This window comes from Xenopus tropicalis, chromosome 7 (genome assembly GCF_000004195.4).
Source record: "Xenopus tropicalis strain Nigerian chromosome 7, UCB_Xtro_10.0, whole genome shotgun sequence".
Classification (NCBI taxonomy): Eukaryota; Metazoa; Chordata; class Amphibia; order Anura; family Pipidae; genus Xenopus; species Xenopus tropicalis.
The window spans coordinates 97,457,722-97,746,079 of NC_030683.2; the positions used below are offsets into that span (position 1 = coordinate 97,457,722).

At 35.6% G+C, this 288,358-nt stretch overlaps 1 protein-coding gene and 1 long non-coding RNA gene across 5 annotated transcripts; one reads left to right on the forward strand and one right to left on the reverse strand.

Moving 5' to 3' along the window:
* Positions 1–7,055: 7,055 nt before the first annotated feature.
* Positions 7,056–29,784, reverse strand: LOC116412117. Its single transcript, XR_004223563.1, has 3 exons — positions 29,708–29,784; positions 7,545–7,721; positions 7,056–7,156 (listed from the first exon to the last, which is right to left on the reverse strand). It is a non-coding gene; the product is annotated as an uncharacterized LOC116412117 (long non-coding RNA).
* Positions 29,785–74,552: 44,768 nt separating this feature from the next.
* On the forward strand, positions 74,553–203,995 carry ajap1 (adherens junctions associated protein 1). 4 transcript variants are annotated; one of them, XM_031905176.1, is made up of 8 exons: positions 74,553–74,660; positions 75,223–75,760; positions 126,847–126,924; positions 136,033–136,772; positions 172,787–172,874; positions 180,825–181,067; positions 192,054–192,185; positions 202,540–203,995. In XM_031905176.1, exons 2-7 carry the CDS (start codon positions 75,732–75,734, stop codon positions 192,124–192,126), a joined length of 1,251 nt encoding a protein of 416 aa, XP_031761036.1. In that variant the 5' UTR covers positions 74,553–74,660; positions 75,223–75,731; the 3' UTR covers positions 192,127–192,185; positions 202,540–203,995.
* The last annotated feature ends 84,363 nt before the right edge of the window (positions 203,996–288,358 follow it).

A 288,358-nucleotide genomic window follows, 5' to 3' on the forward strand; every position in this document is an offset into this window, starting at 1 on the left:
ATAGTAAATAACACTAAAATAAAGTATTCTGCACAGGAAAACCTTAACTGGCCAAATTTTTATGAAAAATAGTTTAATGATTATGGCAGAACAATTATTACTCATCTTGAAAAGATTTGCAGAACAAAAATGGTTTTATAATTTGATAATGATCAGTTGAATTTACCTGAGACATGCCAATAATAACCATGAATGCATTCAGCATAAAAATAACTTGCCATATTAAAATAGGTGTCTATGCTTGCAAAGACCCATAATATTCAAACCACATATAAACGATGAACAGCCACATAAAATGGAAAATGTACATTTTGTAAGTCAAAACAAACAAATCAGGTAGCTTTTACTGGCAACTAGTCATGAGTGAATCTGTCCCATTTCGCTTTGGCGAAAAAATCTTTCAAAAGATTTGCAAAATGGTGAAAAATTAGCAAAACTTCGAAAATGTCTCGCATCAAAAAAAAATTTGCCACCCATGACCATTCTTTTGATGCATGTGACAATTTCTGGATGTGCAGCAAATTTTCCTGCGGAAAATTTTTCATCTGTTTCACAAAACAATCCGCCAATGGCAAAACACAGTAATTCGCCAATAATCCATGCCTGGTGAAACATTTCGCCCATCACTACTGGCAACTTGTTTGAAAGCCAAACCCTATACCTGAACCTAATTTACTCACATTTGAGAGGAGGAATATTTAGTCTTTAGGCCTCTTGAGTAGTGATGGGCAAAATGTTTTGCCAGGCATGGATTCGCGGCGAATTTCTGCGTTTCACTATTGGCGGATTGTTTCGCAAAATGGATGAAAAAAATTGCAGTGGAAAAATTTGCAGCACATCCAAAAATTGTCGCCGACGTAAAAAAAGAATAGTTGCGGGCGTCAAAAGAATATCCGCGCGACGAAATAATAGCCGCGGGCGACAAAATAATAACCGTGGGCGACAATTTTTTTTGCCGCACGACATTTTCGCCGTTTCGCGGATCTTTTAAAAGATTCGCAAATTTTTCAGCGAAGCGAAACGGAACAGATTTACTCATCACTACTGTTGAGTTTAATTTTTTTTTTTTGACTTCCCTCTTTTTTCATTTTAAATTTAACAATAAAAGCTATGTTTTAATTTGATTTATGTATGTATGTATATCTTTATTTATAAAGCGCTACTTATGTACGCAGCGCTGATTTATACTAATTATTTTGTCCTTAGCTTTATTGATATATAAATGTAGTTTATTTTTTGCTTGATTCCTGTGAATCTCTAGACTCTCTAGGTGCCAGACGTCCCTGATGAAGTATATGAATACGAAATACACTGGGCTATTTTATGATAATAACATTTAGTTACTATTATCCATTTTGAATTAGTCCTATCTTTGCATGCTGAAATCTTGATCCAGCTCCCCCTCCCAGCTTTGTTACGAGTCTTTTTGGCAGAGCAAGAAGATGACCACATGAGCACCACATGGCACCATGTGGTCATCGTGAGCTGGCTTATACTGTTATACGCATATGCAGGATACATTTTGTAAGTAGGAATTAATTGATTGTGATCCTTGGATAAAAGTGCTATACTATTGTGGGTTCTGAATTGATCAACAATGTCATGGGACGAGGAGGGATCCCTTATATAGAGGGCACCTTTGGAGATCTTTATTGGGTACAATGTTTGCAATACATTTAGACATCTGAATCAATATGATGTTCTCATATTGAACGCACCTCTTTGTTTTAATAATAGGATTATAAACAATAGGATCTTTTTTATTCTATGTTGTCAATTTGTTGTCTGTTCTTTTTGGTGCCTGTTCTTTGTTTGTCTTAAAGTCAAAGAAAAATATTGTTTTAATTCGATATATAATACAAAGATATAACCATATAAATTCCAAAGACACAGATTAAAAAAAGGTTTACAATAGTCATATATGTACAAATCACCTTGGAAACATTTTTTTGCAGTGAAAAAAATCTTATACCCACAATTTCTGAATTTGCACCGAATAAGTGATTTGGATATGCACTTCATGTATCTTATATTAATGAACTGTCTCTACTTTTACTCAGAAACTAAGAAAGTAGCTCAAATTTTTAGGATCATGTTTCAAATGTTATACCTAGTCATTTTTGTTGCAGTCAAGTTCAACCCTGCAGTCATTTATAAGTTGCCTTGTTAATGCTCAATTATTCTACACTGGGTGACCTTGTTCCAAAACCTTTCCTTTGTGCTGCATCCTATTAAATCACTATAGTGTAAAACAGCTACAGTAGAAACAATTTACTGCTTAAATAATTTATCTAGATTCTGTACAGAAAGTCTTTGAACAGATTCATCAGCTAATAAAGGAAATTGATTTCAGAAGACAAAGTCAATAAGAGGTTAGCGAGACATTGCACTCCACCTTGGAAAGCACTACTTAAATGTTTTGTCTAAAAACTGAAACAACAAAAGACAAAGATAAATAAAACTGTCAAAATGAAATCCTGTTATAACTGAATATGCTTATTTTGCCTTCTGATTATGTTTATTGGCTCTTATTTAAGGAAAGGTATTTTCATTAGTGCTATGCAAGGTGGACAGACATCTTGGTTGGGGGCACAGACTTTTCTAGACACTAATAATACATTAACTAATAATACAAAATAATTAATATATTGGAACAATAGACCAAGGCATACATTTTAAAGAACCATAAACACTGCCTTTTACATTTTTATGATTTTCAATCTAATTCTTTTTTTGATGAGAGAGCTAGATTTGCTCATACCCAATATTAGAAGCCTTAGTGCAAATGTTAAAAATTGACATGTTTTAGTTTGGCACCCTTTCTTTACCTGGCCTTCAGCCCCAGGGTATTGGGTACTTGATGCACTTGCAAACTAAATTTGCAAATCTAAACTTCCAAAAATAAAATATATGTATTTTATTAAATTCATTTTGCATAAACATATTAAAAGGAGATAGAAAGGTAAACACTAAGTAAGCTTTATTAGAAAGAAAATATAAATACAGCCATAAGCACTCATAGAAAAGTTGCACCTCTATCAAAAGAAACAGGATTTCTTCTCTGCTTTTTTGGAGACTTCCTCTCTCAGAAAAATCCTTTATTCCCGGGGCCAGAGTCTGTGCAGCTCTCTCCTCTCTCCCTTCTCCTGCTCCCCCCCCATAAGAATTCAAAATAATTCACTCCCCCCTCCCTTAGGAATGTGTGATCTGAGCTACCAATGGCTAGCTGCAGCAGGAAGCTATGAAGACCAAGCTAAAATGGCAGCTGCAATCTTATGCAAACAGAGAAAGCTTCTAGGGCTCTTTACTCAGGTATGGTAATGCGTTCTGCAGAATAAATTATTTATTTTTGGAAGTTCAGATATTATTTAATTGAATTGATTCATGCTGAAAAGGGGTATTTTATACTTTAATTGTAAAGAGAAACTTAATTTAAGTTTGAGCAGCAATTTAAAAATTCTAGGACCATGGAAGCAGCAGATCTATACTGTACTATAATAAGAATAAAAAGAGACATTTTGTGCTTAGGGTCGCATGCCCATATAAACAACTGTGTAAAAGGCATGTCCTACTGGTAAACTGGTAAACTAGGCTTTATTTCCCTAAAGAGTCTATCAACTGTAGTCCAAAGTTGACATATAAATATATATATATTTTATTATTATTATTATTATTATTATTATTTAGTACATCTTTTATTGTAAAGAAAAAAAATTACACAACTTGGCAGTAATACATTAGTCATATAGAATCTTACCAGTGGTACACTTTATTTCAACTGCTCCTGAGGAAGCGTGCAGTATAGCACGCGAAACGCGTCGAGCTTTTGAGGACACTTCGTTTGTTTTTGCTTTTATACTACTACTGTACTGTAAGTAGCCTGCAGAGCCTTTTATACCTATTAAATAGTTTTACACTATATTTGCCTCATCTTCTATCCTATATATACTGCTGAACTGGATCCCACTTCAATCAAATGCCCAGTTGGGTGTGGTCTATATGCTCCTTGATACGTTGTTCTGGTGAGCAGTTTGAATATATATAGAGTCGGGGTCACATGTATTAGTGGTGTTCAACTAAAGCACTCACCCTATTTATTGTCTTGTTCATTATTTTACTTTTTTGCACTATATATATCTTATTTTTTATTTTCATGCGCTTCCATCGACATTCTGCACATACATTCTGAGGCTCATCTGAAGGGGAGCTTTTATCAAGAGGAAGCAGCACAAGTTCACTTTTCACTACATTGGAGACTTGATATATAGTTGACTATCACCAAGATGCGCTGAGTTTATGAGTGTATTTTCACTCTTTAAAGACTTACCAGTTTAATATCCATTAAAGAAAGCAGTGTCTTTTTATATGTAATTAGTTTGCCTTCCATCTCCCACTAGCGATGAGCAAAATTTTTCGCCAGACATGGATTCACGCGCGCCCCAAAAAAATTGTCGCACACGTCATTTTCCGCATTTTCCCCACATCTTTAAAGTCCATTACCTCACAGCAACCTGACAGTCACAATTGACAACATACTTGCTGTCCTCCCCCACATTTTGGGTAACCAATTTAATGCAATGCTATTCAAAAGGAGTTCATAATTGAGGAAATGCTCGCAACTTGGGATCTGAAATTATCTGGTTTTTATACAGAAAATTAACCTTAGTTAACTCTTTGTTTACAAATCAATCCCTTTCTTAGTGTTTTCTTTCAATCTTCTGTATGATCACCTTTATCTTTAATATGAGTTAAACATGACTGCAATGTACTATGTAAATATATTCAAGTTGCAAAGTTTAAATTCCCACTGAATAAATCTGTGTTTGTGTTGTGTCATTTACTTTTGAATATTGCCATAGAAACAGAAAGTAGATTCAATTTGCCAGTTCTACCTGTCTCTAAGTCATCGTAACATTATAAAAGTAATTCCACAAACATATAAAAATTACATTTTCCTTCTTTTTACATTTGACTATGCAGTTTCTGGGAAAAATAAATACAAGCCTGGGGATTTTAGGATTGTACTGAGAGGAAGGAACAAAGCAGCTTAAAAAAATACACAAATAAAGTTGTGACGATGACAAGAATAATTTGGGATTAATAAATAGAATATGTTTTTATCACAGCTCACCTAGTAAGAAGCTTAATACATGCTGTGTAGACTGATAAGCTGGTACCAAACATTCCATTTCCTTACATAACAATAGTGCTACTTTTATTAAGTAATTTGTTGCACATGGAAAACAATTTAATTGGGAATATAGTGTAGCTGTAACTAAATTACACTAAATAGTGTCACTAAAGCAATAAAATAAAATGTCTGCTTCATGTGTATATAGACTGTGATGCTGAGTAAGTAATAGGATACTAGTGAGGTATAATGAACATCTAGGAGTAAAAAAATTGCTTAAGCAGACTTTGGATTCCATTTTCTAATTTGTTTTCCTTGGTATGTATACACATGCCAGTTTGTGCTTCCTCTAAACAAAAAAATCTTGCCAGAGTATTAAAAAAACAGAAATTACAGCTCTATAATTGCAGTCATTCTTATGTTTTTAAAATGACTTGCTAAGCAGTGTTCTATGAGATTCCACAAGTAGTGGTGAGCAAAATGTTTCAACAGGTTTCACCACGGAAAAAAAGCCAATAGATTCCAATGTATAAAAAAATGGCCAATGACTTCAATCCATTTTTTGCAAAGTTTGCAAGTTTACAAATTAACCCTTTTCTATCAGTAAGTAGGAGAATTGTCTTTAAATCCATAATACAAAAGTGACCAAATAGTCTTTGGGCCTAGAATTCTATTCTTAGAACTGCAAAAACATCCACTGTACAAAATTGTGTGTGAATTGAACTGGAAGAATGATCTACACTTCACTGTTATTTCCAAGAAAAAAGTCATCTGACGTATGTTTCCTTGATTTGGGGGGCTTATGCTACTTTCTGTAGAAGTGTTCTCAGAAATACTTTGTATCTGCCATAGAGAGCTTTATATGACATTCTATGGGGCTGATTTACTAATCCACGAATCCGAATCCCGAATGGGAAAAAATCGGATTGGAAACGAACATTTTGCAACTTTTTGCGTGTTTTTTACGATTTTTCGTCACCGTCGCGACTTTTTCGTAGCCGTTACAAATTCCGTGAATTGACGCGACTTTTTCATAGCCATTATGACTTTCGTGAATTGTCGCGACTTTTTCATAGCCATTATGACTTCTGTGAATTGTCGCAACTTTTTAATAGCCATTACGACTTTCACGAATTGTCGCGACTTTTTCGTATTGAGCTCGAAAAATTTGCGGCAATTTGCGAAAAAGTCGCAAAATACCGATCATTACGAAAAAAACGCATTTGGACGCTTTTCGGATGTTCGTGGATTAGTAAATGTGCCCCTATGTGTTTTTATGATCAAAGTATTTTGAAAATCAATCATTGTGGATCTAAAAATAGAGTCAGGAAAAAAAGACCTGTCTAATCTTGTATTTCAGCTGTGACCAAGATAGCAGGCATTACCTCACTGCTTCATAAGAGGCGACCATTGCCCACACCCTCTACACAATAGACTGGATTCAAAACTTGTTTTTAGAAAGCATTGTTATTGATGAAATTTATTAATTTATTGCACTTAAGTCATACATTGGTTCAAGCAAAATATCAAACCTGTACAGTGTCCTCTTGTCAAGCTTGGCAAGCCTTAAACCTATTAGAACACAGGGAGCTATTGATATCCTTAGGGCTGCACATATTGAATCTGAGTATTTACTGGTGATTACAAATTGGGGGGGGGGGGGGATTTATTAAGATTCAGATTTCTGTGTATTTTTTGAAACCATACTAAACTTATTTCCAAGAATATCAGTCATTTATAAAAAAAATCCAAACTGAAAAAAGTACAAAAGAAAAACGTTCCAGAAAAAATGCAAACACAATGACTTTTACATTTTGTTGCATGAAATTCAAAACCCCCCCAGAAAACCTCTAAAACCATGAAGCAAAGAAAGATCTTCCAATTCCTCCTTCCTCTACATGATCTGGACAGGTTTTAGCTGGCATATTTTTGCGTTAGGAATAGTTATGGTTTGTCGTATAATAAATTGCAAAAAAAAATGTTTTTTTTCTGCCAAAAAAATCGGTGGTTTCGCAGTCAAATAACCTGAAATGAAAAAATCAAGCAATCGTAAATGCCCTTTAGATGTAGTGAACTACACCACAGACAAGTTATTTCTTTTTGTCATTGTACAGTATTTTAATAAGTAACCCTGGTAGAATGTTTTTTTTTTATATATGACAGAAAAAAAACGTACTGCATTCAAATAAATGACAAATGATTTAATTGACTTTTAGGGTGAATTGAACACAATCATATTCCCTATAGAGAAAAGTGCAAAGAAATACTTTATTTCACTTGTGTATACTGTAGCTGATCATTTATTTTCCCAGTTGCAAACAACGACTCAATAACTTTCTACATTTCATCCGGGGTCACCTGCGGAGTAGCTGAAGCGATTGAAGAAGTCAATTGAGCTACCAGCTGCTCTTACCTTTCTTTGTTGAATTTATGTGCTGTCAAGAGGCACTACATAAGATTAAATTGTTTCTCCTAAGACTTTACATTCTTAATTGCGCAGGAAATCAGTCATCCAGTAGTATTCAGTGTATCATTGACCCTTGTGATATCAAAGGACCTCAAGAAATTGATGAAAATGGAACAAAACCACCTTGAAATTAAGATAACAGAAAGAATTCCAATTAAATAATTTTGCATGGTTATGAACAGATAATGCACAAGTATTCCATAGATTTTTTTTAACACAAAACGTTAACATTAAAATAAAAATGTTTTATATGGAATAAAATAAAATCGATACCTAAAAACCCAAACTTATTTTTACAGCTGACAACCTTTTTGTATTCTACTTATCACACCAGTGTTCCTTTTTACTGCCATCTGCTTCACCCTTGGAGTGTTTCTTGTCCATTGCCCACACCCAAAATTGGCATACAGCATACTGTCTTTACTCTTAAACTAGTTAATAGGAGTGCAAAAACTGCCACAAACCACCATGTCTTTTTGTACTTTTCCACTCTGTCCCGTCATACAACTGTTCCTAACAGACCTTCACCTGCACTGATGGAACTCAGGGTTCCCATTGAAAAATAGTATCTTAGGCATTGTCCATAAACCTCTAATGGAACATAAATTTTTTTTTACTCATGTCCTGGGGCAAATAAATATATCATTTAGATACAAATTGGTGTTATTGTTAATTATGTAGTTAATTACAATAGACATTTATACTTTTACTAGGAGCTAAGAGACCACTAAACAAGACTAACATTGTTCCATCTTGTTTTCACATTATTATTTTGTTAAGCAAATATGTTTCTTCTTCTTACAAAGTTTCTTTAAAAGGTAACTTAATTACTATCTACACAGAATGCCAAATGCTATCTTTGTATTTAATAAGCACTTTGTAATGTCTTTTTTTTCTCTAAAGAAGATTATTTAGCACAAATCTTTCTACCTTATCCTCCAAGAAAAATAACAAAATTAAGTTGTTGAAGGGAAAAGTGAGCAGAGCCTCATAAAAGATATTGCAACATACATCATTCTGAAAAGGAATACCATAAGGATGTAGTCTATGCGATTGAGCAAATAAACGTTATATTGGTATTATCCTGACAAAAAAATAAGGTTCCTTCTTTGTTTCAGGCACAAAGTCAATGCTCCGTGTGCTTGCAACTGCAACTACATTGTGTTCAAATATAAATGTTTTTTGGTTATATTTGTTTGAAATATATAAATAGAATAGCTTAGTTAAAATCTGTGCTCAGAAAACTGCCATATGATTAGTTTCTATAATTATGACAATCTGCTGTAAATACTTTTTCACAGATCTAAATGCCAAACATAATGCAACCCAAATGATGTAAATGAAACCATAACAAAGCTGACTAATGAAGTGGACTCAGTATATGTAACAGAGCAATCAATTTGTTAATCAAAGCAGAAGTCAGTGTAATGATCCCTATTGCTAATTATTCTTAAATATTGTATATGGTTAGATATTTACAATGTAAGAGGAGGTTCATTCATCGGAATAAAAATCACACTAAATAATACACATTGGTATGAGTAGGGCAATGGTGGATGTTTTGCAGCTACTTTCCACACTTCTGGTGCCCTGATCTAAACCTGTGCTGATTTTACAGTGGTTGGTTTAAGACAGTATACCAACTTTAAACCTTTTCTCATGAGAATCACTATTGTCCATCTTTTCCTTGACAATAATCTGTTACTATGACCTCACCATACAGTCTAAGGGTTCTACATGGCTTAAGACAAGCACTACACTGGCCTTAAATCTTGGTTGAACTAAATCATTTTACTAGGTTTACTTCCAATCCTCAGAGTAGATTCAGGTGATTTTATTACATACCTATGCTTATCTTATCCTCTAAGAACAATGTACGCATAGCCATAGTCCTCATAGCAGTCTGGCCTCGCCTACTGGGAAACTCTCTACATTCATATCATCCTGTCTCCACCACACATAAGGGCACATTTACTAATCCACGAATCCGAATCCGAATGGGAAAAATTCGGATTGGAAACGAACATTTTGCGACTTTTTCGTATTTTTTTCATTTTTTCGTCGCCGTTACGACTTTTTCGTAAATTGTCGCAACTTTTTCGTAGCCGTTACGATTTGCTCGTATATTTCGCGACTTTTTCGTATTGAGCGCTCCAAAACGGCGGGCAAACCTTTCAGACTTTGCATGATTTTGGAAGCCTCCCATAGGACTCAATGGCACTCTGCAGCTCCAACTTGGCCCAAGGAAAGTCACGATACTGAAGCTTGAATGAATCTGAAACTTTCGTACTCAGCGCCACGGCTATGAAAAAGTCGTGCCAATTCGCGCAAGTCGTAACACTACAAAAAAGTCGTAACGGCTACGAAAAAGTCGCTGCAATTTACGAAAAAATCGCAAAATACTGATCATTACGAAAAAAACGCATTCAGATGCTTTTCGGACGTTCGTGGATTAGTAAATGTGCCCCTTAGTGGAAATTCAAGACAAAACACCACATTTGCCTATACAGGTATCGGACCCCTTATCCGGAAACCCGTTATCCAGAAAGCTCCGAATTACGGAATGCCCGTCTCCCATAGACTCCATTTTAATCAAATAATTCAGAATTTTAAAACTGATTTCCTTTTTCTATGTAGAAATAAAACAGAACCTTGTATTTGATCCCAACTAAGATATAATTAATCCTTATTGGATGCAAAACAATCCTATTGGGTTTAATTAATGTTTTATTGATTTTTTAGTAGACTTAAGTTATTGAGATCCAAATTACGGAAAGACCCCTTATCCGGAATACCCTTGGTCCCGAGCATTCTGCATAATGAGTCCTATACCTGTATTATTATAAAGTATTGTTACGTTTTACCAAAGCATTTATTTTTTGCTCTGTTGTCAATAGGTAACCATCCTTTTTCTCATCCCTAATCCTTTGCCAACTCTTGTTTCCTATTTTAGGCAGTCCATCAAAATGTGATGCCCCCTATAATAAAAAACCCTTTACTAACAAAAAAGTAAAATAATACTTGTTTTTCTTGTATTTAATATAGCTCCTAGTATTTGCTACATAAACAAACATTTTTCATATTCACTTTGAAAACAATAATAAATACATTATATAAGAACAGTCAGATCCAGAAATGTACATTTTTTTATGGCAGCTTATTTAAATGTTGAATCTGAAAACAAATGATTTACAGTGTTTTATTTTGGTTTTCCATCTGATGCTTAAAGCTTCATCTTATTTATTATGTATTTAGAATTTCTTTGTTTGCAGAAAGTGAGGCTGCCAATAAAGAAGGCAGAATTCCCTCTCATATTGGAAGCCTAACCTCCACACCATGTACACATACAGTCGTAGAATTATCAAAGGCTAAGGGGGACATTTACTAAAGGTTTTTTTTTTTTTTTGATGATTCATTTTTTGCACAAAAATCAGATTTTTTTTCTGCCATTTATCATGCAATAAAACTGTGACAAATCCAAAAGAAAAAATGCAGCATCAAAAAGTTTCTGAGGTCATGTAGAAGTCAATGGCAGCTTTCCTTTATCAGTTGTCTAATCTTTCTTTAATTTGTGTGACAATACAAAAAATTGCCCTTTTTGCATTTTTTAAAAGGCTTTTTTAATATATAACTTGCTGTTTGTAGTTTTAGAGAAAATAAGTTTAGTCATGGTTTCAAAAACCTCTATGATCATAAATGATCCTATATGATAATTGCATTGCGATATTTATTAAAAGGAAAGGAGAAATAGAAGGAGCTCCTAATTTACAAACATTTTTAATGTCCTCACGATGTGTTACCTAGGGTCGCCACCCGGCTGGTATTTGACCAACTCAGCCGGTAATTCTTCGGCATTAGAAATTCACCAGCATTGTAATTGCCAGTAAATTTGTAGTACCCCATAAATTCCTACCTACCCTGACCCTCTTCACTGTTGGATTCCCCATTATAAGGACAGCCCCCCCATGCCCTGTCCGTTTCCCTGCCTAACCCACCCATTTCCCAGCCCCCATGTGACATCACAACCTACTCCATCACCCAGAGGTTGGTATTACATCACAAAAAAGGTGGTAACCTTAGTGTTACCCTGAGGCAGTGTATACTTTTACATGCAGATAATCTCCCCTCACTCCAATAAAAGTGACAGAGAGTAGAAGTCTGTAGAATTTACTGGAATATTACAAAGAGACTAAACTGTGAAAATGAAATAAAATGCAATATAGAAATGAATGGTTTGCAATAAACATAGCAAACAATAACTGGAACATGTACAGGCTAAACAGTTGCTACATAAAACACAGCTGGCACAAATGTGTTTGCAATAATGTCTCTGAGCTGCTGACAGTTGTATTAATGGTTTAATACAGATTCAAGTTTATTAGCTTACCATCTCTGCTACTATAGGGGGAGAGTGGAAAACTGTGTGCTTCTTACTCAGCATGGGCTACAAAATTGAGTCTTAACTCCCACAAGGCACTGTCCTGCGTCACATGCTAGAGGTATAGTTGGCTTTGAACATGGTTTCCTTCAAATACAAGAAACGGCCAGCAGAGGGAGTTTACCGCAAACAAACAATGGAAATGACAAATTTCCATTGTTTGTCTACCGTTTCTGAACCACAGCTTTCATCTCTTATTTTAAAACTGATAATATTTAAATTCCCATTTTTAAATGCCTGTTTATCAGTTGGTGTCAGCCATAGCTAATTTTAGTGTCTTTAAAATTCTGTGGTGCTGTCAGTTGAGTCAGTCCTCGACTATTGCATCCAGTGTGTGATACACAAATCTCTCTTATGTCAAAATGAATATTTGTTTGGAATAAATGTTGTGCAGTTTATTTATCAGTGACAACTTTAATTAAAGTGAAAATAAAATCTATTAGATGGTATGTGTTCATACTCACTTTACAATTTACAATTAATGGGAACAAATCCTCAGTCATTATTAATGTAATTAGCTCTTAGAGATCTTCAGAACATTGGGATAAGATTTACTATGCAACAAAATGGCTAAAAATCCGAATCTGACAATTCACCAGCTTAAACTTGTCAATGGCAGATGTCTCTTCCCTTCCCTAGAAGGATCCTTCTTTTCTTTGAAACTTTAGAGGTTTTTGGATTTTTGAATGCTTACATTTATTTTGATTCTGGATGCTCAGCTTATGTTATTTTGTAATTGCTAAAGAAGGTATCCACTAGTGCACTGAGAAATATCTTTTCTGTGAATTTTTTAAATACCATATAGACTCCTGAGAACTGCATCCTAAAGCTACTGCCCTAGCCATGGGCTTTAAATTCTTATATATGGTAGATATGGCCCTGACTACCCTTAAATGGGACATAAATAGTGATGAGCGAATCTGTCCCGTTTCGATTCTCTGGAAAATCCGTGAAACGACAGGAAAATTCACAAAACAACAAAAAAAATTAGGAAAACGTGTTTGTCAGGACCACGCCTCTTTTTTGACACAAATTTTGACGCTGAAGTTTTGTGAAACAATGCACCAATGGCAAAAAATTTGCTGCAAATCCAAGCCTGACAAAAAAATTTGCTCATCACTAGACATAAAACCCTTTTTTTATATTTCAGTAATTGGAATGTCAATAAAATGGAAGCAGGTATGCTCAGAAGGTCATAGGTAAGAAAACCAATAACCCACTGGGCAGGAAATGAAGTGTACTGTTAAACTCTATTGTCCCATTCAGGTACCTCCCTCTGCCATTCCTCATTTCCAATTAAGTGACTGATAAGCAAATTTAATTAACACTGCTGTACAAATTTTATACAACATTCCACTCTTTAAATTTCTGGGACATATTTTAAAAGGTTACTTTAAAATTGTGTGTTTTAGTGTCATGCCACTCACAGAAAAGCACAGATAAGGAATATGTAGAACAGAACCTAAGGACAATTTAATAAATTGTATTTCATTGAAAAATGAAATGGATTAAATCCAGACTTTTAGAAATTTTAGAAATTTCTAATAATGTTTAAGTAAACAATGTTCATTTTCAGGTTTCTTTTTAATTTCAAAATGCTTATTTCACATATTTATTAGGTATAATATTCCATTGCTCATGTTTCATTTCAGAAACAATATTTGTCACATTGCCAGGAATCCCATCTACTGTATGAAAACTGTCAGTAGTAATATATTGCCAAATTCAAAGAGATTCTAATGATTTCCTATCAGCTACAGTAAGTAACATTCACTTTGCTTTATATATAATGCTTTGTATATTGAATCTATTACATTTGTCATGGTTATGAATAATTATAATGCAAACTGAAAAGCAAGTAAAAGATGACAGAGACATAATTTTTAATGCTTCTCAGGAACAGTATAATATCTTATAATGCAATGGCTTCCTGAACAAGAACAGAACATTCAGAAAGTACAGTAAGTGCTGATGTTTTGAAGTTAAGAGTCATCACTAGACTAAAAACATCCCGCCATGAGCTGATTTTTAATGTGAAACTCATATTTCTATAATATATGTTTACTTTTATGTTTTAGATTTTTAACCTTGTATAAGATAGCACATCCAGTTTCGCTTCACCCAAAAATTTGTGAATGTTTTAAAAGCTTCAAGAAATGGAGGAAAATGTTGCGCGTCAATAAAAATTGTTGCGCACGGCATGCACATGATGCATGTCATTTTTTTAACACGCCCAACAAAGTCTTTTGCTGCGGGCGACAATTTTTTTACGTGATTTTTCGTATTTGTCGCGACTTTTTCATCACCGTTGCGGCTTTATCGTATGTTGCGTGACTTTTTCGTCGCTGGCGCAATTTTTTCATATTGAGCGATAGTAAACAGCGGAAAAACCAATCCAATTTTTTCGCGACGGCGACGAAAACGTAGCGGAAAATATACAAAAAAAGTCACAACGGCGACGAAAAAAATGTGGGACATATGAAAAAGTAGTGACGGCGACAAAAAAGTCGCAAAAATACCGATCATTATGAAAAACGCCTTCGGACCGTTCGTGGATTAGTAAATCTCCCCCTATATACAGTATACAGTATATTGTGAGTCGGTCCCTAAGCTCAGTAAGTGACAGCAGCACAGAGCATGTGCAGTAAATCAACAGAAAATAATAATAACAGAAAAGAAGATGGGGAGCTACTGAGGCATTTTAGGGGAGGTCACAAGACGCATTTTTAAAAAAACGATGTTGAGCGTAAATACACCAAATAAAACACACAAGTATGATAATGTGCATTTTTCAGCTTGCAGTGTTGTTTTCCCAACATGTATTTCTGTTTTTTTCTCTTACCCCACATTTCTGCTGTTACGTGTGTTCATAATGGCGTCTGTAAGGATGTTATGACGTTCTGTATAAAAACAAAAAGCCTTGGAGGAAGACATCTCTGAAGAACGCAACGTAAAAATGCACCATGTGACCTTGCCCTTATAGGCACAGATCTTTGCTGTTAAAGGGTTGTGGTTGCCTTCAGCTGGTACTGAAGCCCAAAACATAGTGTACATCATTTTTAGCCTACTTCTTTGTTAAGTTATAGCATATAGTTTAACAAAGCAAGGAAAAGCTATAACTAAAGGACACAATCATTACAAAAGAAATTCATATTTCTCTTAAAAAAAACTTTGTGCAATGTTAAGTAAAGTAGAAAATACTGGCAATAATATTTTTTAAAAGTTTTAGTAAGTGCTTTCCTATCGATGAGTAATTACTTTCCAAAAAGAATGCTCTCTAGGGAAAGGTAGCAAATTAACTATGGCTTTTTCATAAAATAAATCATTTTATAAAGATGTTATAACACAAAACAAATGTTTTTTAAAAACAAAATGTTGAAGTAATAGTAATCCTTTAGGTTTTTAAAATAAACATATGGGGCCAGATTCAATTCAGGGAGAAACAGGTTTTTCATGTGAAAACTTATGGATGAGATTCAATTTGAGATGAAATTCAGTTCAGAAAAACATATCTTTATTAGATGAAAACTCTATTGAAGTCTATGGGAAAAAAAACTGGAACTGAAATAGGAGAAAAGTTTTTCCTTCTCAAATTAAATTTTGTCTATAAGTATTTTTTTCATAGAGTTGAATCTGAACAATTGTTTCTACCTTGCTTTTTATCTTCTTCAACCATACAGCAATCAGCAATCTAACTCAAACCAACTTTTAAGCAACCTCTCCTTATCTAGTGTCATATATCCTTGCATATACAAAGTGCCAGACTGAGATGGCAGGGGCCTACCAGAAAACCCTAAACTATGGGCTCACTCTCAGAACTTTTATTCCTACTCCTAAGACTAGTGAAGTCTGTCCCATGCAATTATCACAGGACCAACCCCCAAACAGCAGACACTTGGATACTTTGGGCCTCTACTGCATTACCCCCCCCCCCACCCCAGCATAACCCATGCACCTCCACAAACCCATCCTGAGATGACAGTGGATTCCCTGCCCCTACCTTTATTTACACAATTACACACAACACACATTTTGGAAAAGTTTGCTTTTTTGGCTTTTTTTCTTTTTCATGCTTTTGCACACTTACTTACTCTAATACATGTATACATACTGCCAAACAACTTTTAGGAGTGTACACACATGCACTCACAAAAAAAGTCTCCTTTTTTATTTATTATTTTTACAATTATGTATTTTGTTTTTAGCCTAAAAGCAGTATATTTGTCAATTTGACTATTGGATCAGTTATTTTGGACACGTATCATGCTATTAAATCAGTTATTATGTTATTTTATTGATTTGAATTATTTGATTTTTGTGACTTTACTGCATTTTTAGCCCTACATTATTGTTCATTATGTATTATTTAGCATAGTTTTGCAGTTTCTGTGGTCTTTGTACTGTTAGGGGACAGGGGGCTTTGTTTACAGCAGCTGAATTGGCAGTTGAGAAAAGTCACATGCACTATTTCAATTTTAGGCCCTACAGGCTAAATAATTTGGTAAATCTGTAAATAAAACTGTTTAGTAGACATCTGGTGTTCAGAATTAGAATTAGGGTGATTGTGTAAGTTATTGTGAATATAAATTCAGCAAATTGCAAATTATTATTTTTTTTTTCCAGAAATGGTTTGGAGTTGAAATAAATGTTTAACCTATTTTGGATTTGTTGGAATGTGTACTTTAAAAAAAAATGTATAACTCTCTGGGTTCTTTGTGCTTTTAGAGGGTCTTATGACACATAATATGCAGGCAGTGTGCTTGGTTTGAAGAAACTGAATGACCAGCTTAGAAAATTCATATGCATTATTTTCATTTTTGGATGCCTACAGGCTACATACTTTATCTTTGTATGTAAGAAATCATGTGAGATAAATGCAGCAAATTACAATATTTTTAGATGATTTTCAAAAATGCAGTTTCATAGTTTAAAGTAGAAAGAAGTATTTACTCATTTTGTATTTGTCAGAATGTGTACTTTCTAAAAATATATGTCCACATACCCCTGGGGGCTTGTATGATGCATGACATGTATTTAGGTTGCTTATTTTGCAGTAGACAAAGGGGCCCATTTACTTACTCACGAACCGGCCGAATGCGTCCGATTGCGTTTTTTTCGTAATGATCGGTATTTGGCGATTTTTTCGGAAAATTATCACAACTTTTTCGTTGCCATCCGAATGTTGCACAAAATCTGCCGTTAAAACTTACGCGAAAAGTCGCGCCTTTTTCGTAGCCATTTCGAAAGTTGCGCAAAATGTTGTGATTTTTTCGTAGCGTTCGGATTCATTCAAGCTTCAGTATGGTGACTTTTCTTGGGCCAGGTTGGAGCTGCAGGGTGTCATTGAGTCCTATGGGAGGCTTCCAAAATCATGCTAAGTCTGAAAGTTTCGGCCGCCGCTTACGAGCGCTCAATACGAAAAAGTCGCGACAAGATACGAGCGAATCGTAATGGCTACGAAAAACTCACGTTTTTTCACGAAAATCTAATTGGTAACGAAAGAGTCGCGACAATTTCCGAAAAGTCGTAAAGGCGCCGAAAAAAATCGCAAAAAATACGAAAAAGTCGCAAAATATTCGTTTTCCAATCGGAATTTTTCCAATTCGGATTCGAATTCGTGTCTTAGTAAATCAGCCCCAAAGTGTTAACCATGAACATTGGTATGCATTATTTTCATTTCTGGGTCTCTGCATGCCATATAAACCTATTTACATTGGGCATCAAACTATCTAGTAAACCCCTGGTTTTCATTTTTATGTTGTTTGATCTTGGTATATAAGGATTTATTGCAGATAAGATGCTGTAAAATGGAAAATTTCAGGTGATTTTTAGAAATTTCATCAAAACTGCCAACTTTAGAAAAGCTTTATGGTTTGGTACTTTGGAGTAGAAAGACATATTTGACCATTTTTTATTTGGGAGAATAGTTTTTGCAGTTTTTTTTAAAACAGGTGGTGTGTTTTTGAATTAGTTGGAATGTGAGCTTTTAAATTAGTACGCAGAAGATATATTTTGGGGTTGCTACATGCAGCACATACATTTAAACTAATATAAAGTAATACAGCAGATTCTACATTTCTTTGAAAACAGGGAACTGGTCCCAAAATATAATTAAAAGACAAGGAAAGCCAAATTAAGTTGTGGGTACCAATTTGTTATGTATCACTCTAGTGCAAAGACAAACGTGCTGCTCGGGTGAAAACAGTATCAAAGCTCTGCTCTGTTCTTTGCCTTTCGTAGTTGTACCTAAGCAGAGTTAGACTTGTGCAGCTGAGCATCATTTTCATGTTTTACTCTACTGGCGCATGTGAGAGCCAAATTCTGGGCTAGAGACACCTGAGAAATGTTAGAAACATAATGTCTGCTCTACATTTTGCCCCCCAGTTATTTTTCCTAAAAGGAACACTGTCCCAAGGAAAAAAACTTTATAATCAAATTTACTGGGGCCATCCTCAAGCGAATTTGCATTTTCTTGCCCTTTAAAGTTTTGCCTCACAGACATCAAAATGTTATAACAGAAGGACAGAATGAAAATGAGTCATTTAAACACTGCTTCTAACTGACATATGGTACAAAGATTTTTTGCTACTGGCATTAAAATTTGTTAGAATTGTGATTAGCACATTTAAAAGATGTGCTAGTCACATTTCTTAGTGTTGAAACTTTCTTTGCCCATGTGTCAGAAGGTTTAATGTGAACAAACATCACCTGAATTAGCTGTAAATTAGTGACGTGGATTAAAATTGTCAGAGTGATTGTTTTATTTAATGGTTTAATTTAATAGTTGTATATATATATACACTATTAGACCTTAGTCAGTTTTACAAGGAGCATGTTTGCTTCATATAAAATATTTCCAAGTAGCAAGTAATAGAAAAAAAAATCTTTTGCTAGAAGAATATTTCTGGATGCCCATAAATTGGGTTAAAATGAATATGCACCTTTTACTTTTAACTTAATAGTCATATTCCAAATATACACCCTATAGAATAATAATAAGATTGCAGTTATAAATTTCAAAACAAGGCTAATATGGTGTGTGACTAGGTTGCCTGTTTTGTTGTCCTTTCTCTACATGAGTTTACAGAAACAAGGTTAATAACATTATAGGAAAGAAAAACAATCAGTATGCCCACTATGCCCAATTGAGACCAGTAGGCCGGATGGACCAAGCAGCACTGAGTGCAACTGTATGGAAGCACAAGGAGCACTTTTTGAGCCAAATACTGTTAATGAATTTTGCTAAATGATTGCAGACATTTTGGCATAACCTCAACTGCCATTGCGGTTGTAACTGACCGTAATATTGTTCTAGAACATGTTCTAGTGATATGTGTTAATTGGTTCACTTTTATATGTTATATGTAGTGTTATTTTGGGTTCATGCTTATTCTCTAAGACTTTTGAATTAATGAGTTGTATGTTAAACCTTACCCCAGGAAAGGTATGGAAGATACCTCTAATACTGACAACTTTCAAATGCCTATTTGCATTATCCAGTGTAATTCTTTTTACCCTGAGCCTATTAACTTGACATTTCCTACATTTCCTATCTAATCTGATTTATTTTTGTCATGTGTAATCATGTGTACGAATAAAGGATCTGTTATCGGGAAACCCGTTATCGATAAAGATATATAAAAAAAAAACCTTATCCATAAATATATAAAATATCTAAAGGTCATCTTCTATAGACTCCATTTTAATCAAGTAATTAAAATGTTAAAAATTAGTTCTTTTTTCTCTATAATAACAAAACAATACCTTGTACCTAATCCTAACGAAGATATAATCAATTCTTATTAGAGGAAAACCAATCATATTGCGATTATTTAAGGTTTAAATAATTTTAAAGTAGACTTAGGTATGGTGATCTAAAACCTTTATCTGAAAACCCCCAGGTCCAAGTGTTCTGGATAACAGGTCCAGGTTAAGCAGGTTCATGCTTCTTGGTCCAACAGAACCCTGATTTTAAGAACAAGTTCCTGACATTAAAGAATTATTTTCATATTGGTATGAAACTCATTTGAAAGTACATTTGATTTCATAGTTTTCTAAGTAAAAAATGTCATTACCAAAATGGGATTGACTTCTGACCCTGTATGCGGATAATTATTTTGAGATAACAAAGACAGGGGTGTAATCGGCAGTGCTTATTAAAATCTGAAAATGAAAAATATTACATTGAGAGAGACACAAATAATTTTACAGGATGCTATCGAGAAAAGGCAAGCAGATTAGTAATTGTTGCAACATGCTCCAAGGTTGGACAAACTGTAACAAAGCCAAGCTAAGAATTGAATAATGTTTAGTGATTAATAAAGCTGGAAAATGAAGAAAAAGACAAAAGATAATATTAATATTATCATGTCTTACTGCTTCCTCACTCAAAAAATCAGCGGTTCTGTAATGCCTCATACGTATTCGTATTGTGAACTGGTAATGGGAAAAGAGTTTGAAGGAAGATATATTTCCCCTAGGTTCATCTCCTACTCCCTTATGTATAGCAGTCCTGAGTGGGTTAATTCCCCAAGGTAGTCTCACCTGGGGAATAATTAGCAGGCTAGGGGGCACATTTACTAAGCAATTATGAGTTAAAGTCAGATTTTATCTTACTTCTAGATAATTTCAAGAAGTGGTAAGAAGTTCACCAGAACTCAATGTTTTCCTTATTATTCCCAGAAAAAAATGTTTTTTGAAAATAACTCCCATAATTCGTGATTTATTAATGTTTAGTTAACTTTTTTTGTAAAATGAAAATTTGACAGCTTTGATTTGTCGAGTACCATTGAGTCCTATGGAAGCTTAGAATAGTAGAGGAATAGAATAGTCAGTGACAGCTTGTCCTTGATACATTTTTAAGGACAAGTAAATCCCTCATTGACTATGAAGATTTTCATTCATCCAGGTCATGGTATATATAGTACAGGTATGGGACCTGTTGTCCAGAATCTTTAGGACCTGGGGTTTTCCGGATATGGGATCTTTCCGTAATTTGAATCCCTATTCCTTTAGTCTGCTAAAAATCATTTAAATATTGAATAAACCAATAGGTTTGTTTTGCCTCCAATAAGGATTTATTATATCTTAGTTGGGATCAAGTACAAGGTACTATTTTATTATTACAGAGAAAAAGAAAATAATTTTCAAAAATTAGAATTATTTGCTTATAATGGAGTCTATGGCAGATGGCCTTTTCGTAATTCGGAACTTTCTGGATAACGGGTTTCTGGATAACGGATTCCATACCTGTATAAATAAATCTAAAGCAACTGGACTTGTTAAATAATCATTGAAGACGTTTCATTACTCATCCAAGCAGCTTCTTCAGTTCACCTGACTGGTATGGGAAGTCATCAGCATACAGTATATACTCTTCCACTAATCCAATAACAATGGCACTTTGTAACTCTTCAGAGAGGTGACGCCTGAAACTCACAGAGGTGTGAATGCTGTGGAGTTACTTTGAAAGGATTACCAAAGTATCGTGCAACTCATCGAAACAGGTGTTACTTGTTAGCGTTGCATGAATGGATGTGTAAAGAGTTCTGAAACTGCCTGGGTACAGATGTTAGAACAGCATTGTATGTAGCAGACAGATGGTGTCGAAGGCCCCCACCTCTGTTTAGGGATGGTTTATCCACTTTAACACGAATGGCCTCTTTTACACCTCTTTCAAACCAGCAGTCTTCTTTGTCCAAAATTTGGACGTTGCTATTTTCAACCTGTTCAAGGGGAACTTGATCCCCTCATTGTTTTCAGTTTCACCCAGTTCAAGGGGAACTTAATCCCCACATTGTTTTCAGTTTCACCCAGTTTATGGGGAAATTAATCCCCTCATTGTTTTCTATTTCACAGTTTTTAAAGGGAGTTAATCCTATCATTGTTTTCAGTTTCACCCACTTTAAAGAGAAACTTAAACACATTATTGTTTTCCAAGAGTGCCAATGCTTCTAAAATGGCTGCTAGAGCTATTCCTGTTTGGGAGAAATAAAGAGGATTCCCGGAAACAAATGTCTGTTTAAACTCAATTTTTTCGAGTTTTAACAATGCTTTCAACTCAAAAAATTTGGGATTTTTTATGTAAACTCGAAATGTTTGTTCGAACGATTCGAGCATTTATCGTGACGTTTTATAAATACATCAATGGTCGAGTTTAATTTAAATTTATACCATGTTGAGTTTATATGGCTTTCAAGGCTAGTGATGAGCGAATTTTTTCGACAAGCATGGATTCACAGGGAATTTCCACAGTTCGCCATTGGAAAATTTAGTCACACATCAAAAAAATTTGCACGTCAAATCAGGCACGGTGGCATAAAAAAAGGCGCGGTCACGTCAAATTGGGCACGGGCGACAAAAGAAAGACGCGGGCACGGGTGACAAAAAAGACGCGGGTGACAAAAAAAATGTGTTTCGCAAATTTTTCACCGTTTCGCAAATTTTCTTGCCGTTTCGTGAATTTTATGGCAAAGCGAAAAGGGACAGATTTGCTCATCACTATTCAAGGTCAGAAAAAAAACAAATTTTAGTAAATGTGCCCCACAGAAACATAGACACACGTGCAAATTCTACCACTTTGAACGTGTTGTGCTATTCTAGACACATTCTCTCTATTTAAAAAGTGAAAGGAAGTAATCCTGTGTTATAATATGCCTAGTGATATTTCCTTGATACGCTAATGAGAATGGTTGCGTTATTACACCTGGATAAATTGTGTGATTACTATATTTTGCATTAAACTTACACTTCAAACTTAGCAAATATGTCACTATAAGATGCAAGTTGGCAAAAACACACATGCTGCAAGTTGTATTCAACATTGAGGCTGTAATGTTGATAAAGCACAGATTAGAAATAATATCATGAAAAATATTTTGAGGTTATATGCTACTGTCCCTGAATAGCTTGACGTGAGAGAATTTGTTTCACTAAAATATTTTAGCAATGTTAAAATCTGTGCTTCTCATTGTATTTGTGCTGAAAGGGGCTTAATTCAAAGCATTTATAAATGTTAAAACAATGAAAACATGATACACAGCGAGGGGCACATTTAAAACCTCAACAATTAGTGAGTCACCAAATACACAGTTCCTGTTTGAAAACAGAATTTGATAATTCAATTAAGAAAATGTTTAATGCCACATAAATTATTTTATGAAACGGCAGAAGAAAATACACTTCATGGAAAGCAATGAAGTCAGTGAGTCAGTGAGTCAAGAGCAGTGATCCCCAACCAGTGGCTTGTGAGTAACATGTTGCTCCCCAACCCTTTGGATGTCACTTCCAGTGGCCTCAAAACAGGTGCTTATTTTTGAATTTTGGTTTAGAAGGCAAGTTTTGGTTGCATAAAAACCCAGTGTAATTTCCAAACAGAGCATTCTGTAGGCTTCCAGTCAACATAGAGGCTATCAAATAGTCAATTTAAACTCTCATTGGTACCTTCAGGAAGTTGTTTCATACTCGTGTTGCTCTCCAAACCTTTTTCCAATGGAATGTGACTCACAGGTATAAAAGGTTGGGGATCCCTAGTGTAGAACCACCAGTGGGACCACCCAGGTATTGTTGTCCTAGAAAAAGGTCACTATTGGTGACCTAAACATTGGACCACAGTTTTTTTGCATAATAAAGCTTTTTAAGCTTCATCTGGTGAGCTTAGTGCTGGTTATCTGTTTCTGCAGACTGATCTCCAAGACTTTTCTTTTGTCTCTATCCCTTGCTCTCACAATGACATTATGCCTCTTTAATATCTTGTTTTCACGCTGTCCTTGTAATATAATATATATAACTAACTCAAGAAGGCAGTTGGGGACACAGGACCCTGCTAGAAGCCTTCAGCTAATCACAAAATGCACTATGTCATGTTGTTTTTAGCCAACAATAAATGTATTTTATTGATTTAAAAATTGCCTCATATAGTATTTCTCTAAGCACAAAAGCAATAAGGGGTGCAAAACTGAATGACAAGCAAGCTAGGGGTCAAGCAAGGTAATAATCACAATAAATACATCATTGCAAAATGCAGGCAGTGCTGCACTCACAGGAAGGTGCAAAGTACAAAAAGCACTTTGGGAGTGCTTTAGGGCAGGGTGCAAAATATAAGAAGCATTTTGTCCATGCACCATGCTTTGTACATGACTTTTCAGTCTCTGTCAAGTGCAAAAATGACATATGTTTGCAACTTTTTGCTGTTGCTCATTAGTGTTTAATGATAAATGCAATAGATGGAAGTAGGGAAGCATCAAATCCTGGATTTGGTTTAGGGTCAGATAAATTCCAGCTACTTTCAGCAGGATTTAGCTGGCTGAACTGTATATGAACCCATACAATTATGTGACTTTTGGTCACCCAAACACGGAAATCTATACATTTTTTATTCTTTTTAATCCTTCTGTGCCCTAATTTTCATATTCAAATTGGGTTCTGATTCAGTTGGCAATTTGCCTGAATACTTCAGGAAAGATTTGGGATTTGGCGGAATCTTGAAATAGTGGATTCAGGGCATCCCTTGTAGGATGTAAGACCATGTAATGAATCCTTACATTCCTAAGGGTTTCTGACAAACTTCATTAAAAAAAATCAAAACGGTTCTTGGCAGCATAACTCAAGATAAACTCCCAATATTCATTATTTTTCATTCATCTTTAATTGGCAATAAATCTCAAATCACACAGAAAGAAATCAATGGAGGCAAAATTAAATATATCTATTGGTTAATTTTAGTCATTTTATCTCTAGAAATAAAATGAGGTTCTTTAAAGGGAAGTTTGTATAAATTAAGAGTACATTTATGAAAACAGCGGTTTCGTACAAGAAGTAAAAGTTAAAGGAAATGTAAGGAAATTGAGTATCTTTCTTATATTTCTTTACTTTGGTTTTCATTTTTGTAGGGATGGGGCCCAATTTCAACTCTAACAAGACATTTGTCTTAATTAATTGCATTGTGTTGCAAATCGTCTCATTCGTTCACTTGTCTTTTCTTTTCTTTCCTACTTTAAAGCCTCCTTTTTTCCTTTATCATTTTGTTTTATTTCACTTTTTCTCTGTTTCTAGTCTTTCCAGATGTTGTTTCCTGCTTTTTATTCTCCGTTTATCTATTCATATTCATATTCTTGTTTCACAGCTTTCTCTTGTATATTTCATGGCCTAAGCATAAATCTCCATTTTTCTAGGGATTTTCCCTTGTTAAATGTTATGCCCACAATGAATGTTATACCTGCTTGTCAAAACACATTGTAATTGTGACCCAAATATGAATAAAACCAAAAATACATCCCACATTAAAAAAAAAAAGTGGAAAACGCTAAGAGAAAAAAACAAGAGTGAAAAAGGTCTGGCTCTGTAGCTCTGCATTTTAAACCTTAGACGTTAAATGTACTTGTTTATCACATGGGATGATCCCTCTCTACCCTTTCTCTAGCTGCTAAGGTCTGTACTAGTGATGACTGAAAGCTTTTGGTAAACATGAATTTGCTGCAAAATTTTGGTAAACCACAGCAAAATTTTCCCATGAAATTTTTCGCTGCCAAAAAACACATCAGAAAAAATGCCCAATGACTCCAAAGCAGATGAGATGCAGTTAATAATTGTAAAAACAATTATGTATAGCCACAGTTAATGTTTAATACTTCTGATTAATTGTATATAATATTGCACAGTGCTATCAACATCATAAACATTATCAATGTACCAATGGAGCTTACAGTCAAAGGTTCCTATCACACTTCACAAATACACCAGGGTTACTTTCATTAGAAGCCAATTCACCTGGGGGGGAGGGGGGTTTGGATTGTGGAAGAAAACCCACAAATGTACAAAATTTGTACAAAAATAAATAGATTACTTTTTTGAAAATATGTGTGAAAAGGCACTTGCACTTTTTACCTCATTTTAATTGCTTTGATTCCCTTCTACGTTGAACTTAATCAAATTAGTAATTTCTCTGAAGATGAAATAATATTTGGTACAAGATTGTAGGCATTAATCAATGAAATAAAATACACAAAAAATGTCATCTGTATGACTCTCACTGATCACACTGGATTTACACTGCTTGTCTGTTAAAGCTAATATGTTTAATAATTCTTAGTGAATTTAATTAAAATGTAAAGCATTTGTTGCACTGTTTAAAATAACCTGATTTATTATTTACAATGACATAGCAGATAGTATTGCAAGCTATTCTAATTTACCTTAGCATTTGATATAGATTAACTGTGTTCAGAAAATTACATTAGCTTCCAACCTTCATTACTCTGGTCATTACTCGGATCACTATAGACACTCAATAGAAGATGTGTGAAATATATGTGGCACTTGTTACAAACACTTAATAAACAGTATGAGAGTATTAGATTGCAAGCAATGCTGCAAATTTTCACCCTCACTAGGAGATTGCTAAAATGTTGTCAACAAAGTCAAAACTGAACCGTTCTTTATTTAACATTATTAAAAGTGAACAGATTTAGAATTTTTATATCAATCAGCAAATACAATTCTGTTGCTGCTTTTGTAAAAACAATAAAATAGACATTTGAGGCCTATGTGTTGTAAATTTTATATAGTTTACCCTAGCTCTTAGTCTGACTCATTGTACATATGGACGTCCCTTCAGCAATCCATAACAAGAATAAGTTTTACCCAATCAATTTTCCATCAGTCTAAATACTAAACAGATAACATCTATGGTTCATGATATAATACTGTGTTGAAACCAACTAACAAATGCAATCATTAGGTGTTTTGTTGCTCCATGGCACAGTACGAATAATAATAATAATCAGCACTGTACAATAAATGGGTGTATACATTAAACATACAAGAAAACCTAGAAAACATCCAATAACCAATACAAGAGGTAAAAAGGGGCATACCTAAAAGAGATTACAAGGGGGGGTTAAGGCACAAGGTATAGGGATGGGCAATATTAGGTGCTACTACATTAACTTATACATAATAATAATTATGTGTGCAGAAACTATTCAGAATTATTGATTTAAATAATTTAAGAAACAGCTGCAAGTGCAACAAATTTATTTCAGGACAGAAATTTAATAATCATCAAATGTTAAAAATATTTAGTATTTCAGAACAGCCACTTAGATATATCTTAATAATTTTTTTATGTAATTAGGAATAGTGGTGATCTGTGGAACATACATTGGCCAACAATATATTTTTTCTAATTTGCAGGTTATTCGCATCAATTTGCACCTTATATTGCACATTGAATCTCTGTTGATACATTCATGTCTACTTAGTACAGTTCTAAATGTAACAAATAGGTCATAGGTTATATTCATTTTCTGCTTAATGAAAACCCAGCAATGTATGGAAATGCACATAACCTATGCTATATGAGCGAAAAATTTGCGAAAAAGCAGAAAATCCACAAAAATGCATTTGCCGCCCGCGTCTTTTTTTGTTGCCCCTGTATTTTTTTTGACACACAACGAATTTTACCGCTGCAAATTTTCACGGAAGTTTTGCGCAAATGGTTCGCCAATTGCGAAATGCAGAAATTCGCTGCAAAACCATGCCTGCCAAAAAAATTTGCTCATCACTAATCTTAAGGTCTAAAACGATAAATAGCCTTTGAGCTGCTGAATTATTTAAGGCAAGTACATATAGAACACATCATTTTGAAGTACTAAAATTGATAACAAAAAGCGTATTGAATGCCTATTTTAAAAACACCTGAAATATTCTTGCAATTATGTTTGAATGACTGATTCGCTTGTTTTAAGCCAGTGGGGCTCTAACCAAAAGTTGGACTTCCAATGGGAACTTAAAAAACACAAACAACCTCTGATTAAAAGACTTGCATACATTGAGCAACTAATAAAGTATGTTTTAAAGGTTTCTAAAATAAATAAGTGGAATAGTTTTTCAACCTGCATTGTAATTTACCTCCTAAGAATTTCACAAGTCCTTGGCTCTTTTATCACCATTATTATTTTTTTTTCAAATCCCTTGACAGATACGAACTTGGATTTTAATTATCTACTTTTTTTCTTGAGATTTGCTTAGAAAAAATGTTCTTTTTTGGTCTGAGTTGGACAGGTTTGTTTTTTCTTGATTTATACAATGGTCCTAATATATTTGAATACAGTACCTTCCCCGCACACCTGTAATTTAGACCACTTATTGCACTGGTGATGCAGTCCTTCCGTTTGACCAGCAGGGTCCTCATAGCAATGTAGACATTAAAATGGGGCCACACACATTGCAGTTGGGGAATTTATCCCATTTATTGTTACCACAATGTATCAACATTTTCTAAAAAAGGGAGGGTGTGCCCCCCCAAAATGCTGATACCAGTTGGTAACAATAAATGAGGTGAGTTCCTTAATATATTTACTATTTACTAAAAGTGCAAACTTAAGCAGATGATAAGCTTTCTTATGTCAAAGAAGTAATACATATTTGTATATATATATATACAATGACATATGAAATGATTAATAATTTTTTCACCAGGCATGGATTTTGCAGCGAATTCCCGCATTGCACCATTGGTGAATTGTTTTGCGAAACTGAAATTTATTTCATGAAGTTGTTTATTTAAACAGATTCAAGCCCATATTTACTTTCTGTGCATAAGTACCATCAACTCCATGACTGTACAGATATTAATCTCATTTACATTACAGTTTACAATTGAAACAATGAATTTATAATTAAAAATTAAAGTTCCCTATCTTTTTAACTAAGTAATTATCAAATACTAAACATGTCTCCTTATCTTAAATCTATAATTGTACTTTATTCATTGGTACTGAAGCATGTTCTTGCATTTTTTTTTCTTTTTTCTTTACGAAACAAGTTGAATTTTCTGTTTTTGCATCCATTCTAGAACTTTGCACTTGGCCTTGCATTCACAAATGAGACCTTATACATATTTTTTTACAATCTGTCTACTAGATAACATTTTGTTGCCTACTTTGCATTTAGACACACTCAGGCTCTTTTTCTAACAGGGGGCAAATTGAACCTGGGCAGTAATACATAGCAGCCCATAAGTAATTAGCTTTGTTCTGCAGCCAGAGGAAGGGAAAAATGTGATTGAGTGCCATGGGCTACTGCCCCGATGAGCCCAACCAAACCTTATCAACCATGTTTTTCTGCTACAGCTTACATATTTATGTAGTTAAAATATGTTGAGCTTTTATTCCACATTTTTGTGTCCTCTACAAATATGCAGACCTTACTTTGAAGAGCATTTACTGTACAATTGATTTTTGATATTTGAGGCATCTACTGATTCCTGTTTAATATTCCCATTTATACCAAATCTCAGCTTTCCATTGCAAATTTTCACCGAAGTCAAAGCCTTATTAAATCCTATGAACCAAATCTGTACTTTTGACCTGCATGACAATACTTAGAAAAATCGAAATATATCGTATCAATCTCTTTGATCCGGTCTGGCTACTACCCTCTTTCTTCACAAAGCAAACTTGGGGGTTGTGGATGGGGTGTCAGGTTTTATCTATTGTGCGCGACATCAGATGTACAGACAAATCTGTAGCATGGAAAAGTCCATGCAGGAGCATAAACAAAATAAAACGAAACAAAACTACTACACAGGGTACTTTTCATCTCTATTATCAGTCCCCTACTGGGATTCCTGGCCAAACACACAAAATACAACTCCACAGAGTCACTGTACCTTCAGAGATTGATTTTTGTTGGCTGTTCCACCCAGGCACAGACCCTTCCTCTCAGGTTTCAGTTCTCAATAAGTCTGGCAACTCTATCTCTCTGGGGCTGCTAGCAGATTTATCTAGCATGCTAATTATTTCACAGGTGAGACTTACTTTGGGAATTAACCCACTCAGGACCACTATACACAAGGGAGTAGGACATGAACCTAGGGGAAATATATCTCCCTTCAAACTTGTTTCCTGTTACCAGTTCACACTATGCATATAGTAAACATTTATAGGCTACTTCCCACTGATGTCAGCCCTAAGACCATGTTGTAGATTGATGTAAATCCTAGAATCTATACTCATTACTCACATGGATAAGAGTTCTCTTTATTTGGATTTATCAAATTATGGCAATTTATCTACCACAGGGAAGTATTTTCAGTTTAAACACAATTTTGTGTTTTCTAACTGTTGAAATCTAATTGTTGATTGGTTGTCCCGGGCAACATCATTGGTAATGCTTCACTTCACTTTTTTACACAGCATGATAAATATACCCCTTAGAGTAGAACCTAGAAGCTTTTAATCATTAAAGATGCATGAACATACTTAGCATCCCCTAGAGATCCACCCAGGGGTACCTGTACCTTTTAATTTCCAAAAAAAGCATGAGCTTACTTTGCATCCTCCCACTTCTCACCTGGACTGAAACCTTCAGTGCTATTTGATGGAAACTAGAGTCAGTCTCTGATTATACAAGTGACCAAAATATCCTGAACTTCAGATTTCTGATGGACTGCAAGTAAAGCTGGAAAATGTTGAGTGCAGCTAGAAGACAAAGAATGATTAGCATAACTCAAAAACAATGTAATAAAGAGAAAGCTGCAGTCACTGAATATATGAGAGCTAAAGAAAAGCCTCTCGGATTTGCAGCTGAGCCTAACAATTCTGTCCTGAATCACTTTTATATTGTGATTCTTTATTTATATTGTTTGCCTAGATGTGTATGGCAGGCCCCACTTGCCTGGCCAGCCTCTGAGACCACTTACTAATTTACTTATAATTATTTGCACCTTTATCCGACACACTTTTCTTGTGTATGTCTTTGTTCTCCAGAATCTGAAGTGCGTAACTTAACTCAAATTTTTTCCCATGTAATATTTTCAAAATAAAATTTTGTACAATGTATGGAAACAGCAACTACAATCAGAAATTATTGTTGTTATTGTTTATAATGTGACTTCCTTTCAAAATATTATCTTGCTTAAATTGTCTGCAAAAGTGACATCCCAAAACAAATGTCAACATCCTTTTTAATATTCAAGTCTCTTTTGGCATTCAATCAACCACTTATTCCAAGCAGACTTACTTGTGCATCAGCTGCTTATTGCTTTCCTAATTCTCTACAAGAAAAATGACGACGTATTATTCCCTGCTCATTAATCCTATTAAAATCACATTCTGGCTTTTTGTAATCAAAATGTGCAATATAACTTACATTAACATGGCATTAGTCAGAATGCTGAATTATTCTCAGCTGTTTTGACATTCTGGTGGTTTGATATAAACAACATTCAAAGAGAGATTAACAGCAAAAGGCTAATTTTCTGCCCCAGTTTGATATTTCTAAACTTTAAATCAATATGGTGAACTGTGTAAAGCCTCTAAACATGCAACATCATCCAGGAATTGCAGCCAAAATGTCATTTATAGCTAAACAGCCATCTTAATTATGCTATTTCACAGCAATTCAACATTGAAATTGCCTAAATGATTGATATTGATCAGTGCAAAGGTGCATGAAATACATCATAATACAAATGTTGTTTACATTTGTAAATGTAAATCCTATACACTGCTTTATTTTGTGCTCTGAATTTAGGCTGAGTATTTTTGTCAGATAAGTATAAATCTTGTCACTGGAAAAGCAAGAAAAAATGATTGTTGGCTTAATTAAAACTCTGCTACCTGTAATGCTGTTTAGTCCACAGTGAAATAAATATGCAATATGCAAAGATAGAAAATGTTGCCTAAATAAGTATTTTGCTTTTAGAATGTTTAATAGATGATGGACACCAACAAAATACTGTATACGTAGAAGGGGGCTCTGTACCTTTAAGGTAGCAGGAACCTTGATGGTGCTAGGAAAAACAGGGGGAGTTGAAGGGGTTAATTAATACAGGCTAGGACTGGGGAAGGAGGGTTTGTAACATAGGAGGAGGGATAGAGAGAGTAACAGCAGAGGAAGAGACAGTACCAATTACCTCATGGAAGTCAAGGAGCATTGTCCCGCCTGGTCGCCCTTGAGTACAAGCAGTGGTGGATCGGGTTGGGGAGGGGTTTGTTTATGCTGTCACAGCTTGTAGAAATGCTTGCTAGAAAGTGGGGGCTAAGCCCCAGTTTTGGCACAAAGGTGGATGGTAAACTCCTCGGACAAGGGTCCCAGGAGAGTAGTGGATTCTGGTTGCCTGCTCTCACTTGCCCACCTGAAGCTGGAAGGTGGCCGGCATGGCAGGCAGCCATGGTTGGTGGTTTGGAGTGGCAAGCATTCCAATGGGCATAACATGGATGATTATTGTTATTGGTAAAATGTTGATCATTATAAATTACTTTTGCATTTACATATTTTCTGTTTAATAAAGCTGTGGCCTGTTATATCCCATCCTGGACGTCATTATTGTCTCTGAGGTACTGGGGGTGGGGGAAGGAGCTGAGTAAGGAAGCCTTCAAAATTGATGATGCCCTGTCATGAAAAGTTTATTATGAAATATGCTGGAGGTCTTTAGAATGCATTTGTTTTTATGTGCCATTTTTTCATGTCTTAGATTTGATGTCTATGTTTTACTTAACCTTTACTAATGGATCTATATGTTTCCGTACCACCTAAGCAATGGAGCACTTAGGGGTACTGTCCAGTTTCACCTTTGCCATAAAATTTGCGAAACTGCAAAAAAATTTTCGAAACGGCAAAAAACGCATTTGTCGCCCACATCTTTTTTGGCCTCCCGTGTCTTTTTTTTGTCGCCCGCACTTTTTGGAAGCAACCACGCCATTTTTTGATTCACCCGCACCCTTTTTTACACAATCGCGCCCTTTTTTGACGTGATCGCACCCAATTAAAACATTTTACGAGCGGCAAATTTGCACTAAACAATTTGCCAATGGTGAAATGTGGAAACTCGCTGCCTGGTGAAAAAATTGCTCATCACTACTTAGGGGTCCATGTATAATAGCAATGCTGCTACAACAAGGAAGGTGCACTGATCTTCCTGCCCATGAATCTGCAGATCCAACTCCACCCTTCATTTTTTATATTTTCAGGAAATGACATATTTGCCTTGTCACTTGTTACTTCACTGTACCCATACTGGATCTGCACTAGCATAGGGACTGACCTAAGCTTTGCCATTATCTCTACCCAAGGAAAATGCCTATACTACAGGCAGACTTGATCACTTCCTTCCTCTTTAGGAAACACATTCTGCAGGGATGTAATTTTACCACGTCTCTTCAACTCCAGCTGGGTACATTTCTTCACAATTTGCTTGTGGCCTAATGGTGGCCACACACGTGGCGATTTTAGATCCGACACTAACTGTTCAGGGCTGAAACAGCAGATAGGGAGGTAGAAGACAGATTTTTCTATGGCACCCGATCAAAATCTTTAAACCGGTCCGATCGGCCAGTCGACCGATATCAGCAGCCTCCTGCGATATCGACTCACCGACTTGCCATACACGCACCGAATATCGTACAAAACCTCGTTTCGGTGCATGTATGGCCAGCTTAATAGGGGGTGTTTCAGAGTGCCAGCATATGTGTGCCTGTGTGCTCCTTGTGTGTGCTTTGTATGTGTCTCTGATGGGATATATTCAGTGTATGTATGTCTAGGGGTTTTGTTTATTGCTTTATGTGTTGATTGTTCATGTATTTAGCTGGCTATTTATATGGGTGGCATTATGTTGGATAAGTGTGCAAGACATGGGCTGTGTTTGTGGCTTGGCTGTAGTAATATACTTAGGTCATCATTTACAAAAATAAGGCAAGATGCAAACTCTAAAAAAAATGCCTCAAAACTCCTTACCCCAGCACATCTACATGCTGCTGGGTGAGATGTAACTATTCACAACCCTATAATGTATCTGCCAAATGCAGGCAAGGCTGCATAAAAGACTTGTTGGAGGAGCAATCTGGCAACTCTTTGAAAACCCCCAGCTTGTTTGGCATTCAGAAGCAAGCTGGAGGGCACTTGGGGATGCAAAGAGCTAGGAATCTCTGTACTTGCTGCCTTCTTATATAAGTACCTGACAGCCATACATTTATTCATGTGCCTGATTAAAAAGAGCACAGAGCTAGTAGCAGAATTGCCTTTAGTACATGGGAGTCTAATGTTTGCTTTAGCATTCTCTATCAGAAAGGGTAGCTTAAATAGTGGATTGGAACTGATGTTCTGAGTAACTAGTTGCAACCATTACAGCTAGCATAGGGCCAGGGTAAGCGGCAAACAATCAAGTCCGAGTATCAGGACAAGGGTCAAAACCAGGGAGTCCGAAAATGAGGTAACAAGGACAGAGCCGAAAGAGACGTATACTGTAGGATTCAAGAACATAGAAATTTATGACCTCAGGAACTATGAACACATGAACTCGAGGCTTGGTCCAGCCCATGTTATGGGAGGATTCAGGCTTATAGAACTTGTTAATTGAGTAGTTGTCTGCAGCCACTTTGCTTTAGACCAAGGAGTTCCTGACAATCCCAGTAAACTGGCCCTTAAATAGTCAAATATTATAGGGGTCATTTACAACCCTGGGGATGCAAGTGCTCTTGTACCCCTCTACTAGCTTTACTAGCACTTGCATCCTCCAGGAGTGTAGCAATCTGCATGGACCACCAGATCAAACATCATTGTACAGAGAGCAATGCCCTATCTGTACCACCTGCCTACAGATAAGGATGAGGCTGTGCCTCCTGCCATTTCTACCTTGCACCTCAGAATAACAAGTTATGGATGGGTAGGGGGGTCTACAACCACCTGCCCTTTTGAATCTGGCACAACCTAACACAGGCTGCACTAGATTTAAAGAGCAAACCGCAATCTTGCTGCTATTCACACAATGCCCCATGTAGCGGGCGATTTGCAAAAATAGTCCTATTTGTGACCTACTCTGGCACACACACTACATGGGGCATTGTAAAGACTCTTTATAGCTTTTTTAAAAAGACAATGGTAGGAGACTGAATAAGTTAGGGCCACACTGTGAGATATCTAGAAACCATGCTTAAGAAGGATGGGCCTTATTATCATCATTTGTGTAATATGGTGGCTATGATCACAGTGTGAGAGCAGCAGCTTTGTGTCAGGGATATTCTTTTCTCTGCTTTGATTCCCACCACGTTGGTAATGGTGCCCAGGCCCACTAATGCTGCCACACAGTGGCCCCACATCCCAGTCATGAACTTCTACAAATCATAGTTTGCCTCCTCTATCCTCCCCTCCCCTCCCTGCGCTGGTGCTTCTGCTGCGTCATGTTCTTTTTACTTACAGCCGCCCTCACAGTGCGCACACCATGCCGCATTATTTCACTTGTGGAAGCAGGGAGCTGGCCTAGGTTGGCAGGACCCATTGGGATTTTTCCCAGTGTCCCACCAGCCCAGTCCCAACCCTGATGGTAACAGTGCTAACACGGGTGCATTGTAAATTATATAGGATATTATTTACCATTTATAAGTTTAACTAGTTAAGTGGCATAGAGTGCAAGCGATAGATCTCCATATCTTTTCCTGTGGAAAAATGAGCTGGCAACAATGTGTGGCCCTGTTCACAACTGCAGCGGCCAATGGTGCAAGCACCTAAAAGGTTAAAAGAATATTCATTCAACATAAAGTACCATAACCTTTATAAAAGCACAAGGCCAGTCACGGATCTCCTTGGTGACTTCTAATAGTCTTACAAATTATGGTAGGGGGTACATTATCTTCTATACATATTATCCGAAAATGTGTAAGCCTATTAAAAAGAAAAAAAACAAACTCTGTGTTTGTGGATTAACTCAGCTTTTCAGGTTTAACCTACTTGTCTACAGAAAATAGGAGAGGCTTAAAAAAAAATTTGATTCATGAGATTTATTTCCAAAGCAACAAAACACATGAATAATATGACAACATCTTTTTAAGAAGTTTTGAATACTCCAGCAGAGTTGCTAGTCAGTCCCGTGCAAATAACCTATTTCTGCCTTCCTTTCTGTTTCCAAACGGCATGCATTTAACTGCTAAAAATTGAAGCTGATTGTTTTGTGTCTGGTAAAAACAACATTTCAAGGGATTTAGGATGCAAATATTATTGAAACAGAATATTCAATGTCTCTGGGCAGAGTAGCATAGATGTACAGTATATTTTCCAGTTTCTGTGCAATTCTGTGTGTATTGTACCTATCTGCCAGATGGATTACAGCTGCAATTGTTATTATCTTTCCACTTTCACAATTGCAACTGACTGAGTAAAATATACTTTATTAGACACCAATTTTATTCTGCATAACTTAATGTACAATCTACTATTTATATTGCATTCTAGCATGTTAATGGCAATTTGACTGATATACTGCCCAACTATAATTAGACCATATGTTTTATGTTATTTCAATAGATGTTTGGCAGTGGCCACTGAATCATTTTTATTTTTTGTATATATGTTATGTAATTTGTGGGCTAAGGGGTGGGCATTGTCTTTTCCTATGGGAAAGTATATTTGATATATGGGCTAGTGTTGGTCCATTCTAATTTATAAAAAGCAGTTAGAATGTTAAAATACTAAACAGTGGGTTTCTTGCCATAGTGGAACTTTGCTTGTGCTTCTTCAGGGTCAGACTGGGGTGTCCGGGGCCCACTGGGGCTGCTACCCTTAGCTACTAGATTTGCTCCTATACCCCTAGAGCTGTGGCTTTTACAAATTGACAATACACATTAGTATACATAGTCAGACATAAATACACACAATGCATAACTGGGAAACTGTACGCATACATATACACTTTATGACCTTTTTTTACTACATCAAAAGTATTTTATTGACCAGTATGGCAATACTGTGAGGAATAATTATATTGAGTAATATACATTTTAATTGCACATTGAGACTTGATTTTAATGACTGATACTACAGTGTAGTCATTTTCATTGCTTTATTAATGTGTGGTTTACAAAAATGTATGATGTTCTGGGGTCAGCTTACAATGTAAGTACACAAAATTGCCAAAATAAAAAAAAATTCCTCTAAAGCGAAATGGTAGAAATGATTGTTATTTAGCGCTAATCAAGTGAAAAACTCAACTGGCAGTGAAAGGGTTAAAAAGAATGATGAAAGGGTTTGTTCATCTTTTAGTATGATGTAGAGAGTGCTGTTCTGGGATAATTTGCAACTGGTCTTCATTTCTTATTTTTTTCAGTTCTTGGATTATTTAGCTTTGTTCATTAGCTATCCAGTTTTCAATAGTTATGTGGTTGCTAAGGTGCAATTTAACTTAGCAACCAGGCAGTGATTTGAAGGAGAGGCAGCGATATGAATAGGAGACCTAAATAGAAAGATATGCAATAAAAAGTAACAAAAGTAATAAAATTGCAGCTGAACAGAGCAATAGTTATTGCTTCTGGGGTTAGTGACCCCCCCATTTGAAAGATGGAAAGATTCAGAAAAGGAAGGCAAATAATAAAAAAAAAAAATAAAGACCAAATGATAAATTGCTAAGAATGCTATAAAATAATAAAAGTTAACCTGAAGGAAAACCACCCTTTAAAAATGGAATTTTTAAATACAGTTTTATCCAGTACAGGTATAGGACTCATTATCCAGAATGCTCGGGACTAAGAGTATTTTATTTCAGGATGAAACCTCTGGAAAACAGACTTTTTGTGTACTTACATAGTACTATTTTGTAAGAAGTGGCATGTATAGAACATATTTATTATACAGGTTCTCATCTAGGGCCCTTTAATTGTCTTTATTAGTTCAAATGCAGTAGATTATGTTGCTGATGCTGTTTTTTTTCTTGCTAATCCACTCACAATACTGTACATGGCATAACATCCTTTAAAACTGAACTGGGCCATGTATATGCTAGTACTGGCAGAAATGTTTTTATGAAACCTCTTCGGTAAGATTTTTATAATATCATTTAAATCCTTTTAAATCCCTCTGATCAATTTGTAAATTTTAAAGAATTGTGTTTTATAATAAGGGAAAGCCCTGGAGCTACATGCATAGGGGCTGTATGACAAGGCATCTGAATGACCAACAGCCAGATTACACTGGTTTATGTTTAAACATAAACCAGTGTAATCTGGTTTATGTAAACATAAAATAACATATCTTAATAACTATAAAAACATAAAATAACATATCTTAATGGATGTTTTCCTGTATGCATTGCTATAGTGTGGTTTCGGTAACATTATACAGTATAAATGTGAGAATCTGCATGGTATCATTCATGTTAAATGCTTTATCCAGGGAATATTTCCGATTGCCATTGGGGTCAGGAAAGACTTTTTCCCTCTTGGGGCATAATTGGCACAGGCTTCAGGCTGGCTTTTTGGTTTCCTCTGGATAAAAACAGTGGATATGATAATGTATTTTACTGTGTAACCCCTTTTTGGCTAAAATAGACAAATTCCAGCTATGGGCAGAGGATGGGCCTTCGCTAAGGGGAAGTTACTATTGTTTAACTACACCTCCCACTGCCAAGTGTAAGTGTAAAATGCAGTAAATAAGCAAACAGATGCCAGAAGCTCTTGATAAACTAATTAAACAACTGGTTTATTTATGCAGACACAGATGGTATAGCAGGGTTAAGCAAATATACTCACAGCACACAAGGTGTCAAAGCAAGGCCGAATCAATAGATGGTAAAGTAGATATAGAACAGTTCTGCCCCACTGTAGAGAGTATTGGAGAGTATCTTTTGTCCTTAGTATGTTCATCTTAGGGACTGGATCCCAAACAGCCAACGGTGGTTCAGGGATAACCACTAGCCTGATACCCGTGTCTTAACCATGGTCCCTACAATAACGCTGCAGAGCCTGTAATAGAGACTAATCCTCTAACTTCCTAGTTGGACCCAGAACTGCCCTTACTAAATAAGTCTGACTGTCTCACATTTCTAAATGTGCTATAACAGGAGATATTCTGCTCTCGCTATTCTCTTGTATTCTTCTCTAAGGGTATTTGTACCGTTAGGGCCTAACCTTCTGGGCTGGAGTGGATCCCAGCCTTCCTGGAGACACCCACTCTGGTCAGATTCTGCAGGCCAAAAAGGAAGAACCACCCCTTTCCTAACACTATATTAAGTGTGGTCTAGCCTTGGGCCAATAATACGGTATATGTTAATACCAAAAAGTTACATCAATCCTTGCCCAGTAACAAGGAGAAAAAGAAAGGTATGGTTTAAAGCCATAGGGGCACATTAACCCTATGGGTCCCTACAAATGCACATGTAATTTTAGAAGAGGGAGAAAGGAGGTTCTCTCCTGTGACTGCACGGTGGGTTGATAGATACAGATGCTACTTCTGATTGTGCTAGGTGACAGCCTTTTTGGATTTCCTATCATAGAGACAATGCAGATTCAGGAGCGTCAGCAGGGCTTCTGAACTTCTTTTATGGTGGGTGATGCAGCTCCTGCTGGTAGCAGAGTTTGGAGCCATCCTCTCTGTAGGTAGAGGCAGCCTAATACTCAGTGGTGGATAGAATGACAAAACTTCAGTGAGGAACAGCAGAGTATAGTAGCGATCTCTTATGGAATTCTGACTTTGAATATTGCCTTGGGGTGAGGCTGACAAGGTCCTATTGATTTGATAAAATGTGAATAAATGCTGTGGCCATTTTACCCAATTCTGTCTCCTGGTGTTTCATTAAGGTATGTAACAATGTGGTTCACAGGGATGGCTGAAAATGAAGGGTCAATTGAGCAGTCCCCTCATCAAGCCCATTAGCAACACAGAATTTAGACATGCCAACAGTAGCACTTTTTATATCATTATTTCATAGCTAAAAGAAATAAATCTAAATAGGACATGAAACTATAAATAGAAATTTCAATTTAAAGGTGACTCTACAGATGAGTGCCAGCACTGACTTGGGAAAGACACTATAGGGATTAAATACACTAGTTATAAGATGAATTGCAATACAATAAATCCATATAATGTGTTTCCAAAATCCAAGGTCTGAATTTTCCAGTGGCAAAAAAGCAAAACAATTTGGAATTAACCACAACAGTATGTAACATGAATTATATGCAGTCAATGTATACTGCTTTTGTTGATTTTTTATCAATATGTTTCTATTGATTTGATAGATTTTTATCTTTTTGTAAGTAAAAGTACAAATAGGACAGGCTACACTGGAATATCTGGAACACGGTCACACCTTTTGGCCATTAAAATAAATGTATGAGCATTATGTACACCCAATAAAGTCCATTGTATCTTTACTTCTAAAACTGCAATCAGAGCTTTAAAACATGCTTTGTGATTCCCTGGATTCCATTACTTCTTTAGCACTAGGTAGAGTGGATGCATTATCCGCAGTTTGCTTTTTTTTTTTAATAATGCTGTATCCCAAAAGGGAGTGGGAAAAAGAAGGTCTTTGCATGGAATATATATCATTGCACCATGTTTACTCATGAAACAAAAGATTTTTTAATTATATGTAATGTTAGCTACTTATCTTACTTAATTATTTCAACAGCAGATGAACAGCATAAAATCAACCATATAAGCATAGAAATTCTCTGCTTAAATCAATTTCCTCACAGCTGTAGATTAGATTGCACACTGTACATTCTTGATAAGTGAAGAAAATTTACCATTGAAATGCAACTAAGCTTTGTCCTATGCTTCTTTAAATGAAAATAATCATGTATTCAAAATAAAATCCAAAATTGTCACAGCCTTCAAATAAAGCAGAAAAAAATGTTGGGCAATGCCATCCCAGTAATCTCTAATATTTACTATGTTTAATGTGTATATATACAAACAAAGTATTGCTTAAAATGATTGTTGGCATTTGTGCCCATTCAGCAGGGGCGGGCCAAGCCGACCGGGCGCCCTAGGCAACCCGGTCAGCCACCTCGCCCCTGCACCTTCCTCATTCGCCCCCCCCCCCTTTGGCGCGCATGCGCAGTTGAACGCGGGGGGGGCAGGGTTCGAGTTGCGATTCAATGGATCATTGCCCCCACCGCGTAAGGACAAGCGGCGGGGGCAATGACTAAAGAGAGCGAGCTAGGGGTAGGCAGGAGAGGCTGCCTGGCGCCCCCCAATCGTTGCGCCCTAGGCAGCTGCCTCTTCTGCCTACCCCTAGTTCCAGCCCTGCCATTCAGCCCATGCGTACTTTTGAATATACCAATGTATAGATTTCCCTGCACCAGGGTACCTCACAGGAGGTGCCTACTGACTTCCACTCAATGAAGTTGAATGCTAATGACCCAAGGTACTTTCCCCATACAATTTAAAATAATTAATAATTCAGTGGGTAGCAACTAGTTACAGTATGAATACAATTTTAGCAATTTTAAAAAAGATTTGATAAATTACGTTTTTACTTTTTTTTGACTTATGAATGACTATCCCCAACTCTGTCCTCTCAGACTGTTTGTGCCAGGCTTAATTTTTCCTTTCTTCTTGCATATTATAATGCCCTAAATCTGTCACATTAATGAGCAATCGATTTTCTTTCCATACAATAATTGCAGAAATTCAGAGTCTGGTAATAGGGGCGTAGGGATCTGTTTTAACACATTCTTTATTCTCTAGAGTATATTCACATTAAAAAATTAAGTGACATGACATACACTCATTTCCATTTTAATACAGGGAACATTGCATTTGAATTCAATTTGCCTTTTTGTAAAAAGGCCTTGCATGGTAAGGTTTTTAATTGCTGGGTTGTCTATCAAAGGCTGCTAATTATGAAATTGTCATCATTAGCAAGGTTGTGGCCCTTACCAATGGTACACTGCAGGATAACTACAAATTCAGTTAAAGGAACAGTAACACCAAAAAATGAAAGTGTATAAAAGTAATAACAATATAATGTACTGTTCCCCTGCATTGCTACAACTGGTGTGTTTTCCTCAGAAAGACTACTATAGTTTATATAAGTAAGCTGCTGTGTAGCCATGGGGGCAGCCATTCCAAGGAGAAAAGGCACAGGCACATAGCAGATAACCGACAGACCCACATTATATGGGGCTTATCTGCTAGTTATCTGCTATGTAACCTGTGCCTTTTCTCCTTTTTTCCAGCTTGAATGGCTGCCCCCATGGCCAGGGCCGGAACTAGGGGTAGGCAGAAGAGGCAGCTGCCTAGGGCGCAAACACTGGGGGGCGCCAGGCAGGAACCTCTCCTGCCTACCCCTAGCTCCTTTTTCATTGCCCCAGCCGCTTGTCAATATGCGGTGGGGGCAATGAACTATCGTGTAGCCACTGCCCTCCCCTCCCCCGGAACTGCGCATGCACGCTGAAACGCGAGGGGGGGCGGAAGGTGCAGGGGCGAGGTGGCCTACCCTGTTGCCTAGGGCGCCCGGTCGGCTTGGCTTGCCCCTGCCCATGGCTACACAGCAGCTTATATATATAGTAGCTTTTCTGTAGCAAAAACACCAGTTTTTTGCAGAGCAACAGCACATTATATTTTAATTACTTTAAAACACTTTAATTTTTTGATGTTACTGTTCCTTTAAACTGAAATACTCATTTTACTTCTATTTTGTAAATGTTAAAGCAAACTTTGAAACCAGCTCTACTTTTGATAATACGTATCCATGCATTTGGATTAAAAAGCCCTGCAGAAGAGCTTAAAAGAGAATCAAAACCTAAAATAACACATCTAGAAATGTTCTTTTTTATACATTGAATTTATTGAACTGGTTTAGAAGTATAACAATGATGATCCATCCTTTAAAGTTGTCCACAAAATGTTAACTGTCCAATGTTTTATTGTAAGTAGCAATGTCTGTTGGTTCTGGATCTTTTTGACATTAGAATAAGTAACTTCACCTCCAATTGAATGTTGATCAGGGTCTGTATTATGAATAGATCAGGTGTATTTGCAATTGTTACTTTGTGGACTGCAACCTACAATATAAATAAAAGATTAGATTCAGAAATAGACAAAATGGCATAGAGGTATTAAGAAGTATTTCCCAAATGACTGTGTACAAATGGTTTATAGAACACTGCAGCACATATATTGCTTTTCCATAAAGCAGTAAAATCTAAATGCAGGCCAGGGTTTAAAAAAAAAAACTTGCTAAGGAGTCAGGTGTGACTGGTGATTACTGAAAAGCTAAGGACCAGGTGGCACATTTACATATTAGTTTTGGAAGAGTGAACATTTAAACAAAGAGACCAAGCGTAAAGTTAGAAATGAAGGGCACAAAGGCCCAGAGTTTATTCAAAAACTATATACAGTCAACAAAGGTTGGATTTTAAAACAACATTCGGATGAATACATTTGCTGTATTGCAGCAGCAAAAGAAAACAACAAACTTTATGAAACTTAATAAATAAATATTAAAGACTTTTTAAATGTACCTGAAATTCAGTATCTGTAGAGCTCTGTATATGGTACAGACTTGTTGTATATGGTATACAACAAGTTTCCATACCCCTATATTCATATATATATGCATATTGTCATGTGAACCTCTGTACATTTTCCATCTATTTTCTTGATAACTCTCCAACTGTGAAATCCACGTTATGCAAATCCTAATATATTTCGATTTTTTTTTTCACTTATGTTGCGTGTTATCATAAAAACAGAAAAAGCCTGGTATTAAAGCACAAAAACAGAACTGTGATCCAACTGTCGCTTCAGGCTTGCTACAGCTTGAAAAAATTGCGTAATTATGTCCTCTGAAAGTGACAATTGGCCATTAGAAGTTCAGAAATAGCAATCATTGAGAAAATGCTATCACTATTGAGTTCCTGATTTATTTCCTAGAACAGCTTTTATCCCCTAAAACAGCAACGGAAAGAAAGTAATGTCACAATGGCTACTGAATTATTTATAATCTACCAAATTGCAGCATAAATTTCTACTCAATGTGGCTATTTACAATAACTATTTTTCTAATGTAATGAGCATTTTCCATAAAAGGCCTATACCATTGATAAGTTATCAAAAAATACAGTTGAATACAGTTTGAAGTATTTTTTATTGAAACAACTAGAATGTTTGTGTTCTTACACATTTATAAAAATGTGCATGCCTTACTGCCCATGGAATACATAGCATACTGTATGTAAGAACAACCAGGTAACCCAGCACTATGCATATATATAAAAAAAATACAGAAACAACACTATTGGGCAGATTTGTGATGCTTCAAGCATTGGGTTCAAGGCAGGCCCGGATTTGCGGAGAGGCCGCAAAGGCCCGGGCGGCACAAATTTAGGGGCGGCATGCCGCCCCCGCCGCAACGAAATTTTGAAATTTCTCCCCACTGCTCTGTATGGGAGTTAAATGCCTGCGCATGCGTGCTTGCGTCGACGTGGCACGGCATGGGGGGAGGGGGGGCTTGTTCGCGCATGCGCAGGGGGCGCGAATGGGGGACGGCCTAGGGGCGGCTGCTTTTGAAATCCGGCGCTGGTTCAAGGGTAATAGCTGTAAGAAAATGTGAGTTCTTAAACTTGCTAATTTTTTTTTTCTTTTTCCAAAAATGTGTTTTATCAGTAAATAAAAAGCTTTCCACCTAATACTCAATGCAAGAACAACCTCACTTAATCCTGATGTTCGAAGCATCATAAATCTGCCCCTATATAATAGATTTGTAAACCATGATAGTAATACAATTTAAGTACAATAAAAGCCCCAAATCATATATAAAGTTCTGAGTCTACTGCACATATAACTGTAAATCCAAAACCATACAGTATAAGGGTGGAGCTGACCTTAATATTACAGGTATGGGACCTGTTATCCAAAATGCTTGGGGTTTTCCGGATAAGGGGTCTTTCAGTAATTTGGATCTCCATACCTTAAGGGCGAAGACACACGGCCGATTAAAAAGTTGCGGGCGACTAATTTACACTGCAAAAACTCGCGACTTCTATTTTACCATATGGCATAAAAGTTGCTGTGAATAGTCGCCGCAGCGGACTTACTTAAAAGTCGCGGCGACTAATCGCCCGTGTGTCTTCGCCCCAAGTCTTTTAAAAGATTATTTAAACATTAAATAAATCTAATAGGACGGTTTTTCTTCCAATAAGGATTAATTATATCTTAGTTGGGATCAAGTACAGGTACTGTTTTATTATTACAGAGAAAAAGGAAATCAGAGAAAAAGGAAATCAAATAAAAATTGTATTATTTGCTGGCCTTCCCATAATTCGGAACTTTCTGGATAATGGGTTTCTGGATAACAGGTCACATACCTGTACATTATGGCTCAGTATGCTTCAACATGTTTCAAAGGTCCACCATTTACTACAAAGAAAATATGGTGTTTTATGTTGAACTTTTATGAGCCAAAAAAGCCATTAATGGGCAACACAAAAAAGACATTTAGAACTAGTTGACAAGTACCTCCGATATTTGAAAAAATCAATCATTGTTCCACTTGCTAGAGAACAAAGTAGAAACAGAACTTTTAGTAGAACACTGATCAATCAGTCTCATTAAACTTCTTTGTGACTAAAGGGGAAGGAAAGGCAAAAAATAATACCTGGCTAAGAACAATATCTGACCAAAATAAATCATACTTTAACCCTGAATAAACAACATTTCATTTCTATATGAATGTAAGTTTGATCAAACAGGAGGGCTGCTGCTTAGATTTTTCAATTTATCTGTTTCGAAGCTAACCAGTTGTTAAATACCGCATTGGTTTCTAAGAACCCATGTCCTGCAAATTACTCATTGCTTTGCTAATCAGCTCTAAACACGTAGATTTTATTAATGTATGGTTTTAAGGGAAACCAATAAAAGTATATGCTGTCTGAACTAACAGCTGCATTTTACTTAAAAAAAAAACTAATGCAGCTTAGATGATACAGTGAATCTGATCCATCCATATAATTGAAGACACATAAATAAGATCTTGTAAGGCAGCAATTTCCTGAAACTATCCCTGCAGCATCTGTTTGGGAGAAAGCAGTCACCGGGTTCTGTATATGCACAGTTATAAAGCAATGATGTGACTCACAATATAAGTCAGATTTTTCAAAACTTATCCATTCGTTTCCAAGCTTGTCTTCATTTAACGAGTTAGGAGGCCGTTGACTAGGATAACCAACAGACTTGCTTTCACTAGAATCAAAAACGTTTTTATTGGGATGGAATAAGCAGTTTCCTTTTCATCCTATGGCTTCTTTTAAAATCTTTACTACAGGTATTGGATCCCTTATCTGGAAACCCATTATCCAGAAAGTTCTGAATTATGGAAAGGTCATCTCCCATAGACTCCATTTTAATTAAATCATTTACATTTTTAAAAATGATTTCCTTTTTCTCTGTAATAATAAAACAGTACCTTGTACTTGATCCCAGCTAAGAAATAATTAATGCTTATTGGGGGCAAAACAAGCCTATTGGGTTTAATTAATGTTTAAATAATTTTTTTTAGCAGACTTAAGGTAGGAGATCCGAATTACGGAAAGACCCCTTTTTCAGAAAACCCCAGGTCCCAAGCATTCTTGATAACGGGTTCCATACCTGTATTATTAGACATCATTGTCTCATAGAAAGATACATGTTTCCTAATGTTTGTGGTTCAACTAGTTCTGCAAGAGTGTTTTTTATTGTGAAATGTTAGATTTGCTCATATTCTTTACCTAGTTGACCTACCCTAGCTAACACCAGGGACGTTGGTGCACCCCTGGTTGAGCCACAGGAACGTCTGGTGGCTCAGCTTTTATGATAGGCTTTTCCTATACAATTTATGCCACAGAGAGTTCCCTTTTGTAAGGGGCTATATAAGCTTCATTCTCCCTGTTACCCTTGCTGAATTTGTACATCTGTAATCAAGACCTGGGTTTCAGACTGAGTGTTCTGTTTGCAGTTCTTTCTCTAGTTTTTGATTGGTTCTAAAATGCTGGCCTGTTTTTGGACTTTCTATCTGCCCTGCCTTTTGAACTAATATATGGACTTGCCTGGACTGATATATAAACTGCCTTTCTGCCTGTCTCCTTCTGTGTGCCTGTTGTTTAATCTTAATAAACATGTGAGTTGCTACTATCAGCATGGTATCACCTAACCTAATAGAATCCACTCACAGTGTTACCCTAAACATGGGCTCCATTCTGCTCTTTTTAAACCTGCTTATCCTGGCAGGAGCTTAGAACTATGTACACTCTAAGGTATTAGAAAATGTTTTTTGTATTACTTGTTTCTGCTTATTAAGGTTGGCGTTGCATGATGATTTATTTTGCATGGCAAAATTATGACTCTGAGGGCAGAAAATAGAGCAATTTACCAAACTATGTTTCATTAAAGGAAAATATATTCCTGTCTTAATCTAGACACAGCTATTTTGATTCTGCATAGGTCACCTTTTCCCTCTGTGTTCCTCTTTGGGAACCATTAGTAAAAGGGAATAATGTCCAACTTGCTGCAAAGTCATCTCTAAACTAGCAATTTGTTAGATAAATGCACACCTTTTGAAGAGGCCACATGATCCTCTGAGGATATTATCATTTAAAGTAAAGGCCTTTGCAAAAAAAGAACACAAAATGCTATACTCAAAATGTATATTCACCATTCTCAGTGAGCTCTAATATATAAAGGTAAGCAATTTTCCATACTTAAGATTGCATTTCTGAAATCTTGAGCAAGGTACAAAGTGCAAAGGAAGGACACAAAATGGACCAGTGCTGGTTGGTGGCAGGGGTGACAGGGGTGAACCCATCTAAATAAGATGCAAGACGGGGGGAGGCAGTAGCCAAAAGGCAATAGGGAGCCTTGAACTTACCACCTGCTTATGCCAATAAATACAGGGCACCCTTACACAGACAAACTCAAGCAGCTTGCTCCCAAGTTCCAACCACTTGCTACTGTGTCACCATTTATAGAAAGATGATTATGCACATATCCTTCAAAATCTGGGATAGGTTATTGGCACATATTGGTTGGTCTTTTGCCCAAAAAGCTCACAGTTGCTAGTATGTTTTTTTAAAAGGAGACATACGATAATAGCAACATTATAATTACATTCAGTAGATACAGATCTTCATTGAACAGGCTATAATATTAATGAATTGGATCATATTTGAAGCAATGCTAATGATATATATTATATCTAGATATAGAATACAAAGTGATGACCAACAAGTAGAAACATTAGAAAAACAAAATTAATTTGCTAATGAGGCTAACTGCAAAACTCAACAAAATAAAATGTTTCTTTTCCAAATCTGTTCTTTCAAATCTTTACAGCCACCCGCCTAGCTATAGCGGAAACTGGAAATCTATTCTTCCACCACCAATGAAAGAAAAAAAGAGACAAGTAAATCATAATAAAGCTTCTGAATTATGCATAGCCACTTTGCAGAATAAGACATCCCACTCTGCTTGGGAGCAGCAATCTCAAGAATGAGATCTTGGTTTGGCTAAGTATTGACTCTTAAACTTCTTGATATATACAACATATAGTTTTAGATTTTATTTCTCCCATATGTTACTACTATTTGCCCTTTTATCTTCTGTCACCTATCATGTATCATTTACCTATGGCTGTACTGTTACAACCAACTGTCATTTTATATGTTTTTCTTCAAATTTAATCTAATTAAACATTTAAATTACAAAAAAAGAAACAGCTGGCTTTGTCAGTAGGCGGAACTAACTAGTTTGGGAGTTCCTACATCTTAGCATACCTATCAATGGCTTAACATTGCCTACCCTGTGCTAACAAAATAAACTGCTTCCTTGAGTATAATGGAAGTCATTTCATACACTCTGCATGGCTGAATTAGGGCAGTGTTAATTTACAGTCAAAATTCTGACTCTAGAGGATCTACAAAATGCTTTGAAGTGTATAAAAGTAACTAAAATGTAATGTTCTGCTGCCCTGCACTGGTAAAAGTTGTGTGTTTACTTCAGAAAGTCTACTATAATTTATATAAATAAGCTGCTATGTAGCCATGGGGGCAGCCATTTAGGGCTCTGGTACACGGGGAGATTAGTCGCCCGCGGCAAAACTCCCTGCTCGCGGGCGACTAATCTCCCCGAGTTGCCTTCCCTCTGCCATCCCACCGGCGAACATGTAAGTCGCCGGCGGGATGGCAGACGCGGCGAGGCGATTTCGGGAAATCGCCGAAAAAGCCTTGCGAGTCTTTTTCGGCGATTTGCGCGAAATCGCGCCGCCGCGTCTGCCATCCCGCCGGCGACTTACATGTTCGCCGGTGGGATGGCAGAGGGAAGGCAACTCGGGGAGATTAGTCGCCCGCGAGCAGGGAGTTTTGCCGCGGGCGACTAATCTCCCCGTGTACCAGAGCCCTTAAAGGAGAAAAGGCACAGGCACATAGCAGATAACAGATAAAACACTATTGTACTCTACAGAACTTATCTGTTATCTGCTATGTAACCTGTGCCTTTTCTCCTTTTTTCCAGCTTGAATGGCTGCCCCCGTAGCTACACAGCAGCTTATTATATAAATTATAGTAGTGTTACTGTAGCAAACACCCGTTTTACCAGTGCAGGGCAACAGTGCATTATATTTTTATTACTTTAAAGCTCTTTCATTTTTTGGAGTTACTGTTCCTTTAAATTCACCTCTAGCATGGTATAGCTAAAGATACACTGAGACCAACTGTAATTAGCCTTCATTTTTATTTTGTTGTTGTTATTTTTTAGCAGCCATTTGATTGATAAGGTCCAATTTATCCATGCAGCCAGGCAGTGGGTCTGAATGAGAGACTGGAATATGAAAAGGAAATGTCCTGACTAGAAAGATGGTTAAGTTAGAGCAAGTTAAAGAACCCAGTGGGTGCAGGTATAAGTAGAGCTCTCTACTGCCACAGGGCATGCGTTACAGGCAGGGCTTTCTTGCCTTCTTCAACACAGCACTCTGCACCTTTTGGCGGCTTTCTATTCTAAAGCTTGGTGCAAACGCAAGTGTTTTTATAATGAGCACTAAAAAGCCTCCATCCAGGATCTCTGTAAATTACCCCTAATGTGTTGTAAGCACTTCTATCCTACTAAGCACAAAGTACTTTATATATGCTACAGATATTCACACAGAAGACAATGTGCATTGTTTCTTTTGATAACTTACTTTGCAACGTGAAATGTACAATGATACACTGCAGAAAGAAAATTATTTGTTTTGTCTGAACCCCTCGTGGCAGTGCTGCAAAAGATGCACTATGAATCTCTGTCTATATGGGAATCTAATTGCTTTCAGGGCCTTTTCAGCATTTATCTATAATCCACACCGAGTTAGTTTCTATACTATATATTTTTCCTCTTTCAGTAAGTTCTATCTAGGGCCCTGTGGTTAGAAAGCTGATTCTTGTACAAGAGGAAAAAAGAATGGATGCTGATAAAGAATATTTGAACAACAAGATAGACGCACATCCTCAAAGGTACATATTCCCAGCATGGAAAACCAGGCTGATTATTCGTCAGCATTGGAAAAAATGTTCTTTGAAAGCGAACCTATCAACATCATAAAAAGCAAACTAGAAAAAAATCTTTTAAAATGTGCAATATCACACTGTTTTAGTGAAAAGACATTTATGATTTTATGCAGTGAATCACTTGCTAAATAATAATATATTTGATATACGCCAATAACTGCCACTTATTTTAAAGCTGCTTTGTAGTTTAACATTGAAGCACCTATAAAAAGAAACATTATCATTCTAATCTACAGGTGTCTTTGTGTCTTTGACTGAAGAATTACTTTGTGTGGTGGTCATTAGTGATGAGCAAATCTGTCCCGTTTTGCTTCGCCGAAAAATTCGCAAATCTTTCAAAAGATTAGCGAAACGGTGAAAAATTTATCGCCCACGGCTATTCTTTCGTCGCCCGTGGCTATTCTTTTGTCGTCCACAGCTATTCTTTTTTTGCGCGGCTATTCTTTTGTCGCCCACGGCTATTCTTTGGTCGCCCGCGGCTATTCTTTTGTCGTCCACAGCTATTATTTTTTTGCGCGGCTATTCTTTTGTCGCCCGTGGCTATTCTTTTGTCGCCCGCGGCTATTCTTTTGTCGCGCAGCTATTCTTTTGGACAATTTTTGGATGCGCAGCAAATTTTTCCGCCAATCCGCCAAAGGCGAAACGCAGAAATTCGCTGCAAATCCACGCCTTTCGCCCATCACTAGTGGTCATTGCCTTAATGATATCTCTGGCATTACTACCTCCAGATAGTGGGTGCTATCCCTTCTTCAGACAGGAGGAAGACCATTTTTTTTAAAGATTAGTGTAAGAATACCCTGCAAATGTGAATATAAGGAATAAGAATTAACTACCGAATGTCAAAAAGATGTCTCTATTACTCCCTCAGTTCTTATTTAGTGAACGTAGAAGCTTATAAGCTTTCTCAGATAAAGGAAACAAAGCTATTGACATCCATTGATATGCAATTGATTGCCTCAGTGATTGGGAAAATAGTCTACATTAAATCAACGAGCCCTAGCAACTAGTTACTTTATTGTATGCCCCTTGGATACAGAATAGGAAAAAATGCCCAGGGTAACAATCCTTATAACACTTGAATTTCCAAAGCCACACTTTTCTTTCTCAATTTGGCACTATGACAAGCATTCTCACACAATTTAATGCCTCATATATTACATATACCCCTAATGCTCTAAATGGTAATCCCTTGCAAGCAAAGCACTCTGATCTTTTGTCTAGTTTGCTTCCATATGTTTCCAATTTTGTACAGGTATGGGACCTGTCATCCAGAATGCTCAGGACCCAGGGTTTGATGAATAAGGGGTCTTTCCGTAATTTGGATCTCCATCTCTTCTAAAAAAAAATAATTTAAACATTAACTAAACCCAATAAGATTGTTTTGTCTCCAGTAAGGAGACATCAAGTACAAGGAACTGTTTGGCATCAAGTACAAGGGATCACTTCATTATTACAGAGAAAAAATTATATTTTTCAAAATTGTTAATTAATATGATTAAAATAAAGTCTATAGGAAATGACTATCCCATAAGTCTGAGCTTTTTGGTCTAGGGAACACCATACCTGTATTATATATTACTGTAAAATGTTGCTTTATTATAGACAATTATGTGAAAAGCATCAATCTAAGCACATCCAGTTTTAAAAATCCTTTCTTAAGTCACATGCTAGTGGGGACAGAGGTCCCTTAAAACCTTTTTATTCAATGTGAACACTATAATAAAGACTTATCTTTAATTTCCAAGATTTCATAGACCAGCAGTGGTACATTGTACTTGTTTTTCACTGATTTGTCTGAAATTGAATAAAATGTAAATGTGTAAAAAAAGAAGAATAAATTAGCACTGAGGCTGAATCTTAGGTTTACTTGGTAAAAACACAAATACAGTGTATATAAATGATAAAACAAGATGGTTATTACTGCATGAGCTGTTGCCAAGGCTTATCCTTAAATGCCCCAGGGAAAGTTCTACAAGAACATGGTTTGTTCAAACAATGAAATATGAAAAAAGTGTTAAGACCCAACAGCTCTTACTGGGGCTGACAGTACCCCCTCCCCTGTATTATGCATGGAGCATGGACATCATAATGTTTTACCCAGGAACATTCCTCAAACCCAAACCCTTTCCACTGGATAAGATACTGTAAAAAACAGTAACTCTGTAACTCTGTTCAGAAGAGGACATTTTTAAAAAAAAATTAGGCACAGAAGTGTAACTTCCTGTCTGACACTTGTCCCTGAGATAAAATAGCTCTTGCTTCAATGTTTAATGTGTCAACTTTAATAAAGAAGGGTTGAAGAGAGTCAGGATGCTTGTGGACTGAAGCAAAAGCAAAAGACTCTTTTAGAGTTTTAAAAGGCTTGCAGGGACCAAGTGTTAGGTTTCCCATCCATGTCGATAAGAGCCAGGATGGGAGCAATGCCAAAGGAGAACCATTAATAAATTACCTAATAATTGGCAAAGCCAATAAATTTCTGTATGGTATTTCTGCTGGTAGGAAGAGGCCAATCCTGGATCACAGAGTCTTTCGCAGGATCCATTTCAATCCTTCCTGAGAGATAATATAGCCAAAGAAGGGGATCTGAGGAACTTTAAAAACACATTTCTCAAATCTGGCTTAAAGAGGATGTTTCCTCAGTTGAGAAAGCACTTCTCACACCTGAGCTCTGTGGTTGGTTAGGTTGAGAAAGCTAGAATATTATCTAAGTAGGTGACTACAGAAAGACCTAGAAGATCCCCTAAGATATCATTAACAAATTCTCGGAAGAAAGAAGGAGCATTACAGAGCCCAAAGGACATTACCACTCTGGTGTTAAAGGTCATCTTCCATTGACCCCCTTATGTATTCGGATCAGACTGTAGGCACCATGGAGGTCTAGTTTAGTGAAAACCCTATCTCCTCTTAGTTGGTCAAATAGTTACAACATGAGACCCCCTATAATCAATACAGAGGCGAAGACCACCATCTTTCTTTTCCACAAAGAAAAAATCCTGTCCCTGCAGTAGAAGTATATGGCCAGATGAACCCACATTGGAGATTATCTTGAATGTTCTCCTTCATTGCTTGGGTTTTAGCTGGAGACAGAGATAAGTACAGGCACATGGGGGCATGGTTCCAGGAAGAAGAGCAATGTAGTAATCATAAGGATGATGAGGAGAAAGAGTCTCAGAAAACCTTTGTATGCAGAGGGCAGAAGCAATAGGTATTCGGTGAATAAAGGTAGCAGGTAGACAGTAGGAACTCCAGTGAGAAATTTGATTAGTGGATCAGTCTCTGGTAGAGTTATGCAGGTGAAACCAAGGTTATCCCAAGACCACTGGAGCAGAAAGGCAATTGATAATGAGGGAGGACTACGTCATTTTGTACAGTGCTACCACAGTTAAAGGCAGACTCCAGAGGGCAAAGTTTTATCATCGATAACCAACACCCACAAGGGGGCAGACATAGGGAGAAGATGAACACCAAGGAACTAGGAAAAGGCAGAATCTATATAATTCCTGGCAGCTCCAGAATCAAGAAAGGCTTGGAAGTAAATAGTTAGCCAGATGAAACTGTACCAGAAGCAGGAATCTATACTCTAATTATTCTTTTGGTTCAATGCTGCCCAGATTAAACTCCCTTATCCGATCTAGGCATTGGCATTTCCCTGCTTCAGGGGACAGTTATTGGCAAAACAAGCCTTGTCACCACAGTACAAGCAGATGCCAGCTGAACACCTATTAAGTTTCTCCTGTTAAGAAAGATGTGTCCTACCAATCTGCATCGGTTCCTCGGAGGAAGTGAAAGAGGATTGAGGAGTGGAGCTCTGAAGTATAGGTGCCAGAACAGGCTGCAGTCTCTTGCTAACCTTGATACCTTGAGCAATCACATCCTCCAGCTGTTCAGACAACTTATCAGACAACCCCTGAGAATAGGCTGCCATGTATGTCTTATTGTTCCAAGCAGTTTCACAGTGTACACTATTCAAAGACATACTGACTAGCACTGTGATTTCCATGGTGGGTTTACATGAGATGTGAAGACGTTTTCTATTAGAAGTACTGTAGAGTAGCAGGATCAGAACACACCCAAGAACTAATAGAATAAGACCAATATTCGGTCTTTTGCGTCTATTTATTTAGAATTTTCAGAATGTGATATGTTGACGTGACATGCTTTATGGGCGCCATCATCTTGCCCACGAAGTGGAGCACTTCTGACAGTAATTTGGATCACCCAAGCTAAATACTGCTTTATCAGTATGTAAAGAGTAATCCAAGCTCTATAGATTTAAAGCATCTGTACAGTTAGAAATGCTTTTTCCCAAGTGCTCTTTAATGATGAGTTATTTTCCTTTTAAAAATGCACTCCCCCTATTGAAAATTACCTTCTCAAATACCAGCCAGCAAAATAGATGAAATGCTCATGTCCATTATCCAAAGATCAAAACATTATTATGAGAATTATATATTTTGTGTACATCGGGTTTGTGTAAATCAATGTATAGAATTATTAATAGCTAGTGAGAAGTTATGTTGTGCACTGTGCAATGCATTTTCTATAAATCCCATCTATAGCAGCATAATGCCATTAGAAGACAAATGGGTACATGCCATTATTTTATTTTTCACAATTGCATTTTGCCGCACACTTCACAGCAGTGGTGCAGGCATTTAACATCATTTTAGATGGGCTCAGTGAGGCACATAGGCATCCTTCATCTTCTTCCTTAACCCCTCTAACTTGCTAGTCATTCAGAGGGAGTTTTAATTCTGCATGAAGTGCTTAGTGATTCAGGACTAAGGAGCATGATATTCCATACCTTAGTGCTTATGCAGACAGTATAAAGCCCTGTAAATGATACTCACAGTTTCACAATGCTATTACTTTAAATGTATTTACCACTAATATAACTATTATTTTTGGGGCCCGTGTGCAGGACATGCTGCCGTTCAAATACAAATTTTTATGCCTGATCTCCATGCGTGCAAGGCTCCAGCAGACCCTAAGGGGGTGCGGGCCCATGTGTAGTTTTTAACTACTATTTCTTGGTAGTTCGGCCAGTGATTTCCATGATCTTATAAAAGCGCACAGTCAAGTTCTTATAAGGAAGTAAAAACCTTTCATGTAAATTCCTTTATCTTAATACCTTAATATTAAATAATAATACCTTGGTATATTCTAACAAAAGATACCAATGTACTTTCACAGTTCACGATTACAATTCACACATTTGAAAACAACATATTTATTGATGGTTGGGCAAGAAGAATTGGCCAACAAAGGCTAAAGAATTCAGTTGAAGAGGACAAAAAATCAAAAGCCTTTGAAACAGCGACAAATTCTCTCACTAATAAGCATGTTATTTTGTAATTCATGTGCAAGCTATGCCAATCACTTTCAGCGTTGGGATGGTATTACTTCCAGTGTGCCAATGTGCTTCCCATAAACAGAGCTGTCAACTTCTGATGCTCGTCTCATACTATGCAATTGGTGGCTTTAATGAGGCATTTTTATGCATTCTGGCCATTGGCCGGAAGTGACGTAACACACCACTTTTGTAGCAGCCACCAAATTATACCTACGTATGAACAACTACATAGTATGACATCTTCAAATGCTTATCAGAAATCAAGTGAAACTTCAAGAGAATTGGCAAAAACCAGTAGAATGCCATGGGGTGACAGGAGACCAGAGGAGAGAAGCCAAAATAGGGTAACTTCCGAAACAATAGGGTGGTTGACAGCTCTGCATAAATAACGGCATCAGCACACAGTTAGCTTGCCCGTAGTGCCTGTTGGCACAGACTGAAGAGTTTTAGCAGTTTTGTTAGTATTCTGACAAGGCATGAAACATAATTAAAATTACATTTTAAGCCACTCCCAAACTGTTGATAATTTATTCATTAAACATTTTAATATTGTTCAGTCTTAGGAACAAATATGAATACTCAGTGCGAGTCTGCCTGAAAAAGGTGTTGCTAGGTATTGAAACCAAAGACCTTGGCGTCTTAGCAAGTGTCCACAATCTGGTTAGAAGGACATGGGGTGCTTAGGCTGCTGAAAGCCATGTATGGATTGGATATGATGGCAAGAAGTTCAAATATGAATCTCAAGCTGTATGTTTGCCAAAGTCGCCAAGCAAGCGGATCTTATTCTTCTACAGGTGGTTGATATTGGGCCAAATGATCGAATTAAAATGGCGGGCATAGGTGCCACTGGTTCAGGGCCGCATAAACAAGCCAATGCAGTCCCTGATCCAACGGAAAAATCAAACCTGCCTGATTGAGATCTGGCCCATTTCAGGCCAGATCTTGGTCGGGAAGGCCCATCGATGGTGCCTATACATGAGCAGATAAGCTGCCGAATCGGTCTGAAATCGTCCCGTGTATGGGCACATTTCGTCTGGTCACTTGCTGGCCATATACTTTATATCAAAATTTGGCTATTTTAAATAATTATAATAGTGCTCAGCTACTATTTAAAACCATGAAAATATCCAGGGGAAAAAAATAACAGAATTTTGAAAATTTGCTAAGCAAACACTGCACAGCCAATTGCATTTAATATTGTGGCTGCCTAAATTTTTGTATGACATCCTGTGTTGAAAGAATTTCCCATTTCTTGGAAACTCCCTGAAAATTTATAGAAAAAAAGGTTAACATTGATTTTGCCTCCCTTGGGGTCTCCATGAATGCAAGCTATGAAAATATGTAATATTGCATAATGATAAACACATAAAGAACCACAGAATGCCAAAAAATACACATAATATTTGCAATAAAGAAAATATGCACAATACACTTACCAAATAACAGTAAATAGCCTGAACCATTTTTCTATAAAATAGTACTTCACAGCTTCAAATAATGAATAAAGCGAAAGTGTATACTTAACCTGCTCGCAGCTCAGCATTCACTTTCAATGTGTACAAAGATACAATAAATAAGTGAAACAATAAGCACATGTGTTGTCTTTAGCCTGCAAACACCTTTATTGTGAGGTAGCAGAGCAAACAGAAAAAAATTATTAGAAAAGATTGATTTTGGCTATGAGAAAAAAATATTTATTGACTCCAATTCATTTTGACAACATTTTGGTGACATTTTGCCGTTACGTACATTTTTTCCCAGTTTTGCATTTATTTTTGGTGAAAAAATTTCACCAATTTCCACTAAACAGCAGTTTTAATTTTGTGAGCTTACATTTTCAAATGATCATGGAGTCATTAATCAAATTCAAGCAGCACAGAATTATTTGCACAGTGAATATACAGTATTTGCCCTGCCCATGTTTATATTTATAAAGCTGGACAAGACTAGTGAATTTAATCTACAAACATAATCAAAAACATTTTTTTTCCAGTGCAAATGTCGGCAAAAGCTTTCTAAATATGACATATTTGCAAATTGTGAATATCTATGTGCACACTGCGACCGAGTTACACTACAATTTTGGTGGCAAAAAAAATATTTGCTAAATGAAAATCAGCATCAGATTTCACACACGCAGAGGGCGTGCTCATGCAAATCACAATCTTATTTGCAAATTTTTGTGCGAAAAACAGAAGGCACAAGTTTCGAGGAAAACATGTAAAACGACTATATGCGCTGCGCAAAATTTATAAAAGACCATCCTTGTGTCATAAACCTTCATAAACACTAAACATGGAAACGAAATGTGTACCTCAGACACAGATACAGTGGTAAAAAAACTTTTTTTAATTTTATACAATCACCATTGAATTGTACTACGTAAAACCATTGTTTATCCAATGTGATCAATTTATATTATATTGTATGGTTTCATTCTTGATCATGCCAAGTTTACTGCTTTGAGTTTATGTTTTGGATTGTACAAAATCCAAAGAAGGTGATTACTATTTTAACATAATTCCTTGAAAAAAACCCAGCTTTTTCTTTAAATAGAGATCTAACAGAGCTGCGTGGCTTTGCTTTAAAGGACATGTAAACCCCACACACAAAAATTTAATCAGTGAACAGCCTCTTTGAAACTTTTCAATACCTGCCACACTGGTTGTCCAGAGGTTAATAGTAAGGCTGCAACATCTCCATAATCACTTAGATTTCCTTCTCCTCCTGTAACCCACTTGCCCCCCCCCCCCATGGGAATTTGCTTTGATTTCTGGCTTGTCAGACATGCTTAGTTGTTCTAAGCTCAGATTACTAAACACGCCCCCTAGTCTAGCAGCCAGTGAAGAGATGGCATTGCTGGTTCCCATAGAAACTCAGCTCTAGCTGTCTGCTTTAATTTTTTTCTCTTAACCTTCCTTTCCTGAGCTCAGCTCAAACAAAACAGAACTTTTATCAGAGACAGTTGTGCCTGTGTGAGCCTGTATTCTTGATGAAATGTAAGCTGAATAAGGGTCTGTGTGTGTGTGTATGCTGTTTGCAGATTTAAATGTATCTGATTATGTATTAGAAGAAAATGGCCACCAGGTGAAAGCTGCTATTTGCTTTAGGAAAATGTGATGGTGATGGCAAGCGGAGGAGAATATATGCAGTACAAATAATGCCATTTGGGTGGGGGAGAGACTTGCCCAACTGATATACATTGTAGGCAAATTTAGGCTTTACATGTCCTTTTAAATTGAATAGGCTTTATATATTAAGGGCATACCATGAATACCAAATGATTAATAAACTGATTTCTATCTGCAATAAATTCCAGTGATTTATTACTTCAAATTAATTTCATAAAAGTGATTTTTGGAAAAAGTGTGGCAATGTGTGCCAGATGCTTGTCTATGCATAAGAAAAGTTTTGTTTTTACAAGATTTGGGATTTTAAAAAGCACCACATATTTATCTGCTGTTACTGCCCAGTTTTATTGTGTCTATATTTTAATTACTGTATATACTCGAGTATAAGCCTAGTTTTTCAGCACCCAAAATGTGCTGAAAAAGTCACCCTCGGCTTATACTCGAGTCAGGTGCCATGGGTCCCTCCAGACTAGCACCCTCTGTCTTTTGTGTGCAAATTAGGCCACCCGCAACCAGACCCTCCAGTGCCCTGGCTCACTCTCAAATTCATCTTCATCTACCGTTCTCACCTGTCCCATTCTGCACTAGACATTGCACTTTATATTCTATATAAGCTATATATAGTTTTGAATGATTTTAACTCTTTGTGTTTTATCTGGGTTGCTGTTTGAGCTAAGGGGGTAGTACTCTTAAGGTATCATTATTGATACCATATTGTTTTTGTTGACCCTCTTCTCCACTTACAGAACTAATTTACTGTTTTCCTTTGAAATAAATATTTAAAAACATATACCCCACTGATGCCTCATTTAATGTAATTGTAATGGTATTTATTTTGATTATTGAACTTAGCAATAGCCGCTGCATTTGACACCCTATAGGCTTATACTCGAGACAATAAGTAAAATTAGGTACCTCGGCTTATATTCGGATCGGCTTATACTCGAGTATATACGGTAAGTATTATAACATTTCCTTTTTACACAAGGTTTTTGAAATATATGTGTGTTAACACAGAGATTAAATTGGGTCTGTATTGGCAAACCATGCACTGTGGTAAAACATAGACCTGTGTTAGTGCACCTAGGGGCACATTTACTAATCCACGAACGTCCGAAAAGCGTCCGAATGCGTTTTATTCGTAATGATCGGTATTTTGCGATTTTTTTTCGTAAATTGTCGTGACTTTTTCGTAGCCGTTACGACTTTTTCGTAGCCGTTACGACTTTTTCGTAGCCGTTACGACTTTTTTGCAAATTGTCGCAACTTTTTCGTAGCGTTACGACTTGCGCGAATTGTCGCGACTTTTTTGTAGCCGTCGCGCCGAGTACGAAAGTATCGGATTCATTCAAGCTTCGTGACCTTCCTTGGGCCAGGTTGGAGCTGCAGAGTGCCATTGAGTCCTATGGGAGGCTTCCAAAATTATGCAAAGTCTGAAAGGTTTGCCCACCGTTTACGAGCGCTCAATACGAAAAAGTAGCGACAATATACGAGCAAATCGTAACGGCTACAAAAAAGTCACGACAATTTACGAAAAAGTCGTAACGGCAACGAAAAAATCACAAAAAATACGAAAAAGTCACAAAATGTTTGTTTCCAATCCGAATTTTACCCATTCAGATTCAGATTCGTGGATTAGTAAATGTGCCCCCTAGTGTTTTTGCACATTAGTTAATGAATGCTATAGTTTTGACTAGACTACTGGCCACAAAATGTATAATCACCACAAAGAGGCTTATTTATCAAAATGTATATTTGTAAATTTATGTTATTTTGTTTACGGTAATTAATTGCAAAATTTTACAAAAGTTGAAGGTTTGCTTATTTATTAAAAGATTAGAATCTAAAAGTAGTTTGAATAAAATGGTGAAAAAACTCAAAAGCATCAAATTCATATTTTAACCGTCATTTTCAGTTGGTTCTACCAACTCTCAAAGAAATTGAAAAACTTGAATTGAAAAAATAAAAAAACTACTGGGTTTGTTCTCTCTATAGATATGTACACGCCCTACAATTATTAAGGCCACTAAACTATAGTACAAAAGTTTTAAATACTGTGTAAATGTGAGATAACGCAAGCAAAGCAAAGTATTTGTAAACTTGCAGTGAGCGTTCTATAACGTGTGTGCACTTTTTTTACTTCAAGTTTCTTTTTTGCAAAAATGGGAAAACTGGGAAACATATAGAGGTAATTAACCTTTAATGGTCTCAATTGTTGTGAGTTTGATGCTTTTACTGCGTCTAAACAAGTTCAGTAATTTGAGATTTGGGAGCTTTTGTTACATTTGAAGATTAACAGAATTGGCAGGTGTATAGTTTATAGCAAAGAAAGCAGTTCACAGTAAGAAGGGAGAGAGAAAAGACAAAACATATTCTACTGTGTATGCATACTGAATTGTTTGTCAGCAGGGAGCGAATAGACTGGAAGGGTATTATATATTTATTTTTACCCTTCAACTTTATCACCTCATACAAGTAAACAGAACAGTAGTCTGGATTAGTGCCGAAATGTTACAAATTAATGAACTTTCTAGTTGTGTATAAAGTTGCATAAACACTTTTCTAGAGCAACCATTCCATTATACAGAGGTATAATTGGAAGTCCAGTTATTGGACCACAGAAGGATGCTTGCCATCTTAGCGGGCTGAAATACAAAATTGTATATTTCAAGTCAGGCAATGTAGAGCAGTGTTGCAGATGGAATAGAGAATACAACATCAAAGTCTGAGCTACAGATGGAGCAGACTTTTTTGACTTCACAAGGTGCACAATGGCAAAACATGTAAAAACATTATATCATTATAAAAGGTTTGTTGTATAATTATGATAAAGAATTAAATTTGGCAGCAATTCATTCATCTACTTGTAGATATTATTCAGAAAGAACAAGTAGGAGAATGGAAGGCTCTTCTAGAGGATGCTGCTGTCACGAGTAAATAGGGTAGGTTGTCAAAGACAATGGGGCTGAAAGGCAGAGTATTCTAGCATCTGAGTATCATTCAGTAATTTTTGATGAATACCATATTAGCAAAAACTATAAGGGGCTGATTTACTAACCCAGGAATCCGACCCGAATTGGAAAAGTTCCGACTTGAAAACGAACATTTTGCGACTTTTTCGTATGTTTTGCGTCTTTACGAATTTTTCGTTACCAATACGATTTTTGCGTAAAAACGCGAGTTTTTCGTAGCCTTTACGAAAGTTGCGTAAAATCTTGCGATTTTTCTGTAGCGTTAAAACTTACGGGAAAAGTTGCGCCTTTTTCGTAGCGTTAAAACTTAAAAGGTGCGAAGTTTCGCGTAAGTTTTAATGCTACGAAAAAAGCGCAACTTTTTGCGCAAGTTTTAACGCTACGAAAAATTGCAAGATTTTACGCAACTTTCGTAATGGCTACGGAAAACTCGCGTTTTTACGCAAAAATCGTATTGGTAACGAAAAATTCGTAAAGACGCCGAAAAAATCGCAAAAAATACGAAAAAATCGCAAAATACCGATCTTTACGAAAAAAACGCAATCGGACTCATTTCGACCCGTTCATGGGTTAGTAAATGTGCCCCTAAGTGTGCTAATATGTATCACAGATATGCTTTAGTCTGGGAAGACAGCAGGACGTCAAAGAGGATGAAACAGGACATTGAATCTATTGCAGGTGATAGACATTCTGGATTAGGGATATCTGCATATACTGAAGATTACAGGCTACCCAACTGAAGAATAGTTGAAGTGGACATGAGTGTGTAAAGTATATTCAGAGCACGTAGTGAATAAATAAAGTAGAAGCAGCATTTAGAAATGTAGTGGTATGAAATTTGAAGTATGTTTGAAAACAGTCAGTACAAGAGGAAAACATTCACAGAGCAAACAATGCTTTAGGGCCCTACTGAAAAAGCATCCGAATGTTTTCTATATTGATACACTTTGCAGGTTTTGGTCCATTTTGGAATAACCTATACACAGTTATAAAAAGTCAGATAGATGTCGAAGTTGCTATAAATGTAGAATTTAAAATATATTTGAAATATAACATACTTATAGAGAAATGTACTAAAGGTAATAAATGAAAACAAATATATACAAATGTGTGCCTGGCAATTTAATATTTTCCATTAGTATTATATTGTGAAATGTAATAAAACGTACAGTAATACAAAGTATTTGATGCACAATAGCTTTTTTCCACTGGCAGGTGGGTGACTAAATATTTTTTGCAAGTTCTAAAAAGCTGTATTGATTTTGTGCAAAGGAAAAATGAACTGCATTGTGCATGATTTTCTGAGAATGATTATTTATTACGTTGCCCTATTAGATAAAATTATAAACAGGTAGAAAGATGATTTCTTCTCTAATTTTGCTCAGAAGTTCTTCTACCATTAGGGTCTGAGCCTCCATAGTTGAGCTGGCAAACGCATTTCAGTGATATTCAAAAGTCTTAAATAAACAGAACTTCAAATGTTAATAGAGTATGAAAATATGAAATATAAGTATGAAATACTGTAGGTGAAGTTGTCAAACACTGCAAATATTGTCAAGCTTCAAAAAAAATTTCAAGTTGTATACTGTTTAAATAAATCCCTTAATCCTAATTGCTATTAACACTTAATCACATGACACATACCTTGGGACCTCTATTGTTTAAGGCTAGGTGGTCATCAAATCATGGTCTGTAGGCTGGAAACCATCTGAAGGAAACATGAGTTTGATCTACCTGTAGTTGTTTTTTTATTCCTTCACGTTATATCCTTTGCTTGCTTTCGGTTTATGGCGTGTAGCTGTAGATATGATTTCATCAAGCATCTGAACACGATTAGCTGAAACAGACTTCCAAAGTGATTAAAAAGTATTTTGTCTTTGGCCAGAAAATGAACATTGTCTGTCAAGTTAAAAAGTATTAACTTTACAGGCATAATGCTTTAGCAACAACTTTTGATGCATGTACCTTACCTGTAATGTGGCTGTTGTCCCCTTTACACTTGTACAATAATAATTTATCATATGCATGCTTCTCTGAATTGTTTCCATTTAAAATTCACATTGTAAGGGACATGGAGTATTTCCATACAGCTTTATATGGTTATATGGTTCTTTCAACAAAGGATCAATATGAAGATCACAGTTTTCTGTTTTTTATCAAATATTCTAACTGGTGTTTTTTTTTTTAATAAAGTTTGGTAGCTCATAGGTGTCAAGATGCATTCAAACCAATGCACACACTATAGTTTGGTTTAAGTCATTGGTTCAGATATGTGGATGACACCTGGGTCAAAATTGAAGAACGCAAGGTTCCAGCCTTCACCAAACACATAAACTCGGTGGACAAAAACATCACGTTCACAAGGGAAGATGTGAAAGACAGCAAACTGGCTTTTTTGGACTGTGCTATAGTTATCAAAGAGGGGAGGGACCTGGATATTGAAGTATACAGGAAACCCACCCACACAGACCAGTACTTGCTGTTTGATTCCCACCACCCTTTGGAACATAAACTGGGTGTAATTAGGACTCTACATCATCGGGCTGAAACTGTGGCATCCAATGCAGAGGCCAAGGAGAAAGAATATAAACATCTAAAAGGAGCTCTGAAAACTTGTGGGTACCCAGACTGGGCCTTCATCAAAACCAAATCAAAGACCAACAGAAAGACCAGACCTACAAACAGAAGGGAGGAACACAGCAGGCGAAACAACATAGTCATCCCATATGTTGCTGGAACATCAGAAAAACTTAGGAGAATTTTCAACAAACATCGGATTCCTGTGTTTTTCAAACCCAGCAACACCCTGAGACAGAAGCTGGTGCACCCGAAAGACCCAACACCCAAGCACATGAAAAGTAATGTGGTCTATGCTGTCCAGTGTAGTGAAGAGTGCTCAGACTTATACATTGGGGAGACAAAACAACCTCTCTGTAAGAGAATGGCCCAACATAGGCGGGCAAACTCCTCAGGACAAGACTCAGCAGTCTATCTACACCTCAAAGAAAAAGGTCACTCTTTTGAGGACAGTAACGTGCATATTTTGGACCGAGAGGACAGATGGTTTGAAAGAGGTGTGAAAGAGGTGTGAAAGAGGCCATTTATGCCAACCTGGAAAAACCATCCCTGAACAGAGGAGGGGGCCTGAGACACCGCTTGTCACCAACATACAATGGCGCGTTGACATCCTTACCCCGGCAGTTTCACAACAGTTCACACTTCCAGTCATGTACTTTGAAGGATTAACACCTTCATCAATGAGAATCTTGGTACCATTGTGATTGGATCATACCTTCTTACACCTGTCAGTTTCAGCTAACACCTAACTGAACAAGTTCAATGGAACCATTGTGATTGGATGTCTGTGACTCTACTACCATCAAGAGTTTAAATACCGGGGAATTCCCTACCAGTCATTTGAACTGAAGAAGCCACTCGGATGAGGGGTGAAACGTTTTCAAGAAAAACTCAGAAAAGTCCAGTTGTTTTAGACTTAATTCTACTAGATACTTTCTATTACCCCATTTACTTAGGAGTTGTTGAAAATTCATGAGTTGCATTACAATCAATGTCTATAAAAACCTTGCACAATGAGAGAAAAATGTTCTCAGGCATTTTGATAATATTTCACATGATATCTGAAAAGTGTAAAAGATGCAATTCTATGAGAAAGATCTACCTCCAGAGCTTTAAAAAGTCAGTATAGGAAAAATCCTAATTTTATATATCAACAAATTAACTGTAAAAATGCAGAAAGACAACCAATCCCATAAATTTAAGATTAAGGGGTAAATTTATCATGTTGTGTAAAAAGTGGAGTTAAAAATGGTGATGTTGCTCATAGCAGCCAATCAGATGCTTTGCTTTGGTTTTCTAAGTGTTAAAATCAAATTGCTGATTGGTTGCCCTGGGCAACATCACCAGTAATGCTTTACTCCACTTTTTACACAGCATAATAAATATACCTTCCAACTCCGTGTTTTAACTCACAGTATAAGAGCAATTGCATGGATTTATGTACTTTTTATCTATACTTTTATTTATAAAATTTTAGAAAAGGAGTTTGGAATAATAAATTGCATAAATGTTAAGGTGGAAAAATATGTTCTTTTTGACGTCACTTTTGCTCCCGGTACACCTGCATATCCGAGTAAAATCATTATCTGACGATTCTTTGCCTTGACATTGGATCCAAGCATAATTATTATAGCCCCAGGCAACTATCTCAACATGCCTATTTTCGAGGTCTTTCAACACAGCTTAAAAGTTCCTTTCCTTAATTATAAAGTGTAATGTATCCCCACATATAATAGACCTTTGGGTTTTTGTAAATAATATTGAAACCATAGGAGAAAATATGGGCTTAGAAGGAGTCCTCTTATTTCCATTACAGTGTGAGATATTGATACAGGCAACTGAAGGCATTGTATACAGTGAGAGACAGTGGACAAGTTCAATAATACACTCTATACAGTAATAGGCAGTGTATACTGCATCCCAAATAATTATATACGGTGGGAAGATGTGGGTTTTACCATCCCAAGGCATTACATAGAGTAAGATGCAGCGGGCACAGGCACTACAAGGCATTAAATAAAGTCAGAGGCAACCACTCAAAGTCATTACATACAATGAGAGACAGCACCCAAAGGCATTATATGCTGTGAAAGTCGATGGGTACAGACACTTCAAAGCAATAAATAGAATCAGAATCAGTGGGAACATGCACTCAGTTACATTATATACAGTGAGAAATAGTGTGCACTGGCATTCTAATGCATTTAATATATTGTGAGGCATTGGACAATAACACAAATGCATTCAAATAACAGATAGGTGCAATCTACAGAATTGTCTTATCTCAATGTTTTTGTAGATTGCACCAATCTCAATCTTAACTGAATGTATTTCCTCAATAGGGGACCTAATGACTTATTCCTTAAAGACTTACTCATAAATTATTTATCACAATATCAAGAATGCTCTTAGCTTTACATTTTTTTTACTCAATAGCTTTTAGCTTTACAGTGGCCAGCATTCATCAGCTTTAAATTTGTTCCCAAGAACCATTCACTTGAAAAGTACGTAGTGCAGAAAATATAAGCAGCCGGTTAACTAAAAGGCTGCTTGGCACCTAAAGTGGCTCACTAGTAAAAGGACCCAAGTTTGGACCAATAAGAGTGTTGTACTATAAGCTAGGGAGGGAAATAGTATCTATATTTAGGGGAACATTCATCAAATTACAAGTTTGAATCCCGAAATGGGTAAAATTGGGATTAGATACGATAATTTTTGATGATTACAAATATCACAAAAATGCTTAAGAAAAAATCAGAATAGTCACAATAATTTAATATTCCGAAAGTCACAACATTTTTGTATCGAACAATCGTAAACAGTGGGAAAACCTTTACGACTTTGATCCTTCTGTGCATGATTTTGGAAGCCTCCCAGTGGACTCAATGGCACTCTGCAGCTCCAACCTGGACCAAGGAATGTCACGATACCGATGCTTGAATAAATCCAACACTTTTGTACTTTTGTTGCACAAATTTTGTTGCAAAGTACGAAAAAGTCACGCAACGGTACAAAATTGTTGCAGAAAATACACTCACTACGAAAAGGTCGGATTTGGACCGATCGTACATTAATAAATCTGCCCCTTATTCTCTCCACCTCCAGTGGTAAAAAGTTGAAGGATTGCCAGCACATGACCTCTCCAGGCTATAACCTCCGCACCACAAGTGAAGGAATGTCATGGGTGATTCAATGGCCCTGGCTGCTTTAAGAGAGACTTCCCAAACCTGCCTACTGTAAAGTTACCAGGAACAGCTTTTTGCGGGGTGATATCATCTGAGGAGAGTTTCTCAAGTCATAGGAGCAGTGCCCCTGCTTTCAGCTGCAAATAGGGTAAACTAAAGGGCATAACCCCCTCCAGTGGATTTTGCTGAGGCAAGGACATGCAACAGTAATTTTTCAAAATGCAATTAAAAAGATTCAATTCAATTGTTTTTCTTGTATTATGGATACTTACAATTACCTTGACTGCATGGAATGTAATTGAATTAGGTCTATAATTCTATATTCCAGCCAACCACAAGCTTCCATTTCCCAGAAATGTATTGCATAAAGGGAAAAAAATGAATTGTCACCTGCAGAGTCTGTAAATCCTCCAATCATGAGCTCCGAGGCAGTTAGAACTTTTGAAGTGGAAATTCTAAAGTGGAAATGCGGCAGCTGAGATTTAAATTGCTATCAAAATAACAGCAGGCAATAAAAACAGAAGCAAATGTGGGTCTTTCTTTCCTTTCTTTCTTTCTTGGTATATTCAAAGTAACACCTAATTTACTCTCTGCTGCATCTTTTCATAAAACAATATTTAAAAAACAAAGAAACAAAAAAAACTATATATATACAGGTATGGGACCTGTAATCCAGAATGCTCAGGACCTGGGGTTTTCTGGATAATGGATCTTTCCGTAATTTGGATCTCCATAACCTAAATCCGGTAAAAATCATTTAACTACTGAATAAACCCAATAGACTTGTTTTGCCTCCAATAAGGATTCATTCTATCATAGTTGGGATCAAGTAGAAGGTACTGTTTTATTATTAGAGAAAAAAAGGAAATCATTTTTAAAAATTAGAATTATTTGCTTATAATGGAGTCTATGGGAGATGGCCTTTCCGTAATTTGGAACTTTATGGATAACCGGTTTCCGGGTAAGGGATCCCATACCTGTATGGATCCCTTATCCGGAAACTCATTATCCAGAAAGTTCCGAATTACGGAAAGGCCATCTCCCATAGACTCCATTATAAGAAAATAATTCTAATTTTTAGAAATTATTTCCTTTTTCTCTGTAATAATAAAACAGTACTTTGTATTTGATCCCAACTTATATATAATGAATCCGTATTGGAGGCAAAACAATCCTAGTGGGTTTAAATGATGTTTAAATGATTTTTTGGTAGACATAAGGCATGGAGATCCAATTTACAGAAAGATCCCTTATCCGGAAAGCCCCTGGTCCCGAGCATTCTGGATAACAGTTTTTTTTTTTTACATTATATAAAAATAAAACATTGTAATAGATACATTGAATTTTAACATGTTAGAGTGAAGATATTTGGTGTTTCAATTTTTTTTTTCCATATTTTAATCAAATATACAAATATATAACCCTTTGTCTATATTATACTTGGGGCACACATACTATTGTAACATGGTCCATACACTTAGCTTTGATTCACTTTTTATTTCAAAGCTTTATGCAAGTCAATGAAATGTTAAAGCTACAAAAATACAATTTCCAAGACAGCTTCAGACCCTTTCTATCTTCACCTGCTTTCCATTAATCTGATGATCATCAACAAACGCACATCTTATGCCCCATTAGACTGATGGCATATAACCATAGAGTTACTATGGAAGAAATACATTTTGATGCAGATGCACTACTTATTTGTAGAACAGCTGCAATAGAAGTGGAACTTCACTTCTTCATTAGAAGAAGACTGGGAAGTACAGCAATTCTTAACCAGCGCCCCTGCCTAAATGCTTCCATGAAAGTAATGATAAGAGATATAAGCAATCAGTGTTGGGAGAACTATGTATAATTATAAAAGCATTTAAAAATATCATAATCAAAGCCTAAAACTCACTTGCTGACATAATCTCAGACACCTGTTTGTAACAGGGCTACCCACACTGGGAAGATGATTGTGTAGGCCTTTGCTGTAAGAAGTAGACATCTCTCTGACAATATTGTGATGAACCAATGCTCAGACTTTATTGAGCAGCTTTTCATAGTGATGGCAATGTATAGACTTACACCAATCAGCACTTCTCCAGAGGAACCTCTTGCATCCTCAAACACAGCATTCCCTCTTCAGAGACCTCCAATGCCCCTGTCATGTGAAAAATGCACTAGCAGGGGGCCTTCCCTCCCAATAAAACTTCCCCCTACTTCTATGTCAGGTTCAGCATATAGTACCAGTAGTGATAAGCAATAGTGATGGGCGAAATCTTTCGCCAGGCATGGATTCGCGCCGAATTTCTGCGTTTCGCCATTGGCGGATTGTTTCGTGAAACGGATGAAAAAATTTGTCGCGCGACATTTTTTTGATGTGCGACATTTTCGCCGTTTCGCGAATTTTCCGGCGAAGCGAAACGGGACAGATTCGCTCATCACTAATGCACTAATGCAAAATGGTGAAAAATTTGCGAAATGCAACTTTTTTTTGAGCCGCGTGACTTTTCTCACTCCAAAAACATTCAAATCAATGGGAGTTTTTTCTCTGCAAATTTTTCGTTGAGGCAAATTTTTGCAACAGTTCTGCAAAAAAAAAAAAATCTGTCTCGCCTTTGATGTTATCAGGCCTAAGAGAAAGCTCCTGACTCCTGCACTCCCTAATATATGCTTCTGTCGGGCTTCTGAAAAATATTTTATCATCTGACCTTGGGTTTTTGTATACAGGGACATTAGGTAACTGAAATAATCATATTTTAAGACTACTATAACATACTTAATTGTGGAAAAAATTATAGGATTGTTTTGTCACCAGCATGGATTCATTCAGCTTAAGCCATACACTAAAGATCCGCTCGTTTGGCGTCAGACCCTGTCCTTCTGCAGCTTTTATTGGCCCATGCTCGGCTAAGCTAAGTGTAGAGCAAACGGTGCCCCTGTAACGGCAAGTCAGGACCAGCTTGGGTGCCTCACTAGACAGCAGAGATTTACACATGAAGTGTTGCGAAGGTCAGGGGGCCTACTGACGTGGATGACTGGAGTGCTGGATCCTCCATCTTTTCCTATGAGTGCCTCCTAGGGTTGCCATCTCTCCTGCACGGGAAAGGAAGTGGGAGTGTGATGTCACTGGGTGGGGCAGTGACATCATAGGTATGGGATGCTGATGTCACGGGGGTGGGGCTATGATGCAGCAGTCGGCGCTTGACCAATCACAGCGTCATATCTTAAAGAATCCTGTCTGGTTTTCCAAATTGGGAAAACCAGGCAGGCAGTTTTGATCCTGACAGCCCTACGAAAAACTGAGTTGTCTTGGTCAAAACAGGACAGGAGGCAACCCTAGTGCCCCCTGTGTTACTGACCCTAATATTCCTGGCACTGACTTTTGGTTTGTTCCTGACTCTGCCTTGCAGTTTGCGGCTGGCTGCTATGAACATATTCCTGCACTTGTAGCCTATTAACCCCTTCGGATTCTTACAGCAATTATCTCACTTTATGCTTTCTCCTTGGCCCGCACTCTAAACTTTGGGCCAGCAGCCCCTGAATACTTACTGTATATACTCGAGTATAAGCCTAGTTTTTCAGCACCCAAAATGTGCTCAAAAAAAAGTCACCCTCGGCTTATACTCGAGTCGGGTGCCATGGGTCCCTCTAGACCAACACCCTCTCTCCTTTGTGTGCAAATTAGGCCCCCGCAACCAGACCCTCCAGTGCCTGTTGTTTTTGTTGACCCTCTTCTCCACTTACACTTACTTTGAAATAAATATTTAAAAACATATACCCCCCCTCAATTAATGTTGAGGTATTGGTTGGTATTTATTTGATTACTGAAACTTAGCAGTAGCGGCTGCATTTCCCACCCTAGGCTTATACTCGAGTCAATACGTTTTTCCAGTTTTCTTAGGTAAAATTAGGTACCTCGGCTTAAATTCGGATCGGCTTATACTCGAGTATATACGGTAGTCATGTTGAAATTTTCTAGACTTATCTTTCAAACTAAAAAGAAAAAAACTTGCAGTCTGTGGCTTAGCAGACATTGAAAAAGGATTGTAAGAATCTCCCTGTCAGTCTTGGAGCAGGCCCAGACAGGCAAACTGTGGATTCTGGCAAATGCCAGAGCGGCTGTTTGAATTTTTTCACCAGGCATGGATTTGCAGCGAATTTCCACATTGGTGAATTGTTTCATGAAAATTTGGCGCAGAAAAATTTGGTGCGCTGAATTTTTTGTTGCGCATCAAATTGGGCGTGTTTGTGGCAAAAAAGGCGTGGTCGCTTCATATTGGGCACGGTCAAAAGAAAGGCGCGGGCGACAAAAAAATAGACGCGTTTTGCGAATTCGCTCATCACTAGCCATAACCAGTCACTATTTATTGGGCTGGTGGGGACCTTCTGTGTACTTGAAATACCAGGGCCTATTTTGAATCCCAGTCCAGACCGATACTTGGATTATTGATGAGGTGCTAGGAACTGTGCATTCACTGCAAGTAAGTGAATAACTACAGCTTAACCTCTCATGGTGGCTATGCGAGTAAAATCTACCTAGCTGTTAGCTTGTTAGCTTGCAATAGGGACTACCGGGCAGCAGAGAGAGGATGGTTTTATATTATTCTTGATAAACTTGCTACATACCCCATACTATATATTTTAACCCTGACTGTAAACTGTTAAATGATGAAAACAGGTGAGTTTAGCAGCTGGGTTCTGAGCGCAATCCTGCCAATATAGGGCTGCTGTACACCATCTAAATCAGCAGAGAAAAAAAATTGCTTTTCTTTATTTCCTTCCATTACAACTGCCTTACCATAACAGGAAGGCTTATCCCATGCTGTAAATTATTGTGATCCTGGATGTTCTATTGATTTACTGTCTTACAGTCACTCAGTCTTTTTCCCCTCATATTCTCCCCCTCCCAACCTTATACCATTTCCTATGTCTGTGCATCAAAATGCCTTGAGATACCAAAGGGTAAGAAGGCAGGTTGTTGTTAACAACTGAAAAACAAATCAGAATTCTGTGTCGGGATAACAAGAAAGACAAACTTTAGAGCCCCACCCCCAAGAATCAGTAATACAATATTTTACTGAATTTCAAATTGCCTGTTTACAGTGTTGGTTATTGTGCCTAATATATATAATGATGAGTGAATGTATCTGGATGTGTAATGTGACTTAGAAAGGAAAGGCATCTTTGTAACCGTATAGTAAAATTCTAAGACCTGGCTTCCTGTGATGAGAGATAGCAACACGTTTGTCATTTGCACAAAATGCTAAACTGCCAAAGAAACAATTTGCTTCTCAGGCTGTAAAGCTACTGTACCCGATAATTAGCAATACTTACACACACATCCTAGGTGCAAGGGCTTAGTTTAGTCACTTTGGATAAACTAGAACAGGCGCATTCACTTACCGAGACGCAGTATGCAAAGTGCAAATATCTGCCGCAATCACCAGTTTCTTTCACCCACAATGCGTCATTTTTACCCACAATTGAGCATGTTGTCAGGTGGTTATAGCAAATATATGATCCTCTGACAGCCCAGCCAGCCAGGGCACTTTAGCAGATAGCACCCATCATGCCAACTCCCTTGTATGTCTCCTATTTGCCTTCCTCCATCCCCATTCCCTTCTCCTTCCCCAGAAGTTTTAGAAATTCAGGCTCTATCTGGCAAGGCTGCATGATAAATATCCAAGAGGAAATCATGCAAGAGGGAATCAAGCAAATAAAAGGCCAGTAATTAAACAAAAACAAATGTTTTGCATATTTATTATTTTAAGCTAAATTTTAAGTTGTTAAGCAATGAACCAGATTTGGATATTACCTAAAAGTGCATGATGGGTAATGTGAAGTCATTTTTTAATAGGCCAGATTCATAGGTTAGCTAAAAAGACGATGATGGGAAATGAAGTCATTTTGTAGTTATTAGGCTTGAGGCTTAATTAAGATTAATAGGTGACATGAAGAATGATGGGAAATGTAGTCTTTTCATTAATAGGCCAGATTTGGAGGTTGGATAACAGAAGATGATGTAAAGAAGTCATGTTTTATTTGATAGGCTAGATTTGTAGGTTAGGTAAAAGAGGATGATGTAGCCATTTAGTAGTTATTATGCATGATTAAGAGGTGATATAACAAAGGATGATGGAAAATATAGTGTTTTTAATCAATAGGCCAGATTTGATGGTTAAAGGATGGTGGGAAATGTAGTCATTTTGTAGTTATTATGCATTATGATTAAGAAGTGATATAACAACAGGTGAAGGGAAATGTAGTCTTTTTGTAATCAATATGCAAGATTTGGAGGATATATAACAGAGGATGGTGAGAAATGTAGTCATTTTGTAGTTAATTCTCCAATTCTGGAGGTTAGATGGCAGAGGATAATGGGCAATGTGGTCTTTTTTAATTAATAGTACAGATTTGGACATTGGACATTTGGTTATTTTGTACTTATTAGGCTTGAGGCTTAATTGAGATTAATATGTGACATGACAGAGGATGATGGGAAATGTCTGTTTGTAGTCATGCATGATTAAGAGGTAATATAACAAAAGATGATGGGAAATGTAGTGAAAAAAAACAAAAACGAAACTGAAAAAAAGGCACATTGGAACACACAACTGAAGCGCAGTGCTCGATGGAAATGCACATATTGCATTAACAGGGACATTCGCAGGGCACAATAGCGGGCATCGGGGCAATCTACTGCGTAACGGTAAGCGCTAGGCGCAACATGCTCCTGCAATTAGTTACCATTTAACTTGTCAGTGTAGTCCCATCCGCAGGGCACTGTATGTACTGTTTGTGCGTGCAGCTGTTGCGCCAATCTGAGGGGCCCCCACAATTGCACTTGCGCTTATAACTCAGCCCTAGCGTCCCAGATGCACTAGGCAGCCGTGTTGGTAGGGAGGCAGCTGTGGGCTGATGTGAGCTCCATCAATACACTGTAAGTAACCCAATCCATAATTAACTAGTGGGTAGTGGTTATAGCGGGGTGAAAACATGTCAGGGAAAGGGACAGGGGGGGCAATGCGAGAGTAGATCCCACACTGATAGGGGATTGGCCAGATGAGAGGCTCGGAGACTGGAGAGGTCACAGGGAGAGAGTAGAAGGGAATATACACTGGGAGGATCAGGTGAGTAACTCGGGGGTCAGAGCAAGTGAGGGGTCAGGAGAGGAATAACAGGCTCACTAATAGGCAGGTAAGGGCTGGGACTTGTCTTTTACTAGAGAAAATACTTGTTTGATTCAATTCTCTGTATTAACTGCTACCCTTGTATAGAAAGCAGCTTGGGTTCAAAGTGGGAGTGTACAGAATGAAGCATTTACTCACATAAGTGTATTTATGTACAGTATGTCGCTTATTTAGCTGCCATTTGTTGGCTTAGCAATGCACAGAAGTTGTGTTCCCCCCTGATCACCGGGGAGGGACTGAGCGTCTGGCACCTGAGCTCCCTGCTACACAATCGCAGGCGCAGCACATCCTAACGGGCTTTGCTGGACACGGCCCCTGTCGCTGCCACACGCAGCAGTACAAGCCATAACGGGCAGCTGCCTGTGCGACCCCGGGGGGACTGCGAAACTTGGCGCCGCTCTTTGCGCTTACCTCGCATGTAACAGTCTGAGCGCCTCAGCTGGCAAAGCCTGCGTCCTGCTCCCCCTCACACATTCCACCCATTTCTCTCTTTCTTTTCCAGTCTGAAGGAGACTCCGGGCTGATGTGAGGGAAGCTGCCTCTGAGATCAGAGCCCTGGGGGCCGCCGACCCTCACAACTTCACTTCTTGGTGGCGGAACTCATTTCCCTCCGTCATTAAATGCTCTTCAAAGGGACATCGCCGGCTGCCGCTGCTCCTTCTCCTTCTGAGAGCAGATGCGCGCCGAAACGTGTGCAGAGCTCATGAGGTTCCCTGCTCCCAGCTTCTCCCTGTGCCCCCTCCTATGCCAGGATCGATGCTCTCCCCTTCCCTGCCCTAAAGCTCCGTGTCATTAGAGTAAATATCTATGCAGGAATGTCTTCTGTGTTTGGAGGCTGCCAGTCCCCTGTATCCAAAACAGCTAAGAATTGAATTTAAGATCATCCAAAGGAATTGCTTATAGATTTGCATCTCTTTTATCCTTTTTTGTTTTCGACAACCACTTTTTTGGGGAGCAGCACAAATGGAGAGGTGCTTTAAGATCTGATCTTTTGGGGGTGTAAACGTGACCATGTGGATAACACAGCTTTTAGGAATCAGGTAAGGCATTTTTGGGGGGGCATGTAAATGGGAGTTGGTGTTATGCAATGTCTGGGAAGCTTTTGTATCAAAGCATTGTATAGATGTTTATTATTACCTGATTACAAGTAATGAGAATAAAATATCAAGGTTTGGGGGGGGGGGCTGACGTCTGATCTGTTGGGGGGTGGTATTTGGTAAATGTAGGGAAGGAGAAGAATGTAGCAGACATTTGATAGAAAACATTTGAAGGAAAATGATGCTGATGAATAACCAATATCATATTGGACTTGGGCTTTTCTGTCATGTCGTATGTAGTTGCTGGTGGCATTATTAGATGAATTGGGGGCTTATGTTCTTTATATTTGGGGAGAGGAAAGGCAGATGCCTTGTGTTTATAGCTAAACATGCAACTCTTTCAAGGTCAGCTGGGCTTTAACTAAATAGCTGGGAAACCTGTGGCTCACAGACTTGGGGGGGGGGGGGGGGAGGTTGGGTGAAGGGGGGTTAACTCTGCACAAATGCACCCAGTGTGTCCTGATAACTAGTACTTTAGATGGCATCTTCACAGTGGGCTGTTGGAGACAAGAATTCCGTGTAGTTCACACATTGAGATGTATAATTAACACAGAAGATTTCCATCTTTTAATGATCTGATAGAGACTCGCACTTTTCAGCTGCTCTGTGGGCTCTCTGTTGCCATGCTGCTCCGCCAACGGCTTTTAGCTACTAAAAATGCAATAAGTTTATGCAGTCCTCAAGCTCTCTGTTTTAACATCAAAATCTTTCCAGTGCTAATTCATTGATCAGTTCCTCCTAACCGATATTCATTTCATTTGTGGAGGGCTTTGTTCCTAAGCCAGTCACATACAGTCATTGTAAGATGCTGTTATTAGTGGCACGGTGGATTATTGAGATGCCTTTTTATTTATTAGGAATTGATCATTTCTAGGTTTTAAGGAGTTATTGGGAAGTTATAATTAACAGGTTACACTTTGACTTGCCACTAGAGGGTGCTAGGCTCCAGCTTTAGAAACAGTCTATTCCCATGCCAGGGTCTCATTGCTTTCAGAGGCAAGTGTTCCACATTCTGTATAATTTTAACCAATTTCTCTTGTGTGTGTCATTGAATAGGAGAACATTAGAGCAGCATAACTGTCAGGGAACACTACACTCCTAATAGGCTCTAATACAATGGAAATAAGGACATACCTGTAACAAGGACAGGCGCAATTTAATAAAATCAGTTGGATGAATTAAAGAGCCTTCAGTTCAGTACAAAAGTACTTGAGATCTGCAGCTGCGAGGGTTTAGTTGATAAAAAGTGATGACAATGGGTACCCTTCAGATACAAAACTGCCCTTATCTGTATGGTGTTATTGCGGCTATCCTGACGGATGTCATCCTCCGACGTGACCTTATTGCCTGAATAATTCATTGCTCATTTTTATGCTCCAAGCTAACGCACCAAAGGCTTCTGTGTGAAACTTCTTCCCCACAAAATGAATGGTTTATTAGTATCTAACTTGTATTCCTTTTAATATACAGTTCCATTTTCAGTAAAAAAGCAATTAAAAACTAAATAAGTACATACTGTATTGTATATATAGGTTAATACTGTAAGTGGGGAGATCACAGATTTCAACTAATATGTATCTGAAATAGCTGTCAGATCATTGTGATGTATAGTTAATGACATAAAGCTGTTACATTCTTATATATGGTTTATTGTAAGCACTTTAGAATAACCTTATGTGCTAAGATAAGGATTCCAAAACCTCTGTTTTGTTACCCTGAGACCCATTAGCGATTTTCTTTATACTGTTGGTTTGTTGTAGTTTTAATATATCTGGTCACAAGCATGGGCTATAGTTTTGGTATTATTTATACAACACTGACCTGCAAGAATCAGACTTGATAGCCTTTCAGTCATATTCATGTTTCAGAAAGTTACATTTTTCAACCTGGGGATGTGAATCTGTTCATACAATGTGCCCAATCCTTTGGTTTCCTTTGTGGACACTTTATAAAAAAATCATTTACAGGTATGGGATCCCTTATCCGGAAACCCATTATCCAGAAAGCTCTGAATTACGGAAAGCTTGTCTCCCATAGACCCCATTTTAATCAAATAATACAGAATTTTAAAACTGATTTCCTCTTTTTCTGTAGTAATAAAACAGTACCTTGTAATTGATCCCAACTAAGATATAATTAATCCTTATTGGTTGCAAAACAATCCTATTGGGTTTGATTAATGTTTTATTGATTTTTAGTAGACTTAAGGTATAGAGATCCAAATTACGTAAAGACCTCTTATCCGGAATTCCCTTGGTCCTGAGCATTCTGGATAATGGGTACTATACCTATATAACATATTAAAACATAGAGGACTGAGCAAACTTCCTGAACATGTCACATATTTAAATGATTATTGTAAATACTAGAGCATTTCTTATTTTTGCATGGAAAGTTTCCCGTTCAAGTGGGACCTCAGCATTTCTACTTGCTTGTGTATTCGCAATGTTCAGTGGCTACATATCACATAAACTGTGCTGAATATATTGGTGGTGCAAACAGGTTATGGAGCCGAATTAGAACACAATGTTGATTTCAGGATTCTGCCATTCCTAAAGATGAAATGTATCATATTGGTTTATGAAGGTGGTCATTTTTGTGACAACTGTTTTCTGGAATATAGAAGACATGATGATAAGGCATTTGGACTGTTTAGGGTTCTCTTTATTCAAAGCTGAAAATGTTTATGCCACTGTTCTTTCTATGTACCTGAGAGCCTATTTTAACGTTGACTACAAGCACACCTTTGCACAAATGTGGGTGAAAAAGAGCTGCTTGAATAAAGTCATTTTTTAGAGATCAAGTAACACTATGAATATTCTTAGGCTAATAGGGCAACCTTTGCATTGTGTTTCTTTTTTGAGAGAAACAGGAGAAATAATGCTCTATGGCAGAAGCCACATAACAGTTATTTAAAGCAGTAGCACCCGAAAGCAGCTGAGAGCTTGAGATGCAGTCGGCTTCATGTAACGTTGGCTGCTCCCAATCTCCTATAACCAGCAACAAGAGGTCCTCTACACTCACCCATTATCAATATATATAGGACATCAGAGGTGGGCCAAGCGGGCCACCTCGCCCCCACCGCTGCTCCCCCCCCCCACGCGCATGCATGCACAGCATTGAGGGGGGAGCACAGCCCTAAAGCACACAGACGGTGTGCAGAAGGGGGAGCGACCAGGAAATCAGTGGTGGGAGTAAGAGATCCCAGACTAGAGGTTAGCAACAGAGGTACCTGCTTAGTGCCCCTTCAATGTTGCTCCCTAGGCAGGTGCCTCTTCTGCCTACCCCTAGTTCCGACCCTGTAGGACATTAATCTACCAAGAAATGCCTTCCTTTTAAAATAAAACAGGGATTGTTTGTCTATATATTGCAATATATACAAGCTGGCCAACTACGTCAAAGTCATCCTCGGTCTGGCCAGTCCTACTCTCACTTTCATCTAATTAATTAAGAATTCTACTTCTTCATTATACATTTAGCAAAGGTACTACGTTTTACCTGCAACTTGCTTGCTTTTGAGGTTAAAACCTCCAAATGAGTAACAGCCTAATTGCTTCCCACCTAATAATTTCAAAATTAGTGGTGAGTACAACTTTCCCTTTTTGCTCCTAATCACAGCCATTATAAGCTGCCTCAGATAAGGTCAGATGGGGCAAAGGAAATCCTTTTATCACTGTGGGGTTAAGTCAATGCAAGCAACATATTCTAAGCAGCCACACAGGAAGGCAGCTGGTAAGACATGATTAATGATTGTGTGTGTCTGCAAGACTCATGTGATCACATTATCCCTTTAGTCATACTGTAGGAAAAGGGACTTGCATATTTTCTCTGACTATACAGTTTGTTTTGTACATGGCTGCCATTGGCATTGCTCACACTGGCGAGGCACATAGAAACTGTGCTTTATTACTAAGAAACAACATGTTTTCTGTATTTACAGGATTGTATCATCTACTTGTGGCATACAATATTGTATATACTTTTGTTTAAACTTTTATATATATTTATGTTTTTTGGAAGTCCTGGAAATAAATATATAGACTATACATACAAACAGAAGCTAAATGGAACTTGCCAAATTGGTTTCAGTGTTTGGTAGATGTTATTTATGATGTATATATTATTTATCATATATATTAACAACTGAGAATTCCATTGAAATCTTGCCTGCCTAAAGTGTGATCTCTAACCTTGAGAAAAGTAAAGGGAGTAACAGTCCCATTTATGCTTCCTGTTATCATATTATTACTCTGTAAAAGAGGCATGCACCATAAAGTCATAATACAAGGTCAAAGCTGTCCCTTTTTTAAGGTTAGTACAGCATATTTACATCATGCCCAGCCCCAGTCTGAGTCTGCCAGCTTCATTCTTGCACACTTGGACCCCTCTCCTGGCAGGTTCAACTTTCCTGCATTAAGTTGAGAACTTACTTTAAAGGTATTGGGAAGTCCTCTGATGTGTGGCTACAACTCTAGCTTTAGCTTGTGAACTGTGAACGGCTATGCTGGTAGGTGTTGGCAAACAGTTTTTAGGATAGCAACCAAAATTGCCAAAGCTTTACATCCTCTTTAAAGGACCAGTAACACAATTTTTTGACATTTCAAATATACATTTTATACACTTTAGCTAATATATATAACAGACTGAAATTTAAATATGATAAGTGGTTATTGAATAAAAATCATTACCTTGGATGTATAGGGCACAGCTGAAAAAGGTGATGTGGCGACTTCCTGTTAAAACCGGAAGTTAGTTTCCTGCATTTTCCAGCGTGAGGAGACTGCTTTAAAAGTTATTTATAGATTTTTTTTTGTACTGGTTAGGGAGAGGGTTGGGAGACGGAGGCCCTCTTATCTCCTGCTCTGTTTGTTTTTCTGTGTAAGCGGAGCGCCCTGCTGACATTGTACAGGGAGAGGGAGGGGGTAGAGGGGGAAGCTGCCCGGAAGTGTGTAAAACGAAGTGCTGCAGCCTGAGCCCTGAGAATACCTGGTAATGGTCCTTATTTAAAATCTACTTATGCTATTAACATTTATGTATTTTAAATATGCTAATAAAAGTGTGTAGAAGGCATAGGTCTAATGTAAAAAAATTGTGTTATTAGTCCTTTAAATAAGGCTTCCAAGATGTGATTCCAATTGGTCAACATGCAGATAAAGTTGCAGTTACATGTAAACAGTAACAGGGAATTTCATTACTGTTCTTTTAAGGTTAAATTTGCTCAGTGGGAAGATGGAGGATGGCTGATTACATTTATGAATTATAACTTATGTTGTGAAAGTAAGTGAAGCAGAGTTCCCCAAGATTACAACTAATTAGACGCCCAAGATCTTCCCGGACAAAGTGGCAGCATAAACCCTTTGTTTGTACTGTTTATGACTTTCTGGTTAGGAATAACTAGAATAGTACAGGTATTTGTCACATATTTGGGAAGGATACTGCACAATTATCTTTATTATTGCTACATGAAAAAAGTCTCATCGGACTGCCAGTCCATGTAGTCAGTCAAATACCAAAATATTGGGTTTTTGAACCAAATATAGTCTGGTGTTCCTGAAAAGACCTGAAGTTTAAAATATGTATGTATTACTAGCACCCAGGCTTTTGATTTATTTTTGAGGGCGTGCTCCTGTTTTTGCATTATATATATTTTCATGTGGGAAAATATATGCCATAGTGCCCCACAAGCACTTTTTTTCCTTGACTAATTTTCAGGCCTTTTGGGGTAGCACCCCTATCTGAACTATTTGTTTAAAATTAAGTCTATGGGAGATGGCCTTCCTGTAATTTGGAGCTTTCTGTATAATGGGTTTCTGGTTTATGGATCCCATGCCAAGTATTACTGGCCCTTTAGTACTATATTCCAAAATGTTCAATCAATTCACATTATAGTGGTTAGAAAATATACACAGAGTGCTTTGTTGTCTATATATATATATATATATATATATATATATAGCTAGATATATATATACACACACACACAATGAAAGACACATTATTAACAAATCAGTTAGATTTGATGCTTAATTAATAGCAGAAAAAAGTGACATTTTTTTTTCAAAATCTATGACATTCATTTGTAAGAACAGGGGATAAAACTAATGTGTATCCAAACGATATCTATCAAGTGATCCAACAAAATGATAGATTATAACTGATGGAAGTCATAAAATTAAAATGCACCCCGGAGGGTCATTACCACAGCTCTTTAGGCATTTCAGATCTTCTCATTTGAAGATTGGCTCCATTTTGTCACGATTGTAAATTGTACCTGGTTCAGAAGCATATGGGGAGAGACAGACTAAGTGGTGATTAAACTCTCCAGTGAGTAAAACCTCACAAGCTATTGAACATCTTTATCAATGTGTCAGAAAAGTCACTTAAAAAATGAATTTGGTTAAATGGCAAGCAAGGTTTTGTGCACTCTGGAGAATTCTCATAGCTTAATACATCCTGCTGAAATTAAGAGGTTATGCTATAATGTGAATGGAAGGATTACTAATAGGTGACATTTTGAGAAGGGTCATGCAGGGGGAAACAAGTTCAGATAACCTTTTGATCCCTCAGAATTGGATGATAAATACTTTATGACATTATCTAACAAAACCCAGATCGCTGAAGGCAGAAATTAAACTATGAAATCAAGCCTTGTACAGACAGTAAAGTCATCCTAGCAGTTGATAACATTTTAAATGAAAATTGATAAGAGGGGTTCTTCTTAAATATATTTTTATTTATGTATCAACCTTATATTCATTTCTAGCATTTCTAACTTGCCACACTTTGCTTATTTCCTTTTATTGATATCTATTATAAGGGTCAAAAGATCTGGATTTAATGATATCATTATGACTCAGTCAGGGGTGCAACACAGCAGCAGGAGCCCAGCAATACAGAAAGGCCTACGCTGTATCTCTGCTAATGTAACTTCTCAATATATGCAGTTAAAACAGATCATCTTATCTAGAATTTTGGTGGTGTGGGCCATAAAATAAGCTGTAGCTATGTTACCATCTCCATTATTGGCCACAATTATAGGTAGTCCTTTTCTTTATTACAGTATCATTGACTTTGATTTTTAGATTAACGAAAAAGTCTTAAAAATATGTTGTTTCAAATAGCCTTAGAATTTGTAGAACCATTATTTTCAGAAGAGCTCTGCGAGATATTCTTCCCATAAAAAGGCTACATTACTCCTTTAAAGTTCCATTATATTATTATCTTTTATTTTCCCTTACCATTTGTCTACTATGCCTGCAATTTCAGCCTTCAATAAGACACCATCATTCTCTGACCACAGCCAATATTATCACCTCCAACAGCCTTTCTGTAATATCGCAGTTCCTCTAGAGGGATGCAAGTTGTGGTCAGATGGTATTATAGATCACCTACTGATAATGGATTTTTTCAGAGATAGCTGCAACAGAAAGAAATACCAAAACTTCTTCATAGCCCAGAACATTTTAGTGTATGGTGGCCCATTATGACCATTAAAAAAATCCAGAACCCAATATTTCTTCATAAGCAATAAGTTAACATAGGTTTCAAAACTCACATTAAAATGAATAGTTAGCTAACTATTATAATAAGATACAGTCTTGAATACACAAATACTGCAATATGTACAAACATATACATTTTGTGACTTGAGATTATGACTTGAATTAAGCTCTATGAAAAGTCATGAACTAAAAACATAATTGCTGCTAAACAAATAAACCACAGCCATAGCATTTTCTTGTTTGGTTTACTTTAAACATTTAAGCTTCATTATTTACAGGTCTCTCACCTCCATAAATATGCCTTCAGAGTTTTGCTTGGCTTATTACACATTTGCACACATGAATTGCTGCTTGCTCATAAAATGTGTTTATATGAGATTGGTTTAAAAGCTCACATTTTAGTACAAAGTATTGATTGCGTTAATGGCTCAAGAGAAAAGGAAGTGGATTGTACCTTTTGGTGCATTTGAATTAATTAACTTAGAGTTCACAACACTGGAATTCTAAACCCCAGAGACTGTGCCTTCAAATACTGCTCTTGTTTTCATTTAAATGAAAAAATTCCATAGTTTCGAAAGGTCTGTATTTATTGAAGAAAACAAGAACTGGTTTACTCATTTAATATATTGTGATTCATACATACATACAAACATACATACAAACACAGGATATAGAAACAAGAGTCCCAAAAAACAGTTAAATAATTGTTTGAGAGATTAGGGTATAATCTACCCTCAGTCTCTATAGAACTAAATGGAAAGACTACCTCTTGGAGCACTCACACAGCACCTGAACTGGGAACTGTCACTTATATTGTAATGTCACCCACTGTAACTTCCAACACTAATATCCTCTTATTTGTGTCTGTAAATGACTCTCCAATTTAGATTGTAATCTCTATGGGCAGGGATCTCCTTCCTTAAGTCTTTCTGAAGATTGGTAATTCTTCCCAGGACATAAGTTTGGGGCAACTTCTCAAAGGCTTTCTTACCTTCAAGTGCTTTGAGTCATTGAGGACTTCTATTTTCATCTGCAAGTGAGGGACTCAGGGCACAAGGACCCTGGTCACAGAATTTACAGTTGCTATTAGCCTTATTTTAAATGTTGGACTCGACAAATCCGGCGCTGAGTACCAGGCTTAGTGAAACAATAATAGGGTCTAGGCAGAATCTGAACAGGCAAGATAAACTAGTGCTGGAGACTTTGGAAGCCACAGTAAACTAGTCCTAATGAACCAGAAGTACTGGCCAATAAAGCCTGCCAATTAACTGAAATAGGCATCCTTTGATACCACCAACCTGTTAAAATGACAGAACACAGAGCAGAAGAGAAATAAAACCAGCAGTGACCAATACAAGAAAGGATAAGGCCAATTAAACATTGTATATCTACTATTTCTACTATAATTGACTTATAGAGATAATAATTATATTATTTAGGTTGGAACTATTCTCATTTCGCATTTCTCATTTTTGCTTAGACTTGTCTCAGGTTTTACTTTTGTTTAAAGCATCCTAAGTATAGAGATCATCTACATTTAAAAAGGATAAACCTTACCGTTTACGGTGCTCTTTATTTTGTTTTATATACGAAGATAGGATGAATTAAACCTTTATATTGAACAACATATTATTTCTCTGCATTTCGAACTGGCACACACAAGCTACTATTTTCTTGCCTTCACCGAGGAATTGTATATTGACATCGGCTGAGCTTTACAATCCGTTTTTGGCATGAAGTTGATAGTGTGTTACTTGCTACAATATCTCTGCCAAGGCAGGAAATACTGCTGTCCTCATTTATATATTATTATGCTGAGAATTTTCTGGAATCCTAATAAACTAAGCTCTGTGGCAAAGACTCAGCAGATTTCACAATGCTTTTTTATGCCTGTGACTTAGTTTTGCCTAGACTTGTCTTAGATTTTTTCCTGCTTCCCTATCATTTTCTCTGTGTTCTCGTAAAGCATTCGCGTCATTCTGATAACCTTCTCACAAGAAATAACAAGGGTCATGATCAATATGGTGAGGAGTTGTGACCTGAAATGTTTGTTATGTGTCCACACAAATGCCAGTTAAATCAACAAGGAGAACTTAAGTTTGGTCGAAGTGAGGTCATTGTGATACATGTATGGGATCCATTATCCAGAAACCCTTTATCCATAAAGCTCTGAATTATAGGATAGCCATCTCCCACAGACTGCATTTTAATTAAATAAAATTTTTTAAAAATTAATTTCCTTTTTCTCTGTAATAATAAAACAGTACCTTGTACTTGATCCCAACTAAGATATAATTAATCCTTATTGGAGGCAAAATAATTGTATTGGGTTTAATTAATGTTTAAATAGATATAAATTACAAAAAGACCCTTTATCACAATGCTTTGTCCCAAGCATTCTGGATAACAGATCCAATACTTATACTAAAGCCCAAGCCTCTTTAGTTAGGTCCTAATACAAAAACAATCAGCAATAAAATGTTAGACTTTAGTTTTCTTTAAAATATAAATATTGCTATATTCCTTCTGGGCCTTCATTTATGTGCAGCCAGTGATTAGAATATAGAAAAAAAGTGTGACTGGCTGTATATTGTTAGCTGTCTGACAACTTGACAAGTCTATTTTTGTGCTTCATTTTTATTCTGTTGTGTTGAAAAGAGAATTTCATTGCTGTCTCTTTACATCTGACATCTCTCATTTCCTCCTTACCCTAGCTGACTTTACTATCCTTCACCTGCTCCCTGTCCAATATTAAAGTTAATTCTCAGTATCACGTTGTCCACTACCTGTGTGGAATAATTCCAAGAATAACATTGTTGTTAGTCTACAAAATCTGCATGCTAACAAATCCAGAGTTAGAGAACCTTAATTCATCTCCAACATCTCTCATATTAGCTAGGTTACAAGAAAAAATATTTTAGATATTTATGTGTTTTTTCAATAGTACTTAACTCATTAAATGTCATTTTTTTTTAACATAAAAAAATAAATAAATCATCTTTTAATAATGTAAACTGATTAAAATCGAGTCTATGGAGATGGCTATTCTGTATTTCTCAAAGTAATATTTAAATAATTGAAGTAATTGTACAAGCACTTTTTCTATTTGGGCAGGAGTATCCCCAATATCTAAAAAAAAATATATAACTGTACTTGTTTTGTGCCTACATGGGGCATTTGATCACAGGCTACTTTATGTCCAACGTACACACATACCAAAAACCAAAAAGGATAGATAGATGCTAATTGCTTAACTAATGACTTGGGGAAAAAAATACGACACCATTATAGAAATAGTAGAGTTATACAAACAATTTGAAAATATTTTGTCTTTATTTACAAAACACTATAATTGTATATAATGTAGTACATAAAGTAAGTATAGGAAGTAATATATGTTATTATCCTATGTTCAGACAAGATTATATTGGTTATTTTAAAAAATGGGTTACACATAACATATTACATTATATTCAAAGTTCATACCCTTGGTTGTCCAGTGCCTGAAATGAAAATTCTGTGAATCCACACACTTCATGTTCTAATAAATCATGAATATATTTGATTGTTACTTGTTCAGAGAAAGTAACAATAATGCTTCTTCCTAAGGGCATTGTCCAAAAAACTTCCCTCCAAATCGTTTTTTTTCCCCAAACCCAACTCATCAATCCACCTTCCTAAATAATATTCATTTTACAAAACTTTCTCATTTCCAGAGAGTATCATAAACTCAAAGTTCTCTGGCTGCTTACTAACTCGATACACTTAACCTAACCGCGGGGTACCTAAATTCAGCACATTGCCAGCCAAAACTGCTGTCTTCGCATAAAACATAAAAACACATGCATCTGCACAGCAGTGCTCAGAAAGTAGAACTGAAACTAAAAACAAAGAACAGAAGGCAATGTAAAAATTAAAGAACTGTTTTAAGAATCCTTATTGTTCCATGCATATGTAGGAACCACGAGTTTCTGGGTGATGCTATCAGGAACAAAATGACAAACCTGTGCACACTGGAATAGGACCTTGTTGAAACCTGGAGTCTAGGATTTATTAATGCCTAACAATGTAGCTGAAATATTTAAACTTAGAAATATGGGAATAAAAATTCAGGTAGAGGTAGCAACAGAGGTTATAATGAATCCCTAAACAGACTATGCAATCTGTTAAGTCCTGATATTAGGAAGATAATTGAGCCATAGTTATTGACAGGGCTAAATACGGTGTAATACATTGGGGCCCATTCATGAAACCACAATTTTTTTTATCAGAAAAAAACGTATTTTTTCAAATTTTTAGAACTTTTCTTTATGACCATGATAATATTGTTAAAATAGTACAACTTTTTCATGGTTTTTGTTAAATTTTTCGCAAAGACTGCAACCATTTCGTATTTCATTCAAGCTTCGGTATCGTGACTTACTTTTGGCCAGGTTGGAGCTGTAGAGTGCAACTGAGTCCTATGGGAGGCTTCCAAAATCATGGATTGAAGTTTCAAAGCCAGAAAGGTTTACATGCCGTTTACGATCATTCAGATATGAAAATTTTGCAACTTTCGGATTGCAACCACGATCATAAATTATCGTGGTTACTCTGAATTCTTTCCAATCATGCTTTTAATTGGAGAAAATTTGTGGTTTAATGAATGGGCCCCATTTGATTTGCAAATAATATTAGACATTTGAAGCAAGAATGTATAGTTATTATAATAAGATACCGAATCAGTATTCAGTTGTCATTTAAAGTCAGTCCCTACTTACAAAGGATAATATATGTGCAGTTTTATCACTAGGGTTTAAGGATGAGCAGTATAAGGGCCATGGCCTATGGGGAGATTAGTCAGCCACAATTACATTACAAAGGCATTTTGGGGAGATTAGTCACCTGCAGTAGCTAAGAGCTTATCTCCCCTTGGGCCATGGCCCTAAGCCTTGTGCCCTGCAGTACCTATTTACCTCTGCTGTTAGCTCTCCTAACAAATCAGCAATACGTATGCTCTCCATAACACAAAACTGGTGTCAGTCAGCAATTTGAATACATTGTATTTTATTATTATTACAACTTAACTAAAAGGTCATATAAATGGCATGTTGTGCCTAAATTTATGACAGCAAGTGTGGTTGTGCTTAAAAAGATGCAAATGTTGTACAATACATATTGATACTGTAGGGGATCAGAGAACCCTGCCCCCTGTTTCTCAGTTTGTGATCTCATCCAGCCTAGCTACAGCCTGGGGAGGGATCCGGTTGGCTGGCTGCCCCAGTGCACGTCTGGGAGAGGTGTGCCTAAGTTTTGGAGACAAAAATCTAGGGGCGGGCCCAGCAGTTTATAAAGGGAGCCCCTGCTGTTGTTTGCCAGTACAGAGATAGAGACCCAGAGTGAGCAGTCAGCACAAACTGTGTGAGTTCAGACTAAAAAGTATAAAAGTCTGCAGGACTGCCAGGGAATATAAAGTCCTCTGTGGAACTCTGAGATTGTGTCCCCTGAGTGAACAGGTATTGCCCGGTTACCTGCTACGTGGGAGCAGCCACTCTTTTCAACGAGGAAGGTACTCTGGGGCAGGAAGCGCTACCTGGGGGGAATTAAGAGCTCTTTGGGAGGGACTGAACTGATTAAAGGGTAAGAAGTCTATCCGGATCAAAGTTGGGGCTAGGCAAAGTACAGAGACTGTGCCAGCCGTGGATAGCCCACACAAGTTCCTCAGGACAGGATTGTCAGTCCTCCCTAAGCTGTTCTATTTCCTATTTCAAAGTTATATAAAGTTTGATTTTGCTGCAACGCTGTGTTAGAAAATGACCAGTATAATTCTCCTCTGCATTTTGCATTAACACATACAAACACTGTTTATAAATAGACTGTACTTTTTCTATAAATGTGCTATGGGATTTTAGATTTTCTGTTTACTATAATGACTAAGCAGAATAGGTAAATGTTGTTTATCTCTAAAATAACCTGTCAGTGCTAAAATCTGCATAGTCATCAAGAGGACTGGCAGAAGGATAGCCTATTACAGCACCTCAAGTCTCATCATCTTTTATCAGAATTCGCAGTAACACTAATTGTCTTTGAGGGCAGTGCTGATTGGCAAAAGATAATAAAGTAGAATGTTGTTTAAAGGGTGAAAAAAGCATTGTTGTTGTGTTGCGCAGACTCAGCAGGTTTCAGCATGTTTTTTTTATGCCAATCACTAATAACATTCAAGGTCTGAGATTTACGAGGACAGGGAAAGCAGTAGGTTCTAAACGTTAAAAATGGAATTCAGAACAATATAAAATCCCTGTGAGTCCAGGCCCTTATGAAAGGTCACTAGACAATGTACTTTTGCTCCCTAATGTCACACTAATCAGCCCAGAACAACAAATACTCCTTGCGACTGGTCTATTGGGCACTAGTGAGCGAAACACAGTGAGGCATATTTATAAAAAAAATTGTTTTCTTTTTCTAATAACAAACAAAACAAACAACATAACACTTATTAGTTTACATTTTTCTAATGTAATACCTTTAATGTCTACATGACCTCACCTGATATTTGATGGCAAATTTTTATATTGAATTTTTTTTTTATTTTATTATATCTTGACTTGCAATTTATGCAAGAAAAAACATAAATTGTGATAAAAATGTATTTGAGTGTTAATAAATCTGCTTCTGCCAGGCTTTCTGCAGACAAGTGTTCTTCTACATCAGGATCTCTGGAAATAACTCTGGGAATAATATTCCCCTGGTTTATAACTGGAACCACACCTAAGGCAGAGTATGAAGTATTCTCCAACCATATCACTTTAAATACTGTAACTGGATAGTAGCAAAGAACAAGCTACAAATACAGATAGTAAATTAATTTTAATGGATACTTTACAAGGGTTACAAAAAAACATTAAAAAAAAGATTAAAAAACATGCAAAATATAAAAAGCATTTTTAAGTCATTTTCCTTTTAGATGTAGCCTCCATGGAGGTTGGCAATTGCTAACTCTCTAGTCAATTAGGGCATCCTTTAGTGACCATTAAAATTGATGTCTGTGTGACACAAACAGTCTGCTCCCTTTGCTTCCTCTGAGGGTTGTAAACTGGTGAAGTACATTTCACCACTGTGTAAGTGGAAACTGAGGATCAGGCAGAGCCACTTAGCAGGGCTGGCCACATTATATTTCCTAAGATCCAGACCAAAGCTACCTCAGCCAAGCCCACCACATCATTATTACAGCAAGATGTCAAAACTACAACAAGCTGGAGAATAAACTTTCCTGAATGATATGCAGACATCCGTCAGCAGATAGATACAGATAGGTCTCATAATAGGTTGAGATAGATTTAGATTCACTGAGTTTTACACAGGGGATGTGAAGACCAATAGTAAACAGTCATGAATATGGTACACAGTCTGTACTCAGAAACAGCTCCCCCCATACACATGCTAAAAATCTATGTGATCCAAAACTTAATTTACACGCAAATGAAATGCTTCACAGAAATAAGACAACCATATCACAGAAAGCTTTTACTGACTTCTAATCAAGTGTAAGATGGGCCACATTACTTTGTACTATTTCCCACACAATAAAACCTGCTTTTATAAGCAGACCTCATGGTATATGGTATGGTTTTATAATGCATGTTACACACTTTAAAACCTTACCTTATACTATGTAATCCTATACACACAGAAGCTTATTTATCAGAATCTGAATTTGTGAATTTTAGAGGTTTTTTTTTCCAATTTGAATAAACTAAAAAATTTTCCTAAATGTTTATTTATAAAAAACTCAAATCTAAAAAACTCAACTGTATAAAACCACGAGAAAAACTTGAATGCTTCAAATTTGTATTCTACTTACTGTTTTCAAATAGTCTACTGATTCTCAATTTAAAAAAAAACATTTTGCATTGGCATTGAATTTTGGCAAGGACTACTCCAATTGACTTCCACATAAACCCACAAGCTTTTAGATGCTAAATGTGTACATTTAAAAAAAAAATGTAAATTTATAATATCAAACATTCAAGTTTTAAAAGCCTAATTCGAATTTGGGAGTTTTAGTGCAAAAAACTTTGAATGGCAGCAAAAATTAACGCCGTATGTCAATCAAAACACCTTTTCAGTCATAGTCCTTTTACTTTGCCTTTACATGTCTCTCTTGGTTATACTTTGGTAAAATAACGCAGCAGGCCATTAAGACAAGGACCACTGAACTTTCCTCATTTATGTTCAGCTAGACAGCTAGAATCCTCTAGAAAAATGGGAGTAAATCAGTTGTGTGCCCTTGTGCTTAATAGCTTAAATAGATACAGTATAATGACATGAGCATATCTGATCATTCAGCTGAGTATTTTTAAGCATTCAGCTATAAAGAAATCACTAAATCAGGAACAAATAAGCATATCTCATATATGTCTACAAAACAATTACTCAAATGCTTGGCTAGTTCTTGCATAGTCACTGTGACCAAAGGCAGCCTTTTTGATTGATCTGTCAAAGGATACATTAATGCATTATTTAATAACTGTGACTTGCTTGCTATGTAGTCCTGTATCTCAGTGTGTTATACATATATGTGGCAAGGCATCTGTTTCTCAGAAAGCTACATGCCTACTCAACTAGCAATGCACAATCCCGAACACAAAGGTCCCCTGTACATTTTATTAGTGTAATAAATGATTTAATTTACATAAATAGACCCAGCCCAAAATAGCTTATATTACACAGGGCATTTTCATTTTTTTTCCACATCTTGCTGTACTAATCTTAATGCATGGCTTCTGCTGCAGCTTTCTATAGAGGTTACATAATTACTACTAGTGATGAGCGAATCTGTTCTGCTTCGCTGATCTTTCAAAAGATCCGCGAAACGGGGAAACATTCGCGAAACGGCGAAAATGTCGTACAAGAAAAAAAAAAAGTCACCCGCGGCTATTATTTTGTCACCCGCGACTATTCTTTTTTGACGCCTGCGACAATTTTTGGACGTGCGGCAAATTTTTCCGTGAAACAATCCACCAATGGCGAAACGCAGAAATTCGCCGCGAATCCATGCCTGGCGAAACTTTTCGCCCATCACTAATTACTACCACTGTGCACCAGTTTGTCAGTTGCACCTCCTTAAGTACATACAACCCTTATATCAAAAACCTGCTTTGACAAGGTAGTATGGAAAATGCTCCTGTTGTGTTTTTCCTGTAGGCACTTACTGTTCCACCACTTGAATAACATGCAGTTTGAAGGTTAGTCTAATTTCTCTTCCCTCACAGGTATAACATCCCCTTGTTTGCATGCAATTTACTAACCTTGCACCTGGGGCAATTAAGCTAGAGTTCTGAGTAAGAATATTGCATTGTGGGTAAAACTGATCATTTTGTAGAAAGGTATTATGTAATAGCAATATTTTATATGGCAATAGAGTTCTAATTTACATACATACACATATCACTTACGTAATTGGAATTATGTAATTTGCACTGTTTATCATCTGTCCACACTTTTATTAACAATAGGGTTACATGTGTCCAGTAAATATATATTTAACTAGTACTTTGATTTCTGCTCTAGAAGTTGGTGTGTATTCACATGGACATATGGTGGAAAATATTATGATGTGCACTGTAGGATATCAGCATATTAGTAGCTAGGCAGACCTGATAGAAAACTACTACTGCCAGACTGTTAGGAGATCTATAAGGAGATCCAATATAGGTGTTTGATATTTATTTTTTTATGTTTTTTTATTATATTACATTAGCATTACTGTGCTTCGCTTACTGTGACCTGGCCAGTAGAGCGAAGCTGATCTCTGAACTGTAACACATTATTAACCCTGTAGTGGCCCATAACCTGGGAGTGACCTTGGGGTAGTTAGGAAAACTACAATCTCATCTCTAAGAGACTATTCTTTATTTTTTATGCCTATGAAGATAAGCAACATGCCAATGTGTTTTGAGTAAATAATTGGGCAAAGTGCCCCTGTCTCTTCTCTACATAAGAAACCTTCATGCCTACCATTTCAAAAGCTAATTTTCCCACACTGATGAGGGTGATTTAAAAAATGCAATATATCCTTTTTAAGGTACTGAAGGAATCGAAATCTAGCAAAAAGTGCTAGGAGTAAGCCAAAAACAGAATTGAACAACTTTTAATATGCCAGCCATTACCCCCAGCAATAATAATGTTGGACAGAATAGCAATGAGACTATACTGCACCATATTTATAAGCCAAATATCCTATGAGTACAACGTATTGTTATCCCCAGAACAGATTATTTATAAGAAACATTTATTTTTTTCCGACTTTCACATAAATGTTCATTAGATTTATATTCTGTTTGGGTTTCTGTTGTTTAGCGCAACATCATTCAGCAGGAAACGGCTGTGCAAAAAGTGCCTCAGTTATGGGAGTTAGACTTTTCATTTAATCAAGAAAATCCGTGTAACATTTGTATCATTTTCAAAATTTATAACTGATCTTTATAATATCTAATGAGAAATAAATGCAACATGAATTCTTAAACTTACAACCGTGTTTCCTTCTGAACAAGAAAGTGTAAATTATTCATTCAAGCAAGGCCTTTGAAACTTATTAGTTGTAACATAACTGTCTTAGCTATTTTAGTTATAATGGGAAAATAAAAGAACCAAAGTTTGTTCTAAGAAATAATAAAAAAGTGCCAAGATAATATCATCTAATTAGCGTAATCATACTTAAATAGTATGGAAGCTCTGTGTTTGCTTACACTGCACCAAAATAATGGTCTTCAATGAATTGCCATGGCCTTTGTGGAAACAGAAACTCATTTGTACAGTATGATAGCAAGACTATTTTTGAGATCAGATATGGTTCACAGAACCAGTAAATTATATCTGACAGAATCAGTAATTCCTGGTAACCTCTCTAACTCCCCATCCCCTTCCTTTTAATAACTTGAATTGTATACATATTTCTTTTAAATGAGGATATAAAGGGTAGTGCTTTACAATTGATTTAGTCCTTAATTAAGCTCACTGAATCAAAGCCAACATTTACACCTAGCATTGACATTAAACATTTTTATAGAGTTCATTTTCCTTTATCTCACCCTTTGAACTTGTAGATGCCATTTCCAAATCCCAATACTTGAGGGAGCACTCATGCTAATGCTAGTTACATTACTAGAAAGGGAGTTTTACTTTAAAGCATCAAATGATCGATTGACATCTCCTCCTAGCCTTCCTTCTGTACAGGCAAACAATTGACTTAAGACTTCAGGAGTCGGGCTAGGAGGAGATGTCGATCATCGCATAGTGGATTCTGCATCTTCTGGATCACCATATCGCCATACTTGAAATGACCAGATGCAACGTTTTACAAGGTATTTTCTAATAAAGAACTCAGAATAATAAGTGCTGGGAAGGATAGGGTAATTATTGGAGGAGGGTAGAATAGATTTTTTTACTTAAAAAATTTTAGTGTTACTTTTCCTTTAAAGCAGTCCAGGACCATTCACACGTATGTTAAAAAAATCTGTTGCTTGATCTTAATTGGTCCTTGCCAAGTAGATAATTTGATTCCCAGTGCACATATAAGCAGAAGTCCATTATTATCTTTGCACTGTTAATCTTATTATTTACTAGCAAGGACCAAACATCGAGTAGCTGCAGTTTCACTGTTTGCGCAGTTTAGAAGTAACAAAAAATGACATTTTTTCATGATCAAAGGAAAAGGCAAAAAAGTATGCTAAGTACAAACCCTATTCATTAAGTTTATATAGACCTAGGAAGTATAGTACCCTTTTAAAAAATGTCCTGTAGCAGAGAGATAAAATTAGGTATTGTTACTGGAAATTAGAGAGAATTTGCATCTATAAACTGTCTAGGGTTTTATATTCAAATTTAACAATAAACTGTATGCGGGACTAAACATGAATTGAATTAGTACTGACTTTACAAAATAAAAATAATCAGCAGAAGTAGTTTACTGGTACAGGTATAGGGTCCTTTATGCGTAAACCTATAATTCAGAAATCTCCAAATTATGGGAAGGCTATCTCTCATAGACTCCATTTTAATCAAATAATTCGCATTTTTAAAAATAATTTCCTTTTTCTCTGTGATAGTAAAACAGTGTCTTGTACTTGATCCCAACTAAGATATAATTAATCTTTACTGGAAGCAAAAAAAATCTTGGGTTTATTCAATGTTCAAATAACTTAGTAGATATAAAGTATAGAGATCCAAAATACAGAAAGAAACCTTATCTGTAAAACCCCAAGTTCTGGTCATTCTGGATAACAGGTATACTTGTATACCTGTATACCTGTATACTTAATTGGGCAGAGTGTCAGCTAGAACATGATTTCAGGCACACACTGTGTCTTTTTGTTTTAAAGGAAAGATTCCCTTATGTGACCAAAATACCACTTTGGGAGACACTATACTAATTAAGCTTAGTAGTAAATTACTTTTGCTGTTTAAATGTAGTCATGATACCAAATTCCTGCACTGTTATGGGTCTATGGAATATCCATGGGTTCAAATATTTTTACCTTAAGTTTCTGCCTGTATTGAAATTCATGTTTCGCAAGTGGTGGGAATTTTTGATAGTTGTGTTATTTCATGGGGTAGAAAGAACACCCACTGACTGCCAATTTAGACAGTAAAGCATAGCTACACATGAGGATGGCATTTAAACTCATATCCCAAGGCTTCTAAATTATGTGTCCCATGTCTATAATATTGTTGCTCCTTGTTATGTAGTTGAGAGATGCCAGAATTAATTAAAATGGTGTTGCATATCAATAATCTTTGCCCCAGAAATGTATAAGAATAATAGCCAACATACATAGATCTGTATTATATGCATTAGACAACTTTTTCTATGCATTTAAACTTTTGATTGAAAATAGACCCAAAGTTCTTTTAACTTTATTAGGAGTAGGAAAACATGAGCACACATATTGACAGGGGATATTTTTTAAACAATTTAATTCAGTAAAAGTTTCACTGTTGATATCCAATGCCAGTTTGTTGGGGGGGTTATATAGAGGGATAATTCTAAATATAGAAGGTATTTGAAGTGAATGGAAGGGAAGCCTTATACGTTATGTATCACCAAGGGGCTGATTTACTAACCCATGAATTCAAATCCGAATGGGAAAAATTCCGATTGGAAAATAAACATTTTGCGACTTTTTCATATTTTTTGCGATTTTTTCGTCGCCGTTACGACTTTTTCGTAAATTGTCGCGACTTTTTCATATTGAGTGCTCGTAAACTGCGGGCAAAACTTTCAGACTTTGCATGATTTTGGAAGCCTCCCATAGGACTCAATGGCACTCTGCAGCTCCAACCTGGCCCAAGGAAAGTCTCCCATAGGGCTCAATGGCACTCTGCAGCTCCAACCTGGCCCAAGGAAAGTCTCCCATAGGGCTCAATGGCACTCTGCAGCTCCAACCTGGCCCAAGGAAAGTCTCCCATAGGGCTCAATGGCACTCTGCAGCTCCAACCTGGCCCAAGGAAAGTCTCCTATAGGGCTCAATGGCACTCTGCAGCTCCAACCCGGCCCAAGGAAAGTCTCCCAATATGTAGGAATGATGCCCTTAGGGATAGGAGAGATTAAAGATTATTCTGCCTGTCTAAAGTTTTTCTTCTACTCTTTAGACACATCACAATGAGATTGTTTTCCCACTCTATTCTTGAAATAAACTTGTACAGCAAAATCAATCTATAGTTTTATTTTAAATTGCTGTGTTAATCAAATCATGCTGCTCCAGAAAATGTATACTTTTCTCTAGAGATAAGCATGTTTTTGTCAGCATGATAAAAGTAGATAACTCTAATACAAGTCTTTAATATATATAGACTTGTACCCACACTTACCACTTTTTATAGCTTTTTATTGCTTTGTCCTACACCAATCAATCCCCTGCACATATAGTTATTGTTCTTTCTTCACGACTCAAGTTTAATATGTTCCTGATACACATACCTTGGTTCACATGACCCCAAAGGGGAGAATCAGCGCAGAACCTGTATTGCTAAAATGGCCTTGTAGTAGATTGGCAAACCCCTCAAAAGGTGTAAAAGCATAGAGAAGTAGCAGAAATATTGAAACATTATGATATGTTGAGGGGTGCTAAATCATTGCCTGCACCCCCTTCTCCTTTTCTTTTATCTTCTATAGTACAAAGCAAAATTTCTGCTCTTTTTTTAAAAAATGTTTTAGTAGTTAACTTTGAAACATGCTCATCTATTTTAGTGACTTCTTCTATATTAAACAATAACAATATAAAATAGTTTAGAGAAAAGAAAAACAATAAAAAAACAAAGATTTAAAAGACTGTTATGAGACTATCAAAATCCTTTATATTCTTTTCACTGTTTATAAATCAACACATCTCTTACTATCTTGCAATTACACAATTTTACCTTTTTTTTCCTCTCCATGCTACAAGCGGCACCTATCTCTTAGATTTACTTTCTTTAAGTGTTAAACCAATAATGCTTTTAAATTGACAGTAGCAATACTTCAGTAGAAATTGCTTGTATAAAAAGCCTAACATCCAAGCTAGAATTGCTATCTGTATTATTTACTAAAGGTGCAATTTGAAAAGGTATATAATTTGTTTTCGCTGTTTTCTTGGCAGATGACACGTTCGATTTGTTGACGCTAATGTAGACATTCAACTTTGCTGACTAAAAAGTAAAGATTTTTATTATGGAATCACTTGTAAAATATAGACTGTACATCTGTATAACTAATAGACTGTAGATCAAAAGAACATTAGTATTTAGGGAAATACAAAGGCAAGGGTGAGAATGGCCTGTGTCCTCCCTCCCAATCCTCTACCTGTCCCTTAACATGTGCATCATTCAGACGTGCAAGTTAGGGAGCCCCAGCAAAAGCCCTATACTTACCACCTGGCCTATGATATGTCTATGATATGTCTTGCACCCATCAACACTGCACTTTGCATTTAGCACTAAATTTGAATAAGCACTAAGTGGTGCGCCTTTGTGTCCATTAGTGCTTGTTTCCAAGATCATAGTAAATGTCATATAGTTCCAACAACAACTACTATACTTGCCACATTTATACTTATATATCAATTTATTTAATCATTCATGACTGTTGACGAATGTAGTTAGCCAATAACAACTCTGTATTTACATGAGGAAAGGTATACAACATTCACCAAACTGCAGCCACCAATGCACAAGATGGAGTTTGGATGTCATCTTTCAGTGCTAAATCCTGTCATCTCCCTTGAACACCCCGGGAAATCAGCCAGTTGAAGTCAAATAACTAATACAGGTATGGGATCCATTATCTGGAAACCCGTTATCCAGAAAGCTCCGAATTACGGAAAGCCTGTCTCCCATAGACTCCATTTTAATCAAAATTAGTCATAATTTTAAAACTGATTTCCTTTTTCTCTGTTGTAATAAAACAGTACCTTGTAATTGATCCCAACTAAGATATAACGAATCCTTATTGGATGCAAAATAATTCTGTTGGGCTTAATTAATGTTTTGTTAATTTTTTAGTAGACTTAAGGTATGGAGATCAGAATTACGGAAAGACCCCTAATCCGGAATACATTTGGTCCCAAGCATTCTGGATAATGGGTCCTATACCTGTAGTTCTAATAAGGTTTTTTGGCAGAATTGGTAACTTTTAAAGGCACATTCTATTTCTGAGGTGTATAATGGGGAAAATTTGCATTGAAGCCAATGGGTGTTTTTTTTTCTGTGCAGAAATGCATTGAAAGCTTTTTTGAGGCTTTTTCTGTGTGAAATACTTTGAAGGCAATGGGTGTTTTTCATGGCATTTTCTCTCAAACCTTTTTATTGTGCACCGAAAATGATCACAGTAAAATTTTGCCACAATTTTTACGAAATACAAAGTTTTGTCATGGCTGTCGAAACATTTCTCTCATCACTAATGGCAAATATCTGTTCTTGACGCTGTTAGGGTTATTTATCAGTGAGCAAGTTTTATTTTTTTATGTAGTGCAAATATTTTTGTGCTTAAAATAATGAATTTGGATTATGGTTTCAAAATACTATATTTATTAAGCAAAAAAAGTGCAAAAACCTCTAATGTAAAATGTTGCCATCTGAGAGCTTGCACAATCAAGTAGTCAGGGGCCTACGCACAATTTTAACTATTTTAAAAAAAAATTGTAGAGCTTGTAGATGAGTTGATTACAAATTCAAGATATTGTATGTATGTAGAAAAACATTTTGTTGGGATTTTTTTAATAAATAAGGTAACATTTGTCATTTTTAAAGAAATGTGAGGTTATTCAAAAAACATGAAAATTACACAAATATGACTTTGAATGATTATTTATAAAGGTGTGTAAAATGTTTTCCACCAAAGGAATGGTATAAACAGTGTCATAAAATAAAATTGATATCTATAAAGTTGCGCATATCTTATTCCTCTGCACCAGTGGGCATATTCTATTACAAAGTTAAAAGTGATGATTTTATATGGCCTTAGAGCTGCTGTAATCAGTTTAAATTAATTGGTGCAAGTAGAAATTCTTCAGTAAAAAGCAATATAAAGCAGTGTATTTTATAAAGGTTTATATTATGATTTATACTGGTTTTTAAATAACAGTTTTACACTCTGCTACCCATTTGTTGCACAGCTTTATTCATATAAATTTATATGCCCCTTAAACAACTCTGCTCCAGCTCTCCACTGTTCTGTGTAAATAAGGCTCTTTGCTTGTAATTCACAGCATCAGCTTTTTAAGCATTACATTTATTCCTTCTAGTTCCAAACACCTAAACAGCACTGTATCTGACATCCTCATATTAGAGAGGGATATAGGCAGCCAGAAATTTCACAGTAATCTTTCTATATTAAATTGCTGGTGAAGCTCAACGGGGGAATTCTTTTTTTTCTGTAATATTTCTGATGCCTACTTTGTAGAGCAAAGGGATCCAAATGAAAGGGTTTCAGAAAAGGTTCATGTTCTTTTTAATCTTTAAACCATGATCATCTTATTAATGTGTATTACATTAAGAATTAGTATGATGACAAGATCTCTGCACCTTTAGTCTGAGGTTCTGGTTTATGGTTGAACCCTTTTATAAATGAGCTATAAAACACAGCCAGTATTAGGAGGACCTTATGCAAAGTCTGTGTTTGTATGCAGTGCCATTGTGTGGGAATACTAAAATAGCCACTGAACTCTTTATGATGAAAAATTCATGTTCTGTTGTGATTGTGTGTGGCTTGGCTTCTGTTGCTTGTACATAATGAAAAATGAATTATAATTATGTGGTATTAATGGCATACTGAGTTTTTATAAAGGGTCTTATGAAATTGAGAAAATCAATAATCAGGATTTTCTTTAATAAAACAAGTGTAACATACAATACTGGGATTCGGAAAGGTTTCAGAAAGTAATATGAGATCAGGATGTCAGATATTAATCATTTTCCAACACATAAAAATGGCAATATGTGTCTGTTCTGTAAAACTGCTTTAAAAAATGAATGTTATTAATATATATTAATGTGTGATGTAATAAATGATGTAAAGGCTTAACGTACAGTCCAATATTTTACATGCCCTTCGACATCTAATGGAACTTGACTCAATAAATGGAACGGTAAATGCGTTCCATCAGCCTCCTTGTCAAACTGGTGCAGGAAAAAACGTGATGAAAGAGTTGGGCACATTTTTACAAATGATACATATATTATAAAATATTATTGTACTTTTTTATGGGTCAGTAACAGCATTTTTTTGTTGCAAAAACATCAAGGCACATTGCCTAAGAGATTTATTTATCAGTTTTCAAATGTGTGAATTTTGTAGTTTTTTTTTTAACTTGAATAAACTCCAAATTTGACAAACTCAAAATGAAAAATTTGAAAAACTCAAATTGAGAAAACCACATACATTTTTCCTAGGACAACTCCCATTGACTCCCACATGAACGCTTAAGCATTTAACATTTGATTTTTCAAACTTTTTGTGCTTAATGAATATTAAACATTTGCGTTTTAGAAATTAGGCAAAATACCCCAGAGTCATAAAGCACATTGCAAGGTTGCAAGGGTTCATGGGAAGTTTTTTTGCTTGATTTCCTTATATTCCATCTTAATTCATGCTTGCACCCATTAGGCATTGTTTTTGAGATTTTTATGAAAAATGTGTTCTGCTATAAATGGAATAGTGATTCAACTGTCAATGCAGTAATTATTTTTCCATTAGCTTCTGGACAGGTAGCTAGCACATAAACATATATATACAGTGGTGTGAAAAACTATTTGCCCCCTTCCTGATTTCTTATTCTTTTGCATGTTTGTCATACAAAATGTTTCTGATCATCAAACACATTTAACTATTAGTCAAAGATAACACAAGTAAACACAAAATGCAGTTTTTAAATGAGGGTTTTTATTATTTAGGGAGAAAAAAAATCCAAACCTACATGGCCCTGTGTGAAAAAGTAATTGCCCCCTGAACCTAATAACTGGTTGGGCCACCCTTAGCAGCAATAAAAGCAATCAAGCGTTTGCGATAACTTGCAACGAGTCTTTTACAGCGCTCTGGAGGAATTTTGGCCCACTCATCTTTGCAGAATTGTTGTAATTCAGCTTTATTTGAGGGTTTTCTAGCATGAACCGCCTTTTTAAGGTCATGCCACAACATCTCAATAGGATTCAGGTCAGGACTTTGACTAGGTCACTCCAAAGTCTTCATTTTGTTTTTCTTCAGCCATTCAGAGGTGGATTTGCTGGTGTGTTTTGGGTCATTGTCCTGCTGCAGCACCCAAGATCGCTTCAGCTTGAGTTGACGAACAGATGGCCGGACATTCTCCTTCAGGATTTTTTGGTAGACAGTAGAATTCATGGTTCCATCTATCACAGCAAGCCTTCCAGGTCCTGAAGCAGCAAAACAACCCCAGACCATCACACTACCACCACCATATTTTACTGTTGGTATGATGTTCTTTTTCTGAAATGCTGTGTTACTTTTACGCCCGATGTAACAGGACACGCACCTTCCAAAAAGTTCAACTTTTGTCTCGTCGGTCCACAAGGTATTTTCCCATAAGTCTTGGCAATCATTGAGATGTTTTTTAGCTAAATTGAGACGAGCCATAATGTCCTTTTTGCTTAAAAGTGGTTTGCGCCTTGGAAATCTGCCATGCAGGCCGTTTTTGCCCAGTCTCTTTCTTATGGTGGAGTCGTGAACACTGACCTTAATTGAGGCAAGTGAGGCCTGCAGTTCTTTAGATGTTGTCCTGGGGTCTTTTGTGGCCTCTCGGATGAGTTGTCTCTGCGCTCTTGGGGTAATTTTGGTTGGCCGGCCACTCCTGGGAAGGTTCACCACTGTTCCATGTTTTTGCCATTTGTGGATAATGGCTCTCACTGTGGTTCGCTGGAGTCCCAAAGCTTTAGAAATGGCTTTATAACCTTTACCAGACTGATAGATCTCAATTACTTTTGTTCTCATTTGTTCCTGAATTTCTTTGGATCTTGGCATGATGTCTAGCTTTTGAGGTGCTTTTGGTCTACTTCTCTGTGTCAGGTAGCTCCTATTTAAGTGATTTCTTGATTGAAACAGGTGTGGCAGTAATCAGGCCTGGGGGTGACTACAGAAATTGATATTGAAATTGAAAATTGAAATTGATAAACCACAGTTAAGTTATTTTCTAACAAGGGAGGCAATCACTTTTTCACACAGGGCCATGTAGATTTGGAGTTTTTTTTCTCCCTTAATAACGTAAACCTTCATTTAAAAACTGCATTTTGTGTTCAGTTATGTTATCTTTGACTAATAGTTAACGGTTTTTGATGAGCAGAAACATTTAAGTGTGACAAACATGCAAAAGAATAAGAAATCAGGAAGGGGGCAAATAGTTTTTCACACCACTGTATATATATATACATATATGTGTGTGTAAAAAGCTTATAATGTATGTATGTATGTATGTATATATATATATATATATAATATATTTACATTTATTACGCATATTTCTATAGATGCTGATATCAAATCCAAACCATTCTAATTGTTACCACTCCTTTTTTTAGATTCCCAAACATTCACACTGGTTTAAAAAGGCTACAGATTGCTATGGAAACAGGAAAATGTCAAACCACTGAAATATAAAATCATCTTCTAGCATTATTAAACACAATGTTCTATTCTATCATAATGTGTTAAGAACTGAGGAAAGGATGAACTTGTATTTATGAAAAATCCCTTACAAAAGTTTTGAGATACTTGACTAGTTCTTTCATTGTATTGCTCAATATATCATAAGTAAAATTCAAAATGTGAAATCCTTTTATGTTATAAAAAAATGCAATATGCTGTTTGCATAAGTATCAACTCCCATCAAAAGTACCAGCTTTGCACAATGTGTTGGCATGATTTTGGCCAATTCTTCTAAGCAGAGTTGATCTGGGTTGTTTAGGTTAGTCGGATGAGACCAGATAGATCAAAATCAATGTTTGACTAGTCCATTGCAGGGCATTACATGTTTTTTTTACCCATTCCACCTTTTCTTTGGCCTTTTATTTTGAGATCACTGTCCTGCTGAAAGATAACAATTTGGCAAGATACAATTTTTAGCAGATAGAAACAGGTTTTCATGCAGATTTTTTTTGTATTTTGCATCACCTATTCTTTTTCTTACAAGATAATTAGTCCTCCACAGCATGGCACTACTAACCATACTGAAGAGAGCTGGACACAAGCTAGGACTTGGCAATGATCATAGATACAAGGCCAAAATGTCTCAAGAACAAAAGCATAACTGTCCTTTAGAGCTAAACTCCACACATGTTTTTCATCAGATTTTGTGGGAGAGATTTAAAGGAACAGTAACACCAAAAAATGAAAGAGTATAAAAGTAATTACAATATAATGTACTGTTGCCCTGCATTGCTACAACTGGTGTGTTTGCCTCAGAAAGACTACTATAGTTTATATAAATAAGCTGCTGTGTAACCATGGGGGCAGCCATTCAAAGGAGAAAAGGCACAGGTTACTTAGCAGATAACAGACAAACCCCCATTATATGGGGCTTATCTACTAGTTATCTTCTATGTAACCTGTGCCTTTTCTCCTTTTGTCCAGCTTGAATGGCTGCCCCCATGGCTACACAGCAGCTTATTTATATAGTAGCTTTTCTGTAGCAAAAACACCATTTTTTTTGCAGAGCAACAGCACATTATATTTTAATTACTTTAAAAACACATGTTACTGTTCCTTTAATCTAATCCTCCATGCAACAGTGTGCAACTGCACAAGATTTTGTAGGATCCTACAAAATCTGATCTCCATAGGCTGTAATGTAAAGCCAGATCAGATAAAGTCAGGTGGAGTGTTTTATTCCTGCATTTACACTATGTATTTTAATGCAAAAAAAGGTCACTTTGACTGGATGGGACAATATTGCATCGGACTCAGCACACCACAATTGCATCTGACAGTCACGTAACGTCAGATGACAAAAATTACATGTAGTTTACACATCTGATTTTTGTATCAGTCCAATTATATTTTAATGCACACAACTACGTGTGATTTGTAACATGCGTTTTGTCGATCTGATGCCATCTGCGAAAAGCCCTTAGTGGCCTATTTAAAGCACTGATTTCAATCCTATGTAGCATCTGTCATTTAAATTTTAAGCTTCATCTGACTAATCAGAATTACTTCCAAACATGAGGAAATCCTGCTACATTGATAGCAACTAAAAACCTAACAACTCCATATCAGCCGCAGATATGCTGGAATTGTGGAAAGAATGGGTAAAAGAGGAACACAAGACAACTTGAGCTTTTTGAGTAAACATAATTATAAGCAACTTTGCAGTATACATCAATTAAAAATGTGCAGCCTTTTCATGATTTCTAATGTAAGAATATGGTTTGGAATAGTTACCTTAGCCTAGCCCCCTGTTCCCTGCTATTTTGGCTGACTACTTTGAGACTAAGAAAAAAAATGTAACAGTAGTTGACTGTCCTCAGCCTGCCTTCAGCCTGCATCCTCCAAATCCCACAATTCCCTGCACATGTGATTTTAATAAGGAAAGAAACGTGGTAGTGCAATGCATTGTGGGTTATGTAGTCCCTGCATGCAGCCTGTAAGATGTGGAGAAGTTGTTGTAGTTTGTAACATCAATGTTTTAGACCCTTCTCCCCTACCAGAATTTCAAATGATGCAGAAAGAGAAGAATTGTTTTGCAGCTAGATTTTAGCATATAAAACTGGTATTTATTCAGATTTTTTTAAGGAACAGATTACAAATTTTGGCTCAGAAGGGAGTTGCCCTATAAATTCCACTTTGCACACTGTATTTGCAGTTGTAAAATAGCCTTATGGTATCCTGTCTCAATTCATTCATAGGACCAGTAATATATATATAGAAACAACAACAAGAGATCCTCTGCACTCACCCATTATCAATATATATATATATATATATATATATATATATATAGGACGTTAAAGACATTCTGTGCATTAAGCTACTAAGAAATGCCCTTCCCCTTCCCTTTAAGCAAAACAGGGATTGTTTGTCCATATATTGCAATATACTTTAAGCTGGCCAACTGCGTCAAAGTATATATATATATTTATCAGCCTTTATATATATATATATATATATATATATATCCAAAAAAGACCAGCAACACCGAGTTATATTCCAAAAACAATCAATTGTGTATTAAAAACGCATGAACAGGCTGTTCATGCGTTTTTAATACACAATTGATTGTTTTTGGAATATAACTCGGTGTTGCTGGTCTTTTTTGGATATTTAAATCATTTACCTTGCACCCGAGCTAAGAGCTGAAGCAGAGTGCCACCCTGGGTTCGCTATATATATATATATATATATATATATAATATATATATAAATGTTAGTAGCAAAATCAGGAGTAAAAAAATATGTAACCCTGCTGACCATGTGGAAAAGTTTCTAAACAGCTAGGGATCTGTTTCTAATGAGCCCTTACATCTACAGCTTGTAGTGGAAGGGTCATTAAGCGAAAGAGAACAGGCATCATTTTTTTCTTTCTTTTTTTGTTGTTCGTGCTGCTGTGAGAAGAAAATCTTCAAACTCTACAGTGAGATACAGTGCATTATGAGTGAATGAATAAAATCACTGAACATGTAATGTGAAATGGCAAAGAGGTAATGATCACAGATGCTGACATTATAATGGAAATGGTGGGTGTTGATAAATAACTGCTCTACAGGAATTCCGTTCTTTCTACATGCCTACTTAGGCTATTGACTGCTTAATCTGCACAGATCTGCTGTGGTTTTTTTTGTGTACTGCTTATGTTAGAGAAAGAGAAAGTATAAAAACAAGCATAATCTCTGTAAAGCTTCATAAAATGGCTGTGAAATAAGATCATATTTAATATTAATGGTAACTTTCTAGAAGTTAATACATACCACTCTGGTTTATATAAGGGTTATGAACATATATTTGATTGTATGAACAAGCCATTTTTGTCATTACAAAGTATTTTATCTTCAAAGGAAGGGCACATTTTATGAACATGGGAAAAGTGCAGAAAAAAAGTGGCGCAAATTGCCATTTTTTTGCATGCAAGGCACATGTTCTCAAATTTGGAATCAGTTCTTAAAGGGGACCTGTCACCCTAAGAAATAATTGCAAATCCTTTTCTATCATGTTGAGCAAAATTAACTTTACTTACACTATATCAATTATATAAATCTTGTTTGCTTCAGTCTTGAAATTTATAGCAAACAGGAAGGCGCCATTTTGCAGACACTGTTAATAAGGCAAGTTTTGTATCACCCCAAAATATTGTATATGTGCCAGAATATGGGTTACTAATGCCCATGCACAGGCTACTACACACTTATAGACCATAAGGATGGAGGGGGAATTGGAGGAGTGCAGTGTGATTAGGAAGTGCTGAATTGAAAGTGAAAGTAATTGGCTGTCACACCGCTTTGTGGCAATGACAGCTTACATTTGTATATACATTTATAATAGTGATGGATGTTTTAATAAAAAAGAATTTGGGTGTCATATTTAATTTGGAAATAACTCTTATTATACAGCTTTTTATGTATGGGTGGCAGGTCCCCTTTTAAATTAAATTCAACATTTTAGAAAGTATACATAGTTCTGCCACATATTTCCTTACTGTTGCTTAGCCTTCTTACCTTTTTAACATTTCTCTTCTTTTTATTAATGTATTTATTGGATAAGGTGATCATCCATATCTTGTCATCACCATGTCAATACTGTTGAAAGAATCAATAAATCTAGAATCTCATTTTTCAAGCAAATTCATTTGCCAAACCAACTGCAGTCTTTCAGTCAGTTCAGTGAAGAATACAGTTCTTGGTCTCATGCTTGATGGAAAAGGCAAAGCCTTTGGCAGTTATTTTGCGAAAGCATTTTTCTGTTTGTTTGCATTATTGCTCTAGCATTAAAAGGGAAGTAAATCAAAGAGACAGGTGCAGTGTTTAGTATTAACAGAATTTATACAAAAACTCTTTATGTAGTCTAGACAGCAGTTTAGTGTTTATAAGACAGTTTGATGAAATGCCTTACTGTTCTGCACTATGCTAACTGCATTGAGTATTGTGAAAATGTCTTTTCAGGCTCGTGCTTAAGAACCCCTAAAATGTAATTTGCTGCAACAGCCAGTCCAGACAAGGAAGACTGGTTCTCTTTAATTCTTCAATTGTAGAAATGTGAAAGGACACTGGATGAATATTAACCATAGCAATAAAAACTCCAATCAAAACAACATATATACATATATTTACCAGATTTTACCCTCAGTCAGCCAAGATGGCAAAAAGAGTTAACAAATGTAAACTCAATTTTATATCCCTTACGTGGTTATTACCTCCTCTCCCTAATTAGCCTGTTCAAGTAACAAAATTACAGCATGGAGGCAGGAACATTTTTAAATGTTGCCGGCGGAATACAAATGGGGAATTATGCCTACTTATAAACAATTTTAGCTTTCTTTAACATCTGTGATGCCACTTCACAGAACTTTTTTTAAAAATGAGTTAAAAAAAAATGAGCTAGATAGAGATAGATTGATTGATTGATAGATAGATAGATAGATAGATAGATAGACAGATAGATGATAGATAGATAGATAGATAGATAGACAGATAGATAGATAGATAGATGATAGATAGATGTCGAAAATTGAACCATAGATTATTTATAGTAGTGGTCCTCACTTTGCAGTCACTTGTAGATGCTTTGGCTTCATGTATGGACTTGTTTGTGTAGGGTAATATTTAAATGGAAGTGCATGAGCATTGAAATACTATTGGCCAAACCAATATATCACGCATGTGACTCTTGGGCCGATTTATTAAAACTCAAATTTTTCTAATTATTTTTTTTAATTTATATAAACACATTTCCATGAATGTCTGAAATTGATCAAACAATCCGAAAAATAGGACATTGGAAAAAGTTGCAGAAAAATCATGAATACTTAAAATTTTTCGACTTGTCACATGACTTTTTTGAATTGACGCACAAAAATAACTTTTAATACATTTTAAAGCAAATTCAATTATGCACAAATATTGCATTGTATTATTTCTTAAAAGAACATATATGTAAGCTCTGCATTCTCATATAAATACCAACTGCAGGTATACAATTTAACTATTTCATGAATGTGATTAATTCAAGCAAGATTTTAAAACTATATTTGAAATAGGAGTAAAAAAAGATATAAAATATGATTCCTTCTCTATTTCTTTACAAATTGTAGAAAGAATCCATGTTGTAGAAAACATCAGACTAACTCACATGCCAACACAGAAGGTGGCCCTGATCATAACTGTAGAACTCAAAGAGGCAATTAGCTTAATTAGCTATGGAACAATTATGATACCATGAACATTTGTAGTGGCTTTGTGCTAGGCGACTGCCAGTAGTAATGATTAATTGGCTCCACATCAGCAATAAATGTTATTATTAACCCATACCTAGCCTAACAATGGTGATAATGCTTTAGTAAATTTAAAAAAGTTGTATACTGTAAAAGAAAGTAATATGAGTAATTTAATGTGACTAAATGTTTTAATGTATAAAAAGAGCTTTTTTTATTGAAATCGAGAGTCTGTGCAAATAAAACCCAGCTCATTTAAATACATCTGTAGTAGTATATTTATAATGGGGACAGAAATAGAGTTGTAGAACAATTGCTATTTAACATGGCAATTTGTGGATCTGTAATCCAGTAGTCATGCTGTTCCTACACTATATTCACCATTGGCATAGTAACCCCTACATTCATCTATAAGTATCTACAGGTTACATAGTTACATAAGTTTAACCCTTTCAAGTAAACCCAGCACACTCAAACCTATACTGACCTATCTATACACTCACTACATAAACCATATATACCAACATCAATACTAACTGTAGATATTAACATCACAATAGCCTTGGATACTATGCTTGTTCAAGAACTCATCCAGGCCCCTCTTAAAGGCATTAACAGAATCTGCCATCACAGCATCACTAGGAAGGGCATTCCCAAACTCATTTCCCTCAAAGTGAAAAACCACCTACGCTGCTTCAAATGGAAGTTTTGTTCCTCTAATCTAAAGGGGTGACCTCTGGTGCACTGATTGTCTAATGTACTTGTACAGAGTAATCATGTCCCCTCACAAGCGCCTTTTTTCCAGAGAAAACAACCCCAACCTTGACAGTCTAACCTCATAGTTTATATCTTTCATCCCCCTTTACCAGTTTAGTTGCACATCCCTGCATTCTCTCCAGCTCATTAATATCTTAAAGACTGGAGCCCATGTATCTAAGATATGAATTAAAATGGTACAAACTGGAATGCTCCTAAGGTTGCCACTTTTTTCTGTGACAAATACTGGCCTTCGGGTTGGGGAGCAGCCGTGATGTCATTTGGGGTGGGGAAATGGGCAGGCTAGGTGGGAAAAGGTGGATGAGGCCAGTAAATGGGCAGGAAAATGGGCAGACTGGGGGGGGTTATAGTAGACAAAGCAGAGGTAGGCCCATGGTTATAAAGGGTGATTGGCAGCAGAGAGGGAAGTGAGGGATTTATAGGCCATTACAAATTTGTAATACTGGTGCTGGCCCTAGCTGGTGATTTACTGGCTAGGCCAGTGAGATACCAGCCAGGTGGCAAAACTTAATCCTTCATAGCACAAGTTTAAAATTATTCATATTTCTGAAGATCTCCATTCTTTAAGAACTTCCGCCTCCATTTGATGCATGAAACAGTTTCTCCACTTGAGCACAGTGAGAATACAGTTTTTCATTTGGTAGACAAATATGTGCAATCTATACAATCCACCATACAAGGGTGTTCATGGCTTTGATGGTAAAAGCCCATGATGTCTTGGAAAGAAGCCACATTTAAGGGTGAGTAAAATTTTACATCAGGCATGAATTTGCAATGAAATTCCACATTTTGCTATTGGTAAATTTTTGCAAAATTACAGCAAAAACACAAGGGGCAGAAACTCAAGGGGCAAAAAAGGCCATTGACTTAAGTGCATTTTGCAATTTTTGGGGGGCAAAGTAAAAAGGCATATTTGCTCATCACTAACCACATTAATGTCTTCATATATATATCACATTCAAAAAATTAAATTTGTTGGAAAAAAAGTTGTATCAATTACTTAATATAAATCAGACTAAATATGACTGTTCTTCTTCTTTAATTATTTGACTTGTATCCTAAAAAATAATATTTGAAGTACTTCAAAGTGGAAGCTTGTTTCAATGAATTACAATAATGTGCAATACCTTTTTAGTGCCCTCCATGGTCAGATTATTAACAAAAGCAATATAATGCCTGCTTAGTTTACCCTAGCGAGTACATTTTTTTCAAGTATGGCTTGGGCTTGGTAGAATCTTGGTTATGTTCCATACTCCATAAATTCCTCTGTTTTCACCATTAGTTTAATGAATAGGGCTTATGATAAAAATATTCTTTGCATACTCTTTTGTATATCAAGAAATATAAATTCCGCAAAGTTTACGTTAAGCAGGTTGATATTGTTAAAGGAAAAGGAAAGGTAAAAATTAGTAAGCTTTATCAGAAAGGTCTATGTAAATACAGCCATAAGCTCTCACAGAAACGCTGCACTGAGTCCTCTGTCAAAAGAAACACAGGATTTCTTTCGTTTTTTGTAAACATGTTCTTAGGGTTTACAACTTCCTCTCTCAGAAACATCCTTCACTCCAGGGACCAGAGTCTGCACGTGCCAGAGTCTGTGCAGTCTCTCCTCTCTCCTCTTCCCCCCTCCCTTAATAATTCATAAAGCTCACTCCCCCCCCACCCTTAGGAATGTGTGATCTGAGCTATAATGGCTAGACTGCAAACAGGAAGCTATGAGCACCAAGCTAAAATAGCAGCTGCATTCAGGGAAAGCTTCTAGGGCTCTTACTCAGGTATGGTAATACTTTCTGCTGAATAAATATAGTATTCTAGGTGGCACTAATGTGGCAAATCTATTGGCAGTAACATGCCAAAATGACTTTCCTTCTCCTTTAATTACACTCTTTGCACTTTTGGTATATTTGCGCTCAGCAACCGTGAATTCATCTCATTTACCAAATAGGGTACTGAAGCACTTAATAATACAAGAAACAATGGATCTACCACTGCCTTCAAGCTCCTGATAATTCTATTGTTTCCACTGTGGATTGTCCATACAAACAGCTGAATAGCACCTAACAAATCACAAGATTAAATCATTTTCCGGCAAGTACAGAAATTTTTCAGCATTATTGCTATCAAGTTGCATCAAAATGAAAGTGCAATTGTGCCATTTGGATGCATTGAGAACAACTGCATCAATTGCAGTTCCCTATCTAGGCTGCCATAACCCTGGAATTGTGGGAGAAATCTCTTCATTCTGGGTAAAAAACATAGCAAATTGCATCAAACATTGCCCTTTAAACACTGCCCTGGCATTCTTAAAATACCCCTGTTGACTTATTATTATAGATAAGAAGCAAATTAGTAAAAGATTAAAAAAAAATCATTTCAGAATTTTTTTGAGAACAGGTTTTTCCAGATAATAGATCCCAATACCTACAGTAAATACTCTATTCATAAATTTGTATAAGATAAACCTTGAAGAAACCAATGTGTATTTTATCACTGACTGAAATCTTGTTAAAGGAACAGTAACACCAAAAGATTTATATATTTCAAAGAAATTAAACTATAATGTACTGCTGCCCTGCACTGGTAAAAGTTTTGTTTGCTTCAGAAACATTACTAGAGTTTAATAGTTTATAAACCCTGGTGTGTAGCCATGGGGGCAGCCATTGAAAAGAAGAAAAGGCACAGGTTATATAACAGCTAACAGATAAACCCTGTAAAATACAATGGTGTCTTATCTGTTATCTGCTATGTAACCTGTGCCTTTTCTCCTTTTTTCCAGCTTGAATGGCTGCCCCCGTGGCTACACATCAGCTTATTTATATAAACTATAGTAGTGTTCCTGAAGCAAACACCCCAGTTTTACCAGTGCAGGGCAACAGTATGTTATGTTTCAATTACTTTAAAACACTTTCATTTTTTGGTGTTACTGTTCCTTTAAACATTGGGGTCATTATACTGAAAAATATTATTTTGAAATCTACCCTTATTTGCAAGAGTAATTTGTGAAAAATGGAATTTACTATAAAATGCATTTTAAATGAACAATATATAAAATCCATGAAGATTTTTTTTTTTTTAAATCACATGAAATGGAACTAGGCTTTTTATGTTGATGGCAAATCTGATACTTCATAAGTCATCCAGAATAACATTTCTGAAATAGTAAAGTTCCTAATATCATCACTTTCAGTGAATTAGTCATCCGTTGTAAAATGTTTATGCCACATAAATATTTATGGCTCTCCAGTTTAATCCAATTTTTGCAGAAAGATTGCTTGATTATTAGGTTACATTACAAGTATGCACATTTTGTGACTCTACCAAAAAAAAAAACGGGGATGGGAGGTGTTTAAATTAAAGAACAGACAACATTTTCTAATACTGACTGTACTCTAAGAAGTAACCTTTAAGGATGATCCAACATTTTAGTATTTGTTCATCTAAATGCAAATGCAGGCGTTCGTTCTGAACAGCATAGAGATGTGAAGTGTACTGAGCCAATACACTGAATTCAATTAAAAGGTTTGATTACATTATCCAATGGGGAGTGACTATTCTCTCTTTTTAGTTCTTCCATTCTGCTCAGATTTTTCTTATTTACTCAGCTTACTCTTGTTCAAATAATAATGTACCCACAGGGAACATAAAGATTCTTTTATGTCTAAATAATAAGGACTTACATAATTTTTTCTTTACATACTAAATGTCAAGCTTTAGCATTACCCAAAATAACAGTAAAAGTATGCTAAGCATTCAAGAGAAAGGAATCAAATAGCGTGGATAGTGGAATAAAATCAGACTTGTAGTTACATGTAAAAGTGTTCCAAACAATTACCAGTGTGTTGAGTTTTCAGGTTCTCAGGGAACCTACTATAGGTATTCTCCTGCAAACATTGGTCAATATTCAGACTACACTTAACTGAGCTTCTGTATGTTGTAAACTGTAAATATAAAGTGTAATGTTGGATGTGGACTTGAGGTCTCTAGCAACACACAGATTACAGAGATGCATGTTTCTGTGCAATAGTAACTTCACTATATTACAGTAGCTTGCTGATCAGTGATAGCTGTACAAAGCATCATAGTAGTACCTTTAACTCCTATGAGCTCCTTGGCTTTAATATGAACTTTGGAGCCATTTTTTCCTGTAGTGGCACAAACACTAAGGCAGACACTAGTGATGGGCAAATCTATCCCATTTCAGTACACTGGAAAATTCACGAAATGGCAGAAATCTACAAAATTCATTAAAGTTAATGTTGTATCATTTCAAACTATGCGCAAGTTTTTGTAATTTAGTAAAATAGAATTTTACAAAATTTCCAAATATTAAAGTAGATTATTTCCATTTTATGCAACCCAATAATAGTTATTAGAAAGTAGGGATGCACCGAAACTGCTTTTTTGGGTTCGGCTGAACCCCCTAAACCAACCCCAATGGATTCTGCCAAATCCTGAACCCAGAAGGGTCAAAATTTGCTGCTCGCTGCATGCACGGCGAAATTTTCTCCCTCTACCATTTAACCCTTGCAAATGCTAATTAGCATAGGCTTATTTATTGTAATTAGGATTCGGATTGGCTGAAAATAAATCCTTCAATAAAAGGCTGGATTCCACCCAAATCCCGAACCGAATCCGGGAATCGGTGCATCCCTATTACAAAGTTTAAAAATAATTGTGCAATCAAAGATAAAATTATCTTTCTTGAGCAAGGACCTCTTACACTTAATTATCTTATTTTTAAATGTTTAATATAATGTAAGTAAAATATATTTGGGTATGTTTGTAAATTATTTGTTCTCATGACATTTAGGATATCTTATGAGACAATGAGGAAAGATTAGTTTGGAGAAAAGGCTTTAGCCTTTGGACATTATTGACTGATAGTGGGGGATATGTTTTCCCATAGGAAAGATAAAAGTACAAGGGCCCCTCCCCTTTAGACTTGAACTGAAGCAGAAGAGGTGTTTCTTCATGGTGAGGGCAGTGAGTTTGTGGAATGCCTTTCTGGGTGACGTTATGATGGCAGGTTCTGTTAATGCCATTATGAGTGGCATAATATCCAAGGTGATATTAGTGATCTTAAGAGTTACAGTTATTTTAGCATTGGTTAAAAATAGCATTGCACTAATGTGAAACATTAGTGGTCCAATGTTTCAGTCATAGATCTCTGACCTTGACCCTTGATACTGCCCTCAAGTATATGGTGCAAAAACTGTGGACCTAGTTACAAAAACATGGAGCTCTTATCTTTAGGAGTTTCCCCAAGTGCTCCTTTCTTACATAGAGAACTATTTCTTCTTATAGCTGAGCCAGGAACCAGCTGGGTAACCACCCTTTAGGAAAATGATGCAGTACAATATTTGACTTTGTCCAAGGGTCTGTAAGACAAACCAATCATAGTAGTCTCATATGAGTTATAAAAGAATTTACAGTATTTTTTGCTCTTAAAGGTGACATATACCCTCTAGCACAAACTTAAAATGAATCAAAGTGCTTTTCTGAGCACTTGTGAAATTTACATACATTATTATTTTTTCTTTCCATTACTTCTCATCTACTTTGAATTTTGAAAGTGCAATAGGCCATTTTCTATTACAGGTATCGGACCTGTTATCCATAATCGGGACCTGGGGCTTACCGGAGAAAGGGTCTTTTTGTAACTTGGATCTCCATACCTTGCCTACTAAAAATCCTTTTTGCTGGCAATAAGTATTAATTATATCTTAGTTAAGATCAAGTACAATGGTTTCATTATTACAAAGAAAAAGGAAAACATGTTTACAAATTAGAATTATTTGCTTATAAAGAGTCTATAGGAGATGGCCTTCCTGTAATTAGGAACTTTTTTGATAATTCCATACCTGTATTACAAAATGCTTTGGGTGCATTTGGATAAGAATTTGAATTCATCTTTAAGGTTTAGCCACTGCAATGCTTAACTTTTAGTTTTTGTCTATTTAGCAATATGACTTTACTGCACCTGTACTTTTCAGCCACTGTTTTTATACAGTATATACCATTTAAGGTTAACAGTCCATGTGGATTTGCCAATTCCATATGTTCTGTAGTATGTGATATGATGGCAATGGGTGCTTATCCTGAACTAAATTGCAATACACAGTGGTTTAGTGTGAGACATCTAATAATAGTCTGATTTACTTAATACTATGTAAAAGAAAAGAAAACTGAATTACACAACTAATGAAGTCTTTTCAAATGCATTGAATCTGTCACATAACTATATACATAATGTTAAATTATTAAGAGAATATTTATGAAATTATTCTGAAGCAATTCAAAGTAATTACTGTCATTTTTTCTCCAATATCCTGTAAAGATGCAGCATCAGTTGAGCTTTGCATACAGCAAATCATCAGATCATATTTTTCACTATTCAAGTGGAACCTGAACACATTTTTCATGGAATAAAACCTTACACTCCTGGGAAGATTAAAAAGAAAATCAATGACTGAATGGTACATTTAAGGCAGAAGGATTTAAGCACTGCAATAGAGTACCTTCTATAAAGTGCTGCATTGTTCAACACAACTATTAAATGAACTGAGCTGGTAATTGGGAACTAGGCTATATTTCTTGCTTATACAGTAAGATATGTAATGCAAAAAACCGAAGGTGAAAGCCCTGTTCAATGGTACTGAATTCATGATCTATAGATTGAATGCTTTTTAGTTTTATTTACAATGCTCTTAAAGAAAACAGGACTTAGTATTTCCTTGTTTATGGGCAAAGACTAACAGAGAGATTAGTTACTGCGATTTTTAAAACCCAGGTGATGAATTACATATGTCAGCGTGTGAGAAGTTTATGGTACAGGACAAAAAGCTATTGTTATAGCCATGGTGATTAGAAGCGACTAATCACCACCTTCTGTCTTTGCCCTAATAGTAACTTGTTTGTAGGAATCAAAATATGCATGAAATTAGTAAGGAACTGCTGTTTCCACAGTACAGGCATCAGATATGTTACCCAGAATGCTTGGGGCCTAGGGTTTTCCATATATGGAATCTTTCTGTAATTTGGATCTCCATGCCTTAATCATTTAAACATTAAATAAACCCAATAGGATTGTTTTGCTTCCAATAGAAGTCATTATATCTTAGTTGGTATCAAGTATAGGGATGTAGCGAACCTCACAAAAAAAGTTCGCAAACTTTTGCGAACTTTGCGAACCCCATAGACTTCAATGAGAAGGCGAACTTTAAAACCTAGAAAAGCCATTTCCGGCCAGAAAACTGATTTTAAAGTTGTTTAAAGGGTGCCACGACCTGGACAGTGGCATGCAGGAGGGGGATCAAGGGCAAAAATTTCTCTGAAAAATACGTTGTTGACACAGCGTTGCGTTTTGTGCTGTAAAGGGCAGAAATCACACTACATTTCTAAACTTGTGTAATAAACTGCTTTAAAACGTCCGGTGTCTACATGCCAATCAAGTCGTGTAAAGGTTACAGCCGGTTCACACGCAAAGACAAAACGCCGCAGTAGTGGATACGGAATATATTATTGCTGGTGGAAAAATGTCGCTCGGGTGATTTTATTGCAATGCAATGTCACTACTATGTGTAACGTATTGGGTTACAGCAGGACAGCTGTCCCCAGCAGCTACATACAGAGCAGTAGAAAGTAGATTACTAGTCAGCAAAGCTACCTAAACTCTCCCTCAAACCCCTGCACAGCTCTCTCCCTACGCTAACTCATCAAGCACACACAGGCAGAATGTAAAATGGCTGCTGGGCTTCTGTTTATATATGGAAGGGAGTGGTCCGGGGGTGGTCCAGGAGGGAGAGCTGCCTGATTGGCTGCCATGTATCTGCTGGCTCTGGGGTGAGAGGTCAAAATTTGGCTCCAGCTAAGGCGAACCCAAAATTGCGAACATCGCTAAAAGTTTGCGAACTTGCGAACACCCGATTTTCGTATTAATTAGTTCTCCGGCGAACAGTTCGCTACATCTCTAATCAAATATAAGGCACTGTTTTATTATTACAGAAAAAAGGAAATAATTGTGATTATTATTTGAGATGGTCTTCCCATAATTTGGAGCTTTCTGTATAAGCGGTTTCTGGATAACAGATCCCATACCCATACAAAAATGCTGCATTTTCTGGACATCACAGATATGACTGTATAAAAGTAGCCAAAGCACCAAAACTTTATTGTTTAAACTTCAATATTTAGATAATTTTAGAACTTGCTGATGTTTTTTTCATGCTTTCACAAATACTTATTTATATGTTTTTTTGCCCAAAATGCACTTTGACCTTTATTTGTGCTCTGAGATGTTGAGGTATCATTTCTGTGCAAGCTCTACTGACTTTAATACTAGCACAAGACATCTTTGTTTCAAACTTTGTTTTCAAAATCATATAGCAGGCTTCAAAGTTGCATTAAGCCAACACAGTGCAGATTTTTTTCCATTGTAGTGAATTATGTCCATTTGCAACATGAAATACTGTGTGAGATATTGCACCATTAAAGCTTTTCATCTGCACTTTGTGCTCTTAAAACTTTTCTCCTCATACTTTGTTGGTATAAAGAAAATGTCACATTTTAACATTTAGCTGTATTATATGGCTTTTCCCAACTTTCAAAATATTATTTCAAATAATCTGCCAATTTTATCACAGAACCATTTGGTGACCTTATATTTTTTAATCTGTAGTACATTATACTGTTCATTATTTAGGAAGAAGGTTTATGAGGATGAGGAAGGAAGAAAGGATAAATTGACTTGGTTTTTTGGATCTTAGATTTAAAAAAGACACATTTTCACCAAATCAGTATATTTTGTTACCTAGATATTGACTTTAGACATATTATTCAAGAATTATATATTAATGCAGGTCTGTTTTTTTGCAGAGATGTTTAGATATTAGTGCAATGTAGCACTTTCTCAGCATCTTTAATGTGTTCTCCCCAGACATTAGACTATGAAAAAGATTGCTGAAGCAACTACTTCTAATGTAACTTAGAAAAATCAAATGAGCGTATTTTTGCAAATAAATTTAAGTTTGCAGAAACACATTCTTAATGAGATTGTTAAAGAGCGCATATTTTCACATCATAGTTTAATTTGGGTTGAAAATAACCCCCAGATATCTATCAAGCTCAACCCCTCCAAATTACCCTTAGTGCATATATATAATGTACCCCTATTGTAAAATATAAAGATAAGTCACTAAGGAGTTCCATGACCATAAAAAAGCATGAGCCTCTAGCACTGAGGTGACTTTTAATATCCTCTTTTGTGTTATTTACAAGTATTTATACAGTTCTGTCAAAACACATATATAAAGATACTGTATATACACATACAGTACCTATACTTAACCATAGATATTTATACTTAGCCTTGGATACCATCCATGTTTAAGAAGTCATCCAAGCTGCCTCTCTTAAAGACATTAATAGAATCTTCCATTACTACATCACATGGCAAAGTACACTACCTCACTGCCCTTAACGTGAACTGCCAACCTTACTGCTTCAAATAAAAGCTCAGTTTCTTAAGTCAAAACTGGTGACGTATAAAAGGAATATATAAAAAGGCAAAATGATATTTTCATCCCTTCAGTTAATGCCTTTTTAATTTCAAGACAAAACGTTATACACTTTAGTAACCACTGATTGACAGTGCCTACAGTGGCACAGCTTCTTATCCACAAAAATCCCCAAATCCTTCTCAATTAAGGCTGCCATATATTTCTACCAAAGTGTGTAACCTTGCATTTATCAACACTGTATCTCATTTGGCAGTTTGCTGCCTGCTTCTCCAGTTTAGTCAAATCGCTCTGCGAAGTGGCAGCATTCTAAATGAAACACATAGTTTTGCACAATTTAATATCATACACAAAAATACTGCTCCTTTTGCCACCACTCTTTATAATCTATTCTTTAGCTAGTTCTTTCTCCAAGTACAAATATTATGTTCCATGTCAATATTCCTTAATCCCTTAATCAGTTACCTTCTGTATGATACTGTGTCAAATGTACAGTAGATTAGAGCACATTCACTGGCACCTAGTGATGAGTGAAATCTTTCACCAGGTTTCTCCTTAAAAAAAAGCTCATAGATGCAAATGGTCTAAAAAAGTTGCTCTGTAAAAAAAGTTGCACAGTATAGAAAAAGTTGTCATGGAAAAATCTCATTGACGTCAATGCATTTCATGAATTTTTGCTGTCTCTTAAAATTTTCCAAAAATCGAAAAGGGACAGATTGCTTATCACTACTTCAACCCCAATATCTAGGTATTCACTCACTTCCCCAGACTACATGGTAAATGCCAGCACAAATCTATAGTATTGTGATTTGAATGTATTGTAGCATCTTATCCCTTTACCCCATTTTAAAAGCTTTTCTACCTCCAATATTAAACTAACATGCCTATAGTTTTCAGCCCGAGGAAGGAATCCCTTTTTGAATAGCATTAGCAATTCATCAATCTCTTGGCACCCTGTGAGTAATATAAGTTTAAATAAAGCAGAATTTTGAAGTTCATAATTGCATCATAACTTTTTAATGATATGCTTCTTTCCAAAGCAACCAGATCTTTTCCCTAAGAGCCTCTTATGCAACCCCCACCTATCTTTCAGATGCCTCTGAGATGGTATGGTCCTCCTTTCATAGGCACCTAGAAACATGCAAAGTAAGCTGCCCAGGCTAGAAGGGTCTTTGATTTAAGTGTGAAACATTACCCAGCCAACTAGTAGAAAGGTACTGTTCCACAGTATGAATTAAATGCTTTAACACTGATAGGTCTAAAGCTTAAAGATGTATGTTTTTGTGAAAGAAATAGATATGTTGCTATTTGATTTTTTTTATGCATTATAGTTATCCTAATGTGATGTGATGTGATGATTTGATTTAATTGCTTGGACAGATTACCATGCTTAGATGATTAAAATTATGTGGGAGGAAAATCAGCAGCTTAACATTACAACTGTTTTTATGGGCTTCTTGTTTTGTCGGAAATCCCACTTCAGAAAAACCCACACACTTTGTTCTTTAGAGTTATTCTGGCATTAAATCTTACTTACAGTACAATATGGTCTACTAGATAGAGGACCAACTAGTTTCTGGAAGGCTGAATTAGACACATTCCAGCTCTGAGAAGTATAATCATTTGTGAAAAATTGCTGACAGCTTCCTTCTAAAATTATGTTCTCAATTTATATTCATTTATTTTAATGTATCTAATTTATAATGTCAGTCTTTTTGCTCTGTCACCTGAGATATCTTTGAGGTTATCAATTCAATGGAGGACACTAATGAAAAATTCAGAAGTACAGGGTTGAAATTATTTTTACATGCTGCTGCAGAATTTGTTTTCTGTATGTTCCGAATTACAAAAGAAAAAGGTGATTGGATTTTTGGAATTATATAAATGTAAATGTATGTAATGTAATGTACGTAATTATGTATTTTTCTAGAACTTTATCATAATTGTTACCCAACAATACCTGTATTATGTTTTTTTTCCTGCTGCTCAGAATAGATAGAATAAATTTTACAACTTATTTTTTGTAAAGAATTTTCTTATTCATTTTAGTTTACATTTTAGGACCATAGATTTCTCACCACTAGTTTCAAAGCAATTCATTTTGTTAGGTATTATCTCTGCCTCTAACGATCAGGTGAAAAAGTCACTCAAATTTAGTCACCTATTTTTTCTCTTTTGCATTTCTAAAAAACTTGACCCTTGAAAATTTGTAAATCAGCCTCAGTAAGGCCAGGATAGCAATAATTAAATTTTCAAGTTCTAATAAAAAACCTTAAAAGTCTCAAATGTGCACATATTTTTTTTTTAAAAAAAATTGCATTTCAAAAGTACAAATCAGTCAAATTTCAAAAAGTTCTCAAAAACGTGAATTACAAAATAGCTTGTATTTTGCTATTACAACTTATATATAAACTTGCCAATTTTTAGATGCTGAATTTTTATATTCATGTTTTTGCACTTGATAAATTTCAAAAATTTGAGTTTTGTAACCCAAATTTGAAATCACAATTTTTCCTGGAAACGTGTGGTAAAAATATTGGTAACCTAAAGGGCCGATTCACTAATGTACGAATATGAATCACGAAATGTGATCATTTGTGATGATCGAAAATGTCCCGAAAATTCTTTTAGTTTGAATATGAAAATTCCGTACTTACAAGCCAAAATTTTGATATTGAAACGATCGTTTACGTATGAAAATCCGATAATTATGAAGTTTTCATATCCCAATGATCGGAAACGGCGCAAAACCCTTTCTAACTTTAACACTTCAATGCATGATGTGGTAAGCTTTCCAAAAGACTCAATGGCACTCTGCAGTTCCAACCTGGTCACGATACTAAAGCTTGAATGTATTCTGAAACCTTCGTACTCATTGCGGCGAATACAATTTTGTCGCACAAATTGTCACAAAGTAAGAAAAAGTCACGTAAATTAACAAAAAAGTCAGGTAAACACGCACAGTTTTAAAAGTTAGAAAAAATACAATTTTTTTTCTATTCGTAACCAATTGTACATTGATAAATGGGCCCCTTAGTCTTTCCTAGTGAGAGAGCATTACTCAAAATATGCTATGTCAATATATATCATTATGTTAATATGGTATTTTTATATAGTCTTATATGTTGTTCATGAAAGCAAAAATAATATTTTAGAAAAACATTTTTAAACAAACATAATAATTTAGAAAAAATTTTTTAAAACAAAATAATATTATAGAAAAACATTTTTACAGACTTTACTTACCACCTGAAATATGATTCATATCATTCATATGTATTACTTATAGAGTAATGCCTATTTGTAGTATATTTATTACAGTTTGATTTGGAATAGTGAACTGGATAAGATCTAGATCCGTTACCTTGTCTCTTTACTTTTTCTTGCCTAATTTCCATATGTGCATTCTCTTATTAACCCCATCCTATTCTCTTTTGGTGTGTATAAATGTCTTCTATTAGAGTTTCATTTAAAGGAACAGTAAAAAATAAAAATGTTTTAAAATTATTAAAATATAATGTACTGTTGCCCTGCACTGGTAAAAGTTGTGTGTTTGCTTCAGAAAGACTACTGTAGTTAATAGAAATAGCTGTTGTGTAGCCATGGGGGCAGCCATTTAAATTAAAAAAAGGAGAAAAGGTACAGGTTACATAAGAAGATAACAGATAAACTGTGTAGAATACAATGGGAATCTATGCTACTTATCTGTTATCTGCTTAGTAACCTGTGCCTTTTCTCCTTTTTTCAATTTAAATGGCTGCCCCCATGGCTACACAGCAGGGTATTTATATAAACTGTAGTAGTGTTTATGAAGCAAACACACAACTTTTACCAGTGCAGGGCAATAGTACATAATATATTTATTATTTTTATACACTTTCATTTTTTGATGTTACTGTTCCTTTAATGTAACATCTTTAGCCTGAAGAAGAGATGTAATAATATCATTTTGAAAATTACATTTACAATTCAGAAAGGTACTTGCATCCATTCATGCTACTTTGCAACTTGCAGTGAGTGCCAGTGCACCCCAACTTTATTGGTGTCTTTGATTATGCAGGAATTATGGGTGAAAATATTCTGCATTGTGGGTATAAATCATGGCTATTTACATCTAAATGTTTCACATTACCCGTTGCATATTGGAACTAATTTATAATGACCACTGGGCGCATTTATAAGTATGTTTAATAAAGTGCTATTAGAATATAGAAAATATTTTGTCACTTTAATTTATGGAATTTAAAATCACACATAGTAGGGAGTATCGTATGAGTATGTAAAATGGCAATTAAGTTAAGATTTAAAATTATTTGCTGTCCTAACTATAATTGGAGCTGTAAGTTATGCCAAATAAAAAAAAAGAAATATCTTATTTTAAACACATTAAAACACATTAAACACCTCTCATGTTAAATAAATATATAATTATATATGTATTTTCCTTAATATTTGTATATTGTAAACTCTAATAATAGGGTATTCTTTACCTCAGTATTTGTATGTATGTAGTTTGAACTATACATCCTTCTGTTCTACATTGGTGCAGAGTTAGTTTGTACATTATAAATACATGTTCATAATCATGATAATAATAATAAAGTGTATTACTATTGTAAGCATTTAATTAATAATTGATATGCATGGTTGTAAAATAAATTTAGTTAAGTCAAGTATAAAACTGATGTGTCCCCATTACAAAATAATGAGCTGGGTATTCTCAAAGGCAAGAGTTAATGAGATCAACATAAAGAAAAATCTTCAGCATACCCCTTACATACATACTCTCAGAGGGTGCTTGACTTCCTCAGCCACTCCCAAGCCTTTTTCCATGTATCTTTGCAAAGGGGAAGAAACACACCAATATGCAGGAAATGCCTTTAAAGTGGACCTGTCACCCAGACATAAAAATCTGTATAATAAAAGCTCTTTTCAAATTAAACATGTAACCCAAAAGCATAGAGGTGTGGCAGACAGTTACTTTCACTTTCAATTCAGAACTTTTTAGATGTTGCTGCACTCCTCACATTCCCCCTCCCTCCTCACCATGAAATTGTGTAACCAGTGCATTGACATGGGCATTAGGTCTCCCCATACTGGCACAGAAACAAGATTTTGGCAGGATGCAATGCCTGCTCTGATAACAGTGTCCACAAAATGGCCCCTGCCAAGGCTGTGAATTCCAAGGCTGAAGAAACTAAGATTAAAATAATTTATATAGTGTAAGTAAAGTTTATTTTGCTTGACAACCACAATAGAAAACAATTTGGAATGATTTCTTAATGTGACAGGTCCCCTTTAACTCATTTATTTGCAGAAACAAATGGTAGAAGCTTTCGGGGGATAACCCCTTCTTCAGGTGACCCTGAAGGCATTGCCGGCATATTGGTGTGCTTCTTCCCCTTTGCAAAGAGTTAATGAGATGCCTTCAGGGGAGTAACTGATATTGCTTTTATTGTATTAAGTGAATAACTCAGGGGTAATTAGAAAGATCAGAAATATTGTATATTCTCTTTCTACAAACATTGCAAAGTCATTTGTTGTACCCAATGGACCTACTGTGGAACAGACTGTACTCTTGCTTTGGCAGAAACAACACATTTAAGCTGCTATAGGTGGATTTATGTTAAATATATACTATAAACACATTAACTATATTTGCCATTTTATTCCTAAGCGCGGTCTCCCTGCTTCACCCTGGGCAATATGCTGCCCTGAGTTTGACTAATACACATAGCAAAAACATGGCCTACTTTTTTAATTCACTGTTGGCATTTTTATTATTTTTCAGACTATTTAGCAAGTCATGAGATTTTACAGCTCCCAAATAACATTATTTTTTGCCTAATTTTTATAAATTAAAACCAAAATCTTTCTTTGAAGCATGGGCTTTCTCTAAGAAAGCTATTTAAACACTGATCAATAGATGTGAGCCCTTTTTGCATCAAATCCATTGAGATTCAATCCGTTTGATATATCTATGGAATTCTAAACATCAATCGCTTATCTTCTAATCCTAATATACATTATGGAACAGATTCAGCTTTTCATCAGCAAATTAGCTTTGTAATATCCCATTTTCTGTAGGCATGTTCTTCCTTTATTCATGAAAATAATGCACATCTGAAAAATTGATCAAATCAGCTACAATGTATTGTAACCCATTAACCTTTTGAATACATAATTGCATTTTTAATGTAAGAACCTGAATTCTAGCACATGGTTAAATCCTTCAGTGTAGCAACTTTTTGTATCTTAGCCCTACAGTCTAGTCTCACAGTGGGAATTATAATCCATTCCATAGGTGTTCATTTGGGTCAAAATCTTGGCTCTGTTCAGGTTAGATCTTCCACTTCCATAAGTGCAAACAAGTTCTATGCTGAACCCTCTTTGTTTATTAGGGCATTATCATGTTGAAACAGGGGAGGAATTCCCCCAAACTTGAGTTTACAGGTATGGGATACCTTATCTGGAAACAGATTATTCAGAAAGCTCCAAATTATGGGAAGGCCATCTCTTATAGAGTCTATCACCAATATGTAATGAAAGGCACTACGTTTACCCAGTAGCAGTCATAGCAACCAATAAGATGTTTGCCCTATGTTGCACTTTGCTATGTGGGGCATGGAGAATGCAGCCTTAGGTCTCTGCTAGTTATTTGCTTTAAAACTTCTTATGACTATGAGTATGACCATGAGTATTAAGCATATCATGTATAGACATTCTGTTCTATATTCTATTTCATGCAGTATCTATATTGTGCAAAAGTGTCCCTGGAAACTATTTACAGATAAGCCAACAGTGCTCATTGTGATTAACCCTTTGGCCTATGTTCTTGATTGTATTATATCCACATTCAGATCAGAGATTATATAGCAGACTGTGGATAGTTACAAGTGTGTGGGTGTTTGTGTGTGTGCGCTTTTTCCATCACTGCATTCACCCAATATTTTACATCATAAAGCATGCTTGAAGGAACTTTATGGCTTTTTAGTCCTGTGATTTGTAGTAATGCTGTACAGATCAAGGACTTTCATTTCATTATACTTGTTATTAGGGTTGTGTGACCATATAGTGCTTATTTTTAGGACAAGCCGTTTAATTATACAAGTTTGCAAATTAAAGGTACAAATAAGAAAATATACAGTAAATATGTATACATATATATATTATATAATACTAGAATAATCAATATAACTACAGTAAGAATCATCATTAATATTCATCTGCATTTAAATTACACAGACGACTCACATATGTAAGTGTAGAAGTCTTGTGTTTTGACACGTATGCCCTTGTTTATGATTTTAATTTCCTGCATATTCATGGTCATAGCTTGTTTTTACCCCCTACAGGACAAGGGACTCAACAAGAATCTTCAGTATTTCTAACCCAGTGCAGCAATGCCACCATCCTATGTTCTTCATTTCTTTGTAAGTGTTGTCCATCTTTCATCTATCTTTTGTGATGCAAAGTGTTTATTACCTGATTTAAAAACTCTTATTCTAACGTTGCGTAAAACATTCCCATAAATGGCACAAGCTTTTGATTTCCCTAAATGTTTTGCATCTTCATGTTTCTACCCACCCTTTAATTTTATTGTCTTTATGTAGTACCAACCGTTTATGGAAGTTCTTGTCCTCCATAATATTTCCTAAGATCATTAATGTATAACAAGGCCATGGTGTTCATCCGTGTTGAATAAGATGTGCAAAGCATTATTGTGGATTTTAAGAGATCTGAATGTTGCAAAAAGGGGGGTCTAGTACTGCCCCTTTCTCAGCACAAACTGAACATAGTGGGCTTTATACTGTTGGAGAACATGTTAAGTTCCAAGATAGTTCACATGTATATAGTTTTTGTGTTTAACAGCTTTACTATAAAGGCTTATCTTGCAGCCATTATATGTTTTCTTTGCCAATTTAGTTTGAGTTTGTTTGCTATATGTTATCATGTGTTTGGAGGTTGTTGAGCTTGGGCATTTAATATTTGGACACTCAGCTGTTGCATTGAAAACTTACAAGTATGTATTTTGTGCTAAACATTCTTTTTTTGTTGTGTTTCTTTAATTGTGGTAACTTTGTGTGTGAGACTGACAGATAAATAGCTGAATCTGAGTGACACACAGCACACAGGATACACAGACACACAACTTTTCAAGTTAATTTAGAGACTGTACAGAGACAGCAAAACATGTTTGCCTTAAGAAGGACAAGGAGGAGCAGATGTTAAAAGAGGAGAATGATGATTGGATAACTAGTTATCCACTCTGCAAGACAAAAGCAGTTACAAAGTGAAAAAACTGATTGGAATATGTCACAAGAAGCTTTTCATTTGTTTTTGCAATATTTATTTTTAATACTTTTTATACCCCAAATAAAGCTGTCCATGTTGAAAGTAAAATGTGTTCACTGAGTAGAAATATAGAACCAGACCCTCATCCAAATAACTTAGATAATATAAACTACAGTACCTTTCCACTCTGGAACCAAGTGCAACTATACAGAACTGCAAGCACCCATGTTGACACAAGTACTTTTAATTAACAACATATTGCAACCACAATGTATGCTCATAAATGACCACTATTATCTTTAGTTAAACTACCAGAGCTAAGTTGATAAATGTGTAACCAGGCCAGTACTTCATTTCTGCTTAGAAAAGTCCCTTATTTCTCTTTGATCTCCTGCACTAAACCCTGAAAGAGATACAAATGAGCTTCATTTAAAAGTTCAATGGGATCTGCAAAGTTTTTCATATTTTTTAAGCACTTGTAAACTCACAAGTAAACTAAGAATTTAGGCTATTTGTATTCTTATCAGTTTTTCCCACTATTGTATTCATTTGCAATTTTTATATTTGCATTTTTTTTTAATAAATAAGGAAACATATGTGCTTTTTTAAATTGTGAGTTTATTGATGATGAAAAAAACCCTCTGAAATTACACAAACTGGGCCCATAGCGTATACTGCTCTTTTAACTGACTGCCTAGCAGCTTTTTTCTCTACATCATTTCCTTCCATTTTCGGGGCCCGCTGTATACCTTTCTATGTATAGCAGGTCCTTTCTACGTCACCCTGAGTGCTTTTTTTGAGCTGCACATTCTGCCCCTGCTTTACGTTGCCTATGTATCTTTGCCTCCAGCTGAAAAGCTCAAATGAATGATGTTATGACTGCACACACATTAACCTCTATAGTTACCATATAACTCTCCATTCCCATTTCTCTCCACCTTTGCTGTTGGCTAACCATCAGAATATAAATTGGGAAAAACTAGAAAAATATATATATATATTTTTTTTTCCCCTGACACATTGTTACCTCCATAATAGAAAAACACTAATACTTTGAATTTGAACTTTTAAATCCAAAAGAATCAATATTTACTTGAGCTTTCATATTATATAGATAGCTGCATACTATTAACATGAAACTGACTTTACAAAGGTCAAATCCTTTTTATGTCAGTATAAATTTCTCATGCTTTGCTTGTCCCATAAAGAAATCTGCTGTTGAAAATATATCACTGTTGTATACTAAATTCAAGGGCACTTTTGACATTTTAGCATTATATTTTTAATTCACCAAAGGACTCCAATAAAATTGTATTAAAACTCCTGCCTGCAGCCTTATTCCCATCAATGTAAGTGTTTGACAGGTTTCTAGATTGTTACATGGTAGTGTGCCTTATAAATAAATTTCAAAATGCAGTTGCTATGCACAAAGCACAAATATGAACATGTTTGTAATTGACAATTCAACATTCCCAACATTCCCCAGAATTGCAACATAATTGTGGTGCAGCTTGTGTGTGTTGTAGAAATTCTGATGCTAATTAACTATAAACTGTAAAACTATAAAACTGCAGAATTAGTTAAGTATAAAAGTTTATCATGTATGACTTGGGTATAGAAACAACATGCACAATAAGCCCTAAAATTTTTAATGTGAATTTGAGCATTCCATCAAAATAATTTTTAAGGGTGCAATCATGGGTATACAAGGAGCGTGTCTTGTCATGGAATGACTTGGTCTCTACTATAGTTTTTCTGTGTGAAATGCAAGGCCAGCTTATAGGAGTGTGCCAAAACAAAAAGGCAATCTTTAGTTTAGTGTAGTCAAGGCAATACATCATAGGGCTCATTTACAATTGGTGCACAATGTGCAAATTGCATAAATCAGTGGAAGGCAACATGCAGATTGCTGCTTACCCTGTTTATTGTGCCTTGAGGTGCGCATTTGTATGCTTTAAAATGGCATAGAAAGAGTTGTGCCTCACCCAGTATTCAGTGCTGACTGCATTAGGTGGTAATTGTGTGCGAGGGGAGGAGCATTAAACATAGCTTGTGCATTATTATATCCAAGCTAAGGAGCACTGGGGAATTCTAAGCATTAAGTATAGGGCTCTTTTGTGCTAGATGATGCTGCATTCTCCACCTTGCACCTAATTCTTTATAAAGCACAATGTGCAGAGGGGAGACTGCATCTCCAACAGGTGCTTCTTGGATGGGTTCTAAGACCTCATGCCTAGATATAGTCATTCAACTGTTTGGCATCCTAAATTCTCTTTAAAGGAACTGTAAACCCTACATTCTCCTACTATGTATATATGATGGGTACATCTCCCTCACCTAAATGGCATCATTTGCATTGCATATATCCTCTGTATTCACCAACATCATTACATTTTCCTAAACGAATTAGCAGCTTTCATCTTGTGGCCATTTTCCCTCTCACACATCTTCAGTGACATTAACATTTGCAAACAGCACATGTGCACTGTAAAGTTCATGCAATGAAGAATGCAGGTTTACACAGGCAGAGAGCTTGGAGAGGGGTAAGGAAGAAAAAATTGGAGAATACAGCTAGAGCACAGTTTCCATGGGAACCAGCAATGCCATCTCTTTACTGAATGCTAGACTGGAGGGTGTGTTTAGTAATCTGAGGTGAGAAGAACTGAGCATGCTCAGTAGAGCAAATTCTTGAGGGAGGGGGCTGAGTGGGTTAGAAGAGGAAAAGGAATCCTGAGTGATTATGGGGATGCTGCAACCTTACTATTAACCTTTGAATAACAGGTGTGGCAGGTATTTAAAGATTCCTCACCAATTACATTTTTGTATGGAGGGTTTACATGTCCTTTTATAAAGGATCATCAGAGTTTTCTTTAGGTGATGTGACCCTTGGTATGCATTATATGTTCATAAGAGATAAGTTTAAAGTGGACCGGTCACGCAGACATAAAAAGCTGTATAATAAAAGTCCTTTTCAAATTAAACATGAAATCCAAATTCATTTTTATATTAAAACATCCAAACCCATTATAAAGGCATTTAAACATCCCAGCTGTCAATCATATTTTGCTTGCCCCGCCTCTATGCCTTAGGCATAGAGGCGGGGCAGACAATAACTTTAGCTTTCTGTTCAGCACTAACTAGATGTCACTGCACATCTCACTTTTCCCCTCCTTCCTCCTCATCTAATTATGTAGCCAGTGCATTGGCATCTGGCCCCCTATTCTGGCACATAAACAAGATTTTGGCATGATACAAAGCCTGCCATTTCATAACAGTGTCCACAAAATGGTGCCTTCCTGCTTGCTTTGATTGAGTAATTCCAAGACAGAAATAACAAGATTTAGATTATTTATATAGGGTAAGTAAAGTTTATTTTGCTCAACTAACAATATAGAAAATAATTTGGAGTTATTTCTTAGGGTGACAGGTCCCCTTTAAAGACTTATCGGGAGTTTAAAAACTGACTCTGGGATTTGTCCTGCTTTTTACACAGGCTTTATAAATATGATTATATTGCGTGTTTTAGTGATAAGATGTAGTTTTGAAACTTTCCACTTCACAACAATGCAGTTCTGCTCTGTGAGTCAATCATTGCTGAATGCAAAAGAAATAGCTCCGGAATTAGATTAATTATCTTGTGCTTTGCCCATATACTTCTGAAAATACTAAGCTTGACAACGGCACTTATTTACCCCGTGGAAACCAAATCCTAACATGTGTTTTGTGAACTAAATATTAAGGGTGCCGAACCTACAAAAATAAAACAGTAAAATAAAAAAGCAAAATAAATTATGAATTCACAAAATATAAAGTCGTATTTAAATTCAGGTGGCATATATTAAACAATAATGATCATGGTAATATATCCTAGCTTAGAAAAGTAGACACCGAAGCATGAATAATGAGTCAATAATTGTTCATTTACATACATTTTAATGGAAGGCTATAAATAGAACTGCAATGAGTATGTTTCTTTGTATACATTTGAATAATTGCTTGCAGTACTTTTGGAACAGAGTTTTGCTTTGCTAATACATCATAAAATTGAAATAGAGTTACAGACATTGAAAAAGACACTACTTCCAAAGTCAATAAAAAATGCTGTCTAGTTTGCCTCAGAAATATTTCCAGTGTATCAGTAAAAAGGGGTTTATTTTTAATATAATGAGGATTGTTTACCTACAGTACTGCATTTTCATTAAAGTTTGTTTTACCAGAACCATTACTATTAATTATCGAAAGTTTACTTCATTCATTATATAAATTATTTATTACTAATTAACATTTTTAAGTGAAAAAGTAATTCTGTTTATATCATACGTATTTAGCAAGGTATATATTAAATTATTTGCTATGTTTAAGGGAAAATTAATTTAATCTTTATTGTAAACCATTTAGTCATGCAGTTTTCCTCATTTAGAAAAATCCTTCATTCCCGGGAGCCAGAGTCTGCACAGCTCTCCTCCTCCCCCCTTCCATAAGAATGTGTGATATGAGTTGCAATGAAGCTACTGAGACCAAGCTAAAAAATTTTTTTAGGGCTGTTTACTCAGGTATGCTAAAGCTTTCAGCTGAATAAATATAGCATTCTAGCTTGCACTATTGTGGCTAATCTATTGCCTTTCCTTTAAATCTGTAACTTCATTTGTAACTAGTACCCTAAAAGCTTCAATTGCTGCAACCTAAAAGTTCACTGTAACTACAACCTAAAATTACAATTACTTGTTTGTTGAGTTGTGTCCAAGTTTTGATTTTAAAATGTTAGAAACAAAAGGCGCTGCCTCTGAACAGAGCTTGATATACACCACTCTTTGTCAGCAGCAAAGTAGCAAGTGCAAGCGGTTCTTCTAGTGGCTTGTGTAAAATCATATGCACTAACTCACATTAGCCTGCTTATTTCTGCTACGCACACTGCATGAGACCTACAGACAGAGTCCCTAGTGTGCCATACAGTGTGGATCTAAGCCCACTGTGTAGGGGACATAAAATCCTAGGGGAGATACCTATAGACCATTTTCTAATCATAATATATACAATATACCAATAATTCATTGTGCATGGATAGGGTTTCCATTTTCACTCTTTGTCTACCCTTCTATTTTATTCTGTTGTAAAGCCAATTTGTAGCCAGATAGTATTTTTAGTATTATTAGTTGCCTAAATTCTATGGAAATAATAATAAACACGGTAAGCACTTTAAGGGTTTTGCGAATGTTTTTATTATTATAATAGGTGTTTGCAGATTACATATTTCTTAATGAGATGTTTACGATCACCTTGATGATTATAACATTGCCCCCAATACTGTTAAAGCTTATAAAGATGAATCTGCTTGACTGAAGAATCTCATACTGGAGTGATGTATAAAATGAGAAAGCTTTAAAGAAGTCATCAGGCTGCAGGTTCTTTCAGCTGCTTCAGTTCTGTTTTAAGGTTGGACGAGGGGAGAAAAGTAGGCAGATTTGTAATCAAGTCCAAGGCTCAGAGTGCATCTGGGTTCGGCATTTCTTGAATGAGCACCGATGGACCCAATCGTGCACCCCTTAGTTCTACAGCACTTGCATCCACTCCTATAATGTGATATGTTTAGACTAAATTCTCTATTGAGTTTTAGTTCTCCTTTAAAGGAGCATTTAGCTCAACACTATATAACATTATTCATGGTTTTCAGTTAAAATACATGATGTCCCCCCGTTATATGTTGCACTTTGTGAGATATATTGCACTATTAAAGACAAAGTTGTATATAAAATGGTACATTTGTGCAATTCTATTATATAGAAAATTGGGATAATATAATATAATCACTGTGAATAGCTTGAATAAATCCTTTCTCAGTGCCATGTTTTGACAGGAAATTTTAAATTTTTACTGTTATTATTTTTCAAATGTTCATTGGTAATATGCAAAAGTTTAACTAAAATGTATATGTATATAAAGATAAAAGATGTTATTGCAATTCACTCTATGGGAAATTGCACACTAAACAGCACACCATGTTCCCAGCCTAATTGTACTGAAGAACAAAAAAATAAGAGTTTACTCTCAAACTGAAACATTGTGCCTTATAAATATGTTTGTCTTCAATATGAAAAGAAAATGAAGACACATATATGGCCATTTTTTAATTGTTGAAGTAATAATTGGCCTCGGTGATGCTTTAATATAATTCGTTTTATAACATTTAGTTTATTCATTTATAAGTAGTGGGGGTGGGTGAGAAGAAAGGGTAAAGATTGGGGGAGGATCCTCCCCCCAAGGAGTCCTTTAGTGGGCAATCCTTAGTCAGACACAATCAAATCACATTGCATAGTATATACTTCACATTCTAAAAAGCCATCATATTAAATTAATCTAAGAAAATCAATCTTATTATAACAATCCAAAGTTGCCATATTTTGTTGACCTTGTGGCAGCAGCCCCCTTGCTAAGCATCTAATGTATCAATTTTAGCCACATCTTCTTTGTAGGTTTTCTAAGGCCCATCCACAGCAAAATTATACATTTTTTGGATAATACAAAAAAGACCTTGCAAAAGGGCTCTGGAATTAGCCATTATACTATAACAATGGGGGGGAGGGGAGCAGGGTGGGGAGAGCCAGGTACATGGAAAGGTATGATGATCTCTATAATTATTGAATTTGGGGAAATTGTCAAGCCATATGGAGTACGTCTGGCACCTCAGCCTGACATATATGACTGTTGTTGTGTTTTGATGTATTTCTAACATATTTAAAAGCTAAGTGGGAGAGCAGTATTTCCAAATAGTGTGCAACAGGGTTCAAAATGGATTCCATTGGTATTTATTCTCAATGTTTTAATGACTTGCTGGAGGGCAAGAGAACAAATGAATCTATCTAGCATGTGACATTTTTGCTGGGGATCTTGAAAATGTAAAATCTCTGGGGCAGTGCAGCTTAATGCTTGATAGAAAAGAACATAGGTTGCTGGTGGAAAACAGATTTAGTTGTAGCAATCGGTGCTAGTCTGCAGCAACAGCAAGGGCCTAAAGGAAATTTTCCTATAGATAGATTCACAGGAGGAGAGGGCAATGTGTTGCAATTGTGGTCCTCAGTACTCAAAGGGGATGTAATTGAAATGTTCTGTACTGAAGATCAGCCAAGCTAATAAAGGGCATGGAAGCTTTAAGGCATGAATAGTGATGAGTGAATTTTTTCACCAAGCATGGATTTTCAGCTAAATTTCCATTGAGTTTAATGTATTTGGAGGAAAAATTCACGTGTATAAAAAAGTTGCATGCGCATTTCACATTTTGTCAAGAGTTTCACTATTTTTTCTGTGAATCGAGACAGATTCACAAATCACTAGTTATGAAGAAAGGCTGACCAGATTGAGATTGTTTAGACTGAGAAAAAGTTGCTTAAAGCAGGTGCTTAAGGTACACGAAATACAAATCACGAAATCCAATAATTTTTGATGATCGAAAATGTCACAAAAATTCTTTTAGTTTGAATTCGAAAATTTTGTACTTACGATCCGAAAGTTCTGAAATTTTCGTATTGAAACAATTACAACGTTTGTAAATGGCACGAAACCCTTTCTGACTTTGACAATTCAATGCATGATGTGGGAAGCTTTCCAAAGGACTCAATGGCACTCTGCAGTTCCAACTGGCCAAAAGAAAGTCACAATATTGAAGCCTGAATGAATTCCGAAACTTTTGTACTCTTTGCAAAGTACGAAAAAAAATAATAAATAAAAAAAGTCAGAGAAAATACACACAGGAAAGTTAGAAAAAATATGATTTTTTTCTATTCATAACCAATCGGACACTGATAAATGGTCCCCTATGTCTAAGTACAGGTATATTAAGGGATCATAGATATATCGTATATAAATTTGTAGTTTCAAGGAAAGGACTGGGTGCTCTTTTTAACGTTTGAGAAAACACATCCAGGATCCAGGAATTGGTCCAGTCTTTCTTTTGGAATTAGGGATTTTTTTCTCAAATTTTAATAAATAAACTTTCAGTTTGCTTCAAAATGCTTTTTGCCTTTCTTACAGCTTTAAGTGTAGCATTAACGTGGTTAGTGATGAAGGACGTGTGTTTTATCTGCATCATCTACTGTATAACTATACGGTCCTCTGAGATGCAACGCATCATAGTTCAAAATGAAACTCTTTTGAATAATTTATTTGATTTACTATAAACATACATTTGTATTTATAAAAACTAAAAATGTTAAAATATTTTCTCTCTAAATGCGGTTAATTTTTTTTTGCAGATCAGGCCCTCCATTAGGAAGCCATGCTTGGATTTTAATAGCCATTTTTCAACTAGCCATGGATTTCATTATTTGTGAATCAGAATCCCCAGGCAAAGCTTACAAACATTTACAGCGACCGTCACTAGTACGTAGGGTACACAAGGTTGCTTTGTGGAGTCCAACAGAATTGCTTAAACTGAGGAACCAGAAACATTTTTGGAATCCTATAAATAATGAACATCCTGTTTTGCCAATAGAAAGGAAACATTATAAAACATATCATGAAAACTTGTTTTTTTCTAGAAATGTGCCATTAAAATACTCTACCATGAAAAACTCACATTATTCTTCACAACAAATTAAACACACTGTCAAAACAACAAATTTGAACAGGAGTAAGCGACAACTCCAAAGCAGAAGCTGGGATAACTTGAAACGTTTTTTGGACAGCGGAAGTCAGCCAACGACAGTCTCTGAATTTATTTTATGGGGACCAACAGGGGATGATGATGTGGAGTCAAGCACATTCCCTGGAATTTATGAGACCACAAGAACCTCTACTGTTCATGCCAGGACAACTTTGTTGGAAACAACAACTACCACCACAGCTTCCACAACCACAAATGTTAAAGTTACTACATTACAAAACCCAGGGATTCATAATGGAAAGAAATCCCCTGGTAGGATTAGCACAACTGACCCAAATCCAGGTAATGGAAAGACTGCAAGGCCACCAAGGATACCCAATGATACTTCAGGTATTTATATTTGTTTATATATTTTATCAGTTGATGATTTTTTATGGCCTTGGATCTGTTTATGCAATGCATAGGTCTGCTTTATGCAAACTAAAATATTTGCATCAGTTCATCAAACAAAAGAAAAATAAAGTACAGAATTGAGGGAATAGTAATTTACTGTAAAAATTAAAAATAATTTGACAGTGCAACGTGACATTGTACAAATGTTCCCCCGTAGCCCATAGCAACAATAGTTTTGAACAATGTACTGTACTTCAGGTAGAATCATGACAGCAGATTTTTATAGTATACTACACTAAAAAACGTAGTTATGTTTAAAAACCCCTGCAAATTTATTTAATTGGACGAGGGTTTACATTTTTTTGGTATATATGTGATTAATTACTGTACTTATTTGAAAAGTAAATCTGCCATTAATGAGATATACACGGGGCTCTTCTTTATGTCTTGAGATACTTTAGTTTGACTTCAGAATTAATAAAATGAATGGAATTGATAAATGCATTAAAAATAATTAGCGGAGAGCTAGGAAACATACTAAACAGTTTAGGTTACGATCCTAACCCAGTGCAGATGTTTCAGACACATGTATAGACTTCTAAAAATAAGAAAAAATAATATAGTAGTTCACAATTCATTTAAAATGAATTCCATTAGAAAGTCACACATTTTATTTATTTTAAAGACATAAATATATACAATACTTGTGATACTATAGGTTTGGGCAGTTTTCCATGCTTTGCTGTAGATTTAACATTTGGTTACCATGCCCATTGTAAGTTCTTGCAAAACTTTTTCTATAGCTGGTAAAAAATGTACTTTTTGCTATAAAATTTAATTTACAGGTACTTTATTTACAGAAAGTGCTGCAAATAAATACTCGCACTATAGCAGCTTTGGCTTTGCTATTTATTTAAGTCAAATATGGACTTGATATGAAAAAAATGTGGGGAAATGAAGCTGTGGAATTGTATATAAAAGAAATAATTGAATAATAGCACGAAAATGAAACAACATTTGCCAAATGTACCCAGGCTGATCCTGTTTAGGTTCCTTTGTGTCCTACTTGTATCTAAGTAAAGAGCTACAGTTATTTAACTTTGCCTGTTCATGGGATTCTCTGAGTACCTACCAAAAAATTCTTGATGATGTCCAGAAAGGGCAGATGGAAACAGATAGGCCTTTTCTCCATTAGCATATCTATGACAGCAGAGAAAATGCTGCGTGTTACATTGTCCATAGGTATAACACTAGCAGAACCTGTGACTGCTGGGTGGTCAATGTATGGGGAACATGACCAATAACCTGTCTTATGTTTTACCCATTTATTGCCAGTGTTTATACTGTTCCGCTATACATTTCTGGATCTGAGCAATTTATTTCCTTGCATGTCTAACTTCAATAGAATATATGTAGGCAGCAAAATTGTACAAAATACTGTATAATCTGATTTTCTGCTGACCAAATCCCTTTAATTTTTCCTTGTCCATTGTTAACTCAAAAGTGAGCAGGCAATCTAAATAATGATATATTACATTGTGGCTCTGAAATAACTTTACAAAACTGTGAAAGATAAATAACATCAGAATTTATACCTTCCTTTGAATAAAGAATATTGCTTTTTTTATTATAGTTACATATACTATAACTAGGTAACAGAATCTATGTCATAAAGAATTGAAAGTATATTCTGAAAAAGAACCACTATATTTCTTTGAAAAAAGTGATTATATATAGAATGTGTAGTAATAACAAAAATACATTTATGTAATTTATATATAGCTGTGTTACCAGAGAGTTTGGCCAACAATAGAACTTCAGGAAACAAATGTAAATGGACTAAAATAGAAATGACAATAATCAAATTTCTATTGTATCTGTACTGTATTTCCTTTACCCAGCAAAACAATGCAGAATAAATTTATAATTAGACGTGTAGTTCAAAAGTCTGTGTTTTGGTCAATTAATATCAATATTGTATTGAAAAAATAAAAAAAATTTGGTACGCAACATATTGCTGTGACCCAGAGTAATCTTTTATAACTACAAACATATGTCATGAGAGCCATTTTCACAATTAAAACACTTTTGCTTAGCAAGCAAATTCAGAAAAAGAATTAAGAGTCAATTAAATGAATACTGTAGCCTTTATTAGTGGGTTACTGGTATTGCATAATTACTAACTATTCTAATGCATCAAAATGGCACAGGCCATAAAAATGTTGTGTTATTTACTGCTATGATCTTATGCAGTTTAAAAGTCCACTGCATTCTTATCTCTTTTACTTTCATTGTTAAATCAACCACATGCATCCCTAGGCAGCAATGTAGTAAATGGTGATGAGGCTTTCATGTAAATCGTAATTGATGCTTCTTTGTCTTGTGAGATGTTGGGATATTGATGCTGATACTGGAGACTATACATATAGATATACTATATAGATTTGATTTCTGATGATTGCCAGAAAAGAAACAGAAATAGTTCATTATTACTATATTGCACTACATTAAAAAATATAAGAACTTTGTTTTTGGGCAACATTGAACACTTTGTTCTGTTCTGAAGGCATCATCCCTTTAAGTACTATACACTAAGCGACAACCTTTACACATTCGTTGCTTAAAACTCATTCTTCCAAAATGTTTCCATTGATGGAGCTTGTAAAGGGGTAGTAGGAGTTGTGGTTCTGTACCTAAGGTTTTACACCCTTTGTAAAGGTCATTTTTCAGACAGCAGTTTACAAATAAACACAATTTCAGAGTCAACATAAAGGGGGATTTTGTATTATATTTTATTCAGTGCATTGGAAGCCAATGAATAATATTCAGTAACTACATATAATGTATTCATTGTATTTTAAAGTTATTTTTTATAATTATTATAATAGCTTAGTTGTGCATTTTATGTCGTTCCAAATGTCTAATAAATTTCAGGTCATTAGTTTTATTCTTTAGTCCATTTGGCTATGGCAATGAATCATTCAGCCAATAGACACCCATTGTAATAAATTACTCAACGTGCACCGAACATGAAATAGTCTGGACTGAATTCTGAGATTTCCTCATTTTGGCTTATTAAAGTATAATTACATTTACTGATCATCGCTGGCTGTTGAACACTTAAAAAGTTGAATTACTAAAAGGATAAATGAAGGCCTTTATATCTAGGGTACTTGTAATGTATAACTTATGCAGATAGAAATTATTATGCAGATATTGCAGATGGCAACTACTGATAGATTTGTAGTTTAGGATTTTTCAAGGAGTGAGTAAGATGAGTGACCTTTAAGTTACGCTCAACCACCAGGGATGAACAAGCATTTTTGACAGATACGGTTAGCCACTGGCGAATCACACCAGGGGACGGATTTATCAAATGTCAAATATGAGTTTTTTCAGGATTCTAGAAAAACAGGTAAAAAATTGTGAATATGCTTAAAATATAATCACAGTTTTGTTTTCACAACCTCAAAAATCAATAATAATGCCCTAGTATTTCACTATACAGTCTCAGATTTGGTGCCCAGATTTCTGGGCACCATGTTTGGAAGAAACAGGAAAAGTAGAACCTTTTTTTCTATAAATAACAGATTAGGCATGATGGAAAGGAGCTTCTCTAACAAGGTGAATGCTATTGCAGAGCTAAAAATGCCTCTGAGGGCACCTATCACAATGGTTTTGCTCCCCGTCCAGATTGTTAAGTGAGTGTCTCAACTTGCTCATTATGCGCATGTGTGTGATGTAAGCGGGTCGCATCCACTGCTCCTGAGTCTCACTCATTAGAAACATGCACGCTAAAAAACATGGCCGCCCAGTGCACAGGTAGGGACTGTTTTTTTTTAATTAAAAACCTAGGGGCACATTTACTAATCCACGAATCCGAATCCAAATGGGAAAAATTCGGATTGGAAACAAACATTTTGCGACTTTTTCGTATTTTTGCGATTTTTTTGTCGCCGTTACGTAAATTGTTGTGACTTTTTCGTAGCCATTACGACTTGCGCGAACTGCCGCGACTTTTTCGTAGCCGTTACGATTTGCTCGTATATTGTCGCAACTTTTTTATATTGAGCGCTCGTAAACAGCGGGCAAAACTTTCAGACTTTGCATGATTTTGGAAGCCTCCCATAGGACTCAATGGCACTCTGCAGCTCCAACCTGGCCCAAGGAAAGTCTCCCATAGGGCTCAATGGCACTCTGCAGCTCCAACCTGGCCCAAGGAAAGTCTCCCATAGGGCTCAATGGCACTCTGCAGCTCCAACCTGGCCCAAGGAAAGTCTCCCATAGGGCTCAATGGCACTCTGCAGCTCCAACCTGGCCCAAGGAAAGTCTCCCATAGGGCTCAATGGCACTCTGCAGCTCCAACCTGGCCCAAGGAAAATCACGATACTGAAGCTTGAATGAATCCAAAACTTTCGTACTCGGCGCAAATGCTACAAAAAAGTCGCGACAATTCGCGCAAGTCGTAACACTACGAAAAAGTTGTTACAATTTACGAAAAAGTCATAACGGCTACGAAAAAGTCGCGTCAATTTACGAAGAAAAACATAAAATACCGATCATTACGAAAAAAACGCATTTGGACGCTTTTCGGACATTCGTGGATTAGTAAATATGCCCCCTATTGTTTCCCCCTACTGGAGTGTGGGCTGTATTAGCTAGCACCTCTGCTGGGGGAAGTAAATCATTGTGAAAGGTGCCCCTTAAGCACAAGGTAATTTTACCTTCCTATTGAAGCCAATGTTTTTTATGGTTTTGTGATATAAAAAATAGGTCCAGTTTTATCAAAGAAACCAGTAAAATAGATGAATGTTATTGAAATGTTATGAAATGTTAAAAGAGATTTCTAGCAACGCTAGCTGGCCTGGGCAGAAATGCTGTAGCCAGTTATACTGTAGCTGCAGGCATTGAAGGCGCGTAACAACACTCTTAGGATATAGTGAAAATATTAGTATACCTCAATATATGGAAGAATGAGTGCTGGACTAGTGTTATATGCATTGTTATTTGACACTGCCCTCTAGTATATCTCTATACCACTGCAGTGCAATTGTCTTAATGGGGAAATCTTGTCAGAACATAGCTCTAGTAATCAATGCTGCTCTTAGTGCTGCATCCTTATCATATCGGTATTTAAATATTATTGTCGCTTGCCTGCTGTAGAACAGAAATTCCACTGCGCTGTCTGTCAGGGACGTCATTGAGCATTTTGTAATATTTATGGGTTAATTATTTGATCTATACTTAACAGCATGTTTACTGGCAACAAATAATGTGACAAGATCAAAGAGTATCAGCATTAAAAAGTTTAAAAGATTATAATATTGAATATTTAGCCAAATGCAGAGTGCATATTGAAATATACATTTATAAAATTCTAAATCATGCACTCATTTATACTGAATCAAAATCAAATTGGACACAAATATGGACAATAAAAAATACTACACAGATAGTAGGACAACTTCAAAGATAATTAAAATATAAGGAAGCCAAAGTAAAAGTGAGACAGAACTTGCCAGAATTACTTCAAAATACTTAAAATTCCCAACCCCCTGTTTTACATTTTTATTTTTTTAAAAACAAGGGTCTTTTTTGATACATGTACAGTTGCTAAGTGATCTTATTATGTCAAGGTGAACACCGTTTGATGGTGTAGATTTCAAAAGATAATTCATCTCGGCTATTGCTATTTAAAGGGGATGGATTTTCAAAACTAACACATTCAAGAACAGAAGATGTAATGTATGAAAACTGGCATAAAATATACACACTCACAGATTGTTAAGTTACTCCGTTTAGGAGGAATATATTTTATTGTGAATGATTCAGCTTAGTGAAACTATATTGATAATTAGATAAATATGCAGAAAAAATTTTCTCTGGAAGTAAAAGTACTATCTTTATACATTAATAATACACTCAGCATTTTTAATTAACATTTAAGATTTATCAAGAGTGCTTCCATGCTTCTCACACTATCATTCTTATTTACTATTCTTATCTTTTATTCTGAAACATAATTTTACTTTATGCATGTTGCACTGTATGTTTTTAAGCATAATGCACATGTAATAATGAAATACCATATACCATACATACCATTTGCTCCAATGGTCCTAATAGGGTCCAGCGGACCCAAGCAGGGCTTGAACAAGGGATAGGTAAAAGAACCATGTGTCTAGAACACAATGGGGGAACTAAACCTACCCCAGCTACCTGCCTATCCCTTTTCTTTCAAGCCATTTGTGCAATGGTGACTAACAGAAAGGCTGCTCATCACCATCACTAATCACTGCTGTAAACCCTCCTCCCAAGCATCACCCCCTGGTCCAACCTCCACTCATCACTTGACTGTGGCTGTTGGTGGGGGCTTGCCTTAGGAGCAGCTCATCTTTTACCCAGCAGTATTACCCTTCCACTGGGCTTGCAATCTAAATTATTAACCTGAATCTTTGTATTATTTTTATTAATCCGAGACTTTAAATTCTGCCACTCTATCAAGTGAAAAATCTACACCATCATACACAGTACACCTAATATCATTTTGTGAGGTACATGCATATAGCTGTTCACACACTGACCATTTTAGGAAGCAGTGGCAGAAACATTGATGCCGTATGATTTCATATGTATTTTTGATTCAGGCTGTATATCTGAGAGATAAATACATAGTGCATATAGTATTAAATGCCATGAGACAAACTTCATTTACAATAGGCTTTGAAACTTGTATTCATATTGCTTTCATATTCTACTACAGGTATGGGATGCCACTAGATCTGCTTTCTAGGAATGTACAGAAATATATGAAATATGTATGTGACTTTTGAAATGCTGTTAAATCTTACATGTTATAGATGAATCAGAAATTTTAATAACTTGTTTATATATTAATGCATTCATAGTACAGTTTATTTATTCTCTTTACTATTGTGCACATTTTTGTCCAAATTATTTATGGAATTTAGATGTACTATATTAAAAAAAAAAAAAGTATGCTATTGCAGCAGAACCAAGCATGCCAAGTGATTTGTAAGGTGACCAATTATAGCATTAGAATTTGCTTGTCCGCTGATGGCGTGGTACTATGAAGGCTATTATTACTATTATTATTATTATTATAGTGCTATCATGTCTTGCAGTGCTGTAGGGAGTAAGGGGATACAAAGGCAAGTCAGCAGTTTACATATAGAAATAATTTCAACAGAATAGATGACCAATTAGAATTGCATATTGTTAGGCGACAGTAGGGGGAGGGCCCTACTAAGAGATCTAAATCTAAGAGATTGCTATCTGCTTCTATGGGTGACCCCACAAAGGAGTGTGTCCCCTATGGTTTAGTAATATTTCACTGCCTTATTTAAGTTCCTTTTGGATCCCTAAAGTCTATAGAAAACATGATGAACATTTTTGCTAAACTAAAAAAGAAATTCTGATCAGAGATGATATTTTGGGGGGGAGGGGTTTGTGTAGGAGATGTGTGAAAAAACCTACAAGAACAAATTAAAAAATTGATGTTGTGTATAATACATTATTTATCTGCCTATAGATCAGAGAGTTGTGTAATACAGGTGAAACCATATGAGGCTTATAGTAAAATCATTTTTCCATCTTTTGGGGTGTATAAAGGAAGTGCTGAAACTTATTATTAGAAGATATTATACTGTGGAAGTTCAGTAAGAAGTTTGAATGACAAGTATATAGCAAACCAGTCTTTGACTGCTATATAGAATTTAAAATACATAAATATATTGCACATAAAACCATGAGATGTAGATATTGCCCATTAAATTGAATATGGCAGTGCATTTTAAAAACAGCGATGTAAGATGCATTATCTCTCAGAAAACTAAATGCCAGTTTTATTACCAGTCATTTAGGGAAATGATTCACGTAAATATGCCCTGTTTTGCTGATGCTTTCCTTTTAGTAGTAATTACATTGAAAGTAAAAATAAAATGCATCTTTTTTAAAGCTTAATTGGATCTCATATAACTGAAAGTTTGTTTGACCCTCTGATAGATAATACCATGTTTGCAGCAGTGCCATGACCTTTATATTATTTCTTCCTGCAGCTTCTTGTAGATGGTGAATTAGTCTGCAGGGGATTTATTGCATTTTTGGGGTTTGTTAAAGAGGAATTCCACCCAAACACAACTTAAGTAAACATAAATTCAAGCAACTTTGAAATAAACTACTCAAATAAAATGTCTAAAAAGTACATCCCTGCATACTGTATGTAAGTTGTAGAGAAGCTGTTACAATTTGTAACCAGAGTTTCAAATGATGCAAAAAGAGAAGAACTGTTTTGCAGCTGTATTTCAGCATATAAAAACTGTATTTATTCATACTTTTTGATGGAGCAGATTGCAGTGATATTAAAGCAGTTGTGTTTCTCTCTAACCTAGAAAAAATGTAGAGCGCTGCAAAAGTATAGAAAATGTTCAAGTGATGAAGGAAACTTTTATTAGTGTAGAAATAGCCACAGTCTAGTACATTAACTGACTACGCTTCCATTCAATTTATTTTTTGCAAAAGCAAGCATGTTCGTTTTTTCACAAGCAATTACAGTCTGCCAAAGAATCCTACTTGAAGCTGCTTGATCCAATGAGTACCTGAAGGAGATCAATAATAACACATCTCTTCTTATTAATTGTGCACAAAACTCTCCTAATTTTCCTTATAAAGTCAGTTTATATGGATGCTCTAGATTAATGCTAGTCTCCACATCAACCTGCATCATCATATTTTTATCTGTTTTAGGATTATTATATAGTATTATATGCTATTATATAGTTCTACTCACTTATAATAATACATCTTTCTAACTTTATTCTTATTTAGTTACCATCAACTAAAAGGAATGCTCAAGCGAAATAATATTTAAACAATATTGGAGGGTGGTTCAAATGAGGGGGTTCAGATGTTTAAATATTACGCTTGGGCATTCCTTTTAGTTGATGGTAACTAAACTCCTTAAATCTATATTGGTGGCAAAGCAGTTCTATTTGGTCCAGGTAATGTACATACAGTTATACAGTTTACAAATTGTAATTTTAAGTGAATAGGAGCACGTGTTTATCATTTATTGGGGCATTTACAAATGCAACATTTTTTGTTTTGTATTTTTTGGTGCCAAAAAATTATTTTGTCACGAAAAAAACGTGACAAAACCAAAAGAAAAAAAAATACACTATCTAAAACCTGTCAAGATAATGTAGAAGTCAATGGCAGACAATGGCTTGGTTTGGCAATGGATTTTACACCTGGAAGATGTTTCTTTGCTTAGTGGTTTTCGAGGTTTTCTGATTTTTTTTTAATGCTGTCACTTGTACGACAATACAAAAAAGTTGGGGTTTTCACATTTTTTCTTTAGCCTTTTTTCATTTTGTGCTTTTTCAGTTTGGATCTTTTAATAAATGACGGACATTCATGGAAATGAGTTTTTTCATGGTTTCAAAAAAACTCGAAAATCACGAAAATGCTAATGTTAATAAATGCCCCCTTAAAGCCAAGGAATGCTAGAGAAAAGCGATTTGTGTTCTGGAATGAACTAAGAATAAGAAACGAATATATTCAATAGTCAAAAACCCTTTCTTCTAACTTGATTGAAGCAAATGTAAATTTGTACAATTTATACTATAGCAATTAATGTCTTCTTTTATTAATTCCAGTGTGTTTATTCCTTTTTCTAAAACTATCCTTTGACTTGTTGAGTCTGTTTAGCTTTAATAAAGGCAACGCACTAAAGTGCTTCAAGTCTGAACGTTATCAGGAGCTGGCTGATTTGAAATTCAGGACTCTCTGCCAGCCATAGAAATGTATGCCAAATAATTATCTGAGTGGCAGCTGGTGTAGCATAATAATGAGAGCAATTGAGCTTTCTTTGATTCCTTTAAAATGAACCAAGGGAAGTGTTACCAATATTCCTTTATAGGATAACTGTATATATATATAGCATGTCTATCCCACTGTAGCCACATAGGCAGATTAATTAATTAATGGTATATTACCTGCTTTAGCTTGTTACCTTGCTGGAGTGATGCTCATTTTGCTTCAGTGATACCACCCATTGATGGATCACATACTTTTTTCAGAGCCCCACTGTTTTCCATTCTTTTTCACTGACAAATTGCTTTCAACCTTTTTTTAACACTTTGACAATCGCAGCAAGGATTATACCACAGTGTTGCTGTTATTGAAGTCTCTGTACAAATGTGATTAGTTCAGTTGTATCTGAGCATCTACCCCATGTAGATCACAAGAATCTGTCTTTCCATGACAAACAGCAATATTATACATGGATGACTTACACTGTTTGCTTTAAAAAGTAAAACTGTGCTCACATTATTGCTCAGTATATATTTTTTAAATGAATATAAAAATAGAGACAGCATGCCAGGCTACACAGTAGTAACTGTATCATATTAATATTTTATTATACTAATATGATTGTTGCACTTAGATTAGCTAAAGAAAAGTACCCAGTAAAAAACTAGTGATTTCTATTTCTAAATTCAAAAAAGGAAACAAGCACGAGGTAATTTATGGATGCTAAATCAATGTGCAAATTACAATTTTGCATGCAAATCATAATTTTTTTTTTTACCTATAAAGCAGCATTTTCCCCATATTTAAAATTGCAGTTGTGCTCTGAGTTATATCTGCAGCTTTAAATGGGTATTTACATCCGCTATTGAAACAACCCACTGTGGGAACTCTGTAGCTACATTCATGTCCATGGTAGTGGTAGCTCCACACCATCAGTAAGCCTAGTTGCACAGCATTCTTAAGAAAAAGTGGGTAACAAGTCCCCCTGCAAATACCTCTGCATAGGCTGTGATGGTTTTTTTTTTTTTAAGAGATTAATGTAGGAGGTAGTAGAGGTAAGATTGCCAAATAGGAGACCAACCGGGAGACCAACCACAGCTAGTGATGTGTGCTTTGATGTAGGACTGCCAGGAGATATAATTTCCAGTAAAGATTATGGTCAGAGTGCAGCTGGCACAGAGGCATTTGACATATTATAGATATGCTGCAGAGCACAGTATGGGAACAGAAAATTTACTTTTTGGCTTTAAACCCCCCTATTACTGGGCATCGTACATGGAAAATCTCCGTCAGCAACTATCAGATCAGGCAACCTTCTTCCTTACCTTATTTGTTAGTTGGTCTTGTTAAAGTGAGTTCTCAAAAAGAAATCTGAGTTAAATCTTTAATGTGATACAACTCTATAGCTTCATAGTGTCATAGATAGTGCCCAGTTTTTAGTATATGGTTTGTCAACAAACTTTCAAAGTTTATTTATAATTAGAAAAAATGATTGTTGTTCAGTCTCTATGTACAGACTATGAAAAACATTGGGAGTTGTGCACTTGCCATTAAGAATTACCTCTATAGCTCTGTTTGACACATTCAACTTCTAATAATATGCTCTTAGCCATGCTGCATGTTAAAGTCTTACAATAAGGCTAGAACTCAAAAAGGATGCTGTGGGGAATAAAAATAAAGGCTGGAGCCAACCAGTTTAATGTTATACAAAATTACTATTGCAAACATTAATTAATGTTTTTGACTGCACTGAACAATTAAACACATTCATTTTCATTTCTATTGGTGCTCAGTGCAGCTCAATTGCAGCAAGTTAAGTTTAATCCTTTTGATTGAATGCAAACTGAAATCATGGAACCAAAATGCAGTTTAAAGCTGTTTTCTCACCGTCCTTTATTATGAACAGTTAGGCACTCATACAAAGTACAACAAAATATATACGCACTCTGGGTAAATAGATGAAGGACCCTCACTCATTTGGTTCTATATGAGATTTCTCCTCCCAAACATAAACAAACTGTACAGTACCTTCACGACTTTCCATTTACTACACTGAGCTGCACCTCTCTAGAGAGACACTTTCTTCCCAGTCAGTACATGGAATTTCACAGTATGTGCTTCTCTACAGGTTGTCTCTTTCACAGGCCCCTTGGCATTTTCTCAGGCTTCAGTAGCCTCTCATGCAACAGCCAGACCCATGTCAGTCCTTTAGACAGGAGAGCCTATAGGTGTGGGAGCACACCCTTTTTAAGAGGCTTCCTTTTAATAACCTGGCTTGGATGAAATGTTAACCCCTATTTCTTTTACCTGAAGCCTATAAAGTGCACCTAAAATACACATTTGTAGGGCAAACCACCCCGTTACATAAAATTTATATATACATGATAAATCCACCCCATTAATTACAAATCTATCACTCAATACTTCAGTAGCCATACAAAAACAAAAGATAAACACCCACCAGATTAGGTTGTATTGTCCTTCACAAATTTGTATTAATTGTTATGCTCTGTTTGTTAATATATATTTATGTTGATAATATATTTTTTATCACAGTACACAAGTGAAACCATTTTTACTTAGCCATAATACATTTATATTTATGTATTTATATTTTATAATATTTCTTTTCTGTCAATGTTTAATTCTGTAATGATAGATACATTGCATATGTTGAACTAATGAGCAAATCTAGAGGTAACATCAAGTATCTAGATTATTATATCCCTGTTTCTCTTTGATTTCCAATTTGAGGGAATACTTTTTAAGCAGATTATTATATTAGAGGTTAATATTGTTTTGTTATTGGTTATCTTGTATTCCAAGTCTTTAAAAGAATTCCAAATGCTTTTCTATATAAGTTATTTAAATCTTGTTTGCTTCAGTCTTGGCATTCACAATCATAGCAAAGGGCAGGCACCATTTTGCAGACAAATGTTATTTAGGCAAGCATTGCATCATCCCAAAACATTTGATTCCCATGCCCATGCTACATAATTATAGGTAGTGATGAGGGAGGGGGACTGTAAGGAGTGCAGTAATATCTAAGAAAAGCAGAATGTAAATTGAAAGTAACTGCCTGCCTCGCCTCTATGCCCAAGACAAACAGGCAGGGCAGGCAATACATTATTGACAGCTAAGGTTTTTATATACCTTTACAACAGGTATGCATGTTTTAATAAAAACAAGAATAAGGGTATCATGTTTCTATTTTTGCTGATGATACTAAATTGTGCAAAACTATAAGTTCCATGTAGGATGCTGCCACTTTGCAGAGCGATTTCACAAAATTGGAAAACTGGGCAGCAAATTAAAAAATGAGGTTCAATGTGGACAAGTGCAAAGTTATGCACTTTGGTAGAAATAATATAAACACGAGTTATACACTAAATGGAAGTGTGTTGGGGGGATCCTTAATGGAGAAGTCTAATTCCAGGCAGTGTCATTCTGTGGCTACTAAAGCAAATAAAGTGCTGTCTTGTATAAAAAAGGGCATTGACTCAAGGGGTGAAAACATAATTTTGCCTCTTATAGGTCCCTGGTAAGGCCTCACCTTGAGTATGCAGTGCAGTTTTGGGCTCCAGTCCTTAAGAAGGATATTAATGAGCTGGAGAAAGTGCAGAGACTGCAACTAAACTGGTAAAGGGGATGGAAGATTTAAGCTATGAGGTTAGACTGTTGAGGTTGGGGTTATTTTCTCTGGGAAAGAGGCGCTTGCGAGAGGAAATGATTTCTCTGTACAAGTACATTAGAGGGGATTATAGGCAGATAGGGGATGTTCTTTTTTCCCATAAAAAGTTCAGCACACTAGAGGTCACCCCTTTAGATTAGAGGAACAGAGCTTCCATTTGAAGCAGCGTAGGTGGTTTTTCACGGTGAGGGCAGTGAGGTTGTGGAATGCCCTTCCTAGTGATGTGGTAATGGCAGATTCTGTTAATGCCTTTAAGTGGGGCCTGGATGAGTTCGTGAACAAGCATAGTATCCAAGGCTATTGTAATACTAATATCTACAGTTAGTATTGATGTTGGTATATATAGTTTATGTATGTGAGTGTATAGATAGGTCAGTATGGGTCTGTATGTGAGTGGATAGATAGGTCAGTATGGGTTTATGTATGTGAGTGTGTAGATAGGTCAGTATGGGTTTATGTATGTGAGTGTGTAGATAGGTCAGTATGGGTCTGTATGTGAGTGTATAGATAGGTCAGTATGGGTCTGTATGTGAGTGGATAGATAGGTCAGTATGGGTCTGTATGTGAGTGGATAGATAGGTCAGTATGGGTCTGTATGTGAGTGGATAGATAGGTCAGTATGGGTCTGTATGTGAGTGGATAGATAGGTCAGTATGGGTCTGTATGTGAGTGGATAGATAGGTCAGTATGGGTCTGTATGTGAGTGTATAGATAGGTCAGTATGGGTTTATGTATGTGAGTGGATAGATAGGTCAGTGTGGGTCTGTATGTGAGTGTATAGATAGGTCAGTATGGGTCTGAATGTGAGTGGATAGATAGGTCAGTATGGGTCTGTATGTGAGTGGATAGATAGGTCAGTATGGGTCTGTATGTGAGTGTATAGATAGGTCAGTATAGGTTTGTGTGTGCTGGGTTTACTTGGAAGGGTTGAACTTGATGGACCCTATGTAACTATGTAACTATAAATGTTTAATTTGGAAAGGACTTTTATTATACAGCTTTTTATGTGGTGGTGACAGGTCCCCTTTAAGACTTCTTAAAGATTCTTTTTTCCACCAGTTGAGTGTATACAGTACAGAGCCTACAAGATTTTTCTTTTGTCATATGTTAGTTTTTCTTGATGGCATAAAGATTTCTGTGGAATGTTTTAATATTGTCCCTATTTGGGTAGGTTATTGTTACATTTGTTGTTATAATTGATTTTCCAGTAGAAACATGTTTGTCTTTTACATTCATATGGGTATTTTGTAATCAAATAACAACAGATACAGTATGTGATGTGTTAATTCGATTGGGACATTGGGTTGCCCAGATAAATGGTCTTTTGGTAAAACAAATAAAATCTTCAGGTACAAGCTGCTATTTTATTATCAAGATTTCTTGGATAAAAAATGTATCCTATGAGAAATTGCTGGATTTCATAGCTTTCTGAATAATATATCTAATTTCTGTAATAATAAGGATATTAGTAATTGCAATATCGGTGGTGGTATAATTTTCCTTAGTGATACTTTCATTCGGTAGATAAGATAGATTATGCTTAAGAAATGGACATAATATTGCTTGCTCTGCTACGGCTAAACATTTTAATAGGTTCTCGGGATTCACATTGTTATAACGGGCCTGAATCATTATATCATTAAGGATATATTCTTAAGGCCATTTGGGAGAGTCTAAAAGAAGAAGTTAATTCTTCATTCAAGCAGAGGTTTCCCAAAGCACTAGTTTTTAATGAATGTATTTTTCTTATAAATCCTTTCTGCTCTTTTGGTAAATTGTGTTTTTAGATAGTTCCTAAGCCTTTTGTACATTGGCTTAAACACCCCTGGTGTTTTATTTAATCAAGATATAGAATTAATGCCACTGTGTTTTAATTTGATTAATTCTTACAAATCCTTTGCAAACTTTGTTTGTGAAACTAATGCAGTTTAATATTCTCGTGTGACACCTACGTTTCCAAATTACAATCTAATGCTTGATTGATGCTTATAAAGATAAGTATCTCTCAGTTAAGGTCACACAAGGACTGAAAGGAAAGGATTCAAACCAGGATGACTATTGAAATCTTATTATTGCTGTGTTAAGATTAGAAATGAGAGAGCCACAGGAGGGAGAAAACATTAAGTCAACTGGCTCAAGCAGGTTGGATACAAAGCAAAAATCTTTTGAAGAGAAAGAGGCACAGTCTGGAACATAGTGATTCAGTGTTTGCTCTGTGGCACATCAAAAGGCACAAGCTTTCATGATGCTCTCTCACATCTTACTAAGCTGAATAATAGTAGAAGCGGAGCGAGGATCTGGGACATGCACTACCAGGGCAGATGCATATATGGAGGGGAAAAATAAAGAACACAAAATAGAATATGTTCTTTTATAGCACTAGAAAATTGCAGACAGCTGTAAGAAGAAAGTTACAATATAAGTTCAGAATATACTAAAAAATGATCATTAAATGTGTAATAAGTACCCATAAGATGGATACATTTTGTACTGAAATTATTCTCTGTGTATTTTTAAAATGTAAAGATTCTAGTTTATTTATTATTACTTTTTTTTACTTTAAAGAACTCATATAGTACTAATTGATGCTTACAGGCATCGGTACACTCAGCGCTGGTTCCAACCTCACAATGACTGTATCTCTTGTTCAGCAGTCTGAACTGGCACACCAATGCATTTTAGTTATCAAACAATAATTATCAATAAAACTGTGTACATTTATATACACAATAGTACATTCAGGACACATAGTAGCTCGGCTTCTGGTAGGATGTACAATAGGTCAGTGATAGCGCCTGACCCATCATTTTACAATAATTTTCCATGAATCCAATTCCAAAGTGTTGAATCCCCAGTATTATTGGGCATACATTGGTAATGAAAAAATGTGTTGTATTATTATTGAGATACATAAACAATGTGAGAAACTGCTGAGCTCTCTCTTTATTGTATACACCCAATCTTGTGTCTGGTAGATACATATATATGTGTGTGTGTGTGTGTGTGTGTGTGTGTGTATATATATATTGTATTGCCATATTGAAGATATGTTGAATAAACCAAAATAATAGTGAAGTAAGTTATCCAACTGTTTTAACTTGACAGCAGCTTTGAAATCCCATGATACAATTCATATATGAAATATACTTTATGACCTTACAGACTTTTGGGCTCTATTAGGGCAATGACTAAAGTGAATGATATACATCCACAGTAAATCACTGTGGAATATGTTAGTTGCTAGATTGCTTGGAGCTCAGACTGGGGCCACATAAAATTTGAATCCCAACCTTGTAGTATACCTTTATTCTAAACCAAAAGCCTTTACTGAACCATGGGCACAGACTACGGTGTCCAACCAGCAACAGTTTTTAAGCTAAGAAAACCATCAATTTCAAACCAGTGATAGACTTATTACACACTGCCATCTTGTGGTCTGTAGTTAAAAACATGTACTATTATAATCACAGAATAATAGAATTATTGTATATTATAGTCCACTTATCTGAAAAACCTCACATGATAAATTCAGATAGCAAGGCACCTAGCAGATAGGTGTGATATAAATATGTGAAAATCCATGGATATAAATGTGCCTTCAGTGATTATTTGTACTGTGGAAATACATTTTTATTAGACTGTACCTGGTATTTTGCTTTTCTTTCTTAATCATTTGTATTTATGTTTACATGGTGTTTACTGAAGCTGATGTTATTAGGGAATCACTCTGCATCTGGTTGACAACCTGTTTTGATTTAATTAAAGGTTCTTTGTCTTGTTCAGTTATCAGTGCCATTAATTTCAGAAACGTGTGTCTGAATCTGCCATGCTTTAAAAGTATGAACTGAATTCCCAATAGCGTGTTTACGTTTGCTTAAACATCCGATAACTATCTAATTATTAATGTAATGTAATTTTCCAACCAAATTGCCATTTGTCTGATTAATGGTCTAAGTTTCAAGATAATTAAGATTCATGAGCTCTACTGGTCAGCTTTGTGGTAAACAGAAATTGGTAAAAAAAAATAAAAAAAATCTCTTTTTGACAAAGAACAGCAATGAAAGATTAAGGCTATTGTTACAATTATTAATGCGTTCCTGAAAGATTTCTCTAAAAATTGGGAAATTGCCTTTTTTGGCTTTTTTTCATTGTGCCAATGTGTGAGAACCGATCTGGTGGCTTTTAACAACTGAATTCTATTGGTGTTAGAGTACAGTTGCAGCACTGAACTATAATATCCAACCAATTTGTTGCATGCCACCCCCATTCACAAAAGAAAGACCAATGTTAGTCTATGGAGGACTTGGAAGGAATTGGTCCAAATATTTTCCGCTTTACTTGTACATCTTAAATGCTCTCTCATTTTTTTCTGTGCATTTAATTTTACTGTTAAATATATATTTTACCAAACATATTTTATCACACATAAATGGACATAGTCAAAATGTATTGGTGGCATTTATTAAAGGTACTTGTATACAAAGATGCTCCTTGTGTATGTTGCTTCACTCTAGTTCAGTTCAGCACAGGTGAGTCCATGCCGGCTCCCACTGGCAAGAAACCATCCCACAATTTTTAGCACAATTGCATCCTATTTACATCAATTTTACACAATTTTTACTATATATTGCTGGTTTGAGTGAAGCAAGAGACATGGTCAGGATACAGCTGGCCTTGACTAGTAATGTATCTGAGCATGACCTGTATGGAACAAAAACATCCCTTACTTCATTCTGGAGAGATGAACATCTTTTTTTTTAAATGATGAATAGAAAAACATCTTAACACAGTCTCTTTGGTGACTGTAATAAGAGGCTGCAACCCCAGTCTATGCTCCTAGCAAGCCCTGCAAAAATTAGAAAACTATTGATAAAAATATAGTGATTTTTAAAATTAGCAACAGTGATTAGCAAATTTTTTCACCAGGCATGGAGTCACTGCAAAATTCCACATTTCGCCATTGGAAAATTGTTTAGCGAAACTTCCAAAAAATTTCAACACAAAAAATTAATGGTCGCATAAAAAAAGGTGTTGTCACAGCCATGGCAAAAACAGTGCCTGATTTTCTTGCATTTTTCACCATTCCAGGAATTTTGCAAAGAAATGTGACAGATTCACTTATGACTAATTGCCAGTTGTCACAGCATTTGTAAGCAAAATTTGAGAAATTGTCATGACAATATGGCTACAGGAGGTCACCATTTTTTTTTTCTAGAGTCTATGGATGAGATTAAAGAGGGTTACCCTGATGTTTGTATTTGCAAATAAAGAGACCAATGTAAGTTTTAAAAAAGGATATTTTGTATAAAAATTAATCCTTCAGTAAAACTTTTTTAATGTATTGTTACCATTATATAATTTTGTACTTTGCAAGGCATTTATTCACGGTGAATTTTCATGTTTCGCCATTGGTGAATTTATTCACTTGATGTGTGACAAAATTAGCCAAGGAAAAATTTGGCGTGCATCCAAAAATTCCCGCCTGCGTCAAAAGAGTTGTCATGACCACCAAAAGAATTGTCTCGCACCAAAGAGAATTGTGTATCACACCAAAGAGAATTGTCTCTCATCAAAAGAATTCTCACATAAAAAGAATTGTCTCGCGCATCTAAAGAATTGTCTCATGTAAAAAAAAATGGTCTTACATCAAAAGAATTGTTGCACGCAAAATTTTTTGACACACAACATTTTTGTTGTTTCACGAATCTTATGAAAGATTCACAAATTTTTCGCCAAAGCAAAATGGGACAGATTCGCTCATCACTACCTAGCATTGGTTTGTCATATGTAATTTAGTACAAAAGCAATACAGAGTCTTTAATGAAGGCAGTCAGGAATGGGATCCGTTATCCGGAAACCTGTTATCCAGAAAATTCCGAATTACGGAATGGCCTTCACCCATAGACTGTATTATAAGCAAATAATTCTAATTTTTTTAAATGATTTCCTTTTTCTCTGTAATAATAAAACAGTAACTTGTACTTGATTTTAACTAAGATAGGATTAATCCTTATTGGAGGCAAACCAATCCTATTGGTTTTATTCAATATTTAAATGATTTTTTAGCAGACTTAAGATATGGAGATCCAACTTACGGGAAGATCCCTTATCTGGAAAACCCCAGGTCCAGACCATTCTGCATAATAGGTCCCATACCTGTCAAAGGCAAGTCTAAAAAAAAAAAACATATGCTTGCCCTCTGGCATTACATTTTTACAGAATTTGGAATTTGTGCAGCCTTGTATTAACAATTTTCTTAAAGTATCCACTGTTCAAAGGGCAGGTCTGGTAGCCTTAATTATTCTAAATGACAAAAGAAAATAAATGATTTATCTCACAGTGACACATGGATGATCAATTTCAAATGTCACAGTGGGCAATAAACAAACAATACTATTCTTTTCTTACCAGTGGCAACTTTCTCTACATTTTACCTACTATTATATTTTTACAGAAATTGGAGAATGTAACATGAAAATGCAATAAAACAAAGAAGTAAAATCAATACAAAAATTATGACAATGATTAATTTCTTTCCGCGCACTTGCTGCCAGAGAAATGTGTTTTTCTTCAAAGCGAGAATTGTTTATTAGATATGGCTATGAGCAGATCTAGTGTGTCTTCTAATAACCACTGTACAGATGGAATACCATATAAATCATGCTTTCTGAAATTACTGGTATCAATAAACCTGGACAACTGTGTTACGTCTTAAAATTGCAAAAGGATGAATATCTCACTTGAGTCCAGTAACATAACTGAAAATTGTATTAGCTCTCCATTGAAAGTGTTTTCTTTTTAAAAGTAACTTAAACACAAGTGTTAGAATTTCATAGCAAGTGTAATTAGAAGTAGCACACAATATAGAAGATGTATTGATTTTATGAAGATACATATCTTTTACACTACATGGGCATATTTAAGGGAAGAGAAGGGAAGACTGCAATATCATTATATTAATGTAACCTGTACATGCTCAAATCCAAGTCTATGCATCTGCTTTTGTTTTTACTTTGTGCTTCCTGTAATCAGATAAGTGAAGTCAGTTCATTAAAAGTATACTCTAATAAACAGAATTCATTTGAGGTGAATGGGATCTATTATTTGAAATGATTGGGTTATTGGTGTTTTTTTTTAACAAGGGATCTTTCTGTAATTTGGATCACCAAAATTGAAGGGGCAGATTTGTCAAAGTGTAAAGTTGGCGCTCACCATGGTAAAATTCCATTGCTTTCACTGATATTATTTTCTTTGGGATTTTTAGAGGCATATTTGTCAAATGGTAAACTCTAATGTTCACCCATTGATAAATACGTCTCTAAAAATCCCATAGAAAATCATTTAAATTTGAAACAAACCCAGGATGTTCTTGCCACCAATATAAATGTATGCACATTATTTACTCTTAAATATAAGGTACTTATTTATTATTACAGAGAGAAAGTAAATAATTTCTTTAATCATTACAATTATTTGCTTAAAATGGACTGTATGGGAGATGGCCTTCCCATAATATGGCGCTTTCTTGATAACAGGTTTCTGTATAATGGATACATAAGCAAAATTAAGATAGCAGTCTACCTCCAAATTGAACATTGGACAGAATTTAGTTCAGAGGTTTTACACAGAAACAACAGAACAGAAAAAAGCACTACAAACATGTATTGTTGGAATTTTTTCTTTTTTAATGTCCTTTTTAATTTTTTTTTATCTAAAATTTGTGTGTGTATATACTTCTTGGCTTCCAGATTAGGGGGCCCAGTCATCAATGTAAAATTGAGCCTGAATACTAAAAATGAGTATTTTTTAGAACTGTGCATTTTTTCTAAATTTTTTTCGTTAATTTGCATGAAAATCATATTTGTCGCAACAAGTACAAAAGCTTCAGCATTCATTCAAGCTTCGGTATTGTGACTTTCCTTGGGCCAGGTTGGAGCTGCAGAGTGCCATTGAGCCCTATGGGAGACTTTCCTTGGGCCAGGTTGGAGCTGCAGAGCGCCATTGAGCCCTATGGGAGACTTTCCTTGGGCCGGGTTGGAGCTGCAGAGTGCCATTGAGCCCTATGGGAGACTTTCCTTGGGCCGGGTTGGAGCTGCAGAGTGCCATTGAGTCCTATGGGAGACTTTCCTTGGGCCGGGTTGGAGCTGCAGAGTGCCATTGAGCCCTATGGGAGACTTTCCTTGGGCCGGGTTGGAGCTGCAGAGTGCCATTGAGCCCTATGGGAGACTTTCCTTGGGCCGGGTTGGAGCTGCAGAGTGCCATTGAGCCCTATGGGAGACTTTCCTTGGGCCAGGTTGGAGCTGCAGAGTGCCATTGAGTCCTATGGGAGACTTTCCTTGGGCCAGGTTGAAGCTGCAGAGTGCCATTGAGTCCTATGGGAGGCTTCCAAAATCATGCACTGAAGGATCAAAGTCAGAAAGTTTTTTGTGCCGTTGATGATCATTCGGATATGAAAATTTTAGAACTTTCGGATCACAAACATAATATTTTCCTACGACCACGATGCAATGCAAAATTTTGGGATCTAATACGATTTTTCACAAATTCGGACTTTGATAAATCAGCCCCTAGGTCTAACATAAGCATTGGCAGTGCAATATAGTTGAACAAAAACCATTAAGGCAAGAACGTTATTTTTTTTTATCAAATCAGATGGTGGATATATGCTATAATAGTGGCTATAGGGGTAATGTCACAAGGTTTATAGGGGTTTGTACCAGCTTTAGTAGACCATCACCACCACATTTCTGTTTTTTACTTTTAAACAGGTTAAAAAATCATGAAATGCTGCCTTCTGATTGGTCACTCTGGTTTTATAGAACTGGTGAATACTTTTCCACATTTTCTGTTATTCCATATACATTTTATTTCTAAAAACATTAACTTCCACTCCAGTGACAGGTGACAGAAATGTAACTCAAAAAGCTGTTAAATTCTAATTTGTGCCAAGTGCTTTTGTGTAGCTGATTGCTGAAATATTACCCAGGTTTGTTTCTGTGAATAATTAATTGGGTCCAACACACTAATGATGGTTTATTGTGAGTTACACCATGGAACATTTATTACAATCCTTGCATTTTTTATTTTCTTTCGCTAATGAGTAATCATGAGAAGTCTATAAATTGTTGTTTCATGAAATGTTAAAGGCAGTAACAGCTAATTAAACATGAATTATATATGGCACATAAAGGAATGCCACCAGTAATGAATATTAACTAGGAGGGGGGAAGGCATTTTGTTTTAAACTTGCCTTGGCTCTAAATTAAATCTGGTTTAAATCATAATAATACATTTTGTATTGATGGCTACTCTGATAAAGATAGCTCACTAGCAATTTCTTTGCATTAAATATTAAAGACCCACAAGGGAGCAATAATTCTCAAAACCAATAGCTCTGTAAAACATGATAACCACTATAACTAACAGAATTATATGTTTCATAACTTCAGAAACCCCACGGAACAGCACACAGAGAATTTTGATCACCATAGGTCCAAACAGCAAAGCCTATGTTCATTTCCCATTTTATTACTGCCTAAAACACATTGGTTATCACCCTGCTATCTAATTTTTTTTGCATTTATTCTTTGACATTGTTCTGTTCTCCAGTTATGGTGTTTTCTACAAGTTGTAATTGAAGTGTAGCCGAAAAATTCCATACTGTAAATACACCAAGGATTGGTAAAGAAAAATCACCCCTGTGGTTGTACACGGGATGTACAAAATCCCAATGGAAAAAATAAGTATACAGATTTATATAAAGACACATGAGGTTTCTCTGCTAGAAGAAAATCTCCTGACTGTGTGAAAGAGTATAGCTGATTGTATATGATATCACTGTTAAAGCCAAGAACATTAATCTTATCCTTTTACTTATATTATATATCTTAGTGTTCTCACCCACCTCTCCAGCTTAGTTATAATCATGTAGAAGTATAACTTCCACTAAGAAGGGTGTCATTGAGATGCAACAAGTTGTATTTTAGCATCAGTAGTTAAACTACTAAAGGCTATTAGTACCATTTCTCACCCAGTGACACATACAAGCAAGGAGTTTCTCTGCCATGCATGTTGGAACCACGGGAGGCCAGGGGGGGTTTGGTCTACCAGAATTTTTACCCCCAGTTATTGATGAGGTGCATTCCTGAACCAAAATGGTGCACAGGAAACAAGGCAGTGTGGATATGTAGCCCCTGGAGCTCCTGGGAAAATCAAATGGAGGTGTGGGAGCTTACATAGAAGGTATCCCAGCCTAGTGCATCTTTCAGCAAAGAGCAGCTCTGGCCTATGATCCAAAGTTAGTGAATATGAATATGATTTACTTGACCTCTAAAAATCTATTTGGAACTGCTTTCAGTTTGACATTCATGTGAATCATGCATATATACAATATAAAACACATATTTGGAACTGGGGAACTGGTACTATAGGGATTCATACAAATGTTATCATTTACTATTGTCTACATTTCTTTTTACAATTCATTTTTTGCACTAAAAAGAGAATTTTTTGTTTAAAAATGTTTTTGTTATTTATATAAAGACCACAAAAAACATTGCCATCTAAAAGCTGTCAATGGGAACTGTTCTAGGCAAATTGTTACAAACTTTATTAAATTTGTGGTTCTACATGTTTAAGGGTTTTTTTTCATTTGTAAGTCTATGAAGATTTATGGAAAAATGTAGAAACAGCATGTCATAGCAATAGTTTTAATGGGAAAAGTTTTGAGAATGATCTATTTCAATTAAGAAAGCCATCTCATTCGAATCTCTATTGGCTATGTTTATCCACCTTCTGTTTATAGCTCATAATATATATTATCCTATACTCACATTGTATCAATATGTATTACAGTGCTTGCTGTGATCATTATGTGTTCATAATTCCCATTAGTCTCTGTTCTAGTAGGGTTTACAATCTCAGTTTCCTATCTTTTTCATACTGCACGCATCCATAAGGGTTAATACAAAGTATTCTGTGGTGCCAAATAAACTGACCCTGTAGAATTAATTTACCGTTACCCGAGTTACAATGGCCAGTGCTTCATTAAAAAAAAGCCTTTATGTTTTGGAGGATGGTGTAAAATCATAATACCCAGAGGAAACCCATGCAGTAACTCATCAATGACACACAAACTCACAGATAGTACCCTTGTTGGAACTGAACTCAGGACACCAGCACTGCAAGGCAGCAATGATAACCACCAAGTCACTGGACTTTAATACTTACAATCTGCCAGAAATATACTGCTGTATTGAATGTGAATGTATTGAAATATGAAATCTGGTTTTCATCTAAACTCATACATGGTAATTAGATTATGTTATACTTAATAGATCAGAAAAAAATAGTAATTAGTACTTAATTAGTTAAATACAACTTTAAATATAGTCTAAAATATAGTCTAAACTAAAAATATAGTCAACTTTGAATATATCTAAAAATATATAATATAATTTAGCTAAATTCTATTTAAAGGTAAAAACTGGGGGGGTTTTCTGTTCAGCCTATATAATTTTTTTGGACAGCTGATGCTTAAATGTTCATGTTACCATACACTATTGAATTAGGTTTTACTGTGAAATATTTGCTTTCTACCAGTAAATAAAGGCATATCCAGTTATCAGATTCACAATTTCATTGTCTAATTGGCAGTGTTTGTTATAGACAATTTAATCTCAGTATGGCGTGTGTGTTCCCATATTTCATAGATGCTAAGCTATTAATCTTTTTCTGTACTGTTTTTCAGAAGTCTGTACAAATTAATTTCAACTGTCAAATTATCCCTTAGTTTGTAAGTGCTTTGTTCCATATTCCAAAACACTTTATGTATAGTTTTTGTTATACTGTTAAACACTGTCTGAGCAGAAAGGAAAAGAGTTTGTACATTTTTTTATCAGTAATAATAGAACAGTACCTTGTACTTGATCCTAACTAAGCTGCAAAGATCCATATTGGTGACAAAACATTTCTATTGGGTATTATGTAAATGCTTTTTAGTAGCCTTAAGGTATGTGACCAATTTCTGAAAAATCCCCCAAAAAACCCAGGCATTCTGAATAATGGCTCCTCAATCTCTCTCTCTCCCACTCTCTCACATATATATGTATGGATAGATAGATAGATAGTGCAACACTGTGTGACACTTCGGGGTTCTCAGCTATCTTGCTTTTACTTATGGACATTTAAGCCGACCATATATGTTCTAACACATTTATTTTAGACTTTTTTATAATGTATCCTGGCAGATTATCCCACCCATCTATTCATCATATGATTTATTGAAAAGACAACGTAAGCCATCTTTCTACTTATTAGGGTGGACAACTCCTCTTCACATCCTCATCTGAGAATGCTCCATATAGTGAAAGATATGGAGCATCATCAGATGAGGATGTGAAGAGTAGTTGTCCACCCTAATAAATAGAAAGATGGTTACATCGTGTATGGCTCTTCATGAGGTATACAACCATATGCTCCACTGGCCTCTGGTCAGGTGGCATAGAAGATACTCCCTTGTTTGGACTCTGTTAGTGTCTTTTAGTTAGTTTTCTCATTTACCTACCCCTGCTGCTTCAAACAATCTCAGTTTCTCAGGTACTATTTAACATAGTCTTGTCCTCCAACCTAATATATATATACACTAGTACAGATGTCTTCTATGTGATTTTCTGCAGTTACAATGTGATAGAAAAAAAAATTAAATAAGAGAATAAGTAAATATACCTAGTATTTAATCAAGGTCTCATTTAGTTTATAAAGTTATCAATTCTTTTTTCAATTTTTTTTTATTTTTACATTTCACTCAACTAAAACACCAATGTATACCAATGCATATAAATTAAATATTTTTTGTTTGTTGGTTACTTTTTTATTATTAATTACCCTACACATGTTTACTAAAGTATATAGGTATAGAATATTATTTAGCTGCATACAGTATTTATGCTTGTTCACGTGTAAGATTAGAACTCACCACAGATAGTCAAGACTGTAACTGATTTTTATAATGTTCCTATAAATAAAGCTCCTTTTAGAGTTCTCAGTTTTCCACTTTTTAGTAAGTATTGTTTCTACCAGATTAAAGTTCCCAGAGCAAGACAGGCTTTGGAGATTTATAAGTCAATTACAGTCCAGTTTGTATTAAAGAAATAGTTTTGCTTTAATTTTTTAGTCCAATCATGGAACAAAAGTAAAGTTTTGTAAAGTAAGATGTTTACCTAAATATTTATTTTAGAATTGTATTATTATCAATACAATTACTATTAGTAGACTGAAATCTTAGCAGTGAATGTGGGAGGGGACATGTGAGGAGTGCAGTGATGTCTAGGAAGTGCTAAATTGAAAGTGAAAATACTCTAATTCACTACCCTTCCTCTATGTTTCAGGCATAGAAGTGGGGTGGCAATAAATTATTGACATTTTAAAATTTTATATGAATGTTTTTATTTTAAAAAATTGGGTTTACAGCTATTTATGTGTAGTGACAAGTCCCCATTAAATCATTTCCATTTTGTCTGGTAGTTAAGGCAAGTTAATCCCTAAAATAGTGTCAACTCTAAATAAGAGAACTGCAGAAAAAATGTTAAATTAAATACTGCAACAACCAAAAAAAAACCCAAAAAACATTTTGTTTTAGGATATCCTTTGGATGATAGGGTGCCTGTTTGCTAACTTTCGTATTTTGTTCATTTTAATGAATCGTGAAGTCATATAGAAGTCAATGGGAGCCGCCCTAGGTAAATTGTAAAATTTTGTTCATTTAATTTGTGGTTTTAGAGTTTTTCGTTACTTTTTTCATTTGTAAGCTGATGCAAAGTCTTTTCGTTCATGCTTTTTATATTTTTTTATTTAAAAAAAGTCAAGATTTGTGCTTTTTTTAATTTGTGAGTTTTTTCGTAATAGAAATATCCACAAAAAATTACACAAATCTGAATTTTAATAAATGTCTCCCAGAGTTCATTTAAATGTCTAGTCAAGAGTCCTCCTATGCCCCTTGTAGAACATTACAATTGTCAGCACCAAAAAGGTTTTTCATTAGGCATACCTATCTTTCAATCAACTGCCATTTTTGATCTGCCAACCAGCTATCCCTGAACATTGTAAACAGAGAGAATTTTTAATCTGGAGGTCGGCAATGACACAGAGATGCTTGTTTGTCTGTGCATGTACTGGCCATAAGAGAGGATTGCGTACCTATAACAGTGATCTGGAACTGACCCAAAGCCAATATAGCATCCACAGAATGCTCTACAGAGCTCTATAATCTTGCTGCTGGTACAACAATACCAAAAAGTTGTTTCAAATGTGCATAGGTTCAAATGGAGGGCAATGAGCTTGTAAGGGGCTAATATTTTGAAAAAACAAGGGGAGGGTTTAATTCTTCTTTAACATATATAGTACATGTGAATCAATGAGAAAGTGTGTGTGTAATTAATAGATGGCTTTTGATAAAATGTATACAGTAAATCCTGATTTACCTTGAAAACATAAAGGCATATTATGAAAGAAATAGCTGTTAGCTGTGGTTTTATAAAGGGTATAGCTTGAGCAATAAACCAATAAAGAATTATCTCACTAAATAGATTTCCAGAGAGAAGCAATAAGTCAATACTGACCTCCACATTATTGTTGCAACTGTGATTGTGCCCCAGAAATTTCCAGCATAATTTTTCAAATAGATGTTAACACCAACCAGCTTTAATCATTAAACCATAGAGCCTGCTTTCTCTATTTAAAGAATATCAAATTGTACAGCATCATTCACTGTATGAACTCTTAAAAGCCTATATTAAATCAAAATAAATTTTTACTTATAATTACACAAAACTTGCTGTATTAACAGAAAATGATTACCTTACTTATACTGAAGATAAAATCACAGCTTGCAAGCAACGTAACTGATATGCAGACCTGCATTCATCACAACCAAGAGGGAACCCGTAGTAAATACTGTCTATGTGTAGCAGGGGAGGATGCCATAGGTTTTATCTGGGAATGTGTACTGTCCACAAAAAAATTCCAGAGATGTACTATAGCTTGGTTCAGCCCACATTCATGTTCACTATAAATGTGTTGAATATAAATATACTTTCTAAGAATCCGGAATACTGATACTGGACATTTAGCACACCAAGGGGCACATTTACTAATTCACGAACGTCCGAAAAGCATCCAAATGCGTTTTTTTTTTCGTAATGAACGGTATTTTGCGACTTTTTTGCGAATTGTCGTGAATTTTTCGAGCTCAATACGAAAAAGTCGCGACAATTCGCGAAAGTCGTAATGGCTATGAAAAAGTCGCGACAATTCACAAAAGTCATAATGGCTATGAAAAAGTCGCGACAATTCATAAAAGTCATAATGGCTATTAAAAAGTTGCGACAATTCACGAAATTTGTAATGGCTATGAAAAAGTTGCGACAATTCGCACAAGTCGTAACGGCTATGAAAAAGTCTCGACGGTGACGGTGACGGTGAAAAAATTGCAAAAAATACAAAAAAGTCGCAAAATGTTTGTTTCCAATCCGATTTTTTCCCATTCGGGATTCGGATTCGTGGATTAGTAAATCAGCCCCCAAACGTAGAAGTTTTTTTTCTAAGTACAAAAATGATATGATGTCACATTCTTTAAACACAGCCCAAAACATCAGATTTCAGTAAGGGAATATCTGGGGAAAGGTCACTAAGCATTTTCTCACTATAGGCAGGGTTCTTTTAACTTTTCCTTTTACTATATTGTTGGGTCTAGAGAGCAGCATCCTTTTAAGGACCCTTATTTTATTTGTGCTTCTTTATAGCCAATATTTTTGCTTACAAAAAGCTTCTGCTTATGTTCTGTTAATAATGGTGAGTGAACTGGTCAGTTCAACAACACAATTCTAATCTTGCTAATGTACAACCTTCAGAATTAGTCAGGCCCAGACATAAAGGTTTATTTGACTGTTGGTTCCCATAAGGCATAATAAACATCTTTAAAAAGATAAAAACAGAAACAAGGTGTAGAGAAATAGCATTGGCCAAGCATGTAGAAAAGAAGTGATGAGGTTTGATTTTAAGCACCAGATTAACTGTGTGGAAAAAACTATGTGAAAATCTGAAAATAATAAGTGACTTTTAACTGATGGTAAAGTAAAAAGACAGAAAAAATGTTATTTTTAAAAGGAACATCCTATCCTATGTACAGAATCTAATATTTGACCAGGGTCAGACTAGGGGGAGCAGGGCCCATTTATGCCACACTAAGGGGCACATTTATCAATGTACGATTGAGTCTGATTACTAAAAATTTGTATTTTTTCTTTAAGTTTTAGAACTGTGCGTATTTTCTGTGATTTTTTCATTGATTTGCATGAGTTTTTTATTCTTTGCAACAATTTGTGTGACAAAGTCGTGTAACCCTTTCTTGGCACATTCACTTAAATATGGGCTGTATTTTCAGGAGATGTGTGTTCTTCAAAGAATATTGATACTGGGAACTGGGAACAGCGCAGTGCCTCCACCTAGTGGACACTGAGGAACACACCTCTAGGGGATTTCCACTAGGAATAATCACACATGGTTTGCAGCAATATTAAACTTTATATAACTTTTGGACATAAACAGTAGAACAGCTTTTGGGTGACTGATAATCCTTTCCTGAGGAAACTTGGGAGGGCTATCCACACTGGCACAGTCTCTGTACTTGCCCAGCCCACTTTAGATCCGGATAGACCCCCAACCCTTAAATCAGTTCAGTCCCTTCCCCAAGAGCTCTTTAGTCCCCCCAGGTAGTGCTACCTGCCCCAGAGTACCTTCCCTGTTGAAAGGGGTGGCTGCTCCCACGTAGCAGGTAACCAAGCAATACCTGTTCCTCCAGGGGACACACATACACAGAGTACCACAGAGGACTTTATATTCCCAGGCAGTCCAGCAGACTTTTATCCTTTCCAGTCTGAACACACACTGTTTGTGCTAACTGCTCACTCTGTCTCTAACTCTGAACTGGCAAACAACAGCAGGGCCTCCCTTTATAAGCTGCTGGGCCCGCCCCTAGATTTTTGGCTCCAAAGCTTAGGCACACCTCTCCCAGACGTGCACTGGGGCAGCCAGCCAACCGGATCCCTCCCCAGGCTGTAGCTAGGCTGGATGAGATCACAGACTGAGAAACAGGGGACAGGGTTCTCTGATCCCCTACATTCTCCCCTTGGAAAAACCGGCAACGGCCTCGCTTGCCGTACCTCCTTACACTCAGAAACAGTACAACACTCCACAGGGTTCTCCACAGCAGTCTCCCTTTGACTCAACCCCTCATCTCCTTCAGGGGAGTCACTTTCGGATATTGATGGCTCATAGTAGGACTTCTGTACTGTTGGGCCTTTGTAAGTCTTACAGTTCCGGGCCTGATGACCCATCACATGGCACTTGTAACATTTCCCTGGAAGTCTCTTACGCCGCCGGCGTACTTTACACAGTGCAGACTGGACCTGAACCTCATCAGGAACAGGGCAGTTTGGCTGTATGTGGCCTATCCTGCCACACCGGTAGCACGTTGGAGGTTTCCTCGTCTCAGTTGGGGTTTTGGCTCTCTCAGACAGTTGAGCTTTAAACGCTTCCAACTCTTTGCGAAGTCTCTTATTTTCCTCCAGCAGCTTTGCATCAGCAGGGGACTTCTCTGCATGCCCTAGGGTGGAACTCCTCCTCACCCTCACATAGGCATCAGCCTCCTCCCACCGAACTCTCTCCATCAGAGCAACATAGCCAGGGGTTAGTGTATCCTGGTAGTAAGCTCTAATTGTCACGGCAACAGGGTCACTATTTAAAGTCCCTCTCCTCATTTGGCGAATCCTCAGGGAATCCATTTCAGAGCTTTGGATTACCCCACGACTCACCAGCAATCTCAGGCCTTGCTCCACCCGCACCAGATAGGCAGACAGGGCTTCCTTCTCTTTCTGGAAGGTAGAGTGGAAGTTGTGGAGCATCTCTGTAGTACTTGCTACAGGGCCAAACGTCACCTCTAGGACTTCTATCAGGTCGCCTGAAGTAGCATCAGGGTGACTAACTAGGTAGGATTTTACCACATCCACAGCAGGGCAGCGAAGGCTCTCAAGGATCTTCCTTCTCATGGTTGCCTCAGGGCCGGTCCAATCTCTCACGGACACCACAGTGGAGTCTCTCCAACTCTCAAATGAGTCCTCACCCGAGGGTACCGGATCTGCACCTGAAAACACTTTAAGTCTTTTAAAATTACCATTCCAGGCCAGCTGAGTCAGTTGGTCAGTCAGTAGTCCCAGCACACTCACAATATCAGGGGTATCCATCTGGCCTCCCGAGCTAGGCCGACTCCCCTTGGAGACCACGCTCTCACTGGATGGACATTGCTTTACTTGACACTGTTCAGCTGGCGAATCAAACAGTCTCTTACTGGGCAGCACACCTCCCGGTGCTGTAACTGCAAACTGGGAAACAAGGGTGTCAACATGGGTAGTTAAATCATCTGCGTCATCAGACAGATCTGGCAGAACAACCTTCCATGGCCCTTCATCTCCCGCATCAATATCAGGGGGAACCCTCTCACGGTCTATCTCTCTGGGGCTGTCTATAAGGACATTCAGCAGAACCCCGGCAGAATCTCGCCGTGACGCAGCCACCCTTGGGCGGAAAAATATGGGCTCCCCATCAAGGATTTCATAAATAGAATCTTCCTTTACTCTTGGCATCATGGGCCCCACAACAGCAACCTTCCGGGGGTTAAGTCCCAAAGCATTGCACCACTGACGAACAGTTTGTGGGGTTTCATGTGCAGCCATGCTTTCATCCAACATTCCCAGCTTCCCAATAGACTCTCAGCAGTGCCTCCAAAATGTAACCCTTTCTTGGCACATTCACTTAGATATGGGCTGTATTTTCAGGAGATGTGTGTTCTTCAAAGAATATTGATACTGGGAACTGGGAACAGCGCAGTGCCTCCACCTAGTGGACACTGAGGAACACACCTCTAGGGGATTTCCACTAGGAATAATCACACATGGTTTGCAGCAATATTAAACTTTATATAACTTTTGGACATAAACAGTAGAACAGCTTTTGGGTGACTGATAATCCTTTCCTGAGGAAACTTGGGAGGGCTATCCACACTGGCACAGTCTCTGTACTTGCCCAGCCCACTTTAGATCCGGATAGACCCCCAACCCTTAAATCAGTTCAGTCCCTTCCCCAAGAGCTCTTTAGTCCCCCCAGGTAGCGCTACCTGCCCCAGAGTACCTTCCCTGTTGAAAGGGGTGGCTGCTCCCACGTAGCAGGTAACCAAGCAATACCTGTTCCTCCAGGGGACACACATACACAGAGTACCACAGAGGACTTTATATTCCCAGGCAGTCCAGCAGACTTTTATCCTTTCCAGTCTGAACACACACTGTTTGTGCTAACTGCTCACTCTGTCTCTAACTCTGAACTGGCAAACAACAGCAGGGCCTCCCTTTATAAGCTGCTGGGCCCGCCCCTAGATTTTTGGCTCCAAAGCTTAGGCACACCTCTCCCAGACGTGCACTGGGGCAGCCAGCCAACCGGATCCCTCCCCAGGCTGTAGCTAGGCTGGATGAGATCACAGACTGAGAAACAGGGGACAGGGTTCTCTGATCCCCTACAGTCGTATTTCTCGCAACGAGTACCAAAGTTTCAGATTCATTCAAGCTTCAGTATCGTGACTTTCCTTGGGCCAGGTTGGAGCTGCAGAGTGCCATTGAGTCCTATGGGAGACTTTCCTTGGGCCAGGTTGGAGCTCAAGAGTGCCATTGAGCCCTATGGGAGACTTTCTTTGGGCCAGGTTGGAGCTGCAGAGTGCCATTGAGCCCTATGGGAGACTTTCCTTGGGCCAGGTTGGAGCTGCAGAGTGCCATTGAGCCCTATGGGAGACTTTCCTTTGGCCAGGTTGGAGCTGCAGAGTGCCATTGAGTCCTATGGGAGGCTTCCAAAATCATGCACTGGAGGTTCAAAGTCAGAAATGTTTTCGCGCCGTTTACGATCATTCGGATACAAAAATTTCGTAACTTTCGGATCGTGCCACGATATTTTTGTACAAGCACGATGTGACTTTTCATAAAATTAACGCACATCAGAAATTTTTGTATTTAATGTGAATTATTGCAAATCGTACTCGTGATTCGCACTTTAATGAATCGGCCCCCATCACTGCAATTTATGCAGTTAGTTTATATAACCTCCAGCATAGGTTTGGGTGGTAGAGTTCTTGTTGGATATAATTTATAAGTTTGTGTAAAGTACATGATTTTTAGTTGCTTTGGCAAATTATGGTGCTTTATAAATAATAATAATATACATGTGGGACTCTTCGTGGGAGGCCTATGTCATTATATGTAAAATACCATGGACCAAATCATACATTTTTTTAAAATATACTTTTATTGATTTTCATTATGAACAAACAGTTTTTCAAAAATTATATGTATGTATGTATGTGAATTTTTCCCCACTCCTGCCCAAAAAAGCTTTGGGTCAAGTACCTTCTGTGGATACTATTATGTCCCAATTAAACCAGACTTTATCAAATAAGTTTTTACACAAAAAAATTTGAATCAGTTAAATTTAAATTCAAAAGTTAATAAATTAGCCCTTAGGTGTAAGGACATTTGATACCTTAACACACTTTTTGTCCCACAAAATGGCCATTTTTTCTTATCCCTTACACTTCAGGATTTTTAAACTTATAGAGAGGTTCCTGTGTATTGTGCATGTTGAGAGTGGTGTAGTTTTTTATCTGTTGGAGTTAAAAATACAGTGCTGTAGTAGACAGTAATTAACTCATTAAGTGCCAAAGATCATAGTCTCTACAATCTTAAGCACTTCTGGGTGCAGAAGAGTATATGTAGTTTTTACTCTTGCAGACTCCCTTCACTGTCTCATGAAATTCATTTGGCTACGATTCCTGTGGCTTTAAACAAATTAGCTATTTTGGATGTAAGCTGTACATTACTGTGGTGTCCAGAGTTTGAATCTAATAGAATAGTGGGTTTTTTACATCTTTGTGACAGAATTATCCCACCCACCATAAAAAAAAAACCAGTTAATAAAAAATATAATTATCTCTGGATGTACTGTACCTTGTGTCAGTACTGAAGATTATAGCATGATTATAGACTAGTCCCATGCACCTTATGAATACAGTGCTGCTAAACACAGGTAGCAATGTATTTATGTACGTCTAGGTGCTCCATTCTGTAGTCTAAGGATCTGCACGTCAGCATGTCAGCAGGTGTTAAGTATGAAAAATATGACAACCTTTTGCACATTGTATCCTGCCCACCATTCATAAATAACATGTATGTGCCTTATATAGTGCCTAATTCACTAGATATAAAACTTAGCAAAAGATAAAATTTTTGCTTGCAGTGCTGCCTGTATTGCCTGAAATAAGTAAATCCCCCAAACGGAAATAACAGTGTTTCAAAATAAAGACCATAGTAGAATAATTCCCAACTATTTTTATCATTTATAAACTCTGAAGTGAAGTTTTAGTTTGCAGGTTTAAAACTTAGGTCCCTAAATGAACCTCCCAATTTATTTATAATCCATTTTCCTTAGAACCACAATGTCTTCCATTAGCTTTTTATTGTATTTCCAGTCCCCTTCTGGTCTCTTTTGGTGGTTAACCACAAATAAAGACATACCATAAATCATATAAAGGCAACACAAATGGATGATGTATGGAAGATTTAGGTAGCTGTGAAATACACGGATTCTTGGTGTATGGTGATATAACAGCACATTGCAATCTATCATTTAAATGGGTTAGGAACAGGAACTAAATAAAATAGAGAGATAAATGAAAAAAAAACATGGCACTTTGCATCATGTGCCAAGACTGTAAATGAGTATTAGTAACAGGTATGCCATTTGTGAAAAGTAGATGTGGATTTCTGTGGTTTGGACACAGAAACAATTATAACATTGAAAGCCAATGACTAGAAAGTAGAGCCACTGAACAGATGCAAGAACACTTGTCAATAAAGAGGGTTTACAAAGATATGATAATATGATAAAAGCATAGGAGCAACTTAAGATGCACACATCTTTACTATCTGAGGGCTGATTTTTCTCTTGGGTGGTACTGTAATCCATATGCAGCATTTACTTCATTGCTAACCCACTCCTTTTTCCAAGTACTGGTATTAAAATTATAGTTTTTATCACAGTGCATAATGTCAAATATATCATTCAAAATCACCAGAAGCAAAAGTGACTAAAATGTACAATGATCACTAAATTAGCACATTATTCTGAGTAATAGTCATCTCATGCTTTCAAATATGAAGCCAAAAAAATGCAGTATGATATAAAAAAAACTATTTTTTACATATAAACTGGTGGTGGGTACAATGATAGAGCTTGAGACATCTGGGCTACATTTCCTGCTATTTTATCTATTGTTACTGATACAATTTGTTTCTGCTCATTTATCACATGGCTTTGCTTTTGCTTCTTCATACAGGTCTAGCGGTACACCAGATTATTACCATCACTGTTTCCCTAATCATGGTCATTGCAGCATTGATAACAACACTCGTCTTGAAAAATTGGTAAGAATAACATCTACTCATTTTGTGCTTGATTTAGTGTTAAAAGCATTTGGGTCACTGAGCTAATTCAGTCTTTGATGCAACTGTTGGTACTATGTCAGTTTTACCTGTTTTCTTTTTTTTTTTTTTTACCTGTACCTGTTATGTATGCTAGTACAAAGCAGTCTTAGAAGTGAATACAAATCAACAGGTTTTATAGTTACTTCATTTACTAGACAATTATGTAGACAATATTAAATAATGCCTATAAATAAGCTCTCCATTCTATGTTTACTCGTATTGAGGGATAGGTATAAAAATGGCATAGTTGTTGAAAGGGTTAAAAGGGATAACTTTTGCATCTTGCCATGCATAGGGAACTTACTATATTTACCACTGTATAGCCATCTCTTTTAGAGAGACTGGCTATAGAGACTGATTTAGCATATAGGGATGGTTTGCTCCTGAGTGTAATCTAAATATAAAATCTAAAAATAACCCTATATTCAGAGAACTGCATCACTCTTGTAAGAATGACAGTGTGTCCAGTAGCTACCCATTTTCATAAAATGTTTGACTTCTTCATGTCCTCAGCAAAAGGCATAGTTAACCTAAGAGAAAAAGTAACATCAACATCATCATGAAAATTTCAGCATCCTTTTCAATTGAATGATTAATTTTTCCCCGCCAAAATAGCTATTGGATTTATAATATCTTGAACTCACAAGTTGCCAGCTGGGTTTCAAAATAAACCTGAAACATGTTAACCTGAAAGTCCCCTCTTCTATACACACATAGTCACATGTTTAGGGGCATAATTACTGTGAAGCAAAATGTATAATTTAACCAAAAATGAAATATTTGCCCCAACACTATCATTATGGAGGTATCCTTAACAAAACATATTTACCATTTTGGGCAAAACACCTGATTGATCACAGTACATTATGCTGTGCAATATAAAAAGGCATCATGTCACTTTTGAGAATTTGTCCTGGTCTATTAATAACAAACATTAAAAAATTATGAGAATCAGCCTCTAAAAATGTTCTACTTTTCCATGCTTATCACCTTGGAAAACCCCCTAGATACATGATTTGTCCTTTGCCACAAGGTGATGCTGAGTATGTTTGTGAATAGTCTCATTCATCCAGGTCATAGTATATCTGTAGTAATAAGTCCAGTCATCCGACTAATTTTTTTCAATTCAGAATTGAGAAAACCAGTTGGATGACTGGCAAAATGTCGTCAAGAAAATCATAGCAAGTCCAGTTGATTTGACTTATTACTACAGATATGTGATGCTAAGTATTTTCCCAATACTGTGGAATGTAATTTAATATATATATATAAGTACTGTAGGTTGGGGAGTGCAGTTTTAAAAGAATGTGGTTGTAATTTTTGTTGCATATGGTCATAATGTATCCAAGCACAAAAGGTATTAGAGGACAAAGTCACAAAAAGACATTTTTGTCATACAGAAAGCAATAATTTTCCTTTAACATTGGTTTAGTCTCTTGTTTGTAATGAAAATGAGAGAAAATTTTATGCTATATGTTTTTTTCTTAGGTTTAAAAAAAAGGCCTGCTTTTGACATTATTCCTTCTTTATGGCTGTAATAATCTGTAGGTAATATTAGCTTGCGCTGATGTTGCAGTTCCCAGAAAGGATGTATAGTTACTTCAGTGGCAGAAAATGTAATTGTTAGTCCCTGATATTTTGCTTCAATAGCAAAAAAATAGTTTAAAAACAACTATGGTCTCATATTTTATTAGTATCTTTTATTTGAAATCTTTGACCTTCAAAGATAATTATATTTTAAATAAAATGGCGTAATGTTTTAATTGACCTGTTCAGTGCTGTAGATCATATTGTTTACATATTTTGCATTCAAGTTCCTGCCTTCCTACCTGTTTACTGGTTCTATCTTGGTCAAGAGTATTGCAAAGCCAACATTTTGGTTATAACAATAAGCCAATAAGATTTTAGAAAATTTTAGAATTTATCTTAGGATTTTTGGCCATGTTTTATAGGCTGATCACATGTTTTATCCCACTCAGTAACACCAATTGAGTCTTAACTTTATGCTTATTCAATTAACTACGGCTCTCATTTTGCCTGATAAGCTCAATGCATTTGCAAGCAGACAGAGGAGGTGACCATGTTTCAGTCTGATAGTTGTATTATTAATTGGAGAATTAGATCTGTAGTTACTGTTTATTTGTAGCAGGAACTAAGTGTTCCCTATCTTGCCATTCTAATCCCATGTCCCTAACTACAGTGGTTTTCCCTTCATTTTCTACCCCCCCCCCCTTCTTAGTTTATACACTCTAGCAGCCTCTTAGTCCTCCTTTCCCCTGGCACCAAATAGGTGCAATCCATCATGCAATAGAGATTGTATTCCATTAATAATCATACCTGTGCCTAGAAACCCAAACTATTCTTTGCTATACCAAGATTTTAGCCACACATTTAGCTCCTTAAGCTTCTGTTATTTACCTAATGTTTTATGTGGTACTAGTAAAATATCACTTTTTAAGACCTTTCCATAAGCTTAGATCCTTGATCCCTGAACTCACACTTTAAGGTCTTCCATGTACAGTACCATTAATTTTGTCATTAGTAACAATTTGTGCCAAGACACTTGGGTCATGCCCAGCCCCACCCAATAATTTGTTTACATGATCAACTGTATGACAAACATTGTTGAACAAAGGTGTCTTTGGTACACAATATGAACATGCTTTAATAAAAATATGGAGGATAAGAAATGGTACACCAAAGATTACTATGACTTTATGCTGATAAAAGAATGGTATATTGTTTTGCACAGAACAAAAAATACTATCCATCTTGTGCTGCACTGCTAATCATATCCCCAGTACAGAGCATGTGAAGAATCAACCTGGTCATTTACCCTTGAATGGATGATGAGTTGCTGCACCTTTATAATTACAGTAAAAATGAGAAATGTGTATTTTTTATGGAATCAATTCAAGCAACTGATCAGTTCAATAGGCTAATTTAATAAAACTAGCCTGGGATGTCAAATAAAGTTTGTTTGATATAGATTTAATCAATATTAATATATCAAATGCACTTTAATAATGAATTAGTCTAATATCTTATTAATCTTTCTTTAAACTAATATATGTCAGTGATGGAACATTTGGAATTCATACTGTATGTTTATAATTTGCTACTCCATGTTTTATAAGAAATTAGACTCAATAAATGATACTCATACCTTAAACTACAAGTGTTAGATACCTGGGCACACACTGTATATCATTTATACAAAATCTAAGCTCAAGGATGCAAAGACAGAGTAGAAAGGAAAAAAGTACAAGGGAAACTTTAGTTTTAAGGTTTCTTTTAATATTAACATTTCACATCCTTAAATAGATTCTCTGAATTTACAAAAATAAGTTTAGGGGAAAAAAATACATTATTGCTTTCTGCAACGGTGATCTAGAGGACTACCTGTGGAGCTTTTTATTGGATATTGCAGTATTCATGCAAACATAAGTAATCATCATGTTATAGTAATTATAGGCCTCAGTATGCTGGCAATATCTTGAAGGCCTAGAGAGTATGGCTGTGGTAAAATATCAGCAGTGGGAGAGAAATTGATGTTCATAAGGAGTTCCAAGGAAAAAGAACTTTAATTAAGTAAACTTTTAAATTTGCAGCATGTTAGTTATTGTACTGTATATTCTTATAGCAGACTATAAACAAAGTAATGTTTACTCCCAAGCACTAACCCTTAGTGACCATTCAGAATTTAGTTGTTAATTTTAGTAAATATAATGACAACAATTATCTATTACTGATTCTGATAACTTAGCTAGATTTTATTTTACATTTATGTAAATTTTTTATTAATTTTTCAAGTTCTTTTTACTTTTGCTTAAAGGTACAATAACACCAAAATTGAATCATTCAAATATAAGGTACTGTTGTAATGGCAAAAATGCCCTTTGTTATCAATGACTACTTTTGTTAGTATTGTCAGTATAGATCTAACCTACTGAAACATGCTATATAAAGCAAGCTATATAAATTGGTAGCAGCCACTACTACTATGGGAGGAATCAAATAATTCACTTAGCTAGACCAGATTTGGGGAGCAGCCACTGTAGCCAATATAAACTGACCTATAGTTTTAGGAATCTATGCATAAAACTTTTATTATATAGATCTGTGTAGATTTTTTATTACGTTGTAGAATGTTTTCATAAATTGGTCATTTAGAAATAAGCTGCTCTGTCTGCATCTCACTTTCTGTTCATGGTGTGAACTGAAACAATGGTACTTTTGCCTTTTGGTCTTAAGGCTCAGTAAGGAAGAAATGAAAAGCAGAGATGGAGCACAGGCTATTGGCAAGATAGTTGAGTATACTTGTGATATATTATTCAGAATAATTTGGACACTCTGGAAAATAGCATTGTCACATTTTATATTTTTCCGGATAAAAGGTACTTTGCACTGTCTACTGGACATAATGATTTCGCTAATTGAAAGTTACATTCAAATGATCCTCCTGCCCCTATCCCATTATATTTACCATGAAATCTGCTTTACTGTATTAGCAGTGACAATCACAATAACTATTTCTATATATATAACTATTGATTTATCAATAGTATAAAAATAGATTTACCAGAGGTGTAAGAAAATAGTAAAAATAGTATAGGATGTTCATCAATGGTGTAACAAATAAAAAGATAAACTTCTTTAGGAAGCCATATTTATATGTCTAAACAAGGTAATTTATAAAGATTTCTAAACAAAGCATAATTTAAATTTGAATGGATCTTACTTTAACCTAAAAGAATTTAACAATAAAACTGGCTAATCCAGAGTAAAACCTATTGTTACTTTTAGTTTAAGCAAAATGTATTTACTAGATTTAAGTGATTTAAAGAATCATCAGTAGGTATTCTACTAAACCTTAAACCCTTACAACACTAACAATTTATTTAATATGCCACTTATTTGTTTATTTTAGAGCAAACTATAACTATATATGTTAGGATCCAAACAAAAGCAGTGAATTTACATTTATCTCTAAATGTAATAAAATAATCCCACTACAGGAGTGATTTTTTTTTTAGAATTTATTTATTATTTAATCTTGTCTATGAATGCATATTATGGCCTCATATGGCCTGGTTACCTGGTAGCTTAATTATTTACAATAATTTTAGTCATGGCAGTTAGTGGCAGATTTACTAAAACTCCATAATTTCTAAATTTACTATTTCAAATTTGACTAAACTTGTTTTCCTAAATGTCTAATGTTTACTAAAAAAAAGTTGTAATGAAATCTATAAAGTTTCGAGACAAAAAAAAACTTCAAGAAAAAAGAAGGGACCTTTGCCATTGACTTCTACATGAACTTGGCAAGTTTGATCTGGTGAATTGTCGACTTTGGATTTTTAGCCTTTTAGATGCATAGAAAATCTCAGAAAAGTCCTCACATTTTTTCTCTGTGATTTAAAAAAACAAAAACAAAATTAGAATTGAGTTTAAAACAAAAAATTGATGGCTAATAAATGAACTCCATAATGTTGGTCTCAATCTATAATTTTGACATAACTAAATCTCTAATACACAAATATGAATTGGTTAAAATGATACTCATTTTATTTGCTGCAAGATCATATTTTAGTTGCTATTTTAGGGAAATAGACAGCAAATCTGATAGGAGAGTAAAAAAAATATTGAAATAGCTTTATTGTGGATTATAATTAATTCTCTAGAACTAAGACTATGCTATTTTTATCTGTAGTCCCATTCCCTGTAGTCTACCATGTCTTGCTTCTGAGGTGAGTATGGGGTAACCTCCATACTGATAAAAATGGTCAAAAAAGAGATGCAATACTCTACACAGGGATAGATTGCCAGTTGAATATAACTATATTGTCCTCTTAAAGTAATACATGCCTTAATGTGCATAAATATTAGTCAGTATTAAATATTTGGCCAATCCTAGTATGTCTTACGTCCAAGAATACCTGGTGATTACTAACACATACTGTTTAATAATAAGAATTATAAAACTGATATTATAATATTACAACTAAGAGGCAGATTTATCAAAATGTGAGATTAGATTTAATCAAAGAAAAACTCACAAATGTTCTATTTGTTCCATTTGAGTTAAGGAAGTATCAGATGGTATAATATTGTATAATATTTGTGTTTTGCCTACTTCGTCTAAATTCACTTTTTAAAAAAAACGTGAATGTCTTTTCATTGATTAAAAAATACAATTACAAAAAGAACACGAATGAAAAAAATTGTGAAACAAATATGAAGGTGAAAACAAATATCTCAAAATCTTCAATTACTTAAGAAGTTTCATGCGATTACAAGTGATTATATTTTGCAAAGAACAACTTGACAATTGACTTCTTCATGACCGCATCAGCTTTTAGATGATGTAGTTTTGTACTAGAGTTTTGTGTGTGTTATTTTACATTTATTAATTTCTGAAAATTCATGGTTTTAGAGTGATTATTTAAATACACAATTTTTTGTGCTAAAAAGTTTGATTTGGGAAAAGAAACAAATCTGAACTTTTATAAATCTTTTTTTACATTTTGCACCCCTATAGTATATAAGCGCTTAGGTATACATTTGTACATCAGTAGCACAATTCCTGTTTTTTTTCCTTACCACCAAAATAAATCTAATAAAATGTTAATGGCCAGTGTATTTTATGAAGATAAAGCATTTTGCAATTTATTGCTTGTTCTCCAGGTGCCTAAGCTGTCTTCCTAAGCAGCATTAAAACAAGCTTCAAGTGATTTGTTAACTGTTTTGTAACTTTTAAGGGCCATAAAAGTGAGGTTTAGTAAAGTTTTTCCTAAATTAATCAACCTTTTTTGTAAGGTTAATATAGTTTCTTGCAAATGATTATAGCTAATTAAAATAAAGTAAATTGCTTGTCCTCTGAAATTCCTGCAATACTATTCCATTCCAGAGAAGGTATTATGATCAAGTAAACATACTATAAATGTGCTTTGCCTGACTGACATTTTGCACAGTTAATTTTTTAAAAATTATATTTTACTTCATTAAGGTGATGCCCAGTATATGCAATCAACATATTTTCTAAAATAGACAATTTGTAACCCATTGGTATATTTACATCTGGATGATAGATATCTGGCTAATTTTAAGATGATTCAGGCTTGGCTTTAACTTCTCATGCTCATTGTTGGCAAACGCATAAAACTGAAAGCAATGAAATAGAATCCAACAATCTTGCTGCACTGCTTTGTTTTTCAGAAAACGGTACCTCCTTTAGGTGTGCCCCAGCAGTCTGGTTTAGAAGAGAAAGGGCTCTCATTTAAGGATTTTCAAGCCATTCTTATTATATATATATATACAGTATATATATTTGTTTTCCCTTTATTGTCTATTTCTACCTTATGGCATGCTGCAGTCACTGAATTTACATAGAAGATGAAAACATATATATATATATATATAAATTAGAAAAATACAACTAGACTTACAAACTAAACAGAAGAAAAGGAATATACAGTAATAAAAAAATGAAATGTTTATACAGAAGGCATGTTGAACTTGAATAATGTGTTAGGAGTAACATTCAGTGTGGGTCACATACACACTAAAGAAAAAGATGATCACAAATGAGTGTGAATGCATATCTCTATTCTTGAATTCAGTATTAACAATGTTTTTTCTTTAGAATTTTTGCCATTTTAACTAACCACAAAAAAACAGAACTTAATAAAATATTCTAGAACAATGTTAAAGATTAGGGGCATATTTAATTAAAAAGTATGAGAAGAATCTAGGTGGTGCAGTGTAGAAGAGTGTAGCCCACTTGCATCTCCAAAATACTACCTTGTATGCCTTGTATATTTTTTTATATGCAGTATGTATTGTGTAAATAATTTGTGTAATATAAAAAGTTGTTTATTTCTTTTCTAGCTGTGCACAAAGTGGAAATGCCAGGCGTAACAGCCACCAGAGGAAGATTAATCAGCAAGAAGAAAGTTGTCAAAACTTGACTGACTTTACTCCAGCCAGTGTTCCCAGCAACATGGATATATTCACAGCATACAATGAAACCCTTCACTGTTCTCATGAATGCATAAGGACACCAGTACCTGTATACACAGATGAGGCTTTGCACCAAACTGGAGCATTTAAGACCACATTCAATGGCAATAGGTGAGAAATGCCATATTTTCACATAACAAAGCTGTGTGTCTCTCTATAGATATAGATAGCTATTTCTAGTTGATACAGAGGATGATGGAAAAAAATCATCAAAGTTATTTCCAATTTTCCAAAGGGAAACAATTGCTTCCTTAATCCAAAAGAGGAGTTGGGCCAATTCCTGGATCTAACTGGTACTAGGAGTATTTCAGTGACCATGTATTTTCATACTAGCTAAGAGTAATAGCACACAAGAATGGTATACAAATAACCCAAAAATGTAGATGTACTAAAATTGCCTGGAATAGCATATGGAAGTAGTATTATGGAAGCATATGGAAGTAGTATTAAAGTATTTAAAGTATTTTAGTATTTAAAGTATTTAATAAGGCATCCAAACAGTTGAAGTAATACAAGACAATTAAAGCATTAGGCTAAAAAAAATATATTTGTTATTTACTGACAAACTAAATGAAATTAAGCTCTCCCATTTTTCCACTACTTATGCTAGCTTTGCATGATGGCCTTAATAGGGTTTAAGACAAACAACATCAATAATTGCAGTCATACTGTGTGGCTACCTTGCTCTTACCTCTTTTAAGACCTGTAGTGGAATGTAATAGAAGTCATACGTTGTACATGGAATAAAACATTTTTTGACAGATGCTATATTGTGAAATCTAAATATGTGCTCAATATATTTTTAAAGACCTCCTTAAAAGTGGCAGGTTTTTCCTTTTTTAAAAAAGTTTACATATGCTGAAAACAAATGTAAGCAAAAACAATGTTAATATTATTAGATATTATTAGTGGTTTTTATTTTTTTCCCATTTTTAAAATACCCAGTCAGTAGACTAAAATGGTAAAATGACAGGGAAGAAACAGGAAATTTTAAAAAGATTTATTCACTAAACTTGTACTTCAATATATTTAACTAACTTTTTATATTGTAAACAAAGAGTATGTTTATAATATCTTTTATATTTTCATATGTGATATCTGTTAATTTCACCTGCTTCCATTTGCAACAACTACTTTATGAATGAATGTGTCTACATGATTAAAACCTATGTACAGTAGGAGCACACATATAATTATTTAATTGTTCATATAAGATACACTTAGAACTTGAATTTTTATTGTGATTCTGTTGGTAGAGTGCATTACCAATATAAATACAACATTGTTTCTACAGTATACATACTCTGTTGCCAAAGTAAACTTTGTTACTTCACTTTCTTGATCAACAAATAGGACATTAGAGCATCTCTGTAATTGAACAAGGTTAGCCTTAAATATTCTCTTAATTTTATGGTGACAATTGCTATTATGCCTCTCAAGGAGAACCAATTATTTGGCACATAATCCACTGCATATTTTATTATTCATAAACAACAGTTGCTTAAAAAGAGATGAAAGAGAGGGTTTAGTAATTTTTTTTATTGAATATCCGAGTTTGATAAAATTGCAGGATTTTGAAGCTCAACTGCATGCAATTTACAGAGCAGGGCAGAAATACATTTTATGAATTATGCAGAAATAAATTGTATTTATTGTTCATATACAGTTGAGGTATCCCAGATATATATTGATATCTTCATAGCAATATCCAGTAATGTGCAGTATACGTATTGTGGTGGTATATGTATTTACTATGCCTGTGTTTTGGCAGCATGACATGCATAAATTAAATATTATATTTTTAAATGTGAAAAAAGACCCCCACTATCTGCCTGTTAACACCCTCTAATGCACTTATAATCCAAACATCATAGTTTAAGTGTTTCATTCCTTTTACCAGTTTAGTTGTATATCTTTGCACTCCCTTGAATTAATGCCCTTTTTTATGCAAGATAGTACTTTATTTGCTTAAGTAACCAGTAAGTAATACTGTCTAGAGGTATATTTTCTTATGAATTAAAGAGTCCCCACCATACTATCATTTAGTGTATAACTCATATTTATGTTATTTCTATCAAAGTTGATTACCTTGCTTTTATCAAATCATTTGCCGATTTGCTGCTCAGTTCTCCAATTTAGTAATATGTTTCTGCATAGTTGCAACATCCTGCATGGAATTAGTAACCTACTGTGTGGCACTGTATCAAATAGTTTGAAAAAACCTAAATAGGTCACAACCTCCTGAACCCCAATGTCTAGATTGCTGCTTACTTCCTTATAGCAGGCAATTATATTTGTCGGGCAACTATGCTGGCACAAACTTTTAGGGGGAGATTTACAAAGACCTGAATGCTCGGAGCGTTCATGCGAACGCTCCAAGCGTATACTCGGCAATTTTTTTGCGCGCCCACACGAAAAAATTTGGAAAGGCTCTGCCGCTGTTTGCAATGGTTCAGTATGAAAATTCCGTGACTTTCGGATCACCAATATGATATTATCGTGACTAATACGATTTTTTCGTAAGCATTTTCGTGATATTTGCGATCTTCAGAAATTTTCGTTTCCAATCCGAATTTTTCCCATTCGAGATTCAAACTCATGTTTTGATAAATCTGCCCCTTAGTATTCTCATTTACAATGTATTCAAGTAGTTTATCCCTTATTTACCCTTCCAAAAGCTTTTGTACCAATTTTGTAACATTAGGGATGAGCAAATTTTTCTGCCAGGTTCCATTATAAAAAAAATGCCCATACACACTCATTGGCCACCAAAAAAGATGCACAATATGGAAAAAGTCTCAGCAAAAAAACTCATTGACTTTAATGCATTTTGCACATTTTCACCATTTCGAGAATTTTTGGTGAAGCAAAACAAGACAGATTCACTCATCACTATTAACAGGCTTATAGTTTTCAGGCTGAGAGTGGAAACCCCATTTTTAATAATGGCAACACATTAGCAATTTGCCAATCTGTCTAGAAAATAAACTAAAGCAGTTTGGTAATCACAAAGCTAAGCTCTTTTACTACCCTGAGATGAATGTTGTCTTCTCCTTCATTTATCTTGAGCCTTGTTTTCTTTGGGTCACCCATTCATTAATAATTATATATTTAGAATTGGTTCTATTAAAAAAGAAGCCTTCATTAGCTGGTTTCTTAGTTGTGTAGACAGATAAAAAATATTTGCTTTTCCCCCTGCTCGCCCACCCACCATTTCTCTCACTGTGCTATGATACTAAGGATCCTACCCTTTCTTACTATTTTCTTATACTGTCTACATATTGATTGGATTTATTCTTACTTCTCTAATATCTTCATTGGATTCATTTTTGCATGCTTTGTTGATGTCTTATATTTATTAACATTGAATATATTGTAAATAAAATAAATTAAAAGAAAGATCTGCTCTAAGAGAGTTATAAATATATATATAACTTGGGATTTTGATTCAGAACATACAGTTTTCTTTAAGTGAACAGTCTTTAACTAAAATTTCTATAGTTCAAAGTTGGAAGTATTTTTCACTCCGTATCATACTTCTAAGTAAGATGGAGAAAAAGATGTACAAAATAATAATGTCATCAGCCAAAAACTGACAGAAGTCATAGTATATTCTCACAGATGAAACTGTATTAATTAATTGTATTAAGAATGGTATCACTACTGCTCTAGGGAATGTAGACATATAGAGACTTGCATTTTGTGTTTTATCAAGTTCTCCATATGGGCTATGTATACATGAGGGACTGTGCTTTCTATGAGCTTTGTTAACAATTTTGTTTTCCTTAGAGGTAAAATAAGGTTTAAGTAAAATGTCTTTCATTGTGGCATGTAGAAAGCACTTACATATCTAATGAGATGCAGTTTAGAAATGGTTGAAAGAGCGAGAGCAAAATTGACCAAGTTTGTTTTCTTCAAATGTAATGAAAAATACAGTATATCCTGTATGCTTTTCACTTTTCTAGGTTTATTACAGGTATAGAACCTTTTAACCAGAATGCTTAGGGCCTGGGGTTTTCCCAGATATGGGTTCTTTCTGTAATTTGGGTCACCATACAATAAATCTACTAAAAATTATTTAAAGACAAAATAAACCGACTAGGGCAGTTTTTCCACCAATATTAATTCACGCTAGCTTAGTTAGGAAAAACATTTCTCTCAGTGCTAAACCACATAAACAGTAATACTTAAATCTGCATGTAAAAGGACTACATCACTTACAAAGTATCATACACTCATGAAGTAAATCTATGCTTTGTAAGAATTTTTACAAACATTTGCTTGATATCATAAAAGATAGGAATGATAAAGAAATATATAATTACATTACACTGAGCTCTCAATGTGAACCCAAAGTCTTTGTTTGACCATTATTCTGTGAAATAGTTATTAGTGATAATATAGTAACAGTGGAGCAGAATTGCCACAGTCCGGTTACACATAACAAGCAACAGATTTCTGGTTCTATATAGCTATAGACAAACAAAAATAATTACTGACTGGATGCTGATAACTTTATTGGGACAGTTTAGCACATATTTTAGTAAAAACATCATAGTGACTTCTGATAAACCAAATAAATCATATCCGCAACAGAGTTTTAAATTATATATAGATTTTGCAAAAATGACATATATCAGTTGCCAACCTTGGCTTATATATTCTATCCAGCATTTCTTAAATCCAGAGGATTGCTCCAGAAATGTAAAACAGAACATAATCCTACTCAGCCCATATTTTTACTTGAATGTCAAAACTGAAGATAAGTGACTACTGGGATACCACTTTAAGAATGTATCTACCTGTGTTGTTTTTAAATTAATGCAGATTACTTTTATTTACTTATTGATTTATAAGGAATTAACATGTTGTAAATTAATTCCACTTTTAAAGGAAATAGAATTTGTGTGAGTAGTATATCCATGGATAAACCTCATGAGATGTTTAGGGATTGTCTTTCCCTTTAAAATACTAGAAGCTCAAACAGTATTATAGAAACTTGAATGGAACAAAGATTTATACCTAATAAAGTCCATCAGGAACCTAAAAAGAAGACAGGAATTGCAGGTCTACATACTAATATGACCACTTCCAAAGAGCAATAATTCTCTATTAAAGGATTTGTTGAAATACTGTGCAACAACTAACTCCCTTTGTTCCTTCAAATAGCTTTAAAAATAATCTGTTCAGAATGTGTGATCCATTTTTATAATATATGTATCTGAGAATTATTGATTCACTCCTTAAATTTCAAAAACACTCTGCTTTGTTTTTTTTATTAGTGCAATGCTTGTTATGGATGCTATATTTTGATATATTTATACATTTTTCCAATTAGATTTCCAGAGCTAATGTTTTGTATTAGGTCCTTATCAATACCCCAAAATTTTTACTTCTGGTCCCTAAGGAAGCCATTGCAGTAGTTAAATTCTGTAGCAATCCCATTGAGTAAAACTATTTTGGCACACTTTTGAATGATCCTGATAATCTAAAAGTGACTACATATTTTGTGTATTTTTGGGGGGATATTCTAAGAAACCCTGCTTACTTACTATTCAGGAATGAACTTCAAGATAAAATAATGGGCTTTGGTGTCTGTCAAGTTTATGAATCTGTCATTATTAAGATTGTGTTTATATATTCTTTCTATCTTTTCTACTGAATTTATTCTGTAGGAGTAATATCTGATATGGAGGTCCCTACATTTATCTAGGTTAAACTTATTTGTGTTTTTCTAGTCTGTATTCTAACTTGGTGGAAGCGACAATTGCTATATTAGAGCTCCAAGAAAAACAATATTTAAAAATATATACTTTATTCATGTTTGATGCAAACAATACATTTTGATGGAGCTGTTGTCAGTATTATGTACTATTCGGTAGATTGTTGTATAAAAGAACATTAATACATTGCTTGCTCTCAAGCTATAACATTTAAAAGTTAAAATAACTTTAAAAAGTAATAGAATGATGTAAACTAAATTTTTCGTATGGTCTTTGTTATTTATTTTGCATGCTTTTGGAATTATTAGCACTCTTATTCTGCCTATTTCCAGCCTGCAACTGAAAAAGCTACCTGGTTGTTGAGGCTTCTGACACCAAACACACATGGACTATGAGGTTTTAATTATATTGTTATTCTTATTTTGAATTGATTTCTTTTCAGTCCCTCTTTTATTCATTTCCCATTCTAACTTCTGAACTGCTTCTTGGTTGTTAAGATAATTTTAAAAAATAAAAAGTAGTTACAAATTGTCTTAGAATAATTTTATGGTAAGCTACCCCTCTTAAAACTGATTTAGCAATCAGAAATATAAACACTGCAAGCATTGGTTGCTGTTTACCTAGAACTGTATTTATCACTGAACATGGTCTTATATAAAACTATACTTGTGCATAAGAAGTAATTATTTAAGAATTAATAAAACAACAAGTTCCACTAAGGGAATTGGATGTTCTATTTGTTGATCAAGATAAAGTGATACACACTATTGTAAAAATTATTTTTCATAGTTTATGTCTACATAAACATGTCTACATACTTTTGTTTTTAAGAAATATGAAATATGGCTTTCCTGGTCTTCTTGAAGTGCAAAATGGCATACAAGTCCATCTGTTGCATTTTTCACAAATTAAGACTACGCTGATTACGATACATATCAGATCTACACATGAAACTGTTTAACAACTGGATCTATTCAACGGAAAATTCAAAAGCTTCCCAGGAAAATATATATTACTACTTGATAATGTAGCATCTTAGTGATGTTTAAAAATAACAGCAATTATTACTGAACTTTAATCATAAAGAAGACTGATTTTTATATGAAATACAATCTTCTACAGTGACAACTGCACCCTAATTTGGATATAATGCAATTTAATGTGCTTACAAGCATACACTATAGCATATTATATTTCTTAATCAGTGAGACTGAAACTGATTTTGTATTATTTAGTTATGGGATACATAATATCTCCCATAATTTAATCATTCAAATTTATAAAAACAATCCCCTTTTTCTCTGTAATTGTACTTGATCCCACCTAAGATATCATTAAAAAAAAGCAAGATAATCCTTTTGGGGTTAATCAATGTTTAAATTATTTTTTAGTAGATTTAAGGTATGGAGATCCCTTATCCAGAAGAGCCTAAGTCCTAAGCATTCTGGATAATAAGTTTCATACCTGTACTAAACAAAATATAGTAATATTTCCCATGAAAACATCTTAAAAACTGAGAGATAAAAAATGAAATAAAATATAAAGGCTGTGAGGTATTTTTTGAGCCTGTATTTGTAAGAGAGATTTTGAATACTTACATTTTTAAGACACAAAAAAATGTCAAAAATCTGCATCTAAGCCTTTAGCAATGACTTGTTGGTTGACAGTTTAGTAATGGGGGCTCTAGTAAGGACAGAGTTGTATCAGTAACTCATAATCACGTAACAAGATAGTTTGTCAAGAGCATGTGTATATTTGTCTGTGTGTTTTAAAATTATACCTCATCGGTCTTATGTGTTATGGTAACTGTTGTATAGACAGAACAATATGCAAAATGGTGATATGATAATTTTGCTAAAATACTTTGTCCTGATAAGTGTATTAATTATGCAATTAACTAATTAATTAATTAATTAGTTAATGTAATTAACTAATGTATTATTAGGTTAGTCATGTTTTTCAGTCTCATATTTGCACTTAAACGTTACACAATTTTTGTTGAGTATTGAGTTGTATATATTAGGTCACCTCCGTACACAATCATTTTCTTGGTAAATGGTATTGCATATAAGTATGACTTGGATAAGCATTATTTTAAGCCCTATTATACACCACACTGAATATTTATAAGACATCTGTAGTCTATAAGAAAATGAAGAGAAAGCAAACAGTATTTTAAGAAAGAAACACATGTGTGTGAATATATATGTAGTGAATAATGTAACCCCTATTGTAAAATCTAAGCAAATATTAAGTCATCTATGATTTCCATGATCATATAAAGGCACAAGGTCAAAGGCTGATAATGTAAGTTAATATTTCATTATGAAAGTTTCATTACAAAAAAAATCCTTATTTTTCTCTAAATTAAAACCTTTGAAAAACACATACATTATAAAATTATTAATCCTTCAAACATAGGCATCTCACAAACAATATACGTGGGCTTTTCAAATGTTATTTATTTTTTTTCATCAACGAGGTATATTGTAAACAAGAAATGATAAAATGTATACATTTGAGAGATTTTGTACTTGCATGGGAAAATGTAGGTTCACAGAACATTTACTATCCAGTAAATTTGTGGAAATAGTACAGGAAAATGTATATTATTTATAAAACTGAAGCATTATTTATAATCTCCCATACATGGCAGTTCTACTGCTCCTTCTATACATAGCACTTAAGTACCCAATCATTCCATTCCAGTTGCTGTGATTATCTATTCTGCACAATCAAGGCATTATTTTAGATAACTATCATTCAAAATTTAATTTGCCAGTGATTTACTTTTTTTGACCAAGCCCAGCCTTGGTATGACGAAGTTAAGAACTAATGTGATAGACCAAATCTACAGATATTGTGAAAGGACTATAATACATAGCTATGACTAGCAACAGGGGTCTGGGAGGAGAATTACGGAATGAAGAATAAGAATAGTCTCCTTTTATAACCAGATTATATCTTCAAGCAGTCTTTAAATCATATCCAAAGAAGTAATAACATTTCCTGTAAAACTCATATCTTAATAGATCAGTGTATTTAGATTTTGATTACCAAGAAGCACTATAAAAAGGGTTAATATGTGTTTAAAATAATAATTTACTTTGCTTTATAGTTAATAGTTTGTAATATTGTCCAGTGAATCATTTTTAGGTGTGAAACATGTATATAGAATTATACTGGCTTTTTATAATAGGGTACATCTTTAGCTCCACAGCTGTATCATGACTCCTGTTATACTAACATACATACACCAATCGATTTTACAGCTGAAAATGAAAGATTACATGTCCTGCAGGGGTGATTTTGAAGTTGAAGTTTTTGCTCTAAATAAGCCCTTAATTGTAAGGTTTAGCTTTAAGATTTTCCGTTGACTAGACCCTGGTAATATTGGTTTTAAGATTGAAATTGACTGCACAAACAGTTGTAATTGGCAAGAATTTTCAAACCATTTCACACATTTTAATTTATTATATTAAAAATGTTCCCCAGTAGTTCAAACTGGGTAATTTAATTAATTTAATTTTTTTAGAACTTTATTTTTCATTAAATAGCACGTTTGCATCTTGTTGGGGATTGTATGTTGGCATCAGTTATTTTACTCATCGGTGTGCATGTCTAAGTTGTAAAGGGTTCATTGCTTTTTATTTGACTTTAAAGTGATGCTTTGTGGGAAGCATTGGCCTCAAAATAGATTAATATGTGAAGAAAAGTGTTGTTCATCCTATTTATATAATATTGATGGTATTATTTAGAAAACAAGCTAAACATCTGCATATAATTAATTGATTATAAAATGCACTCTTCAGAACCAAATCACAGCAAGATATAATGCTGCACTAAATAATTTATGATATACTTGTGCTCTGGTACAGGCTGGTTGCACCTGTTTGACATGTAAGACACAAACACATACAACATGTGTCCAGGTGCAAGATTCTCTGTACTTAGTACTTGCATTAGGTGTTACACATTGGGTAATAGAGATTAGTACTCATTTGAATCTATTAAGCATGATAAAATGTACTATAAAATCCAGAGTAGAAATGCATTAAATAACTTTGCAAGCCACTTCATTTTTATTTCTTTATTCTTAGTTTCTATAATTCAGTTTTGTTAATAAGTTTGGTTTCTAATACAGAATAAATTCATGCACCCATCACCTAAATATAGTGATGAGTAGTGATGAGTAGCCATGAGTGAATCTGGCCCGATTACCTTTCCCTGGAAAATGTGAGAATCTTTGAAAAGATTCATGAAACAGCAAAAATGTCCTTTATAAAATACTATATATGTCTGCATGACTTGATACGAGGAACCTTTTTTTATTGAATCACAGATAAGTCCCCATTTTTTTTACGCACATGATCATTTTTTTTCTGCGGGCGGCAATTTTTTTGGTGTGCAGCAAATTTTGATGCCCATTTCGTGAAATAATCCACCAATGGTGAAACTTGGAAATTCCCCATGAATCCATGCCTGGTGAATTATTTCCCATATCACTTGTGATGAGCGAATCTGTCCCATTTTGCTTCACCAAAATTTGATTTGAGAAACTGTTGCTGATACCGCATGATTTTTTTGATGCGTGTCACTTTATTTTTTGCTGTAACCGCAACTTATTTAGTAGGACTGTGACTTTTTCCTTGCTCTGTAAATTTTTGATGCATGAATTTTTGTGGCAGAAAAAAAGAAGCCAATGGCAAAATGCTGAATTTTGACATGAATCCATGTCTGGCAAATTTGGTCATCATTACCTAAATACAACAAACAAAATGGCTAATGATAATGTTTCTATATATTTTATAATAGATTTTCTAGTTTGGCATCCAACTTTTAAGCAAAAACGAGGCTAAATATTCTCAGTATCAAAAATAGTATTACCTCTATTTCACAATTGTTCTCCTTATTTAAAAGGGTACATAGCTTAGAATTAAATACATGTAACATCTTCTATAAACATTTTACTTCCCTTACTCTTCATTCTTATTTTTGAATGAAAATCTGTAGACTTGTGTAGACTTGGAACTAAAATCAATCTTATTTTGAATGAACATATAAAGAAATAGGTGTATTCATATATAATATTATATGGTACTAAATAACTCATCAGCAACAGCATCCTCAACTGAATTATAGGCTAGATTTATTAAAACATTTCCAAACTCACTACATTTAATTTTATTGCACATTTTATAAAGACTACATTACTTTTCTATGCAAAGAGAGGCCAACATTCCAATACAGCATCATTTTACAGCAGATTTTTTAAGTCTAAGAAAAAAATCTATTTTTGCAGCAGGCCTAGTTAGGCTTGCTTTTTATGTATTAAATACAAGCACGCGCAAGCCTTTTTTTCTGCTCGCTGCAGACCCACTTCTTCTGATCGGCATCTAATACCCGTGGCCTTTGTATCTGAGAAATGGTTTGAAATCTCCTGCTGACTGGCTGAAGTCTGTTTTTCTTCCTGAGGGCAGGGCAGACGCCATGTTTCTATTTCCTGGTACGTACCACTCTTAAGAAAATCTTTCATTTACCCCATATATTGCACCACATTTTCAAAAATTTCTTTGCATAGGATTTCTTTTTGTACAATCATGAACAAATGCATGCTATGTGTTAATTAAATAACTTTCTATTCAAGAGATTTAATTTATAATTGTAAAATAAAATATAGTCTATTGCAATGTTTTGAAAATATGTTGTACCATGTTTTTAAATTAATTGATTTTAAGTGATTTGATATTTGGGGATAATATCGGAAACAAACAAAAAAAAATAATAATTGTAATATAATACATTTAATTTAGCTAATAGGCTGTATTTCTTAGTTTCCCAACTCAGCAACCTTATTCGAATATTGTAGGACTATAGAGTAAAATATATTGTAAAACGCAATATATGATCGCTTGTAATTTTCTTAAACTAGGTTTCTACTGGGTTGTATTTAAATTATTACAGGTATCGGGCCACTTATCTGGAAACTCATTATCCAGAAAGTTCTGAATTATGGAAATTCCATCTCCCATAGACTCCTTCTTGAAGCCAAAACAATCCTATTGGGTTTAATTAACGTTTAATTAATTTTTTAAGAGACTTAAGGTAGGAGATACGAACTACGGAAGGACCCCTTATCCAGAAAAGCCCAGGTCCCGAGAATTCTGGATAACAGGTCCCATACCTGTATATATTTTTCAATTTAAAAAATGTGTACATACTGTTAACATTTATATAGCAGAATACAAGTTTTATATTATTTATTAATTTATTTTTCCATTTCCTCTCCCACCTTGTCTTCCTAGCATGATAATCCAGTATAATTAGTTGTTGGTAGTTAAATTGTATTATATTTATTGTTCTCATGATCATATTAATGACATGATGAATAAGAATGAAAACAACAATACCCTGTGCCCTCAAAATGTAACATTTGCAGATGTTATTTAGAGGATGATAAACAACATATTCCAAAAAGGCTGCTGCCTTCATGTGAATAAATTAAACAAATTGTGATTACATTTACAAATTGTGATCTGTTAACCACTTAGCTATAAGAAGTTTATTAAAAATATCATAAACTATCCCATATTTTAAGCAGAAATAAATAATGTTTCTTTTTTTCCTCTAGTTTATCACCCCATACTCTTTCTGGACCTCTTTGGTCATATACATGCATTTATTACAATACAGTATATGGTGTCCAAACTCTATTAAGTGGAGGATAAATGGTGCTTTTATGACCCTGTCTTTTGAACTCATCCATGTGTGTATATATTTATATACATACAGGTATGAGATCCATTATTCGGAAACCCGTTATCCAGAAAGAACCAGATTATGGAAAGCCTATCTCCCATAGACTCCATTTAAATCAAATCCTTAAGATTTCTAAAATTGAATTCCTTTTTATCTGGAAAAATAAAACAGTACCTTATACTTGATCCTAACTAAGATATCATTAATCCTTATTGGATGCAACACAATCCAATTGGGTTGAATTAATGTTTTTTTTTTAGTAGACAAGGTATGAAGATCCAAATTACAGAAAGACCCATTGTCCAGAAAACCTTTGGTCCCAAGCATTCTGGATAATGGGTCCTATACATGTATATCTTTTTTTTTCTTTTAATTTTTAGGGGCTTAATTTGTATGCATGCACAAAATAGTTATATCATACTCAAATTTTTGTATATTTGTTAAAGATCAAGTTGACCTGTGTCCTTTTTGGCCCCTCACTAATTGCAGGGGCTCGTTGTGCTATCACTATTTTGCAGTTTAACTTTCTGATACACAAATGCATACATGTGGGAAAAAAAGCTTCACTTGGACAACAGCGAGCATTGTGTGCCATAGCAGCACATGGCTTGAGCTGAATTACAGTTACACCTAAAAATCAATTCTATCTCTAAGTCACCCTGCATTATTTATTTTATAGAAAAATGTATGAAATAATGATTTTGTACAACAAGTCATACTTAATTGATTAGCAATAGCTTGGTGATTGCATATATGTATGTATATATAGTGCTGCTTATATACCTAGTCTTATACACAATATTGTTACAATATATGAATAGTACAGTCAGGTAAATAAAAATTACCCTAAATAAGTTAAACTACATGAAACTCTCCCATTTTAAAAGACAATGGAAGATGGAAGTTCTTGCCCTGTAGTTTTTAGTAGATTGTTTTTAAAAATTGTAATATTATTTAAAATTAATTTCACTACTGCAGTCTAGTACTGCAGCATCATGCACATGTAAAAGAGGTAATAAATCTTTGTACCTTAAAATATCTCATAGTTAATTTGGTATTAAAACTAATGTCCAATTCAGTAGTCCTAGGTATGCTGTAGTTTTAGGAAATATTTTTCAGTTATTATTTTAGTTTGTAAAATGTACATGCATTTATCTATATACTGTAAGATAATACAATATTCTGTAAATATAAAATATTAATTGAAAATGTGAAAAAAATGTGAGTCACTTTGTAGCAAAACCATTTGTCAGCACCCCCTTTCAACATTCTTATCACTGCTCTCCAAAAAACTGCCGTATCTCATTACCGCCATAAAAGTCTTATAGTACATTATTTGTATAGTTAGAATTAGACCTAAAGGAATCTGTGGTAGGAAGATGTAAATAATAGGGACTTATCTGTGATTAAATAAAAAAGTTCCCTTGTATCAAGTCTAAGCAGATTCATTAACATTCATTAAAGTACGATTGAATCCAAATTCATGCTGTGCATATTTTTTGCATACCTGGCGACAATTTGTGAGACAAAATCGTATTTGTCGCGCAGAGAACTAAAGTTTCGGATTCATTAAAGCTTTGTTATCGTGACTTTCCTTGGGTCAGGTTGGAGCTGCAGAGTGCCATTGAGTCCTATGGGAGGCTTCAAAAAACATGCACAGAAGGATCAAAGTCAGAAAGGTTTTCCCACCATTTACGATCGTTTGGTTATGAAAATTTTGTGACTTTCAGATCGCCAATACGATATTATCGTGACTACTACGATTTTTTCGTAAGCATCTTTGTGACATTTTCAAGCATCAGAAATTATCGTATCTAATCCGAATTTTATACATTTCGGGATTCGAACTCATACTTTGATTAATCTGTCCCAATAAATAGTATTTTATAAAGGAAATGGATCAGTATTGATAAATACAATTAGGCATGTACAACAGACAACAAGTTTGTATTCACCTACACGCTAGCACTTTAACTATTGTCCCTTAAATTGTCTCTTGGTGGCACATTGTAAAACTCAATGTCAACTTGTAATATTAAAAATGCAAGCATCAAGAAAGAGAGAAGAACTTTGATTGGAAATGGTCTGGCAAACCAAGATCATATGATAAGTACAAAAGGGATTTTGTTGCATAACAGAAGACATATCAAGGCACAGCTGAGTGCGTACACACATAGAAAAGCGCCCACTTCAACAGAGCAAAGAAGACTTCAGGAAGCAGGGTTAAATGGTCACATGTCAACAAAATGAGTAAGAAGCTTTGCTGGGGGCTCAACAGTAAATTGATTGATAAATCCAAGTTTTGGAGTCATTACAACAAGCTTTTGTATGTTGACTGGTTGAAAGAATGCATTTTGCAATGTTTTAAAGCAAAGTGTAATCATGGAGGAGTTATGGTTTGGGGGTGTTTGTTGGATATAATGCGGGGGACCTATAAAATATGACTGGATTTTTGATCAAAGCAACTGCCACAATATTCTTCATCACCATGCCATACCCTCTGTTATTGGACAACCCTTTGTTATTCAACAGGAAAATTATGCTAATAATACAATGTATTTCCAAGTCTATCAAAACTTTGACAAAGGAAGAAAGCTAAAATTGATGACATGGCCTGTGCAATCCCCTGACTTTAACCCCACTCAGAATATTTAGGGTGAATTTGGTAGAAAGGCCAAGCATAAACTGCCAATTTGTGCAGATTGTTTATAGGAACCTCTGCAGCTGTATTGGAGTGAACTTTCCGATAAATACCTTGAGTCATTAATTAATAGATTATTTGCCGGAGTTGGTTCTGTTGTGATCACTACAAAAAAAGTACAAATTTAGATGTATCAAAATTAGAATTTTTGAATTTAACATTTTTTAAAAATCAGACAAAAATGTTAAAAGCTTAAAAAAATTTGAAAATCTTGATTATCTATTTATGAAAAAAACTGGAATCTTATAGATCCATTATACTTGTCATTTTCAATGAGTGCAAATTTTCAACTTTCAAAAACTTTTAAAAAAATACATCTCCCACTGACTTATATATAAACTTACCAGCTTTTAGATGCCTAATTGTTTCATTTAAATCAATAACATTTTTGCACTTAATAAGTCTCAAATGCACCATTTTTTCCCCACACAGATTTTTCATCATAAAACCATGAAAGTGCAATAAAAATTTTCATTCAAATGTTGATAAATCTGCCCCCCCCCAGTCTTTTTTTATTAGGTTGTCTGTTATTTGTAAATTTACACAGATGTACGCACTCCCCACAATAGCAATTACTGTAGATTTGAAAAAGCTAGTGCAAGTTAAAAAATATAAGAACTGATTAGTTATTATGGATTACTGCACTGGTTATAAATCAGCATCTAAGGAGGGCATTTACTTATAGTCATGTTTCTTTTTCCCCACAATTTGTGTTTTTTGGGCTAAAAATCTTTTTTTTTAGTAGTTTTACTAAAACTTTAACTTTTCTCATTTTTTTATTTTTAAAAATGTGAATAAACTTATTTCCATGAATGTCTGGCAGTTAGCAAAAATCGGAAATGATAAAACACATGCGGAAAAAGTCATAGGAAAGTTGCACAACCTTCGAATTTTTCAACTGAAACGTCACATGAAAAGTGCAACTTTCAAATTGTTGCACAAAAACCAGCGTCAAAAATCTGAAAACCTCTACCTCCGACATCTTCCAAGTTGATCTCAAGTTTTAGATGGTGGACTGTCAGACTTGTTGCAATATTGTCACATCGTAAATCCCGGAAAAGTAAAAACATTTTCCGGCTACTTTCAGCGATTAAAATATCTGAATTGGAAAAAAAATCCAACCGTTAGTTGATGGCCCCCTAAGTGTATATAATTGCATATAAAAGTATATAAAAGTCAAGCAAGACAGATGAGCTAGACAATATCTATAAAGTCTGCTACATAGCATATTATACCTAGATATCAAGATTTAACATTTAAGCATCTAGCCAAAGTCCAAGCTCTCCTAAATGTCAAATCATTGTGTAAAAAATGTGCAATATTGTTGAAGGTGTCAAATAGATCTGCAGCACTATTAAATTCTACATATTAATTTCCCTTAATGTTTAGAAATACTAGTTCTTCAGTATTTAAATCTTGTTTATTTCTACTTTTACAGCATGTGGACCTTGTATGAAAAGATTACCTATATGGTGCCTTCAGTAAATAAACTGGCCTTTTGATTAAGATTTTAGGCCCCTTCATACCATTCTATTTGCTTTTAAACTCCACAGTTATATATGTGCCTAAAACTGAAATAGCACTTTAGTTCTCATTTGAACTATGACACAGAGAAAGATGTTAGTTCTAAACTAACACGTTAGTTATAAACTCATGTTTAATTATGTTATTTTTCATTAACCTTTTTGCTAATGTGTAATTACAATATATATTCTATATTTGTGGGTCAGATTAACCACATTTCAATATGAGGAATCCTGAACAATTCTGTATAATATTGTTATTGTTTTAAGGAAGCCAAAAGAGGATAGGGACTGGTAGTCCATGTTATATGGTATGACATAGTTTGCTAAATTGGGCTGTAAAACGCACTTTTCATGGAAGGAACAACTGCTTCATATTACAAATAACCTATAATGTTGCCCCAGCCTGTGGTGAAATTTATGGGGTTGAGCCTTAACTGCTAAGGAAAGGGCAGGGTATATAATGGAGTGATTTTCAGATTAAGGTGGAACAACATGTAGAAGTGAAGCCAGTAGGTCAAAGGGACTTTAAAATCAACCTTAACGTTGTCAGTTTTTGTTCCAGACAGACAGCAGTATCACCCACCTTTCCTATTCTGGTTGTTATTGTCACAGCTTGTTGGAGTAAATGTTTTCTGCTAGGTTGTGATAATATCCCAATGGATGATCTTTTATCCTTATAGGGTATTCCATGAAAATAAAAATGTTACTAGCAAAAATGGCAGAAAAAGGATTCATCCTCAAACCTCAGTCATACATACTTTTTCTCTTTTTTAAATTGATTATTTTGTTGTAATTAAAAATAATATCCTAACTACCAAGGACATTGTTAGGTACCTCCCTTAGTTCAAAACATACTGATATTTCAAGTAGTTTTGCTATTTAACAAAAAAATTAAGTTTAGCTTCAACAGTTTATCACTCTTATAAATCTTTCATCCCACCCCCACAGACAATTTGATATAGTTGACAGTGATAAATATAATTTTAAAAGCAATACTTTTATATTTTTAAAAATGCAGTATCTGTGGCATAAACTAAGGCAGGACTATCTGGCACAGAAAAGGCATAATTGTCCATAGATAGATATTACATTTGACAGCAGAGTTTCGGTAAGAAGATCACCTGGAAATAAGGGGCAGTTCTAAATATCCAATTATTGTAGCCATGCTAAGTGCTGACATTTTTAATACTTTTCATTTTTATGATGATCTAGTATTCTTATTATAATTGGCTCTCACCCCCCCCCCACACACACACACACACCAAGGCTGGAATTCTCAAAAGTGGCACTGGGAAAATAATCAAAATTCACACATAAAGGAGATACAAGAACACAAAAGAAAGCTGTAATAAGTTACCAACGTTGTTACTCATATCTGTTTAGCCAGATATCAGATGTGTACTTAAAGATGGAAAAGTTAATGGAAGTGCATGCTTTAACGGAGTATATTCTTTTTAATGTCTTTACATAGATTAGAACATAATTTAAGCAATAATGTCACCATTTTTTATGCATATTTTAGCAAATTTAATATCTGTTCAAAATGCAGTTGATGAAGAACCAAAACACTTGACACTTGCATTCCCGAAAACTACATGGTTCTTCCCTAATAGCCGCCTCTCACCTTCTACCGTAGCTGCAATGCTTAATAAGTGGATTTCAGCATCTGCAGCCTCTCACAATTAGTTTTTATACTCCAAGTGCTTGGTAAGTAAACCATGAAAAGAGCTTATTACTCTAAATCATTACATTTAGCATTAAGCATGATTAAATGCTACAGACAAATGCATTTTGTGTCAGGAAGCACTAGTTAACTAAAACCATATATTCCAAAAGCAGCAGAAAAAAATAAATAAAAGGCAGCCTTAATCCTGTGGATTTTAGCTTTTAAAGGAAAACGGTGATTAACAGAACATTCAAATACTTATTTCAAGCTCTGCTTTAATCCAAATAATAGCGTAGAGCTTTTTTGTCTGCTATTCACTCATAAAGTCATCCAGGACACTTCATTTTTAGCACTAGTCATAGCTGATTTATGGCTCAACTTCCAGAATGCAAAGTGAACAGGGAAAAAAATGACCTTTGATGTACTTTGCCGCAGTCTTCAGAGATGATGAAAAGAAACCTTATTTTTTTGGGGACTGTGCATGTACAAGTGTGTCACTTGGAAGGAAAAACTAAATATAGCACATGCAGTTGGATAATATAGCATGAGAATATAGAAAACATATATAAATGCTTTAATAATGAATTTAAATGTATATGTATTGATGTTTGAATAAAGTCATGTTTTTATTAATACAGACTATAAGTATATACATATATATTATGATATTTGAAAATCACTTTGCCTCTTAAGGCCATGTTAACACAGAAAAAAAGTCTACTGGTATAGAGATGGGTCCAATAGCTTGTACAGAATGGCCTTACATCTAGTAAAATTGACTTGGGTTGCAGTGACTTCTAAAATATTTACTGAATATTACATATTATATTAGCAATTTTTTGGAGACAGTAACACTCCACATCTATAAGCCTTGAACTGCTTGGCATTGCTCTAAAAAGTTTATGCCACCTTCAAGTATGCCTTAAAAGTGTGCAGTGCACAATTAAAATTTGCAATGCATTAACAGATTAATGAAGAATATTATAATGTGAAATGCAAATTTGTTATTCTTATTAGTGCTAATTTCTTTTATTACATCTCCCTCTAAAGGTATTGATATTTTTCCAAGCAGTAGTCTGGTTGTCAGGAGACAGGAATTGTTTTGTTACTAATATTTGTGTTCCTTATCTTTTTATTTAAACTAGTCCTATAGATATTTCAGTTTATTATTATTTAAACTACTACTTGTGGATAGGGTTAATGAGACCATAGCAACCAGAAAACAGACAAATTCCAAACAGAACAACTACAGAACATAAGTTAAATAATTCATAAACCTCCCCAAATAATAAAGAATCAGAAATTGTTGTTGAATACAACATTATAATAAAAGTGCCTCTTTAAAGAGGTATGCAACCCATCTTACATAATAAAAATAAATAAATAAATACAAATTTTCAATTATTTTTGCTTCATAAAAGGAGCAGAGGTCAAATGAATTATCTCATGAATTCAAATGAAATATGTAGTGAACGGCTAAACCTCCTCCAACAATACTCAGGCTCTTTATGCCATGACAATATAGCAATTCAAAGCCATTTTAAAGGCCCAGTTCACTTTCCAATTTGTAGATTTTATCATTCAGTTACTGGTGGCCTTCATATGTTTCCAATATTCTGGTGCTCTACTTTGACCTGTTTTTCAACTATACCTGATAACCACCTGTACTTGACCATTACCGGTTTTTGGGTTTGCTTTTCCACTGATGCTTTGATATTGAGACCTTGATCCTACAAAAGAGCAAGTTTTTGCCTCCTTGTCTTCATTCTGTACTTTAGAGCCTTTTCGCCGATGCATGCTCCTAGATCCTGATAGCTATAGAATGCAGGACAGAAAAATAAGTTGTTACAGATTAAATCATGTAAAAGGAGAAGGTTGCAAAAACAAAAGATTGATTGTTTAGTGGCAATGGAACAAATACAAGATAGGTGCTGCTGGTTCTAGGACAGTTAAGCACTTCATTTGTGGCAGGGAACAGAGAATTGGCTCATAATATAATTAAATTATTACAGAATTCTAAATGAAGAATTCTAATGAATTTTGAATTTTAGCAAATTTATTAAGATGTTTTTGCTGTCAGGAACATTTTTGTGGGGCTTATTGGTTCAGAAAAGCTCCTTTCTGTGCTGGAACAGGTTTGAGATTTTAAATTGGAGACTTAAGCCCTAAGGAGACTTAACCCCTAAGAATTAATATGACTGGAAAGGCTTTTTTATATACTGAACATACTATGCCAGCCTGAAGGCTCAGCATCTTAATAACATTAATAATCCAGGCCTGCAAAGTTGTACACAGGAGCTCACCATCTTGGAGAATTGGTGTGGGGTTTAACTGCCATCCCATAAAAATGATGACCTCTTCCTGGAACTGTGTTACAACAACTCACTTCAACACACATGGAATTTTTATATCAGGAGATTTTTTAAACCGATTTCCAACTACTCTAGCCAATGTCCCCTTTGTAGGATCTGCATATTTTTTTTTAAATTTATATTGTCGGTCCACTAGAAAACCTAGCTATAAGGACCTTTTTTCTAAAAGTCTGTAAAGTTTTAACAGATGTGATGAACTGCTTGGACTCCAACAGTGTTCCTTAGTTTGATTTTCAAAAAAAATTTCAGTTTCTCAACAAAAGTTCTGATTTAGAAACCCCCTCTTAAGCAGGATACCATCTATATAGCAAAAAACAAAATATTCAATACCGCTCCTGGTATATTTAATACATTAGTTTGAAATAATGATGTTTTTATTACCAACAAGTAATTTAATTATTTAGGGCGGATTTAAATGTGCACTACATTTGCACCCCTTTTCTGATGTTCCTAATTTAGTATTAACTTGTTTATGCCTTGTGACAAGCCAGTATGTGTCATTAATATATATATACACCTTATTAAATGACATCACCTTCTTTTCATCTACTTCTTTTCTTGACATCTACTTCTTTTCTCTACTGCAATCGCTTTCTCTGATTTTTCCCTACACTGCTCATTGCTATCATAACTATTCATTGCCATGTGATTAAATGGAACTAAATTAACCAGGTAGTATTTTAAAACTCTCTAGTAACAATTTTGGTGACTTTGGTAACAGATTTATATCCATTTGTACAGTTATATATTTGCCAAAGTATATTATAAAGTATAGTGTATTAAACATAAAGATATTATTATATAATTAATATTTATCTTTTTTTTCTCTTCAACAGGATTCCATTAGTAAACCTGTAAAATTCACAGGTTTCTACTCTGTTTACCATTGGAACTCAAAATGAAAAACTGTATGGACAGAAATGCTGTATTTTTATAAAAAAAAAAAATATATGTTAACCTACAGACACTGTAATTTTTTTCCTTAAAGAATTTTTTTTTAAATAAAAGAGAAAAAAAATAACTTTCAGCCACTGAAAAGAAATTATTTAATAAAGGACTGACCATGAGATTTTTTTGGGGTCTGGACTGTGATTTTTGAACCTGTGCCAATAATACCAATATGTGCCATGAAATGATGTGGAAGATTTCATTAAAAAAAAGAAGTTAGGTGAAGTATGCTTTAAATAATACCAGATAAAAGGATTTGGTGATCTATTTCTGAGCATAAACATTGTATAAAGGCAGTAATTCCATTCATAAATATACATTTTGGTGATGTAGCATAATTTTAACTGTTAATATTTTGTTTATATTGCAGTTCATTACATTCTCAATTTTGTGCAACATTTTAGATAAAAAATCTTGCCACTGTTACTATTTAAAAAAACAAACAATGTTCAGATAATATTCAGTGAACCCATGAAAAAATATAAGTCTTTTTATATTACCAGTATTTGGAAATGAATGTTAAATAAAGTTATGGCTTGCTTTTTTTAATACTGTAATTCTACAAAAGTATATGCAATGAAATGTGTTTAGGAGGACATTTTTGATGAAGGGTTGTTTTGACTTATCTTCCACTTTTACAATATTATTTGTTCAAAAATGGAAAACTACAGTAAATTAATATTACAGAGAACAGAAAAAGAGAGAGGAAGAATAAGATAGAGCAAACTTTTATTACTTTTTCAAAAGACAATTGTTCCCTAGCCATGAAGCCATGTAGGATATTGCATCTAACTTAGGGTTACTGAATAATTTAATGAGAGCTAGCTTTTATGTATTATTCATAATAAGTAATAGCAGTGCTGGAAGATAACTCATTAACCTAATCAAAAAGACAAATCTTTTTCATCGATGAATACCTGGCATATGTTATCTACAGGGAAACCCAGAAATTAGGGATTTTAGACATCATATACTGTGAGTTTTTACTGTTACGCAAGAACACTTTTGTATTCATTATATAATTATATGTAAAATTAAAAATATATTAATAAAGCACACTTCTTAAGGCAAAACCATACACTATAATTTAGTTTGTTTAGATAATTGTTTTTTTTGTTTTTTTTTTCATTTTTGCCTTTGCTGACATTAATCGGTCTTACAGTGCAAAATTAATATTTTGGTGAAACATTTTAATTTGTGTGTACTCTTCAACTCATTTTTTGCATTTGGTTGTAGATGTAAGTGATTGTGCAGTAACACTATTTCAATTCAAATATCACTTCTTATTTAATGTAAATATCAAGATTACAGATAATGCAAATAAAAACCTGATATTTCTACAGAGAACTTTTGTGGTGATATTAGGTAAGGAAAGAATTAAAGAATCCATTATTTTAATGTAAAATATGAAAAGTTTACTATTTATGCAAGGAATGGCATAATTGGCTTATTTATAGAAAATATTCTACATATATATATATATTATGTGTTGTTTACATACTGGATACTGTAAAGGTTGTGTGATGTAAAAGATTCCGATGACAGATAAATTAGATTATACATAAATATTGTCATTCATTTTTTTGTATTCATATAAGATTTTTTTTTTCATAAATGTCTCCGAAAAACTCCAGTAGGTCCTTTATGGATCTTATGTGTACAGAAAATTATAATTATATATGAAATACATTTTATTTCAAAGATTTTTTTTATATGAAAAAAAGTGTTTCAAAGTTAACCAAATGCTCTACTCAAATACAAAATGTATTTGTTTATTCATTTGTTTCTTCTTCTTTTATTCAGTTATTGCCTCAAAATGTCCAAACAGCATTTGTATCCAGTGCCTGAGTTCCTATTGCGTATTGTGAAAATGTCTGTAAACAAAGACTGTAAATGCAGGCAGCACACTATGTGGCTAAGAACACTGTCATGAATTGTAGTAATCATTGTGGTAACCACATTGCCATTAACCAAACAACCATATTCTATGGCATTAAAACTTCAAAATCACATCAATTACATGCTAAATGCATGCTTGCATCATTGTCTTAAAACAATATGATTATATATAACAGAGTAAAACTATAAATACAGTAATTTACAGTTTTAAAATCTCCTTTGAATTACAAATAAGGTTTAAAATATTGTGCCATCATATTGTGCCTCATAATTGTTCCCTATTTTAATTCTTTTTTATTGGATTTAATCCAGGGTAATTCTTTTAAGAAAACAAGCAGGGTAGTGTTTAACATTTTTTTGAGCAAAGCAGCTTTATAAATAGCATAGAGTAGTATCTGACCATATTATTTGTGTGACACATTAGGCTGTCTCTGGTTAAATGCTTGTTTTATAAAGCATACTGCATCGAGTCAGAATGGTCATCAATAAAACTTTCTACAATGTTATAAAAAAATGTTCTTCCTAAATAGGGATGAACAAAGTTTTTTGCCAGGTATGTATTCACTGGAAAAATCCAGATTTCGTAATTGTTGAATTTTTTCATGAAACTGCTTTGACAAAAATTCTGCCAGAATTGGGAAAAAGTAAAATAAAAAAGTTGCAGACATGTCAAAAAAGATTAGGTTGCATCAAATAAGTGAAAATTTGTTAAATTTCTGCTGTTTTGCAACATTTTCAGCAGTACAGGTATGGGATCCGTTATCCAGAAACCTGTTATTCAGAAAGTTCCGAATTACAGGAAGGCCATCTCCCTTAAACTCTATTATAAGCAAATAATTCTAATTTTTAAAAAGGATTTCCTTTGTCTCTGTTATAATAAAATAATACCTTCTACTTGATCCCAACTAAGATACAATTAATCTGTATTGGATGCAGAACACCCCTATTGGGTTTATTTAATGCTTCAATTATTTTTTAGTAGACTTAAGGTATGGAGATCCAAATTACAGAAAGATCCTTTATCCAGAAAACCCTAGGTCCCGAGCATTCTGGATAATGGGTTCCATACCTGTAGATTTTCAGCAAAGTGAAATGGGACAGATTCACTCATCACTACTTCAAAATCAAGTTTTGTGTGAAATTTATAAAACCACATGCACACCTTTAAAAAATGTGTGTACTCAAAGTTGGGTAGATCTGAATACTATAAAATATGTATTTTGGCACAAAATTATTTGTGTGCACCACAATTTGTTGTATGCACTGGGCTCAAGATTTGTGTGTGTGTGCACAGAGGAAAAATATGGAAATCTGGTATAACTTGTGCATTATTCTTATAACTTCATATCTATGCTGAATGCATCTATTTTTTTTTTTATAATGGCTATATGTAAATGCTTTCATAACTAGCAATCAAGACTTAGTGATGCAGCCCTGAGGTTTGATATTAGTTTGTGTTTGTGCAGGCAAATTTTATATGGATATATCATTGTACTATTTTTCCAGCTATTTTTTTACACCTTTCATTATACACTTAATTGTCTGTGATGTAAAGCTTGCAGTGTGAGAATTAGATGGGCGTTTGATAAAAAAGAGCTGGGTGGTTTTTACTTTTGATAAATACTGCTTCAAAGAAAGCTGTTACAGGCCTATAGAGAAAACTCAACTTTCATTAGGACAATAGGCCAAAGTTTAAAGTCAAAGTAATGCTGGAGTGGCAGTAGAACAAAAAAACAATGTTGATTCACTTTTTGATAGCTAATTTCAAGTCATATCAATGTGACTAAGATTTATTTTACAGCCCCAAACATGCTTTCTAGTATTCTGTTTTCCTACACAGTTTACTTGCAAGGTATATCACTATAACATGTGAATTACTCTCTTCTTCCTTCCTTCTTAAAACAATTCACATTGCATGCATTTGTCAAAGGTTCTTTTAGTACTTGCATTTTTTCTCTTGATCTCTAAATTTGATAAATCCCCTCCCAATAAAACAGTCCTTCCTAAAAGAGCTGACAGTTTTGCTGCTTGACATTTATATTTTCATTCCTCTGCCCCCTTTCATTTATTTATTTATAGGAAATCAAGTACAAGGTACTGTTTTATTACTACAGAGAAAAGGAAAATATATTTAAAACATGTTTAAAAAATTACATTATTTAATTAAAATGGAATCTATGGAAGATGGTCTTCCTGTAATTCAGAGCTTTCAGGTTAATGGGTTTCCAGATTATGTATACCATACCTGTATAAAATATACATATCACATGCCTTGAGGTTGCTAACTTTGTAATTATAAATTCCTCACTGACCTTAATGATCATCTACCAGATCACAATGCACAAAAATCAGATAATTCAAATGAAATACAGCTCAAACCAGAGCTCTTCACACATAATCATGTACTCTTTTGTGTCAGTGGCCTGAATTCTAGTCAAAAGCAAACTTAGTCAGTTACATATTTGCACTGTTCTCTTATAATACCATCTATTAGATTTGCTAACAAAAATGAGTAACCAGCGATGACCAGAACATACCCAAACCACATCACTGCTAAACAATAGGCTAACTAAAAATGTCCTATTTTCACCCCACTGTGCTTAATACCTGCCCATGTCTCTTTCTCATCACTCAGTATCGGAAAATGAGCCAAAACCTCAATAGGAACAGGATACAAATATATGAAGCTGGTCTTTCCTCTTGTCACAACAAAATGATTTTTTTGTCCCTATGTGCATTTCACTCTCACACTGTGGAGCTTTATCAAAAGTAAGCTGTCTCTATTTGGTCCGTTTTCTCTTTTTATATATATTTTTTGCCCTATAAATTGTCCCAAAGTTACTGGTGTCACCAGTCCATAAGTAATGCAGTTGCCAGACTCATCCACATCACCAACTGCACCTTCTCTGCTATGCTACTAAGCCAAAGCCTTCAATGGTTTCTGCTACTATTCAGAATTTAAATTAGTAACCCATATTTTCAAAGAAATTTATAACTTTGTCCCATGTATTTGTCCATGTATTCACTATCATGTATACACTGATTAAGTTCTTCAGATAATCTACTACCCACCTGACTCATTGCCTCTTTACCCATCCTCTTACCATCATCTAGCATAGATTTTCTTTATCACACCCATTAAGGCATTGTTACTTGTGTGCAAAACACAAAAAAACACCAAATTTCTAACTTTCCTTACTTCTGATCTTTTCAAACCCCAGTCTTTTTTTATATATACTATATAAAGCTGTAGAATGCATTGGCGATTTATAAATTCTTTGTAATAATAATTCACAAAGCTGTTCACTTTGTGTCAGTTTACAAAAAAAAGCAGCCCTTACTGTATTTCTGTCAAAAAAGTATATTTATATTGGACCAGAAACTCACTGGGTGATTTTTCTTTACTGTCGTGGTGCTTCTCTTAACTGTGTCTCAGCAACCTGGTGACAAAAATAACATTTATGAACAAAGATCATGTTCTATGCTAACTGTAAAATTGGCTCTTTTAACTAAGTATACATTTCATCTGAAATAAAACTGGAATTAATTAAAAAAAAAGACATTTGCTCTATGTATTAGTCTTTTAATATAAAGACAGGACGTAATAAAGGATTATGCTTTTCCTTTATGTCATACTTTTAATAACATTTTACTGTAAGTCTTTCTCTGTTTTTCTCTCATTTTCTTTCACATGTGTTAATGGTACACCACACTAAGTCCAATGAATACATGGAGTACATCCCAATTTCCACTATAGTAGCATCATCTGTAATAACTGGAGTTTTTAGGCAAGGGTGTCATCAGAAAAAATACATGTTACATATAGAAATAAAGAAGATATTGCTCAATTTAAACACAATTTTGTTAAATATAAAACAAAAACAAATCTTTATCAAGTGAAACAGCGTGATTATTTTTTCATGCCAAAATATATTACTAATGAGGATGGAAGAAAACCTCTCTCTTAAGTTAGCAGAGATTTTAAAAGAGAAATCCTATAGAAAAAAACATCCTGTCTAGCCTGTAGCTAACTAGAAATATGTATCATTGTTGTTTATGGAAGCATAATAAAAGTTTTTGCTTTTTAGCAGACCATGAAATCTACAATTTCCATTCACATAGGGACAGATCTACCAAACTGTTGGATAAAAAAAAATTTGAGTTTTTGAAAATAACTACTATAATTCATGATTTATTAATGTTTAGTTAACTTTTTTTTGTAAAAAAAAAAAAAATTGGCAGGTTTGTTCTGCCGAGTGCCATTGAATCCTATGGAAGCTTAGAATAATAGAGGAATAGAACAGTCAGTGACAGCTTGTCCTTGAACTTTCAATGAGAAGTTAAATTCCCTTATTGTTTTCTGTTTCACCCAGCTTCAAGGGGAAGTTAAATCCTTCATTGTTTTTTGTTTCAACCAGCTTCAAGGATATGTAAATCCCCTCATTGTTTTCTGTTTCACCCAGCTCAATGGGAAGTTTAACCCCCTCATTGTTTTCTGTTTCACACTTTTTTAAAGGGGAAGTTAATCCCATCATTGTTTTCTATTTCACCCATCCACAATTGTTTTCCAAGAATAAGTGTTTGGGAAAAATGAAGAGGACTCATGGAAATGAACAACCATTTTAACTCAAATTTAGTGAGTTTGAACAATACTTTCAACTCAAAAAATTCAGGATTTACGAATGTAAACTCGAAATCTTCATACGAACGATTCAGGCATTATTGTGACATTTTATAAATACAGCAATGATCGAGTTTAATTCATTTTTACCATATCGAGTTTATATGACTTTCAAGGCTCGACAAAATGAGTTTTAGTAAATGTGCCCCTAAGGGTAACAATAAGGGACATCTATATGAATCTGTGTAAAAAAAGTTATGATAAACAAGGGGCTTATTTATTAAGCTGTTTATAATGAAATTTGCTAACAAAAAAAAAAAAAAGATGTAAAAAGCTGTGTTAAATAAATGTTAAATAAATGGTGAATTTATCAAGGTGTGTTTTATTTTATACCATCCAATGCCAGATTTGATGCCGTTATTTCCAGAGGAAAAAATGCCATATTTTATGATATCTTTATTCTAGATCAATGCATGCCTGTGTGTGACAAATTTTGTCAAAATTTTTGCACCACATAATAAATCTGACCTAAATATCACCAATATAACTCCATATTATACTGTGTAAGGAATGTGAAGCTGAGTGTAAAATGTAAGAGGTACTCTGTGTAAAAAACAAAAGTAAAGTTGCTTTTTAAAACAATTTTTAATCAAAAATGTGTCTTTCCATAAACTAATTAATAATGCTTGTTCATAGTCTATCACCTTTGCAAGTGTCACAATATAGATATTGATCAGTTGCTTCCACATTCCTTATTCACTAATGTGTCGCATTTTTACACAAGCAATAGTTATAAGGGAATGTGAAGCATTTCCAAATTTCAACGTGGAATCGTAAAAAATATCTGCTGCTAGGGAAAACACAAATTTGTGCCAGCATAAAAAGTTTGCTCATTCTTAATGAGCAGTTATCCTCCGACATGCCGGGACATTTAGTGACCTTTCAGCTTTTCCTATAAATAGCTGACATGGAGCTAATTAGAGAAAGAAGCCAATTACTCCCCAAAAAGCTTTTTGTCAGATGAGAGACTTGCTAACTGATAGAAACAAAGATAAAGAAAGAACCTTGGGGCTTTGAAGTATTGAAGGTGATATATGACTTACATGTCACTGTCCATATGATAGATGCAGATACAATTAAAGCCATCTAACATTTTAAGTAGTAAGAGGAAGAAATTCCACAAATGGAACAGAACCTATTAATGTAGTGCATACACACAACATATAGTTTCTTTTATGTGCAAAGCAACATATTGTCCTTCAGAATGACCAATAATATCATGCAGATGCAAATTGCTCAAGAAGCAGGACAATCGACCTCTTCATGTGGAAAACTTTCATATAAATATTTTAAAGATATAATAGAATCAAAATAACACACACACACATATATATATATATATATATATATATACAGTATATACATTAGAATTTCTATGTATTTCTAAATTGTGCAGGGCATATTTCTGCTATTGAACATAAACATTTTCATAAAATTACATATTCATTTAAATTGTTTCCTTGGCTATGCAGAGTTAGGTCTATTCTTTTGACACACAACCACAATGGTAACCTTGGAATAACTGCCAGCTTGGCAATAGTGGTAGCTTCAGGGTTTCCTGTGTCAATAGGTGCACTTGCTTGTGATTCAGTACAGGAGGTGGGAGAGATGTGCTGGACTTAGTGCAACTATAGGGAAGTGCAGGGAGTGTCTTTGGATGCAAAAGCCTTTATTGAATGTTACCAATGGCCAAGTCCATTATTGCATTGTTGCGGTCGTATGAAATTATTAACCTTTTATTGTGCTTACATCTTCAAAACTTGAATATTTTCAGAAACTACTCTGCTTTAGTAAACATTACAATTCAACGTTCGAATCCAAATTTTTACCATTATTCAAGTGTTTTTGCTCTTAAACTTTATTAGGAGCTTTATTAAGTACAAAAAACTTGAATGTAAAATTTTGGCTTCTAAGTCAGTGGGAGTTGTCAAGCTAAATTTAAGCAATTTTTTAAGTGCAAGATTCTCAAATATTTGAGAATTGGTAGACCCAATGAAAATGATGAATAGGATGAAATGTCATTGATTTTTTTTTCTTGTTTTTAATTGATCAGGTTTTTTTACATTTACGTTAAAAAAAACATGATAAATAGTCTTTAGTTCCCATGATTCTACATTCAAAACTGACCCTACTCCTTAAAGGAGAAGGAAAGTCATTTGGCATTTTACTGACAGTAGATTCACCACATTAGTGCCACCTAGAACACTATATTTATTCTGCTGAAAGCATTACCATACCTGAGTAAAGAGCCCTAGAAGCTCTGTTTGTTTAAGACAGCAGCTACCATTTTAAGTAGCTTCCAGCTCAGATGACACATTCCTAAGGGTAGGGGGAGTGAGTTTTATGAATTCTTATGGGAGGGGGAGCAGGAGAAGGGAGAGAGGAGAGAGCTGTGCAGACTCTGGCCCCAGGAATGAAGTAGGAAGTCAGATACCCTAAGAATATGTTTACAACAAAGGAGAAAAGGAATCCTGTGTTTCTTTTGATAGAAGACTCAGTGCAGCATTACTGTAAGTGCTTATGGCTGTATTTACATAGACCTTTCTGATAAAGCTTACTTAGTTTACTTACCTTTCCTTCTCCTTTAACTAGAGAATCCAAGATGAATGATTTCAATGATTTGGATATGCTAAGTCAAAGGCCATCTGTCTGGATATCTTTGGGCCAGATATAGAACTCCAAGAGACCCCCAGTCTGCTCCATACACTGGCCCTCTTTTGAGTTATTGTGTACTGAATGTAAGGAAATTCTAAATATATTTATCTGGGTATTTCAGTCAAGCTAATATAAGAGTTTATACTGTATATTGTCAGTCCTTACTTTTAGTTTTGCAGTTTCCTAAACAAATAAAGTATATTTGCATTGAATCCTTTGCATCACCATTACCCAACACAAATAAAAGTTGATTTACAGTCCTGTGGGTCAAATTTTCCTAATACATATTGCATACAGATGGGAACTTTCTAGCCAAATATTTTGAAAAACTCGCTGAAGAAGACTATCAATCCAATAAAGAATCTTTTTTGACACTGCACTAAGGATTGATAGCTTATGATCTAATGGGATTAATTAACTTACACTGCACTATAAGGTAAAAGAAACCTAGGGCTTGTTGGTATTTTACAATGGAATATATACATTTGAAAATGTATAAATGATAGAACCAACATTTTTTTTCAACTAAAACAGATTCAATATGGATTTTTTGGGAACTTATTTTTTGAAAACTGTAATTGAAATACACAAACACATATTTCCATCTATTTTGTAACAGCATTTTTTCTTTTACAGTACAAGTTACAGAGCCCAGCTTGCAACAACAATCACATGGGCACGAGGGTGCAAGTTTCAGAATTTGCATTCACCGTGATGGTAAATGAGGCTTAGGTGTGAAATAACCCAAATAATTTTAGGTTATGGGATCTACTACTCGGAAAGCTTGGGACCTGGGGTTTTCCTGATTTTTTTTCTGTAATTTGGATCACAATATCTCAAGTCTACTCAAAACAAAAAACTTTAAATGCACTAGCATATGTTTGCCACCAATTAGAAAGAAAAATCATTTTTTAAAAATCAACATAACTTGCTTAATATAGACCGTATGGGAGAAGGCCTTTCCATAATTTGTAGCTTTCTGGATATTAGGTTTCTAGATAGGAGATACCATGTATGTACTTTTAATCTGGAATAACCCTTCTTGCAACATCTTGAATATATTAATTTATTTTATTTTTTACTTAATGATATTGTTTTGCAAACTGAGAGCTTATTATTATTAATGCAGAAGTACCAGAAAACAGCATTCTGTATTTTAAACATATTGAAGTTTTAAATGTACCAATACTTGTAAGGTGTGTGTCTAATCATAGATAAAATATACACAAATATGTTCATTTCAATTTTGAATTCTTTTTTTATGTTACAATATGTTAAAATTTAATTCATTGTTTCAGTTTGTAATTACTCTTCTCCTTAAAATTGATTCTGAAATGAATCCTAACAAATGAATCTTAATATGCTATAAAGAGATGACACATTTATGTTAACATTAGAATTTTCACTATGAAGATGCAATGAATTACTAAAGCAAAACTTTACATCATTAAATGACGATTCGTCAAAAGCTTTGCCTATACGACATATGGAATCATTGCGTTCAATAGCCACCTCATTAATCATTTCATTCTGACTTATTAGTAGCAAGTTCCAAAAACTTGAAAAGCAACATTATCAACACCATCTGTGTCGTTAAATTGCTCTCTGCTGAAAAAAAATTCAATATTAGTTTTGTTACAAAAATGATTTCATCCTGACAGTGACAGAATAAGACAAGTATGATAAACTGCAGTTTTTTCCTATTTTTTTTATTTGACATTTTCATGTCATTTTATGTCAATATGCTGATGTATTATATAAATACTACTATGTACGTGGATAGAAACTAATGACTCCTGAAACTAAATATAACATTGCTGTGCTTCACATGTAAAATATTTATTTGAATCTGAAATTTCTGTTGTAGTGTATTTAGTGTTAACTCTGGTCTCTGAAGACTTGTTAATCTGCTACACAAAGTGTAGTTAGGTCTGTTTTCATATTATTATTGCATAATAATTACATGGGGGAGGCTAATCACTTATAAATTCTCTATTTGTGAAGTTGTACAATCCTTTAATTGCAGTCTAATATGTTTATAACACCAAACACTCCCACGTGCAATTTATAATTGCACAAACATTCATATTTAGTAAGTCTCTTAAAAGCTATTTTTCAAAAAAATGTGGTGCTAGCTAAAACTGTTGTAGTAATGCATGGTGCTGTAGGCAGTTAGAATCTGTTTGTAATGGTTCATGGTTCAAGTGAGCCTCATTTTTAGAGCACAATACAGTAAAAAGTTAAAACACACTTGAAATGAATTATAGTTCAGTGGGTAACGTAATAAAACAAAAATGGAGTCAACTGTGCCAGTTTTGCAGTATGCACTAAATACATTTTTGCATAGCGGATAATATATGTTTTGTTAAATCTTATGATGGATGATAGTTTGCCAAAATGCCATTACTTCTCCTTTAATTAGGCCTTCAACAATAGATTGTTGACATATTTTTTTCACTCTGAGTGTTCTCCCAGTGTATGCCTTCCCTGATCTCTAATTATGACAAGCATTTTTATCTACTTGCTTATTTGTTTGTTATAATTCAAGTTGGGACTGATTTAACAAAACTGGGTGTCCTTATTAATGCTCAATTATGTAAACAATCATCAATTGCCGATAAAATGCATTGTTGTGCCATTATGACATTATTGTAAGTATCGTTAATTCTTTTATGTTATTATGCCCTATTTTGTTTTTTATGTTTTGTTTTCATTTTTAAATCAGTGTCATATTGTTTTGTTTTGACATTATAACACACATTTTCCAATGTATTCCAGACATGTTGTTTACCAGGAACAGCTGTAGGTGAAATGCATATGCATTCCACTGTTAACATAAAGCACTAGAAACATAATAGACATGGATCATTCTTTCCGTCTGATTTTTTCTCCCTGATTTGTTTTCCTTAATGAAGACTTTAATAGACCTTTTTGTAATTCAGTAAATGTTCATAAGTATGCAGTTCTGTCTAGTATTTTCTACTGGAGAATTCAGACTGTAGCAATGAATGTAAAGTTCCTTAAGGTACAGCAGAATTTGCTAGGTCTGTTTATAGATGAGTCTGTGTATTTTATCATCAAAAATGCCATACATAAGAAACAGAATGTACAATAAAGATGTCTTTGAATTGTAGTTTTGCAATAGGTAACAATTCTGTGGAGGCATTTACTGAAGTGTTAATTCAGCTGCCAGAATGTGTCAGTTTAGATCACATCGACACTTATCTACAGAGGCCCACATAAAACATTGTGGCACACGTAATGCTCTTAGTCGGTCACTTCTTATCAAATGAAGGTGAAAAGGTTATTCAGATCAGATCAAGCGTAGCACTGTGTCTTCTTTCAATTTTTATCTATTTAGCAAAGTTCCTTAAAGGGAAAAAAAAAGAATATGAGCTTTATACCTGGCATTAGGGGAATATTTCATAAAATGTAAATTTTAGAAACATGTCAGTTTAACTGTGAGATGCTGGGGTGAGGAAATGGGAAATGATTGTGCTACAGTCTGGGGTTTGAGCAGTGAACTGAACAGAGGTGCAAAAGGTTAGATTATTCATTTGAATTAGTTGAGAAAAGTAGGATTGAGTACCTGAAAAAGAGCAATTGCTCTTGAAATTGCATTAGCAATAAATGACCCCAATGAAGGGATGAGAGAATTTTTTTCGGCAGGCATGGATTCGCATTTTGCCATTGGCGTTTTATTTTTTTTGTAAAATAAAAAAATGTGCACGTCAAATTGGGCAAATTGGGCAAGGTCACACCAGAATAGGTACAGCCATGTCAAGTAGCGTGCAGTTGCGTCAAAATGGGTGTGGCTGGGTCAATAAAAGTCATGTTTCATTGAGTATATGGCACATATTGTCATTTTAAAAAACAATGCACAGTTCCTGAGCATTTCTGACTTTTTTTGTATCCTCTTACAGAGTCACATGTTTAATCCTGCATAACTTTCAACACAGTAGGGAAAAAAAAAATACTATTCATTCACACAGAAATGATTTATTAAGGCTTTATAAATGTTACCAATCGCTATCGTTAGTCATCACTTGGTAGAACTTTAATCAACATTTCATAGTTAACAATTTATTTTCCACCTTGGAATGATCAATCTAGATTAAAAAAAGATTGTGTTAATTCTCCATGCCTGAGATACTCATTGGTAAGTCAGGATATGGATGGGAGTACAATGTGATTCCTCCCCAGAGAACAGAGCAGCCGAACACAGTCTGACGAACTGACACATATTGAAATTGATAAATGAGTCAAACTGTTAGAACTTTACGAACTGTCAGAAAATTGTTTTCAGATATGGCAAAAATAACACAATGGTAATTTTCAGTTGACAAATCTAATTGTACATTTGCTAAAGGTAAAAGGCCTCTCTAGGAATGAATGTGGCCATCTAATCGCAGTCTTTTCTGAGCTAGTCATGAGCAGTCTAAATTATAATAAATTGTTCAAGCCTTAAATGAGAAGGAAAGTCTAATGAAGTGTTAATCTCAAGCTGTAGGTATACCCCTAAGTTTCCCCATATTTCTCCTGTTCAGATGATCAGAAGCCTCATAGAAAAAAAAAACAACAATGAGCTCTGTAAAGAAAATTCCCATAATGCTCCTGCACCAAGACCAAGACCCCTGTACATGCGCAGTTTGTAAGACTATGAGGAAACTTTCTACTGATTGGCTCAGATCCACATTCCTAATGGGGGGAGGGAGTTCTTAGCATTCTTGAGGGAAGGGGGAGCAGGAGAGGGGAGAGAGGAGAGAACTGTGTGTCTCTGGTACAGGAAAACAAAGGGACAAGAAATCCTGTTTCTTTTGACAGGGAACTCAGTGCAGCGTTTCTGTGAGTGCTTATGGCTGTATTTACATAGACCTTTCTGATAAAGCTTACTTAGTTTTTACCTTTCCTTCTCCTTTAAGTATCCATTTCATTGCAAGAGTCGCAAAAAATCTGACTGTTATGTTTTTACTTGAAATAAATTACATTTTGTTTTGTGTTTTGGGTAGCGAGAGCACAAATACATTTCATGCCATTTCCTAATGAAATGGGTGCTAAATATGACAAGCCTTCAAAAATGTACTCTACTTTTTCCTTCTTACTAACTTTTCTTGAATGAAGAGAAGGCCTTTAACAATCTCATCATCATTTATCGATTCTGGTAATCAAATTGGATAAAGTGCTGGAAAAAATAGACAAAATTTAATGGGAAGCATTAACTTCATTTTCATTTTAATAGCACCTGATTAGATTTTGTAATATAGCAAATGACTTAAAATTATAAGGAAAATTACATAAAATAACTGCTGCCAAATAAAGTAACCTATTGCATATCTCAGAAAGGTCAGAAGTGTGTTGTACATAGTTCATAATAAAATCTATTTCATGAAATGCTGACTTAAAATATATGCTGATATTTCATTTGTTTAAGTGGCATGCCGATGAAAGTATTTTTCTTGCTGAAGCCAGTGCTATAGATTATGACAATATGCCTGACAAAGGGAAGAAATAAATTACAAACTATTTTAATTTGCCATGGAGTTGCAGTGATTTGTTCGATGATTTACAAGTAAAAAAGTCATGATACTCTGGGTAACGTTATTTAGTAGAAGCATTAATCTCCATATGTTGAAGTAAATAGTCTTTCTGTTAAAGAAAACAGTAGGTTGTGTTTTAACCTGAACTTGCTGTACATGTTTGTCAAGCTGAGTCCTGCAATGCGGCACCCAAGGCACCCGCTTACCCACCTGCAACATGGACTTCATATTGTCATCAGAGTGAAGTTATAAAAAAATGTCTGACCAGGGGTTCAGATGGACTGTTTATATAAATAACATGTATTAATACTTTTAAATAGTAACACTAACAGGTTAGGGATGAGACTGGGGAAACAACAGCAACAAAGTAGGGATGAGCCTGCTGGCAAAAATGTGGCAAAATATGCAGTAAACATTTTCATGAATCTGAGTTAGAATTTTGCAATGCATTTTGTTTCACCAACAAGAAAAGCAAGAAAAAATGTCCATTGACTCCAATGCATTTAGCATAAGAAAAGAGTGCAAACCCCCCCCCCCAAAAAAAACTCCACCCAAAAAATTTAACCCAGTGCATTTGGAGTAAGCAGAAATGTCAAAAAACACTCATTTGCATTGATTGCATTTGGAGAAATTTCAGCTAAATTCTGCCAAAATTGTTTTGCTGCAAAAGAAAATGGGGCAGTTTTGCTCATCACTACAACAGAATGAGGGTAAATGGGTGAATGGTAGAGTTGCAGTATCAACTGTTCCTGAAATGCAATTTAATTTCTTCACTAACATGGATTGAAATATCGCACTCTGGCTTAAAATAAAAAATGCCAGTAAAGCAGAGGGAGCTGATGATTAATGTACTTCTATCTCTGGATATAAGGCAAATCATCATTGTAACTTCCCTTTTTGGATGTGGTATTTTGTATACAGGGTAATCTAATAGTAACAGACCTTTACCGTAAACCAATTACACGGAATACACTTTTACATGCGGAAAGTGGACACCCTAAGAACTGTAAGAAAGGAATCCCAGTGGGACAATTCCTGCGCCTGAGACGCATATGTTCCTCCTGGGATTCCTTTCATAATCAGGCCATGCAGTTATGGGATCGGTTTTTAAACAGGGGGTATGACACCCAAACTATTAAAGTAGCTTATGAGAGAGCTGTAGCTACCAGCAGATCTGACCTATTAAATGATACACCTCAGAGGAAAAGAGGTTTCAAGGATGGTTACAAATACAAATCTAAACATACTCCTAGGTTTTGTATGACCTATGGTAGAGGAGCCTTTGAAATTCAAAGAAGCGTTAATAAACATTGGGGGGTGTTATTACAAGACCCAGATTTGTCTAAGGTCTTGGATGATTTATTTTTAAGAGAGCTAGGAACATCGCTTCGTGGGTCTCAAAAAGCCTATATCTTACTGAAAATCAATATCAGAACCAAGGGTCTGCATGGATGCGTTATAAGGGAACCTACAAATGTGGTAGGAGTAGGTGCAAAGCGTGCAGCCTAATTAAGGTATCCAAAATGTTTATGAGCTCTAATACAGGTTCTATTTACAATATTCCCCAATATTTTAACTGTCAGTCAAAGGGTGTGGTTTATCTGGCCACATGTGAATGCGGAGCCCAATATGTAGGCAAGACTATTCGGGGAGCGGGTACCAGGTTCCTTGAACATATGTCAGCCATTGATAGGAACGATCTAAGGTCAGCTATTGCGAAACATGCAATTGAGAAACATAACAAGAGATGTAACATTACCTTCCAGATCATTGATAAGCCCAAACGGGATATAAGAAAGGGAGAACTGGATAAGAAATTATCCGAGAGAGAAGTGTACTAGATATATTATTTAAGAACCATAGATAGCTTTGGTGGTCTGAATAGGGAATGGGAGGTCTCGTGTTACTGTTAATATTACTTACTAATTGTTATTACTACTTTTTTATCTCTTATTACTTGCTATTACTGTATGTGGACTGTGATTGTATGGGTCCTATGGAGATATGGAGAGATGGAGATAGTGCTATTTTATTGTACTTAATCTAATCTTTGAAGCACTGAGTTGTTCTATTGTAGAATTGCACATGAACAAATTTGATTACGCAATATACATATTTATAAATATTTAACATAGATTAAACTCCATGGTTGATGTGAAATATGGTTCTATGTCCATTTGAGTATGGACGTACACTGTGGTTTTAAGATATGCATATGTTTTTAAATCACTTGGTATTGGTGGGTTAATAATAAACCGGGGAGTGGAATGTATTTTCAATAATTTTATATGATGAATATCTGGTTAATCAATATATATTCACAAATGTTTCACATAGAATTAACCTCACACAAAGGGCACTATATAGCTCAATGGTTCTATACGTATGGGCTTTAAACTTTTATCTTTTGAAAGGCTAACTGGTTTCAATGCATCCAATTAAATTGTTTGGCACTTGTGAGGTTAAGAGTACATGAGGGGGTGTGGATTTAGGTGCTTACCTAAAGGATTGGTGTGGGAGAGACTCTGGTTGTAGCTTCTGATGAAGTGGCGCTTGAGCAATGAAACACGTTAAGCTGGGGGGTCTGAGTTATATAATATGGTTTTAATCTAAGTCTACAATAAAGGATATTTTTATTTATTAAGTGGTCCTGGCGTGCTCCATCCTATCAACCAATTTTTATAAGGCAAATCATCATTGTAACTTCATTCAAAATGACGTCTGCACCTGATTATTTAGATCTGCTGGGGGTCATTTATAAATTTTGTGCATCACAGAATTATTCGCACATATTTGCCTGGCCATGTTTATATTTATAAAGCTGGACAAGACTGGTGCATTTAATGTGCAAAAATAATTGCTAATTTTTTATTGCGAAAGCTTTTTTAATATGGCATATTCACAAATTGTGAATATTTATGCATACATTTTGTGTGGTTAAAAGCACAATTGGAAAAAATTCGGAGTAACCATGAAAATATTGCGGTTGTGATCCTAAAGTCACAAAATTTTTGGATCCAAACGATTGTAAACAGTGCGAAAACCTTTGTGGCTTTGAAACTTCAACATCCAAATGATTTTGGAAGCCTTCCATAGGACTCAATGGCACTGTAAAGATCCGACCTGGCCAAAAGTCACGATACCAAAGCTTGAATGAATTCCGAAATGGTTGTAGTCTTTGCGAAAAAAAAAGACTTTTTCATTGAAGTTAACAAAAACCACAAAAAGTAGCGCAATTTTAACAATATTATCGTGGTTATTATGAAAAGTTCTATAAATTAGAAAAAATACGTTTTTTTTCCTGAAAACAAATGTGTGCTTTCATGAATGGGCCCCTCTGTGTCTGAATTATGCCACCCCATTGGTGGTGGAAAAAATATTTGCTAAACTGATTTTGCAAATTGCAAATTTATATTTGCAAAGAGAAAATCGGCGCTATTTTTGTGCATAATAAATGCACACAGCTTACTGCAGCATATTTTCATGACCACAACAGCAATTAGTGGAGGCAGTCATGCAGGGCCTATAAGGTCAACATTGCCAAAACATAAATAAAATACTCAAGCTTTGAAGATAACAGATCCCATATCTATTCAGTTTATCACAATAATTTTTTAGCAGTATGTGACAATTCTATTAATACATTTCACGTCCAGTTTAAAAATGCCTGTTTAAGGTAAATAAATGCAGCACATTTTATGTTCATGGTTCACAGCAATTCATATCTTTGATGTTTCCCTTTAAAAATACTGAGTCGAAGGTTTACAAAATGGACAATACAACAAAGATTTTCTAGTTTATCTTTTTCAATACAGAGGACAACAGAGTGTGAAATTATTCTTCATGTGAGAACACATATTCAAGGAACTAATTTGTTTTTGATTAGATAGCAAGATAGATGTGAAGCTTCTAAAATGTTAAATCAGAAATTGATGAAATTGTTGAAAATTATTTATATGTAATCTCTGAAAAACGCCGCGTTCAGTATTGATGAAAATTAATATATTTACTGCATTCAGAGAATAAATATACAGTAGATTCTCAGGACAAAAAGGAAAGGGCAAATCAATTTGGCCCAGTCTCAGATGACTGGAAAAAAGTCAGATTTTAGAGAATGCTTACATAAAACTGCCAAAAGATAATTCAAACTCGTACAGCAAATGAATAGAATAGTGCAAGATTCAGACACAGGTAATAGAATGCTTGCCAGTGAGAATGTTATGAGTCTGCATCTACTGATTTTTTAACATTACTCATTAGAAGTTAAAGGCCTGGTGTTTGTGTATATACTGTATGTATGTTAGAGCACTGGGAGGTCACTTCTAGTACAAAAAATGTTGTTGTTGTTTACCTAAAAAACAATTTCTCATGCTATACTTCTATATGGATATGAATATCATTTTCTGCCTTTGCCTTCAGTCCTTTTTATTTTGCAATGAACAAGCTCATAACATAAGCTTTGTAAGTTCTTTAAAACCAGAACTCAGTTCTGTCCAACCTTTCAAAAAGGCAAGGAAGAGCAGAAGGTGCACTGATATTCCTATTTTGCGAAAACTACTGTATTCCTAGTATTAATAAAATAACTGCTAACATTTGCCATTGACTTACTGACCAAACGGTATAGTTTCTCATCAAAAACACATTCAAAAAGCTAGCATGTGGTGGGTATGGAAATTCTCTTAGCTTGCTGTATCTTTAGGGATGAGTACATTTTGTCTCCTAATACAGATTGCCTACAAAACAAAAAAATCTGATTTTAGGACTCTTCATTAAACTCCTAGAGAGATATCACACATTGATTTTTTTCAAGCATGGCTACCATTGTGATTTTACTACTTTACACCACAAAGATAAATTAGTTTGAACCAGGATTTATGTGGATAAACTGTATGTGCACAGGGATTCTATACCTTTACAGGAAACAAAGTGACAAAACTGGTTTTATACAAAATAAAAGATTATTTTAGTATTTAAGATGGCCCCTGAAAATTGTTACTGATCATACTCTGAAGAGTAACTTATTTATTTATTCTTTAATTACCCACACAGTGATTATTTAGTCTATATATTCTTTAACAGTAGTCTGTTATTTAAACAATTGCTAGGCTGCTAAGACCAGCATGCCCCAGCAGCCCAACAGTTAAAATTCCAACCATAGTGGCCTTTAATGGAGACTAATTAATCATATTGACCTATTTATATTGGCGCTAGTAACATAGAAGATTACATACAGAATAAGTAGATGATAGATAGATATAGATAGATAGATAGATGATAGATGATAGCTGATAGATGATGATGATAGATAGATAGATAGATAGATAGATAGATAGATCTTTTCCAAAGAATCAGCACACGTAATTATGTTCAAATGTGATCTTTATTGGTACAACATGGTGCAGTATCATTCCAATGTTTCCCCCAGGTTCCAATTGTGATTCCAATGGTCCCCTGGGGGGGATGAATGATTAATAGTTAAGAGGCAGCTTGTTGGGTTGTGATTAGAGGCCGACTGGATTGTTATTTAAGAGCGATAGCTTATGTTATTTTTGCACTGTTATACTCATCTGATAATCCTAATACAATATTGCTGCAACCTACCCTCCAATTAAAAAATATAAAATATAGTTAAATGTTTACATTGGTATGGTCTACAACTACATCTACAACCCAGCTCCATGTGTTTTACTGAGAATCCATCATACTGCAAGTTAAATTGATCATATATTTAGTTAGGTTGGTTTGGCTTTTTCTGATATACTGTATATTTTATCTTTAGAATTTGGAATTGGTAGAAGTCCTACACTTATAAGGAACATAAAGTATTCAATAAAAGGTTGTTTTTGGTTATAGACAGGGTTTATGTATTATTTATATATGTAATTGTTGGCAGTATCATCTATTACAATATAAAGTATTACTTTAGCATAATATACATCAACGTATCCCCCACCAATCAGCTAAACCTATAATGTGAGCATGCTGGGGGCTGGTGTTGGAAAGTTCTTTTTTTAAGATTTTTTAACATAAATTCATGAAAACTTTCATCAATGCCAAAACTGTAAATTTTGCCATAAAACTGTACCAACCAAAAATGTTCACTCATCCCTACTGACTGAGCTATCCCTTAGAATATTGGTATAATCCACACTACAGCTGTACATCTTAGAAATGTCAGCTTCAAGACACCTTTGTTCAATTCTAGTTCCACATTTACTCCTCCTACAACCAAATTATAGGTTTGTATGCACTGTGTCCCGCTGGCACAGCTAGACATGAAAATGACCTTAATAGCTTTTTAGCTTCACACCTACCAAAGACACCTTGAAGTTTTTAGAAGGTTTATTTCATACAGAAGCAACTCTTTCATGGAAAAAGGACAATATTTATCAAGTAATCCACTGACAATAAGGAGTAGAAAGGAACAATTTTCTTTCTTTGGGTTTCTGATTCTGTTAACCAGCAGAGGAGAAACATGCCGTAAACATCATATGTCTTTGTCTCCTAGTTCAAAACTATTTAGATAACAAATGTCTGTGCCATTTAATACAAACAACTTTATCCCTTGATATTGTGTTTCAGTTTCCCAAGTCCAAAGCAAGGAAGTGCATCAGCTGTGTGATCTTAAAATTAATAGTACCTTCGAGAATTTCTTGAACATAACCAGGTTGTATTTGTATTGAGTTTATTGCGCAGTTTTATACCTCAGTGCAATATGGGTTTATCTGAGAAATAACTTGTCTTTTAAAGCAATAGGTTCATATGAGGTAGTGAGTAGAACTTATATTTTAGGGTAAGTTATTTTTTTATTTTATTAGCCTAAGGTATTTTAGTAGTAGTTTCACAATGAGGTCAAGGACCTGGTTACTATTAATGTGTTATGATTTGCTACATGCACCTCACAAATATCTATAGATTTCCTACTTATTTCTGCCATGAACTCAATTGTGGGATTAAATAGGGCCACGAACAGCCTTGGCAAGTGACAAGTGCTACCTTCAGAAAGTATTCCTAATGGAAGCCCTAGTCATGGGTGAGAATTAGAGTTTGCAGACCCATGTAATACAATTTTTATCCAATCCCCACCCTTCCAGCACTTGCAAATGATAGGAGTATATTAGGTCATGTGTTTGTCTAGTTTCAAATGCATTAACTCATGGTGAGCGATTTTAGCTTGGTGTAATATAATTTTTGACCAAGTTAGAGGTCTTCCTATCCAGGAGAAACCTGTCTTAGTCACTATGTAATAGAAATGTTATCAAAAGGTCAAGGTGCAGCTTAATATCAACAAACAATATAGAGATAGGAGCTAGTGCATAAAAAATGATTTAGCCTAGATTTGGGGCATGCAGCAATGGAGAGGGATAGATAGTTGGTGTCCAGTTATTCCTTAGCTTTCTTACCTAGAATGTTAAGCATCCCTGTTTGACATATTTTATTTAATTTTACAATTATCGTACTGGAAGGCAAGGTCATTATGGTCAAAGAATTGACCTTAGTAACCTGTTCTGACTGTGGCTTGTGTACATATTACTGGATAATTTTTAGAGGATTTTCCACATATGGTTTTGGACAACATTGTTAAGTTTGAGTACAATTCAACAAGCTATTTTTCATTTTGCATGTAATATTTTCATTGGGCCCGGTCATTTTTATTCTCAGTTTTGTCATTTATGGCTATGTTTAGATACAGTCTGATCTGATATAAGCTCATCTAGCTAGCTAATAAGTCAAGTTTTTAATTTGGTTCTCTTACATAGTAGTAGTAGTAAGTTGGGTTGAAAAAAGACATACGTCCATCAAGTTCAACAATAATGCCTATATATAACCTGCCTAACTACTAGTTGATCCAGAGGAAGGCAAAAAACCCCATCTGAAGCCTCTCTAATTTGCCGCAGAGGGGGAAAAATTCCTTCCTGACTCCAAGATGGCAATCGGACCAGTCCCTGGATCAACTAGTACTAAGAGCTATCTCCCATAACCCTGTATTTCCTCACTTGTACTAAGAGCTATCTCCCATAACCCTGTATTCCCTCACTTGTACTAAGAGCTATCTCCCATAACCCTGTATTCCCTCACTTGCTAAGAATCCATCCAGCCCCTTCTTAAAGCTATATAATGTATCAGCCAGCACAACTGATTCGGGGAGGGAATTCCACAACTTCACAGCTCTCACAGTAAAAAATCCTTTCCGAATATTTAAATGGAACCTCCCTTTTTCTAAACGGAGTGGGTGCCCTCGTGTCCGTTGGAAGGACCTACTGGAAAATAAAACATTAGAAAGGTTATTATATGATCTTGGTAACCACAAACTTGTTATTGGTTCCATATTTCTTTTAAAATGCATGAAAATGCATTATCTGAGTTGCTGTACCTTTCTGCCTATACAGTCAAGCATTACTTGCTTTGATCGTGAAAAGTTTTGGATTGCTTCTTTTTATCTGTTAGTTCTCCACATCATTGCTGGAGGCTGGTGCATTCATTCATCGGCTCAGGAATACACAATTTGTGCAGTGATATCATTTTTTACTTTTGTAAACTACATATTAAAAAATGTGAGTAATCAAAGTGGACAATGTAGCAAAAATCACAACGTCTGTTAAAAATCGCATACCAACCAATTAGGAAGTTGCATGTCACCTGTTGAAAGCAACCATTCGGTTGCTATTGGTTACTTCACTTGGTTTACTTGGGACTTTTATTATATTTAGTGATGAGCGAATCTGTCCTGTTTCGCTTTGCAGAAAAACTTGTGAATCTTTAAAAAGATTCGTGAAACAACGAAAATGTTTAATGCAAAAAATAATATTTATACTCATAGCTGCAGATTTTTCAAATTGTGAGTTTAAAGCTTAATACATAAAATCCCATCTGAGTTCTTTTTTTCCTATGGGATTAATAAAAACGTATTTATCAAATGGTGAACTCTAACATGAATCCATTGATAAATACACAAATCCTATAGGAATAAATAGAACATAGTTGAGATATTATGTATTAAGTTTTAAACTCATATTTTGATAAATTTGTCCCTTTGGGGCAGAATTATGATTGCTAGTGCCTTTCTTATTTAAGAAAGCCTGTTTGAGAGAAGATGCCTCAACTAACAAGGTTTTTCCCCCCAAAATCCTGCATGAGTTTATTAATTCGTGTTGGGTTTCCTTTATGATTGTTTAAGCCTTTCAGCACGAGTTATCATAAATCTGCCCATTAATCTGTAGCTTCACATTTATAAATTACTGTTTAAACTACGGCAGTTCTGCAAAGGGCACTTGATTCTGTAGAAAAAAGTTTCATTTTACAACTCAGCTCATTACAGTTAATCAAGCTATATTAATCATGAATTCATAGTGGGCAACCTAATTCTTTTTTGCAGTAGCATGACAATATATGGCCCTATGTGTCCCTCTGTTACGACTTTACTGTTTGTAGATTTTGTTATTAGGAGCACGAAATGCATCTTTGTGACCTCTTCTCAAATATTTTATTAATGCAATTGCTGCTGATTGAAAACGTCTTCAATGATAGTGCAGACATAACATATTTCAAATGATAGCAGACAACTATTATAAGGATTCAGAGAAGTCAAGGTCAATGAGGGAAGATAATAGCACATTCAGAATTAGGTGGAAAGATATTTAACAAAAAGATGAATCATGAACAATAGGCAAGTAGCTTAAAGCTCCTGAAAATATGTATCCTTTAATTGTGACCTTAAGAACGTTAAGACTAATTGCTCTGATTTCAGAGTCAGGACATATCTAAAAGATTCAGTAAATGTAAACTGATCTGTAAAACCCTTGATGATACGTATACTCTCAGCACCCTAGCTATTGCCACTCACAAGAAACCTCTTATACCATTCAATCAATGTGCAGGTTGTGCTTAGCTAAAAATTAAACCAATGAATTAGTCTATGAAGTTTAATCCAGTGATGGATAACACTATCCATCCAGTAATCAGATTTACTAATTCTAATTATTGGCTCTTATATACTGTATATATACTAATGGTTATAAATTCATACTTAGATCCTGGAATATATAGTTACCTCTCTGTGATTTAAAATGCATTTGTCAATGGCAACACTGTGGGTCTTAAAATTGTAAACCATTTCAAGTATTGAATAGTGTTCACTTGAGCCACAGCATGAATTGATGTGTAATCCATTGTTTTGCCCTTGTGGCTGACCCCATAGAGGAAAGTGAGTGCTAATCCTCAACCTATAAGCCTATAAGCATGTCTTACTGACACTGCTCTTCAGCTGTTTAAACAGTCTGGTTTTAACCCACTGCAGTATTATAGAAACAAATATTGATTAAGCATGTCATCATTTGTTTTTAAGCCAGCTCATGTACCACAAACACAGAATAGGCTGAAGTCTGGCAACCAGAAAGAACATCCATTGTGAGGCAAGACTTAACCATTGTTTTTTATTACCTATCATTCAGTCAGACACCTCCTTTTAATACTCTAGTACAGTGCTGTCCAACTTCTGTGGTGCAGAGGGCCTGAATTTCTCTAGCATACATAGTGGAGGGCCGCTAATGGAAACCAGTTTGACCACTCCCCTTTTTAAACCACACCCACTTTAAACCACACCCATGTTATCACTAAAGCTTTTAAGACTATGCCCACATTAACGGTGGTAGTGCAGCATAAACCCAAATGGTTGGTGCTCACTCTGGGGATATCACCCATCATTCATATGTAAAAAAATTATATTATGTCATTTTAAGACATACGCTTACATCTATATGCCTCCTACTCCCCTGTGGATAGCACAGCAACCCCCAGCTCATACTTACACAACTTAGGGACCATTTAATGGCTATATCCAACTGCTAACAAATCCCCAAAACAAACCCTTGCCAGGTTCACCTCCCACAGACAGCATAGGGCAGGCACAGTATGGCACACACAAGTAACATAGGGCAGGCAGAGTTTGGCACACACAGGCAGCATAGGGCAGGCAGAGTATGGCACACCCTGCCTGTGTGTGTCATACTCTGCCTGCCCTATGCAGCGCTTCAGGGCATAGATTGGGGCATTATGTTTTCTGATAAAAACACAGAGCAGAAATGGTTGTCATTTAAAATGATATTAAATCATTACTGTTCTCAATTTATTCCATTAATAAGAAAAAGTAGAAGTGTTAAGAATCACCCTATGTGGCTTAACTCTGAGGTAAGGAAGTTAATAGGGAGAAAAAGGAAAGCTTTTAAGAAATATAAGTCAGAGGGGACAGAAGCTGCGTTTAATGAATATAAACACTATAACAAGTGTTGTAAAACAGCAATCCGGAAGGCAAAGATAGAAAATGAGGAGCGCATCGCGGCCGAGGCCAAGACTAACCCCAAAAAGTTTTTTAAGTATATTAATAGTAAAAAGATGCAGGTTGAGGGTGTGGCCCCATTGAGTTATAATAACAATATGGTTACAGCGGATACAGAAAAGGCAGATGTGCTTAACCAGTTCTTTTCTTCTGTGTATACAGTAGAGGAGCCAGTGGGCCAAGTCCCACCCAATAGCTTCACTGTTGCCTCAGCTCCAACTACACAGTGGTTGGCACAGGATATGGTGCTTAAAGGGTTACAAAAGATAAATGTAAACAAGGCACCTGGGCCAGATGGAATACACCCTCGGGTACTGAGAGAGCTAGGGGCAGAATTGCAGTGGCCCTTGTTTCTGATATTCTCAGACTCTCTTTCATCAGGTATGGTACCTAGGGATTGGAAGAAGGCGAATGTCATTCCCATATTTAAAAAGGGAGTAAGATCTCAGCCTGGCAATTATAGGCCTGTAAGTTTGACATCCGATGTGGGCAAGTAATTTGAAGGCTTGTTAAGGGATCACATTCAAAATTATGTACTGGAGAATGCCATTATGAGCAGTAATCAGCATGGCTTTATGAAGGACAGGTCATGTCAGACCAATTTAATTGCTTTTTATGATGAGGTAAGTAAGAACTGGACAGTGGGGATGCAGTAGATATAATCTATTTGGATTTTGCCAAAGCATTTGATACCGTTCCCCACAAACGACTGCTTTCTAAGCTAAGGCATATTGGTCTTAGTGAAGTCGTTTGCACATGGATAGAAAACTGGCTACAGGATCGGGTACAGAGGGTGGTTGTTAATGGCACATTCTCTACTTGGAATAAGGTTCTCAGTGGGGTCCCTCAGGGTTCTGTACTGGGTCCACTTTTGTTCATAAATGACTTAGGGGAGGGTATTATGAGTAATGTATCAGTGTTTGCAGATGACACAAAACGCTGCAGACCAGTCAATTCTATCCAGGATGTGACATCCCTGCAGCAGGATCTTGACCAACTGGCAATCTGGGCAGCTAAGTGGCAGATGAGATTTAATGTGGATAAATGTAAGGTCATGCACCTGGGATGTAAAAATATGCAAGCCCCGTATACCCTTAATGGGACTGCACTAGGCAAATCCATAATGGAGAAGAACCTTGGAGTCCTTGTAGATAATAAACTTGGCTGTAGCAAGCAATGCCAGGCAGCAGCTGCAAGGGCAAACAAGGTTTTGAGCTGTATTAAAAGGGGTATAGATTCACAGGAGGAGGGGGTTATTCTTCCCCTTTACAGAGCGCTGGTAAGGCCCCATCTAGAATATGCTGTTCAGTTTTGGTCTCCAGTGCTCAAATGGGACATTATTGAGTTAGAGAGGGTCCAGAGAAGGGCAACTAAGCTGGTAAAGGGTATGGAAAGTCTCAGTTATGAAGAAAGACTGGCCAAGTTGGGTCTGTTTACACTGGAGAAGAGGCGCTTAAGAGGTGACATGATAACTATGTATAAATATATAAAGGGATCATATAATAATCTTTCTTGTTTTTTCAATAACTTATTAAACTTTATTTATGGTCACATTCTAAGCAACTTTTAAGCTGGTCTTCATCAGAAGACTAATAAAAATGCTTGGGGTTATTTCCGAAAGTTGGACAACTATACCTTAAAGGAGAACCAAAGTAGTAGGTTAGAAATGTTGTGCATTATGGGGCATATTTATTATGCTGTGTAAAAAACAGCGAAAAAACGGCGTAATTGTTATGCGTCTTTTTCTTCCACTGGAACTTACGTAAAATAGCCGCGCAAAATCTGGTGTTCGGAAGGCGTTCTTCTCCGTTTATTTTACACAGCTGTTTACGTTGTTTTTTTTAACGAATTCGTTTTACACACTTTAGCAGGGAAGATCTGTGCCTCCACAGATGCCCCAGTAGCCCCCCATCTTGACTACTGATTCCCGGCACATACTCTGTGCTGCTCTCAGTTACTGAGCTTAGTGACCAATGCACAATATACTGTGTATATAGTGTATATATAGAATATAAATGTAATAAATGTAGGCTGGGGACGCAACTCATTCTCTGCTAAACCTTTAGGCTGGTTCAATAAGTTCAGTATATAAAATATATCATTTGTAGCCAAATTTATTTTTAGGGTATAGTTCTCCTATAAGGCTAGCATCAACAAAACTGTATGCTAGCTTAGTTATTAAATATTGTACATTTTAGTATTGTTGAATCCTTATTAAGAAGGCAGAAGAAAAGTCAGGAAATCCACCAATACTGTATATAGCGTCTGTTATTTATTTACTTTTTTATGATTCACATAATAGCTGCTTCTCCAAAGAAGAAGCTTAGTTTCGGATGACTGGTTTTTCACTTCTTGATACTGTATTAGCTATGGATTTATTTTCGTATCAGGATTACCAGAGAATGAGGGTCAATTTCAAATTATCCCTTTACTCAAAAGATTATTATGTTTTGCTTACTGACATTTACATCCAACTTTCTATAAAAGTCACGTTCATTTTGCCCCATTTGCAATATGTTTTAATATTTAATGGTAATTTCAACAAAATACTTGCAAGGATAATATACAACCTAAGAGGTAATGTAATAAAAGGTGCAAAGTTTTCCCAGGTCAAACAACCTATAGCAACCATTTAAGATAAAACATTTATAAGAAATGATGAAAAGATTGGCGAAACGCTGGAAATGCCACGCAGAAACAAAATTGTTGCGCATGTAAAAACTAGCACACACGAAATTTTGTTGCCCGTTTCTCAAAAACATCCACCAATGGCGAATTCACCCCGAATTTCCACTTCAAGCTTGATAAAGGGTCACTGTAGACCTGAAATGTTGGTATCATGGTCTGTGCCAATTAGTTTCGCTAATTTTTTCTGGGACAGATTCGCTCATTGCTACTCTCCTTTTATATGTCCCTTTCTGTTTAGATTTTTTGTTGCCTATTTGCAGGCATTTATTTTATCTATGCTGTTAAAAATTAAGATTGAAAAAAAATTAAATCATACGGACAGACAGACCATCAGATTCTGTTAAGTTGTAGTCTTTTGGGAGAAGTATAAACTAGGGTTAAGTATTACCAAAGTAATGACAGACCATAAGAAAGATCCTATTTAGGAATGATTAGACTGATTAATATATGGACAACAAGATAGTTGAGTAACTAGTCATTAAGTTAGATACTTTGCTGATTTTGCAATTTAAATGCTTGTTATGGCTAGACTACTCTGAACTTTAATTTTGCAAAGGTGTAAAGCTGATTTGATTAAATTCTTCCACTAGGCCCTTCAGCGAGAAAATTAGAGTACAGGGAAAACAACAGAACCACTTAACATTTCTATTCCAATAAAGATCTTTTCTTTTTAGTTATGTTCACAGCCCATTTATACTTTTAGTATATTGTTGGATATTGTGGATATCTGCCTTAAATAAGACAAACTAGAACACACAAAATATTGATTTAAGCAATATGTTAGTTCATTCTAATTATATTTTTATAGTTTGGACAATATGAATATATGTTTCTCAGGCAAGATTTTTTTTTCTTTCTATTCTCAGATAATGATACTGTCAGATATAAGAAATAATAAGGACCTAAAGTGTGTAGCATACAGTGTAAATAATAAATCCAACAGGGGGTACACTGTTTAAATGGCATTATTAGCCTGTAAGCTGATAGGGTGCATAGAGGCTACCTAATAGCCAATCCTAGCCCTTATTTGGCACCTCCATGAACCTTCATGATGCTTGTGTTGCTTTCCAAGTCTTTTTATATTTGACTGTGGCTGAAAGGTTGGGACCCCTGCCCTAAATTGTCTCTAGGAAATTGATTTAAAAACAAAATCCAGATTTTAGTTTTAAAAATTGTAAATATACATTAAGGGGTACATTTACTAACCCACGAATCCGAATTGGAAAAATTCAGAGTGGAAAACGAACATTTTGCGACTTTTTCGTATTTTTGGCGTTTTTTTCGGCGCCTTTACGACTTTTTGGAAATTGTCGCGACTTTTTCGTTTTCGCGACTTTTTCGTAGCCATTACGATGCGCTCGTATCTTGTCGCGACTTTTTCGTATTGAGCACTCGTAAGCGGCGAGCGAAACTTTCAGACTTAGCATGATTTTGGAAGCCTCCCATAGGACTCAATGGCACTCTGCAGCTCCAACCTGGCCCAAGGAAAGTCTCCCATAGGGCTCAATGGCACTCTGCAGCTCCAACCTGGCCCAAAGAAAGTCTCCCAAAGGGCTCAATGGCACTCTGCAGCTCCAACCTGGCCCAAGGAAAGTCTCCCATAGGGCTCAATGGCACTCTGCAGCTCCAACCTGGCCCAAGGAAAGTCTCCCATAGGGCTCAATGGCACTCTGCAGCTCCAACCTGGCCCAAGGAAAGTCTCCCATAGGGCTCAATGGCACTCTGCAGCTCCAACCTGGCCCAAGGAAAGTCTCCCATAGGACTCAATGGCACTCTGCAGCTCCAACCCGGCCCAAGGAAAGTCTCCCATAGGGCTCAATGGCACTCTGCAGCTCCAACCTGGCCCAAGGAAAGTCTCCCATAGGACTCAATGGCACTCTGCAGCTCCAACCCGGCCCAAGGAAAGTCTCCCATAGGACTCAATGGCACTCTGCAGCTCCAACCCGGCCCAAGGAAAGTCTCCCATAGGACTCAATGGCACTCTGCAGCTCCAACCTGGCCCAAGGAAAGTCTCCCATAGGGCTCAATGGCACTCTGCAGCTCCAACCTGGCCCAAGGAAAGTCTCCCATAAGGCTCAATGGCACTCTGCAGCTCCTACCCGGCCCAAGGAAAGTCTCCCATAGGACTCAATGGCACTCTGCAGCTCCAACCTGGCCCAAGGAAAGTCTCCCATAGGGCTCAATGGCACTCTGCAGCTCCAACCCGGCCCAAGGAAAGTCTCCCATAGGGCTCAATGGCACTCTGCAGCTCCAACCCGGCCCAAGGAAAGTCTCCCATAGGGCTCAATGGCACTCTGCAGCTCCAACCTGGCCCAAGGAAAGTCTCCCATAGGGCTCAATGGCACTCTGCAGCTCCAACCTGGCCCAAGAAAAGTCACCATACTGAAGCTTGAATGAATCCGAATCTTTCGTACTCGGCGCGAAGGCTACGAAAAAGTCGCGACTTTTCGGCAAGTAGTAACGCTACGAAAAAATCACCAGATTTTGCGCAACATTCGGAATGGCAACGAAAAAGTCGCAACAATTTTCCGAAAAATCACCAAATACCGATCATTACAAAAAAAACGCAATCGGACGCATTTGGCCCATTCGTGAGTAAGTAAATGTGCCCCTAAAAGTCATGTAACACAATAGTGCAAACAGGTTGCTATATAAAGAACTACAATACAAATATACATATAAATAAATAACACAAATGTATTGGATTGAATTTGTATGCTCTGTATTCTCGTAATTTGCATATTTATTATTTTCTATGCTACATTGATTATTTGCATGTTATATTATAAAACATTCTGAGGTATGATCCCTTATTTTCAGTAGACATGATATGCAATATATTCTAAGATATTTTACATTATATCGGCAAGGTGTTTAGCTAAGCCTCATTTGTAAACATCATTATTTTACGATAGCTATTGGGAGTAAATGTCACAATTCATTAGAAATGTAGTTATAATAATAATCTCTTTTAATAGTTTAAGCAAGAAAATGATCAGGAGTGTCAAACTTTCCTTTGTGTGTACAGCCAATATGTAATATGTGATGTATTTAATGAAAGAAGTAATATTCTTCTATAAAGTTTTTGCTATTAACGCTGACTCTGGCAGGAATACACATTTCTATAATTTATATCTTTTGCTAAATGATAACGTTAGCATAAGGGATGTCTCTTTGCACTTTTTACCATAAACCTGTCAGGAAGTTTTGAATATTCTGCATGTGCTGATGCAGTAAGCGCTCATTTATTTTATTGAATTTGCTGATTTCATTTATTGAAAATGTGGAGCTTTAGAAAATTTTTTCGTTCAAAATATTGATGCCATGAATTTCTAAAAAGCAAAGTAATGACAGGATCAATTTTCAAGGAAGAAATGCAGGACATTCATTGATTTGGTCGAGATTGAAAAGTGGCTGCACCCACTATTTGGTGAGGGGTAATGATGGGCGAAAAGTTTCGGCAGGCATGGATTCGTGGCGAATTTCCGCGTTTCGCCATTGGCGGATTGGTTCGCGAAACGGATGAAAAATTTCGCTGCGGAAAAATTTGCTGCACGTCCAAAAATTGTCACCGGCGTAAAAAAAGAATAGTTGTGGGCGACAAAATAATAGCCGCGCAACAAAATAATAGCTGCGGGCGAGACAAAACAATAGCCGCACGACTAAATAATAGCCGCGCGACAAAATAATAGCCGCGAGCGATGAAACAATTGCCGTGCGACAAAATAATAGCCACGCGACAAAATAATAGCCGTGGGCGATGAAACAATAGCCGCGGGCGACGAAACAATAGCCGCGCAACAAAATAATAGCCGCGGGTGACATTTTTTTTGTCGCACGTCATTTTCGCCATTTCGCGGATCTTTTGAAAGATTCGTACATTTTTCGGCGAAGCGAAAACGGAACAGATTCGCTCATCACTAGTGAGGGGAATTTAGGGAAATAAAAGAGAAATCCTAGATAAGTAAGGATAATGAAGTTGTGCCTTACAGAATAGTGATGAGCGAAACTGTCCCGTTTAGCCATTTTTCGTTTTGCAGAAAAATCCCATCTCACAACACATTGAAGTCAATAGGTGACAAATTTTACACACAACAAATGTTACGATCGACAATTTTACGTGGGCAACATTTTTTTACGTGCAACTTTTTTTTTTTTACTCCAAATGCATTAAAGCCAATGGTTGTTTTTTTTCACTCCAAATGCATTGTAGTCAATAGACATTTCATGTATCAATGACATTTTTTTGGCAACTTTTTTGTCCTGGCAAATCTTCTCACAGCAAATTTTTGCTGCAATTTCATTAAAAATTATGCCAATGGCGAAATGCAGAATTTCGCTGCAAATCCATGTCTGGCGAAAAAATTTGCTCATTGCTAATAAGGAATGATTTGGACCCTAGAGAGCTTAGAAGAAAAAATGTCAGGGTTGTTTCTTGGAGAAGATAATTATATTACGAGTTATGATGCCACACAAAAATGCAGTAAATTCAAACATGTCTATACATATTTATTTTTCAATTTCAAATATTTAAAAATGAGGGATAGACAGAGGAAAAAATGGGTGTCAAAATGGGAGACAAAATGTTGCCAAAAAAAAATGTCATTGATGCAGAGCCCTCTTAATGTTAATATATATTCTACAAAACTGAAATTAAAAGCATATTACCTAAAAAGCTTCTTGTTTAAGCATTATATTCTAGTTGTCCAGATTGACCGCACATTACTGTACAGTTTGCCTTGTTGCTTCTTTTGAGGCACATGGAATCCTCCATTGTTAGTTGTAATGTACATCATAGGATCAAATATTACAATATCTGTCATAACAACATTAACACCATAGTATGACATGACATATTTTTCTCACATATATGATGACAATATCCTTGTGTAACCTCTCTTCAGTAATGCTATAAGGAGACTCAAGAAAAGTCTTCTTCAATCAAAGTGACAGAAAAAGCAGCTTGAGTAATGAAAGATGTCAGTATAAGGTGTAGAGTAGGGTAACAAGCAATTCAAATATACAGAGAAATAGTTGTATAAACAACCTGCCAATGGTAGGAAACCTAATTTCCATATCAAAACCATTGGCAGGTGAGACGATGAAGGTAGAAACATAAGAGCATATTCTGAACATAAATGTAAAGACAAAGCTTATGGCAAAGGCTGTGTCTGGTCTATAATGCAAACTGCAAGGGAAGAGAACATTTACCCTTGAAAACAGTCACTTATTGTAACTGAAACATTGGGCTACTAGGTAAATAACAACAGTACTATACATTGGCTTAAATTGTACTGGCTTATATTGGTGCTTTTTACTAGCACACAAGGTGCACCTATGTGCAGTGTGGTCCTATTTGCTATATATACAGTATATATAATTTTTTTTTTTGTTTTTTTTGTTTTTTTTACAAGTACGGTTTATTACAGAAAAGAATGCTCTGCAGAGACAAAACATTGAAGGGCATTTATATTGTATATTGTTATATTGTTAGTGTTAACAGACAAATCTCTCTATTTTGGTGAACAGGGACAAATTTTCTGTTCACCAATTGATAAACATGGCACTTATTGTAAGAAATAACAAGATGTTCAACTGACTGATTTAAACTCCTAAACTGGGCCTTTCTTAAATCTTCTAAGAACAAAACATATGGTTAATATACGATGACCCCCCTCAAACCAAGCTTTTACAGTAAAACTATAGTGAATGTGTTTAACCGCTTTATACACGGTCTAGAAAACCAGTGTGTATCCTCATTTAATGCTGCTCAGAACATGCCAGCTGCACTGATACTGCCAGGATATGGTATTCAAGAGGGAACAAAAGACCATTACTAATGTTCAAAATATTGCTGGCTGCTTTGTCCCAGGAGAAGGGGAAAAGGAATAAGCATTTGCTGCAGTCACAAAGTTAGGAACAGGATCAAAATTTCTAAGTAGATGCAGCTGCGTCTTTACCAGATATGTGACTCCGCTTTACACAGTTTGTCATATTTTAGCTTAAAGCTGAAAATAACTGACTGTAAGCTTCTTTGGGGCAGGGACTGATGTTAATGATGTATCATCTCTGTAAAGCACTGAGGTAATGTGTCGGCTCTATATCAATACTAGAAAATAAATAAAAATAATAAAGACAAACTTGTTTTCCCCCGAGCATTTTGTTACATGACATGAGATATACATTTTTTACTATTCTGTACCACATCATTAAGCACAGTGCATATGTACCAACATATACCATATACCAGTCCACTTTGGAAAAGCTTGTTGTGTAATGAAAATATTAGCTGGAACTCACCATCCTATTGACCAAAGTGCTCCCTGCTGCTAACCATCAGTACCAACAAATACACCTGGCTACTATGGAGAAGCTTATTGTCTGATGAAAATATTAGCTACGACTCACCATTTTACTGACCAAAGAGGTCCTTGATGCTAACCATCTGTAATCTTGGCCTAAAGGTCCCTTCTCTAGCTAGTGATGGTGTTATATGGATGATGCTGGACTTCTCTTCCTTCCTCACTAAGGGGAGGAGTATGTGAGAGGATGTTGCATCTACACATCTTTGCTGCCAAAAGAAAGAATGGGACACCAGAGGTTCTTGAAAAATGAAACAAAAAGGGCATATTGTTAAACACACTACAGGGGTTGTACTCACAAATTTGTTGAGATGGCTAAGCTCAGTTTCTCAATAGCTGCTCAGAGCCCAACTGAGCATGTGCAGTGTCACAGACAGTTCTAACAGAGAATATGAGGAGCTCCTGTGCAAACTGCAAAGACCTATATCATTATTACTATAGTAATCGTTGCTGAAACTTTAAGCTAGTGCAGGCAGTTTAGTATTTAAAATATCACATTTCTAGCCATATTTATCTTTAGGGTGTAGTTCACCTTAAATAAAATTGTTTAGTCTACCAAAATTGATACCCAAAACAGAAAAACAAATTATAATTTTACTTTGACAGACTAACTAATATTAAGACTATATGGCTAATTTACTAATGACTGTTACCTTATGAATGATTTTGAAGGTTATATGATTTATTTGTATTTTTTGAGAAAATATTAATTTGTTAATCATCAGTTCCATTCATTAGGGATAAATAAAACTGTATAAATATTGATTATTAACAAAGTCCATTGCTTTCTCTGGGAACCTCACAGATTAGTCATTTGTTTGGTGGGTCTGGGTTAAGGGATATTGAAGACTTGAACAAATATTGTTTACAGAATACATGGGATTTATGGGATTTAATTTAAAAATCTGCCCTATGTTCTACAGTGTAAATGTGGTTGAGATGACATTAATAGACTTTCTGGGACAATCTATGGTATGGTGGAAATAAATGTATTCATTTCTACATTTCTTTAAAGTCTGGAACTGTGTAGAACCTACACAGTTTCAGGCTTTAAAGTAATGTACAAATGTATCAATCTATTTTCTACCATTTCATAGATTGTCATAGAAATTCTGTCATCTCAACCACATCTAATGGGGCTCCAAAGAAATTAAGGTGATCCATGAATGGTGTTTTCCACTGATTTGACTTTCCACTAATTTGGCCTTTCAGTGAGATTTGATTGTTACTTATTTTAAAAATAAAAGATATAAAGATTGACAGTATCGTTATAACATTGATATCAAATATTTACCAGCACTATATACTGTAAATCAAACACGTTTTTAAGACTATAATAAATAATAACATGTTCTCATGGTCTCTGTCCATATTTACATTTCCTTTAATGCTGAAAGCTAATGGTAGCAGGTGCATTATGAACTGGCAAGTCTGGGAATCACTGAATGCTTTAATGGTATCAATTAGCTTCACCAAATGAATGCCAAGATTGCTTGTCAACAAGCTAAGTTCCATTTCAGACATAATGATCTCATTTAGATTTAATCAGAAGCATTTTAAAAGTATACAAGTGAATAAGAAGCCATTATTGACATGCTAATAATATAGTTCTCTGAAATCGTATATATTCAACATAATTTTCAATTTTAACAGTTAAGGAGGTTTTGATGAACAAAGGGATACAAAATTGATTGCATTGATGAGATGTGCAGCATTTCTAAAATAGGCTAGGAAGACCCATTCATTTTAGGGATTTCTTTTAATTATTATTATCTCAGACCATAGGAATGCTAAATAAGTCTCCAATAAACTATTACAATTTGTTTCAAGTGTTGGAGAGATTACTTATTGACTACAAACTAGCACAGAATATTACCTTGATCAGCAAAGCAATATCATTTCAGTAGGTGTGTGGGAAAAGTATTTGCAGAATGGACTGAATGGAATCAGTTTTAGTTCATAATATTCAAAAACACATCACCCAACCCGGTGGTTCAAGCAATTGACCAATATAAAAAGGTATGAGTTACACGTATAGGTGTAAAATCACAACAGAGCCTGAAAACTGCCACATTTGTCATAAATGATTATTCTGGAATTTGAATCACCATACCTTAAAGGGATACTGTCATGATTTTTATAGTATACTTTTTATTTCTAAATTACACTGTTTGCATAGCTAATAATTCACTCTACCATTTAAAATTTTATTCTTGAACCAACAAATGTATTTCTTTTAGTTGTAATATTGGTGTGTAGGCGCCATCTCAGTGCATTGTGCCGGAGCTTTCAGAAGGAGCCAGTGCTACACATTAGAACTGCTTTCAGATAACCTATTGTTTCTCCTACTCCCATGTAACTGTAGGATTCCCAAGCCGGACTTGGATTTCTTACTATTGAATGCTATTCTGATACCTACGGGGAGTTGCTTTCTTGCTCCCTTCCCATTGTTCTGCTGATCAGCTGCTGGGAGGGGGGTGGTATCACTCCAACTTGCAAATTAGCAGTAAAGTGTGACTTAAGTTTATCAGAGCACAAGTCACATGGCTGTGGCACCCTGGGATATGAAGAATAGGGCTAGCCCCATATAAAATTTTAAAATGAAATATAAACAAATCTGTTTGTGTTTTTGAAAAACGAATTTCAATGCAGGATTCTGCTGGAGAAGCCCTGATGCATTTTGAAAAAAAAAAATGTTTCCCCATGACAGTATTCCTTTAAGTCTGTTAAAAATCATTTAAACCTTAAATAAACCCAAAAGAATTGTTTTGCCATCAATATGGAGTCATGCAGCTTGGTTACTATCAAGTACAAGCAATTGTTTTATTATTAGAAAGAAAAAGGAAATCATCAAATTATGGGGGAGCTGCACCCCCATATTGTAAAGTAATCTGGAATTCATTTATTTCAAATCTGAAAATGGCCTTGTAGACATGAAACATATTGATGCGAAAATAATTAACATTGAGGTTAGCATTTTTTTTAAATACGTTTGAAGCTCTTCAAAAAAGCAGTCTGGCATTGCCTGTAGATCATTTTTTTTTTAATTTTTATGCACTTACAAACAACTCCCCCCCCCCCAAAAACAACTCTAAAACCATGAGTTAAATAATGATTGTTACAATATGCCTAGGGCAAAACAATTTTACCTTTTGTAAAACAATTCTCCAATGGGAAATGCAGAAATTCGCTGCGAATCTATGCCTGGTGAAAAAATTTGCTCATTATAAAATGAAACTGTAATATAAGCTTAATCTCATGTAAATACAAAACTTTTTAAATCTAATCAATCAAATATTTCTGAAATAATCATGTTTATTGTCACTCTCAGCAATCTTTACCTCTTATGTAGCTTTGCATAATCATCAGTTTGGTAAACCCTTCTTTAAAGTACAAACAGGGACAGGATAAGGTTAGAAAAGTGCGAAAACATTAATGAAAGAATTAAAGTACCGTAGGGTTTTGCCATTGGCAGATTTTTTTCGCTAAACAGGCGCCCACATAAAAAATTGTCACCCGCATTCAAAAATTGTCGCCAACAGCAAAATAAAATGACGTGCATCAAAAAAAGTCACGCGCACAGCATTTTTTTTTTTTACAAGCAACATTTTCGCTGTTAGGGGAGTTTTTCCACTGTTTCGCAAATCTTTTAAAAGATTTGCAAATAATTCGGCGAGGCAAAACGGGACAGATTCGCTCATCACTAATAATGATTTGTCTGATAATGTCTCTTCTCTGGTTTGCTGTTGGTGGTAGGAGGATACCACTTAAGATTGCTTTCAACCATCAGAGACTTTTTGTACTACTAGGTCACCCAAGTAATTCAATTCCCAGGGCAATGATTCACTGTTGTTTTGAAATGTGTTGGATACAGCTGATTTCATCACTTGTGTATAATGGAACAAAACCTAGCCGCCACTCTTAAGTTATGTATGTTTTGTATTTGCCAAAGCTTTATCTTATTCCTTTCTATGTCTGTAGTGAAAAAACAGGGACCAAAGGTCCATTTCTTCTTGTTTTATATTCTCTATAAACTCAATAAATCATTTCAGTGTAAAATAATGTTGGATACCACTTTAGAATGAAAGAACAAGTTTTATTTCACATTGGCATCTAATATTGTTCAATATAGTTATTTCAGGAACCGTTAGCAAAACTGTATTCTAAGATGTTTGCTACATGTGGAGATTTATCAACGGATATTAGTTGTTTTAGAGTTTTTTTGAAACCACAAATAAACTCATTTCCATTAAAACCACAAATGCCTAGTCATATGTTAAAAGATCTGAATAGACAAAAGCACAAATGAATAAAAATGCGGAACGAAAACTAAAAGAAAACAAAAACCACACATTTTTTGTGGTTTTTATGTTTTTATATAACTTTTTGTGGACTTACACACAATAAAATCCAGAAAACCTCTAAAACTATTAATTAAATAAAGATTGTAAAAGTTTGACTAGGACAGCTCCCATTGACTTCTCATGGGCTCAGCAGCTTTTAGATTGTGTATTTTTACATTTGCATTTTTCTTGGTTTTGATGCATAATAACTGTCAAAACAATTGTGTGTTTTTAAGCAAAACAATCAACGTTTAGCACAAAAAACAAGAATCGCAGAAAAAAATAGGAGTGTTAGTAAATGCCCCCCTAATATTCACAAGAGAATAAATTGTTTTGAGCTTCACCAATTATAATTATTGTTATATTCTGGTTTCCATTTTACTGTTGGAAACGGTTTCCATCTATTTAAAAGACATTAAACTTTTGAACTGTTGGGGGAAATTGAAATGTTTTGCTAACACTGAACTTGTTAAGTCTTAAATGTTGATAAAAAAATTATTTTCAGCCTGCCTTATGAAGCCATGTAATTTAGCCCTCTAATCTACTGTCCTGAAACCAGTTTATCTACTATTTCCTTTCTCCGCATAAATCAAAGAAATGTTTATTAACATCTAAAGACTTCCATAGTGGTTTATAATTTCTGTTATGGTTTACTCAGAGCTTATTTTCTGCTACTTACTTTTCTTTCTATCTGTTACCATGAAAGTAAATATAAAATATAGGTATAGACACAGTATATATTGAAATAGTGGTAATATTATGTATATCTAGGTGAAACAAATAAGGATCTGGTATGGGGGTAAGTCTTAAATAATTTAAAAAAGAAAAGAGACCTAAGTACTCCATATCTTTTTATATTGTTCTTATACAGATATTTCTCCATTTTCTCCAATTTTTAATTAGTTAAGGACATGATAGGCAGATAGAAGAGGATTAAAGAAAAGATCAGATAACAAAGGCAACCCCTTCAGACTTTAGGAACAGAACATTCACTGCAAAATGCTAGTATTGTCTTCTTTGCTTAATGCATCAGCGCAGCACAGAAATATAATTTGGATAACAAAGATGTGAAACAAAGTTTTCCTTATAATCAGTTAGTTGATCTTGATGAGAAAGGGAGTTGTCAAGACTTTGTTAACCAAAGCTGGGCCATTTTTGCAAGGGTTTCCCCAGGAGAAGGTTAAGTATATTTTTGGGAATGAAAAATGCTTCAAAATGGCTTAGTCACATTGTTCTGAATTGGCTGAATAATTGGGCAGTGTCAGAAAACGTGGAAAACATGTATCTGGCTAATTGCCTTGGAAATTGCTCTTAAAGGACATGTAAACCCCACACACGAAAATTAAATAAGTTAACAGGTTAATAGTAAGGCTGCAGCATCCCCTTAATCACTTCTCCTCCTCTAACCCACTCAGGCGCCTCCCTCAGGAATTTACTTTGGCTGTTGGCTCCTGGGCATGCTCAGTTCTTCCCAGCTCAGACTACTAAACACACCCTCCTGTCTAGCAGCCAATGAAGACATGGCATTGCTGGTTCCCATAGAAACTCTGCTCTAGATGTCTGCTCCTAATTTTTTCTCCTAATCTCCCTTCCTGACCCATCCTGAGCTCAGCTTAACCGTTACAGCGCTCAATCCAAGCAGAACTTTTCATCAGTGTAAGTTCTGCCTGTGTGAGCCTGAATTCTTGATAAAATGTATGCTAAAGAGGGGTCTTTGTGCTTGTATGCTGTTTCTGATTTAAATGATAACTGATGATGTATCAGAGGCAAAATGGCCACAAAATTAAGATGCTATGTGTTATTGTTGTTACAGTCATCTTTTCATACACCTTTTAATAATGTAAGAGCAACAAAAACAAATGTTGGACCACAAAGAGATTCTTCAACACAAGCTCACCAAATTTAAATACCTAGGTTATCCAAATCATTGGCTTGTGCAAATGTAATGGATCTTGCACCATATCCAGAGAATTTGACAGTAGTTTGGGAAATCAAACATTGTTAAATGTTTTAAAGGATTTTCTGAACCAAAGGTTACCATGTGAAACATTGAATGTGGGTTGAGTGTTAATAGAAGCCCTGTTTTAGTGAAGACTCATAAGTAGTGATAAGCGAATATTTTCACCAGGCATGGATTCGCAGCGAATTTCCGCATTTCGCCATTGGCGAATTGGTTCATGAAACTTCCACGGATAAATTTTTTGCGTGGAATTGTTTTTTTGTCACGCATCAAACCGTGTCAAAAAAGCGTGGGCGACAAAAAATAGACACGGACGACAAAAAAAAATCGTGCAACAAAAGCGTTTTGCAAAGTTTTTGCCGTTTCGAGAATTTTCTTGCCGCAAATTTTATGGCGAAGCGAAATGGGACAGATTCGCTCATCACTACTCATAAGATACAGGTCTGCTTAGTTTGTATTTCTGAATTATGCATTGGTCATCTTAACTTGTTTACTGTGAATATATCACAGTGGTGGTCAAAAATGCCACTGTGAAGAGCTGCTGGACCTACATTTCCAGGAGTAGGTGGTACATGCATAGCACCCCCTCAAAACTGTGCCCTTGGCAGGTGCCTCTTCTGCTACTTCAGTATACAAATAAAGTGTAGTAGTAATGCATACGTTGCAAGTGCATACTTTTTAAGAATCTTTTTGAAGGCTGACTGGCAATTTTCTCCCCAGTTTCACTTATTATACTGGTAGGAACTTAGAAAGCAACACAAATAAAGGCATTAGACAACCATTAAAGGTTTGGGGCTGTAGCACAATAAAAAACCTTGCATACCAATAGCATTTTCTGAATGAAGTGACAGTGAAAAGGTGTGAAGTTGTGGGGTTAAAAGCATTATCCACTTGTACAGTAGATATATTTTAAATATGTATACAGCACATTGACATGGTGGAATCATCTTCTATTGATTTCACAAACTGATAAACCATGAATATTATTATTCAGATCATGGAAAACAAACTACGTGAATACTAATCAATGTAGTATGTGTTATAAATCAATGTTATTCACTTTGTTTAATATTTCTAATGGAAGGATATCCACCACAGCAACAAAAGGCCCTGTCCTGAGTGGTTTAACTGCTTGTTAGAAATCCTTTTCTCTTTAAGCTCCGACCCCCCTTGGAAAATTGATTCTAGAAGAAATGGAAACTTTTTTGTTGGTTGTGTTAGAAATATTTCTCTTTCTTTACAAATAATTTTAAAGCTAGAAAAGTAAGGGACAAATGTTATTGGTTTTAACCTTGCGCTCTCTTTTTTAACTTAAAAATTTAAATCATATTGTAAGATATACTGTAGCTAAATAAATCACGTTATAGATCTTCCACTTACAGCAGAAGCAGCTTATTGAGCGCATCTCCCTAGGTACTCTTAGGAAGACCAAAGAAGATGATCTTAATGATCAAAGTGCCTCCAGTAGCACTCACTCGATGATGTATGGTATGATTGTAGCTATTAATGATCTAGGGTTTTTTTTCCCTTTGAAATTGCACTCACTGTACTACATTGAATTACTCCTTTGTGGGTTCGAATTGTACAGTTATTATCTCTTCATAAATACATAAGAAAAGATTCCCCACATATTACTTTTCTTCAATAGAGAAAAAACAATTATTATAAACCAATTCTTTCTCCATAGATCATGTGCAATACAGTAAAGACACCCTGCATATTAAATACAATCATATGATAAAATATTGTTTAAGGGATATAACACCATCAAGACCTTTCTGTAGCATTCCCCTTGCTAGATAGATTATCAGATGCTATCTCAAAAGCAGGTTTCAAATGTTATTTGGATAAATGTTTTTTGCCAACTCAGTTCTTAACCAAGAGAGATTGATCCCAATACTGTTATCTTAAAAGGCAGGGACAGGATTTTCAGGGGGCAGGCTGTCTTTGGGGGAACAGGAATATAGCTATAGGCAATCAACATTTACCACTATTCAGGATGGCACAGGAGCACAAAATTTTACCCTCATATTAGACATAAATATTAATTAAATAGGAGGGTGTCAATGTATTTCAGTACAATGTTTCTTTTCTTTGGGCATGCTTAGGTTACATATTCTCCTTTAAAAAATGGCTGTTGACTGATGACCGTTCAGGTTTTTTACTGCCCTCCTCCCTCCCGTGAATTTGTCATAATTTATTATGTGACACACCTGTGATAATTCTGAATGCAAGAAGAAGTCAATAGTAGATTTCCCTTTTACAAATGTAAGATCTTTCTTTGCTTCATGGTTTTAGAGGTAGGCCTTTTTGAGCGACAAGTCAAAAAAGTAATGTTTCTTGTATTTCTTTGTTGGTGTAAACTTATGCTTCTTTGTGCTCATTCAATAGGTGTCCCTACCCTTGTATCCAGGGTATTGTTGCAGTTTGCACCTTGTACTTGGATGTAGTGATGAGCGAATCTGTCCCATTTCGCTTCGGCGAAAAATTTGCGAATCTTTCAAAAGATTCGCGAAACGGCAAAAATGTCGGACGTCAAAAAAAATTGTCGCCCGCGGCTATTCTTTCGTTGTGCGGCTATTCTTTTGTCGCCCGCGGCTATTATTTTGTCGCGCGGCTATGATTTCGGCATCCGCGGCTATTATTTCATCGCGTGGCTACTATTTTGTCGTGGGCAACAATTTTTGGAAGTGCGGCAAATTTTTCTGCAGTGAATTTTTTCATCCGTTTCGCTAAACAATCCACCAATGGCGAAATGCGGAAATTCGCCGCAAATCCATGCCTGGCAAAATATTTCGCCCATCACTACTTGGATGTTTAAATGAAGGGTAAGTGGAGGGAGGAGCAGTGCCTACATGCCTCCCACTTCCCCAATGAATGCAGAACTCCACAATGCAGACAGTGCTGTATTCATGATCAAGCCACAAGTCTTGCGCTCTAGAATAGAACACAAGACCTGTACCAACAGATGCTGCTGACAGAATGCAAATGTGTGTGGTCTTTTTTCACAAATGCTGTTTTTTTCCATGATCAAGGTTTTTAAATTGTAAATATTGGCAAGTTTTGGTGGGGAGATTTTTATTGTATGAAAAATCATATTCATGAAATAAACACAATTAATGGAAAACACACATGAAAGCAAATGAAAAAATGCCACAAGCACCTGAAAAGCTAATAAACTTGCCCCTACCTGTTAAATTTTACTTCTGCTGGAATGTTTGTTTTGTACTGAGGAATGTATACAGTGTTTCCTAACAAAAAGGAATACTGAAATGCCTTATTAACTGCATATGATCATTTTGTTGTTTAGGTGGTTCTGATCAGTCTGTGGCTATGATTCTCTATGACAGAACGAAGGAGCAAAAACTGGTGTGGAACAAAAAGAAAACAAACAAGAATAAAAAGGACACTGGAAAATCTGAAAAAGAAATCAAACAGAAGTTGTCAATCAATCACAGTCAGCTGCCTCCCTCCCCCAAAGAAATCTAGCCTGGAGGTTCTTGTTAGCATTGGTTTTAGCATCCATCAACCTGACTTTCCAGGAAAACATAGTGACATCACTCAGCTTGCATCCCAGTCACATTTTGCTCAGGAACAACCTTTATATTTGATAAGTGTCACAGATACATACCAATAATGCTGCTGAAAATATCAGAAAATGTTTGATATTTGTAGGAGGCAGTGACATTCAATCAAAAACAAGCAGAATTCATACTGTTTGTATCTCTTTTGAGCCCCTTATAAAAAAAAATTGATGTGTATTTATCTTTTATATCAGTTTGTTTTAGAATTGTAATAATCAATCAAACCCTTTAACTCTCTCCAAATGTTTAACAAATTTTAACAGAAATATCTGTTATCGTCACTTGGGACTCTATGGTACTATATGTCACAAACATCTTAAGTAAAGATTAAGCGTTGAGAGTTGCCCACAAGTTCCTCACACTTATACTGAATCTGTCCCTTTCACTTCTCGTAAAATGTGGCTGACATGTTACTTTTCTTTATGCAACCATGACTTTTTCCTTACTTTTTTTCCTCACTTTATTTGTTTTGTGAATAATGTTGCCAATGGCGAAACATGCAATTTTGCTGCAAATCTGGTTAAAAAATTTGCTCATCAATACACACTAATAAAGGTTTTACCAAAAGATGAGAAAAGGGAACCAATGTAGTGAACAGGTGGCAGTAAATCTGGACAAGATAAATCAGCTACTGAAACAGTTGACAAACTCATACTTGAGAAAATGCAGGTTGAGATGGACCATAATAACTAAGCAATTGACAGAGGCAATTTAGCATGCTTAAAAAATGTTAGGGTGCAACCAGTGGAGTAACTATAGAGGAAGCAGACCTTAAAGTTGCAGGGAACAGAGGGGCAGGATCAGCTTCCTCTATAGCAGTTGATACCTAACCAGTGGCTCTGGGGCAACATGTTGCTCACCAACTCCTTGGATGTTGCTCTCAGTGCCCCCAAACCAGGTAGTCATTTTTGAATTCCTGATTTGGTGGCAAGTTTTGGTTAAATAAAAACAAGATTTACTACCAAAAAAAGCCCCCTGTGAGTTAATAGTGTGCATAGAGGCTACCTAATAGCCAATCTTAACCCTTATTTGGCACTTCCATGAACTTTTATGATGCTTGTGTTGTTCTCCAAGTCTTTTTACATTTGTTTGTGGCTCAAGAGTAAGAAAGGTTGGGGACCCCTGCTCTATAACCACTTTTCTACAAACAAAATATGCCCACCTGCTGCCTTCCTGTGCAGGTGCAAGACACGTGAGTGAGCACTGAGGAAGGAGAACTTAGTTTGGAGTGTGTGCCAGGCCCTCCCAAGATTCTTTGCGTGGGGGCCTGGCAGCACTTTGTTATGCCACTGGGCGCAACAATGGCAACATTCTCTTCTCCAAGATATGTGTATTATAAGTTGGATTACTTAGCTGGATGCCCCCATATAAATGATTGTGTCACCATAATTGAGATCAAAGTGTGTGTCCACAGGCAAAGTAAGCATAGACAGGGGAAAGCGCACTGGTGCCACATGTTCATTTGTGGAATGTAAGGAAACCAAAATTTTACTAGTGCCTACAAATTTTTAAACAAAAAATATAAATGTTAATATAAATAATTTTTTTATATATTAATTATATTTACAATGGTTTTATAGCAATGATGTAAAATTAAATGATGTGGCAATAATCTTACCATAAGTTTATTATTTTATCATCTGTAAGTTTATAGGGTGCCAACAAACTGCCAAAGTCCTTTTACATCATTGCCTCCCCAATGGAGCTTACAATCTAAGGTTAACATAAACTAGACCCAATTTTATCATGTGTCGATTAACCCATGCAGACCAGGGGAGAACATAGAACCTCTTTGCCCAAGCCGTGTTCACAAACTTGTATATAAAAGAAAAAAATATTAAAACGATATCACAATATTTTTTTGGTATAAAATGTGTTTAAATGCATACAAACATTTCATTCAGTTAAGTATATTTATTGTTAACAGCCTGACCCATGTTCTAAATTAATGCCTTTTTATTAAATGTTATACTTACATAAATTCATGATGGATAGCAATTTCATAATAGGCAGTAATGAAAAATGCAGAACCTTGAGTAATTTTACTGCTCATCTTTCTGCAATCTTTCTTCTAATAATTATCTAGTGAGATGTCTTCTGGCCATCTGGATAATCTATCATTCATCCCCTTATTTGGCACCCAGTGTGATGTTTTAGATGTTTACAGTAGGTTCTATAAAGTCTTTTTTTCTCTAAAACAACTGCTATGTAAAGATACCTTAACTTATTAAAACAATTTCTATAATTTAGGGAAAGATTTCAGAAAATATGGAGCTGGGAAATCCAGCAGGATCCTTTTTTATAATGTCCCCACTTATTAAAGACGTTTCTCAAGCTCAGTTAATGTGTCTAATAACTAAGCAGTGTTGATTTCTAACAACCATATCAATAATTCATTCTCAATGCAAACAATGAACAAACAAGACTAGTCATTCCAGCATGGAAAAGGAACTGTGAACATGTTCAATATAGTCTTTTTTTACACTTACTACATGCCATGGTTTGCACTTGCTATTGTCTTCCTGAACATTATTCAGTATTCATTTGATCATTTTATATCTTTAGTGCATGGCATATTTAGACATTCCTTTTAGCAGCCCTTACAACACTGTTATTCAAGTAGCAAATCACCAGAACATATTGTATTTATATGCAGATATGAAATAAAGCATCAACGATCTTAATAGATTAGCTAACAAGAAAACCTTAAGACAGTTCCCTTAAAAGATGAAAATGTGTAATATATTTGTAATGAAAAAAAAAAAGATTTAGAGATGATGCATTTACTGAACAGAATAATGTTCCAATAAAGCTATAAGGTGCAACTGTACAAAATGTAAGTTATAACTGTATTTGTTCTGCAATAAAACAAAATACTATTATAAATCAAGGCTCCAACTTATGAAGCATAGATGAGAACCAAATCCTTGGAGAGTTCCAACTAACCATACAGAAACATTGATTGTTGAGTCAATAACCAAAATGTAATCAAACACCATTTGTTGTCTTACGCAATTCCCCACTTGTGGAACCATTACAGAAATCCCTCACAAAGGCAGCATGTCATAAGCCCTAATTAGTTCTTGGCTTCTACAGATAAAACAAACATAGAAACATATTGTGTAAACCACAACATGCCATAAAATTCATATTGTTGGGTTGTTATTCACAATAACAGTTAATAAATACAGAATTTTAATTGTTCTACGCAATATGTTAGGGCAGATATATCATTTGTTTTAGTGATAGCTATGGTGATAGGGATGGTTAAAGATGGCATCAGCCAATGCACTATGCTGTTACTAGAAGGATTCTAGAGAATTTTAGAACTTTGTATATGAAGCAACTTGATGAAGTATGCTATCATGGCCTCTAAAGGATCTTTAAAAAAATGTATTTGAACCACTGATCAGATACAGAGCAGGAGTAGGGATCAGTAGACAGTATTTGTACCCAGAGGTGGGCCAAGGCAGCTGGGAGTCCTAGGCTACATGGGCACCACATTGCCCCTACCACACCCTTCCTATGTGTGCGAGCTTGCATCACAGTGGGGAAGCTTGGTGCGGTGCCCCCACCATTGCACACTAGACAGGTGCCCAGCCCTAGTTCTGGGCCTGTTTCATCAAGCTCACAGTATCCCATTTAGCACCACATACATTTCTACTGACCAGAGTGCATATCAAAGAAGGAATTAAACATCTTGTATACACATTTAGCTGTAATTGTAGCATGGTACTCAGTAATGAAAACTGCAAAAAGAAATTAACCGAGTCTGTAACTAACAAGAGTCAGTATAAAATACTTGAAAATAAAACCTCAGCAAATAAGCACAGAGGCAAACCAATCGTTCCTATCAAAGAAAAACTTAATGTCATTGTACAGCACAATAAAATGGGCTTTAACCCGAAAAAGGATTAAAATGACCCAACAGAGCAAGGGCAAGAGAACACTGCACTATGTAATTGGTAGGTGAATAAACAACTCTGTGAGATATGGAATAAAAACCACACAAAATTCTATTAATTCTAACATATAGCGGACATTTTCAATCAAAGCAATAAGGGTAGATGTCAGCTAAAAAACCTCTAGAAACTCAGTCCATCCCTGAGATCATACAGAAGTATAACCCTTTTTCTCCTAAGAATAAAGCAGGAAAATTGTGCTCAACAACCCTAAACTAAAATATAAACTTATCAAAAACCAACACCATTATTGATTATGCATGTTCTGGTATGCCCCATTCACTGCCAATTTGCAGTATTTGCATCCGTATTGATAAATCTGGTGCAAGTGGTGTGAGATTTAATTCTATTGTTGCTTATGCTTGGTAAAAAAAACATGGTAAATGCAATAGATTTTGTCCTACAGTCTGAAGATCGATGCATAAAACAAAAAAGATAATATAAGTACCCACTTCTGATATAATGCACTAACATACTGTATAGAAAGATACAAAATTGCCTATGTTATAAATGCTGTACTCTTTTTTTTTTAGTTTACAACATCAGACCAGAGGCTCTGTAGCCATAAGTTTTATATATCTGAAGATATCACTAATAAATACCTACAACTTATTTAATATTGCCAAGAGCTCAAGTTCTAGAGCACTAAGGGGAGCCCCATGCAAAGACTGATGATTTTTAAAGTATACTTTTTATTTCTACATTACACTGTTTACATAGCAAATAATTCACACTGCCATTTAATATTTTATTCTTGAACCAACAAATGTATTTTTTTAGCTGTAATATTGGTGTGTAGGTGCCATCTCTGTGCATTGTGCCTGAGTCTGAGCTTTCAGAAAGAGCCAGCACTACACATTAGAACTGCTTTCAGCTAACCTAGTGTTTCTCTTACTGGAGGAGTCATTAGCCAGACTTCGATTTTTTACTATTAAGTGCTATTCTCATATCTAGCACTATTAGCAATATAAGTGTCAGTTAGCTGTTGTCTTGCTGCTGGGAGGAAAGAGAGGGGGGGTGATATCATTCCAAACTTATAAACTTCAGTCACTCTTTACTGCTGCGCTGCAAGTTGGTGTGATGTCACCCCCTCCCTCCCCCACAAAGCCAATTAGCAACAATTGGAAGTTAACAAAATAACAGCTCCCTGACACCTGCATTGCTAAAACTGTTCCATGCCCCACCTAGCGGTAGATATAACACTCAATGGTAAAAATTGAATTCTGGCTCACCAAAGTCATGACTCCTTTATTTACAATGAGTAGAAAAAACAATAGCTCTCCTGAAAGCAGTTCCATTGTGTAGTTCTGGCTCTTTCTGAAAGCTCAGGTTCAGGCAAAATGACCTGAAACGGCTGCCCACATACCTATATTACAACTAAAAAATATACATTTATTGGTTCAAGAATAAAATTTTAATTTACAGAATTCATTATTTGCAATGTATACTGTAAAAATTAGTACTAAAAACGACACCATAGAAATCATAAAAGAATGCCTTTAAGGAGGAACTGCAGAGATCTCAGTTTACAAAAAACTGCTATTTGTAAATGTAGAATTTTGCCAGTGAATATCAGAGGGTATAACAATTTTAAATAATAAATGTAAAAAAAATTCTCCTGGGCTTTATTCAAGTTGGCAATGAGCTGTTATACAAGGGGGTTTACAAATGTATAATTATTTTTGCAGTCACGTTAAAAATATAATATATCCAAAATAAGCCTTACAACTTGCAATATACAGTATTTGCAGGGCCACCTGAATCACTCGTTTAATTGGTCTGATCCCAAGGAACATCTGAATTCTTTGCTTGACTACTTTATATTGCTTCTACTGACAAAGATGTAATGTATTATTTGTCAAATCTGGATGAGTCATTGCAATGGAAACATTTATTGAAAGCCTTAACACTATATGAGTCCTTCTAGCAACTGAACTATTGATAAAACTTTCAAAAGTGCATCAAAAACACATTTAGCATCAAATGGGATTTCCCCTCTACTGCCTTCCTTACAATACATCATCTGGTACTACCTGCTGTGTCACTGAAATACTCTGCACTCCAAAATGCTACAGCTGACAGATCTGCTCTGCGGTTAGACTGCAAGACTTTACAAAGTACTTTAATCAACCATTCCTTTCAATTATTGTGTCTATCTGTCATTATGCTGGATATAAGTTACCTCACACAGACACTTTTCCTACCAGCATGTTTTTGTATGTTTGATTACTGGGACAGGTAAATTTGGGTAGGTGCAGTCTGTGCTCTGCACATTGCGCAAGATTTACACAGCACCCAAACCCATTCCCTGTAATCAATTGAGGGGTATGTTAGAAAACAATGGGGATTTGAGGCCTGCCCCAACAAACACACGTTAAGGTGGCCATACACGAGGCGATTTCGCTCGTTGTGCGATGAACGATTATATCGACAAACGATCGTATGGCGATCGAGTTCCCATACGATATGCCATCCACGGGCAACGATAATTCGGGAAAGATTTTGTCGCATCATTATCGTAAAATACCTACGATCGTACATCTACGTACGATCGATGTCGTTGACTTCTGCTGCTGGCAATCGTGACATGCGCAGAGAACAATCGTTGAAAGACAAATGTCTGACACTCACACCAACTGGCAGATTTTATCGTTAAACGACCAAAATTTTTAAACCTGGCCGATCGATTTTGGGGACGATAATGTCGGCTCGTTTAGTGGGCCGACGATCGTTCGTACACCACCAACTATACGATAACTTAACGATAGCATCGGATCGTTCGGGAATCGGTCGTTTGTAAGTAAAAAATCGGTCCGTGTATGGCCACCTTTACAGCCACTATTGTGGGAAAAAGTAGAGGTGTTAATCCAATTAAAGTGCCAGTAGGGTGGGTAACATTCGGTACAAACAAAGCCAGGTAATAAGTGTTGGCAGTACATGTCATTCTCTTAAAAGTAGTTTTAGTCTTATACAAAATGTCACACATGCATAGTAAACTAAGGCCATGATTTAATGGAAAGGCCTTTTAGCAAGTTATTCTGAAAGGGGCAATGCAAGTTTAAAATGCATACAGTATGGCAGCACTTGCATCAGGGGTCTGACTGTACTCTGCACCAAGTTGGAACACAGATAAGGGACAGGAGTAGGAGATTTACCCCTTGGCTGCCCCTCACGAATGCTTCACTGCCAGAAGCATGCACACTGTATTCATGGGACACATTAAAACTGAAAGAAAATGTATAAAGCTCATGCAAAGACAATGTTTTGATATATTTTAAAAGTTGTTTAATTTAAGGTGCCAGTATCTCTTTAAGGTATTTATCTAAGATATTTATCTAAGCTACTAAAAAAATGCCCTCCCCTTTGAACAAAACAGGGATTGTTTGCCCATATATTGAAATATATTCAAGCCGGACAACTACATCTGGGCAGTCCCTCACTCAACCTATTCATTAGGAATTCTATTAATGTAGTAAACATTTTTTTACAGGCACTAATTTTACCCGTAATTTGCTTGCTTTCCAAGGTAAGAGCTCCCAAATGATTGCCCTTTTTATTGGTCACAACTGGGATCACTGACTATAACTGGCCACTGCTACTGTATAAGTTGCGCTCACCACTACATTTTAAACCATTAGGCAACAGTGCAATGAGGCTGTGACCAAAGCATAATTACAGACAAAGACTAGGGGGCCCATTTACTTACTCACAAACGGGCCGAATGCGTCCGATTGCGTTTTTTTCGTAATGATCGGTATTTTGCGATTTTTTCGGAAAATTATCGCAACTTTTTCGTTACCAATACGATTTTTGCGGAAAAACGCGAGTTTTTCGTAGCCATTCCGAAAGTTGCGATTTTTTCGTAGCGTTAAAACTTGCGCAAAAAGTTGCGATTTTTTCGTAGTGTTAAAACTTGCGCAAAACGTCACGCCTTTTAAGTTTTAACGCTACGAAAAAAGCGTAACTTTTCGCGCAAGTTTTAACGCTACGAAAAAATCGCAACTTTCGGAATGGCTACGAAAAACTCGCGTTTTTTCGCGCAAATCGTATTGGTAACGAAAAAGTCGCGATAATTTCCGAAAAGTCGTAAAGGCGCCGAAAAAAACGCAAAAAATACGAAAAAGTCGCAAAATGTTCGTTTTCCAATCGGAATTTTTCCAATTCGGATTCGAATTCGTGGGTTAGTAAATCAGCCCCTAGGAGTCCTCATCCGTTATCATAAATGAATATATATATTAAGACATTTGTGCATAAAGCTTCAAAAAAATGTCTGATATAAATTGATAATGGGTGATTGCAGAAGACTCTTTGTCTGTATGAATTTTGTGGTCACCCTTTTTAAGTTGTCAGTTACCTACACCAAAGATGTCATTGTAGTAGTTACATGTTACATAGTAAACATTGTTCATTCTTCCCTATGTGTTTAAAGGAGAACAAAAGGCATTTATATAAATTAATATCTCAGAAGAGGCTTCCCTCCCTCCTCTCTAAAACACCCACTGTACACCCCCAAATACTGGGGGGGGGGGGGAGCCACAAACTTTACTACCACTGAGTTAGACACATAAATAGTGAAGGACAGTTAAGCCATATTGGCAACAGATACATAATTACCTGTTGATGACTTTTCTTCATTTGTTATAGAATATATAAGAGGCTGCAATCTAAGGGACTGGCTAGTACATTCTAAAATTCATTGAGTAGGGACAGAGAGTGAAGGGTTGTAAGGGGTGTTTTAAATGTGTGGGCGTATAACATGCCACAGCCTTCTTTTGATACTTTTTTTATGCCAATGGAGTGGTAATAGATTCCCTATTGGATATAGATTTACATGTACCTCTGACTACATCATTTATTTCATTATTTGTCCTTGTAGATTATACAATACTGGCAAGACCATCACAACCTTCTCAGAATGTATGGCTAACCATAATGGTCCAATAAGGGGATGAAATGAATAAAACAGACAAACCAAATGCAATACACTTTCTGGGAGAGAACCATCCATAATCCTCTTTACATTGTATGATACATCCTTAACACTATTAGGGGAGGAAATATGGACAGATGTTAACTGCTGATTGATTTTTGCATTCAGTACCTTGGGCCCTAATTGGATCTGAATGAAATAAACAATTTTTTTCTGTTTTCTTTAATGCCTACATCAATCAGCCTCTTTAGGACTAGCATGATCTACATAATTATCTACCATTTTTAAGAGACTAACACATTTACAATCAATTTCTCTAAACTGAGGTAGACAAATGTATGCCTCTGCGAGAATTGACACTAAAAATTTGAGCTTGTGCTTTTTTTCCTCTATTCAAGAAAAAAACTAGTAGGGAATATTCCTTAAAAACCTTAAATAATTGCATGAAAAAAACTTGGAAAGTAAAAGCTGCTGCGTTTCTATAGAAGTCAATGGGAATTTTCAAAAACTATTCAAGAATTGTAGATTTTCAGCCTTATTGAAAATAATGGAACAGTGTAATTATTGCTTATGTGCAAATTGTTTTCTGCAAAAAAACACACAGTTACTATTCTGTCTGAGTTTTTTCTTAAATAGCATAGTGCTTAAGTTAAAAAAAAAAACCCTGGTGCATAAGAAAAGATGCAAGTGTTTTGATGCGTTTTTCTCAGCATTGGCTGGCTTTCATTTCTTATTTCTTCACCTCAAAGTTAATACGTTGCCTGTTATAGTTAGTCAGAGACTCCTAGACTTATATTTGTTTGTGTAAGATGCCAGTGGCATGGAAATGATGTTCAATTTTTAGAAGCAGGGATGCCAACCTGGAGTATGGGGTAAGTGATTGAATCAGCAGTTCCCAAACTGGTTGACCAACTTGGGGAAGGGTGTTCACAAGGGTGACTCAGACCTAGATCAGTAAGGGTAAGAATTGGGGAGAATGGCCATTTGCTCTCCTAGAAAGTAATATAGGGTGAGATTTATTGTGCATGTTTATTTCCCTCTTCTTGAAACACTGATACACTGATATTTTTCTATTTTCTGTACCAATTTCAATGAGCTTGGGGGGACCCTGACCAAAGGCTGGACCTTCAAGAGGGACAACAAGGAGGACAACTAATGGATTAAAGTCACTGGGGGGACTGGGTGCCTAACAAATTGACAGCTTTAAAATGTGTTGAACAAATTCTATTCTTTATTGAATATTTTGAATTGTTTTCAGTGACAGACTTTATAATTTTATGACTGAGTATATTTTATGTACATATAAAGCTCTAGTCATTGTGTCCTGGTATTGTCATAAAATAATAGAAATTTGTTATTTCAATTTATGTTATTTGGATACCAATATTTTCCCATGGAAAGTTCTTATCTATGCAATATGAAAATGTAATCCACCATATAGAAACAATGTCACATCTGTTATTTCATGGAGCCAGCTGTTTGTTTTATTTGGTTATCTAGTGTATGGTGAAATTGCATTTGCTTGCTCTAAAATAGATCCAGTGTTTGTATTAAGTTACCTATTAATAAATTAATGAATCATTATTTCTTAAGATAACATCTGGAACCCTATAGTCTTCTGTGAGTCCATTAACATTTACACAAGGACATGCAAAATACAATTAGGGTATTTCTAATGAAGTAGGTGGATGGAACCTACACACAGTAAAATCCTCTCGTAGTATGTCTTTGATATACTTATTTATATATATGTATGTATGTATATCTTTATTTATAAAGCGCTACTTATGTACTCAGCAATGTACAGTAGAATAAATGAATACAAATGGGGGTATTAAGATAATAATAGATAAATACAAAGTATAACAATAAATACAAATAAATACAAGATACAGTTGCAATAAGTTAAGAGTCAAAGACACAAGAGGATGGAGGTCCCTATATATGTATACATATATGTGCATCTGTGTGTGTGGGGGAAAGTATATCATACAGAAGCAGCACTCTGTAGGTCCCACAGTTTATATATGACTGGGTAAAATAGAGTTTTGCCATGTCTGTGAATATAAAGGTAATTTTTAATCATATCATATAGGACCGGCTCACTACGCTTTACTTTTTGTGTGCCTGGAGCAGATACAGTTCTACTGTATTTACAGTATATATACTTGGGCTGTAATCCAGCACCCTCATATAGTCGCTTCCACAATGTAAGCCTTCACTTTCATGGAGTTCCATTTTTAGTTGTATAGGCATAGAAGCAGTTTCACCTTTGTCAGTATAACATTGGGTAATCTTCTCCTTTTGATTACACCTTACACCTAAGCAGTGAAGATTGAGATGGATGTTTTACTTTATATCTCTCCCTTTATCTCCCTACATGTTTTTCCTTTATAAATTTGTTTATTTCTGTCTGTTTTCATTGCACTGTTTTTTACTTCCATGTGAGCGGTAGGGATGTAGCGAACCCGCGCAAAAATGTTCGCGAACCCGTTCGCGGACTTTCGCCAAAACTCGCGAATATTCGCGAACTTTGCGAACCCCATAGACTTCAATGGGAAGGAGAACTTTAAAACCTAGAAAAGCCATTTCTGGCCAGAAAACTGATTTTAAAGTTGTTTAAAGGGTGCCACCACCTGGACAGTGGCATGCAGGAGGGGGATCAAGGGCAAAAACTTCTCTGAAAAATACTTGTAAAAAAACGCCAAAAAAAAGCGCCAAAAAAAACCGCAAAAAAATAACGCCAAAAAAAAAAAACCGCCAAAAAATAACGCCAAGAAAAAAACCGCAAGCTATTCCGCACAAAGGGTGTATTTTTAGTTCAGAGAGGATCAAGTTCACAGGAACTAGCAGTATATAAATAACATATGAAAGGACCAGTCCAGTCTGAGACATGTCTGTGCACATTCTTCCCAATATTTTCAACCTGGAAATCATGGTGTTTTGGGGCATAGCCACCCCCCAGGCCACATACCATGTTGCCTGTCTTTATAATGAAAAGAGCTGCTGGAGAGAATGCATGAGCATGAATTGCTAAGGGACCAACAATAAAAAAGGGGATCTGCATGAAAGTACTGCAGGTAGACCACAACAATCAACAATTCAAAATGTTTTGATATTGCCTTGTACTTTAATCTTGGCCTTTTCATGATTAACTAACGTTACCTACCTAACTTGGGTTTGTGGGTATCCACATTAGAAGAATCACAGCAGATGGCACAAAAATATTGAACTACCACCTTCTTTGTCAAATTATTCTACATATCAATGATTCCTATATATATATATATAATTTGCAGAGAAGAAAACACCCATTGAATTGTGCACCCCTTTAATGATCAGCCTGCATATCCACAGCCCAGCTGGAAGCACAGCTTGGATGGATTATGTTCTCAAGCTAGCCTTAGTTACTACTACTATGGCCTTGGCGACAGAGCCACCTGTTTGGCTCTAAGAGCAGCTCCTTGTTTTCTGTGTTGTGAACAGATATTTCTATGTGTGTAAACTAGTAACACCTATGCTCATGTATTTTATGCTTTATGCTACCATGTCACAAAGTCTATAAAAACCCAGTGCTGTCTTTGTTCTGTAGTTCTGACTCTTGACTTTGCTCAGAACCCATGTACATGTCAAATAAATCATACCTCCTTTTTCCTCAAATGACTTTTGGTATATGAATTTCCACAACAAGGAGGTGCTGGATAATATATCAGAACTTTATTAGTAAAGAATGATAACATTAAAATCGCAAGGATGAAGTATCAAATCTTTGTATTTGGTTAATTTGTATGTGAAAGTTTCTACAACCTGGCACCACAAACTCATCAGCAGGAGCATGAAAAATGCATTCTGGTCTAAAGCAAACATGAGAAAACGTTCTAAGTAGATAAGAACAATTAACTTTGTACTGTAGATTTTAATGAGCAAATTAATTAATAACATTGATTTTTAGAAGGACAATGATTAATATTCAAGGCCAGGCATTTTTTGTTTTAGAAAAGCCTTAGTTTTTAGTAGTGTGCAGTATTTCTGAATATTCCCTGAATGATCATGTTAACAAATGACATGCAAAATCAGGGCTCAGTTACGTTTCTTTTGTTTGGCATAATGCAGCCTTTATGTACTACAAAATAACAAAGTTAGTGCTATGCTATCCCATAATTGTAAGTGGGAATCAGATTCAGACTGATTTACAGTATATGTATACATTTTTCTTCTGTTCTTCAAATCCTGCTGGCAGCGAGACACCTAATTAACAGTAGAGCTTTCACAGACTCTCTAACAAATGCTTCCCTGAATTTTTACGCACAAGGACTCTCATTAGCAAAGCTGTGCTTTGTGATTATTTATACAACTTCTATAATTAAAAATTCTGAAAGCTAATTACAATTATCCTTCAGTTTTTCAACATGCCAGCACTGGAGGTCTTAACCTCTCACAATTACTGTTCTCTTTCCAACCTCCACCCCATGGTACTTTTTACTCAGTCTTGAGAACAATTTGAACTAAAGTTTTTGCTCATGAACACATTTTAAATGTTACATTTGCAAATGAAATTATTTTCTTATTGTGTTTCAGGAAAAAAATAATTGGCCCAATTAAATTCATTTGGGACTGGTTAAAAATATTTAATGAAAATGATCCCTATATGCCATTGTTCAGTTTGATCTGTTTTATGTATAGCATGTATAGATGTATAGCAGTGTTGCTGCTCACCAATTTCAAGGCATGCAAGGCTTAAGGGTGCAATCACTTATCTATATGCAGTGTGCAAAGTGCAATTTCTAGCACAATCACAAGGTTTTTTTCCTGCAATGCACCATTTTTTTCCCAGAATGCAGCCATGATTGCAGACACAAATGGACAATTTTCTTGACGCAATAGCACTGGGCCTACTGCAGTTGTGGTAGATATTTTCTTATCTGGCTGGCAATATTTCTGGTTCTTGGCATGCAATTAATGTGCGCACCTTACTCTTTCCACATAAGTGTTCTACACCTATTGACTGAGGGAACCCTGTAGCTAATGCCTTGTCAGAAGGTGGTTGTAGCTCCAGTGTTCCCTTGCATCAATAGGTTTAGCAGCATCTTATTCAGAAAAGAAGGCAGGAATGACTGAGTGACACCGAGTGCAATGATATGGAAGTGCAAGGAGCACATTTTGATGCAAGTACCTTTAATGAAAGGTTTTTTGAACAACTGACTGCGGAGAAAAACACAGGTTACTGTGCTTGTGGACATAAATAAGCCTTTTGACTTTTCAGCTATGCAAAGTTAGTATGTTGAAATTACAACCTGAATGCGTTTGATAATAGTAAAAGTAATTTAACATTGGTTATGCTTGTGAGACACTCGCAGAACTTTAACATACAAATTAAGCAAATACAAAGAAGAAGATGTTAATTTTATCATCCTTTACTAATGAAGCTCTGATATATTATACAGCACCTCCTTGTTGTGGAAAAAAAAGGTATGAAAAAGGTATGATTTATTTGACATGTACATGGGTTCTGAGCAAAGTCAAAAGTCAGAACTACAGAACAAAGACAGCACTGGGTTTTATAGACTTTGTGACATGGTAGCATATGGCATAAAAGACACGAGCATATGTGTTACTAGTTTACCAGTGTTTGTGCATAGGGATATCTGTTCACAGAACAGAAAACAAGGTTGCTCTGTCTTCAAGGCCATAGTAGTAGTAACCAAAGCTAGCTTGGGAACATAATCCATCCAAGTCAGGGGGGGCTTACGGCTAGGCTGTGTAGATGTACTCAGGAATGCAGGCTGATCAGTGAAGGGGTGCACAATTCTGCAGGTTAATCCTTGCTTTACAGATTCACCCATAACTCCCTTGAAGACAATGTTCAAGTCAAACAACCACTGTGTTTAAGGGGCTCTGATGTCAAATAATTTTCTTTTATGGTGTCATAATTGCTGCTGGAAATGTGTCTGAGCAACTCAATATGATGGAAGATGTTAAATCAAATGACTAGTGATGAGTAAATCTGTCCTGTTGTTAGAAAATGTACAAAACTGCTGAAATGTTTTTGAAACGGCGAAAAATTCTCGGCAAGTGGCTACTGCACAATTCTTTTGACACAATCGCAACTTTTTTTTTCACCCGTCTGCAACTTTTTGACATGACTGTGACTTATTACAAATACATTAAAATCAATGGGCGTTTTTTCTTGCCAGTTTTTTTTTTTTGCAGCAAATTTTCACAGCAGTTTAGTGAAAAAATTTGCCAATGGGGAAATGCGGAATTTCGCAGCGAATTCATGCCTGGTAAAAAAATTTGCTCACCACTACACTACTACTGATGTTAAGGAAGTTGAAGCAGAATTTCTATTTAATTTATATGAGTATACTACAATATATTATAATTAAGTATGAACAATATGAGCAATTAAGTTAATTATGTATTCATGATGAACATATGGTATAACCACTCCCCACTTCTAAACAAAAATCCACAAGATCATGTGGATGCATCCACAATGTGCACATAAAATATATGATGTTGGGTGGAGCTGTTGGATCTTTCTATGTCTGGCAGCCGTCTCTAAAAGCATATCTTTATATTCAAGGTAACATGTCTAATAGGGAGCATAAACAGTAAAATCTGTTAGAAAAGTACTGAATAAATGTACTATTCCTATATTGATTTTCATATATAGCCTTTATTAATTTAAAGAAAATAGATATTCATCATTAAGTGCTGATTCTAGAATAAAGCTGCATCACTGTTAGATTGCCATAAGGTTAATTGAGTTTAAATACACCCATAAATAACTAAGAGGCTGACGCCTGACATGTTGAGCGATTCAGTGAAAGAACAACTTTTATAGACTAATAATTCTGCAAAGACCTGCAGTATGAGCTGTTCTGCATAACAAGAATTCTTACTGTTCAAACTGTATTTGTTGCTTCATTTGTTTGTTGTACTTAATGTGCAAGGGAGTTTGGAAACAGCTACAATATTTTTCTTCTCTCATGACTAATGCTGTAATTTTTGTTTTGATATCTGGTAAATTTCTTCTTTCGTGTCGTAATTGCAGCTTAAAACATCTTTCAGAGCATCTAAATAAGTTGATACTTATCATGGGAGATGTTAAATCATATGAAGCAGAAGCAGTTGAAATGTTCTATTGCATTACTGTGACTTATTTACGGCTAAGAGTTTATAAATGGGAAGCTACAATACAAGAAGCCAAGGATAAAGAATATTGAGTTTTATATGATTTTATTTTGCATTGGAAACAGAACATTGCATGGTATGAATTTTGCCTCTTGATATGCTTTGAACGTTAATTGATCATACACTGTCTAGTTCCAATTTGTTTTCATTAGAAATAGAGTAAAGATATGCAGTGAAACCTATTGTAGTTAGTAGATCTCATTTACTGATAATAAAACTACTGAAACATAGAAGCAATTCCTTTATCAGCAAAGGCTGATAAGAAGATAGAAGGTTGGATAGAAAAGGGTAAGAAATATTGAAGAGTTGGATGGGTACAAATATCAACAGAAAAAGAAATGCTAAAACAGGTAATTTTCATGCCCATCTGTATCTAAAATATATGTGTCCTTGATTCCCAGATTTAGAATTTAGTTTAAGACTACATCCAAAGTGATTTCAAGTTTTTCCCTACATGTAACTTAGGGACCCATTTACTAAAGGATGTGGTTTTTTTCATGATTTTTTTTAATGCAAAAACATGCAGTTTTTGTGGGAAAACAAAAACTTTTTTTAAAATTTATTATCTGTAAAAAATAAATCTAAAAGTAAAACCACACCATCTAAAACCTTTTCAGGGCATGTAGAAATCAAAGAACAGCTGTCCTGTTTCCAACTGGAAGCTCTTCTTTTGCTTTGTGGTATTAATGATTTACAGCTTTTTCATACCTCCATTTGTTGAAAAACTCCATTTTGCATTTTTTTTTTTTTTTTTATTCCTGCTTTTTTTTCAGAAATCACTTGTCATCTATGGTTTTTAAGAAAGTGAGTTTAATTGGGGTTTTAAAAGCCAGGAAAATTAGAATGTTGATAAATTGGTTATTATGTAATAAGGCCTTTGTTGTCTTTTTCATAATCCCAACAGCAGCTTGTTGCATGCAGGCTCATTGTTGAATTAAATGTCATTAATTGTCACATTGGCACTTTGCCAATTATAGGTCAAGTTTTTCTTGGTACTAGGTGAGCTTGTACTTGTTTTTTGTTCATTTCAGTCCTTCTTTCAGCATGTTCCAGCTTTTCCTTCAGTCTTTTCTACTCCATCTCAGTCCTGCCTTCTACATCACTCATTCTAGATTACCCTGTCTTCTTTATGGTCGGCCCTCCTATCTAACCTGCTAATATTCCACCTCAGCTTTAACTGGCCTCTGTGTGGCCTTGGCCTGCTTCTAGACATACTTTTAATTCACTCATCTTTGCAGTTCGGTTCCTCTGTTGACCCAGTCTATGAGCCATAATGTATGTTTGGCATCTTGCCTGCCTGGGTGGACTGGAAATCTTATGTAGCATGACTTGAGTAGCTGATAGTCAGATCAAGTCAGTGGTGCCTGCTATAAGTAGTTAAGAATGGCAAGCCTTGACTTTTAGCTCTTCTGTTGGGTTAACATTACCCCATGAGACAGAAAACATAAAGAAGTCAAGCAATCACTTGGTAATTTTTTTAAAGCTTGTTATTGGAATTTTTTAATGTACATTATTTTAATGTAAGTAAAATGTTGCCCAAAAGCAAAACATGCATGGATATACTGTCATTAATTTCTAAAACTTTAGTTAAAAACCTGGTTGTTACCACCTAAAGAACTTCTGCCCAAATTTTTCTGAGCTATGACGATTATTAGATGGGTCTTTCTGTGCCTAGTATTTCCAGTTACATTCCCTAATGACAACTTTTTTGTATATTCTATGTACAAATGCCTACATACAGTCTTACAGTCTATAATAACTCATGACATGGCTTATCTGGAAAATGGTTTGGTCATAATGTAAAGCTAAATATAGTAATCATAATTTGAAAAATGTTGCCAGTATATCATAATTAGTATTTTCAGTAAGCTGAAATTCAGTGGTAGCATGTGTTAGTGGAAAATGTCATTTTCTTGAATATATTGAGACTGAGCTCAAGATTGAACTGCAAATCAAAGTGCTGGGTTTAAGGCATAGTACTATTTATTAATGGCAAATGAGAAATATATTTTTCTCTGTAGATATCACAATTAATTTAATTTACAAATGATAATTACAGAAGTACACTGGCGTTTTACGATCATTCACTATTATTTTTAAAGAAGCACGTGTTCAATAATTATTTACTGCATGGCTGTTATATATTAATCTGTTCATATAGGCAAAGGAAATAAAGTAATACAGCTATATAATTAAAGACCTATAAATTTTCAGGTCACTAATAAAAGTGGAAACATTAGGGCAGTGGTACGCAGGGATCCCTGAAATGCCTCAGCTACTATTGGCAACTAATCTCTCCGAACTGCCTTCCCATTGGCAATAAAGTGAATTGCCTGTGGGAAGGCATATGCAACGCTTCATTTTTTAAAGTCACCCAAAGTTTTCTGGGCCTTTTGGGGTATTAGTTGCCTGAGGTAGCCAAGATTTAACCACAGGTGACTAATCTTTCTGTGTGCCACTACCGTTAAAGTGGCAACATTAGTATCAATTAGGTGCTGCTGGTGGTTGAATGAGGCAACCAAAAACATAAAAAAATCTAAATATTCTATATCTGTTATTTTAAAGTGTGGCATGTGTAAAAATTGTTGTGGTGTAATTTTGTCACCCTGTTGCTAAATAGTTAGGTGGGGAAGGGGGCATATTTGGTTTTTAAGAAACTCCATGGGAGTAACAGTATAAATAGAACCACTTTGAAGTGAAGCCCCCTCCTGTGAATAGAAACTCTGTAACTGGGGTTAAAAACACTGGTGTTAAAAATAGAAGAAATATGTGTTTGATACAAATTTAACTCAACTGCAAATTCTGTTTTTCCTTTTGCATTTACAATCTGCTTTCTAGTTCTCTTTTTATATGTTTAATTCTTTTTCACTTGTACTAACAAAATTCTCTTATTGTAATGCCTTATGCTTCTATATTTGACCATCAAGTGTTCTTTCTATGCAATCTCTCTCTCTGAAACACATTGTTCATTCATTTTGATTCAAATTTCATTTGTATGCAGATGAGATTCAGATATATTTAGACACCCATTTTCTAACCACTGAAATTCAGGCCTAAAATCTCTAATTGCCTCCTAGCTATCATCTTCCGGATGAATGAACTCCATCTCAAATGGAACCTAAAGGATTCTGAACTTGACTTCTTTCAACCCAAGCCTGGTCCTACGCCCTTTTATTTTCTTACAAATATTTCTGATATATGTTATTAACCCTCTTGATTTAGGACATTGCCTGGGTGTGATCTGCCCCATTCCTTTTCTAATCATATTAAATGGCATGTAAAGCCCCCACAAAAAGTGTAATCGGTGAACAGCATCTTTAAAATCTTTAAATACCTGCCCCATTAACCTTGGTAAAGGTTAATAGTAAGGCTGCAGTATCCCCTTAATCACTTGGGATTCCTTCTCCTCCTCTAACTCACTCGGGCCCCTCCGATGTGCCCAACTTATATACATAGGGGAAAAAATGTATAGTTTACTTGTCCTTTAAAGGCATACTGACCTTTTTTTTAAGAACTGTAAAGATTGTGTCAATTTTACTAGTCATGCAGCACTGCAATGTTGCTGTGTGACAAGTATTATCGACATATATCTTAAAGTTTTATAAATAGGTTATTATCACTTAGTTACCACTGTAAAAACCTGTCATTCAGGCTTTATACATGTACCATAGAAACAATGATTATCTTAGACTACAAAATATAGAATAGAAAATTAATTTCTGGGTTAAGTACCAACAAGAGCCAGACATTTTTTTTACTTATCATGACAGACAGCCTCAAGAATTATATGCTGTTATATAGTCATGAGATTCATTTACCCATTTAGTAGCTAATTGAGTGTGTATTGACTTATTCATAAAAGCTTCATATTGCTTTCCAGCTTTCTTGGTTTAATTCAGGGATGTCCTTTTGTCATAGAAAATTAGTAAGGTAACAATTTCCAGTTGTTTGTGTAGTAATTTGGTTAATGATATTTTTGTCAACTAACCACATCAGCAGTTTATCAGCTTGTGTATGGGGCCCTCAGACAGACCTACCCTACTAATATCTGGACAAAAATTGGGCAGGTTAAAAAAATCCCATCAGGACAAGGAGAACATCAGCTCATTGATGTGGTCCTCTCCTAGACGGCCTACATGCAGCTAATGTGATTTGATCATTTGGCCCTTGGATAAATCCAATACCTCCCACCACAAGTTGGGCATATTGGGGAAAAAAATTCTCGATGGACGACCTTCAGTACATGGCCACCTTTAGGCTTCACTGAAATTATGAAAAAGCAAAATTCCACATGGAGGAAGAGTATCATATTTAAATTGGTTAAGCTAGTAAGAGTAAAACAACATACCAATGAAATGTGGTTGTGCAATACAAGGCTCGAAAGTTGCTACTGGTCAAATTACCCAATCAGTAGAAAGTATTACTTGTCATTTATTGATAAGCAAGCTTTTTATTTGTTGCTGTGTTTAACTGCACTTGTGCCTTTAATGACTGGTTTGTCCATCTTAAAGTGATACTGACATGAAAAAATTACTTCTCAGTAAAAGGTCATGTTGATCATTTTTTGCTGATAGGGCTGCTTTTGTATGCAATTGTTACTTGAAATTCCTAAACCTGACTGTTTTGCCAACCTGACTGTCCCTTCTCAACCTGTCAGTTATAGCTTCTAATGCTAACGGCCTCCTGCTGCACAAATATGGCCGCCCCCTTATAGAGGAACATGGGGGATCAGATAGGTAATGTAAAAGGATTGGGAAAATGCCTTTATTACAAAATTATGAATAGCATGCAAAGACAATGTTATGATAGATGTAAAAAAAGGTTTAATTTCTGGTATCAGTATCTCTTACAAATATCTATCTATTACAAATATTTTCCTTTTTTTAATTAGCCAAAGATATATTAATGTTACATTGTACTTCAATGCATTTTATTCCTATTCATTGGTGATACACACAGATAATATGATATTTAAAATTTCATACACAGTTCTATTTTTTTGATGTTTAACAATTCTTATTCATAATTATGCTCGAGGCAAATATTATTGACCAATTTCAACGTAGGCTCCGATAACAGAATGACAAAATGTGCAGGGAAAACACATGAACTAAATGAGGTCAGTGTGATGACAGCCAAGTGAAAATACATTTTATGGAAATGTAAATTCAAAGGGATATTAATAGGACTTATTCAAGGACATCCCAGAGGCAAAGATCACACCGCCAGCCGCTTCATTGATAGTCACACTACGTGTATACATGCCATTCAGTAAATCCAAAGGGAACAAACCCCACTAATTTGAGTTTTTTCTATTTCTTGACTAAAATATTTATAACTATATAGATATACATGTTGAGCAGTATGTAGTCTTCATTGAATTTCATAGTGATTGCTTATACACGCTGTTGGTATGGCTGTGCAACCCTTAGTTCTGTGTATCCCTGGCACATATCTGTGGTTCTGGTATGGAGCACATGAGTTCTGCTTGATAGCAAACTAAGTGGTGGCAGTTTCAACTTGAGCCTCCTATGTAAAAGCCTCCTATGTTTGTAGGTAAAAAAAGGGAATGTCCACTGTAATATGGAGCTAAGTGCAAGCTTACCACTGTTAATGGTAGGTCCATGTGCTCTTGCCCTGGACCTTCAGCGTGGGAAGGATAGACAGATCAGCTTGGTGTAAAAGGCTGACGCAGTTGCAGACCGACCCACCACAAGTAGTTAAGTACCCATAGGGGGCACAACATTGTTGAGATGCTCACTTATGACAAGTAAGTTCTGTAAAAAGGGACACATAAACCCCCCCAGTGTCCACTATAAAGACAACCTAAGGCAGGTGAGGTAGGAGATAAAAATATATAAATATGCTGTATATGTAAAGTATAAAATATATGTTCAATATGCTATTTTACAAGACCACAAGGGACTGACATGATAGTGCTGACTAGCTAAGCCCCCACATGCACTTTGCTGCTTGTGTAACTGTAACCACAGAGTGCACAGAAATTTGTTAAAGGGGTGTAATTTAGTTTTGAGATAAGGTATGCTATCATCTATAAAAAGGTTAAGACTTTCAGGGTCTCACCTGAATTTCAGTTATTGTTCTGCGTTGCTGTTAGCTTTCACATGACTCTGTCTTTGTTTCATATACAGTATAAGCATCTGTTATGCTGAGAACCTTGTCTCAGAGTCTTGTTCTATAATAAGGTTCTGGTAAATTAAAAATTACCAACAAAACACATCAGGCTATTAACAGTGTCGGACTGGCCCACCAGGATAATAACTCCCGGTGGGCCCAGGTGTCAGTGGGCTATCATGCTCCTGACCATTTGGCCTGCTTCATAATCATTCCCTATTTCTGAATTAAGAGGGGAAATAGATGGAAGAATAGATGCTAGCATGTAAATAAAAGAGACTAGGAGGATAAAGAGGTTGGGTGAGGAAAGGAAGAAAAATAGTTTGGAGAGCGGGCCTGTGGTCTAAGGTTTTCTGGTGGGCCCCTGGGGTCCCAGTCTGACACTGGCTATTAATATGATTGTTTAAAGAAATGTAAATAAAATGGAACCTTTTAAAACTGAACAACTGCTTTATGTCTTCTACTTGTGGTGGGCCTGGAACTGTGCCAGCCTTTTATTCCAAGTGGATCTGTCCATGTTTGTAGGTATCCATATAAATAGTAACATAGTAAGTTAGGTTGAAAATAGACGTACGTCCATCACGTTCAACCATAATGCCTATATCAAACCTGCCTAACTTCTAGTTGATCCAGAGGAAGGCAAAAAACCCCATCTGAAGCCTCTTAAAAAAAAATTCTTTCCTTGCTAAGAAGCCATCCAGCCCCTCTTAGAGATATGTAATGTATCAGCCAGTACAACTGATTCGGGGAGGGAATTCCACAACTTCACAGCTCTCACAGTAAAAAATCCTTTCCGAATGTTGAAACGGAACTGTAACAAAATGTGCCTTACCGGCACGGCGGGGACGCCCGCCGCGCCGCCGTCAGCGGGGACGCCCGCCGCGCCGTCCTCTTCATGCGCCGGCTTCCTTATAGTGGGCGCGCGCGTGCGCGCTTCCGCATTTAAAGGCGCATGCGCGCTGGCGTGATGACGTCAGCGCGCAATGGCGCGAAATTCAAAGGTATTTAAAGGGACGGTTGTTTACATTTTGTTGCCCGTGATAGGATTTGATCCTGGTGCTTTTCTGAGCCTTGTACACTTCGTTTCTGTATCCTGCCTTGTTGCCTTCCTGTGTTTTGACCCGGCTTGCTCCTGACTATTCTGATTATCCATATCTGACCCCGGCTTGTACTTTGACTACGATTTCGTCTCCTCCTGCTGTATTGATTACCCGGTTTTGACCCTTGCCTGTCTGACTACCCTTGATTGCTGCCCGCCCCGACCTAGCCTGCCTGACGACGACCTTGTTTAACCCAATTCGTACCGTGATCTTTGGCCTAACTGACTTTTTACAGTCGTGCCCCATTGCTAGCCAGAGCTCCTGCTTTGCACCTCTCGTATAAGTCCAGGTGGCATCCGAGTAGCTGAGGGCTCCTCCCGAAGCCAAAGGCGGTCACGCTACTGGTGAAGCACGAGCTGAGACCAGGGTGCTTGGCACTAGCTCTGGTATTGGGTGCCGACCGTGACAGGAACCTCCTTTCCTCTAAACGGAGTGGGTGCCCTCGTGTCTGTTGGAAGGACCTACTGGTAAATAAAACATTAGAAAGGTTATTATATGATCCCCTTATATATTTATACATAGTTATCATGTCACCTCTTAAGCACCTTTTCTCCAGTGTAAACAAACCCAACTTGGCCAGTCTTTCTTTATAACTGAGACTTTCCATACCCTTTACCAGCTTCTCTGGACCCTCTCTAATTCAAGCATATCCTGTTTGAGCACTGGAGACCAAAACTGAACAGCATATTCTAGATGGGGCCTTACCAGTGCTCTGTAAAGGGGAAGAATAACACCCTCCTCCCGTAAATCTATACCCCTTTTAATACAGCTCAAAACCTTGTTTGCCCTTGCAGCTGCTGCCTGGCATTGTTTGCTACAGCCAAGTTTATTATCTACAAGGACTCCAAGGTCCTTCTCCATTATGGATTTGCCTAGTGCAGTCCCATTAAGGGTATAAGTGGCTTGCATATTTTTTACAGCCCAGGTGCATGACCTTACATTTATCCACATTAAATCTCATCTGCCACTTAGCTGCCCAGATTGCCAGTTGGTCAAGATCCTGCTGCAAGGATGCCACATCCTGGATAGAATTGACTGGTCTGCAGAGTTTTGTGTCATCTGCAAACACTGATACATTACTCATAATACCCTCCCCTAAGTCATTTATGAACAAGTTAAACAAAAGTGGACCCAGTACAGAACCCTGAGGGACCCCACTGAGAACCTTATTCCAAGTAGAGAATGTGCCATTAACAACCACCCTCTGTACCCGATCCTGTAGCCAGTTTTCTATCCAAGTGCAAACGACTTCACTAAGACCAATAGACCTTAGTTTAAAAAATAGTTGTAAATGTCCCTTACTTATACAAAACCAGCAATTAGTTTCGATTTGTCATCTGCACAAAATGAAAGCAAAGATCGTATTGGTGCAATTTATCAACTGCTTAAGAAAATAAGCACCACATTGTTTAGCTTGTGTTTATTCCTTGTAAACCCACATAAATCAGGAAAAATGATAAAAACATAATTCATTATATTTGGGTCCTTTCAGCTCTAGAGGAGATATGCAAATAGTTACAACAGGGCACAGACACTTGAAAACACAGCAACACGAGTTTCATTATGCCTAAATAAATGTTTGCAAAACAGATACGTTAGATTGTACATTTATCTTCTAAACCAAGATAAATGATGCCGTGTTCTTCCCAGAACAATTTGCCTCCCCTAAAAATAAAGTCAACTAAAGTACTTTTTTTTGTAGCGCTTTCCTTCTTTTAACTATTGCACCATGATAGTTTTGTAAATACATTAAAACAACAGTTTACATTGCTATGAGAGCCAAATGAATAGAAATAGTTTCTGTTATACCGCATCTGTTCTTGCGCTGGAGAAAAACAATTGCAACATGCTCACAATCTGTTGCACCTGTGACACTGGGGAAATTAGTAATAGCGGCAAAGTATTGTGAGCACAAATGCCTTCAAGGTAGAACTAATCAATGGGAATTCTGGGCAAAAATCCTTGGAAGCCTAAATTAAAGACTTTCATTTTGTGCTTCATAGGTTCCAAAATGTAGCTCGGAATTATTGATTTTGTATATATTTTTTAATATGTATAAATGATACTAGATGGGTAAAAATCAATTTCCCTGGTCACAGTAAATGTTCCTTGTTTCTATAACTTGTTATGACTTTTCTACTTTTGGAAGGAAATTCATATTGATTTAAATATCAAACAGCTAAACTTGCAGTGAAGTTCATACTCATTATTATACAATATTATTGTAATATATTGTTCACGTTGGTCCCTGACCCAATGGCTCTTGCAATACAAGTTCCTTATCACACACATAAAGGTCAACTTTAACAGAAGTCAGTTAACCTGCCTAAGGCCAATGGCACACAGGACGTGTTGCCCATGATAAATCATGGCTACCAGGTCTGGGCTGGGTGGTCTTGGCCCACCCTGCCACTCCCTGTCCGACCCTAGTAGCATGGGCAACAAAATGCCCTGTGTTCCATGGGCCCCCGCTGCGGCCCCCACACCCCTCAGGGGCCCCCACCAAAGCCCCATACACCCCCCTTATGAGCCTACTACCTGCACAACCCCTTTCACCACCTGTGATTTGCATTTTAGACAGTGGGAACACATTTGAAGGAGGTTAATTGTCCACAATAGAGGACTTAAAGGTTTTAAATTGTAGGAGGGAAATGGAATACCAACTGCAGATAGTGCCATAGTTGGAATGAAACCTAAGGCAGCAATGCTACCCACCATGCCACCACGCTTCTATAATTTCATTTATGTAATAAGCACCTTGACTGGATGACACAATGATATTGAATGAGCCACCAACACTAGCAATGGTTGTGCAGCAAGTGATCTGTTCAAAAGGAAGGAGGTTAGCTGGGACAAAGAATTAGCTATAAAAACATAGCATTGCTATTCTATATGCATATTGTATGTATTAACATTAAGCCTCAGAAACAGATGTCTATGGCTGTAAAAACTGAATAACTTTGTTAAATAATGTACTAGTTTGCAGACAAATGTACATTTTATGTCCTTCTCACAATTGAAAACTATATATACAATCTACAATTTTAAAGCTGAATTGAGCTTAGTAAAGCAGAACAATGATTCTCACATTATTACTATTATTATAGTAGTACAGGGTATAAACAGACTTTCCCTGCAGCTGTAATTTATATACTTTTTACTTGAAAGCTATTTCTGGATGACATTGTCAATTTTATGGATAAACTAATGTCACATACCTTCAGATGCTAGGCCTTGATAATTGTTTTTATTTTATACTGGGAATATAGCACATAAGTAAAGGATATGGAAAATAACAATGAAGGGTAGCCAATTATGGCAGGCAGAGATAAATGGAGTCTTATGGAAGTCTCAAGCTGCATGATGGGTCACAAATGCAATTATAACATATTCACCTTTTTATATTTCCATTAGAGATACAAACAAAAATAATCAGTGTATAGTATATTAGCTTGAGTAAGGAGAGTCTCTTCTAAACTGAACGCTTGTAATTATTGGATTAGCCTCCCTGGCTTTGTATATGCTGATTAGAAAAGCCTGGACTACGCTAAAGAGAAGACCCAAAATGGCAAAACTAGTATATAGTTAGGATCTTGATGAACATATTGCCAATGGATGTGCTTTAAAATGCTGTGCGCAGGCTTTAGCCTATAGAGTACTCCACGAAAATGAAAATCCATGAGTGAAAGTTTCCAGGATTCCTTTTGCTTTTCAAATAAATAGAAGGACTTACTCTAAAAGCTGGTTGTGTAAATCCACTTCCTCGATTTTTTATATGCTGATCAGCAAACTTTTAGTTTACTCTATTCCATAAAACAGGTACTTGGAGCTTGAGATAAATTAGTTCCTTCTTTATAAATCCCTACATGAATCTGGTTACCTTAAATAATGCCTACATTGTACCGTAAGGGATTGTTAAGGTGTGTATACATTCATTCATACATTTAGTTTTATAGAGTGCTTGTGTACAGATGTGCTCAGTTAAAGCACTGAATTCTATCACCTGGTCAAATCTTTGTTGTCTGATGTTTAGCACATCTTATGGGACCATTCCAACATAGAAAATAAATGGTTAAATCTAAAATGCTCAGTTAAGATTTATGAGGAACATTATCAACAGCAAAATCCATGAATCTTTCTAAGCTGTGTGTCTGTATGTCCATGTTTCTTCTGCATCCAGAAGTGGCTTATGCTTCTGCCCATTGTTCTGCAGAATTCTCCTAAATTATCCTATGATACTGCATGGTGATTTCCTACATCATTTACACTATTTGTCATCAATAACTTCTAACCTTCCTCCAAAACTTTTACTTCTGTTTTTCAAGCAATGATACGTATGGCACAGAAATCATTTTTATTGATTACTACATTGTTTAGAAATACATCTATATTTTTAGAGGCTGTGTTATACTTCTGTAAACACAGTAGAAACCACTTCAGGAAAAAAAGCTGAAGGCCTATAATATACAAATCAGACATACATACTCTATACCTTCACCTGGACCTGAATGTGGATATCTTCTTATTTATCTGTATATTAGATTTACAGAAAATCACAAAAGAGAAGTAATAATGTAAGACATGAATAGAAAATCAGTGATAGAAAACGGATCATATATAATAAAACTCAACATAATTAAAATCAGCAACTCCATACATAGCCATTATCACACAAGAGAAAATAGAGAGGCGTTGTGTTGGAGTCCTTTTAGATCTTTCCAGCAGAAATTGTCATTTAGTTGTAATCACACAAATCAGGCTGGGTTAATGCAATCAGCCATTGTCCCTGAAACAATGTAATGAAAGCTATAGCTAAACTAATCAAGTCTTGATGAAATGCCATGTATACTGTGCAAAATGTATTTTAAAATTAAATTAACATGTATTATGACTCATCTATGCTTTGTATCTCTTCGGCACTTATAGGTAAATAAAGATCTCTATGGGAATATGTGCAAATGGAAACGTCATCAGAAATCACGTCACATTAGATAGTTGATCTGATCTTTGTTGTATAGTTAGCTTTTCTGGCACAACAGAATCAGAGAAGGTCATGACAACCAGAAAAGTTACTGGCCCCCTAAGAGCAAAAAGTTGCTTTCATTTTCATAGACACAAAGAAAACATTTTTTTGAATACACCATTTTTTTGAGAGTTCATTTTACTTCATTATTAACAGAGGCAATTTTGCATACATACAAAAGAAAAAACAATCTCTTAATAACTGGTTAAAGCAGACTTTGTTTTTACTTCGGGAAGATGTCCTTTTCACATATGTGGGTACCTACTGTATGTGCCAAAAAAGTGCTAAAAACCTCCATATGTAAATATACAATAATTGAAAAGTGTCAATGCCCTGTACTAAAAATAAGGTTATATAATACAATCAACCAAGTGATATTGTGTTCCCAAGACCTATAGTCCTGGTAGTGTCCTCTTTATACTCCAAAAATTCTTATGCTAACAGTATTCTTAGGTAGTAGTATTCGTGTCATTCTAGATTTTTATTGAAAAACAGGCCACCAAAGTTACATACAGATATACGGGTACTGGATACGTCATCAAAAAACTCATTATCCAGAAACCTTTTAATTATGTGAAGGACATTTCCCATAATTCATGTAATAATAAAAACTTGATGGTATCTAAGCTGCATGAATCCATATTGGGTTTATTTAATGTTTACATTATTTTTTAGTAGATTTGATTTTATGAAGATCCCTTATCTGGAAAAAATCCCAGGTACCAAGCATTCTGGATAACATAGCGCACACCTGTAAAACAATTACAAAGAAAAGCAGATTTGTTTGTCTTGAATAGCAACAAAAATGTATAAATATAAAACAATATGCTCATCAATAAAAAACTAACCTTTAACTCTGTTATAAACAAAATGATATATTATAGGCATTGTAACTACTTTCAAACAAAGTCCAAATCAAAGTGTTATGACGTCCTTTAAAAGCAAAAGAGAAATCAAGAGAAGAGAAGTCCTTTGCTCATAAAGATATATAGCATTGTAGGGTTACTCTGCACATAAATACATATTTATATATACATATACACAAATGTACAACTCCACACTAACCCTATAATATGCCAGTTCACCCCAACCCTAAGGACAGAATAACAGAGACAGAGGTTACTCACCTAAAACAGCATGAGTCAAAAAAAAAAAAAAAAAATCTAAAGAGATTAAAAAAAATCAGCCCCACACCAGAGAGCCCAATCAGAAAGGCCTAGGTCAGTAAAGGGTTTGAAAGTGGCCCAAAACCTGTGCCATAAAGACTCACACCTTGCAAGCCCACTGGACAAAAATTACTTTATAGTTTTAGTATTGCTTTAACACATAGGGGCAGATATATCAAACTCTTTCACCCATGAAAAAATATGCTTCTAAAAAACCCATAGGAATGAATAGAACGTGGGTTTTTATGTATTAAACTCTAAACTCACATAAATCTGCCCTATAATATCAGTGAGAACATTAATGCTAGTACAGTTAAAGAAATAATATTAACTGATCATATTCAGCTCATATTCTCTGTTCCCTAAATTTATGAAAGTAGAGCCATAAAATCCCAGAGCTGTATCTTGTATTTGCACATTACATTATTTTTTGTTAGGGAAAGCTGTCACTACTCAGCATTAATTTCAATAGCTTAGGACAAAGTCTACACTGGACGGTGATTTATGCTGAGATGGCACACGCTGTCTCTTCTGCACACCCAGCCAAATAGGAATGCATAATGACTGTTCCCATTCAGGATCTCTAACAACAACAAAAACCTGAAGCCGATAAACTAATAAGGCACATGTATTCTAAGTATTCTGTATGATTTATCATAAGCCAGGTAGTCAGTTTCTATACAAACATAGCAAAGTTTCAAGCACAAAAGTTACGAGTTGCCATGTAGGATTTAAAGCCATTTGGATATTGACTGGTAAAGCTAATGTACTAATATTACTAATTCTAATATACAAAGAGTAAGCCTGAGAAGGAACGTATTGTAAAACCTAGAGAAATGTGAATGTAGTGAAACTACTGCTGTACTGAAGCAGCGTATCATCACATACTCATCACTCTCTGGATGCCTGAAAGTCATAAGAAAGCTGGAGCAAAGTTTCATATCACCCATCCTTAAAGGTACCACAGGAGATCAGATCTACACAAGCTTTCAAAATGTAAGTGCAACACTCTCTCAAACTTACAAACTTACCCCATTTTAAACATGATACATTTGAAGCAAGCCTGTTGCAGGGTTTTTCTAGCAGCTGGCTGGCTCAATGGACATGTCAGTGCTCACTGCAAGTTGCTAGAAGCAACCTTTGTGCATCTATTCTAGCACTTTGCATTTGTGCTTGCATTTGTGCTTGCATTTGTAAAACCACCTTTATTTATAAAAAATATTTTTAGTCCCCAAGCAAGAAAAAGTGAAATAGGCTGAGAGTTTTCTTTCAGTTATTAGTAAATGTGCCCCTATTTGTTATTTAAAAGGGCCTGGACTACTTTCCTTCAACAAAGCATTGCTGCTTCTAAAGGAAGTAGAGACTTGAATGGATGGCACACATGAAAACTTTCAAGGCTTTGAAATCCACTTTGGTTCATTGTCTTCACTAAAACCTTCTAAGTACATTTATTTTGAATTTATTACCCACATTTTGTTCTGAAAAAGAACTGAAAACCAAACCAATAAGATTTTTCGTGTGCAAAGGATATTTTTCCAAATAATTATGACTATGGTAAACAGAGGCAGAAGCGGAGATAAATCTCTTTGGTTTCAGCTACTGTTTGGTAAATATTTTCTTTATATGTTGATAAAGGTTTTACTGATTTGATAACATATGTTTTATATTATGTTATTATAGGATTTATCCAAATTATCTTACAGACTACAGTATATTTTTTGTTGGGGAGGTTGTATTATAATTAAACATTTTACATGTAACAGTTGGTACAATAAAATATAACTCCTATGTGTTTCATTGTCGGGTACCTGAATTACAGTTTAGCAGGTAAAATATTACCAAAGCATCCAAGCACATAGATGGTATTTAGGAAATGTGGGGTAAAAGAGCACAAGCTTTAGTGCAGAAATTCTTAGTGATGTTAGGCTCCACCATTAACTACTGCTAGTGCAGTATTGATTCATGCAAGGGACTCCAATAGAACCTATGTATGTATAGTCACAGTGATATGGTAACTTCACTACATAAGCCAAGCTGTGGCTTGAAATAAAGGGCAAGGAGCCTATTTGATATATGTTAGTGCTGTTCCTATTCTTTTAGGATTGTACTATATGGTGGCAAACATCAAGGAAATAAAGAGAACCGCGGGAGAATTGACAAAGGAGGAAGGGGTGTGGGTAAGAATTCTTTTATAAATGAAATGGTATACAGGAACTAAAGGCTTGGAAGCACTTAGGTTGGAATTTATCTTTATCGGTAGGTGGAATGCATTTTTGCTAAGGAAGCAAGTGTTGTCATGGGAATGTGGGACAGAATTCAGGTGTTTGCAGATATCATAAGGCTGACCTGAAGGAAGGCAAGTGTGTTTTGCTGCACTTAGAATTGCCACTTCTCAGTATTGGTAAGGCTACTGATGCCATGGGTTGCTACAAAAGGAAGGAGGCTGCTGATAAGAACAGTCACCAATGGACTGAGTCCTGCCATTGGAGCATTGGGACATAATTGGACCATCCCATACTCATGGATAAGGATAAGGATAAGGAATAAGGATGATCTATTTCCATACAGGGCTAAAACAGGGGGGTAGGAGACTGGGAAAAACTGTTTCTATCTTTCTATCTGGGCTGGGGACATGGGACACACAGGCACACAGGCCAGCTTTGTCTGCAATAGAGATGTTTGGATTTTCTAGTTAATCTAATGACTTGGATGCATGTTTTTTTAACAATAAAGCCATAATATTTGAAACATCCCTGTGGTAGTAATTTGCATTCATTGCAACGTTAATTTTATGTAGCTACTGTAAATCAAGTTTTAAGGCCCAGTATGTGATTAAGGTGCATAATGCCAACATATTTCAGACAGAAAAAAATTACACATGACCACAATTTAATTGAAGAGATGAAAAATGAGTTTCAAAACAGAAATAGATCCTGTGGAGACTACATTTATGAAATAATAATCATCATTCCTAATATCTAATATCCTTATGTAATGACAGTTTTAACAAGTTTTATATCAATTTGAAGACCTGTCCAGACAGCTAAATTATAGCTTATCTGCATTTCCCCTTTTCTTTCTTTTAAATAAGATTATTAGAATTACTTTTCCTAAAGCCACTGGGACAACGCTTTCTTCTTACATTTGAACCATACACAACATGTACATTTTAATTAGGAACAATGGATGTGTACATGTGTTAAAAATGTTCTTTTAAAGAATGGGAGGGGAAGGGTCTGTAAAACAAGGTCATTCTTGAGGTCTTTGGAGATTTAACTCATCGCTGCCATAATTGCTGGCTTCATGTTGGCTGAGAAATAGCACATATGCATGAGATGCCAACTGAAAGCTCTTTGCAGATTGGATGAAAGAATACGGGTGAACTGTTACATTCTGATTGGACTCAAATTAATTTTGGCAGACACTGTCAGTGGTAAAAAGTGTTTACCATTTTTTGGGATGAGAGCCACACAAACACACACACACTTTTATTCAGTTGAGAAGCTTAACCCCTTTTTGTGACTACTACAAACCTCATCATCTGGATAAGGTCTGCCTCCCCCAAAACGTATTTTCTATTGTTTTATAGTTCTGCACTACCAATGACAACTAAAGTATATTGGAAGTTCAGCAACCACTGCAGATCAAAATGTATGTATATACAATGTGTATACTGTATACACTAATTTACTGTACCTCTTCACTGTGCCAACATCACATGTAGCTGTAGGAAAAGCACCTTTTGGTTTAAGTCCAGCAAACCCATACCTGGAAAAAATTAACTTATCATTATTCAACAAAAAAGTACAAGTATGGGACCCATTATCCAGAATGCTTGGGACCTGGGGTTTTCTGAATATTGGGTCTTTCAGTAATTCAGATCATCTACCTAAAGTCTGCTAAAAACATTATTTAAACAGTAATTAAACTCAATAGGATTGTTTTGGCTCCAATAAGGATTAATTATACAGTATCTTAGTTGGGATCAAGTACAGGCACTGTTTTATTATTACAGAGAAAAAGGAAATTATTTTTAAAAATGTGAATTATTTGATTAAAATGGAGTCTATGGGAGATGGCCTTTCCGTAATTCAGAACTTTCTCGATAATGGGTTTCCGGATAAGGGGTCTGATACCTGTACAAACAAATGTCAGTATTTGTACATTGGCACAAGTCACAGTGTAATTTTTTTCTTAGCCCCTGTGTGCCACAGCATTGTCAATTCTACTTGCCAGCATTAATAACAACATAAACATATAATTCACTAGGTGTGCACTTTGCAATCAATTGCACGCAGTTTATGACAGCCTGCAAAAATTGTACACTGGCAATAGGCCTAGGACTAATGAGCATTTATTGATGCAAGTACCCTTCTTATTAGCATTCTATTGCATCCAAATATCTTGTGCTTTTGCACTGGATCATGTTTGCAAAAGTGCCCTCGTTTTTTTAAAATGTGGGCATAGCACGTTACAGTACATTGGTGAATAAACCCCATAAAATATTGTCATAGCTATTTAGCATGAGAGCTATTTTAACCACTGGCTCAGATGCTGTTGCTGAACTATAATTGCTAACGTTCTCAGCCAAATCTTCTACTGGTAGAATTCTGTTATCAGTTAAAATAAGATTTGCCTATAGAACCCCAGCTGTAACTGTTTTTTGTGGAGACTTTTGACCTGCTTGCTAATAAATGCCATTTCATTGTCTTGGAACCCTTAATAGCGAAGTGTTGGGTATGGTTCAGCAGTTCCAATCAATGCAGCAGGATTGCAGCGGTTGCACATTAATATAAAGCTCACCGATTCCAGGAATTCATGATCCCTACTACTTTTATGAGATACTGTCGCTCCAGTTACTCTTGTCATCGGTGCAATGGCTCATTCGTTATTCATGTACATACTACAGAGTGAGTTCCTTATATAGGTGTCTTTTGTTTAATAACATGGATTCAATAACATGGAAGCAAAGATTAAAGCAACATTGCTAACACAATCTGTGTAAAGGAATACAGTCAAAATATAATCAATTGTAATTTGGGTGTCTATATGGCAGATGAGATTAATGAGCTTTTTATGAATATAGGTGCTCATTTACATTACGGCAGTTACCAATAGCAACAAAACAACAATGCATCAGCTAAATGGCAGGTGCAATTTATCACCTACTGTATCTAGGTAAATAGTATTAGGATTCTATATACACTAATACAGTTAATGGGTATATGTCAAGTGGATATTTGATGGAGAAGGATCTCAGAGTAGTTGTTGTTGATAGATGGTGATCTGTAACAAGAAATGTGCAGCAAGAGTAATTTAATACATTAAATGATTATAAATGGTACAACCTTGAGTGGAGATTATAGTATTTCCTAGTAATAAGGTGTCTTGGTTATCCAGTTTAATTTACAGAGAAAGGGCACAATACAAGAAAATACCCCAAAAAAGGCAACATAGTAACATTGCTGTTGTGGGCACTTTGGCTTGGAAGTGAGATTGCTCTGGTGTGCACTAAATAGGTTAGTTTTACGCAAAGGCGTTTACAGAAAATCTATGTTAAGTGAGCTTCTAAAGAGAGTAGATTCATTAAAATGCAAACATGGACATAGGATACTTTATGATGATGTTTATGTAGGTATGGGATACATTATCTGGAAACCCATTATCCAGAAAGCTCCAAATTACAGGATGTTCATCTCATATAAACTCTATTTTAATCAAATAATTCACATTTTGAAAAATGTTTTACTTTTTCTCTGTAATAATAAAAAATAGATTGTATTCAATCTTAACAAAGATATAATGAATCCTTATTGCAGTCAAGCAATCCTACTGTTGAAGGCAGAACAAGACCAGAAATGTGTGTATGCTTAGGCCAGTTGTCTTTTTAAACTTCTGCATTCCAGCCTCCTTTGAGGTTCAATATTTACTCAGGGTCCCTTTTAGCCCCTAGCAAGTCAACTGATAAAAAAAAATATTTGCATTAGCAATTTACTTATAGAATGTCTAAAGCAGTAAAAAAAGCCTTAATTCCAAATCTCACCCTTACTGACCTTCAGGTTGGATTTCCTGGAATACAAAAGAAGGATGATTAATCAATGCACATTCCCTGGTCCCCAGTGCCTATGTCAGGAGACACTTATCCTAAGAAATGCTACCATACAGGAATTTTCCAGCCTTTGAAATATATGACCAGAGGTCAGATCAGTTTTATTTTCATTGTACTTATATATTTTTACATAGCCTTGGAGTGTTTTCACATCCCCCTTTTTTGTGTATTTATAGATTCCTTGGAAAAGGGGACTCAGCCCATTTCTTTGTTTCTGTTGGCCTTTTGACAATGTTTAGAAAAGGTGTGTTTCTGGCAGCATGCATTTATCTCCTGAGCCACTGGAGGCGCTTTGGGTTGGTCCTGATCAATTTTCTTGTCATTCACCTGGTATCTTCTCTGCTTGCTCCCTTTCCTCCACCCACCTCATTATCCTCATGTGTTTCCCATCTCGTAATCGTGACCCTTTATAAGCCTGTCCCTGACCATTGCTTGGTTAATTTCTGGGATCTGGCCTTTCTATCCTGTCCCAGTCCTTGTTCCTGCTTTCCAATGTTCTGTTCCAGTTCCCTGCCTTCTGAGGTTCTGTTCCAAGTCCTTACCTTCCGAGGTTCTGTTTCATGACAACTGCCTTGTTCCTTCGATCCTGATCCCTCCTTGTACTGTATTCCCCAGTTCTGACCCTTGGCCTGTCCTCAATGCTGTTTGATTGCTGCCTGAGCCAACCTAGGCCTGACTTCTGTACTATGATTCTGCCTGCTGATTCTACTATTTCTGGCCTGTATATTTTGTTTATATTTTGTTCGGCACTTATTCCTGCTTGTTATTTGTCTTTATTAAACCTTTTCACATTATTATCATGTCCCTTCCGCTTGGTTCTGCCATTTACGGTTATACCCCAGGTTATCCAGTCTTCAGGCTCCCAACTTCCTGGTACTCCACAGTGTCTCGTAGAACAGCAAAAAGCAAATGGCACTCAGGGCTAGAGGAAAAAATTCCTTTTAAAAAAGATTTTATTTGCGGAACAATGCCAATGCATTGTTCCGCAAATAAAATCTTTTTTAAAAGGAATTTTTTCCTCTAGCCCTGAGTGCCATTTGCTTTTTGCTGTTCTACTGGATTTTGGGAGGGTGCCGATCCCTCTGGCAGTGTGCACCGGGCGTTCTGGTTTGGAGAGCTAGGGTGTGCGGAATAAGCCTCTGTTGTACTCCACAGTGTCTCCCCAGGGAGATTGTGACACCTCCCAACCACTCCTTTAAGCCCCCCCAAGGGAACAACCCCACAGTCTAGAAATCACTATATTAGCCTTAACTTTATTAGCTATATTAGCCTTAACTAACATTTTGAGAACAGTGAAGTAAATTGCAGTCTGTTGCAATGTTCCAGCTTGAGGATCACTGGAGTGTGAGGTAAGCCGTCTGTGAACATTAAGTGAGATTTTAGGCTAAATGCTTTAAGTTGACCTCAGGCTTCTTGATTAAAATTAATGACTACTGGTAAAAATGTTAACATAGATTTTCCAAAATGATAAATTCTCTATAACCAATTTGCAGATTATAATAATGAGGATGTTTCACAATTAGGTTCTTAATCCATTGTTTGACTCTGAAGTTTCGTTTAATTGCCGCTCTAATGAAACTCTGCACTTCAATAATATTTTATTACATAAAATGCATAGCAGCATAGATTTAAATCTAATAATTATGGAAGATATCTTTTTTGCAAAGCATAATTAATTTACTATGAACTATGGTTGTCAAATAGCTTATTGTTCAATTTAATCTAATCTTTAAACTATTATCTGTTTAGGTAATTGTGCTGTACACTTATTCAGTTAATTGTTGCTCTTTATAAAGCATTACTGTTGCCATCTTATTTAGTTTAATGACTTTTCTAACAGATTTGTCAGCTTCTTTCTGGCACAGCCTTCTGGGATGGGGTCATATTGCAGAATACACAGGGAAACTATAGCTAATGTCAAGGATCTTTTACCAGACCCCTCAGATATAGAGAAGTTCATGTTGCTTTAAGATTAATATTTATTGTCAACAGACATGCAGTAGAAAATACACACTATAAATAGACACTTCTGTCTCCGACAAGATCCATTAGAGAGCGCTACATATGTTATGGAGGATGGAGACATAAAAAGATCCACTGGATGCCCAGCTGTATAATAACACAGCCAAGAACTATTATTATCTAGTTATCTAAGAACACAGTATAAGCAGTTCATGGAGGCACAGTTTTATATATTATTATATATACCACTTTGGTGGGGGGGGGGTTTATCTTACAGCTTGGCAGGTAACAGCTGGTCTCTCTTTACGCAGTTGGAATTTTAGGCTTCTCATCCTGGCTGATTTTAGCAGTGGTAGGACCCTACATACTCATCTGGACAGGGTCTTTTGCTGGGAATGCTGCAGGGAAAACTTGATAGCCTATGGTGGCAAATCAGATCACTCAGCATGATGGCATCAATGATGACCGAGGCTCTCATTGGGAATCCAAGGCCCAGGAAGATTTCTGGACAAAATCAGAGAATTAGGGGAAGATTTATCAGTGTTTGCGTTTGAGTTTGATTTTTTTTTACAATTCGATTTTTTTGTGCTGGTATTTATTAAGTGCAAAAAACTCGAAAACTCAAATGTAAAAATTTGCCATCTTAAAAGCTTGCGAGTTTCTATAGAAGTCAATCGGAGTTGCCCTAGGTAAAGGCAAGCCAAGTTTTCAACCTCAAATTTTTCAAGATTGTCAAGTTTGTAAACTCAAAAAATTTCAGGTATTTAAGATTTTTATTCAAACGAGTTTTCCTTATTAATAAATAAGCAAACAAACATTCAATATGCAAGATTTAGAAAAACAAACTCACAAACTCAAAAATTGATAAATAAGCCAATTACCATAGGGATTCTCTAACTCTTTACATACTGTATGGTTCCCAAACAAAACACATACAGACTGCATTGGTGAGAAATAATACATACATAATAAATCATATAATTGTTTAAATACTGAAAGCAAACATCTGATTGAATGGTGTCGGTTACTAGACCAGGGTAAACTTTGCTACTCTTGCAACATAAAGTTTAATCCTCCTTTACATGCTTTATGGTTGATTGAGCAGTAAAATAGACCTTTAAATAGCTTGAGAGCATCTCCAGCGCACCAGCAATTATCTCATATTTGTCTTGCCTCTAGCGATTTGTCATTGCCACAGTATGATTAGTACATGATCCAAACTACTCATAGAACAGCTACATCTATATCAGCAGTTTTGCACAGTACTAGGGAAGCCAAGTTTGTGTTAGTGGATAAACAAAGTCTTGGATAGATTCAGTACCATGATAATTTGCTTGAATTAAGTTTGTGATGTGAAAATATCTATAGCATTGAAAGAATTTTACAAGTTTTCTGGATACTGGATCACCATTCCTTAAGGCTACTAAAAACATTCAAACAATAAAAACCCCAAATAATTATTTTGCCATTAACATGGATTTATGTTGATTTCCTCCGGAGAGAATCCTCCCTCAGTCTTTTTAAGACTAAACTTAAAGGCTACCTTTTGGAGCACTCACCCAGCACCTGATCTGGGAACTGGCACTTATATTGTATTGTCACCCACTGTGACCTACAGCACTTATATTTGTCTATTTGTGTCTGTAAGTTACCCTCCCATATAGATTGTAAGCTCTACGGGGCAGGGACCTCCATCCTCTTGTGTCTTTGACTCTTAACTTATGCAACTGTATTTGTCATGTATTTATTGTTATACTTTGTATTTATTGTATTTATTTACTATTATCTTAATAACCTGCTGTTTGTATTAATGTATTCTACTGTACAGCGCTGCGTACATAAGTTTAAAGCACTATTCTATTATTACAGAGTTAAATCAAATCTTTATAAAGAAGGGACCTTGGTTACTCCTGTTTTATGTATGCACCCTACTATAATACAGCATTGCTGAACATGTTAACAGGGGCGGGCCAAGCCGACCGGGTGCCCTAGGCAACCCGGTCGGCCAACTCCGCCCACCTCCCCGCCCCCCAAACGGCGCAGGCTCGCCAAAGCACAGGAGGAGGTGCAGGGGGGGGGGCGGTGCGATCAGATTGGTCATTGCCTCCACCGCTAATGACAAGCGGCGGAGGCAATGACAAAGTAGCACTAGGGGTAGGCAGGAGAGGTACCTGCCTGGCGCCCCTCGATCATTGCACCCTAGGCAGGTGCCTCTTCTGCCTACCCCTAGTTCCGGCCCTGCATGTTAATGGGATTCAGATCATTGATCTCATATATGTACCTTACAAAATTATATGATCTGTCAACTGCTTTCTAATAGTTACTGACATTTTCAAAATCTTCTTTAGATCTCATTGCATTGATTGCATAAAGAGAACAGGTAATTGTTCAATTGTTAATTATTTCAATGTATGTTATAAATATGTGTATGTGTAATTAGTGATATGACTAATCCTTGATATTAAAAACTGATATGATTAAAAACTGTATTGTCTAATTTGGTCAGGGACACATATGCCTTGTTATATTAGTTTGGTGCAAACATATGCCTTACTGCTACCAGCAGGAACCTGCAATTATCCTTATTCCACTCCTGAAAATGTTATTCTTTCACTGTATGTACATTGGTATAATTAGGGAATAGACTTAACAAGGAGAATGCCAGCTTTTCTTTTGCTATGTGGATGAATATTATGATATAATTCCAGAAACTTAAAGACTTCTCTTTGCCATGGGTTGTAAATCATATAAACTTTCAATTACAGTCTGGAATTTGCAGTTCAACCTTTGATTGTTTATCTGCTTAAAGAAATCACTCTGTGTGACACTGTGTTATAAAAATCATGATAGGGCAATTCTCATCCTTCTAATTTGGACCAATTAAACTGCCTATTGCCTGTGGTCCTGTAACACTGCTTGCAACATCAAAACTGCCTGGATGCCTTTATGTTGTTGTTATATATATATATATATATATATATATATATATATATATATATATATATATATGATTCCATTTTAAATTTCAGTTGCATTTGGTGTTCATAAAGAAAAGGCAAAACATACTGTAACATCTGCT

Coding starts and splice junctions, on each gene's coding strand:
- ajap1 (XM_031905176.1), top strand. CDS start 75,732: ATGTGGATAACACAGCTTTTAGGAATCAG. Junction 75,761..126,846: donor ACACAGCTTTTAGGAATCAG/GTAAGGCATTTT, acceptor TACCCCCTACAG/GACAAGGGACTCAACAAGAA. Junction 181,068..192,053: donor ACCACATTCAATGGCAATAG/GTGAGAAATGCC, acceptor TGCTCGCTGCAG/ACCCACTTCTTCTGATCGGC.